At 43.1% G+C, this 265,426-nt stretch overlaps 11 protein-coding genes, 1 long non-coding RNA gene, 1 other non-coding gene and 2 pseudogenes across 23 annotated transcripts; 7 read left to right on the top strand and 8 right to left on the bottom strand.

Moving 5' to 3' along the window:
• Nucleotides 1-5,829: 5,829 nt before the first annotated feature.
• TRNAS-GCU lies at nucleotides 5,830-5,911 on the bottom strand. The gene has a single exon. It is a non-coding gene; the product is annotated as a tRNA-Ser (tRNA).
• Nucleotides 5,912-6,025: 114 nt separating this feature from the next.
• Nucleotides 6,026-74,614, top strand: KNL1 (kinetochore scaffold 1). Of its 4 annotated transcripts, XM_045450019.1 has the most exons (27): nucleotides 6,026-6,378; nucleotides 6,596-6,717; nucleotides 13,554-13,608; nucleotides 14,706-14,745; nucleotides 15,648-15,707; nucleotides 20,422-20,483; nucleotides 31,693-31,742; nucleotides 32,697-32,730; nucleotides 34,071-34,108; nucleotides 38,187-38,239; nucleotides 39,495-44,570; nucleotides 46,442-46,580; nucleotides 46,963-47,030; nucleotides 47,594-47,692; nucleotides 56,712-56,827; nucleotides 59,132-59,222; nucleotides 60,211-60,327; nucleotides 61,838-61,925; nucleotides 65,346-65,423; nucleotides 65,582-65,621; nucleotides 66,394-66,495; nucleotides 67,198-67,298; nucleotides 70,446-70,514; nucleotides 71,172-71,281; nucleotides 72,667-72,785; nucleotides 73,472-73,594; nucleotides 74,366-74,614. In XM_045450019.1, exons 3-27 carry the CDS (start codon nucleotides 13,574-13,576, stop codon nucleotides 74,478-74,480), a joined length of 7,023 nt encoding a protein of 2,340 aa, XP_045305975.1. In that variant the 5' UTR covers nucleotides 6,026-6,378; nucleotides 6,596-6,717; nucleotides 13,554-13,573; the 3' UTR covers nucleotides 74,481-74,614. The 4 variants fall into 4 exon arrangements, with proteins under 4 accessions (XP_045305975.1, XP_045305972.1, XP_045305973.1 ...); XM_045450016.1 differs by lacking the exon at nucleotides 6,596-6,717; XM_045450017.1 differs by lacking the exon at nucleotides 6,596-6,717 and having other exon boundaries at nucleotides 6,026-6,382.
• A 9,084-nt stretch (nucleotides 74,615-83,698) lies between these two features.
• On the bottom strand, nucleotides 83,699-84,696 carry LOC123582183 (28S ribosomal protein S26, mitochondrial-like). The gene has a single exon (XM_045448445.1). It carries the CDS (start codon nucleotides 84,608-84,610, stop codon nucleotides 84,293-84,295), a length of 318 nt encoding a protein of 105 aa, XP_045304401.1. The 5' UTR covers nucleotides 84,611-84,696; the 3' UTR covers nucleotides 83,699-84,292.
• Nucleotides 84,697-90,861: 6,165 nt separating this feature from the next.
• On the top strand, nucleotides 90,862-126,386 carry RAD51 (RAD51 recombinase). Of its 3 annotated transcripts, none has more exons than XM_045450015.1 (10): nucleotides 90,862-90,930; nucleotides 97,371-97,473; nucleotides 98,955-99,092; nucleotides 107,046-107,163; nucleotides 108,550-108,641; nucleotides 116,571-116,665; nucleotides 124,558-124,671; nucleotides 125,147-125,276; nucleotides 125,484-125,605; nucleotides 126,052-126,386. In XM_045450015.1, exons 2-10 carry the CDS (start codon nucleotides 97,387-97,389, stop codon nucleotides 126,173-126,175), a joined length of 1,020 nt encoding a protein of 339 aa, XP_045305971.1. In that variant the 5' UTR covers nucleotides 90,862-90,930; nucleotides 97,371-97,386; the 3' UTR covers nucleotides 126,176-126,386. The 3 variants fall into 3 exon arrangements, with proteins under 3 accessions (XP_045305971.1, XP_045305970.1, XP_045305969.1); XM_045450014.1 differs by having other exon boundaries at nucleotides 90,920-91,387; XM_045450013.1 differs by lacking the exon at nucleotides 90,862-90,930 and adding an exon at nucleotides 90,985-91,345.
• Nucleotides 124,960-144,546, bottom strand: RMDN3 (regulator of microtubule dynamics 3). Of its 4 annotated transcripts, none has more exons than XM_045450010.1 (13): nucleotides 144,414-144,546; nucleotides 143,842-144,054; nucleotides 141,397-141,589; nucleotides 140,821-140,964; nucleotides 134,933-135,224; nucleotides 134,039-134,141; nucleotides 131,007-131,067; nucleotides 129,517-129,592; nucleotides 129,285-129,362; nucleotides 128,944-129,042; nucleotides 128,686-128,739; nucleotides 128,499-128,579; nucleotides 124,960-125,347 (listed from the first exon to the last, which is right to left on the bottom strand). In XM_045450010.1, the coding sequence occupies exons 2-13, from the start codon at nucleotides 144,026-144,028 to the stop codon at nucleotides 125,333-125,335; spliced, it is 1,383 nt and encodes a 460-aa protein (XP_045305966.1). In that variant the 5' UTR covers nucleotides 144,029-144,054; nucleotides 144,414-144,546; the 3' UTR covers nucleotides 124,960-125,332. The 4 variants fall into 4 exon arrangements, with proteins under 4 accessions (XP_045305966.1, XP_045305965.1, XP_045305968.1 ...); XM_045450009.1 differs by lacking the exon at nucleotides 124,960-125,347 and adding an exon at nucleotides 127,589-128,258; XM_045450012.1 differs by lacking the exon at nucleotides 124,960-125,347 and adding an exon at nucleotides 127,589-128,258 and having other exon boundaries at nucleotides 143,842-143,933; nucleotides 144,414-144,505.
• A 6,323-nt stretch (nucleotides 144,547-150,869) lies between these two features.
• Nucleotides 150,870-154,985, top strand: GCHFR (GTP cyclohydrolase I feedback regulator). The gene is made up of 3 exons (XM_045450008.1): nucleotides 150,870-151,329; nucleotides 153,260-153,354; nucleotides 154,476-154,985. Exons 1-3 carry the CDS (start codon nucleotides 151,294-151,296, stop codon nucleotides 154,597-154,599), a joined length of 255 nt encoding a protein of 84 aa, XP_045305964.1. The 5' UTR covers nucleotides 150,870-151,293; the 3' UTR covers nucleotides 154,600-154,985.
• Nucleotides 154,986-155,173: 188 nt separating this feature from the next.
• DNAJC17 (DnaJ heat shock protein family (Hsp40) member C17) lies at nucleotides 155,174-198,132 on the bottom strand. The gene is made up of 11 exons (XM_045450004.1): nucleotides 197,966-198,132; nucleotides 166,076-166,145; nucleotides 165,716-165,774; nucleotides 165,392-165,479; nucleotides 163,424-163,509; nucleotides 163,101-163,197; nucleotides 162,464-162,507; nucleotides 161,931-162,008; nucleotides 161,330-161,410; nucleotides 160,707-160,817; nucleotides 155,174-155,371 (listed from the first exon to the last, which is right to left on the bottom strand). The coding sequence occupies exons 1-11, from the start codon at nucleotides 198,041-198,043 to the stop codon at nucleotides 155,249-155,251; spliced, it is 915 nt and encodes a 304-aa protein (XP_045305960.1). The 5' UTR covers nucleotides 198,044-198,132; the 3' UTR covers nucleotides 155,174-155,248.
• CB3H15orf62 (chromosome B3 C15orf62 homolog) lies at nucleotides 155,369-159,769 on the top strand. The gene is made up of 2 exons (XM_045450005.1): nucleotides 155,369-157,517; nucleotides 157,619-159,769. Exon 2 carries the CDS (start codon nucleotides 157,820-157,822, stop codon nucleotides 158,345-158,347), a length of 528 nt encoding a protein of 175 aa, XP_045305961.1. The 5' UTR covers nucleotides 155,369-157,517; nucleotides 157,619-157,819; the 3' UTR covers nucleotides 158,348-159,769.
• LOC123584485 lies at nucleotides 168,145-168,303 on the top strand (annotated as a pseudogene).
• LOC123583153 lies at nucleotides 189,219-189,799 on the bottom strand. The gene is made up of 2 exons (XR_006704752.1): nucleotides 189,502-189,799; nucleotides 189,219-189,270 (listed from the first exon to the last, which is right to left on the bottom strand). It is a non-coding gene; the product is annotated as an uncharacterized LOC123583153 (long non-coding RNA).
• A 186-nt stretch (nucleotides 198,133-198,318) lies between the features above and the next one.
• On the top strand, nucleotides 198,319-204,830 carry ZFYVE19 (zinc finger FYVE-type containing 19). 2 transcript variants are annotated; one of them, XM_045450003.1, is made up of 11 exons: nucleotides 198,319-198,477; nucleotides 199,732-199,853; nucleotides 200,020-200,073; nucleotides 200,459-200,577; nucleotides 200,677-200,822; nucleotides 201,152-201,260; nucleotides 202,975-203,184; nucleotides 203,624-203,703; nucleotides 204,014-204,112; nucleotides 204,223-204,350; nucleotides 204,435-204,830. In XM_045450003.1, exons 1-11 carry the CDS (start codon nucleotides 198,424-198,426, stop codon nucleotides 204,511-204,513), a joined length of 1,200 nt encoding a protein of 399 aa, XP_045305959.1. In that variant the 5' UTR covers nucleotides 198,319-198,423; the 3' UTR covers nucleotides 204,514-204,830. The 2 variants fall into 2 exon arrangements, with proteins under 2 accessions (XP_045305959.1, XP_045305958.1); XM_045450002.1 differs by having other exon boundaries at nucleotides 204,220-204,350.
• Nucleotides 204,831-205,732: 902 nt separating this feature from the next.
• Nucleotides 205,733-231,702, bottom strand: PPP1R14D (protein phosphatase 1 regulatory inhibitor subunit 14D). 2 transcript variants are annotated; one of them, XM_045450007.1, is made up of 6 exons: nucleotides 231,589-231,702; nucleotides 227,850-227,981; nucleotides 217,430-217,708; nucleotides 206,485-206,568; nucleotides 206,262-206,294; nucleotides 205,733-206,056 (listed from the first exon to the last, which is right to left on the bottom strand). In XM_045450007.1, the coding sequence occupies exons 3-6, from the start codon at nucleotides 217,682-217,684 to the stop codon at nucleotides 205,991-205,993; spliced, it is 438 nt and encodes a 145-aa protein (XP_045305963.1). In that variant the 5' UTR covers nucleotides 217,685-217,708; nucleotides 227,850-227,981; nucleotides 231,589-231,702; the 3' UTR covers nucleotides 205,733-205,990. The 2 variants fall into 2 exon arrangements, with proteins under 2 accessions (XP_045305963.1, XP_045305962.1); XM_045450006.1 differs by lacking the exon at nucleotides 231,589-231,702 and adding an exon at nucleotides 230,881-231,361.
• On the bottom strand, nucleotides 219,872-221,426 carry LOC123583147 (annotated as a pseudogene).
• SPINT1 (serine peptidase inhibitor, Kunitz type 1) lies at nucleotides 230,537-244,411 on the top strand. The gene is made up of 13 exons (XM_045450800.1): nucleotides 230,537-230,716; nucleotides 231,085-231,190; nucleotides 231,237-231,683; nucleotides 231,897-232,436; nucleotides 240,496-240,623; nucleotides 240,853-240,991; nucleotides 241,088-241,258; nucleotides 241,442-241,468; nucleotides 241,792-241,917; nucleotides 242,034-242,084; nucleotides 242,769-242,939; nucleotides 243,128-243,175; nucleotides 243,538-244,411. Exons 1-13 carry the CDS (start codon nucleotides 230,537-230,539, stop codon nucleotides 243,759-243,761), a joined length of 2,358 nt encoding a protein of 785 aa, XP_045306756.1. The 3' UTR covers nucleotides 243,762-244,411.
• A 12,863-nt stretch (nucleotides 244,412-257,274) lies between these two features.
• RHOV (ras homolog family member V) lies at nucleotides 257,275-259,359 on the bottom strand. The gene is made up of 3 exons (XM_045450000.1): nucleotides 259,038-259,359; nucleotides 258,783-258,841; nucleotides 257,275-258,605 (listed from the first exon to the last, which is right to left on the bottom strand). Exons 1-3 carry the CDS (start codon nucleotides 259,243-259,245, stop codon nucleotides 258,162-258,164), a joined length of 711 nt encoding a protein of 236 aa, XP_045305956.1. The 5' UTR covers nucleotides 259,246-259,359; the 3' UTR covers nucleotides 257,275-258,161.
• Between the last annotated feature and the right edge of the window lie 6,067 nt (nucleotides 259,360-265,426).

The raw sequence follows: 265,426 nt of genomic DNA, 5'->3' as shown, positions 1-265,426 counted from the left end.
GGAAAATATTGTGGAACAGATTCACCCTCACAGCCCTGTTGGCACCTTGATTTCAGACTTCTAGTCTCCAGAACTACAAGACAATTCTGTTTAGCCCATGATGCTGAAATAACGGCTGCCTCTGTTACTTGTTAGGTTACACGAAAAATGACTGCTGACAGTCATTGAAGGGAGACTTTATTGGCAATGATCCTTTCAGTAAGTACACAGAAACCATTGTCAAGGATCCATTTCAACTTTTTAAAAAAGATTTTCTTATTCATTCATTCATTCATTCATTCATATTGAGAGAGACAGAGAGGGCACAAGTGTGTGAAAGGTAGAGAGAGAGAGAGAGAGAGAGAGAGAGAGAGAAAGCAGGGCTCACTAGAAGCAGGGCTCATGCTCACCCAATGCAGGGTTCAAACTCACCAACAGTGAGATCATAACCTGAGCCGAAGTCAGATGCTTAACCAACTGAACCACCCAGGTGCCAAGATTTTATTTTTAGTCTCTACATACATTGTGGGGCTCAAAAACTCACAGCCCTGAGATCAAGAGTCTCATGCTCCACCCACTGAGCCAGCCAGGCACCCCTCAACTTTTTAAAAGTTAGAAAAAAAGTTCGTTTTTTTTTTTTTAAACTTTGTTTTTGAGACAAAGAGAGACAGAGCATGAACGGGGGAGGGTCAGAGAGAGGGAAACACAGAATCTGAAACAGGCTCCAGGCTCTGAGCTGTCAGCACAGAGCCCAATGCGGGGCTCGAACTCATGGACCGGGAGATCATGACCTGAACCAAACTGGTTCAGGTTTGGTTGCTTAACTGACTGAGCCACCCGGGTGCCCCAAAAAACTTCTTTTTTCACATTCATATGTAGTTTCTCTGCCGTTCAAGAATTTAAAAATCAGAATTCTAAATCCATAGCTATATTAGTTATCAACAGAAAGTTGATAATTGAGATGACTTTGTCTCTCTTAATAGTCCATTTTAATCACTCAGTATGCTGTCATAATTCAGAACAAGTGCAGCCTTCTTTTGTCCATCAGTAACACTTCTAAATATTTACTAAAGGAACTGATAAAGATAAATCAAAACATTTAGATAAGAATTTCAAGAAAATCAGGGCGCCTGGGTGTCTTAGTTGGTTGATAGTCTGACTGTTGGTTTCAGCTCAGGTCTTAATCTCAGAGTCGTGAGTTCAAGCCCCACATCAGGCTCTGCGCTGGGCCTGAAGCCTACTGAAAAAAAAAACAAAAAAAGAATTTCAAGAAAATCAGAATCTTTGGGGTGCCTGGGTGGCTCAGTTGGTTAAGCGTCCAACTTTGGCTCAGGTCCAATCTCACGGTTTGTGAGTTTGAGCCCCGCATCGGGCTCTGTGCTGATAGTTCAGAGCCTGGAGCCTGCTTCATTCAGATTCTGTGTCTCCCTCTCTTTCTCTGTGACCCTCTCTTGCTCATACTCTGTCCCTTTCTCTCTCTCTCTCTCAATAAATAAATTAATTAATTAATTAAAAAATTTTAAAAAAGAAAAGAAAATCAGAATCTTTGAAAAAGCCAAAGGGAAAAAAATGCTCAAAATCAATGACCCAAAGAGAAACAAAAAACTTAATGCCCCAGGGGCATGTGCCTGGGTGATTAAGTTGGTTAAGCATCTGACTCTTGATTTTGGCTCAGATCATGATCTCTGCACTGACAGTGTGGAGCCTGCTTGGGATTCTCTCTCTTTCTTTTTCTCTCTCTCTCAAAATAAATAAATAAACTTTAAAAAATCTTAACAAAAAAACAAAAAGTAACTTACTGCCCTATAGTATCACAATTAAAAAAACAATGATTGCTCCTGTTGCTAACTCCATGGAGTCATTGGTCACATTCCCAGGTCTTGCTTTCGTCCATTAACTTGCACTTTTAGAGTTGAATTTGATCCAATTTTACTACTTTCTGGAAGATTTCGCATGGAAATTTAGAAATTTAGAAATCTGGTGGTGCCTGGGTAGCCCAGTCAATTAGGCTTCCACCTTTGGCTCAGGTCATGATCTCATGGTTCCTGAGTTTGAGATCTCATGGTTCCTGAAGTCGAGCCCCAGGTTGGGCTCTCTGTTGTCAGCACAGAACCCACTTTGGATCCTCTGTCCTCCCTCTGCATCCCCCTCCCCATCCCTCCCCGGCTCACATATGCACACTCTCCCTCTCTCCCTTTCTCTCTCAAAAATAAGTAAACATTAAGAAATTTTTTAGAAATCTGGGGCATTGTTCCTCCTCAATGTGATGGGAAGGAAAGGTGTAACTGGTTGTTGTTTGCTAATTATCCATAGCTACCTCAGCAGAAGACACAAAGCAAGGGGATCTAGCAAGTGTTGTTCCCCAGTCTATTGGCATTTATTCATGTTGTCCTTCCTAAGCAAGGTTACTATAAACTTTTATCATAAGGTTACTAAAAACTTTCAGTTTTTGCTCTATTAATCTTCAATATGAAAACATTATTTAGTTTTCAACTCAGGAGGCATTCGCAGAAGCTGTTATAGCAAGAGGGATGCTTTCACATAGTAGCATGCAGCTCAGGGAATTATTTGAGCAAAGAAAAATGTTTCCGGTTGGTGTTGCAGGCACAGAGAACACCTAGATTCACTCTCGAACTTCTTCAGGCCTTGTCATGACTGTTTTCCTATAACTGGTTCTCCAGTGAGACCACACTTCCTAATGGTGAGGAACAGACTAAATTCACTTCTGTCATTGCCTGGCTCTCCAAACCAATCTTTGTGAGCCCTGCAGCTCAAGGTCTGGGTTTTCCTTGCAAGAGTTAATAAAGTGGAGGCACACCAAAAAAAAATTTTTTTTTTCATTTGGTTTCAGTTCTTCCTTCAAAGCTCTGTCCTGTCACCAACTAAACACCGGACAGTTCTTGCCAGAGCACCTCATTCTTGAAGAGAGTGGGTTTTCCTGAAACTGGATTTGGAGAATGAAGACCCACTCCCTGGCACTGACAAGTAAAAGAGCTGAAATATCTTGGCAGTGCTTTTGACTGTGCAATGATTTTTTTCTCTTGTGTTCTTCCAGCGGTTGAGGAGTCCTGCAATAGTTCAGGATAGGCCTTGTGAAGAAGAACCCCGGTGTTGATAGAGAATGGTCTCCCTGACCTGTGGTGTATTGACAAATTTCTGGGAGTGATGGGGGGATCTTTCCAAAGGTAGGAGGCATTCCTGTAGAAGTCCCTTGTCCAAGTCTTGCAGTTGCAGTTGCGCCAGTAGATGGCGCCTCTAACTCTTTTACTGATGTACTACAAATTTATTTTTCCGTTGCTAACCCAAGGTCCACCCGCCCCCGTCCCCGCCCTTCTCAGCGCCCATCGTGGCCCTTTAAATAATCTGGGAAGTTTTTGATTCTTTTGATTCTCTTAGAAAAAGTTAAAATAGGCACAGTTCTTACAGGTCAAGAGATTATAGAAAATGCAAAAACTGGGATTGTCATGGCGAGTATCACTGCAATTTCATATGAAAGAAACCACAATGAACTAAGCATGAAAACAGGTAAAGAACTGAAGACTGGAAAAGTGAGCCTCCACTCACATTTTTTTTTTTTCTCCAGACACTTTCAGTGCCTTGTATTATCAGGATTTCTACAGCTGAAGATTTTCCTTTGGGAAAGCAATCCACTTGCTTTTTATTTGTACAGACTGGACTCATGAATAGACTATCAGTTTTCCATAGGCACTGGTCACTGCCAGAAGCAGGCAAAACTCAGAGGAATGATGCAGGCTTGCCAATCTTTAGAGAGGTTGTAGTCCTAATGGGCAATTTAAAAACTGTCTGGCAAGTCCTGGGGGAAACCCAGGGAGTTACAGTAGCAACTAGTAGGAGTGCAAAGGCCCGACAGCAAGAGAGAGAGCACAGGGTCCAGTTGCAGGGAATCCAAGAAGGAGCTGCAGGTTGCAGGGCAAGGGGGAGGCTGGTTGATGTGGATGATGTCTAAGCTGAAATCTGAAGGAGGAGCAGGAGCCAGCCAGGCAGGGGTGAATTGGAAGGAGGTACAGGGGAGTAGGAACATGTTCCAGGGAGAGGAGTGGGAACAGCATCTGTGTAGAGAGAGAAAGGCCTAGTTCAGGTTAAGGTCAGTATCTTCACGGTGCTTTAGAAAAGTCTCCTCAGAGATTCTTATCCGTTTTTGTGACATAGACCCCTTTGGCAGTCTGCTGAAGTCGTTGGGTCCCTTCTCAGAATATTGTTTTTAAATGCATAAAATTAAGTTTGTTGGAATTCAAAGGCAACAGTTGTTGGAATACAATTATCAAAATATTTTTAAAATCTGTGTTACAATAATATAATAATGTATGTACCTTCAGGAATGTGTAACATTACAAGATGTATTGGCAAGTGTAATAACTATTATTTTGAAATAGTTATGAGCATGTAAGGGGATATAAAAATTTATTAAAATATCTGTGATTTCTCTTGGTAACAAAATCACGGGCAACGTTAATATTACTGTAGTTTGTTGCTTACCTTTACTGAAGGCAGTGCTTTCAATGATAGATTAGTGAAAATAAAGATGCATTTTTTCCTCCAACCAAATAACCAATTGAATTCTACCCATAGACACTTTATGAGTGTGTGGAAATCAGACCGAAAACCTTTCTTAACAGCAGGGTGGTGAATGGATTGAAAGAGCAAGACTGAAGACAGTTGCTGGGGTGAGCCAAAGCCCTCAACTCAGGGAGGCATCAACATTCCCAAGGGATTTGGATTTAAGGAGGGAGGAACCAGTGGTGCCAGCAGAGCAGGGGCTTCTGCCTTCCACTCTCAGTGCTGCAAACCTTGCGGAAGCACCAGCCAGGTGCCAGGTTCTGTGGCACTATGCAGCGTGCTCAGCCTTGTGAGAGAGAGAACATGTAAATCATTTCTGCAAGGGATTAATGAGCACTAAATATTAATCTCTGTCATGGTATTGGATGCTGATTAAGACCCACCGGAGTTCGACAGACTTGGGTTACACTGCCCTTTCTTACACAGTTACAGAAGCTGTATAGCCTCCGACAAACTTATCTTTCAGTGTACTCATCTGTAAAAAGGAGTAATAAAAATGTCTATCATAATCATAGGGTTATGATGAGTTAAAGTGATGTAATTCATTGTGGCGCCTGTAGATAATAAATAGAGGATAAACAAAGGCTAAATATGAGTTGAATAAATCTGCCTGATCACCTTTGAAGAGGAGAACCCCTCTATTCTTTTTCTCTCCCCTGTGCCTCCCTCTCAGCTTAAATCTGAGAGAGAGTTTAACACTTTCTTCTCTGGGAAGGTAGCCGTGTTTCAGGTCTTCACTCTCTGGCTTCTAGATACTGCCAAGGTTCCATATGTTGTCAACATCTTTTTAATGTTTCCCAGTGTATACTTTTCTTGAGCACATGCAGCCTGCTGCGAGCTGGAAGAGAATCTTCAACACTGTGCCTCCAAGTGGCTTTTGCAGTGAAACCTGGTATTTCATAGCAAGGACAGGTATTAAAAACCTTGGGGTAAGAGTTTATAGCAATTAAACTCCCTTACTCAGAAGCTAGGTTAATTAAGACGGAGCAGACCAGCATTGGAATATATAGGGATGGCAATAACGGTAAAATTCTATGCACTGTTGCTTGTTTCATATAAAAAAAACTAAATCAAGCACACATGTGTTCTGGAATGTTTCTTTCCCTGTCTTCTTTATCTGTGAGGCTAGAGTGCTCCAAAAGACAGCCGTTGGCCAAACCTGACATTGGTGACGCCAGAATAAATTGACTAGTAAATCCGTAACTGGAATTATCAACTATTTTCACTTGCATAAATTTACGTCAGTCCAAGGCAAAAAAAAAAAGCCACATCCGACGAGGATGGGATTCGAACCCACGCGTGCAGAGCACAATGGATTAGCAGTCCATCGCCTTAACCACTCGGCCACCTCGTCCCAGAAGCCTAGTGCTTCCTGGTAGCTATAGGGAGTAATACTAGGGGGATATGACGCAATGTTATGGAAGCCGCCATTTTGTACGGAAACAAAGATCCGATATTGTTATAGCAAGTAATCAAAAGAAGATGGCTGCTCCCGTAATGTGAGGGATCTACAATGGGGAGGGACCAAGGAAAACTCGGTTGAAAACGAGATAACCTTGAAAGAAGTAAAACTGATACACAGACTGGGAAAGAAGTTTGTTTAAAGGAGTCGGGTACTGAGTTGTTCCGGAGCCTAAGGGGCGGAGCCGACGCGTAGAGCAGCTTTGCGCATGTGCAATAGCTAGGCGGTTAGATTTGAATACCTCACCGAGGCAGTCGGGGCGTTGTGAGGTGAAGTTGGTGGGTGGCTGCGGGCTCTTTCTGAGGAGCGCGCGGACCCCAAAAAAGTCTGAGGAGCATTTGTCAAGCAGTTGGACTGCGGTGGGTAAAGAGAATGATTCTTTCGTTCCAGGGTTCCGTGGCGGAGGCTTTAGGTTTTTTCTGGGCGCTCTGAAGGCCCGGCGGTCGGAGGTGGGGACGCTCCCTCCCTCTTCCTTGGCGGCCTCCCAAAGCGCTGGGCCGGGAGTAGAAGTTTCTGCCTGCTTGGGGGTCCTTTGCTCACCCGGGCTTGCACTTTGTGCGTCTTTCTCCTCCCTAGCACTTCTCCCTCCACACCTGGGCCCGTCGGGCCTGCTTGGATTGCGGGTCCGCGGCGCCCCGCCTTGCCATCTCTTCTGTCAGCGCTCCCGGACTCTTCCTCGCTCCCTGCGACTCCCGGCGGTTTGTATTTCCCACTCTGTCTTTTCGTAGCTATAAATGAAGTGACAGCGATGAGTGGTTTTAAGTGCTCGACTGGTCGTAGTTTATTTGCAGTGTCTGATCCGTGTGCTAGCAGCACTGAGCAGACATTCGGTTTCATGCAGTAACAAGAACATTAACAAATAAAGCCAGTATCAGTACGCCGCAGACGAGTTTTGGAAAATCTCCCTGTGTCATTTGTAGCTCGGAGTTAAACCCCCTTTTTCTTGCTGCTTATCTCAGTAACAGAGTTTAAGAAAAAATTTTCTCAAAACAGTATTGCCAATTGGATTTTTAGAGATAAAGTTGTAGAGATACGGCAGAAAACCGGAGCAGAGCTTTTCACTTCAGTTGAATTGGATCACTCGAATTCCTCAGATATTTATTGGGTTCCTTGTCTTGTGCTAGGGCCGGGAGCGAATGATGCAGAGTCCCCAATCTGGAGGAGTTTACACACAGTCCAGAAAGGGAAATGATTAATATACACAAATACTTAGAATACAAGACAATGTAAAGGATGATAGGAAATTGTAAGCTGGTATGGGAGCACGGAAAGGGGAAAGCTTATTGGATGCTTTAGACACTGGAGACTAAAGGAGGCTTTGTGGAGAAAGGGGCATATGAGGTGGAACTTGTAGAGAAGGATGCTTTGCAGAGTTGAGTCAGCCTAAAATTTTGCTAATTAAACGGTGGGTTCAAAGCAGTATAATTCTTTTTAACTGCGTGAATGAATGGCTGGAAATGTGTACAAGATGACAGATACAATGTTTGGAATGGTAGTATCAATGACGTGTTTGATGCTAAATAAGAGCATAGAAGATGCTCTAGATATTGATAATGCTGTCCAATAAAGCTTTCAGTGATAATGGTAAGGTTTTAGATTTGTGCTGCCCAACATGGTTACCCTTAGTCACAAATGACAACCGAATGCCTGAAATGTGGCCATTGTGAGTGAAGAACCGAATTTTCAATTTTATTTCTTTTAAATTAAATTTAAATAGCTATTGTATTGGACAGCACAAGTCTAGAGCCTATGTTAGTGGACACCATGGAATACCTTAACTCTAGGTATTGGTAGTGTAAATGCAGGAGTAGGCAAAGAGCCAGATAGAAAATATTTCACGTTTTGCAGTCTGTGTGGTCACCTGGTCACCAGCATGGTCTCTGTTGCATGTTCTTCGTTTTTTGTTTTGTGTTCTTTTTCTTTTGTCTTCTACAACCCATTGAAAATGTAAGAAAAAACACTCATATAAGGGCTCCTTTGGCCCAGTAGCTGTAGTTTGCACACCTCTGGATTATTTAGACTAGTAATACCAAACTTTTTTGGCTCAAGGTGCCCGAAGGTCAAAAAACAACAACAACAAACACACAAAAAACACAAAACACATAATAGTTCCATTTATTAAGTCATTAGGTCCAAACAACTTAAAAAATTAAGTTGTAATAAATTTATTTCCTGTTTAGTAGCCATTTGAAAAAAAAAATAATGTGCATAAATTGAAGGAAAAGATAATATGTTTTCTTCTTAAGTAATCTCAATTATTTACTAGTTGGATATGTTTGCCTGTTGAACACTACACAACTTCTCAAATCTTGGAATCATACTGGACACTGCCACCCTCGTCTCCTGTACCACGTTGATAAAAAATATGTGCTTCATATCATAGTAACTGCCAAAAATCCAACTTGGCAATAATATGTTATCAAAACTAATGTAATACAAATGGGTACTGTTTTGAACAAGTAGTATTCATGGTGCCTGACAGATGTCAAGAATTGCTGTTTCTCTCAAAAATTTAAAATCCTAGGACATTTCTGTGAGTATGCTGTAGCACTCTTGGGTGCCAGGTGCACACTTTTACAACTAATCAATAATTAGTTAATGTGAGAGCAGTAGAGTTCAACCATAACAGCATTTTATAAATGAAGCTTAACATGATCTGGGGTACCTATTTCTGTTGAAAGTGGAACTTACAGTTATATGACAATTTTTTTTTAAAGGAGGACCTAAATAAGCTTTGAATCTCATTTAATTAAGTGCTGCAGACCAGTAGGTCTGCAGGTTAGATAGGACTATTTCAAACAGTGAAGATGTTTAGGTGATCTTGATTTTATAGTATTTAATATTTTTATCTTGAATTTTGGTTTTCTTATTTAAACATTTAAAAAAATGTTTATATTTATTCTTGATAGAGAGACAGAGTGTGAGCTGGGGAGGGGTAGAGAGAGAGGGAGACACAGAATCTGAAGCAGGCTCCAGGCTCTGAGCCGTCAGCACAGAGCCCCATGTGGGACTTGAATTCACGAACCCATAAGATGATGACCAGAGCCAAAGGCCAACACTTAACCGACTGAGTCACCCAGGCACCCCTCTGTGAATTTTGAATGTGTCACTGAGTTTAAAAATATTCTCGGGGCGCCTGGGTGGCGCAGTCGGTTAAGCGTCCGACTTCAGCCAGGTCACGATCTCGCGGTCCGTGAGTTCGAACCCCGCGTCGGGCTCTGGGCTGATGGCTCAGAGCCTGGAGCCTGCTTCCAATTCTGTGTCTCCCTCTCTGTCTGCCCCTCCCCCGTTCATGCTCTGTCTCTCTCTGTCTCAAAAATGAATAAAACATTAAAAAATAATAATAAATTTAAAAAAATATTCTCAAAAGGAGAAAAACTATGGAAGTCAGTGATGGTAGAGGTAACTTAAAAGAATTGTTTCTTAATTACTCATTCAAATATTTATTGAGCTCCTACTATGTACAAAGCATGTGCTAGTTTCTCGGAATATAATAGTGAGGGTAAGAGACACCAGCCTTATTCTCATAGGGTTTATTAATGGGTCATAGGTAGTTTGGGGAAGTAACAGGAATAATTACTTTATGTAACAGACTTTTATTTTTTTTTTTTTTTTAATTTTTTTTTTCAACGTTTATTTATTTTTTGGGGGGACAGAGAGAGACAGAACATGAACGGGGGAGGGGCAGAGAGAGAGGGAGACACAGAATCGGAAACAGGCTCCAGGCTCTGAGCCGTCAGCCCAGAGCCTGACGCGGGGCTCGAACTCCCGGACCGCGAGATCGTGACCTGGCTGAAGTCGGACGCTTAACCGACTGCGCCACCCAGGCGCCCCTGTAACAGACTTTTAAATTGTAGTTGTGGTAATGCTACAAAAGAGACATACACAATGCTACAAAAGGTGCTTTTCGTGGCTTTTTTTGCCAAAAGAGAATAACAAATATAAATTCAGTGGCTCGGGAAAGAGCTTTGTGTGTGCAGGAATGGAAATGCCAATGTGGCTAGCATAGTGAGGAAGACAGTAGCATCAGGTGAAGTGTGAAGTCTGAGAGGAAGGTGGAGACCAGATCTTGTAGAGCTTTGTAAATCCTGGTGAAGAGTTTATTCTCAGTACTATGGGAAGCCATTGAAGGGTTTTAAGTAGGTGAGTCTCTTAGATGTAACTTATGTTTAAGAAGATAACTGTCAGGTACTTGGGTGGCTCAGTTGGTTAAGCCACTATCTCTTGGTTTCGGCTCAGGTCATGATCTCTCGGTTCATGGGAACAAGCCCTAGGTTGGGCTGTGCACTGCTGCACTGACAGCATGGAGCCTGCTTGGGATATTCTCTCTCTCTCTCTCTCTCTCTCTCTCTCTCTCTCTCTCTCCCCCCCTCTCTCTCCACCCCCCCTCCACCTCCTCTCCCCTCCCCCCTTCACACAGCCTCTATCTCTCTCAAGATAAATAAAGCTTAAAAAAAAAAAGATAACTGGGGCACCTGGGTGGCGCAGTCGGTTGAGCGTCCGACTTCAGCCAGGTCACGATCTCGCGGTCCGTGAGTTCGAGCCCCGCGTCAGGCTCTGGGCTGATGGCTCGGAGCGGAGCCTGTTTCCGATTCTGTGTCTCCCTCTCTCTCTGCCCCTCCCCCGTTCATGCTCTGTCTCTCTCTGTCCCAAAAATAAATAAACGTTGAAAAAAAAAATTAAAAAAAAAAAAAAAAAAAAGATAACTGTCTATGTAAATAAGGGACTATGGGGGATCAGAATGAAAGTAAGGGGACCATTAGGTGCATTTTGCAATAGTTTACATGAGAGGTAATTGTAGCTTGAACTATGTTGGGGGCACCAAAGATAGAAGTGAATGCATTTGGATATATATAATGCATGTGGGATATATATTGGAAATAGAACTACTAAGATTTTGTGAATAACAGAATTGGAAATAGGTGTCCTACTTGTTTAATCCCAGAGGGAAATGTTCAGTTTCACCATTAAGTCGATGTATGCTGTTGGTTTTTTATTTTTTTATTTTTTTTTTATTTTATTTTTTTTTATTTTTTTTTCAACGTTTATTTATTTTTGGGACAGAGACAGAGCATGAACGGGGGAGGGGCAGAGAGAGAGGGAGACACAGAATCGGAAACAGGCTCCAGGCTCTGAGCCATCAGCCCAGCGCCCGACGCGGGGCTCGAACTCACGGACCGCGAGATCGTGACCTGGCTGAAGTCGGACGCTCAACCGACTGCGCCACCCAGGCGCCCCTGCTGTTGGTTTTTTAAATAGATATGGCTTGTTAGATTAAGGAATTTATCCTCTCTTCCTAGTTTGTTAGGCTCTTCTTTTTTTAAACATGAAAGGATGTTAAAGTCAAACATTTTTCATCTGAGATGATCTTATGATTTTTCCATTTAATCTGTTGGTATGGCAAATTGTAAAGGTGATTTTCTAATGTTGAGCAAGTTTTGCATTACTGGAATAAAACCAATATGACTGAGATGTATTATTCTCTTTACAAATTGTTAGCTTCTTTGTGCTATTTAGGATTTTTATATTTATGGTGCTGAAATTGGCATGTGGTATTTCCTTTCTGGTACTGTATTTATTTGGTGTGGGGTGGGTGTGTATGTGAGATGGAGATGTTTGCAAGTAAGAGCTTTCATTAAATACAAAATAATTACCCTAAAATGTAAAAGTGGTTGCTTTTAAGGAGAATAGTGAAGTGCAGGGGGCTGCTATTTTTAAAAAATTATCTTGAAAAATCAACTTCTAAAAATATTGTAAGTAGGTATGGGTATTATATGTGAGCAGGAGTAAGTGAAACCAGAAGAATGGATAAACAAACTGAGAAAGTTATGGAGGATGAAAGGAGAGGGTCTGAAATCAAATTCTAATAGATGCCCATCATCTTGCTATATTGACAGCTAATTGAATAAATTGATATTAAAAAAGAAGCAGATTTTTGTTTCAGTTTGAAGTTCAGATTCATTATGAGCTATTGTCCCTTAACTTGGCTTTTGTTATATATGATGAAAGCATGTAAAATATCTTTTAAGTATCTGGGTTTTTTTGGCGTTTTCTTTTGTTTTACTTCTAAAATAAGAACTTTGATGGAATAGTTTATGTATATGGTATTAATGATGTGGTAGAAATGCTAATACTGTTGGGTAAAATATGTAGCTATTCTGTTCTCTGAAGTCTGCAGTAGAATTTTTTCTTACATAGAGGTGAGGTTCTAAAGTTAATGCATAGGGTGCCTGACTGGCTCTGTTGGTTGAGTGTCCTACTCATGATTTCGGCTCAGGTCATGATCCTGGCTCAGGTCATGATCCTGGGGTCATGGGATACAGCCCCTTGTTGGTCTCAGTGCTGAGTGTGGAGCGTGGTTAGGATTCTCTCTCTCTCTCTCTCTCTCTCTCTCTCTCTCTCTCTCTCCCTCTCCCTCTCCCCCTCCCTCCCTCCCTCCCTCTGCCCCTCTCCTGTGCATGCACACACACTCTCTCTAAAATAAATAATAATAGGGGCGCCTGGGTGGCGCAGTCGGTTAAGCGTCCGACTTCAGCCAGGTCACGATCTCGCGGTCCGGGAGTTCGAGCCCCACGTCGGGCTCTGGGCTGATGGCTCAGAGCCTGGAGCCTGTTTCCGATTCTGTGTCTCCCTCTCTCTCTGCCCCTCCCCCGTTCATGCTCTGTCTCTCTCTGTCCCAAAAATAAATAAACGTTGAAAAAAAAATTAAAAAATAAAATAAAATAAATAATAATAATAAAATAAAATAAAGTTAATGCATTTAGTATAGTTATGTGTAGATAGGAACTAAGACCAGTTGAGGAAACTTCAGCTTATGTCTCTTATTTCACATTTGGAAAGAGAAATATTCATTGAGTGGAATTATAAGCATAATCAGCTACACTTTTTATTTTATTTTATTTTTTGCTATTTATATTTTAGAGAGAGAATGTGCGAATGGGGGAGGGGCAGAGAGAGAAGGGGACAGAGGATCTGAAGCAGGCTCTGCACTGACAGCAGTGGCCCCCATGCAGGGCTCAAACTCATGAACCATTAGATCATGGCCTTAGCCGAAGTCAGTGCTCAACCAACTGAGCCACCCAGGCTCCCCTCAGCTACACTTTTTAAATGTTATTTTCATGTCTTAAAGATTTTTTGCTAAGTACTCACAGTTGAATTTTCATAACATAAATGTGTATATTATGTATTTTGATACCTAATTGATTTCATTTGGGGATTGAATTATTATATAATCCACAAATTCTTATAACTAAGGTGAATTTTTATTTGAAATATTAATACCCATCTCATCCCAAAGTTAGTCACTGATTTTATCTTGAATATGAGAATTATCCAGGAGTATTAATTATAAAGGGGTAGTTTAAACTCAAAATTTCTCTTGTTTTATAGCCTCATTGTATAGCTTTTGCTTCCCTTTTTTTGGTCTTCCCCCAGAGAGTAATTCTGAAGTCACAACTTTGCTATTAATCTCGTCATAGTTTTTAATTTCTTTTCTTTCTTTCTCACCTTTTCTAATGTTTTATATTTGTTTCAGAAAAAGATTTTCTTCAAAAAATGGATGGGATGTCTTCAGAAGCTAATGAAGAAAAGTAAGTTCATGCAGTGTAACTAAAAATGTTAAATTCTGTCAGAGAAAGATACTTTTCCTATTAGTAAGAACAACTGATAACTTCTGAAATCTTTTTCCATTTTGCTCCAAGGAAAAGAAGTAAATGTTACAAAGTCATAGCTCTCTTTGCCTTATCTTTGTGTTTATATATCTAGGGTCAAAATTAAGAGGGACTTTAGAGACCACCTCCCATCCCTTCAATTTAAGGATGGGAAAATTAAGGCCCAAGGAAATGAAGTGATTGGTCTAAAATTGGCATCACAAGTTGGTGGCGTGTTTATAGCCTACACACTTCTTTTTTTTTTTTCCTTTAAACAATGTTTTTACATTTTTGGATTAGTTGCTAAAATTTTCTCTTGAAAAATTGAGTGTAGCAACACTGGGCTTATATTCTTGTGGCAACCACTAACCTGATCAGAGTCATGACTGTGACCATTAGACTAAGCAGGAGCTCTCCTTTATCATCTCAACACTGCCTGTTTTTCTTGCATTTACTAAATTATCTGTTTGACCTCCATAGGCATTTTAATTTTCAAAACCGCTCTAAAAATCACACAGTAGTAAAACCAGAGCTAGAGTCTCTTGGTTTATGACCCATTTATCTTATAATTGTACCTCTGGGGGGCACCTGGGTGGCTCAGTCGGTTAAGCATCTGAATTCAGCTCAGGTCGTGATCTCACGATTCGTGGGTTTGAGCCCCACATTGGGCTCTATGCTAACAACTCAGAGCTTCGAGCCTGCTTCGGATTGTGTCTTCCCTCACTGCCCCTCCCCTGTCCGTGCTCTCTCTGTCTCTCAAAAATAAACATTAAAAAAAATTTTAATTGTACCTCTGTACATATGGTACGTTATGTTGTACTCATGGTTATTTCAAGAGATATTCTTGTAGTACACATAAGTATTTTAAAACACTGACTTTCTAAATACTGAATTTAACGTCATAGAAATTTTGCTAAGTGAAAGTGATGCCATGTGTTAATTGAAAGTGATGGCCGATTTAAGGATGCTGTGATGATGGCTTTTGAAAATTCAGTCTTTCATCAATGTGTCTGTAAATTTTTTTTTTCCTTTTTCAGTGACAATATGGAAAGACCTCTTAGAAGAAGACATTCCTCAGTAAGAAACATTTAAATTAATAATTGTTACCTTTTTTTTGAATGATGACTATATGCCACAGTAATTTTGACTATAGCATCACCATCTGGCTCCACTTTGCTCTCTGGATAAAAGACTGAAATATTTAATTGGTTACACAATTCTGTAAATATACTAAAGTTTGTATTTTATTAATTTCTTAGTAATTTTATCAATCGTATGCTATGTAAATTATACTGCACTAAAGTTAAAAAATGTATTTAAACAGTGTAGTAAGACACCAAAAATCCAACTCAAACTGATTTTAGCACAAAATTTATCCAAACAGAAGGATGACTTTTAGCACAACTTAACAGGGGTTCCAATAATATCACCAATACCAGGATTTTTTTCTCACTTTTCTACTGATTGGTTCCTCTGTATAATCTCCAATGTCAGACAGGCTCTCTCCCAATGATTACTACATATAGCTCTCCCAACTTCCAGTTTCAGGTCCTAAATGAAAAAGTGTCTGTTTCCTCAAGATAAAACAAAAACAAGACTCAGGATCGAATCATATTGGCTCAATTATCTTGTTATAGGTCAAGTCCTCATTCCTGAACCGCTCACTAATGATGAGAGAATATCATGTGCACATTGTTATAGACCAAGGCTACGTGCTGTACCCTAGGGTTGGGGTGGGGCTTACCCAGACCACATGAGATGAAGGTAGGCAAAATAATTGAGGTGGGTGGGCAGGGAGAATGGAGTAGATACCGAGTGTTTAAACCAGCCACAGAGTATAGCACTGCACAGTATGAATTTGAGGAGTTTTAGAGGCTTTCACAGAAATTTTAACATCTCTACCTTTCTCCTTATGTTATAACTTGAACTGATTATTAATGGATATGCCAGATTTTATTGAATAATTCTAATTCTTCTAGATTTTGAAACCCCCGAGGAGTCCTCTTCAGGATCTCAGAGGTGGGAATGAAACAGTTCCGGTAAGTCTCTAGTGCAAATGCTTTATATAGATGACTATTTTCAGTGATAATTTTAACAGTCAGAAATTTATTAGCTATATGAAGACAGACATCATAAATGATTTTTAGTTGAATGTGTACAAATAAGCATCCCGTGACCCTCAGGTTAAAATCCAAACTCTTGAGTAAGCTGGCACTCTTGATTTTTAACCCCCATTTACTTTTCCAACCTTCTTACTTGCCACTCTCACACATGTATCTCACCATTCAGGATTGCTTACTATTCTGCAAACATGACACAGACTGTCAAGCCTATAAGAATTTACATGTGATATTTCCTTCATTTAGGTGGTTAGTCCTTCATTCTTCTTTGTCTTCCCAACATTCTATTAAAAACTTTTTTCAAACATTTTGAGAAGTAGCAGGAATTTTAGAGTGAATGCTCATATAGTCATCCCTTAGATTCTACAATTAATATTTTATCAAACTTTATTGTAAATCTGTAGCCCTCTTTATTTGGTAATTCCTGTTTACCCATTAAGACTCAATTTTGGTATCACTTCTCTCAAAAAATCATCCCTCAATATCTTCTAATTGTCTGCTAATGTCTATTCTAAATGGAGAACTCTTTAAGGGTGGGTACTTTATCATGTGTTTTTTCAATTTATTTTGCCTTGGTATAGTTGACTCTCAGTACATTTTGTTGACTGATGAAATGCATATAGTTTTGGAGACCATATAATTTTGAATGTTCACTCTACTTCGGCCTCTCTAATCTTTCTCAAATACATAAAGCTTTTTCCTGCCTCAGGGCCTCTGCATACATTCTACCTACAAGGCTTTCTCTCTACCCAGTGCTTTATCTGACTAATTTTAACTGATCCTTCAGGTTTCAAATATACTTCCTCAAAGTAATCTTTCCTGATTCTTAGGCTAGTTTTTTTTTTAATACAATTTTCCTTCATAACACTCATCACACTTTGAATTTTATATTTGTGTAGATTTTTTGTTTCAGTATCTTTGTCACCATAATTCCCAGTATAGAGTAGGGGCTATATTTGTTTCCTTTACCATTATTTTTTCATCACTCAGTACAGGAGCTGGTGTGTGTGTGTGTGTGTGTGTGTGTGTGTGTGTGTGTGTGTGTTAAAAACTTAGTGAACATTGAATAAGTAAATAACAGATTCATAGACTCCTAAAGCTTTAAAAGCAATAGGACCTCACCAGTAATCTTAAATCCAATTGCTTATTTTTTAAAAAATGTTTATTTTTTATAGATGAGAAATATAAGGTCCAAAGAGGTTAAATTTTTGTCCCAAGTCCACGTAGTTAGTGGCAGACTTCAAATTTGAGCTCTAATTTACTAATTTCTAGCTCAGTGCTCTTTCCAGTATACCACACAAATTTCAGTTTTTCTTTTTCCTTTTATTATTTTTTTAAAGCTTATTTATTTTGAGAGAGAAAGAGTGAGAGAGCATGGGCTGAGGAGACGCAGAGAGAGAGGCAGAGAAAGAGAATCCCAAGTAGGTTCCATGCTGCCAGCGCAGAGCCTGACACAGGTTTTGATCTCATGAACTGTGAGATCATGAACTGAGCCGAAATCAAGAGTTGGAGGTTTAATGGACTGAGCCACTCAGGTACCCCTTCTTTTTTTTTTTTTTTTAAAGTAAGAAGTATAGTAGTATCTGTTAGTTTCAGTATTTACTATGTCATTATTATTGTCCTAGTAAGCTCAAGGCCAGTCGTAGTGTCTGCTAGGGTATTAACAGAGAGGATGAACATTCCTGATTCTTTGTTATAAAAAGACACACTCAAATATTAAGAATTAACATAATAAAAGTCTCTGTGGATTTTGTTTGTTTCTGTCTTTTGCTTTTTGTGTTTGGTATCTATGTGAGTAAAAATGTTTGCTCTTGTTAAGGAAAATGAGAGAAAAAAATAGCATTTTATAATGAAAAAATGCTCAGCATCACTAATAGAGAAGTGCAAATCAAAACCACAGTGAGATATCAGCTCATATCCATTACTATGGCTATGGTAAAAAACAACAGAAGGGGTACCTGGCTGGCTCAGTTGGTAGAGCTTGTGACTTGATCTTGGAGTTGTGAGTTCAACTCCTATGTTGGGTGTAGAGATTACTTAAAATCTTTGGGATGCCTGGATGGCTAAGTCCGTTCAACTCTTGATTTGATTTGATTTGATTTCGTATGATCTCATGATCATGAGACTGAGCCTCACATCGGACTCCATGCTGGATGTGGAGCCTGCTTAAGATTAACTTTGCCTGGGGTGCCTGGGTGGCTCAGTTGGTTAAGCGTCCGACTTTGGTTCAAGTCATGATCTTGCGGTCTGTTAATTTGAGCCCTGCTTCTGGCTCTGTGCTGAGCCTGGAGCCTCCTTCAGATTCTGTGTCCCCCTCTTTCTCTGACCTTCCCCCACTCATACTCTGTCTCAAAAATAAATAAACATTAAAAAAATTTTCAAAAATTTAAAAAGATTAACTTTGCCTGTCTCCCCTAATTGCTCTCTCAATCTCTTTCTCAAAAAAAAGAAAGAAAAAAAAGATGGAGTGCCTGAGTAGGGTAATTGGTTAAGCATGGAACTCTTGATCTCGGCTCAGGTCATGATCTGACAGTTCGTGAGTTCAAGCCCCTGCACTGTAAGTGCAGAGCCTGCTTGGGATTCTCTCTCTCTGCCCCTCCCCCACTTGTGCTCTCTCTGTCTCAAAATAAATAAATAAACTTAAAAAAATTTTTAAAAATAAAGAAAACAACAGGTGCTGGCTAGGATATGGAATAATTGGAAACCTTGTATACTGTTGGTGGAAATGTAAAATGTTGTAGCCACTATGGAAAACAGTATGGTGGTTCCTCAAAAAATCAAAATAAAATTACCATATGATAGTAATTCCACTTCTGGGTATATACCCAAAAGAAATGAAAGCAGGGTCTTGAAGTGAGATATACCTCTGTCATAGCAGCATTATTCACAGTAGCCAAAAGTTAGAAGCAACTGACACTGTCCACTGACAGATGAATGGATAAACAAATGTGGTATCAGTGGAATATTAGCCTTTAAAAAGAAGGAAGTTCTGATACACATTGCAATAAAGAGGACATTATGCTAGGTGAAATAAATCAATCACAAAAAGACAAATGCTTTATGATTCTACTTAGGAATTACCTACAGTAATCAAATTCATAGAGACAGTAAGTGAAATGATGTTTTCTAGGAGACTGAGCAAGAGAAAAGGGAGTTGTTTAATGGATGTGGAGTTGCAGTTTTGCAGGATGAAAAGCATTCTGGAGATTGGTTTCACAAAGTGTATACATAACATTACTGAACTGTACACTTAAAAATGGTTAAGATGTAGTTCACAGGTTCGAGCCCTGTATCAGGCTCTGTGCTGACAGCTCAGAGCCTGGAGCCTGCTTTAGATTCTGTGTCTCCCTCTCCCTCTCTCTGCCTCTCCTCTGCTCATTCTCTCTCTCTCTCTCTCCCCCTCTCAAAAACAAATAAAAACATTTTTAAAAAATTGGTTAAGATGTATTATGCTAAGTGAAATTAACTAGTCCCTTGACAAATACTGTGTGATTCCACTTATATAAGGTATCTAAAATAGTCAAACTCATAGCAGCAGAAAGCAGAACAGTGGTTGTCAAGACCACAGAGGAGGGTAAAATGGAGAGTTGCTGACTACAGGTATGAAGTTTCAGTAAAACAAGGTAAGTTCTAGAAATCTGCTGTACAATGTTGTGCCTATAGTTAACAATATTGTATTATACACTTAAAAATTTATTGAGGGGCGCCTGGGTGGCTCAGTCGGTTGAGTGGCTGACTTCGGCTCAGGTCATGATCTCGCTGTCCGTGAGTTCGAGTCCCGCGTTGGGCTCTGTGCTGACAGCTCGGAGTCTGGAGCCTGTTTCAGATTCTGTGTCTCCCTCTCTCTGAACCTCCCCCGTTCATGCTTTGTCTCTCTCTGTCTCAACAATAAATAAAAACGTTAAAAAAAAAATTTATTGAGAGGGTAGATCTAAAGCTAAGGGTTCTTACCACTTTTAAAATTTTTAAAAATTTTTAATTAAAAAAAAGTTTTTCTTAATGTTTATTTCTGAGACAGAGATGGAGCATGAGTGGGGGAGGGGCAGAGAGAGAGAGACACACAGAATCAGAAACAGGCTCCAGGTTCTGAGCTGTCAGCACAGAGCCCGATGTGGGGCTTGAACTCACAAACCATGAGATCATGACCCGAGCTGAAGTCGGTCACTCAACCGAATGAGCCACACAGGCGCCCCTAAAATTAAACTTTTAAATGAAGTTAAGATGGTAAATTTTATTATGTGTATTTTACCACAGTTAAAATTTTTTCTTAAATCCTAAAAATAGGATAGTAAGGTTACTATAACAGACCACATATCACTTGCTTTGTCCCCAAGTCTTTCTTCTTCTAAATGGCAAAATAATCATTCATTTAAAAGGAGAGAGAAAAAGGAAAGAGAGCATAATCACCTTCCTTAAATATGTTGTTTGTGTCAGTATGCTTATTACCACTCACATGGAAAATCATACTCCTGTTTGTTAAGTGCATTAAGATATTTCAGAGAAGTAAATAAATTTTCACAATTGATAGTATCACATTAACTCAGAATAAGACTTAGTCTCTGTCTATAGTACTGTGGAGACCTAATTCACAGTAGTTTCATTATGAGTTATACCATATATTCTCTGCCCTTAGGACTCTAATGCTTTGAGAAATAAGAAAAGCTCCCGTCGAGTCAGCTTTGCAGATACTATAAAGTAAGTTGGAAAGAGAAATAATTAAAATGTTACAGGTAACAATTTTTTGTCATCAAATCAAATATGTTGGTACTAAATGACTTGATAGTCTGGGTTTTAATTACATAAGCATGTTTTTGTTATTGTTGTTATTCAGCATTATGCTTGAGAAACATTGTAAAGGATCACCTCTAGAGTCGGAAACAAAACAACTATTTCTTACCACTGTTAATTTAACATTGTATTGAAGGTGCTAACCAAATGTAGAGAAAGTGCAGTTATAAAAATTGGAAAGATGCGGGTAAATCTATTACCTTTTGCACATTAAATGCTTGTATATTAGGAAAATCTAAGAATATCAATTGAAATACCTCTACAAACAATAAGCAGGATACAAAATTAATATATGAAAATTAATATATTTCTTATATATAAAAGATAACTAGATAGAAGATAAATGTCTTTTTTCCCATTGTATTATATTTTGTGGCTATGTGTTTAATAATAAAAGCATATAAAGGATAAACCATTGTTGAAGGATACTAAAGAATTGTGCAAATGAAAATATAACAAGTTCCTGAATAAAAAGATTCAACATCATAAAGATGTTACTTCTCCCCAAAATAATTTATTAATTTAATGTAATGCTTAGATGTAATGTTTTCATGATTATTTTCGTGATGTTCAGTAGTATATTTGTTATTTCTTCATTGATTCAAAAGTTAATAGAGAATTTAAAAATAGCCAGGTGGTAAGAGCATTTTGTCATTACTTTTTAGTTATATTGCAAAAATGTTGATCTGTATTATTTTTATTTTTATTGAAAAATTTCTATGACTTTATATATGATTAATTTTTATAGATGAACCATAAGTACTTAAAAAGAAGATAGATGTATTTTGTACTTTAGAGTGTAGAGTTTAATATATATCAACCATATCCACCTCCTACCTTATGTTATTTGGAACTTGTATAATCCTGTTTTAATCACTTTAATCTGTCATGAATTATAAGAGAGAGGTAAATTAGTCTCTTGTTGATAGTGTGTCTTACTCTAGCTCTCTTTATATTTCTAATAGTTTTCCATTATGAATGTTGATTCTATATGTTCTTTGATACATAGTCATCATTGTTATATCTTCATTCAGAATTGTACTTTCCAGCATTAATGAAATCATCTTTGCTTCGTTTATTATTTTTTGACCCAAATTCTACTTGGACTGATTAATAAGATTTTTGACTCTGCTATATTTTATTTTCATTTACCTGGTTTACTTTTGTGTATAGTTTCATCATGTATGAGCAATGAATGGTATTCTGTATGTGACATCTTTTGGTTGCTGGGTAGTTCCAAATAGATACTGTCTTTTTTGTTGTTGATTGATAGTAATTTTAATTGTTTCATAACTTTTTTCTATTACTCTATTATCCATTTATTAGTTAACATCTTCTTGGATATACATGAGTTGTCAGTATTTCATATGTGTTGACTTTTGCAAAAAAGAAAAAATATAGTAAGATTTGGTATAATCAGAGAAGACTAACTGTTGGCTGGCAGTAGACTTCCCTGAGAAGTATATTCTTTGGTGAAGTTGCCACTGTCTTCCTGGATCTTGCCCATGGCTTTGCAGATTCCATGTTGTTTTTGTCTCTACCAAAAAATAGGTTGAACTCTTAGAGATGGGCTTACTAAACAGATTCACTAGAAATTTGTGTTTAAATAGAATGCTGCTACTAAAAACAATCATGAGAAACAGATGAATCAGAACAATCCTTGAGTAGTAAGTACTTTCCTTATAGGCATTCTACCTAAAAAAATAAATTGTAATGTAAATATGGCTTGCTGATTATGGAATTTGAGGTATTAGTTATTTAAATGATTCTGAATGTTTAATGGCTCCAGGCTCTGAAATGTAATTAATCCATCTCCACAGTAGACACATACACATCCATTGCAAAGTGTTGGATGCTTCTGTCTGTATACTCCTTGAATAGATATGGCCAAGGTTTTCTCCCATTTATTTCACACTGACTTTGCTTTTACATGTTTTCTTTAGGTGTTTTCTTATTAATGTAAAAATAAACAGGTTCAACTTTCTGCTGGACATTTGATTGTTCCTTGTGCTTGTTAAATTATTTTGTGTAAATTACCTTTTTGCTTTCTAATTTCTTCCCTGGGATTATATTTCCCGCAGTAGAATTGCTGGCCTTAAAGTAAGAAGCAGTTGTGTAGCCTTTATTACATTTTTGTTATTGGTTTTAATACTGCCAGGAAGTACATTTTTTTCATAATACATTGTAAACATTAGATTTTAGCACTTATTTCCAGCTGACTTGATTGGTTATGTTATCTCCTAGTTATTTTAATTTGTAGTTTGTTTGCTATTATTTTTTCTATATTGTCTTCATTTTTTCCTCATTTTGAAATGTTTCTTTTTTTTCCCTTGTCTACTTAGGCAATATTGAAGAAAATGTTTTTTTTTTTAAGAAAATATTTTAAAGTTTTTGTGTGATTGAACACTTTAAATTTTGTGTTTACTGAAGTATGTGTCTTTCCTACTTCATAAGTAATTTTTTCAACCTATCTTCAGAAGTTTTCCTTATAGATATTACATAGGTTAAAAAGAGAAAGATCAAGGAACAACCATAATTAAGAAAAATTTACAGAAAAATGGAAGAAGAATTATTTTGCTATTTCATATCACATTTTGCCATTATGCCACTTGCATATCTCCATATGTTTACTAAATATGCTTTATTAAGTATATTTCGTTGGTTTACAACTTACACTTTGTCTACCTAATATGTGACAGTCTAACATTTGTATTTCAAGATGTCTAAATATATTTTTGCATTTTCTTCTTTGTATTTCTTTGATTTTTTGCTTCTGGTATTTTTTTTCCTTTACGTGTAATTTGGATTATTCGTTGTTAGTTTTTATTATTAATTTTCCTTTTATTATATGATAGTAACCTTATTTAGTACTAATACTTTTTTGCTGTGAAACTTAATGTAATGGATAACTTCAAAATTTTCTTCTTTTCCTTTTATTTGTCCATAGATAATTTCCTAAATTGGATATTTTTCAATTTATATCTTTAGGTTGTAGATTGAATTAAATAAAAAAAAACTTTTTTTAAGTAGGCTCCATGCCCAACGTGGAGCCCAATGTGGGACTTGAGCTCATGATTCTGAGATGAAGATGCTGAGATCAAGGGTGTCTGGGTGACTTAGTCGGTTAAGCGTCCAACTCTTGATTTTGGCTCATATCAAGAGTTGGACACTTAACCACCTGAGCCACCCAGAACCCCCAAAATCATTGATTTTTTAAAAATATATAGATTTAAAGTTACATGATATTCGCATAATTGTTTAAAAATAGTCTCTGTATCTATAAGCTACTTTCTTATTCCAAATGTTTTTCATCATTTGCTATCTATTTTAGTTTTCTGCTGGTTCTTCAGCTAATTTTGTTCATTTTTTTTTAATCAAAAAATTTTTTTAATTTAATTTTTTTTTTCAAAGTTTATTTGTGAGGGGGAGAGAGGCAGGGAGAGAGGAAGACAGAGGATCTGAAGCAGGCTCTGCACTGACAGAGAGCTTGATGCGGGGCTCAAACTCACCAACCATGAGATCCTGATCTGAGCCACAGTCAGACACTTAACTGACTGAGTCACTCAGGAGTGCCAATTTTGTTCATTTTTATTTTCCTGGACAATCACTGAGTTTTTTTCAAATGTGTAGGTTTAAAGTTATACATGGTATTCTCATAATTTTTAAAATAGTCTCTGCATATACTACTTTCTTATTCCTAATGTTTATTTCCATCCTCATCTCTAAAGCATTGAATAAAGCCTTTTATTCCATAATTAGAAACAATAATTAAAATATGCAGAGACCTTTGAGAGATAGTACAAATGTCTGGGTTACATAGACATGTATAAAGGAAGCGGAGGTATAAAAAATAAGTCATTGGGAAGTTAAAAAAAAAAAAGCTTCCAAGTTTTTTCCTTTTTTTCCTCCATTTTAATGATTGAAAATTTATAGCATACACAAAAGTAGAAAAAATGGTATGAAAACATAGATGTCCATTTAGCAGTTACAACAGTTGTCAACTATGGCCACTTTTCTTTTACTATACCCATACTTTCCCTTTCCCCTCCCACTGAATTATTCTCATGTGAATCCTAGATATTTCATTAGTTATATAACTTTAAAAGGTACAGAATATTTTAAAAATATATTTGTAATACTGTTATGAATAGTTCATAATACTATTATCACATCTTTTATTGTTATTTATTTATAATTTTTTTAAAATGTTTATTTATTTTTGAGAGAGAAACAGAGTGCAAGCAGGGAAGGGTCAGAGAGAGACGGAGACACAGAATCCGAAGCAGGCTCCAGACTCTGAGCTGTCAGCACAGAGCCCTATGCAGGGCTCAAACTCATAAACCATGAGATCATGACCTGAGCTGAAGTCAGATGCTTATCCATTGGAGCCACCCAGGCACCCAAACATCTTTTTTTTTTTTTTTCCTGATGCTTATTTATTTACTTTTGAGAGTGTGAGCAAGCAGGAAAGGGGCAGAGAGAGAATCCCAAGCAGGCTCCGTGCTTTCAGTGGTGGAGTCCAATGAGGGGCTCGGTCTCACAACTGAGACCATGACCTGAGCCAGTATCAAGAGTCAGATGCTTAACTGACTGAGCCACCCAGGCACCCCTATTATCACATCTTTTAAAAGCTGTGATATCACAGCTATGATATCAGCAAACATCTGGCCAGTGTTCACACTTCTTTGTCTCAGTTTTCTTCTCCTTAGATAATGGGCATGATTCATTATCCATACACACTTAACATATTTCATTTGGTTGATATCTGTCTTAAATCTTGTCATCTGTAGGTTCCCTCTTCCTTTTTTCCTTATAATTTATTTAAAACATTTTTTTAATGTTTATTTTTGAGAGAAAGAGAGACAGAGTGTGAGTGGGGGAGGGACAGAGAGAGAGAGGGAGTCAGAGAATCCAAGGCAGGCTCCAGACTCTGAGCTGTCAGCACAGAGCCCGATGGGTGGCGGGGGAGGGGGGGCCTTGAACCCATGAACTGTGAGATCATGACCTAAGCCCAAGTCGGATGCTTAACTGACTGAGCCACCCAGGCACCTCTCTTATAATTTATTTTTTAAATAGTGTGTCCCATTTGGGGCGCCTGGGTGGCCCAGTCTGATTCTTGGTTTTGGCTCAGGTTGTAATGTCACTGTTGGTGAGTTCAAGCCTCATGTAGAGCTCCATGCTGGAGCCAGCTTGGGATTCTCTTTCCCTCTGTCCCTCTGCTCTACTCTCTCTCTCTCTCTCAAAAATGAAGGAAGGAACGAACGAACAAAGTATCCTACATTCTGGATTTTGCTGATTATATCTACATGGGATAATATTGTATAATACATTTCTCCAGAATTCTTACGAATTGGTTACTCTATCTAGAAAGTTTTAATTTAAATTTGATGTTTTGGACAAGAATTCTTGTGCTTGCATCAGACAGCACTTAATATTCAGTTATCTCTCTTTTTTATGATGTTAACAGCTGTTGATGATCATTACCTAGATCCATTATTTCCTTAAAGTTTAACTGATAATATTCTCATTCTGTCTCTGAGTTATGGTTCATATAGGAAAGGCAGATTAAATTCTTGGAGCAGGGGTCTGTTTACTAGTTTCAGTATAATGAGTTGGTTTCCTAGTATCCTTCAAAGTTTATAATAAGAATTTTTCCCCTGATATCTTTGCTTAAATAAGTTATCTAAATCATGAACTTAAAAGCATATTTAATGTGTTTTATTAATACTCCAATTATTCTGCCTTTGACAAGTGGAAATCTCTTCAGATTGGTTTCTGACCTTTTGACATAACCCCAATAATCTTTGATAGCTTCTTTGCTTTATAATACACCAAGCTGTTGATGTTCATTTCATGTATTACCTGACTTAGACCTGGAATCAGCCATTTCTTCAAGGAGAGAGCCCAACTGCTTTTGGTAGGAATAGCATTTGAAGAACACAATCTGGATGCTATAAGTTCTCCTCACTATTGAATTGATCATTGTTTCTAGGCCATTCTATTACCAAATAATCTATCACAGTTGCTAACTGAAGAAACAAATGAATGAGCCCTGGTGCACTGGTCTCCATCCCAGGTGATCCCAAGGGGACTAGACAGGTTGAAAGCATAGCTCCTGGCTAAGTTTGCCAATGGTGTTGCCCAACAAACTTGGATAAACTCATCACAAGAGAAGCCAGTAACTCAAGAGACAAGGGTTTCGAAAAGAGAAAGGGAGAAATTTATTTCAAGTGCTGGCAGTCAGGGAAAGTGGCAAGCTCCAGCCTTAACAACTGACCTCTCCACCCACAGGATAGACACCTAGAGTTTTATAGGGAGGGATTCAGGAGTACATGAAAGAAGGCAAAGAGCACGTGATCATGGGTGGGGATTGGTGTGTGTTCAGCCTATGATCATGGGCAGAAAAGGGGACACTGGGGTGTCGTCTTCTAGGCATTCACTTGCTATCAGGGCTTTTTTTGTTTGGTATCTTGGAAAGTTCCTGGTCATTGCAAAGCACCTTCGTCAATGTCTTAAAAAAGTGCAATAGGGGCGCCTGGGTGGCGCAGTCGGTTAAGCGTCCGACTTCAGCCAGGTCACGATCTCGCGGTCCGTGAGTTCGAGCCCCGCGTCGGGCTCTGGGCTGATGGCTCAGAGCCTGGAGCCTGTTTCCGATTCTGTGTCTCCCTCTCTCTCTGCCCCTCCCCCGTTCATGCTCTGTCTCTCTCTGTCCCAAAAAATAAATAAACGTTGAAAAAAAAAAAAAGTGCAATAATAAATAAGCACAATGGGTTTTAGTTAGAGCCTGAGTTAAGCAGTCTTGTCTATTTCTGTTGTTTTTTTTCAAGTTTATTTATTTTGAGGGAGAGAGAGTGCACGCGCGCATGAGCAGAGGAGGGGCAGAGAGAGGGAGAGAGAGAATCCTAAGCAGGCTGCACACTCAGATGCAGGACTCAGTCCCATGAACCATGATCATGATCTGAGCCGAAATCAAGAGTTTGTCACCCATCCAACTGAGCCTCAGTATTACTCATTGAATCCTAACAATCATCTCATTTTATGAATAAGGAAACTGAGGCTTAGCTTGAGTAACTTGCTCAAGTTTCCATACCTATTATGAGGTAGGGCTCATACTCTGGAACACACTGTGGAGGTTTCTCAAAAAGTTAAAAATAGAACTACCCTATGATCCAGCAGTTGCAGGTTATTTACCCAGGGATACAAAAATACAGATTCGAAGGGCTACATGCACCTTGATGTTTATAGCAGCATTATCAACAATAGCCAAACTATGGAAAGAGCCCAAGTGTCCTTTGACTAATGAATGGATAAAGAAGATGTGGCACATATGTACAATGGAATATTAATTAGCCATCAAAAAGAATGAAATCTTGCCATTTGCAGTGATCTGGATGGAGCTAGAGTGTATTATGCTAAGTAAAATAAGTCCGTGAAAGACAAATACCATATATGTGGAATTTAGGAAACAAAACATGAACATATGGGAAGGGAAAAACTGGGGCGGGGAGCACACCTTAACTGACTCTTAACAGTAGAAAACAAACTAAGGGTTGATGGAGGGAATTGGGTTGGGGATGGGCTAAACAGGTAGTGGGTATTAAGGAGGGTACTTGTTACAATGAGTACTGGGTGTTAATATGTAAGTGATGAATCACTAAATTCTACTGAAACCAATAGTACACTATAGGTTAACTAGAATTCAAGTCAAAATTTGAAAAAAAAATGTATATATACAATAGAAAAGATAAATGGAAGCATCCCAAGTGTATATCAATAGATGAATGGCTAAAGAAAGTACACACATACATACACACACATACAAAGAGGTAGGGCTCAGACTCTTGACTAGTTTTCATCAGACCGTTCTTAATCATATTATTATGTCTTCTTACATTTTTCACATTGCTGGTATTTTCTTTTTCCTCTAGTTACCCTTATTATTTGTGGGATTAGACTATATTTTTTAGGTCTATCTGATTGTTATAATGGTTCTCTTCCTGTTTTCCTTGTTTTTTAGATTTGCTGCTTATTCTGTTTATTTTATTTGTTTTATAGTGAGTTTGGGTAATAAAAAACATGTTCCTAGAATTAACAGGGAACTTTGGAAACAGGGGTAACTGAGATAGGATTCTTTTACTATCTGTCCAGGAGAAAATAACAGCATTTTTTACTTAAATATGTGTTAAGGATGATGGAATGTTAAAGTTAGAAGTAATCTGGAGCTCTTGACTGGCTTAGTTGGTAGGGTATGCGACTCAATCTTGGGGTTGTGAATTCAAACCCCACACTGGGGGGAAAGTTTACTTTAAAAAAAAAAAAAGTGAAATTAGAAGTAATGTTAGAGAGACAGTAATAGTCCAAACTCTTCACGTTTTAGTGAGAAGATTAAAGCCAGAGAAGTGATATAACTTTCCTAAGGTAACATAGGTAGTGACAGAGCCAACAGCTATAATATAGGTCTCCTGATTCCTAGTCTCCTGCTTTTTCCACTGCTTCTGATTACCTTTCCCTGTTACTGTTAAACCTAGCCGGCCCTTTCCTTTCCTTGGTTATAATCTACTCATTATACATACTTTCCTGCAATGGCTCTGGGATGTTAAAAGGAATTTGAGGTTCTAAACCAAAAAACCTGGAACAAGTTCTTGCTTATTACTACATAGTCCCTAGCAAGTCTCTTAAAGAACATCAGTTTCCTACTTTTTTAGGATGGAAATAATAGTCCTCACATATCTGTTAGTGTTATTGCATGGCCAAAATAAGGTAATGTATGTTAGTGCAGTGTCAATTTAAATACTATTAAACAATGTATAAATAGTGTTTCAAGAAAGTATTCTTTGTTAAAAGATTAATTGAAAAAGAATTACAAGATTTTAGATGTAGAATAAAGCATAGTAAAAACTCTCTTAATAACTCCCACCTCGGGGCGCCTGGGTGGCGCAGTCGGTTAAGCGTCCGACTTCAGCCAGGTCACGATCTCACGGTCCGTGAGTTCGAGCTCCGCGTCGGGCTCTGGGCTGATGGCTCAGAGCCTGGAGCCTGTTTCCGGTTCTGTGTCTCCCTCTCTCTCTGCCCCTCCCCCGTTCACGCTCTGTCTCTCTCTGTCCCAAAAATAAATAAACGTTGAAAAAAAAAAATTAAAAAAAAAAAACAAAAAACTCCCACCTCACTAAATTATTAGAATAACCTATATTCTCCATCCCCCTTGTAAAATATACTGATATCTATAGTATAGATATCACTGACCTTTCCTGTCCATAAACTTCAGTTCCTGAGACTTGATTGGTAGGCTTTCCAAGAAGTATTTGTCTTGTTCATCTGCTTGAAGTTGTTGTAATTGCATAACTTAATATTAGATAAACTGATGAAAATGAATTCAAAGACAAAGATCGTTATTTCTGTGAAAGTTGTAATGAACAGCTAGGGAAAACTTTGATAAAGGTGAATTTATTTTTAAAAGTACTTTCAAATTTGGTATGGCTGAGACAACCATAGGGAAATCTTTCATGAAAATTCAGAAGGATTCTGTGTTCATATTACTTGAAAGTTTCTTTGTTTATTCCTCTTGATAAAAACACTAAAATTGAACCTATAGATCCACTCAAAGTAAAGTCCTCAGATTGACATTCGGAGATTTGCAAATTAAAATCCACTTATGTTTAAAAATTTTTAATGTGTAAGGTGTGTATGGATAAGTTATGATTCCTTATTTTAAAAGGCTTTTTTTTTTTTTAATTAATTAATTGGCCAACTACTGATCCTGGTCATATTGAACAAAAAGGCTTCTATTCTATTATAAATCATTTGAAGAAAAATTGTTCCTAGGATAGCTTGGTAGTTATAAGCTCAGGTTTTGAAGTCAGATTTGGGTTTGCATTTTGGCTCTGCCACTTATTAGTTCTATGACTTTGGGGGTTACTTAACTTTTATGACCTTTAGTATCTACATCTATAAAACAACATGGTAATTGTTATAATCATTAAAATGCATATAAACAACATAGCAGAGGGCTTGTCACACTGTATGCATGCAGATGTTCACTGCTTTTTGTAATTTAAACTTTTGAAATTTTAAAGAAGAGGTTCTTGGGGTACACATGCTCTCTGTCTCTCCAACAACAACAAAAAGAGCTTATCAGTAATGAATGATACTTCATATTAAAATAAAAATGAACTAGCCAGATTATTCAAGGCAGATATCAATGCTGCTTCTTCAGAAGCTTAATCCTCCCAATGAAAAGAGGTCCCTTCCTCTGGAGTCCATGCTATCTTATCGGAACTGTTAATAAAAAAAAGTTTAGTAGGGGCACCTGGGTGGCTCAGTCAGTTAAGCATCTGACTTCGGCTCAGGTCATGATCTCGCGGTTTGTGAGTTCGAGCCACGCGTCGGGCTCTGTGCTGACAGCTCGGAGCCTGGAGCCTGCTTCAGATTCTGTCTCCTTCTCTCTCTGCCCCTCCCCCACTTGTGCTCTGTCTCTCTCTATCAAAAATAAATAAGTGTAAAAAATATAAAATAAAATAAAAAGTTCAGTAAAGTAATGTTGATAATCATTGTTCCAGCTCTCTACTTACAGTGAAAGCTCCTTGAGGTCAAGGATCATCTATCAGACTCTAGTATATAGCATCAAGTATATAGTGAGAGCTTAATAAATTCTCTGTTGAATAAAATGAATATTTTAGGTTATTAAAAGGGATAAAATGGGGCGCCTGGGTGGCGCAGTCGGTTAAGCGTCCGACTTCAGCCAGGTCACGATCTCGCCGTCCGTGAGTTCGAGCCCCGCGTCGGGCTCTGGGCTGATGGCTCAGAGCCTGGAGCCTGTTTCCGATTCTGTGTCTCCCTCTCTCTCTGCCCCTCCCCCGTTCATGCTCTGTCTCTCTCTGTCCCAAAAATAAATAAACGTTGAAAAGGGATAAAATAATGATTTTTGTCAGAGATCATTAAAAAACCATAACAGATTTTAATGTAAGTGAATTTTGACATTTGAAAAATTAATAGTATATAATATAGCAAAGAGGAAGCTGAAATCAGTTATCTTTACCTATGTCAAGACTATAAGTTAGCACCATAGGGTTCTAATTAAAAATTACAGATTTTCACTAATCTTTATTTTCTTTTCTAGAGTATTCCAGACAGAGTCTCATATGAAAATAGTAAAGTCAGAAATTGCAGGTAAATATGTTATTGCAATCTCTGCTAAATCTGTTTTCTATAAAATTTTCCTGTGGCTGGGGCACGTGGGTGGCTCAGTTTTTTGAGTGTCCAACTCTTGGTTTCAGTTCAGGTCATGATCTCACAGTAATGGTATCGAGCCCCAAGTTGGGCTCTGTGCTGAACATGGAGCCTGCTTAGGATTCTCTCTCTCCCTCTCTCTGCCTCTCTCCTGCTTGTGTGCACCTGTGCGTGTACATGCTCTCTCTCAAAATAAATGAACTTTAAAATTTCACTGTTGCCATTTAACCAGGTAATTGATAAAACTTAATAAACTTACTGTTTATCTCACTGCTTAAAAGGTATAACTTGCAGGGCACCTGGGTGGCTCAGTCGGTTAAGCATCGACTTCAGCTCAGGTCATGAACTCACAGTGAGTTTGAGCCCCGCATCGGGCTCTGTGCTGACAGCTCAGAGCCTGGAACTTGCTTTGGATTCTGTGTCTCCCTCTCTCACTGCTCCTCCCCTGCTCGTGTTCTGTCTCTCTCTCAAAAATAAATAAAAATATATTTTTTTTAATGTATTTTATTTTATTTTTTTTTTTTAATTTTTTTTTTCAACGTTTATTTATTTTTTTGGGACAGAGAGAGACAGAGCATGAACGGGGGAGGGGCAGAGAGAGAGGGAGACACAGAATCGGAAACAGGCTCCAGGCTCTGAGCCATCAGCCCAGAGCCCGACGCGGGGCTCGAACTCACGGACGGCGAGATCGTGACCTGGCTGAAGTCGGACGCTTAACCGACTGCGCCACCCAGGCGCCCTTAAAATTTATTTTAAAATAAGTGTAACTTGAGCCATGAGAGGCAGAAGGTAAGGTGGGTATTTAGTAATTTCTTTTTTTTTTAATTGCTATTAATTTTTCTAATGTTTTACCAGTGTATCCTTGAACAAATTTAATTTTTATTTTATTTTTAGAAACAGATGCAGGAGAAAAGGTTCTATTTATACAGTAAGTAAAGAAAATGTGATTCACATTATATTTTAAAAAGCTCTTTATCCCTGTTAAATGCAGTGTTTTTTAAATTAAATTTTTTTTGTTTTTATTTTTGTGTCCCTTTTGTGGAATACTTAGGGTTAATTCAGAAAACAGATTCTTTGCAGAATTTAATATACTGCTTTCTCTCATAAGTGTGTGCATTGTCCAGCTTATCTTTTTAACAGAGTGATGAAACACTCTGCTTTCACATATAAATTCTTAAATACAACAGCTAATACAAGACAATACCAAGTTTTCAGATTTTTTCATTAAATTAGTCTTTCTTACCATAATATAGAGAAAAATAAATACCAATAGCTCTTGCACAAATGAAAAGATGTTTATTTTCATTCATCATAACAGAAATACAAAGACTGTTAATGAGATACAATTTTTCATCTAATCATCTGAGAATATAGGTGAAAAGTCACTCATTGTTAGTGGATGTAAATTGAAGAAGGCAGCTGGCAGTATCATTCAAAATTTTAAATATACATGTCCTTTGACTTAGCAATTTCATGCCTGGGAATTTATTTCATCAAGATACTTGTAAATGTTTGAAATGATAAACATGTAAGATTATTCACTGCAGCATTTATGTAATAGCAAAAGACATGAAAGATCCTCAAGATCCATCAGTAAGGGACTGGTTAAATAAATCACAAATTTTCCGTGTAATTGACTACTGTTGAGCTGGAAAAAAAGATTCTTTTTATATACTGATGCAGAAAATACTCTAAGCTTAGGCTTTTCACAGTTAACCACTGTTGATAATTTTGGATGTCCTTGCAGAAATTTAAATGTATTTCCAAGTGATGTTTATCTTTAGTTTTTTTTTTTTTTTTTAAGACAAAAATGAGAACATTTAATAGTATGTCTTGTAACACTTTCCATGTTGTTATATATAGATATACCTCAATCTTTTATAATTTGTTGTATGTCTGCATCAGCATTTAGTCAGCTGCCTATTGATGGACATTTGGGTTGTTTTACCTTTTTTTTGTTTGGTTTTCAGGATGAATTTCTAGAAAATGAGTCGCTTTATAGGTTGTTTTTTTGAAAAAAAACAGTGGCATATATTAAGCATATTTTTATAATATCCTTGAAATTAACAAGGCCTTAAGACCAATCTGAAAAGGGTCCTTTAATTGCCTTGTAATTTTTTCCGTCAGAGGAGTCTTTTTAAAGGCTGTCTTTGTATTTTTCTGCCAGTCACCCTATGAAATCCTTAGACCTTCCCTACCCTTTCTAACTGTTGTGATACTTGGTAATTGTTTGGGGTATAGATTTTGAAAATACTTTTTAATTTTTAGGAACAAGAATCCAGAAGATAACTACTGTGAGATTACTGGTGAGTATGACCACAATACTTTTCTTACCACATACCTTTCTCTTTATCCAAATTTCTGACAAAATAATGTGTAAAAGAACTGTGGGAAAAAATGTAAAGAGAACTCTGTTCTTTACACAATATCTTCACTTTGATATTTTGCAAACTTGCTGTTATTTCTGCCAGACTTGCTGTTCCTCTTGTTTTCTCTTTTTTTGGATTCACACTCAGTCATTCACTCCAGTCAGGAGTTGAGTCATTTTTGAACTTTTCCTCATTCCCCATATCCACTTGGTTTCACTCTATTCTTTATCCTAAATGTCCTGCCAATCTGTTACCTGCAAATCATTATTCTTTTGTGGGGTACTATTGTACTTAGTTTCTTATCCTTATGAACCATTTTATATATTTCTAAATCTGATATTACCCACTGACTTAAAATTGTTCAATGACACTTTTTTTGCTTATAGGATAAAACCCACCTCTTTGGCATAGGCTTAGCCCTTTGTAATTTGGCTGGTCTTCTCCAGTCTTTTTTTTTTTTTTTTTAAGTTTTTTTTTTTGGTTTTTTTTTTTTTTAATTCTTGAGAGAGAGAGAGAGAAAGAGAGAAAGTGTGAGTTGGGAGGGGCAGAGAGAGAGAAGGAGAGAGAATTCCAAGCAGGTTCCACACTGTCAGCGTGGAGCCTGATGTGGGGCTCGACATGAGGCTCAAACTCATAAACCATGAGATTATGGCATGAGCTGAAGTCAGACACTTAACCAACTGAGCCACCCAGGTGCCCCAACTTCTCCAATCTTATCTCCTGCCCTTTATAGACATACTTTGCTCTAGCCCATGAAAAAGTATTTATAGTTCTCCATGTTGACTTTTTTTTCTGCCTGTATCCATTTATAAATGCTGTTTCTTTTATCTGAAGTGACCTTCCTATTCCAAATTGCCTATCGGTCTTCTCATTTTTCACTTAACTTCGTTTTTCACTTAGCTTAATTTCAGTCCTATTCAAAATAGCCAGTCCAGTGTGCCTGGCTGGGTCAGTCAGTGGAGTATGCAACTCTTGATCTCAGGATTGTGAGTTTGATCCCCACAGTGGGTTTAGGGATTACTTAAAAATAAAATCTTAAAAAAAAAAAAAATTGCCAGTCCACAAAGTGGTATAGTCCATGACAGAAAAGGAACTTGCACTATAATGTAAATCAACTCTGGCAGTAAGCTACTGTTGAGTTAGGTGACATTTTTTTTCTTAGTAAAACTTTCTTGATGAAGGAAATATCACATGATTTACATTGGTTGCAAGCTCCTTATTTCATCATGAATTGGTAACAGGCAGTTCACAGATTGGCACCACACACTAAGTAGTACTGGGTTAAATGGAGCCTTCTCTGACAAAACGAAGGAATCACTCTGTCTTGTACTATCATACCATCCCTTTTATGTCTCAGTCTTTTGTAGAATTTACACATTGTATTTCAGGTATTTACTTCTGGCTGTCTTATTAAACTAGGAACTCAGTCCAGAAATTGTGTTTATTCTTTGTGCCTTGGTAGGTAGTTGAGTTTTGAGGCATATAATGCATTCTGAGTAAATATTTGTTGGATAAATGAATGAAAGCTTGATATATAAGTAAGACTTTGAACAAAAAACCTATAATGGGGCACCTGGGTGGCTCAGTCAGTTGAGCATTCAACTTCAGCTCAGGTCATGAACTCGCAGTCTGTGAGTTTGAGCCCCACGTCAAGCTCTGTGTGATAGCTCAGAGTCTGGAGCCTGCTTCAGATTCTGTGTCTGTCTCTCCCTGTGCCCCGACCCCAATCACACTCTGTCTTTCAAAAATGAATAAAATGTTAAAAAAAAAATTTTTTAATAAAAAAGGCTGTAATTACTTCATCATATTCAATCAGGGTTGCCATAAACTCTTTAAAACTTTTTTTAATGTTTATTTATTTTTGAGAGACAGAGAATGAACAGGGGAAGGGCAGAGAGAGAGGGAGATAAAGAATCTGAAGCAGGCTCCAGGCTCTGAGGTGTTATGTTATTACAGAGCCCGATGTGGGGCTCGAACTCACAAACTGTGAAATCATGACCTGAGTTGAAGTTGGATGCTTAATGTCTGATAGAGCCATCCAGGTGCCCTGCTATAAACACTTTAAAATGTTCTAAAGATTTTTGTGATGTGTACCAGTGTTGTATGGAAGTGTTGAATCACTATATCGTACACCCAAAACTAATATTACACTGTATGTTAACCACCTGGCTAACTGGAATTTAAATAAAAACTTAAAAAAATGGTCTAAAGATTTGCCTTTAAATTTAAGTATTATAAAATGTATTTCCTGTTTTATATAGCGTCTTCAATCCCTTCCTATTTTGAAACCCCATTTGTGACCTAAATCTTTATATTTCAATTCAAAAAGTCTTGAGTCTAATCTCTTATTTTCATTCTCATTTTCTCTTACCCAAACATAAATTTTCATCCTCTTTATATCTGCAATATTGTAGCAGCTCCTCATTGGTTCATCTTCTCTTCAATCTACTTTCTTCTCCTTCTCTAGAGTTATTTTTTATAAAACGCACATCTCATCATGGAAGCATCTAGATCCTTTAACATAGAGGCACCTGGGTGGCTCAGTTGGTTAAGTGTCCGACTTCAGCTCAGGTCATGATCTCGGGGTTTGTGAGTTCGAGCCCTTCGTTGGGCTGTGCTGACAGCTCAGAGCCTGGAGCCTGCTTTGGATTCTGTGTCTCTCTCTGTGCCTCTCCCCTGATCATGCTCTGTCTCTCAAAAATAAATAAACATTAAAAAAAAATTTTTTAGATTCTTTAACATAAAATAAAAGATGCTTCAAAATCTTTATCTAACATTTCATTTATTTTATTTTATTTTTTTATGAGAGAGAATGCGCGTGAGTCAGGGAGAGGGACAGAGAGAAAGAGAGAATCTCAAGCAGGCTCCCTGCAGAGCTTGATATGGGGCTGAATCCCATGACCCTGGGACCGTGACCTGAGCTGAAACCAAGAGTCTGACGTTCAACCAACTGAGCCACCCAGTTACTCCTTACTCTAACATATCTATCTCATCAGTTGGGTATTCTGTCCCATGTAACCTCTACTATCCAGAGAATAAAAATAAAATGGAGGGAAAAAAAAAGTACCCCAAAGTTTCCAACTTTACAGTTCCCCCTTTAAAATCACTACATCCGTGGGGCGCTTGGGTGGCTTAGTTGGTTTGGTGTCTGACTTCAGCTCAGGTCATGATCTCCTGGTTTGTGGGTTCGAGCCCCGCGTCTGGCTCTGTGCTGACAGCTCAGAGCCTGCAGCCTGCTTCAGATTCTGTCTCTGGCTCTCTCTGCCCCTCCCCTGCTTGTGCTCTGTCTCTCTGTCTCTAAAATAAATAAACATTAAAAAAAAATTTTTTTTTTAAATCACTACATCCTAGGAGTGCCTGAGTGGCTCAGTTGGTTAAGTGTCTAACTCTTTTTTTTTTTTTAATGTTTATTTATTTCTGAGACAGAGACCGAGCATGAGTGGGGGAGGGGCAGAGAGAGAGGGAGACACAGAATCAAGCAGGCTCCAGGCTCCGAGCTGTCAGCACAGAGCCCAACACGGGGCTCGAACTCACAAACCATGAGATCATGACCTGAGCCGAAGTCGGTCACTCAACCGACTGAGCCACCCAGGCACCCCAAAGTGTCTAACTCTTGATATTGGCTCAGGTCATAATCTCACAGCTGTGAGATTGGGCCCCGCATTGGGCTCTATGCTGAGCGTGGAGCCTGCTTGGGATTCTCTCCCTCTCTCTGCCTCTCCTTCACTTGCTCTCTCTCTCTCAAAATAAATAAACTTTAATAAAACAAATTTACCACATTCTAAAAATATTTCAGTCACATAGAGAATATAATAATCGCTGATCTCTCTGTCCCTAAAATGGGACAGTTGGAAGTCTTAATGAAATTTAATACCTAAGTTCTTATGAAGGGCTTAGTAACTGATAATACTAAGTAAATACTCATAAATGATAAAGAACCTAAGGAAAGAAAAATCAGGCTCTTGATAATATATTTTTTTCTTATTGACTATAGTTTTTTCTTCTTTTTCAATAGGAATGAACACATTGCTCTGTGCTCCCATTCAGTCTCAGATGCAACAGAGAGAGGTATGAGTTCATGCATGTGCCTTTATATTTTAGTCTCCCTTGATAGTTAACACACAAAAACATTAATGGTAATGGCATGATTTAGGGGTTAATTACCAAAGTGGACCAGCATAGACTGGAAAACTTCTTACCTTTTCAGTTAACTAAGGACAGTTCAGTCACAACCAGTATAAATAATAGGGAAATATATTAATTATATCAGGACTTCTCAAACTGTAATGAGCATATGAACTCAGGATTTTGTTGAAATATAGATACTTTTCCAGTACATCTGGCACAGGCCCTGTGATTCTTTACTTCTTTTTTTTTTTTTTTAATTTTTTTTTTTTTCAACGTTTATTTATTTTTGGGACAGAGAGAGACAGAGCATGAACGGGGGAGGGGCAGAGAGAGAGGGAGACACAGAATCAGAAACAGGCTCCAGGCTCCGAGCCATCAGCCCAGAGCCTGACGCGGGGCTCGAACTCACGGACCGCGAGATCGTGACCTGGCTGAAGTTGGACGCTTAACCGACTGCGCCACCCAGGCGCCCCTGTGATTCTTTACTTCTAATCTCCCGATGATACTAGTGCACGGACCATACTTTGAGTAGCAAGAAGTTAGGCTGTATCCTTACAAATAAAACCACTGCTTTAAGATTCAAAAAGAACCCAACTTCTAAGAGTAGAGCATACTATAAATTAGCTGTCATGCACTTATCCCTTTCTCAGTCTTTTTTATTTAGCATGAGAATGACCTATCTAATTAGTAATTAGAATTTTTATTATAATTGACATTGTCAGTCTTTTTCACGTTTTAGTCGTTCTAGTAGGTGTATAATTAACCTTGAACTTCCTGGGGCGCCTGGGTGGCGCAGTCGGTTAAGCGTCCGACTTCAGCCAGGTCACGATCTCGCGGTCCGTGAGTTCGAGCCCCGCGTCAGGCTCTGGGCTGACGCTCAGAGCCTGGAGCCTGTTTCCGATTCTGTGCCTCCCTCTCTCTCTGCCCCTCCCCCGTTCATGCTCTGTCTCTCTCTCTGTCCCAAAAATAAATAAAACGTTGAAAAAAAAAAAAAATTAAAAAAAAAAATTAACCTTGAACTTTCAATTTGTGCAAAAATATGCTACATACCATGTCACTGATTCAGACAAACAGTATATCATGAAACCATCGTTGAGGATTGTTTATATAGTACTCTGTATATAGTACATGTTATAAAATACGTTTCTAAAAGTTTGCATTTGATCTAATCTCCTACATTTTGCTTTCATTATAGATTTCAGTTGCAGAACACAGCCATGAAAAGAAACATGCACATGACCGGACAGTCGTCTTTTCAGATGAAAACCAGATGGATCTAACAACAAGTCACACTGTGATGATTACCAAAGGCCTTTTAGATTGTACCAAAAGTGAAAAATCCACTAAGATAGATACCACATCATTTCTGGCTAACTTAAAGCTCCATACTAAGGATTTAGGAATGAAAAAGGAATTAAATTTTTCCATGGATCAAAGCACTTCTTCAGAAAAGAAAATAAATTTTAATGACTTCATAAAAAGATTGAAAACAGGAAAATCTAATGCTTTAACAGGACCGGATAAAGAAAATTTTGAGATATCTGTTCATCCCAAAGAATCAAATAGGGCCTCTTCTGTACATCAAATGCATGTATCTCTTAGGGTAGATGAAAACAGCAATAATATGACTAGAATCTTTAGAGAACAAGATGATGAGATGAATTTCACCCAGTGTCATACAGCCAATATTCAGACTTTGGTTCCCACATCCAGTGAGACCAGCTTAAGGGAATTTAAAGGTGATAATATTACAATTTATGGCAATGACTTTATGGACTTGACAGTTAATCACACTATCCAGAATTTGCCCTCAGCAGATAATTTATCTAATACAGAAAATCAAACTCAGAATGTCATGATGGATATTCCAACAGCTTATGGAACTAAAGCTCCAGGAAAGAAGACATTCTTAAAGAATAAACTGAATGCTGCTTTTCAAGACCCTTCTTTCAACCCTAAGGGTGAAATACATACTATCAGAAGTCCTATTACAGAGACAGAAACTCACATAGTCACACAGACTTCTAACCAAGATGCCAGAACATTGGCCATGATCCCAGAATCTATATGTGTGAGCCCAGCTACTCAAGATCATAAAACATTTTTCTATTCTAGCAGTAATGATGCTATGGAACTAACCAAGGGTCTCTCAGGTATGAGAGAAGAGAAGAATTTACTGAAGAATGAGAGTAATTATTCTAAAATATATCCCAATCCAGATACCATGTCTATTGTCACAGAGAAAACTGTTTATTTAGGAGAGGATAGCATGGACATTACCAGGAGTCATACAGTTGCAATAGATAATCAGATTTTTAAACAAGATCAGACAAACATACATAGAGCAGACACACCAGTATCTGAAAAAGAAATGATGCTCCAAAATCTCAAAACCATGTCAGAGGATGAGGAAATAAATATAAATTGTAGCTCAGTTCCTCATGAATTTAAGGGAAGATTACAGCAGAGCCTGGCAAATTCTTTATCCTTTTCATTGACTGACAAAAAGACTGAAATATTCACAGATGAAGATATGGATTTGACTAGAAGCCACACAACTAACCTAGGAAGTCAAGTTCCTCTTGCATCTTACAATCTAACATCTGAGAATACCAGTAAATTTCACTCTCAAAGCAAAAGCTCTTCAAATGAATGGGAAGAAATGACCAAAAGTCATATGGAACCATCCCAACAGCCAGACAAAATAGCTAAAAACACCCCAAATGACACCTGGGGCAAAGACAAAGATCAAGTTTTCAAGATTGCACCCTATCTTGACAAAGATTCTCGTCACTCAGCTGATGCTAATCAAGACACAGCAACAAGCCATATGGTATACTCTGGTGGAAATCTTGAGAAACAAGTAATACTGGGAAATAGTGGAAATACAGTTTTATGTCAGCAACCTTTATTTCCTACCACAGAGTCATTTTCTGTATTAGAAGGACAGTCTACCATGAAGAATCATAATATTGCTGTTAACAGTTACACAGTGAAATCTGCACCAGGTCAGAATTCTAAACTGCCTGAGCCACTAAGGAAAAGTTTAGGCAATCCCACACTTGACTGTTCTCATGACAAGACAATTATTTGTTCAGAGGAAGAACAAAATATGGATCTAACCAAGAGTCATACTGTTGTCATTGGATTTGGTCCTTCTGAGGTACAAGAATTGGGTAAGACTGATTTAGAAAATACTAACAGCCAGCTGACAACAGTAAACAAACAGATAGCTGTAAAAGTTGAAAAATGTAGTAAAACTCCTGCAGAGAAAATTGGAGTATTTGTTTCTAATGATAACATAGATGTGTTGGAGGACAAAAGTATACAGAAACTTGGATTTCTGAATGAAAAGCAAGATGTCAAAATTTGTGGAAGGAAAAGTGTTGGCAGACTAAAAGTTGATGAGACTATTGTATTTTCAGAGGGTGATGAGAATGATATGGATATCACCAAGAGTTTTACAGTGGAAATAAATCATAAACCTTTATTAAATGAACAAGATTTTCATTTGGTGCCTTTGGCAGGAACTTCTAAAACTGTTTTGTATACGTGTGGGCAAGATGACATGGAGGTTACTAGAAGTCACACAACTGCTATAGAATGTAAAACTGTCTCACTGGACGAAATCACTAGGCCTGTTGACAAAACTGTAATGTTTGTAGATAATTACAGTGAACTGGAAATGACAAAGTCCCACACTGTTTTCATTGACTACCAAGCAAAGGATAGGACTGTGTTTACAGACAGACCTGACTTTGAACTATGCAAAAGAAAAAGCCCAGAAAAGCCAAGAGTGACATTTCCTTCTGCAGAGGACAGTGTTTTCTTTCCAGAGAATGGTGAAAGTGACCATTCAGCAGCAAAAGTCAACAAGCTAACACCACTGACAGAATGGCCTAACATTGGTCCTATAGAGAAAGCTGTAGGATTTATAGCTGGTGATAACATGGAAGTGCCTAAATCAACCATTTGGAAAAATGACAAAGATGTACCAAAGCCTGAACTTCTGAATGATACTATATCACGCAAAAGTCAGAGAAGGAAAAGCCTTAGTCTTAAAAATGACAAAACTGCATTTTTCAAAAATGATAAAAATGGTATGGATATCACCCAGAGTTGTACAGTGAAAATAAGTAACAAAAGTGTCCTGGAAGATAGAGAGGATTCCTGTTTGGTGCCTTTGGCAGGAACTTCTAAAACTGTTTTGTATACATGTGGGCAGGATGACATGGAGATGACTAGAAGTCACACAACTGCCTTAGAATGTGAAACTGTCTCACCAGATAAAATAACTACTAGGTCTATGGACAAAACTGTAATGTTTGTAGATAATCACTGTGATCTGGAAGTTACCAAATCCCATACTGTTTTCATTGATTGTCAAGCCACAGAGGAAATTCTTCAAGAGTGCCCTAAATTTGGAATAGCTAAAGGAAAAACCTTGGGTATTTCTTTTCATAATGATGGTCACTCTATTCAAGAACTCACTGAAAAACAAGCACTGGCTGTAGAAAACAAAATTGTTTACTCTGAGCAAAAGCATCATGTGATACCCTCTGTTCCTATTAATACATTGTCTGGGGGTCAAAGTCAGTTAGAAATTATCAAATTCAATAGCACTGTGGATGAACAGGCCATGGGGAAAGTTGTAGACCAGGCCTATACATTGGAAAAAGCCAAAACTGAAAGCTGTCAGTTAAATAGTACAGATAGAAGAAACATGGATATTACAAACAGTCATGCAACTGCTATGTGTGGATCCAGTGATAATTATTCCTGTTTACCAAATGCTATTTCCTATTTTGACAGTTTGGGGGGGAGTGTCATGTCCTCAGATGATAAAGATGAGAAAGCCAGTAATTGCCCAATGCAAAACGATCTTGTTTATGCAAACAATTTAGCCAATGAATATTACTTGAAATCTGAGGGACTGCCTCTCTCTGCTTCTTGTTCTTTGTTAGAGGAAGAAGTTACTCAAACCATTACCAAAGGACACTTAGACTGTGCTATAACAGTGCTCAAAGATCAAGATCTGATTAAGGAGCCCCAAAATGTGATAGCTAATCAAACTTTAATATATAGTCAAGATCTGGGGGAGGTAACTAAACCTAATTCAAAGCGAGTATCTTTTAAGCTCCCAAAGGATCAAATGGAGGGCTTTGTTGATAAGGCAGAACATAATTTAAAGATGACCTTTGTTGATGATGTCTGTGTGGCTTCTAAGCCTCATCTCTCAACCCAGCTACCTCCATTATCTCAACAAGGACAAATAATTGTGAATAAAGATGAAACAGTATTGTCTAACACTGGAAATAAGGATTTAAATATTGTTATGGGAAATTCTTCTGTACCCACATGTGCAAATGAGTCCAAAATGCTCAATAATGCCCAACAGTATACTATAGCCTGTAAAAAAGAGCTGAGGAAAAATATTCAGGCAGCTAAATACAATACAGATTTCCACAGTAACTCTGACTTGACTAAGCAAGTTATTCACACTCATGCTAATTCTAGAGAAGCATCATCTCCTGAAATTGCATCTAATACTGCAAGTTTTAGTAGTGTCAAATCAGATCTGAATAATTTGAATGGAAAAACTGAAGAATTTTTAGATTTCCAAACTGCTCATATACCACCTTCTCCAGAACAATTACTTGCATTGGTAAATAAGGCACACAATCATATGAGTATAGAGCAAGCTACAGAAATACATAATATTAACACAGTGTCCGGCAATGTTGAAGATGATGGAGATAAAGAAAATAAAATTTCTCATAATGGAACTGAAACTGTCTCTGTACCACTCACAGTTGTAAAAGATAAAGTAAGGAGACGTTCTTTGGGAATATTTTTGCCCAGATTGCCAAATAAGAGAAATTGTAGTGTCACTGGTATTGATGACCTGAAGCAGATTCAAGGAGATACAGCTGATTTAAGTCACTTAGAAACTCAACCAGTCTTCAGTAAGGAATCAAGCATTGAGTTTGTTGCAACTAAGCTGAACTTAAGTCCATCTCAATATATAAATGAGGAAAACCTTCCTATATACCCTGGTGAGATTAATTCCTCAGACTCTATTATCATAGAAACTGAGGAAAAGTCTTTGATTGAGACATATCAAAGAGAGATTTCACCATCTGAAAATAATGTAAGAGAAACCAGTAATAGCCAAAAAAGAACCTGGACACAAGAAGAAGATGATATTCAGAATGAGACAAAAATCAGAAAAAGTGAGATTAGGTTTAGTGATACTCCACAAGATCAGGAGGTAAGCTCTGTCTTGAACTAAGGAATGTTATTTATTTTTTTTAATATGTATTCATTTATTTTGAGAGAGAGAGAGAACACGTGCACGAGCAGGGGAGGGGCAAAGAGAGAATCCCAAGCAGCCTCCACACCAATTCAGGGCTCTAACTCATGACCCTGAGATCATGACCTAAGCAGAAATCATTAGTCAGTAACTGACTGAGCCACACAGGCAGCCCTTGAATTTTAATTTTAAGGCAGAAGTTGATGAGTAGGAATTGATTATTTCCAACTATAGGGCTGGGGAAATAATCGTGTGTGGCATGTTAAGAAATTATTTGACTAACAATTTGAAGTGACAAATCACAAAAAAATGAAATGGGAAGTAGTATAAAAATTAATGCTGAAATTGTGCAATTTGTCATTGTGTGTTTGCATATGAGAATCTCCAGGCAGGGTGTATGTAGTTTGAAAAGTTATCTTTAGTGTTCTAAATATCTAGAGGGTAAAAAACAAAACAAAACAACTTTTTGTTATGCAAACTGCGTAAAGAAAAGCCTGCTTGAATTTTCTTGGCTAATGAAGATATGTGAAAGCTGAGAGTCCATTTCTTTAGTGAATGAGAGAATGCCTAAGTCAAGCCCAGTATCTCAAGGTGAAGTGAGATTCTGAATTTATGAAAGAGGTCATAGATTTTTTTTTTTTTTTGAAGTTGAAGGAATACTCATTTAGATAACTTGGAGAGAATGGAACCTATCACTCAAATTGAGTTGTATAGGTGGAGAAATAAAGATTAGAAAGTATCAGAGATTGATAGAAGACAGAGTTTAAATGCTATTAAGAAATATGTGCGTGAGCTTAGAAAATTATTTTAGTACTTCTATAATATGAGGTCCTGAGGAAATGAAGCTTTGAAGTAGTATCAGTGATAGAAAATTTAAAACTAAAAAGATTCCATAAAAATTATTAATATTTTTTTAATGTTTATTTATTTTTGAAAGAGACAGAGACAGAATGCAATTGGGTTAGGGGCAGAGAGAGAGGGAGACACAGAGTCCAAAGCAGGCTCCAGGCTCCGAGCTGTCAGCACAGAGCCTGATACGGGGCTTGAACCCACGAGCTGTGAGATCATGACCTGAGCTGAAGTCGGACTCTCAACTGACTGAGCCACCCAGGCGCCCCAAAAATTAGTAGTATTTTGTTCAGTAGATAGTGAATATCTGCTGTGTCCTGGGTATAGTTTAGGAGCTGGGAATGAATCAATGAGAATTTGCAGAAAAGAAAATCAGTTCTCATGGAGATTACATTCTAACATTTAGACCAAGAACATGTTGTCTTCAAAATTTATGTAAGTAGTAGGTGAAAATGGCGTTTAAGCCTGTAAAGTCAAATGGCTAAAATGGTAAAAGCAAGACCACATCCCTTATTTGACATCAGCCAAAGGAATGTTGGTCACCTGGGGAAAGAAGTACTAAAGCCTGGAAGTAAGTTTCTTTGTGCTCTAGCCAGAGCCACTATGTATAGCCAGTTTTCTATGCTGGTTTATTTCAGCGTGGTAGCCCTGACCCTGGTGGCTAGTAGTTAAATAATTGGATAGGTCAACATTTGTCAGCTCATTGGATCTGTCTTTAACTTAGACACATCTGAGAAACCATTTGCTTATGCGGTATAATGCACAAGGTGATTTCTATATATTCTTAAATAAATTACTTTAAAGGTTTAATAAGTTGCTTATTACTTATTCTAATTTGTTACTGAGGTATTTCATATAAATTATAGATAAGTTTTATGTTAAGAAGTAGTATTTGTTAGCATTTAACAAACATTTAGTTATTTATAGGTATACAGAGTCCTAACTTCATGCTGATGATGTTCCTTAATTGATAATTTCAGATTTTTGATCACCATGCTGAAGGCGATATAGATAAAAATGCTAACAGTGTATTAATAAAGAGCCTAAGCAGGACACCATGTAGTTGCAGCAGTTCTCTGGATTCGATCAAGGCCGATGGGACTTCTCTGGACTTCAGCAGTAAGATCTTCATGAAGGCTAAATAATAGAAGTCATCTGCTTACTTGACTAATAATAAATGTATTTCAGTTTAGGAGATATTTAAAATTTATTTAAGCTTTTTGGGAGTTATAGCTAATTGATAAGTAAAATATTTAGTCTCTTTTTAATTCTTAGTAATTTTAATAAATTGAGAAGTGATAGACTATAAACGGTAAGAGAAACATTGAATGGGGCCTTAAAATTGTGATATACTTTGCACTATAAATGACTCTCTTCCCCCAAAGATCCTAGCAGATATCTTCAATGGAATGAACCACACATATAAACCTGAATGATGGTTAAAATTAAGCTTACAATTCAGTTTTGACATGTTCATCTCCTGAATTTGCTTTACCTCTAGCACACCACAATAGTCAAATGGAATCACAGTTCCTCAGAGACACTATTTGTGAAGAGAGCTTGAAGGAGGTATGTTAAAATACTTATGTTTCTGTTGCAACTGTTTTCCTCTTTTTGTTTTTAAATTTTTTTAGGGGAGCTTGGGTGGCTCAATCGGTTAAGTGTCCCAAGTCTTTGATTTCGGCTCAGGTCATGATCTCACAGTTCAAGAGATCAAGCCCCAGGCTGATCAGCTCTCTCTCTCTCTCTCTCTCTCTCTCTCTCTCTCTCTGCCCCTCCCCTGCTCACTCTTTCTCTCTCAAAAAAAAGAAACTTAAAAAAATGTTTTTTTAATTATGAAATATTTCAACTATACAGAAAACAAGTGTTTTTTATTAAGGACCCAGCATGTTCATTAGTCATATGGAGTAGAAATCACAATTAGAAGACCTATGTTTTATAATTTGTTCTTAATTCTATTGTTACTGAATAACATTAAGAAATACTATTAGATAAAATCTTTTCATGTATAGCTTTACAGATATTTAGATATTTCCACAAATATACTGTAAGCTATTTAGAAACAAAGTAGGGTGTTATAGTCAAAAAGAACTCACTTTGAATAGTTGTGCAAACTTTTTTTCTTTCCTCAGAAACTCAAAGATGGGAAAATTACAATAAAGGAGTTCTTTATACTTCTTCAGGTCCACATTTTGATACAGAAACCCCGACAGAGCAATCTCCCAACCAGAGTAAGTGCAATTTCTTGACAAAATAGTTATCTCAGTCAAAATGTATTGTACTTGTTTATTAGACTGCATCAAAATGTGTGTTTATACAAAAACAGAAAAAGAATCTAAGGAAGCATATTTTCCTGCAGAAAGTTTTTCTATAGTAGGTATATTGTGCTTAGCATAAAAATTGATTTTTTGTAGTGTCATAGATTTTGATAAGGTGAAATTTTATTTTTTCTCATTCCTTGCTATGTATTTTGTCTTTGATCCTTTTTCTTGAACATATACTTTTTCACACTATTATAAAAATCCAAGTATAAAAAATTTTTAATAAACATTTTTCAAAATCAAAATTATGTAAGATTATACAATGTTTGAATTATATAATCAACAAACTCAATTTAAAAGATTAATAGAAAAATTTAATAGGAATATTTTTTTCTCTTAAGTCTGTCGAACATTTATAAAAATTAGTTATGCCCTTGACCACAAAGAAAGTATTAACAGACTGAAAAAAAAATGGAGATTTTACGGACAATATTACCTGATCTTAATCCAATAAAATTAGAACTAATAAAAGGACTAAAACATTCTTAACCTTCTTGGAAATTGAGAAATACACTTGTAGATAACTGTGAGATCAGAGAGGGAATCAAGACCATTAAGAAAGCACAGTGAAGGAGAATATTTAATACAAATCTATGTGAAATACAGCAAAACTTATACTTAACAGAAAATTGAAAGTATTAGATATCATTGTTATTATAGAAGAGAACCTAAATAAAGGAATTTTTAATGCTCACTTTAAGAAATTGGAAAATGAGGGGCGTCTGGGTGGCCCATTTGGTTAAGCGTCTGACTCTTGATTTCAGCTCAGGTCATGATCTCATGGTTCATGAGTTCAAGCCCCGCATCGGGATCTGTGCTGTCAGCATGGAGCCTGCTTTGGATCCTCTGTCCTCCTCTCTGCCTCTGCCCCACTCATGCATGCGTATACACCATGCACTCACAAACTCTCTCAAAAATAAATATTGAAAAAAAAAAAGAGGGGCGCCTGGGTGGCTCAGTCGGTTAAGCGTCGGACTTCAGCTCAGGTCGTGATGTCACGGTCTGTGAGTTCGAGCCCTGCGTCAGGCTCTGTGCTGACAGTTCAGAGCCTGGAGCCTGCTTCAGATTCTGTGTCTCTCTCTCTCTCTCTCTCTGACCCTCCCCTGTTCATGCTCTGTCTCTCTCTGTCTCAAAAATAAATAAACATTAAAAAAATAAAAAAAATAAAAAAAGGAAAAAAAAAAGAAATCGGAAAATGAACCATAAAATAATATCCATAAAAAAGACATGAAGACAGAATTAATGCAAATAAATGGTAAAAGCTAATGAGACAGGAAACCAAAATTAGTAGAAAGATTAGCAAATCCAAAAACTGGTACTTTGAAAAAACAATAAAATAAGAAAACCCTTGAAGAGCCTAATTAAGAAAAAAAGACATGGGGCGCCTGGGTGGCGCAGTAGGTTAAGCGTCCGACTTCAGCCAGGTCACGATCTCACGGTCCGTGAGTTTGAGCCCCACGTCGGGCTCTGGGCTGATGGCTCGGAGCCTGGAGCCTGTTTCCGATTCTGTGTCTTCCTCTCTCTCTGCCCCTCCCCCATTCATGCTCTGTCTCTGTCCCAAAAATAAATAAAAACGTTGGGAAAAAAAAAAAAAAATTAAAAAAAAAAAAGAAAAAAAGACATGAGCACCTGGGTGGCTTGGTCAGTTAAGAATCCAACTCTTGATTTCAGCTCAGGTCATCAGGTCATGATCTCACAGTTCATGCGATAGAGTCCCACAATTGGGCTCTGTGCTGACAGCCAAAGTCCGCTTGGGATTCTCTCTCTCTCTCTCTCTCTCTCTCTCTCTCTCTCTCTCTCTCTCTGACCCTCCCCTGCTTGTGCGTGCATGAGTGCATGCACTCTCTCAAAATAAGTAAATAAACATTTAAAAAAAAGAAAGAAAGAAAAAGAGAAAGCTAAAATATAGATGGTTGAGAAAGAAGACCTGTCCAGAGATTAAAATGATTTTTTTAAATCCATCAACTCTGACAACAAATTTTAAGACCCAGATGATTTTTTTTAATGTTTATTTATTTTTGAGAGACAGAGATAGACAGAGCGTGATTTGGGGAGGGGCAGAGAGAGAGGGAGACACAGAATCCAAAGCAGGCTCCAGGCCCTGAGCTGTCAGCACAGAGCCTGATGCAGGGCTCAAACTCACAAGTGGTGACATCATGACCTGAGCCGAAGTTGGACGCTCAACCGACTGAGCCACCCAGGTGCCCCCAGATGATTTTTTAGCAAGATATAAATTACCGAAATTAACCTAAGACATGGAAAACTTTCATTCTCATCGAAAATTTTATTTTATAACTTACCACTAAAATTGTCACTAGAACCAGATGAGTTCTATCTAGCTTTTATTTTTTTTATTTTTTATTTTTTTTCAGCGTTTATTTATTTTTGGGACAGAGAGAGACAGAGCATGAACGGGGGAGGGGCAGAGAGAGAGGGAGACACAGAATCGGAAACAGGCTCCAGGCTCTGAGCCATCAGCCCAGAGCCCGACGCGGGGCTCGAACTCACGGACCACGAGATCGTGACCTGGCTGAAGTCGGACGCTTAACCGACTGCGCCACCCAGGCGCCCCAGTCTATCTAGCTTTTAAAGAATGAACCTACACAGGGGCACCTGGCTGATTTAGTCAGTAGAGGATATGACTCTTGAAGTCCCACACTGGGCATAGAGCTTTTAAAAAAGTTTTTGTTGGGGCACCTAGGTGGCTCAGTCGGTTGAACATCTGACTTGATTTCAGCTAAAGTCATGATCTCATGGTTCGTGAGTTTGAGCCCCTCATCGGGCTGTATGCTGACAGCATGGAGCCTGCTTGGGATTCCCTCTCTCTGCCCCTCCCCTGCTCATGCTCTGTCTCTCTCTCAAAATAAATAAACTTTTAAATAAATAAAAATAAATAAAGTTTTTGTTTTAAATAATGAAGGGAGAGAGGGAAGGAAGAAGAAAGGAGGGACAGAAGGATGAATGAACCTACACATCTGTGGACATTTGGTTTATGAGAAAGATGCCAAAATCAAGTCTAAAAGGTGCCTGGGTGGCGCAGTCGGGTAAGAGTCGGTTTTGGCTTGTGTCATGATCTCGCGGCTTTGTGCATTCCAGCCACATATCAGGCTCTGCGCCGGCAGCACAAAGCCTGCTTGGGATTCTCTCTCCCTCTCTGCCCCTCCCCCACTTGCACTGTCTCTGTCTCTCTCAAAATAAGTAAACTTAAAAAAAAAAAAAAGAGGGGCGCCTGGGTGGCGCAGTCGGTTAAGCGTCCGACTTCAGCCAGGTCACGATCTCGCGGTCCGTGAGTTCGAGCCCCGCGTCGGGCTCTGGGCTGATGGCTCAGAGCCTGGAGCCTGTTTCCGATTCTGTGTCTCCCTCTCTCTCTGCCCTTCCCCCGTTCATGCTGTGTCTCTCTCTGTCCCAAAAATAAATAAACGTTGAAAAAAAAAAAAAAAAAAAAAAAACGTTTGTGCCACAAGTGATACCATCAAGAAAGTGAAAAGACAACCCACAGAATGGGAGAAAACATTGGCAAATCCTACATTTATAAAGGACTTGTATCTAGAATATATAAAGAACTTTTTCAACTCAATAATAAAAAGACAACCTAATTAAAAAACAGTCAAGAGAATCTAGGGATGCCTGGGTGGCTCAGTCGGTTGAGCGTCTGACTCTTGATGCTGGCTCAGGTCATGACTTCATGGTTCCTGAGTTCAAGCCCTGTGTTGGGTTCTGTGCTGACAGCACAGAGCCTGCTTGGGATTTTGTCTCTTCTTCTCTCCGCCCCTTTCCTGCTTGCACTTTCACTGTCTCAAATATAAACAAATAAGTAAAAACTTAAAAAAAAGAAAGTAGTCAAAGGGATGTGAATAAACATTTGTCTGAAGAACATATACAAAAGGCCCACGAGTAGAAGAAAACATGTTCAGCATCATTAGTCATTAAGGAAATGCAAGTTAAAACAGAAATGAGTTACCACTTCACAACTACTATGATGGCTGTAATCAAAAAGATAGAAAATAAACTATTGGCAAGGATGTAGAGAAATTAGAATTTTCTTTCATACATTGCTGGTGGGAATGTAAAATGGTACAGCCACTTTGGAAAACAGTTTGGCATTTTCTCAAAAAGTTAAACATAGAACTATTATAAGATTCAGCAATTCCACTTCTAAGTATATTCCCAAGAGAACTGGATATATACATCCACACAAAACTTGTACATGAGCACTATTCATAATAGCCAAAATGTGAACTTAGTGGTTTTTTGGGGCTGGAATGGGGGTGGAAGAGAATGCAGAGTGACACCTAATGGGCACAGGGTTTCTTACAGGGGGATGAAAATGCTTTAAATTAGATTGTGGTTGATGATTGCACAACCCTGTGAATAAACATTAAAAAATTATTTAATTGTATACTTAAATGTATGAATTATATGGTATGTGAATTAAACTTTAATAAAGCTGTTTAGAAAGCAATCAATTCCAGGAGAATTGTATATCTAAATGTGAAGTGTGAATCAAAGATGGAAAGTGAGAAAATGGGCACACATCTTTTGTGTCCCCAACCTCATTATTCTTATCACTATAGCTATCCACTAGATTCCCACTAGAATCCTCTTGTTTCACCTGTAGATGTGGAGTAGAAAGCTGCCTAGATGTGGATCCAGAGTCTACAACTTCTTAGGAAAAGCAGAAAGAGTACCAGGGGACTAGGAGAAAGCAGAGGGGAGGGAACTATACGAGCAGAGACGCTGCTGGCAGAAGAGGTGAAGAAGAGGACACTTAAGGAGCTAACCCTTAGGTTAGCTACCCTTAAGGTCTGAATCTTCCCCTTTCCTCTCAGGCCTTGCAGAGGTCAGGAGGATCAGTGTTAGGGAAATAGATCTGGTAACAAACCCATAGAGATGGAAAGAGAGTTTATGCTATCCAGGAAAGAAATTTAAAATTCCAAAGTAGGGACAAGCCAAAGAGGTACATATGGACCATTGAAAATGAAGTTCACAGCTATGGGCGTCTGATCCAGGACTTGGATAACTATGAGTCTATTTTAGGGTGGAACCGAGGAAAGTGTTTTTTTTTCTCCTTCCTTTTTCTTTTCTTTCTCTTTTTTTGTTTTTTTAAAGTAAGCTCTACACCCAACATGGGGCTTGAACTCACAGCCCCAAGATCAGGAGTCACATGCTCAAGATGCCTGGCTGGCTCAGTCAGAGCATCCAGCTCTTGATCTTGGGGCCGTGAGTTCAAGCCTAACGTTGGGTGTAGAGATTACATTTAAAAAAGTCACATGATCTACCAACTGAGCCAGCCAGGCACCCCTGAGGAGAATGTTCTTGAGGCAAGTGGGGAAGTGTGTGCTACCCCTTATAGACACATATACAGCTCCCATATGTGTTTGCAGTTACAGGAGCTCAGAAGGCATCACCAGCAAATGGTGCTTTTGTAGTGTCCCCTGATGCTCATTATGTGCAGGGAGTGCCTCAGGCAGAAGTACTATAATTCACACCCTCCTCAGGGATATCAAGGAACTATTGCAGGTACCCCTGCCAGGCCTGAAATAGCCAAGAGCTGATTGTGCATAAATTGGGTACTTAATCAAAATAGATAAGTCAGGGGAGGAGGGTTGCTGGTGTACATAGTCCTGGGTTCACGGTGTAGCAAATTAACCCAACTGTGCATATGGCATGGACAGTTGCAGCCCATATGTACCCACAGTGCATGAGCCTGGTACCCATTGACACTTGTACTCCTGATGAATCTCTAGGAACATGGCCCTGTGTTTCACTGGTGGTTATGAAGGTTCAGGAGGAACCCTACCCTTTGTAAAGAGACTTTTATTATTATAGGAAATGTCAAACATAGACAAAAATAGAGAATAGTTCAATGATCTCCCCATGTATACATCACCAAACTTCAAAATTTATCAACTCTTGTTTTGTCTCTGCATTTCCCTGCCTCCTTCCTGTTATTTTGAAGCAAATTCCAGGCATCATCAATTTATCTGGTTTTCAATACATATCCCTAAAAAGATGAAGACTCATATTTTAAAAACATATCCAAACATAATAATCATACCTTAAAATGATTATTCAATCAGTATTTTTCTTTTCCTCATTGTCTTCAGCATTATCTTCCTTCCAGTTTACTAAATTGAGACCCAAATGAGGTCAAAATAATATAATTGGTTGATATCTTTAGTCATCTCCTAAACTGTAAGGTCCCATTCCATCTCTGTCTCCTTTTTTTTTTTCTTTTTAGTGAAGAAACCAGGTTTATTATTATTATTATTTTTTTTTTTTTTTTGTAGAGTTTACCACTAAATGGATTTTGCCAGTTGTGCACACCCAACTTTTATCTATCCTTTGTATTTTTTGTAAAGTGGCAGAAGCTTTATCAGATTCAGAGTTTTTTTCAAGTTCACTTTATAGTCCTTCTTCCATCAGGAAATAATGTGTGATGATGATGAATAGGCAGCCATTAATGATCATTATCTAGATCTAGTAATTAGGAGTTGTAAAGTAGTAGTTGTAAACTAATTCTATCATTTATTTTTCATTTATTGTCCAAATACTTCTATAAAAAGAAATATTCCTTTACCCAAGCATTTGACTCCTATATGAAGGCATTTAGCCATTTTCCCAAGGAGGCCTGATTTCTTTGAGTGAAAAATCCTTGCTTTAAAACCACAGTCTGGGTGTGCCTCAGTTGCTTAAGCATCTGACTCTTGATTTCAGCTCAGGTCATGATCTCACAGTTTTGTGAGGTGGAGCCCCTCATTGGGCTCTGCACTTGCAGCTCAGAACCTGCTTGGGATTCTTTCTGTCTCCTCTCATTCTTCCCCTCCCCTACTCATGCTCTCTCTGTCACTCTCGAAACAAAAATGTAAATTAAAAAAAGCACAATCTGGGGAGCACCTGGGTGGTTCAGTCAGTTGAGCATATGACTCATAATTTCAGTTCAGGTCAAGATCCTGGGGCTGTGGGGTGAAGCCCTGTGTCCATCAAGCTCTGTGCTGAGCATGGAGCCTGCTTGGGATTCTCTTTCTCTCCCTCTGCCCCCTCCCCCTACCTCTCTCTCTTTCTTCCAAATTAAAACAAAAAACAAAAAAAACAACAAAAAAAACCCATAATCTGTGTTCTAGTGTTGCCATTTCTTTTTGAGCCAGTGTATGGAGCTTTGATTTTTATTTATAAATCTAGCCTTAAATATACCTTTAAGAAAGAGAATCAACTTCAGTTATAATTGATCTTAGCATTTTTTATACTTTATAAGTACTTTACTTAGTACTTTTATATTTTATTTTATACTTTCTAGTAAATACTTCTAGTATCTGCTAGAAGATCTGTTAGAGACAGAGAAGAGAGATTAAAACCTCATTCAGTTCTTTTTAATTTATCAAATAAAAGTAGAAAGTGAGAAGAAGCTAACATTTTGTTAGAACACTTTATCAGGCTCTGGACTTGAGTAACCTTTAAAAAAAAACCTTTTACCATAATCTTGAGAGGCTGGTCAATATTGTGCCCATTTTATAGATGAGGAGACCAACTCTTAGAGTGGTAAAATGACTTATTCTGTGCCATACTGCCTATGAATAATGGGCAGTTGTGGGATTTTGTTTGGTTTTTATATGTAATGTGATGTAAGGAGCTGACTTGGTTTTTCCATTACTGCATCAAGGACATCAAAAAGTCATTGGATTTGGGATGCCTGGCTGGCTCTGTTGGAAGGTCAAATGACTCTTGATATCAGGTTCTGAGTTTGAGCCCCATGTTCAATGTAGAGATTAAAAGTAAAATTGAGGCAGCTGGGTGGCTTAGTCAGTTGAGCATCTGACTTCAGCTCAGGTCATGAACTCATGGTTTGTGAGTTCAAGCTCCACATCAGTCTCACAGCTGTCAGTGCAGAGTGCACTTCAGCTCCTCTGTCCCCCTCTCTCTCTCTGCACCTCCCCCGTTCATGCCCTCCTTCTCTCTCAAAAATAAATAAACATTTAAAAAATAAAGATATGGGTGCTTGGGTGGCTTAGTCAGTTAAGCATCCAACTTCAGCTCAGGTCATGATCTCAAGGTATATGAGTTCAAGCCCTGCATCAGGCTCTGTGCTGACACCTCAGAGCCTGGAGCCTGCTTTGGATTCTGTGTCTCCCTCTTTCTCTGCCCCATCCCCACTCAAACTCTGTCTCTCTGACTCTCAAAAAAAAAAAAAATTTTTTTTAATAAAAATAAAATCTTTTTTTATTTATTTATTTATTTATTTATTCTGAGAGAGAGAGAGAACATGAAGGGCAGAGAGAGAGAGAGGAAGAGAGAATTACAAGCAAGCTCCACACTGCTAGCACAAAGCCTGACGCGGGGCTTGAACCCACAAACTGCAAGATCATGACCTGAGCTAATAGCCAGAGTCAGATGCTTAACTGACTGAGCCACCCGGGTGCCCCAAAAATAAAATCTTAAAAAAAAAATCATTGGATTAGAGCTATAAAACGTTTTTTAAAATAACCATATTTTTACTACCTTATTTTATATATGCCAGAAAATTTTGAATCTAAACTGAGACACAAGTATGGATTAGAGCTAGAGAATGGGCGTTGAAAAGAAAAATCTGGGAAACTGGCATCTTTTTTCTTTCTTTTAATGGAAGAGTTCCTGATAAGTTTGAACTTTTAGGTACTGATTTTCTTAAAAAAACACATAACCGTTTTCAAACCACTTTGACTCGCATGTGAATGGAACATCCACTAAACAAATGTAGGAAATGGACTTTGACGTCAGAGACTTGAATTCAAATTCCAACTACTAGATTATTGGGTGTATCAATTTCATAAGGTAATCAAATTTTTCTTTTATGACTTTTTAAAATAAGCACTCTGAAATGTGAAACAGTTTTTAAACATGGTTTTGTCTTCAAACTACCAGTTTTGAGGGACTGATTTTCTTTTTTTTCCAGTTTACTGTAAACACACCACCTACTCCAGAAGACGTGATGTTAAGTCAATATGTTTACCGACCCAAGATACAGATTTATAGAGAAGATTGTGAGGCTCTTCGCCAAAAGATTGAAGAGTATGAAAGTTTTCGTTTTTGTGTGTGTTTCATTGGATGCGTGAATAATCTGTGTGATAAGGTTTTGATTAGAATAACACTGGCACAGGAAAAAGTTCATGGCATTAACTGGCAGTGTGATATGGTATATAGGAAAGAGTCAGCTTTGTAGTCAGACAGATTAAAGCTCAATCCTGGCTACAGCACTAGCTGTGTAACTTTATGTGTCATTTAACCATCATTTCCACATCCATAAATTAGGGATAACGATACATACGCAACAGGCAGAAATGAGCAGAGGAAATAATGTATATAAAATGTCTTGATGCCATTCTTAGCAAAAAGTACATCCTCAATAAACATTAATTATTAGATTATGATATCATAAATTGATTGCAAAAAAACATCTTCAAAAAAGAAGATAGATAGTACCCTTTAGAGATTTATATAGAGTGCCTGAAATCAAGATTGACTTTGGGTTTATAATTTTATCTCATTTGCCCTTGATTTGCATTATGAAAGAACATGGTATTAGACTGTTGCTCAGTGCTTTGGTGTATGTAGATGCAGCACAATAATTTATAAATTAGGTATATCTAGATTCCCTCAGGTAAATTAGGACTTACAATCCAAAATATATTTATATCCTAGTTATCTAGAACTATCCAATTAAATTTGAACCAATCTGGGGCGCCTGGGTGGCTCAGTCGGTTGGGCAACTGACTTCAGCTCAGGTCATGATCTCATGGTTCGTGGATTCAAGCCCTGCGTCAGGCTCTGTGCTGACAGCTCGGAGCCTGGAGCCTGCTTCAGATTCTGTGTCTCCCCTCTCTCTACCCCTCCCCTGCTCGTGCTCTGTGTCTCTCTGTCTCTCAACAATGAATAAACGTTTAAAAAAAAATTTTTTTTTAAATTTTTTGAACCAATTTAACAAGCAGAAAAGAAAATAATTTTTAGTGGCACCTGGGTGGCTCAGTCGGTTAAGCGTCCAACTTGTCCAGCTTCAGCTCAGATGATCTTGCAGTTCATGAGTTCAAGCCCCACATTGGGCCATCGGGCTCTGCTGACAGCTTAGAGCCTGGAGCCTGCTTCAGATTCTGTGTCTCCCTCTCTCTCTGCCCCTCCCCCATTTGTGCTCTGTCTCTCTCAAAAATACATATTTATTTAAAAAAATTTTTTTAATCATTTAAAAAAAATTATGTAGTTTTAAAACTAGAAACTTAAGATGCTATTAAATTATAACACCACAGATTTGCCTGATCCTGTTTTTTCATTCAACTATATATTGAACACTTACTATCTGCCAGGCACTATACTAAGTACTAAGGTTCGGGGCACTTGTGTAGCTCAGTCAGGTAGTATCCGACCAACTCTTGGTCTCAGCTCAGGTCTTGATCTCAGGGTGATGAGTTCAAGCCCCACATTGGGCTCCACACTAGGTGTGAAACCTCCTTAAAATTTAAAAAAAGAGGGGCGCCTGGGTGGCTCAGTCGGTTAAGCGTCCGACTTCGGCTCAGGTCATGATCTCGCGGTCCGTGAGTTCGAGCCCCGCATCAGGCTCTGTGCTGACAGCTCAGAGCCTGGAGCCTGTTTCTGATTCTGTGTCTCCCTCTCTCTCTGACCCTCCCCCGTTCATGCTGTCTCTCCCTGTCTCAAAAATAAACGTTAAAAAAAAAATTTTTTTTTTTAAAAAAAAGAAAAAGTATTGGTGTTCATCACTGAACAAGAGAGAAAGTTTCTTATCTTCATGTTTTTTAAAAGAGTTGAGTGCCTCAGATTTGTCTGAGAATGTTTTATTTTGAATAAAATAAGATCTTGCATACAATGTGCAGTATGTTTAGATGTGCTCTACTATCTGATTTTACACCTATACTCCTGTATATAATATATTCTAACTCTGATAGAAATGTATTCTACTTACTAACAAGAGACTAATATGTAACTTTGCTACTTTTACAAATGCTATACTATAAAGGTGAGATAAGACTGAGCTGAATGGGAACTTTTACTTAAAATAATAGCTACAACTTGACAATAATTACGCATTGATAGGCCTTAAAGGTTCTTTAAAAGCAACATGTTTTCATGTTAGACCAAGTTGCTTGAGAATAATGTTTGTGAGAAGTTTTTATGATTCATAGCATTCTTGAACTGTTCTACAAGTGTTGAAATAATGAAGCTGACCACTGTTCTTGAGTAAATGCCCCTTTTTTTTTAAGGTAGAAAAGAATTAGGAAGAATCAAATTAATTATTCCTGTAAATCTGTGTTGATTCATTCTAGCTGACTTCTGAACCCTGAGCTAATTAACTTTTCTATATTTTAGATTAAAGCTATCTGCACTGAACCAGGATAAACTGTTGACTGATGTAAATAGGAACCTGTGGGAAAAAATGAGACACTGCTCTGATGAGGAGGTATTTTTGTCTCATTTTCTGAATGGGAATCAGTATACACATTTTGAACACAGTTTATTGTGAAATAAGTAACTGTTACATGGTAATTAGTGATGAGTTCTTTAACTTCTCAGGTATAATATGTTATCAAGGTTTTAATTTAATTATATATGAGTAATTGTTAATATATAATTTTTCAAACCTGAAATGACTAATTTAATAATAGGAAATATATTTGAAGTTTATTTAGAATTTCCTCCTGCTTGTTTTCCTTTCACTTAGATTTAGATGAGGAAAAGATTTACTTTAATTGGTTAAATAATAAGCAACACATTTTATATGTGCTCTAATATATTAAAAGAGTTTTTTAAATTAACTAAGAACCTGTTATTTTCTAACTTGTAATATGAATAAATGAATGAAAAACAGGAATTAGGGGTGCCTGGGTGGCTCAGTCATTTGAGCATCCGACTCCGGCTCAGGTCATGATCTCACTGCTTGTGAGTTCAAGACCCGTGTCAGCCTCTGTGCTGACTGCTCGCATCTCAGAGCCTGGAGCCTGTTTCGGATTCTGTCTCTGTCTCTCTGCCCCTCCACCACTTGTGCTCTGTCTCTCTCTCTCTCAAATATAAATAAACATAAAAAAAATTTTTTTAAGCAGGAATTAAAACTGAAATCATTGGTTCTGTTCTTAAACTATTAAATATGATTAAATTTGCAAATGAGGGGACATCTGGCTGGCTCTCAACTCTTGGAGCGTATGACTCTTGATCTTGGGGTCAGGAGTTTGAGTCCCACATTAGGCACAGAGATTACTTAATTTAAATGAATGAATGAGTTTTTGTTTTTTGTTTTTTTTAAGATTTGCAAATGAGAAATGCCCTGCCTTAGGAATCAGTGTAGGATGGGCAAAGCTTAGCACGTAGCAGCTGATCCAGCCTTTCCAGACCATTTGCCTTTTCTAACTCACTTGTTTTAGGGCATTATAACCTTTGACTTTCTCTTGCAGCTGAAGGCCTTTGGAATTTACCTGAACAAAATAAAGTCACGTTTTACCAAGATGACTAAAGTCTTCACTCACCAAGGAAAAGTGGCTCTCTACAGCAAGCTGGTACAGTCAGCTCAGGTAATTTGACACAGCTAACAGCATAGAAAGAAAGGTCTATTAAAGTTACTTTATAGTGGTTGTAGGATATGAAGAATGTTTCTTCGGAGAGACATGTGAATGAGACTTGGGCATAAATTTACAATGGTTCATAGAGGTGGAGTTCAATTTATCAAAAGTGGGAAATCCAGAGGCACCTGGTTGGCTCAGTCAGTGGAGCATGCAACTCTCAATCTCAGAGTCATGAGTTCAAGCCCCACGTTAGGCATGGAGCCTACTTAAAAAAAAAAAAAGGGAAATCTGAGTAATTCTAGAATATATTTACTAATATGGGCCTATGTCTCATCTCAAATGTTGAGGTAAAACAATGTAGGATTCTGATCTTCTATTGCTAAGGACTGTACTGTAGTATTATCTTCCTCATAGTCCATACCCATCTATGAATGTATGTGCATGTTTATTTTTAGATATGTATGTATGTAAGTAAGCAAGCAAGCTCTATGCCCAATGTGGGGCTTGAACTCACGACCCCTAGATCAAGAGTTGCATACTTTACTGACTGAGCCAACCAGTGCTCCTGTGTGTGCATGTTGAAAGTAGCATTTCCCAAAATGATGATACTTTAAGAAAGGCTCTTCATAAAAAAATTTTCATTTGGCAAATAACTCTGAGAAATGTCACATGCCATATCCTTCCTTTGGAGAAAAAATAGCATATTAAAGTCTAAACTCAGAATTTTTTTTTTTTTTAAGTCTAAAAAGAACAAAAAATGCTTTAATTCTATTCAATGTTTTCCATATTTATTTGACCATAGAACATTTTTTTAAGAATTATTTTTTTCAGGGGGCGCCTGGGTGGCTCAGTCATTTGAGCTTCCGACTTCGGCTCAGGTCATGATCTCACAGTCTGTGAGTTCGAGCCCCGTGTCAGGCTCTGTGCTGACAGCTCAGAGCCTGGAGCCTGCCTTGGATTCTGTGTCTCCCTCTCTCTCTGACCCTCCCCCATTCATGCTCTGTCTCTCTCTCTCTCAAATAAACATTAAAAAAAATTTTTTTTTAATTTAAAAAAGAATTTTTTTTTTTAAGTAATATATATTAACATGGAAATGCTGGAATAAAGGAAAGTACAAAAAATGGGTTTATATGAATCTGTTATGTATGCCTTTTTTTTTAATGTTTATTATTTTTGAGAGAGTGCATGTGAGAGCAGGGGAGGGGCCGAGAGAGAGGGTGACAGAAGATCTAAAGTGGGCTCTGTGCTGACAGCAGAGAGCCCGATGTGGGGCTCAGACTTATGAACCATGAGATCATTGAGCCAAAGTTGAATGCTTAACCGACCAAGTCACCTTGACACGCCTGTTATGTATGCTTTTTAAAAACATCTTAAGTCCAGACTTGAAGCTTTGACCTTCGTTTCAAGATTTGCCTGTTCATGGTATAGACAAAGCAGTAGGTCAGTAAGTTTAACCATTTATAATGTTAAAGTGTTTTGTTTAGAGGTTTAACTTAACAGTGTAATATTGTATTTTTAGAATGAGAGGGAGAGACTTCAGACAAGGATAGATGAAATGAACAACATACTTAAGAAGATTGAGAAATGTCTCACTGAGGTGGAAATAGGTAAAGTATTTTGAACACTTTCCCAAAGGTAGTTTAATTTTACCTAAAAGCTTCCCTACGGTACAGATTGCTGGTATCACTATGCTGAAGCCTCGCATTAGCAATTTGAGACATTAGAGCAAAATAAAGCTCTTTACCTGTGGTCATCCATAACACAATCAACAAGAGATGCCCAAGATAATAAACCTCTTTAGAAAGTTCTTCATAACCTAGACTATAATCTTATTTTTTTAATAGATGAACTTATTATCTCCACTTGGAAAATAGCTGTCCTTTTAGTTTGACCTCTCATATTCCCGATTTGTTAGTATTGTTGTCCTGCAATGCTTTCTCATAAATCACAAAATTCCACATAATCATCAAATTTAGAAGCCCTTAGTCCTTAGCTATCTTGACCTCCTTCAGCATTTGACACTGATGATTATTCTCTTCCTTCTGAATCTTTCATCTCCCTAAACCTCTATGATATTGTACTACCGTGACTCTTTTTTTTTCTATTCCTTTTAGCTTCTCTGTTGCTCTCTCTCTAACTTCTTTTGTAGGCCTTTAGATTTTATCATCTACTCATTTCTATATTCTCTCCTTCATGCTTTCATCTGCCTTAACATTTGTGTTTGTATGATTTCCAAATTCAGTTAAATTCATCGTTTGTTGAACACCTGCTGCATGCCCGATACTATGCTTAGCCTCAGAAAAAAAGATATTATAAACACAGATTTTTGCCCTTAAATAGCTTATAATTATTCTGAGTGAGGTCATCTTTAGCCTCTCTCTTGAGTTCCAAACTTAACATTTCTAGTTTCTTGCTGAACCTTTATGCAAATATGTCTTTAAGCACCTTAAGGACATTGTTATTTCCAAAATAGAATCTGAAAATCTGCTCTCCCTATGATGTTTCTCATCTCTGTTAATGGCATCACTATTGTTACATACTGTAAACAGCTAAAAACTTTCATTGTCTTTGCGTCTCTCTAATCAGGTCCTGTCATATCTGCTTCTTCAGCATCTCGTATTCTTTCCCATTCCCATTAAGGCTATCATCAATTCTGACACGCTATTCCAAGTCTTCTAACTAATCTTTCTATACTCTTTTTTTTTAAGTTTATTTACTTATTTTTTTGAGAGAGATGGTGAGCAGGGGAAGGGCAGAGAGAGAGAGAGAGAGGGAGACAGAGAATCCCAAGCAGGCTCCACACTGTTAGCACAGAGCCCCTCATGGGACTCGAACTCACAAACCATGAGATCATGACCCGAGATGAAACCAAGAGTCAGACGCTTAACCAACCAAGCCACCTAGGCACCCTGCAATGTTTCTACACCCTTAATTTTATTGTACCTCCTTCTAGTCCAACCTGCGCATTGCTGCCAGATTAAATAATTATGAAGAACAGTTTTCATTATGTTACTCCCTTCATAAACTTCTTTCCATTTATAACAATAAAGTCCAAACACCTGAGCTTGACATTTACATTCTCCACAATAATTTTTAGGTCTTCCTTTCTTACATGATTTACTATTATTCTTCTATTATGCATCCCAGATTCCAACCAAATCTTGTCATCTCTATGCAGTCCTGCTATTTTGTCTTTGCTAATGCATTTTCCTTCTGTTTTCTACCAAAGGAAGCAGTCCTTATTAGCTCCCTTGAGCTCCTGTAGCTGTTTTATTAGTCCTTCTTGTAGTATACATCTACTTGTAATTATAGTTATTTTTATATAGCTATCTCCCTAATGTGTAAGCTCCATGGAAGCAAAGATCAGCTTTTATTTTTCTCCATATCCTTCAGAGTTCTTAGTACTATGCTTTGCATTGAGCAAGTGCCTAGTACATGTTTTCTACATTGCATTGATAGTGAGTGTATGAATTCCATAATCTTAGACTCCTACTACTCATGCCCTACTCCTTTGTTCATTACCTTTCTTTCTACTTCACATACGAAAAACAAGCTATTAGGTCAGAACTTTTGAACTTCCTACTTCCAAACAGATCAAACTTTTATATATCTATATCCATTCTTTCATTATTCCTTTCTCTTCCCTAAGACCAATCTGTCCACCTAAACTTCAGTTCCATCCCCTCTTCTCAGGAATTTCATATCACTGATTTTCCCTTATCTCTTACATATTCAACCTTTCTGCCTCCTCTCTGAAGGATATATTCACCTGTCTCTTATCTTTAAAATACCAAAAACCACACTTCTTTCTCTAGATACCACTGACAAATAGCTATTTCTTTCTCATTCCTTCATTATGCCTTGAGCAAATATACTGAGTACCTATGTTGTGCCATGTACAGTGCTCAATGCTTAGAATACTATGGTGATGAAACACAAAAACTTTATGGCCCTGTGGAGCTTCTCATCTAGAAAAGAATATAAGAATTAAATAATTTAGGGCACCTGGATGGCTCAGTCAGTTAAGCATCTGACACTTGGTTTCAGCTCAGGTCTTGATCTCACGGCTTTGAACCTTGTGGTTTCAAACCCCCTGCTGGGCTCTGAGCTGCCTGTGTGGAGCCTGCTTGGGATTCTCTCTCTCTCCCTCTCACTGTCTCTCTCTGCCTCTCCCCAACTTGCTCTGTCTCTCCCAAAATAAATAAATAAGCTTAAAAATAATAATTTTATGTTAAGTGCTGTGAGAGAGGTTACACGGTGCTGTAAGGTCCTGAAACAAATCTAACCTAGTCAGGTCCGGAGGAGCTTCTCTCTGTGGAAGTGGCTTTTAAGTTAAGATCTGAAAAATGAGGAGGGTTTAAAGTGAGGAAGGGAAAGCAGACTATTTAATATGAATAACACACACAGAAGTTCTTCTATGGGAAAGAATGTAACAAGTATAAGGATCTGAAATAAGGCCAATGTTGGCTAGAATAGAGAAAGCGCAAGAGAGAACATGATTCAGATAAAGCTGGAGATGTCAGCTTTGCGGGCCTGGGCAAGGAGGGCCCCTTAAGGAGGTTTGACTTTTTCTGAGAACAGTGAGCAACCTTGAAGAGTATTAAGCATTGGCTGCAATGTAGAGATGGAATTTGAATAGATGAAGAGTAAATGTAAGAAGTTAAGTACTTATTGGAAATGTGCGCACATGCTTTTGTGTATGTGTATCTGTTCCTGTTTCTTGTCCATGGGGTTGCCTAACAATAACTTCAACATATGCAATTATATGTAAACAATTTCTACCTCAGAGTGGCCTATGAGAAGCTGCTGTTGGAGATCATTGCATGTGGCTCAAAGTTCACTTGTCTGCTGCTAGAAGCAAGTCTTTGTATGAAATTATAAGTATAGCTCAGTGCTTTATTGGCAAGGAAAGGTGGGGAATGATGACTATTTGTGAAATACTGTTAACACTTCATTTTGGGACCATCTTTTTTTCTCATCTCTGGTTATTTTTGACTGAGTTATTCTAATGCACATTGCCTACTTAGAAACTAAGAATTTGGAGGATGAAGAGAAAGACAATCCTATGGAAGAATGGAATTCAGAAATGAGAGCTGCAGAGAAAGGTAACTGAATTAAGAAGATAAATGGGGAAAAAAAACAAGCTATTTTCTGTTTATTTAGGTGAGATAAAGTGATACAGAATTTTCAATAGAACAGATGATTTTTTGTAGCAACATTTTAATGTGTCCATTCTGACAGATTTTTTTTTTTTTCCCTAAAGAACTGGAACAGTTGAAAACTGAAGAAGAAGAGCTCCAAAGGTCAGCTTCAACTGGAGTGTTAGAAAATAGGCTAAACTTTGCAAGGCTAAATGGCTTCCTACCTCTAAAAACTGACAAGATTAGGCACATGAATATTGAATTAAGACTGACTCAGGGCTTCTGTTCCACCTTGAACTTGACCTGTCTTAGTTGGCAGTGTTTTCTAAGCACTTAGGGGGCATTAACCCAAGGTAGTATTTCTCAAGCTTGAATAATATCGGGATCCTTTTAAAGAAAGTAAACCTAGCATTAAACTGTTTTTATATTGTACTTTTTTTTTTTTTTAAGTTTATTTACTTACTTTGAGAGAAAGAAGACAGAGAATCCCAAGTAGGCTCCATACTGTCACTGCAGAGCCCAACACGGGGCTCACTCCCACAAACCATGAGATCAAGACCTGAGTGGAAATCAAGAGTTGGATCCTTAACTGACTGAGCCACCCAGGTGCCCCAAAATGAAAAGTAAATTTTAATAATAATATTAAAGAATATGCAAACCGTCAAAGATGCAAACCTTCATGGATCCTAATTTTGAGAACCATTGGTTTAAGGTTTTCCTAATTAGACTCTCACTTCTAGATTAATGCTTATTAAAAAAAAAAAAAAAAAAAAAAAAACAAGAAAAAAAAAACTAAGAAAACAAAAATGGATGCCATTCACTTCACTGGGGAGCCATCTAGCATGTGACTTCTTCTCATAAACCTTTTATTTTTATGGAGTCCAAATTCTCTGACAACAGCCTTATCTCTCTGATTACCTGCTATGATTTGCAGAAATCTCTTAGAACTGGAAGTACAGAAAGAGCAGACCCTTGCTCAAATAGACTTCGTGCAAAAACAAACAAATAGAACTGAAGAGCTACTGGATCAGTTGAGGTAAGGAAAAGCAGGTGTCATTAGTTTGTGTTTTACCCTGTGCCTTTGTAGTTGGCTAACCTATTACAGCAGTTGACATGTGTTTTTAACATGTATCACTGTTGTTGTTTTTTTTAAGTTTATTTATTGATTTTGAGAGAGAGCCTGCATACAGTGGGAGAGGGGCAGAGAGAGAGGGAAAGAGAGAGAGATTCCCAAGCAGGCTCTGCACTGCCAGCACGGAGCCTGACATGGGGCTTGAAACCACAAACCAGGACTCAAACCCGGGGCTTGAACCCTTGAACCTTGAAATCATGACCCGAGCCAAAATCAAGAGTTGGACACTTAACTGACTGAGCCACCCAGATGCCCCTGTGTATCACTATCTTTAACCCGTAATACAACCTCAAAAAGAGTCGATGTACGCAACACCAAGCTGAAAGTATACAAGATGGGAAAGCTATGAAATTATCATTTTAAAATATTTAACACTTTATATTCCCTAAACTTGGGTTTTCTCTGATGCAGAACTCAAAATTGGGTCAATTCTTTCAAAAGCATATTTGTACATTCATGGTATTTGAATCAAAATATTTGATTATCTCCCAAGCCAGCAAAAAACTTCAGCAAATATTGCTGGCACTCTTTGTGTGGTATCAAAAGTTAACTCTCCTCTTCTTTTACTTCAGAAAAAAATTTTTGTCTTTGTTTATTTCTCTCCAGCGTGTCTGAGTGGGAAGTCATCGAGTGGAGTGATGATCAAGCTGTGTTCACCTTTCTTTATGACACAATAGAACTTACCATCACCTTTGGAGAGCCAGCAGGTGAGTAGCAAAAGTAATTCCTCTGCAGAAAAATGTATGGATAAACTCACTAAGGAGTCCAATCTTTATTTTACTACAATAATAACTATTGACATAATGAAATGAAAGCACACTAGAAGAAGCTATTATTTTAATTTACGATAATAGGATTTTATTTTATTAGATAGAGAATAAAATAAAAATTCAACTAATGAAAGTTGACCTTTGTTGAATGACATGAGATGATAGAAATTTTACATATCCAAATAATGGATCAATATGCTATTTGCATCTATTTATTCTGGCTTCCTTTTTTCCATCTGTCTTTTTTGATAGACTTACTCTAATGGCTGGTGACACTTGTTTTGTTTTGTTTTGTTTTGTTTTGAGAGAGAACATGAGCAGGGGAGGGACAGAGAGAGAGGAGGACAGAAGGTCCAAAGCAGGCTGTCTGCTGACAGTAGCCAGCCTATTGTGGGGCTTGAACTCACGAACCAAAGCTTGAGTTCATGACTTGAGCTGAAGTCGGATGTTCAGCCAACTGAGCCACCCAGGCACCCCTTGATATATATATATTTTTTGTACTTAAATTAACCTAAAAAGTTCATTGGAAGTTCTGTATATATTGGTAGGCTTAACAGAGTCTTTGGAATCACTATATGGTAACTGGACAGAGTTCTAGCTATTTTGTTAAGAGGCTCCTGTCGGTGTCTTTAGGTCTTTTCTCTGAAACAATTTCAGCATAGCAAACCAAACTTCACATTTTTCCAGCCTCCACACATGATTCTCCTTAAAATTTCCTTTTCTCAAAGAATATCAACAACTTCAGTCCAGGTCCAAAATTAAATGTTTATTTGTTTGTTTGTTTGTTTATTTATTTTGAGAGAGAGAGAGGGTGGGGGAGGAGTGGGTAGAGTGAGAGGGAGAGAGAGAATGCCAAACAGACTCTGCACTCAAGCCACCCACATGCTGTAGTCCAGGTCCAAAATTAAAACAGGAATCACTCTTTACCTCTTTATTTTATCCCTTGCCAGGAATATCTAATCATCAATAAGACTTACTGATTTTAATTTCTTAATACTGATCCACTTTTCTTCATTTCCTATCAATAGTAATTTCTAACCAAATGACTACAATAACATTCAAACTGGCCTTTCTGGATCTTCTCCTTTTCCCCTCCAATTCATCTTCCTTCCTGCAGCTATGGGGATTGTTAAAAATCTGATTATGCACCAAATACTCTTAGACTAATGATCAAAATATTAACTATGAACTGTAACATCTTGCAAGAATTTAATTTTTCCTCCTTTTCCTTCCTCATCTTAAACTATTCTCTGCACTTTGGCACATGGATTTCTTTCATTTCCCTTTTTTTTTTTTTTTTTTTTTTAAAGTAGGCTCCACACACAATGTGGGCCGTGAACTCACAACCCTGAGAATCAAGGGTCTCATGCTCTGATGACTGGCCAGCCAGGCACCCCTCTTTCATTTCTTTAAAAGATCATGGTCTTTTTATGGTCAGTCATATTCCATCCTTCTCCAGGACCTTCATAATGATCTTTTTTATGCCTGGAAGCCCTTTCCCTTGCCTTTGTCCATTTGGACTACTATAACAAAAATGCCATACTGGGTAGCTTATGAACAACCAAAATTTATTTTCTACATTTCTGGAAGCTGGAGATCCAAGACTGGGATGCCAGCGTGCTCAGGTGAGAGCCCTCTTCCAGGGCGCATACTTTTTATTGTATCCTTATATGCTGAAAGTCCAAGCTAGGTCTTTAGGGTCTCTTCTGAGACCCTAATTAATCTCGTTCATAAGGGGTCTACCCTCATGTCCGAAATACCTCCCCAAAAATCTGTCACCTAATACCATCACCTTGGGCATTAAGATTTCAACATACAAATTTGAGGGGAGGACACAATCATTCATACCATAGTACTCCCTCTCCACTAAATAAATTTCTGCCAGTAATCCTTAAGAGCTCAGCTCAATTATCACTTTCTCAGGAAAGTTTTCCCTGACTCTCCTTTTACCCATTCCTTCTACTAGTTACCTTCCTCTTACATATTTTCTCATTGCTTCCCGCAGTTTTCCTTAATAGTGCCTATTCCCAGTTGTAGTTTTTGGTGTGTTTATTTGTGCAATTATCTGTGTATCCCCCTGAGCTATTAGCTTTTTGAGAATATAAATTGATCGTGTCTTTTTGTCTCATTATTGTATCCCCAGTGCCTAACACATAGAAAATATTCAATAACATGAAAAGAATCAGAATTCGAGAAACATGAGAGAACTCTAGAGTTTGGAGGAAGAAGCAGCTCTCCTGGCTACCTAAAACTCATTACTGTAATGCTAAGAGCATAAATCATTTGCACTGTATTTATAAAAAGAAAGTAGGGGGCACCTGGGTGGCTCAGTCGGTTGAGCGTCCGACTTCGGCTCAGGTCATGATCTCAAGGTCCGTGAGTTCGAGCCCCGCGTCGGGCTCTGGGCTGATGTCTCAGAGCCTGGAGCCTGCTTCCGATTCTGTGTCTCTCTCTCTGCCCCTCCCCCATTCATGCTCTGTCTCTCTCTGTCTCAAAAATAAATAAAAACGTTAAAAAAAATTTTTTTCTTTAAAAAAGAAAGTAGGTGTGAAGAGATCATAGTCATTTTTTTGTATGGTGTCTGAAAATAGTATCTTTGCACAAAATTTAGGAGTTAAAGGAGGAGGGCTTGATAAATTTAAAATAAAGGTACTACACCTTAAATTTCCTTCAAAGGCCTGTCAGTAAGTGTAGTTCAGCAGTCTCAGGGGGAGCCTTTACCATTCACAAAAAATAATATGATTCAAGGATATACCTTTAGCTGCTTATATTGAAAAAAAACTCTGCTTGGGCACCTGGGTGGCTCAGTCACTTGAGCATCTGACCCTTGATTTCAGCTCATGTCATGATCCCAAGGTGGTGGGATCGAGCCCCATGTCAAACTCTGCACTGAGTGTGGACCCTTCTTAAGATTCTCTTTCTTCTCTCTCTCTCTCTTCACATGCTCTCTCTCTCTCTCTAAAGAAAAAACAAGAACAAAAAACCCTGCTACCCAGAAAGAGTAGGCTTGTAAAGTACTGAGTTGTATGTGGCTTAAAATCAGATAATAAAAAGAAATACTACTCTTACTCTGGTTCTTCCTAGTTGGTCTCCCTTTCCTGGACAAGGCTTTCAGGAAGATTGTTGACCTGAATTTTCAGTCTCTGTTAGATGGTAAGTCCAGTTATCCACTAAAAACTTGTTGAATATTTACAAGTGTAAATTGCTCCTTGAGAGCTCTTTCACATACAAAGTTAAATATAAACAATAATAATAATAATAATTTGTCCTTAGAAATGTTTATTAGACATAAAATTGCTTGGATAATGTTCCAAATATTAGGTAGGATTTAATTTTTTTAATTATTACTAGATTTTAAGCAATGATTGATGATTAATAATAGCTGTTTCCATAATTGAAAAATTACCATTATGAGTACTTAATCTGTATCAGGCGTTAGTGTTACGTTAACACTTGGAGGTAAGGTTCCTCATTTTACAAATTAGAGAACTGCAGCTCAAAAGAAGTAAGTGTTGTGCTTAGGATCACTCAGGTTGTAAGGAAAGGCAGGATTTAAATTTAGGTTTATGTTACATTTAAGCCCATGTTTTTAACCAGCTTCTATTCTGTACATGATAAAGGCTTGAGTTTTTATAAGAATGTCTGTGTTTACTATATATGTTGATTTATGTGTTTGAAAATAAAACGGAGAGGATACTTAGATACCTAGTAGTTTGAAGGTATTTCTAGTTTATATAATATTTCTAACTTATGTGTAGAAGATAAATGAAAGTAAGTAATACCCTGTTGTTGTTATTTTTCCTTCCTCAGAGGACAAAGCTCCTCCTTCCTCCCTTTTAGTTCATAAGCTTATCTTCCAGTACATTGAGGAACAAGAATCCTGGAAGAAGAAATGTAAAACACAGCATGAGGTTCCCAAGGTAAATCTGATTAAAGTATTTTGAAAGAAAATTTTGTTTTCTGTCACAAAAAGAAGAGCTCTGAGGGGCTCCTGGGTGGCTCATTTGGTTAGATGTCCAACTCTTGATTTCGGCTCAGGTCATGATCTCACACTTTCATGAGTTGGATCCCTGCATCAGGCTCTCCTGATGGCATGAAGCCTGCTTGGGACACTCTGTCTCTTCCTCTCTCTCTACCCCTATCCCACTCACACTGTCTCTGTCTCTCTCAAAAATAAGTAAACTTAGGGGCGCCTGGGTGGCGCAGTCGGTTAGGCGTCCGACTTCAGCCAGGTCACGATCTCGCGGTCCGTGAGTTCGAGCCCCGCGTCAGGCTCTGGGCTGATGGCTCGGAGCCTGGAGCCTGTTTCCAATTCTGTGTCTCCCTCTCTCTCTGCCCCTCCCCCGTTCATGCTCTGTCTCTCTCTGTCCCCCCCCAAAAAAATGAATAAACGTTGAAAAAAAAAAATTAAAAAAAAAAATTAAAATAAAATAAGTAAACTTAAAAAACAAATTTTTTTTAATAATAAATTAAAGGGGCGCCTGGCTGGCTCAATCAGTTGAGCATCCAACCTTGGCTTAGGTCATGATTTCACATTTTGTGCATTCGAGCCCCGCATCGGGCTCTGTGCTGACAGCTCAGCACCTGGAGCCTGCTTTGGATTCTGTGTCTCATTCTCTCTCTGCCCCTACCCAACTTGTGCTCTTTCTCTGTCTCTCAAAAATAAATAAATTTAAAAAGAATTTTTGTTTTAAATAATAAATTTTAAAAAAAGAAGAGCTGAAATTTTATATATGTAATAGTGGATCCTGAAATTATAAAAATATTGGGGTGCCTGGGTGGCTCAGTTGGTTAAGCATCCGACTTCAGCTCAGGTCATAATCTCACAGTTCATGAATTCAAGTCCCATATCGGGCTCTGTGCTGACAGCTCAGAGCCTGGAGCCTGCTTTGGATACTGTGTCTCCCTCTCTCTCTGCCCCTCCCCCATTCATGTGCTCTCTCTCGAAAATAAACATTTTTAAAAAATGAAAGCATAGGGGCGTTTGTGTGGCTCAGTCTTTTGGGCGTCTGACTTCGACTCAGGTCATGATCTCACGGCTCATGGGTTTGAGCCCCACATCAGGCTCTGTGCTGACAACTCAGAGCCTGGAGCCTGCTTTCGATTCTGTGTCTTCCTCTCTCTCTGCCCCTCTTCAGCTCAAACTCTGTCTCTGTCTCTCTCTCAAAAATAAACATTACAAAAAAAATTTTATATGAAAGTTTAAATATATAAATTATTTAACTTTGGGGATTTCTTTATAACAGAGCCACTAAAAACTGAAATGTTTTCGTAATTTCTTTTTTTTCCCCCCTATTTTTCCCAGATGCTTCAAGAAATTTCACTTGTAGTGAGCCATTGTAGACTCCTTGGAGAAGAAATTGAGTTTTTAAAGAGATGGGGACCAAATTATAACCTAATGAACATAGATGTGACTAATACCGAGTAAGTGTATTACTTTCCCAGGGCTGTCTTAACAAAGTGCTACAAACTCAGTGGCTTTAAACAACAGCAATTTATTGTTTCACAGTTCTGGAGGACAGAAGTCATCAAGATGTTAGCAGGGTTTGTTCTTTCGGAGGGGCTAAGAGAATCTGTTTCATGCCTCTCTCTTAAATTCTAGTGATTTGCTGGCAATCATTGACATACCTTGGCTTATAAATATATAACTCCAGTATCTGCTTTCATCTTCACATCATGTTCTTCCTGTATGCATGTTTGTGTCCAGGTGTCCCCTTTTTATAAGGACACCAATCATTTTGGATTAGGAGACCATCCCACTCCAGTAGGACTCCATCTTAACTAATTAAATCTGCAATGATCTTACATTCTGAGATACTGGGGGCTAGGGCTTCAACATATGAATGGCAGTAGGGACATAGTTCAATCTGTAACAGTAAGTAAGTAATCAAAAACTTACTAAAATGATTTCTTTCAGTGAATTTTATGACTAACAATGGAAATGAACAACCATAATAATACTTTGTTCCAGATGTTTTACCCTCTGTCCATTTGATAAGGACAAGAAATAATGTACCATCTAAGTTTCACCTACCAGTGTAAAAAGAAAATATATTTGTTTCATTCTATTTTTGTTTTTTATTTTTAATTGAGGATCTTGTCTTTTACAGATTGAGGCTTTTATTCTCCAGCTCTGCAGCATTTGCAAAGTTTGAGATAACTTTACCTCTCTCAGTTCATTTTCCAACTGTACGCTTACCTTTTTCCATTCAAAATCACATTGGAAACATTGGGTAAGTAAAGGGCCAGCAGGATAGGGCTCCTAATGACTTTTCTACCTCTCCTCTATTATTTGAAAAATCTCTCAAAGTGGCCAGAAATAATGGATATATACCATTATTGGATATGCCAATAATGGATAATCCATACTGAGTGCCAAATGTTACTCCTGACTTCCTTTTGAAGGATTTGTTCTTATAATTTAGTGACCTTCATTGCTAGCACCAGTGGATACTGGAGACCACTGGTATATTCTTTTATACTTGCTCCACTTTTTGAATAATCTTACCTAAAACAGGAGCCCAAAAAGGAAAAAAATGGGTATAAGCTTAGCCCAGATCATATATAAACAACCCTTATGCCCTTAAAAACAGAATATCACTTAATCACTTAGTAATCATTTAAAAAAGCTGTGCAGTCATAATGCTTTTCTCAATTAGCCTTTGTAACCAGACATAACAATATTTCATTCCTATTTGTGACTTTTTAGACATACAGTTGACAGTTTGTAAGATGGTAGAGTTTAGAATGCACCCACCTCAAATCCATCAGCAAACACCAGCAGTTTAGATTTTTAGCTAAGTCAAGATACCCCCCAGTTCATACAGAATTGCTCTTAGGCCTTGTTTTTGGAATCCCAGTTCAAACTGGACAGTCTATTTTTAGAAATGTCTATTTATGCTTCCTAAAAGACTCAGAGACCATACCCAAAAACATGAATTCCACTGAAATGCTATCGATAAGTAAGTTTCCAGAAAAATTAATGAACCTTTTGTTCTTTCTAGCCAAGATGAAATCACTGCAATTCTATCTAAAGTGCCACTGGAGGACAACTACCTAAAGAATGTAGTCAAGCAAATTTACCAAGATCTACTTCAGGACTGCCATTTCTACCACTAGACCTATGGACTACAGCTATAATAACCAAGCATAGCGCACATCATAATGATATTACATCGGAGTATCCATTGCTATTTAATCTTTGTCTTTAGGTCATAGAAAGAAGCCTCATAAAATTCCTCCTGATGATGTTATAGTTAATTTGTATGGCTAGTTTTTAAATCTCTACAGTCAGGAATGATGAAAGTCCTCAATAGCCTTTTATCAACTTGCTCATCTTTTTATGAAAGGTTCAAATAGTAGAACACTTAGGGAAAATTTCTTCTAATTAAAGTGGTGCTCTTTGCTTTAGTACAAGCCCTACAGAGTAACTTTAAGTGGAGCTGTCACCGCTGACAAAAACATTAGCCATTTCCTCATATGTACAGCTCTAATTTTTTGGTTGCCGGCCTTCTGTCTAGTAGGTATTTTTCTGGGATAGAGAGTTATCTGTCTACAAACTACTCATCCTCCTTTTTCTTCATTTTAAAATTTTTATTAATGGGCGCCTGGGTGGCGCAGTCGGTTAAGCGTCCGACTTCAGCCAGGTCATGATCTCGCGGTCCGTGAGTTCGAGCCCCGCGTCAGGCTCTGCGCTGATGGCTCAGAGCCTGGAGCCTGTTTCCGATTCTGTGTCTCCCTCTCTCTCTGCCCCTCCCCCGTTCATGCTCTGCCTCTCTCTGTCCCAAAAATAAATAAACGGTGAAAAAAAAAATAAAAATAAAAAATAAAATTTTTATTAAGAAAAAGCAATAGCACTCAGCTATTCAAATGGTTGCCATCTTTTCTAGAGGGCCTTGCCTTTTATTATGTAATATGTGTTAATATTTTCTCAGTATAATTTTATAGAGAAAGTTAATTCATTTTGGGCCAGTACATATATGTAAATATATTGATATTTTTTTGTTTTTGTGATGTAGTAAGGAGATATATATATACATATGGAAATACATAGTCGTGTATAGAGAGATACTCTTCTGCCTAGGCAATTTCCATCTTTCTGAAGGATGCTTTACAGCAAGATTCTCAGTCTCTTTCTATCAAATAATTGTACTTCAAACAATATCAAATTTAAAACCACCAGTTCTGTCAAGTTCTGGCAGTAGTAATTAATTTAATGTCAGAATTGGTTTCTGAAGCCACACCCTTCTCATAAACAAAAATAAGCCATATCCATTGATATTGAATGACCAGTATTATCTGTGAGATAAATATGAGAAAATTTTTACCCAAACTTTAATTGAATCCTAATCATGATAATTTTTTCATTTCTTTTATATTTAATTATAAACTAAAGTATATTTGCATTTCAAACTAATTCATATTAAAATTTTGGTTTATACTTTACGATCAGGTTAAAGTCCTCTGGGTCCCATGAATGTTATCTTCGCTCTTAAATTGGCTTTTACTTCTGAGCTATTGGTCAGAAAGATCACATGGTCTTTTAAACCTCAAACTCAACGTAAAATTTATTTTCCATAAAAATCAAGATGTAAATATTCTTTAAGATTTTTTTTTTTTTTCAACGTTTATTTATTTTTGGGACAGAGAGAGACAGAGCATGAACGGGGGAGGGGCAGAGAGAGAGGGAGACACAGAATCGGAAACAGGCTCCAGGCTCTGAGCCATCAGCCCAGAGCCTGATGCGGGGCTCGAACTCACGGACCGCAAGATCGTGACCTGGCTGAAGTCGGACGCTTAACCGACTGCGCCACCCAGGTGCCCCAAGATGTAAATATTCTTGAAAAACTTTTAAAGTCACCAATGTGGCCTGTTTTCCATGAAACTTAAATTAGTTTTCTTACTGGAGTTGTTTTATTTATTTTCTGTAAACCTAAAAAATAGAAATTTTCTTTTATTCATTTTGGTAAACTGGAATGACCAGCTTCAAGAATGATTTGGCTTGTAATTATGGACTCTGCTTTCTTGGGTTTAGATACAAAATTGTAATATATACCTAGTTATTTGCATTTGTATTTGTTCAAAGGATTGGCTATTTTTATAAAATTTTTTTGGAAATTGTTCCTTCACTAATTAGAAGCAGACTGGTTTTTGCACTATTAAAATAAGTTTATTATATGAAATCTTTTTTTTTTATGTTTATTTTTGAGAGAGACAGAGCATAAGCAGAGGAAGGGCAAAGAGAGAGGAAGACACATAATCAGAAGCAGGCTCCAGGCTCCATGATGTTAGCACAGAGCCTGATGTGGGGCTCAAACTGACAAACCCTGAGATCATGACCCTAGCCAAAGTTGTATGTCTCGCCGACCGAGCCACCCAGGCGCCCCTATTATATGAAATCTTTTTAAGCAGTGTCTGTTTATGAAGTGAAGAGGTTTGTTGTTGTTTTTTACCATGTATTCAATAGACCTGTGAAGATAGAAAAAGGAAGCTCTCTCTAGAAATACACACTCGAAAATTCAGATAAGATTAAAATATGTCAGGACCTGCGTGTAAGAACGAGATACAAACTATAGTTATCCCTATATCTCTGAAAGACAGTAAAAGAAAATTATTTGAAGTTCCTTAGGAAACTATGATTTCTAAGGGCTAATGGAGTGGTTCTCCAAGTATAGTCCCTAGACTAGTAGCATCAGTTTCTCCCCAAACCTGCTGTATCAGAAATGCTAGGGGTGGGGACCAGTACTCTGTGTGTGTTTATTTTTTTTTTACTTTCTTTTTCTTTTTTGTTTATTTATTTATTTTGAGAGAGATTGCGAGCAAGGGAGGGGCAGAGAGAGACAAGAGAGAGAATTCCAAGCCAGGCTCTCGATGTCAGCACAGGGCCCCATAGGGCCCCTTGCAGGGCTTAAACTCATATGACTTGAGCTGGAATTAAGATCCAGATATTTAACCACTCAGCCACCCAGGCACCCCTTAACTTTTTTTTTTTTCAGTAACTTCACTAAAATATAATTGACATCATACAATTCACCTTTTATTTTTTAATTTAAAAAAATTGTTTTCAAAGTTTATTTATTTTTGAGAGACAGAGTGTGAGCAGGGGAGGGACAGAGAGAGAGAGAGGGAGACACAGAAACCAAAACAGGCCCCAGGCTCCAAGCTGTCAGCATAGAGCCTGACGCAGGGCTCGAACCCACGAACCATGAGATCATGACCTGAGTCAAAATCAGCACTCAACCTACTGAGCCACCCAGACACCCCACACCTTTAGAGAGAGTGCACACATGTGAGTGCAGGAAGAGCAGAGAGAGAGAGGGAGGGAGAGAATCCCATGCAAGATCTGTTGTGTCAGTGCAGAGCCCAACATGGATCTGAGTCCCATGAACTGCAAGAACATGACCTGAGTCAAGATCAAGTCGGACCCTCAACTGACTGAGCCACCCAGGTGCCCCTGGACCCTTATCTTACATCACATACAAAAATTAACTCAAAATGGATCAAAGAACTAAATGTTAAGAGCTGAAACTATGAAGTATAAAGCTCTTAGAAAAAAAGCATAGGGGAAAAGCTTTGCAATGTTGGATTTGGTGATAAATTTTTAGATATGATGCCAAAAGTACAGGCAACAAAAGTAAAAATAGATAAATTAGACTATATCAAAATTTGAAATTTGTGCAACAAAATAGGACATAAACTGGGGCACAGTGCTGGAAGAAATTAAAAGCCTAAATAAGTGGAAGACATTCCATATGCATGGGTTGAAAGACAAGCTGTTAAGATGGCAATACTACCTAAAGTAATGTGCAGATTGAAAGCAGCCCCTATCAAAATCCCATCAACCTTTTTAGGATGGAAAATGGAAAAGTTGATCCCAAAAATTTATATGGAATTGCAAAGGACACTGATGGTATATGTGATAAGGGTCTAGTATCCAGAATATATAAAGAATTCTTGAAACTTAACAAGTAGACAATCCAATTTTTTAAATGGACAAAGGACTTGAATAGACGTTTTTCCAAAGAAGATATACAAATGGCATATACAACAAGTATATGAAAAAAAATACTTGACATCATTAGTCATTAGGAAAATGCAAATTCAAACCATGATGAGATACCACCTTAAAACTATTAGAATGAGTAAATTTTTAAATTTTTTTTTAGATGTTTATTTTTGAGACCGAGTGAACAGGGAAGAGGCAGAGAGGGAGACAGAGTATTTGAAGCAGTCACCGCACTGATAGCAGCAAGCCCAGTGCAGGGCTCGAACTCACAAACTGCGAGATCACAACCTGAGTAAAGTCAGTGACTCAACCAACTAAGCCACCCACGCACTCCTAGAATGGGTAATTTTTAAAATGAAAAATAAGGAGGCGCCTGGGCGTCTCAGTCTGTTGAGCATCCAACTTTGGCTCAGGTCAAAGTTTGGCTCGTGAGCTCACTTTGGCTCGTGAGCTCTATGCCAACAGTTCAGAGCTTGGAGCTTGCTTCAGATTCTGTCTGTCTGTCTGTCTGTCTCTCTCTTTGCCCCTTTCCCTCCCCCCAAGAAAAAAAGACTTAAAAAAATGGAAAATAAGCGGCCCCTGGCTGGCTCAGTCAGTGGAGCATGCAATTCTTGATCTCAAGGTTGTGAGTTTGACCCCATGTTGGGCATAGAGATTACTCAATAAATAAATAGGGTTGCCTGGTAGCTCAGCATCCCAACTCTTGATTTCGGCTCAGGTCATGATCTCACAGATTTGTGAGATGGAGCCCCAGGTCAGGCTCTGCGATGACAGCACAGAGCCTGCTTGGGGTTCTTTCTCTCCGTCTCTCTGCCCCTCCCCTGCTTGCACTCATGCATGCACCCTCTCTCTCTCTCAAAATAAGTAAGGAAATAAACTGGAAAGTAAGTGTTGGAGGAGATATGGAGAAATCAAAACCTTGTGATTTCTGGTGAGAATGTAAAATTAAGAAGCACGTACAATTCTTTTTTTTTTTTTTTTAATTTTTTTTCAACGTTTATTTTTTTTTTTTTTTTTTGGGACAGACAGAGACAGAGCATGAACGGGGGAGGGGCAGAGAGAGAGGGAGACACAGAATCAGAAACAGGCTCCAGGCTCTGAGCCATCAGCCCAGAGCCTGATGCGGGGCTCGAACTCACGGACCGCAAGATCGTGACCTGGCTGAAGTCGGACGCTTAACCGACTGCGCCACCCAGGCGCCCCGCACGTACAATTCTTTAAACACTCTTATACAACTTTAAGTCCAAAAGGCTGTCATTCTAGTTTTTCTTTATTTTTAAAGTAGGCTTCAGGCCCAGCACAGAGCCCAACATGGGGATTGAACTCATGACCCTGAGATCAAGACCTGAGCTGAGCTTGTATCAGACGCTTAACCAACTGAACCATCCAGGTGCCCCAAAATGCTGTCATTTTAAACATTACTTGTAGAAATTCTAAAAATAATGTCACGTTTAATAAGGAAACTCTAAAGCACAAATTCTCAGAAACAGTCACTGTCAACCTGTCAATTGTCAATATCAGTATTTATAATTAGTATGGTTTTCATGTCACCTGAGGATGCTGGTAGAGTGATCATGAGATAACCTCATCCAACTGAATATGCAAGGAAACACTCATCAATATTTTATGTATTTTGGGTTTTCACTCTTTATTTATGACAAATATTCTGCATCTGTGATTCTCTCCAGTCAACAGTTCTTTGAAATGTGGCATCGGCCAGTCGGAGAATGGAGTCATCTGACTCACCCTTCCTGTGAATGGGCTCATCGATAGTGAAGGTTTTAAACTGGCTGTTGAACCTGTCACCTTGTCAACTTCAGCCTTATTCATCTAGAGGGATCCGTGGTCCTTGGCACTGATGACACGGTTGCTGGCTGAGCATTTCTGCGGCACATATAAGTCCATTAACTGGCTGGAGTCATTCTGCATGTGGAGGGCGCACCTGGTTCTGCCAGGAGGGAGCCCTGGAAGAACCTGTGCCTGGCCACAGGACCTACCTGGTGCCAGCCACCACAACCAGTGGGAGCAAGGAAAGTCATCAGTATTTTATATAAAGAGAAGACTGCCTGCTAGGGGCTTGGGTTCTAACATTCCCATTCCTATACTCCACAAATGAGCAGAATGACTGAAAAGCTCCCAGTTTCCTAGAGGTAGGGTAAGTCTTTCTAACCCAAGATGTTTAGTTGGGGACTTTCATTGTTTGGGACGATTGGAGTGTCCAGTTGCTCCCAGTAATAATATGTCCAGGGTGGTCAGCTTCTAGATAATTAGTCTGAGCTGATTGTATGCCAGGCTATCTGGTTCATACGGTTTGTTTATTGAATCCAAACAAGTTTTTCAGCTGTTCCTCTGAATTTCTCCTGTATTGGATAAAAATTGTTTTGGGAGTGTGTCTAAGGCTAGCTCTTGCTGAGATAGGGGTGAAGATTTTCACCATCTTCTGATAGAACCTAGATTCCATTGCCTCTGCAATGTCTCTGCCCCGATGAGGGTGGAGAGCAGGCTCTCACCCCCTTTCCTTCTTTCCTCTGGAGGGCTTTTCTGAGTTAAGACTGATATGAAGCAGTGTAGCTAAGTCTGACCCAAGTTTCTGCTATAAACATACTGGATTAGCATCTTTTCTGTGGCAACAGCTGGCAGCAGTTAACCTCTCTGAGTTTCATTTTCCTCACTTGTAAAACAATAGTAGTACTTTCTCACATATTAGTTTCTTTTTTTATGTTTATTTTTGAGAGAGAGAGACACACACAGAGCATGAGTGGGGAAGGGGCAGACAGAGGGAGATACAGAAACTGAAACAGGCTCCAGGCTCTTTCTCACAGTGTTAGTATTAAATGAGTTCATGTATATAAAGCGTTGCACAAAGTAAGTACTCAAAAAATGGTAAACATATAGCATATTTTTAATACATACAGAGTACTCGGAAAATTTAATTACTAAAAAGCAGATTGGGGGCACCTGAGTGGCTCAGTCAGTTAAGCGTCCAACTTCAGCTTAGGTCATGATTTCATGGTTTGTGAGTTCGAGCCCCGCGTCGGGCTCTGTGCTGACAGCTCAAAGCCTGGAGCCTGCTTTGGATTCTGTGTCTCACTTTCTCTCTGCCCCTTCCCTGCTCATGCTCTGTCTCTCTCTGTCTCAAAAATAAATAAAACATTAAAAACATTTTTTAAATAAAAATTTTAAAAAGCAGATTTGATTGTTTGATACACAGAACCTATGTAATATTATTATTTTAAAACATGTTTACCCTAAATCTAATCATTAGAAGTAAGTAGCCTAATCCAGATTACTGGACATTTTCTAGACAACTGGCTTGGCATCTTCAAAAATGTCAATGTCATGAAATCAAAACAAAACAAAAAGACAGGGGATCTCTCCTAGATTACAAGAGACTAAAGATACTTTTGAAAGGCAATGCTTGATCCTTGATTAAATCCTTTATTAAAAAACACAAGGGGTGCCAGTTGGTTAAGCATCTGACTTCAGCTCAGTTCACGATCTCCTGGTTTGTGAGTCTGAGCCCCACATTGGGCTCTGTGCTGACAACTCAGAGCCTGGAGCCTGTTTCAAAATCTGTGTCTCACTCTCTTTGCCCCTCTCCCACTTGCTCGCATGCTCTCTCTCTTTCTCTCTCTCTCTCAAAAATAAACATTAAAGGGGTGCCTGGTGGCTCAGTCTGTTGAACGTCCGACTTCAGCTCTGGTCATGATCTCTCAGTTCGTGAGTTTGAGCCCCATGTCGGGGCTCTGTGCTGCCAGCTCAGGGCCTGGAGCCTGCTTCAGATTGTGTGTCCCCCTCTGTCTCCGCCCCACCCCTGATTGTGCTCTGTCTCAGTCTTTCAAAAATGAATAAACCTAAAAAAAAATTTTTAATAAATAAAAATACACATTAATAAATAAATACATAATAAATAAATAAAAACCCCACAACCCAGGGGCACCTGGCTGGCTCAGTCAGAGGAGCTTGTGACAACTCTTGAGCCTGAGGTCATGAGTTCAAGCCCCACATTGGGTGTAAAGATTACTTAAATAAGTAAAACTTTAAAAAAATTAACAAAAATGGAATTTTAAAATTTAAATTTACACTTAAAATAATTTATTCAACAATTCATGAATCAAGCAGCATCCTATCTAGCAATAGAAAGGAACTCGGAAGGACTGTACAAAGTGGAAGGTTTTTGAAATGCCAAAACAGGGCAGGAAAAAGAAATTATTAGTAAAGAATGCATTGTTTCATGCAAGGTTGCCCTTCTGAAGGGAAGGGAAGGGATCTGTGGATTATCTCACTAGTGCTGAGTAGGTAATTCCATGTCGACCAGTTAAAGGTTACATTCCAGAAAAGCTAAAACTGAAATTAGGTTAGGTATTAAGTTTTGGTTTGCTGACATGTAGCTTAGCACAAATGACTCCATTTTCGGTCTGTTGCTCCTTTTTTAACACCTATTAAGGATATTTTGAGAACAGTTGGAAATATGAATATAAACCATATATTAGATAATATTTTCGTAGCAGTGTTACATTTCTCAGGTGTGATAACAGTATTGTAGTTATATAGGAGAATGTCCTTATTAGAAAATACATGTCTGCAACTTATTTTCAAATGGCTTTTTAAAAGTGTCTGTTTGGGGCGCCTGGGTGGCGCAGTCGGTTAAGCGTCCGACTTCAGCCAGGTCACGATCTCGCGGTCCGTGAGTTCGAGCCCCGCGTCGGCCTCTGGGCTGATGGCTCAGAGCCTGGAGCCTGTTTCCGATTCTGTGTCTCCCTCTCTCTCTGCCCCTCCCCCGTTCATGCTCTCTCTGTGTCCCAAAAATAAATAAACGTTGAAAAAAAAAATTAAAAAATTAAAAAAAAAATTAAAAAAAAATAAAAGTGTCTGTTTATACATGTACGTGTGTGAGAGAAACAAGAACATTACTGTAGGCTTTTTTTCAAAATAAAAAATTGGAAATAAAAAGAGTTTTGCTTGATGACTAAGTAACTAAAGGCAGTATAGTTCTGAGACTGATTTCATCCAGGTTGTAATGAAGTTTGATTAATCTATTTTGTTCCATAAGGTAGATATATCTTCCTTCAACTTTTTAAAAAATAACTCTAGGACTAACATGGGGCTCAAACTCACAACCCCGAGATCAAGAATGGCATGCTCTACCAACTGAGCCAGACACACACCCCTTCTTTCAACTATTTTTTTTATGTTTATTTATTTTTGAAAGAGAGAGAGAGACAGAGTGTGAGCAGGGGAGAGGCAGAGAGAGAGAGAGGGAGACACACAATCTGAAGCAGGGTCCAGGCTCTGCCCTGGCAGCACAGAGCCCCAGGAGGTCCAAACCCACAAACCCAGAGAGAGAGAGATCAGGACCTGAACTGAAGTCGGAAGCTTAGCCAACTGAGCCACCCAGGCACCACTTCAACTATTTTTTGATGCCAAATTTGATTTCTTCCTTCCCTAGACTATGGCAAATTCTTGCTTTTTTTTTTTTTTTTTTTTTTTAAGACTAGGAGCAAGGCAGAGATAGAGAATGAGAATCCCAAGCAGGCTCTGCCCTGGCAGCGCAGAGCCAGGCAGGGATGGATCCCAACCTTGGGATCATGCCCCAAGCCAAATCAAGAGTTAGTAGTTCAACTAACTGAGCCACTCAGACATCCTGCAAATTCTTGCTCTCCTTTTCTTTTTTCTTTCTTTCTTTCTTTCTTTCTTTCTTTCTTTCTTTCTTTCTTTTTTTTTTTTTTTTTTTTTTAAGAAACATCAACTGGTTAATTCCAGGCCCAACCTTTCTACCCCCATACACACATGGCCCCTGGATGGGCACTTCAGAGGCCTTGTGCTGTGCTGTGGCCTGACCTGGTACCAGTCCCTCTCTGGTGATGGCCCAGTTGTAGCTCTTCCGGGAGTCGAACACTTCTTCTACCCACGCCTCCAGATTCTCTCAGGTGATGAAATGTTTTGCCTCCTCCTGCAGCTGCCGCACCTTCTTGATCCTTTGGCTGCTCCCAGGCCTGCGCCTCTCGGCCCACGGGGCCTTCTCCTCCACTTGCCACTGCTCCTGCTCCCGCACCTCCGCCTCCTGCCGCAGTCCCCCTAACCATAGCTCCTGCAGTTGCTGGTTCTCCGCCCGGTTCCAAGCCAGCAGGTTGCTGTAGTCAGCTGCATCCTGCAGCACCTTACCCTCTGCCAGGTTCCCTGCCCAGGCCTCGTACACCTTCTTCCATACCTTGGACATGAACTCCAGCCTGAGGGCGCGCATCGACTGGCGGTACTGCCGTAATGCTCGGTCTGCATGAAGAACTCTACAGAACCCACCTCAGGCGGGGTCGCCACGCCCCCGACCTTGGACTTGGCCCGGTGGGGCGGGGGGGGGGGGGGGGGGGGGGGGGGGGGGGGGGGGGGGGGCAGTATCCTGGCAGGTCTTGCAGCCACGAATGGGCAGCAGCAGTAGAGCCCTCAAATTCTTGCTCTTAATGTTCCCCAATCCTTTAAAATTTTTCCAAAAAGGCAAGTTTTATCAAGTGTTCTTTTTGAAAATTGGATCTAAGTCTGCATTATTTTTTAGTTTTTGTGTGGGTATACATTCGCATGGTCCTAAATTCATAAAGTACAAAAAGGAAAGGAAAAAGTTTCCCTTTTATTCTGTCCTCAGACACACAGTTTCCCTTCTTGGAGACAACCAATGTTACCAGTTTCTTGTCCACCTTACCAAAGCTTTCCTATGTACAAAAGCGAACATGTGTGCAAGTAGATATGAGTGTGTAAATATCTCTCCCTTTTTTACACAGATAATAGCTCCTCAATACACGCTGTCCTTCATTTTGTCTTTTTCACTTAACTGAATATCTTGATAGGTTCAGACCAGTACATAAAGAACTTCCAACAGATATTTTTTTCCTTTTAATTAAACAGTCCACAGGATGAATGTATCATACCGCTATTGATAAACATGTAGGTTGCTCACCACCTACTGCAAACAATGCCAAAATGTTGCACAATTGTAAGTTTATCTGTAGGACAGCTTCCTAGAAAGGGAGCTATTGAGTCAAAGCCTAGTTACATTTGTAATTTTAATAGATACCACCAAACTGTCCTTTAAAATACTATATAGTTGTATTAATCCTACTAGCAATAAACACCTGGTTCCCTAAATTTACTAATGCAGGATATTCCAAACTTTTTGATGGTGTCTCAGGTTTTAATTTGCATTTTCATAGTATGTGTGAGGTTGAGTTTCTTTATATATACTTTAAAGCAATTTTTATCTCCTTTTCTGTGTATTAGGTATTGATAAACTTTGCCCATTTTTTTGAGTTATTTCTCTTTCTCATTGATTTGCAAGACATCTTTAAGCATAAGAGAAAAGAAACTCTTGGTGATAGTGGTGTGCTAAATTTCCCCCTAGTTTGTGGTTTTATTTGACTTTATTTATGATGGGTTTTGCCATTTAGAATTTTAAAGGTATGTAGTCACATGTATTAATATTTTGTTTTATAGCTTTTGAGTTTGTGTATACTTAGATTTTCACCACTATAAGATCTTTGGTTTCTCTTAGACTTTTATGACTTAATACTTTATATCTTTGAGCCAACTGGAAATTTATCCCGACAAAAAGTATGAGATAAGGATACAAATTAATTTTTTTCCAGATGTCTATGGGGTTATTCCGGCACCATTTAATAAACAGATTGTTTCCCCCACTGATTTGGAATGCCTTTTTTATCATATACTAGATTTCTCTATGTATTCCTATCTGAGTGTGGTAGGCAGAATAATAGCCACCACGACCACCACCCCTCCCACAACCAAGATGTCCACATCCTAAAACAGGAATGTTGCCTTAAATGGCCGTAGGGACTTTGCAGAGGTTTTGAAGGATCTTGACATGGGGAGACTATTCTGGATCAGCTGGGTAGGCCCAATGTCATCACAAGGATTTTCTGTAAGAGGAAAGCAGAATGTCAAGAGTCAAAGAAGGAGATGCGATCATGGAAGTAGAGATCAGAATGATTGGTGACTTTAGTGCACACACTGTCTGACAGTACTGCTGGTAAGGTGACTCAAAATGCAGATGCCCCATGTGGTCCCTGGGTGGCTCAGTCAGTTAAGCCTCTGACTTTGGCTCAGGTCATGATCTTATGGCTTGTGAGTTCAAACCCTGCATTGGACCCTGTGCTGAGAGCTTAGTGGCTGGAGCTGCTTTGGATGCTGTGCCTCCCTCTTTCTCTATACCTCCCCTGCTAACGCTCTGTCTCTCAAAATTAAATGTTGAAAAAAAAAGAATGCAGAGGCCTCTAGAACCTGGAGAAGGTAAGGTTTTGTCCTAGGACCTCCAGAAGAGACACAATTCTGCCAAGACCTCAATTGTAGCCTGGTGAAACCCATTTAGGAATTCTGACCTCCATAACTGTAAGATAATACGTTTTCATTATTTTAAGCCACTAAATTTGTGGTAATTTGTTACAGCAGCAATAGGAAACTAAGGCACTGATAAAACTATTCTATTCCATTGACCCATCTTATTGTACAAGTACTTTGTAATTATTGTAGTTTTATAGTATGTTTTAATATCTGGTCAATTCAGGATTTATTATTTCAGGGTTTTCCTGGCTCTTAATGGTTTTTAATTTTATCATATAAACATATGAACTAGCTTGTTCCGTTCCCCAAAAAATCTTGCTGTCATTTTTACTGAGATCATGTTATATTAAAGATCAACTAATGGAAAAGCAGCATCTTTAAGATATTGAGTCTTCCAATAGTATGCTTTTCTGTTTTGCATCCTTCTTTGATATCTTAAAGTTTCCTTTATATAGGATTTTCACTTTTCTTGTTAAACTGATTCCAAGGCATTTTATATTTTTGTTACAATTTTTAAATTACCATCATAAAGTCAAAATAAATTCAAACCGAAAGTTCAAATAATATACAAAAGAATACAGAGGAAGGCAAAGTCATCCAAAATCTTAGTATTGGGCATCCTTCCATATACTAGGTACTCTTGGCCATAAAGAAGAGCAATGGCTATTGGTAAGGCAACCAAAGGTGACTGTCATGAATCTCATTGGGATTTCTATTGGGAATTTGTTGATGTTGGACAATTTTCAACTTTATAATTTCGAGACCTCTCCTCTGAGAAGATCGTTTTAGAGATTTCTCCATATAAGTCCTGAAAATTTCTAAAAGTTTATTCGTAGACATTTATGGGTTTTGTTGCTACTGTGAATGGGATCTTTTTCTTCTATTATATTGTCTAATTAGTTATTAAGACTTATTAAAGGGCTGATCTTTTTACATTTTGTCATTGGTTACACTAATGTACTTTCTTTTGTTTTTTAATATTTAAAAATTTATTTATTCATTTTGAGCAGGGGCGGGGAGGGGGGGAGAGGGGAGAGAGAATCCCAAGAAGGCTCCACACGGTGAGCACAGAGCCCAAAGGGAGCTCAAACTCACAAGCTGTGAGATCCTGACATGAGCCGAAATCAAGAGTCAATTAACCGACTAAGCCACCCAGGCGCCCCTATTATCTTTAATTATTACACCCACTGACACTTCCTGAACAGTAGTAAATAATTGTAGCAATACACAATTTTGTTCTTGATTGATTTATTGATCGATTTTTTTTTTTTTTTTTTTTTTGAGACCTAGAGATAGAGAGCACACCAGCAGGGGAGGGGCAGATGGAGAGGAAGAGAAGAAATCCCAAGCAGGTTCTACACCCTGCATGGAGCATAATGAGGGGCTCAATCTCACTATGGTGAGATCATGATATGAGCCAAAATCAAGAGTTGGACACTTAACCAACTGAGCCATCCAGGTGCCCCACATTGATATTTAAGTAATCTTTACACCCAAAGTGGGGCTTGAACTCACAAGATCAAGAGTCACATCCTCCTCCTCCTGAGCCAGCAAAGGTGTCCCTGTTCTTGATTTTAATCAAAGTATTTCTAACAATTTACCAGTAAGCAGACTATGGTAGCTTGCTTGGGATATCCATGTTTTTTTCCTGATCTTGCTAAGAAAACATTTAATTCCTTTTCATTCATTTTTTTAAATGTTTTATTTTTGAGAGAGAGTGGAAGTGGGGGAGGGCAGAAACAGAGGAAGACACAGAATCCAAAGCATGTTTCAGGCTCTGAGCTGTCAGCACAGAACCTGACACAGGGCTGGAACCCAAATCCACGAACTGTGAGATCATGACCTGAGCTGAAGTCAGTCGCTTAACTGACTGAGTCACCCCAGTGCCCCTCTAATTCCTTTTTACCTTTTCCTCCTCTTAATCAGGAATTTATGTTGAATTTTATTGAATGCTTTTTCAAAATGATGAAATTAACAAAATAAGTTTTCTCCTTGACCTATTAATATGGTCAATTATAATAGATTTCCTAATATTGGATCATCCTTGTACTACTCAATTGGATCACTTGGACATGACAGTGGATTTCCCTTTCTATGCTCCAGGCTGCCTATGCCATGAGGTTATTTTCCTTGAGACAAAAGATTATGTTTCTGATGATTAAATTTTGGTTTTACTAGAGGTTACTTCCTTGAGATTTCAGATAGGTCATTCAGATTGTAATTTAGGATATATCCAAAATTTTTCTTTTCTTTAATTTTTTTTAAAGTTTATTCATTATTGAGAGACAGAGGGAGACAGAGCATGAGCATGGGAAGGACAGAGACAGGGGGAGACAGAATCTGAAGCAGGCTCCAGGCTCTGAACTGTCAGTACAGAGAACGACGTGGGGCTTGAACTCATGAACTGTGAGATCATGACCTGGGCCGAAGTTGGACACTTAACCGACCAAGACACCCAGGAACCCCTATATCCAAAACTTTTTTTTTTTTAATGTTTATTTATTTCTGAGACAGAGAGAGACAGAGCATGAGTGGGGGAGGGGCAGAGAGAGAGGAAGAATCAGAAGCAGGCTCCAGGCTCTGAGCTGTCAGCACAGACCCCAACGCAGGACTCGAACTAACAAACCGTGAGATCATGACCTGAGCCAAAGTTGGTTACTCAACCGACTGAGACACCCAGGCGCCCCTACCCAAAACTTTTCAATCACACATTTATAAATATTCACATGGATTGCTTAAACCGTTAGCAATAAATCTAGCTTTCTTATTTCTAAGTGTGTAGTGGGTTGTCTTGGAAGAAAGAAACAGAAAACTACTCAAACTGGTTTAAGCAGAAGAAATGGAAGGGACATTTATTGGAACGTAGAAGTATCTCATAGTGCTTCTGGGACCCTGAGAAGTTGGAAATATCTGGAAAGCGGTCAGATTTCAGAATTGTTTCTGTCTTACTTTCTCAGTCTCTCAATTTCTTAATCTTTCTACAGATGGGGTTTCTCTGGTTTGACATCCACACAGCCGCAGGAATTGGATTTTAATGAAAGGTCAAATTCACGTATTATTTCATTCAGCCAAGAGGGGCTGTGGGTTTGCAGATGTTCTAAGGAAGATGTGTGAAGAATGAGAGGTAAAGGTGGGTATCTCTGGTATGGAAGGCACTTCACTACTATCTCCAGGTACTATCTGTAATCACATAGTTAGGTTGATTCTATCTCCAGAATGCTTCTTGAGTCTGTCATTGCTCCAACTCAAGCAAGACTTCATCACTTGTCTGAAACATTGCAAGAGCTAACAGTTTTTGCTGTCCTTACTTCCCTAAAATCTCTCCTTCACTGCCACAATGATGAGAGGATTAAATAAAAACTTTATGAACTTTAAAGCACTCCACAAATATAAACTAGTAATGGGGGGGAAAACAGATATAAATAAAGTAGTAGTGGGGGGGGGGGGCCAGGAAGAAAAACAACAACATAGGACTCGTCTGCTCAAAAACTTTAAATGACTTCCTCATCAACTAAAGAATAAAGACCAAAAAGTTCCAGATATGTTCTTAAGTTCCCTCATAACCCGAACTAAACGTTAACTTTCCAGTATCAGCGACTCCACGATACTTTTCTTCCCTCACCAGACAATACTATTCCTTGACCATGTCGTTAATTTCCAGGCCCAAATTGATATCCTTGCTTCTGTCTTTCATCTCCTCTTCTTGGTCCAGGAAACTCCATTCACTCTTTAAAACCAGAATAACAGGTCAATCTTTCCAGTAAACCATGATAAAGTTTATCTTCTCAAAATAAGTGCCTCCTTCCTCTGGAGTCTCGCAAATCTCCAGTAAAATACCAAGGCTTGACTAACATTTCAGCCATTTTTCTTCCTTCGCTAGCTTAGTTTTCCACTTCCACCTGTCCACTCGAGCATCCTCAGCCGCACCACCTCCAGGGGCCTGGAAAACGCCAAGCTCCGGGAATTTGAGTCAGAAGTTCAGAGCAATCTCAAGTGCCTAACGCTCAGGTTTAGATACTTCACAAGCAAATCAAGAATAGCTCTCTGCGGCCAGGCTTCTCCCTAGAGGGGCTGAGGCACTAAAACAGGCGTGTGCCGGCGGTGCATACTGGGAGATGGAGTCTCCGGACAACCCCACTACCTCCTGGGAGTTGTAGTCCTCGGTCTGGTAAAAGAAAAGAAGGGGGCGACTCCCAAACTTTGAGTTAGTTTTCAGAGGTATATGGAAGAGGGAAGTTCATAACATCATGCAAGGTTAAGTTCTCTAGGCTCATCTCTAGGATCGGGAGCAGCGTCCGAAGGGGCTGGAAGGCAGAGCCGAGGAGGGCGGGGAGACGTTACGTTGACGCTGGCGTGACCCAGCCCGAGAATTTGGCGGGATCTCCGAAAGTTGCAGTGCTCCGCGCGCACCTTGGCCTGAAACCGAGGTCTGAGGAGAGCGGAGACGCACCCGGAGGGACGCAGTTGGGAGCTGAGTTTCGCCTGGGTTGTGTGCAGAAGGCCGGAGCAAGGGAGTAGAGAAGTGGGCAGGAAGCGAAGGGGTCTGGAGTCCGTCCCGGCCGGGCGCGGACCGAGCCAGCGGACAGAAGTCGGGGCGCGCAGCCAGTGGGAGCGAGGAGCGCTGCGTACCAGGGTGAGGGTGTTAGGCGCGGACTCGGTTCCTTTTTGCCTCAGGGTAAGTCCCGACGGTAGCCGGCCCCGGGCCTGGCGGGCTCGTGGGGCCAAGTGAGAAAGCGGAGTTGGCGGGGTGGAGCAGGGGCATGCCCGGGCCCAACCCACCGTCAGAGCTTGTTGTGGCGAAAATGGTGGCGGACCCCAGGCTCCAGAGCTGGGAGCGGGGGACCTTTTAGAGGCCTTCGTTTCTAACACCCATTTTATGGGGGGGGGGGGGGCAAGAAAGCCGAGATCCAGAGAGGTGTAGTGATTAAATGTCACAGCTGTTTCTGTCCGGGCCAGCGGTTCCGGATCTCTGGTCAGTCCTCTTTCCATGATACCGTATTTTACTTACAAAGTACCAGCCTCCAGTTTCCAAAAAGGTGTTTTCATTACCTAATGGAAGGCCGTTCACGTGATGCCTAGGGAATGGTCTGTAGTGAGGTTTTTCACCTTGTAAAGTGAAGTGTAACGTGCTTATCGAAGAATGCACAAATCCGAAGTGTACACAGCTCTGTGAATTATTTCAAAAAGCATATACGTGTGTAGTCACCACTCAGGTCAATAGCTAGAATGTTGTCAGCACCCCCAAAGCCTTTCCTGTTACCCCTCTAGTATGTCTCCTTTTCTCTTCAAAGGTAACCACTATATTGACTTTTAATACCATTAACTAAATTTGCCTGTTTGAATTTTTTATGAGTAATGCTGTTTATATTTTTGTGTGTCTGGTTTTCCTCAACATTCTATCGGTTTATATATATGTTTGCATAAGGCAATAGTTCTTTCCTGTTGCTGTATTGAATTCCTTATTCATTCTGCCCATGGTGTACATTTGGGTTGTTTCCAGTTTGTGGCTTTTTATTTTCTTTTCTTTGTCTTTTTATAATTAAAAAAATTAATATTTATTTTACACACACACACACACACACAGAGAGAGAGAGAGAGAGAGAGAGAGAGAGAGAGAGAGAGAGAATCTGAAGCAGGCTCCAGGCTCCTGCTGACAACAGAAAGCCGTAGTAGGGGCTCCAACTCAGGAGCTTTGAGATCATGACCTGAGCGGAAGTCGGATGCCTAACCGATTGAGCCACCCAGGTGCTCCAGTTTTGGGCTGTTTCAATGAGAAAGGCTGCTGAGAACATTTCCTGTGTACATTTTGGTGCATGCATGTATGCTTTTCAGTTGATTAGTACAGAGTATTGAAATTCCTGGTTCATAGCATTTTCTATATTCAGCTTTCACATTTAATGTTAGTTTTCTAAACTTGCACCAATTTACATGCAAACCACTAGTGTAGGAGTGTTTAGTTGTTTCACATACTTGCCAACTCTTGATATTTTCAGTCTATTTAATCTTACCTATTCTCGTGTCATATACTAATATCTCATGGTTTGGATTTTAATTTTCCTGATTATTAATAAGATTAAGCATTAGTTCCTATGTTTATTGGCCATTTGGGTATCTTCTTTCGTGAAGTGCTTGTTCAGATATCTTGTCTTTTTCTATTGGGTTGTCTGTCTTGCTGATTTGAAGTTCTTTATGTATTCTAACGATCAGTTCTTGGTTGTATAGGTGGTAAATATCTTGTCCCCTAAGAATAGTTTGACTTTACAGTTTCTTTTTCTTTTCTTTTTTAGTTTATTTTATTTGAGAGAGAGCACATGCGTATATGCATGTGAGCGAGGGAGGGGGAGAGAGAAAGAGAGAGAATCCTAAACAGGTTCCGTGCTTAATCTCATGGAAGCATGAGATCATGACCTGAGCTGAGATCAAGAGTCCAAAGCTTAACTGACTGAACCACACAGGCATCCCTGACTTTTTTTTTTTTTTTTGGCGTTTATTTATATTGAGACAGAGAGAGTAGGAATGGGGCAGAGAGAGGATTCCAAGAGAATCCCGACACGGGCTTGATCCCCCAAACTGTGAGATTGTGACTTGAGCTGAAATCAAGAGTCTGAAACTTAACTGACTCAGCTACCAGGGGCCCACGACTTTTCATTTTCTTTCTTTCTTTCTTTCTTTCTTTCTTTCTTTCTTTCTTTCTTTCTTTCTTTCTTCCTTTCTTCCTTTCTTTCTTTCTTTCTTTCTTTTGACTTTTCATTTTCTTAATAGTATCTTTTGATAGAGTCTTAAGATTAAATGTCCAGTTTTTCAGCCTTTTCTTTTTTGGCTATTGCTTTATATATCCGGTTTAAGAAATCTTTATCCTGGGGCACCTGGGTGGCTCAGTCAGTTGAGCAACGGACTTAGGATCAGGTCATGATCTCACAGTTTGTGAGTTCAAGCCCCACATCCAGCTCGCTGCTGTCAGCACAAAGCCCACTTCAGATCCTCTGTCCCCCTCCCTTTACCCCTCCCTCACTTTTGCTCTTTCAAAAATAAAAATAAATTTTAAGAAATCCTTATCCCAAAGTCATGAATATATCTGCCTATATTCCAAAAGCTTTGTTTTACCTCTTACATGAAGACCTATAATCAAATTGGAAATTGAGTATGTGTTTTTCTTATTCTGTAAGGCTCTCCCATTAACCCAGCACTGTTTATTGAAAAGTCCATCCTGGGGCACTTGTGTGGCTCAGTCAGTTAAACATTGGACTCTTGTAGCACCTGGGTGGCTCAGTCAGTTAAGCATCCCACTCTTTTTTTGTTGGTTGGTTTTTAATTTTTTTTAATGTTTGTTTATTTTTGAGAGAGAGAGAGAGTGCAAACAGGGGAGGTGCAGAGAGGGAGGGAGACACAGAATCTGAGCTGTCAGCACAGAGCCTGATGTGGGGTTTGAACCAATGAACCATGAGATCATGACCTGAGCCGAAGTCGGATGCTTAACCAACTGAGCCACCCAAGTGCCCCATAAGCATCCCACTCTCGATTTCAGCTCAGGTCCTGATCTCACAGTTGTAAGTCCCACTTTGAGCTCCATGTTGGGCATGTGGCCTGCTTGGGTTTCTCTCTGTCCCTCCCTCTCTTCCCCTCCCCTACTTGTGAGCTCTCTTTCAAAATAAATGAATAAACCTAAAAAAAGGAAAAGACCATCCTTTATTACTCTGCAGTTTCATCTTTTTCATAAATTATGAATGTTTGCATTCAGGTGATTCTGATATTTAGCATTATCATAGACACACATTATGCTGAACCTGCCATCTAAGAGATCTGCACCTGAAATAATCAAGAACAAATGGTCATCTCCGCTGGGGCACCTGGGTGGCTCAGTGGGTTAAGCTTCTGACTTTAGCCCAGGTCATGATCTCATGGTTTGTGTGCTATCAGCACAGAGCCAGGAGCCTGCTTCAAGTTCTGTGTCTCCTCTCTCTGCCCCTCCCCTGCTTGCTCTCTCTCTCTCTCTCTCTCCCCCCCTCCCTCTCCCTCTCTCTCTCTCTCTCTCTCTCTCTGTCTCTCCCTCTCAAAAATAAACATTAAAAAGAATAAATGGTCATCTCAAAAGAAGACATACATATGGCAAACACACATGAAAATGTGCTCAAATGACTAATCAGGGAAATGCAAATCAAAACCACAATGATACAGCATGTCAGAATGGCTGAAATTAAAAACATAAGAGGAACTCATCTGACTCTTGATTTTGGCTTAGGGTATGATCTCACTGTTGGTGGGATTGAGCCCCATTTCTAGCTCTGCACTGACAGTGCAGAGGCTGCTTAGTATTCTCTCTTTCTCTGCCCCCCTCTGCTTGCACTTGCTCTGTCTCTCCCTCTCAAAATAAACTTAAAAAGGAAGAAAAGAAATAGGGGAGCCTGGCAGGCTCAGTCAGGGGAGCATGTAACTTTTGTTCTCACAGTTGTTAATTCGAGCCCCACGTTAGGTGTAGAGATTGCTTAAAAATAAAATCTTAAAAAATAATAGTAACAAGTGTTGGTGAGGATGTGGAGAAAAAGGAACCCTCCTGCCCAGTTGGTAGGAATGTAAATTAGTGCAGATACTGTGGAAAACAGTATAGAGGTTCCTCAAAAATTGAAAATAGAAATACCATATGATTCAGTAATTCCACTACTGGGTATTTACCCAAAGAAAACAAAACAAAAAAAACCCTACTAACTTGAAAAAATATATGCACCCCAATGTTTATTGCAACATTATTTGCAATAGCCAAGATATGGAAGCAACCCACGTGTCCATCCATACATGAATGGATAAAGTGGATGTAGTATGTAGTATGTATATGTGTGTGTGCATGTGTGTGTGTATACACACACACACACACACACAGTGGAATATTACTCAGACTTTAAGATGAACTTCCCATTTGCAGCAATATGGGGGGACCTAAAGGGTACTATGCTGAATGAAATAAGTCCTACAGAGAAAGACAAGTATGCTATGATTTCATATATATGTGGGATCTAAAAAACAAAAGTAAACAAAAAGCAGAAACAGACCCATAAATACAGAGAACAAATTGATGGCTCCCAGAAGGGAGGAGCAGGGATAGGCAAAATGGATGAAGGTGAATGGGAGGTGCAGGCTTCCAGTTATGGAATAAATCACAGGAATAAAAGGTACAGCGTAGGGAATATAGTCAGTGGTATTATAATAGTGTTGTATGGTGTCAGATGGTAGCTATACCTGTGGTGAGCTTAGCATAGTATAGAGTTGTCAGATCACTACGTTGTATACTTGAAACTAATGTGACACTGTATGTTAACTATATTTCAATTTTATTTTATTTTTTTTTTAATTTTTTTTTTTAACGTTTATTTATTTTTGAGATAGAGAGAGACAGAGCATGAAAGGGGGAGAGTCAGAGAGAGGGAGACACAGAATCTGAAACAGGCTCCAGGCTCTGAGCTGTCAGCACAGAGCCCGATGCGGGGCTTGAACTCACTGACCGCGAGATCATGACCTGAGCCGAAGTCGGCCGCTTAACCGACTGAGCCACCCTGGTGCCCCTATATTTCAATTTTAAAAAAAGGAAAAAGAGGGGCACCCGGGTGGCTCAGTCGGTTAAGCGTCCAACTTCAGCTCAGGTTATGATCTCCCACTCCGTGAGTTTGGGCCCCATGTCGGGCTCTGCTGGCAGCTCAGAGCCTGGAGCCTGCTTTAGATTCTGTGTCTCCCTCTCTTTCTGCCCCTCCCCTGTTCATGCTCTGTCTCTCTCTGTCTCAAAAATAAATAAAAACAATAAGTAAATAAATAAATAAATAAATAAATAAATAAAGGAAAAAGAACAAATTGTCATCTTTTGTCCATTCTTGAAGAATGGAGATTTCATATGTGTTATCCTTTGAGTTAAATTAATCCTGATTTAAATTGTCCAGATTGTTTTGGTGTGATTTAAGTTCATTTATTCTTGTGAACATTAAGACTTTTCACTCTTACTAACACCTCTGAAGGATCATGAAAAATTTTTGTTCTTAGTTCTTTTCAACCTGAGCAATCTTAACTCTTTTATCATAATAACCTGACTAGGTATAGGCCTATTGCTCATATGGAAGATTTCAGACTGAGCAGGGTATTTGAATGTTATTTATTCACTTAAGCATTCACTGAAGTCTGGAATGATTAAAATGGTGATATTTAAATTTCAAATTTCATATATTCCTATTAGAAGCAGAATATGTGACTACAAGTTATCCTTGGCTAAGATGGGAAGTATGTCTCTCATTTCAGCCCACTGTCTTATCACTGGCTTATGGATAGTCATTCTGTACCTTCGTTTCACTCCTGTCCCACCACCCCCAATCCCTACTTGCTGGAAGGGAACAATGGAATAAGATTCGGCCCCTACCTTCCTACCTGTGAAGCAGGGGAGCTGGGGATATAGTTGGTCTAGTTAAGCTGTGCATCATTATGAAGCAGACTAGTTCTGGCTCCTCCTAAACTCTTTTGATACAACTAGCTAGGTGGAAGGGAAAGGGTGATGAAATATATGTTCGTTTTCCTGCCGTGGGTAGGTCAGTGATTAGACCAAAAGCCTAACAAATAATTCTTCAGAGATTTATTGCAAAACTAAGTTTACAGTTCTGTACTCTCTGGCCGTCTGTATTTTTCAGTATTGAATGCTGAGTGATGGCTATGCAAATGCAGCTTGAAGCAAATGCAGATACTTCAGTGGAAGAAGAGAGCTTTGGCCCACAACCTGTATCTCGATTAGAGGTATGTGCTTTGTTGCTAATTTTGAGATTATAATGCAGGATTAGTGTCTTCTACCTGTTGGGAGAAATCACAGGTTTTACATAAACCATTGGTTTATTGCCTAAGGCCAAGACCTAAATTGGAGTTTTTAGAAATACTGTCAAGGATCCTGTGGAAAGCTTAACATGGTTGCTAAGCATGTCTGGCCAGATCTTTTTTGTTAAGAATTCTTCTACTTTATCATTTTTCTTTCTCAGAGTTGGGTTGTCAAAACCTAAGGAGTCTATGGGTCCCATGATGGAGTCTCTGTGATGTTTATACTACATATGAAATTGCTATCCAGGGAATTACAGTGGCCTGGGCCAGCTCTGCAGGGAAAAGAGAGGACCATTGTCTCTCCATTGACCTGTATCTGCTGAAGTTACTAGCAAGACAGCTGTCATGATCAGAGAGAAGCACTTGTGGTTATTAAGGTATAAGAGCCAAGCTCCAATTCAGGATTGCACAAGAGCATCAATTACCAGAGCTGCGGCCTTATAGTATTTCTTCCCATTGTGCAGAGGCCCCGGTGTGAGTGCAGCTGACATAGGCTGAAAGAAGTAGGAGGGAAAGCAGAGAAAGCCTTCATTCTTCTCTTTACACATATTCCTGTCATCCCCAGCTAAGCTTCAAGACTCCAAAAGTTAATTTAAATAGGTTTGTGTTAAACATTACAGGGTTCAGAGTCAACTTTTGTTACCATCAGCATCCTTATACCCACACATGGGTTTTGCTTATTGCTTAAATATTAGTAGAGCTTGTTTCTATGGATAGATAATATTCTCTCCCCTCTCTCAAACCTTCCCTGACCTGCAAATACATGCATATTCTGCCATTAACCGATATTGTCTCAGAAGTCATGGTTTTGGTGACTAATAAAACCAAAGCTAACTTTGTAATAAAGGGAGGAAGAGGTGTCTTTGGGTGGTTTGTTTTGAGAAGTGGTATAGGAGTCCCCAACCAAAAGTAATCCCCCCCCCCCTTTTTAATGAATAGAATTTATTGTCAAATTGGCTTACATACTGTTTTTCCCATTTTTAAGGTCAGTTGTTAGATCAGAGCTTTCCTGTCAATCATTTTTTATGTGTGCTTGATGTAGAAAACATTGGGAAACACTGATTTTAAGGTGACCTTTTAGGACCCAGGGTCTTAGGGTTCATTTAGAGTCCCAGTCATAAAAGTTTGAGAGTTGCAGGCTTATTCCCAGTGCCTGGGAGTTACTGGTTTGGTCCCGTTTCATGATGGATACATAGGATACATAGGATAGTGCTAGTTTAAAAATTTCTTTTCAGAATGAAAAGGTTGATAATTTGTTATTAAATACCTGATATGTAGAGCATACTTTTCACAGCTTTTGCATATAATATCACAGTTCTTCAAAATAGCTCTGAAATGGGTAGGGCCAATATCCATATTAGATGAGAGAACTGAAGCTTAAATTTATCCATGGTTTTCACTTGCAGCAATGTGGCATAAATGCCAATGATGTGAAGAAATTGGAAGAAGCTGGATTCCATACTGTGGAGGCTGTTGCCTATGCACCAAAAAAGGAACTAATAAATATTAAGGGGATTAGTGAAGCCAAAGCTGATAAAATTCTGGTGAGTACTGCTTATATGAGGCCTTAGTGGGAATAGTACAAAAGGATATACAGTGAAAGGTGGCAGTGTTCCTCCTTTCATCCCTCATTGTGTCATCCTGGCCCCCTTTTCAGAGGTGACTGCATTAGTTAACTATATATATGCCTCCTTGCATAAATTGGGATTTTCTGTCAAGGAAATCACAATTTCATGGTATGATATAAGTACTGCCAAATTGATAAGTTTGCGTTCCCACCAGCAGTCAGTGGTATGTACCTTATCTTTCTAGAAATTATGATCTCATGCCTTAGAAATATATTCATTAGTTTGTAACCACAAAAAGAGTTTCAAAAAATATTCATTGACATGTTCATGATATAAGAAAGCAGGCTAATAAAATGTCTAAGTGTATATATACATGGTTGATTTGTGTATTTAAAAATGTGTGTATTTATGTATAACACATGCACAGAATAACTACACTAAAATATGTTATTTCTGGATGGTAAGAATGTGAGCAATTTTTATTTTTGCCTCAATTTTCTGAAGTTTCTGCATTTTCCATAATACGCTTGTTTTACTTCCAGATAAAAAACTTTATTTCTGGGGCGCCTGGGTGGCGCAGTCGGTTAAGCGTCTGACTTCAGCCAGGTCACGATCTCGCGGTCCGTGAGTTCGAGCCCCGCATCGGGCTCTGGGCTGATGGCTCAGAGCCTGGAGCCTGTGTGTCTCCCTCTCTCTCTGCCCCTCCCCCGTTCATGCTCTGTCTCTCTCTGTCCCAAAAATAAATAAACGTTGAAAAAAAAAAAAAAAACTTTATTTCTCAAATATTAAAGCCATGTTAATTAGGCTCTAAGCGTGTATAATCTGTTAGTTGACTAATCACAGGCAAGATTCTTTTTTTTTTTTTTTTCTTAAGTTTGTTTTGAGGGAGACAGAGACCGCATGAATGGGGGAGGGGCATCAAGAGAGGGAGATCGAGAATCCCAAGCAGGCTCTGGGCTGCCAGCACAGAACACAGACAAGATTCTTCTATAATGACAAGAGAGTGTGATTTCAAATCATGCTTTTAGTTTTGTTTTCTTTTGTTTTTTAACCTTAATGACATAAAGGTGATTTTACTGGCTTAACAGAAGTGAGGTAGTAACCTAATAATCCCTTATATAGCACTTTAACTTTGAAATCCCATCCCTTTCATATATATTCTCATCTGGCCTTCATAACAACACTGAAAAAGATAGGGCAAGTATTATCTCTGTTTTACAGATGAGGAAACTTAGGCACAGTGGTTCAATTATTTACCCAAGGTCATGCAGGCAATAGCAGACCTAAGACTGGAATCCAGTTATTTTCATCCTATCCTATTCTGATCTTTTCTCATCTCTGTTCAGTGTCTTATAGCTACTATTAATTTTTCTTCATAATTCTCCATGATTACATTTTATTTTATGCATTTATCCTTTGGTATTTATATACATAGTTTGATTAGCTTTACCGTTGAATTTTTTGTTTTGTTTTTTAATGTTTATTCATTTTTGAGAGAGACAGAACATGAGCAGATGAGGGGCAGAGTGAAACAAGGACAGAAGGTTCAAAGCAGGTTCTGCATTGATAGCACAGAGCTGGATGTGGGGCTCAAACTCATGAACTCTTAGATCATGACCTGAGCTGAAGTCAGACACTTAACTGATTGAGCCACCCAGGCACCCCCTACCCTTGAAGTTTTTATAGCATAAAGTAAATATCTATAAAATTGTATTTTCATATTTATTTTGATTACTATTATAGTTTCACAGAAATTTTTCACTGAAAAGATCTTCAAAGGCTAAAGAATCTTCAAGAAAAACCGCATCTTTTGTTATGGGGTAGCTTCAGTGTATGTACTGCTATGTAACTTAGTCAAATGGACAATATCTGAGATTTGTGAGTACTTATCTCATACATTAATATGTACACAACCTGGGGCGCCTGGGTGGCGCAGTCGGTTAAGCGTCCGACTTCAGCCAGGTCACGATCTCACGGTCAGTGAGTTCGAGCCCCGCGTCGGGCTCTGGGCTGATGTCTCAGAGCCTGGAGCCTGTTTCCGATTCTGTGTCTCTCTCTCTGCCCCTCCCCCGTTCATGCTCTGTCTCTCTCTGTCCCAAAAATAAATAAACGTTGAAAAAAAAAAAATTAAAAAAAAAATATGTACACAACCTGATGAATTCTGTTTTACTGGGTATTATACTAAGAGCTTTGAATTTTTTTTTTTTTAACGTTTATTTATTTTTGAGACAGAGAGAGAACATGAACGGAGGAGGGTCAGAGAAAGAAGGAGACACAGAATTTGAAACAGGCTCTAGGCTCTGAGCAGTCAGCACAGAGCCTGACGCGGGGCTCGAACTCACAGACCGTGAGATCATGACCTGAGCCGAAGTTGGACGCTTAACCGACTGAGCCACCCAGGTGCCCCGAGCTTTGAATTTTTAAGCACTGGGAGGAGTGTTAACTTCATTTCTTTAGACCATTCTGTAATAGTAATTCAGCCTGGGCTCAAAAATTATAATCCTTGGGGTGTCTGGGTGGCTCAGTCATTTGCGTTTCCGACTCTTGTTTTCAGCTTAGGTCACAATCTCATGGTTCCTAGGATCAAGCCCCCGCATTGGGCTCTGCACCGGTATCTCAGAGCCTGCTTGGGATTCATTCATCCATCCATCCATCCATCCATCCATCCATCCATTCATCCTCTCTCTCTCTCTCTTTCTCTCCCTCTCTCCCGCTCCTGTGTGCACGTGTACTTTTTCAAAGTAAACGTTAAAAAAATTTGTAATTCTTAATTTAAATCTCTAGAGGAATGATATTGCTATCTATGGAAGTATAAAGTTGTCATTTATTGTATTACTTAAATATGTTTGTTGAATTGGTAACTTAATTGGAAATAAGAGTTCTGAGCCCCTAATACCTTAAAGAGTGTTTATCATACTAAGCCAGTAGGTGTCTCTAAAGTCTATTTGTTGTTTTTTTTCTGGGCATTAATATTTGTGACAGAAAAAATCCTGACAGAATCTTTGATTATGCCTGTCTGACCTTAGTTTTAGAAATCAAATTAATGTTTTGCTTTTGTGAAAACACAAATATAGACCTGTAATAAAGTGAAATAAGATATGCAGAATGATATAGAGATGAGTCTATTTTTCCATCCTTTCTGATTTCAGACATTTTATATTGTGAGCTTCTAGTGGGTAAAGATTAGTTGTGTTATTTGCTTTTAAAGGTTAAAGAAGGGGCGCCTGGGTGGCTTAGTCAGTTAAGCGGCCGACTTCGGCTCAGGTCATGATCTCGCGGTCCGTGAGTTCGAGCCCTGCGTCGGGCTCTGTGCTGACGGCTCAGAACCTGGAGCCTGTTTTGGATTTTGTGTCTCCCTCTCTCTGAACCTCCCCCGTTCATGCTCTGTCTCTCTCTATCTCAAAAATAAATAAACATTAAAAATATATATATATATAAAGGTTAAAGAAGATTTCTTCAGTCACTGTAACTCTTCCCCCCCATTTCTATTCCCCCAAAGTCTTTGAAATTCAGATTTTCACCAAGAATACCTACTATCATAGTGGAGAAAGGAAAATAAAATCCATTTTCAGTATATCTGTCGAAATGGTTGAGAGGGAAAGATTTTGTGAGTGAAAAAATTGATTCAGAAGGTGCAAAATTCTTAGGTGGTCTTTTCCACATTTCAGAGTTTATTTGTAATTGGGTTTTGTTGAACTATGTTCTCTTGGTGTACTATGAACAGTGACAGATTCAGCACAGATATTTTTTGTTACATGTTTTTAAAAATTTTTTTAATGTTTATTTTTGAGAGAGTGTGAGCGGGGGAGGGGGCAGAGAGAGAATGGGAGGCATAGAATCCTTAGCAGGCTACAGGCTCTGAGCTTTTAGCACAGAGCCTGATGTGGGGCTCAAACTCGTGAACCACAATATCATGACCTGAGCTGAAGTCGGATGCTCAACTGACTGAGCCACCCAGGCGCTCCTATATATTTTTATTTGCTATTCTATGTCTCGTGTTCAAGAGTTTGGTAGTTCTTGGCTGTAGATTTAAGGGGGTACCTGGGTGGCTCAGTTGGTTAAGTGTCCAACTCTTGATATCAGTTCAGGTCATGATCTCATGGTTCTTGGGATCAAGCCTCAAGTCAGACTGTGAGCTGACAGCGTGGAACCTGCTTGGGGTTCTCTGTCTGCCTCTCCCCTGTTCGTGCACGTGTGCTCTTGCGCTCTCACACTCTCTCAAAATAAATAAGCTGCTGAAACATTGCAAAAAAAAAAAAAAAAAAGCCTATAGATTTAAGATTTCACCTAGCACATACGAAAGTAAACTTATTATGTAAGTGTGAGAGTAAAAGTTAAGTTCTCCAGATTAGGCATTTGCATGGTTTTTACTTAACATTTCACTATTTACCATTCCGTTCCTGTAGCAGCTCATTGACTAGAGAATGTAGGAGTTAAAATGACAAACAGGGAAAGCATCTCCTGTGTTTTTTCCTTAGTATTTTGTTCTTAAAATTTTTAAGCTTACTGTAATGCTGAAATAATTTATAATGAAAACTCATATACCCACCACCTAGACTCTACCATTAACATTTTAATATATTTGACTTATCACCTGTCTGTTCATTGATCTATCCAGCAATCTGTCCATTTAATAGAAGTTACAGAAAGATCATAGAAAAAAGGAAAGAAGTTATCACAGACATAATTTAAGAAAATTTCCGGGGCACCTGGGTGGCTCAGTTGGTTAATTGCCCAACTTTAGCTCAGGTCATGATTTCATGGCTCGCAAGTTCAAGCCCCGTGTCGGGCTCTGTGCTGACAGCTCAGAGCCTGGAGCCTGCTTCAAATTCTGTGTCTCCCTCTCTTTCTACCCCTCCCTTCCCCTGCTCATACTCTGTCTCTCTCAAAAATAAACAAACATTAAAAAAATTTCCAGAGCTAAAGGGAAGCAGAAGTCTCATATAGTATGACCTCATGGAGTGTCAAGGACCCACACCTAGACATGTGAGTGTGAAATTTCAATATACCAATCATGAAGAGAAGATTCTGAAAGATTTCAGAGGGGAAAAAAAGCAACTCTAAAGGAACAGAAAATCAGAAAGATCACATTTCTTTTCAGAAATCTAGCAGGTAGAAGCTAGTAGAGCAGTGTCTTCAAAGTTCTAAGGGCACATAATTTTAACCTAGAATTCTGTTTGTAGCAGTTTTATTAATTATTCAGGCAGAATAAAACATTTTCAGCAATACAAGAATTCACTTTTTTTTTTTTAAGTTTATCTATTTTGAGAGAGAGAGAGAGAGCATGCATGCAAACAGGAGAGGGGCAGAGAGAGAGAGGGAGCAAGAGAGAATCCCAAGCAGGCTCTGCACTGTCAGTGCAAAGTGGGATATAGGGCTTGGACCCACCAACCGTGAGTGAGATCATGACCTGAGCCGAAATCAAGAGTTAGATGCTTAACCAACTGAGCTAGCCAGGCACCCCAGGAATACAAGAATTCAGAACATTTTTCTCGTATCCACTTTCTTAAGAAGGTACTTGATGATATTCTTTTAACAAAATGAAGGTGGAAAACCAAAGATCTAGGTTAGACTCCAACCTAAGAACTCAGTGAAGGAGTGTCTTTAGACAGTAGTTAGTCTAGAGAGCAAAGACCCCAGTTTGGAAAAGAAAAGGAACTTCAGGCAGAAGGGTTTCAGTAGAACACATGGTAAGATTGAGAGCTCAGAAAATTTGAGAAATGATAAAATCAGAAAATACTAGAGAAAGACATGATTCAGATATAAAAGCAAGGTAAATGGAGCATGATTTTGAAACTGCTGGCGTATAAAACAATTCATTTGAATTTGACAGCAGAAGTCTTTGAGGGACATTGAGCTATTGACACTGGAACTTTAGTATTTCTAGTCCACCGTTTGATTCTGCAGTGAATAAAATTCACAAAGCTGTAATACAGACATTGTAATGAGTTTTCAAGTGAAATAGTATTAGACTTTTTCTTTGTGGAAAGTTTTTAAATTACAAGTTTAATGTCAGTACTTGCTATAAATGTATTCAGATATTTCTTTTTTTTGTAGTTAGACTCACACAGTTTATTTTATTGAATTTAGATTCAAGTTCAACTAATCACTTGTACCTTGACTTGGATTATTTTTCTAGTTGAGTGAGTTTTAATATTTAATAGTTTTTTAAATAGGAATTAGCCTATTTCATTAGTCACGTAATTTGTTGGCATAGAGTTATGATTTTGTAAGCTTGATAGTAATGTTGTCTCTTTCATTCCTGATTTGTGATGAGTCTTTTTATTTCTTTCTTTTTTATTTATTTATTTTTTTAATGTTTATTTTTTTATTTTATTTATTTTTTTTTTTAAAGTTTATTTATTTTTGGGACAGAGAGAGACAGAGCATGAACGGGGGAGGGTCAGAGAGAGAGGGAGACACAGAATCGGAAACAGGCTCCAGGCTCTGAGCCATCAGCCCAGAGCCCGACGCGGGGCTCGAACTCACGGACCGCGAGATTGTGACCTGGCTGAAGTCGGACGCTTAACCGACTGCGCCACCCAGGCGCCCCTAATGTTTATTTTTGAGAGAAAGAGCACAAGCAGGGAAGGGGCAGAGACACACACACACACACACACACACACACACACACACACACACACACACACACAAACACAATCTGAATCAGGCTCCAGCACAGAGACTGATTCAGGGCTCAAATCCATGAACCGTTGTCTCTTTCATTCCTGATTTGTGATGAGTCTTTTTATTTCTTTTTTATTTATTTTTTTAATGTTTATTTTTGAGAGAGAAAGAACACAAGCAGGGAAGGGGCAGACACACACACACACACACACAAACACAATCTGAATCAGGCTCCAGCACAGACTGACTCAGGGCTTGAACCCATGCACTGTGAGATCATGACCTGAGCTGAAGTCAGATTCTCAACCAACCGAGCCACCCCTAGTCTTTTTATTTTTTTCTTGATCTTACTAAAGGTTTATCAGTTTTGCTGATCTTCTCAAAGAACCAAATCCTGGTTTCATTGATTTTCTCTATTATATTTCTATTCTCCTATTAGTTTCTACTCTAATCTTCCTTTCTTCTGCTTGCTTTGTTTAGTGTACTCTTTTTCTGATATCTTTAAGTGGAAGTTAGGTTATTGATTTAAGATCTTTCTTATAATACTGGCATTGATAGTTATAAACTTCCCTTTAAGCTCTGCTTTTACTGCATTCCATAAGTTGTGGTATGCTGTGTCTTCATTTTCATTCACCTGAAAGTATTTTCCGATTTCCCTTGTCATTTCTTCTTTGACTCATTGGTTATTTAGGAGTGTATCATTTAATTTCCATTATTTGTGAATGCATTTATTTTTAAATTTTGGAATTGATAGATGGTTGAAGACTTACCAGTGACTGCAAAATAGGATTTAAATGTTTTCAACCTCAACAGTATAAGAGAAAAGGTACAGGTGACAGAGATGGTAAAGTAGATATGGAGGGAGAAGAGACTGAAGGGCAAATGTTCTCATTTAACAAAGTAGAAAGTTAAGAGAGAAAGTCTGTGGTTGATGGAACAGGAAAGGAGGACTTAAATATATTGTTGGACTTTGTGCCATATTGTCACATTTGTCATTAAGTCAGGCGAAGTACATATATGTTGGTCTGTAATAGTTTTTTGTTTTTTTTATGTATGTGGATGTATTATTTGAATTAGTAATTTCAAAATTAATCTTCTTGGAGTCCCTAAATTAGTTTACCCTTTAGTTGCCAGAAAGATAAAATAATCCTAGAACTAGAACTATTAGTATTTTGATAACTTTTTAAAGAGAAATCATTCTAGAAATGTTATTAGATGTTGTTTCATCCCGCTCTATGTCTGGTTCTTGTTTTATTAATAATAAACATATTTTGTTGATTTGACATTACTTAATTTTCCCAGACTGAGGCAGCCAAGTTAGTTCCAATGGGTTTCACTACTGCAACTGAGTTCCACCAAAGGCGATCAGAGATCATACAGATTACTACTGGCTCCAAAGAACTTGACAAACTACTTCAAGGTATAGTAATCCCTTATCCTCTGTTGTAAACTACAGTTAGCAAAGCATCCAGGTCACAGAACAAAACTATTTGGGTAGAATTCGTGTGTTAGATATGATTAAAAGATAATAGAACTATCCACATTGAAGAAGTAAGACTGCTGTAGGGTGGGACCTGAGTTACACAAAATTGTCTGCCAATTAATTAATTTAGTTTCCATTTAATACCACATTCAGAGGGTAAGCTCCCCCTGCCTAAAGAATTAATTATAACCTACTTTAACACAAGGTTGAAAATCTGATAACTAAAACACTCCATGTTTGAAGACTAGGTTATAGTATCAATCCATGGTAGTACACACTAATATTTAGGACTTTATGGAAAGCTGTAAAGTTTTTTTGAACTTTTGAAAACACTGCTCCCCTAAAAGATTTGTTTCTTAGTGCTTCACCAAATATTTCAACATTTAAAGTTTTCATTTTGGGGGGAGACAAAATAGTATGCAATTAGCAATCACACTCAAATTTGAGTGTTAGCCCTCCCATCTGTACCTCCTCCCAGCATTTACTGGAGGTATTACATGTGCAAATTACTTAATATCTCTATGCCTCAGTTTTATTATCTTCATAATAAGGATAAAAAGACTTCCTACCTTATAGGTTATTGGAATTAAGTGAAATGGTACATATATATGTGTAGCACAATGCTAGATACACAATTAACGATTAGAAAGTACTAGGTGATATTATATCTGTATTTTTTAAGTGACTGCTTATTGACTTGTGATGGTATAGTTCTATATCTCTAGTTAAAGCCACATGTGTGATACAGTTACATAGAGCTGTACACAGATACACAAATGAGATGAGTATGCCTACAGTTGGAGAAATATGACTGTATCACTGACAGCTTTCTGGTATTGATACTGTACTGTAATTATATAAAATGTTACACTGGAGGAGGCTGGGTGAGAATTCATGGGATCTTCCTGTACATTTCTTGGCAATTAAAAAGAAAAAAATATGTTAATGTTTATTTACCTTTGAGAGAGAGAGAAAGAGACAGAGGCATGAGGGGGTAGGGGCAGAGAGAGAGGGAGACACAGAATCTGAAGCAGGTTCCAGGCTCCAAGTTAGCACAGAGCCTGACACAGGGCTCGAACCCGAAACCACACAATCATGACCTGAGCTGAAGTTGGACGCTTAACCGACTGAGCCACCCAGGCGCCCCAGCAATTTTCTATAGATCTAGAAATATTTCAAAATAAAAAATATTTTAAGAGTTACTGATTGTTGAAAAATGGATTTCCAAATTATGTATACATCTTTTTGATGAGCTCCAAGGGCATTTCTATGATTATTGTTTCTGAATGTTTGTATTTTGCTAAAGGATATTTCTTACTTTAGGAGGAATTGAGACTGGATCAATTACAGAGATGTTTGGAGAATTCCGAACTGGGAAGACTCAGATCTGTCATACATTGGCTGTAACATGCCAGGTAAGCTTTTGGGCTCTAACCAAATCAGCAAGAAAAAGTTGATTCTTGTTATTTTCAAGCATCTTTTGGGATGGAAATAAAAGGCACTTTCTCTATCCCTAAGACTAATTAGAAGGTAGACTTCCTATTGCAGAATTCTTCATTGTGCTAATACTTTCAGATTTTTAATTTCAGATACTTTCTTACCATCCATTAGGCCTCCCCAGGCTTCACCTGCCTTCTTCACTAGTCTAGATTTTATGATTGATCATTAAAGTCATTCCTTTACAAATACCCTCAGATTTACATTCCCCATCAGAACAGATGCCAATTTTGGATGAACTCTTCTCAGTCTTCTCTGAGAGCGGTCTTCTGAGTGCTTGTTCCCTAATAGCTAATCATACTGGAGAAAAATCATACCGTAAAGCTGATTGTCTGCATTTTATTCATTTTTTTTTTAGTGTTTTATTTATTTTTGAGAGTGAGCGAGCAAGCACACAAGCAGGGGAGGGGCAAAAGGAGAGAGGGAATCACAGAATCCAAAGCAGGCCTCAGGCTCTGAGCTATCAGCACAGAGCCCAACATGGGGCTCAAACTCACAAACCGTGAAATCATGACCTGATCAAGTCGGACGTTTAACCAACTGAGCCACCCAGGCACCCCAACTCCTCCTGTTTTCTGCTCTACCTCGTACTAAGTATCTTCTCCACTTCTACTTATGCTCTCATTCATAGGAGGATTTGGAAATAGACAGAGATAATTAATTGCCTGAGATCGTATTGTATTGAAAAGGTAGATACAAAAATCAAACCCGACTTTACAAGCCCATGCTCTTAAAACCTTTATAAGAGTAAAAACCTGTACCTGGCTTGTTTTCTGCTGTATTGCTAATGCCTAGTCAGTGCTTTGCACTCAGTAAATACTTGAAGCAATGGAGACAATAGAATAGATGTCCTAAGACATACTCCTTTGTTTGTTTTAAGATTTTATTTTTTAAGAAATCTGTACACCCAACGTGGGGCTCCAACGTACAACCTGAGATCAAGAGTCATCTGCTTTACTGACCAAACCAGTCAGGCACCCCAGCACATACTTACTATAACAGAAATTGTATGGAGGAAGTAGCATAACTTTTTTAGGAAGAGAGAGGGATTACTTCACCCTAAAGTAATCATGGAACACTTTAGAGAGATAAGGGATTGGACCATACTCCTGAAGAATGCTAAATTTGAGTAGGTAAAGAAATTAAAAAGCATTTATCTAGGGAATGGTATGTGCAGAAGTGCAGGAGCACAGGGGCAGGATATATGGAGAAGACAATAAATAAACCCATTTATCTAGCTCAGAGGTCTTACTTGGAAAGTCATAGGAGATAAACCTTAAAAGGACACATCAAGGTACACCTGGCTGGCTCAGTTCGTGCAGCATGTGACTCTTGATCTTGGGGTTGTGAGTTTGAGCCCCACGTTAGGTATGGAGATTACTTAAAAATAAAATCTCTAAGAGAAAAAAGGACAGCTCAAGAACACGTTTTAGAAGGTCTTCGCTGTAATGTAAGGAGTTTACACTCGATTCTGTAAAGAGTGGAGATCATAAAATCTTCCTCAACCGAAAAGAAATAAGTCAGGGGGCTTGGGTGGCTTAGTCCAACTTCAGCTCAGGTCATGATCTCACAGTTCGTGGGTTCAAGTCCCATGTTGGAGTTTGCGCTGTCGGCTTCAGAGGGAGAGTGTTCGCATTCTCTCTCCCAAAAATGAAACGTTAAAAAAATTTTTTTTGAATAACAAGTAATATTTTCAGAAATATGCTGGTAGCAACCTGTTGAGAATTGGAAGGAGAGGCAAAAGCTGAGGATATTTAATGGATGATTATTATAAACATTAGCTGATTGGGTATAAACTAAAATAGTCACATTGAAGAGATACAGGCAGAAGATGTAAAAGGCGGCATTTAATGACTGATGATAAAAAATATATATATCCCTCAGCCCAACAATGTATTAATTTGGTAAACTCTAGAAAGGATTTGGGGGAGAGAGGTAGTTTTTATGGAAAGATTAGTTCAAATTTAGAGAATTGGGTTTGAGGTAATGAGACAACCAAGTAAAATTGTCTAGCAGTATTTAGAGATGGTGTAACTAAGTCCTATGTAGAGAAGTAACATTGAAATCTCTGAAAATGAAAGATCTGAGAAGAGATAAGAAGGATATAGAAGGGACAGTGAACAAATTTGTCACTGTTTTGCAACCTTAAGCAGTGTTTTGAGGAGCCCTTTTTCTTCTTTGGGGTCCTAACATTCCTTGGTTTAAGGGTATGTTGCTGTGAGTAGCTGGCCCAGTGAGTACCCTGGAACCTGGCCCATTACTATGGGTCAACTCTATTAGAATTTTTTGAGGCTAGGAGTGCCTGGGTGGCTCAGTCAGTTAAGTGTCTGACTTCAGCTCAGGTCATGATCTCATGGTTCGGGAGTTGGAGCCCCACGTTGGGCTCTGTGCTGACAGCTCAGAGCCTGGAGCCTGCTTCGCATTCTGTGTCCCCTTCTCTCTCTGCTCCTCCCCCCACTTGCGTTCGTTTTCTCTCTCTCTCTCTCTCTCTCTCTCTCTCTCTCTCTCTCTCTCTCAAAAACAAACATTAAAAAAAAAATGTTAGGGTCGCCTGGGTGGCTCAGTCATTTGAGCGTCCGACTTTGGCTCAGGTCATGATCTTAACGTTTGTGGATTCAAGCCCCGCATTGAGCTCTGTGCTGACAGTTTGGAACCTGGAGCCTGCTTCAGATTCTGTCTCCCTCTCTCTGCCCCTCCCCCACTCATGCTCTGTCTCACTCTCCCTCAAAAATAAATATTAAGAAATTTTTTTTTTTAATTTTTAAGAATTTTTTTAGGCTTTATTACAGTTCTAGGTATTTTGAAGGAAATGGCATTATTTTAATCTAGATAGATTATACTCACTTCTCCCATGGACACAGCTTATCGATGAAGTTCAGGAACAACTCACATGAAATTTGCCTCTTTATAGCAGTATGACAGAGGAGGGTTACTGGTATCTTTCTATTCTAGTGTGAATTCTTACTCTCTCGACAACAGTAGTTCTTGGAACCCATTTATAAATTGTTCTCTTTTGTGTTTTTTTTTCCTCTTGTAAAAAGAGTTTTGAACTGTCCCTCATAATTTATTCAGTATTTAAATAGTTTATCAAAAATGTTAATTATATCAATGTAATGTGCTATGGTTTCAGATGGTATTACAAGCCGTAAAAAAAAAACAACTGATTTTGTGGGGCACCTGGGTGACTCATTTAAGCATCTGACTTCAGGTCAGGTCGTGATCTCACCGTTCCCGAGTTTGAGGCCCGTGTCAGGCTCTGTGCTGACAGCTCGAAGCCTAGAGCCTATTTCAGATTCTGTATCTCCTTCTCTCTGCCCCTCCCTCCCTCTCTTTCTCTCTCTCACTCTCAAATATAAATATTAAAAAAAAAGAAATACTTATTTTGTTAGCACCCTGTGTCTTACATAAGTTCACATTTTAGTAAGACACATATATCTGCAGAGACTAATATTTTCTCAAGTCACCCAACAAAATCTTTATTTTTTTTCATGTTATAGATATGTACTTCATTAGTCACAGCTTCTACGTTGAAATGGTGAATGTCATTTCTTGAGATAGGAAAATACTCTGGTTCTTTGTGAATAAAGGTGTTTGGAACAGTAAGAGGCCCAGCTTGATAGTGCTTGATAGTCTCCTGGTTTTTTTCATCATTTACCTTTTTCCTTTTAATTTTAATTATTTAATTCTCATTTTAATTGCTTCTTTTCCTGATTGCTCTACTGATCTTTTTGTTGCAGACCAAATGTCACTGTATGTCTTATGAGACAGCCAAGTTAGAATTCCACTGTCAGGTATACCTGAGCCATTGTTGTTTCTCCTCATAAAGAATTCTGAGGAGGAGAGATTGGGGGTAGAGGAGAACTTTGAGACTGAGACTTATAAAGAGGGGAGCATTGAGAAGAAGAGTGGTAGTGAGCTATAGAAGCTGTAGCTTACTGCCTGGGTACCATTAGAAAACTGTTAGCAAAAGGGAAATATAGCACCATGATGTGGGTCGTTTGACAGGATATGTTACCTTTTTAAGTAGAAATGGTTTCTGCATGTTGTTTTGACAGAGATTCATGTGGAATATATATTTACAGTATATCTGTAGTGGCTAGGGCAACTACGTACACTTGATCTTAGCCAAAAGGCCGAGAAGCAATTAGGGCAACTACGTATATCACGCTTATGCTCTTCAACTGTGCAAACAGAATCCTATCCTGGGACTATTTATTAAGTAGATTATGCCTGTCAACAATAAACTGAAGCAAAATTCTCAAACATATCCTTTCTATAAAAGTAACTGATGGGGCGCCTGGGTGGCGCAGTCGGTTAAGCATCCGACTTCAGCCAGGTCACGATCTCGCGGTCCGTGAGTTCGAGCCCCGCGTCAGGCTCTGGGCTGATGGCTCAGAGCCTGGAGCCTGTTTCCGATTCTGTGTCTCCCTCTCTCTCTGCCCCTCCCCTGTTCATGCTCTGTCTCTCTCTGTCCCAAAAATAAATAAACGTTGGAAAAAAAAAAAAAGTAACTGAACATTCACAGGTGACTGAACACCTATAGAGCTTTTTTTGTTTTGTTTTGTTTTAAGAGACAAACATGCTAATTCATTAATAACAGAAAGGATTACATTTCACCATCCTGAGACCTGGAACTAGAGGTATAGAGAGGATGTTAGATTACTGTTTGAATCTAAACATTTTCTGCTCTCATTTGTTAAGATTTTCTTAACTTAATTTTCTTTTTTTTTTTTTTAATTTTTTTTTTTTTCAACGTTTATTCATTTTTGGGACAGAGAGAGACAGAGCATGAATGGGGGAGGGGCAGAGAGAGAGGGAGATGCAGAATCGGAAACAGGCTCCAGGCTCTGAGCCATCAGCCCAGAGCCTGATGCGGGGCTCGAACCCACGGACCGCGAGATCGTGACCTGGCTGAAGTCGGACGCCTAACCGACTGCGCCACCCAGGCGCCCCAACTTAATTTTACTTCTTAATAAAATAAAATTCCAGTACATTAGATCTCTATCTAATAATGAAGTTATGTAAAGCTGAGAGCCACAGTTAGATGACAAAAATAAAGAACCCATGTTTGTTCAAAGTACTAGAGATATTTTCAAATTCAGAGAATACAGTTTATCAAAAATTGCAGTTTTGAACGCATATATGCCCTTTGACAGAAAATGTGGCTTCCATGGGGCATCTGGGTGGGTCAGTTGGTGAAGGGTCCATCTTTGGCTCAGGTCATGATGTCACGGTTTGTGAGTTTGAGCCTTGCATCGGGCTCTGTGCTGACTGTTCAGAGCCTGGAGCCTGCTTCAGATTTTCTGTCTCCCTCTTTCTCTGCCCCTCTACTGCTCATGCTCTATCTCTTTCTCTGTCTCAAAAAGAAACATTTAAAAAAAAGTTTTTTTAAATGTGGCTTCCACAATTTTCACATAAAGTCAAGAATAAATGTGCAAAGAGTTTATACCATAGCATTATAAAATGGTGAAAGTTCAGAACAACCTGCATCACTAAATTAGGAAGAAGGGTGAAATTATGTTACTGAGCAGTTATTAAAAATAGCTAACTTGGTGGTGGTGTCCCAGTCCAGTAACACAAGATAACTGCAGTGGCACTGGAGGGCAAGATGGAGGGGACAGAATGGGCTGGAGTGCAGAGCATGCAGTCCATCCCTTTGAAATTGGCTCAATAAACACACTGGGACCTTGTCCACTTTTCTGTCAGTCTGCCTACCTATACCCAGCCACCTGTGGTCTCCCTTCTTCCAAAGAGGTCACATAGCTGAAAAAGAACCTCTTCTCATGCTAGCACTAAAGATAACAAACAGTGAGAAAAATGAGGATCCTCATTCATCTTAATTCCTTAATTTCTTCAGCCCTGAGTCTCAAGATTTTCTCCTCCCCAAAAAACTAAGCCAGCCTTTGCTGTCGTTTTGGCCAGTGATTCCAAACATTTCCTCTGTCGAGACCCTCTTTTGTTGTATACATATCCTTTTCTCCTTCCGTGGATTCTTAGGATTTAAAAGATAACAATCTTTTTCCCCTTTCCAAATTAACAAAGCCTCTGTAACTGAGTGCTAAGGTCAATGCTGTAGGGGTAGACATATCATCAGATTTCAAAGTGCTTTCTGTGTGTCAAGCACTGTGCTAAACACTTTATGTGAGTTATTTAATCTTCAGAACAATCCTATAAGGTGGGTTTTATCTACATTTTACAGAAAAGGAAACAGATTAATATTCTCAAGGTCACATGGTAATGGCAGAACCACATATGAAAAGCCTTTGTATGAAACTGCATAGATTATGATCTGGAAGATTACTTCTGGGAGATGGGAGGGATAAAGAAGAGCTTTTAGTTTTTACTCTACTTATTTCTATATTGTGTGAATTTTTAAATCAAGCATATAGTACTTTCATAATTTTGAAAAGGATTTTCTCAGAAATAGGAAAAAGAAATTTTGATGATACTAGGCCCTTAATGTAAAATGTCCTAAAGGATTTTCCTTAGAATTTAAAGGTGAATTATGGCTCCAAAGTAGATTTCTAGGGTGGAAACTACCCTTCAGCATAATTCACTTAAAATTTGTAAAACTCAAAGGTGTCTGGCATGGGATGGATAGCCCAAAACTGAGATTTCCCTAAGTGGTTCATAAGACTGTTTTCGTTTCTTTCCTTTTTCTTTAAACTCTACTTTCCGGGGCACCTGGGTGGCTCAGTCGGTTAAGTGTCCGACTTCAGCTCAGGTCATGACCATCTCATGGGTCATGAGTTCAAGCCCCACATTGGGCTGTGTGCTGACAGTTCACAGCCTGGAGCCTGCTTCAGATTCTTTGTCCCTCTCTCTGCCCCTTTCCTGCTCATGCTGTCTCTCAAAAATAAATAAATGTTAAAAAAATTTTTTTTTTATTTAAAAAACTCTCCTTTTTTTCCTTTTGTTCATTTTTAACGCCTGTAGGTACTATTGGAATGAGCACCTTTTTTCTTTTTTTCTTTAAACTTACAAGCTAACGTAGTAAATAATCTTTCAAATGTTTGTACTCCGGGCTCCTAGGTGGCTCAGTCATTTAAGCATCCAACTTCGGCTCAGGTCATGATCTCACGGTTCGTGCATCTGAGCCCCACATCAGGCTCTCTGCTAACAACGCAGAGCCTGCTTCAGTTCCTATGTCTCCCTCAATCTTTGTCCCTACCCCATGCTCACTCGCGCGCGCACTCGCGCTCTCTCTCTCTTTCTCTCTCTCTGTCAAAAATTAAAAAAAAAAAACATTAAAAAAAACTTACCTGGGATCTGAAAAAAAAATTTTTTTAATGTTTGTATTCTTGAGAGAATTGTTCAGTCTTTTTTTTTTTTTTTTTTTTTCAACGTTTGTTTATTTTTGGGACAGAGAGAGACAGAGCATGAACAGGGGAGGGGCAGAGAGAGAGGGAGACACAGAATCGGAAACAGGCTCCAGGCTCTGAGCCATCAGCCCAGAGCCTGACGCGGGGCTCGAACTCACGGACCGCGAGATCGTGACCTGGCTGAAGTCGGACGCTTAACCGACTGCGCCACCCAGGCGCCCCGAATTGTTCAGTCTTATATTGGTATGCAGACTTAGAATTTTATCATCTACTTTGAACTGTATTTCCAAGCAATCCAACTCTGGTAGGACTCTGGATTCACTTGGTGTGGGTCACCATGAGCTTCATTATTCCTTGTTTCTACTATTTGTATTTCTCTTAGAAGGGAATGCTTCTTCCCTACTTCTGAGTGTCTCTTTAATGTATTTTTTCCCTTTGCCTAATTGGGGTGAATGGGGAAGTTGATTAGTTATATCAGAAGAAGTACAGTGTTCATTTCCACATTGTTATTTTTGTTCTCTCTAGCTTCCCATTGACCGAGGTGGAGGAGAAGGAAAAGCCATGTACATTGACACAGAAGGTACTTTTAGGCCAGAAAGGCTGCTAGCAGTGGCTGAGAGGTAGGTTACTCGATTAAATAAATCTGGCCTCACCTGTCACTGTAATGATTGCCAGGGTTATTAGTATGTCTGAAGAGTGTCTCTTCTGTGTATTCCAATGTTATGTGTAGTTCAGAAGAATGACCTTCCATAGTAGAGGAAAGTGCTCTTCTTTAAAATCTATGAGTTATTGTCAGACTGGATAAAAAACTACAACTGTATGCTGTCTCCTAGAGAAACACTTTAGATTCAGAGACACATAGGTTGAAAGAAAAAAGATGGTAACATATTGCATACAAACAGTAACCATAAGAGAGCTGGAGTGGCTATACTAATATCAGACAATATAGACTTTAAGACAAAAAATATGTATTACTAGAGACAAAGAAGAACATTGGGAAAATAGAACATTATAAACATATCCATACCTATCCTCAGGCCCCAAAATATGTGAAACAAAAACTGCCGTAATTGAAGAACAAAATAGACAATTTAACCATATTTTGTTGGGGACCAGTATCTTACTTCAAAAGACCTGTAGCTAGCGTCATACTTCATGGTGAAAGTCTGAATGCTTTCTCCTTAAGATTGGAAACAAGGTGAGGATGTCTATTCTCACTACTTATATTCTACTGAAGTGGAATATGCTGAATGTACTGAAGGTCCTTGTCAGTGAAGTCAGGTGAGAAAATGAAATGAAAGGCATCCAGATTGGAATGGAAGATGTAGAACTATCTTTATTCACCAATGACATGCTCCTGTATGTAGAAAATCCTAAGGAATCTACATAGACACAAAACTGCTAGAACTAGATTAGTTCAGCAAGGTTGTAGGATATAGTGTCAGTATGCAGAAATCCATTGTATTTTCATACACAAGCAATGAACAGTTCAAAAATTAAGAACCCAATTTCATCATTCACAGTAGCACTGAATCCATTCACTGTCAAAAAGATCAAAATAGTAATAATTTCAACAGAAGACTACAAAACATCGATGAAAGAAATTGAAGATCTACATAATTAGAGAAACAGTCCATCTTCATGTATTGGAAGACACAGTATTACTAAAGTCTTAATTTTTCCTCCAACTAATCTATGGATTCAGCACAATCCCTACAGAAGTTTTAGGAAACTTTTTTGTAGAAATCAACAAGCTAATTATAAAATTTATATAGAAATGTCTAGGATCCAGAATAGCCAAACCATTCTTGGGGGGGGGAGGTGAAGAGAAAGAACAAAATTGGAGGTCTTGGTCTTCTTTATTTTAAAATTTACTATAAGGCAACAAAAATTAAGACAGTGTGGTACTGGCATAGGACAGACATGTAAATCAGTGAGACAGAACTGAGAATTCAGAAATGAGCTCTTTAATTTATAGTCACTTGATTTTTGATAAAGATGCCAAGACAATTTAATGGTTCCCAAATAAGAGTCTTTTCAGTAAATGGTGCTAATGTTGTTGGGTATCAACATGCAAAAAGATAAATTTAGACCCTTACACCATACATAAAATTGACAAAAATGGATAATAGTCTGATAACTCTTCAAAAAATTAAACAGAATTATAGTATAATTCAGCAGTTCCACTTGTGAGTATATGCTCTAAAGAATTGAAATACGGACTTCGGTACTTGTACACCAGTGTTCATAGCACTAATCACAATAGCCGAAAAGTGGAAACAACCCATTTATTCATCACTAGGTGAATGGATAAACAAAATGTCATATAAACACACAATGGGATATTTTTTAATCTTAAAAAGGAAGGAAATTCTCATACATGATACAACATGGATGAATATTGAAAATATGCTAAGTGAAATAAGCCAGTTACCCAAGGACAAATTATATGATTCCTCCTCTTATATGAGGTACTTAAAGTAGTCAAATTCATAAAGGTAGTAGAACAGTGGTCCCCAGGAGCAGGAGGTGAGGGGAATTAGGAGTTATTATTTAAGGGATACAGTTTTAGTTTGGGATGATAAAAAGTTGTGGAGAGGGATGGTGGTGATGGTTGTACACCATGGAAATGTACTTATTGCCACTGGACTGTACATTTTTAAAAAGGTTGAAATGGTCAATTATATGTCATGTATATGTACTTTATTATTACTATTTTAAGGATGATGGTCCTAAATAAAACTAATACTATAAAACTTAGGACAAAAGGGCAGACAAAAATATTTGTGATCTTGAGGTAGGCAAAGATTTCAAAACAAAATCCATGAAAGAAAAAAATTGATGTTTTTATTTTCATCAAAATTTGAAACTTGTGTGTTTCAAAGAACATTAGTAAGAAAGTACAAAGACAACCCAGAGAATGTCAGAAAATATTTGCAAATCATGTATCTGAAGGGTCTAGTATCCAGACTATACAAAGATCTCTTAAAATCCAACAATAAAAAAACCCAATTAAAAAATGAGCAAACTATTTGTATAGCTGTTTCTCCAAACAAGGTAAATGGCCAAGAAGCACATGAAAAGATGCTCAACGTCATTAGTCAAGGGGAAAAACAAAACAACAATGAGATACCACCACCAGGGTAGCAGTAATAAAAAAGGTAGTAACAATTGTTAGGGAGGATGTAAAGAAACTAGAATCCTAATTGCTGGTAAGAATGTAAAATGGTCCAGTCACTTTGGAAAACAGTGTGGCAGTTAAATATAAAATTACCACATAACCCAGCAGTTTCACTCCGGTTATGTATGTACCCAAGAGATACGAAAACATATCCACATACAGACTTGTATATGGATGTTTATAGTATTGTTATAATAGCCCCAAACTGAAAATAACCCAATTGGCAATCAACTCATGAATGAATTAACAAAATTTGGTTTATGTATACAGTGGAGTACTATTCAACAATAGAAAGGAATGAAGTACCGATGCATGTTATACCATAGATGAACCTCAGAAGACATACTAAATGATAAAAGCTAGGCACATAAGACCACATATTATATAATTTTATTTATATGAAATTTCCAGAAGGAGAAAAATCTGTAGAGACCATAGATAAGTGGTTGCCTGGGCAGGGAGTAGGAACAGGAAATAACTGCATATATACTTGATAGATCTTTTCAGGAAAATGGAAATGTTTTAAGATTAGATAGTGATAATGGGTGTACAACTCTGCAAATTTTATTACTAAAAAGTCATTCAGTTGTACACTTAAAAGCAGGTCAATTTTATGGCATGTAAATTATACCTCACTAAAGTTGGTAACAAATGTCCAAGTTTCTCTGTCCCGTAATACATCTTTCAAATAAACTGTCGAAAGTTTTACTTAATTTCTCTTGTCTAGAGTCAAATGTGATAATTTGGTCCCTACCACACATTTTAATGAAACCTAGTCATTAAATATAATTTAATTGCATGTTTAGACATCAGACTCAAGTTGAAACTTGACTGGCTAAGTTGAAAATAATTTTTTTTTAGCTTTAGAATTATAACGGAATTCTCTTTCACAGTTTACTATTTGAGGGATCCAGGGTATCAAACATAAACCATTGAGGCAAAAAAATCAGTTGGAACCATAATTGCAGCTCTTTGTGTCTGCTTATAAAATCTTTCAAAAAAAGATTCACTCATTTGCAACCTGATCTTAGTTTTATTTTTCTTTTCTTTTTTTTTTAAATGTTTATTTTTGAGAGAGCATAAGTGGCGGAAGGGCAGAGAGAGGGGGATAGAGGATCCAAAGCTTGACAGCAGCAAGCCCAATGTGGGGCTCAAACTCACTAACCACGAGATCATGACCTGAGCCAGAGTCACTCAACCAACTGAGCCACCCAGGCTCCCCTGATCTTCATTTTCTAAAGATGGGTGTACTACACTGTATCTTCCCTCCCAAAGTTATTTTTGTTCTTGTACAGAAGTCACACTTTTAATTTTTTTTTTTTCAACGTTTATTTATTTTTGGGGGGACAGAGAGAGACAGAGCATGAACGGGGGAGGGGCAGAGAGAGAGGGAGACACAGAAACGGAAACAGGCTCCAGGCTCTGAGCCATCAGCCCAGAGCCTGACGCGGGGCTCGAACTCACGGACCGCGAGATCGTGACCTGGCTGAAGTCGGACGCTTAACCGACTGCGCCACCCAGGCACCCCACACACTTTTAATTTTTAAGTACACTGTTTCAGTAGCTGAGTTTTTTGAGTTAGAATTTTGCCCAGTAACATAAATGAGTGCTCAGATAGGATAGATGAGATAGTAAAATGTTGGCTATGAGGACAGGGCTTTGTTTTGGTCACTCACTGTCTACCTAAGCCCTAGAAAAGGGCATTTGGCATTTATTAATGAATGAATTAGTATTTATTAATTAGGGCCATGTTTATGGCTGTTTTGTCAACTAAAGGAAAAATGTTTATTGTACTTTTTTTTTTTTTTAATTTTTTTTTTTTTTCAACGTTTATTTATTTTTGGGACAGAGAGAGACAGAGCATGAACGGGGGAGGGGCAGAGAGAGAGGGAGACACAGAATCGGAAACAGGCTCCAGGCTCTGAGCCATCAGCCCAGAGCCTGACGCGGGGCTCGAACTCACGGACCGCGAGATCGTGACCTGGCTGAAGTCGGATGCTTAACCGACTGCGCCACCCAGGCGCCCCTGTTTATTGTACTTTTTTAAAGGTTTTCTTTTTAAGTAATCTCTACACCCAACATGGGGCTCAAACCCACAACCCCAAGATCAAGAGTTGCAAGCAAGGAAAAATATGTTTAAATAAAAAAGTCTATTTTATCACTTCTACCTATCAGAAAACTTTTTGTAATTGAATTTATGTATATTGCGTTTATATTATAGTTATGAGAAAGTAACAGCACTTCCTTAAGCTAGTACCTAATTTCCCTTCACAACAGAACAACCCTCATTTTAGTTGTTGAAGAATACTGACCCACATCCAGGTTACTATAACTCAGGGCTTCTCCAGAATACAGTCCTCAGTATAGCTGCATTAGCATCACCTGGGCACAGTTCACAGTACAAATCCTCTGACTCCACTCACATTCTACTGAATCAGAAATTGTTAGGGAATCAAAATAGGGTCCAGCAATGTTTTAATAAGCTCTCTAGGTGATCTGGATGCTTGCTAAAGTTTAAAAGCCATGACCATAATTGCTAGCTACAGTGTCACCACCTTTTTTGAAAGTTTTTAAATACTCTCAAAGAATGCCAGAACCCCCTTGAAGCCCATATAGCTGTTTTTCATACTTACGTGTTAAGAATCACCAGAGGTATTTGTTAAATATATAAATTACTGTACCTCTTCCCCCCAAATTGTGATTTATTAAGTCTTGGTTAGGCCCAGGAAATTTTTTTTAAAAGTGTTCCAGGTTATTCTTGAGGAAGTTCTGGAAACACTATGAGAGAGGATACTTATTTTTAGCCAACTTTTTCCATGTTATAGGAATTGAAAATTCCATGTACTGCTTCAGGAATGTAAGCATCGAGATCCCTATAGTGTTTCTTGTGAGTGCTGCTGACAGGCCAGAGTAACTCTTTGTTTTTCTGGTGAACCATCCTTATTCTTATAGCAAAAGATACTTTCCTGATAGATGATATTAATGCTTCTTCAGCAAATCTAGACTTGTGTAGTGCAGTACTTAGGCCTCTTGAATCTTTTTTTCTTACAGCCATGATTTAAATATGGAAAATTTTATCTCCAGTTTAACTGGTCAGGATTCCAAGATAAAACTCTATCCTTATTGCATCTCATTATCTTCATGCTCAGACTTAATAATTCATTATCATCAATCCACTTAATGCCAAAGCTGAACAAGTACTTGTGTTGATAATGACAAAGAATAGCAGGTGAAATGTCCATAAAGTACAAAGATGATGTGGAAAATTCAGTTGGTTAGAGTGAGATGTCCTGATATTGAGGTTTACCTCATTGCAATGCTCTATCCAAGTGCTAGAATATTCCTTTGTTTTTCTGTTCTGTTGGGGAGGAAAAGCCAGAGGAAAACTTTTAAGCTAAATCTCAGAAGAATAGGTTTAATGCAGTGTATGCTTTTGTAAAGATCAGAGTCTCCACATAGACTGCTTCTATAAAAGACTGACAGGATCATAAACATAGAAATTTATGGTTCTCAAAGAATTACAGTGCCTTGATTTTGTTTAAACAGATTCTCTTTTAAACTATGACATAAGCGAGTTGGTGTACTTTTGAACTGTAATGATTTTAGGTGACGTTAATATGAAAATATTACTTGGGTATAGTGGTATGGTTCTCTTTGGGTTATGGATAAAAGCTTTATTCAGTAACATTTATTCAGAATTTACTAGGTATAAAAAATGTGCTAGGTAAGAGAGGCCAAGTTTTTCCCTCAAGAAATTTGTAGTCTAGTAAAAGAATGGTAGGGTGGCTCCTCAAAAGTGCCATATAAAGTCCTAAACCAAATTTTCTAGAAGTGCACAAGAGGGAGAATCACATCTATTTGAGAGGTGCAGGGGGAACCTTTGTAAAAATGCAGGCATTTAGTTGTGTCTTGATAGATGGATAAAATCAAAATATCTTTGAAGAAATGGGTCTCCATTATGGTATATTTAATGAAAATAAAAGTTGTCCTACTCATACCACTTTGAGCATTCAAATCTTAGGGTAGCAGTTAGAGAGGTATAAGAAAAAAAAAGATTATTCTAAGAAAATAGAAGATATCTTACTTGCCTTTTTTTTTTTTAAGTTTGAGAAAGTAAGAGAAAAAGGTCCTCTTATATGCTAATGCAAAAGGAATGGCACCTGGGTGGCTCAGTCAGTTGAGTGTCTGACTCTTGGTTTCAGCTCAGGTCATGATTTCATGATCATAGGATTGAGCCCCAAGTCCAGCTCTGAGCTGTCAGCCTGCTTGGGATTCTCTCTCCACCACTCTCCTGCCCCTCCCCACTCTCATGTGCGCGCGCGCTCGCTCTCTCTCTCTCTCTCTCTCTCTGGAAATAAATAAACTTTAAAAAATGCAAAGGAGGGGCGCCTGGGTGGCGCAGTCGGTTGGGCGTCCGACTTAAGCCAGGTCATGATCTTGCGGTCCGTGAGTTCGAGCCCCGCGTCAGGCTCTGGGCTGATGGCTCAGAGCCTGGAGCCGGTTTCCGATTCTGTGTCTCCCTCTCTCTCTGCCCCTCCCCCATTCATGCTCTGTCTCTCTCTGTCCCCAAAATAAATAAACGTTGAAAAAAAAAAATGCAAAGGAAAAAATCATTATTGAAGCACATGATGAACTAAGGTATCACTTATTTAACCATACTGGATACATGTCTTATAATCTATCTTAACTATAACTGGTTACTAGCAAGAAAAGAATAGAAGAAATGAAATACAGGAGTACCTGGGTGATTTGGTCAGTTAAGTGTCTGACTCTTGATTTTGGCTCAGGTCATGCTCTCACAGTTTGTGAGATAGAGCCCCGGGTCAGGCTCCATGCTGACTGTGGAGCCTGCTTGGGATTCTCTCTCTCCCCCTTTCTTTGTGCCTCCCCTACTCGCTCGCTTACTCGCTCTCTCAAACTTTAAAAAGTGAAAACCTTTATTTAAAAAAACAAAATACACTTCTCTTGAACTTCTTCAAGTTGAGTCTGTTCAGAAGGTTTTATTCCTGTATAACAATAGTTTACATGAATTTAATTGAATGATGATTTGTTTCAGTTCCAATTCTGTCATGTTGCTTTGGTTTTTCCGGGAAACATTTGGAACATTACATTTAGAAATTTCTTATTTTGGCTCAGGAGTCCTCAAAGACTAAATTTGATTTAGTCTGAAGTCCTGCCTGGTAGATCTACTCCTTCTACTTTTAGTAGAAAAGGAATTAATATTCTTTGGTCATAACATTTCTTGCCTAATCATCCAAGTAATTTCTTTGTTAATTTCAAGTCTGCCTGAGTTTTGTGTGCAGTCTAAAAATGTTCTCTATTCTCTTCTAGATATGGTCTCTCCGGCAGTGATGTCCTGGATAATGTAGCATATGCTCGAGGGTTCAACACAGACCACCAGACCCAGCTCCTTTATCAAGCATCAGCCATGATGGTAGAATCTAGGTCTGTGCTCAGTAGAAGACATGGAATATGTTCCAGAGCCCTTACCCTGAATTTTATGTAGGCTATGTGACAGAATTGATAGTAACTTGAATTAGAAAGGGGAGGTGTAAGTTTTAGTTCTACATTCTTGCATTGTGGGTTTAGGTCAAGTCGGTGTTAAAAAATGAAACCACTGGGCACCTGGCTGGCTCAGAGGAGCATGCAACTTTTGATCTCGGGGTCGTGAGTTTGAGCCCCACCTGGAGTGTAGAGATTATTTCCAAAAAAAAAAAAAAGATGAAGCCATAATCCACTTGAACTTACTGGAAATTATACTTTTTACATAGTGCCTCAGACGTGAATACTGTACAAATATTTTAATTAACACATTTATGTACAAATATAACTATGAATATGAAAGTTTAGGGTAGTAAGGAAGGGAGCAGAATCTGACACAGGCTAGAAGTAGGCTTCATAGAGTCCTTGTTTCCTATAGGTATGCACTGTTAATTGTAGACAGTGCCACTGCCCTCTACAGAACTGACTATTCGGGTCGAGGGGAACTTTCAGCCAGGCAGATGCACCTGGCCAGGTTTCTGCGGATGCTTCTGCGACTTGCTGATGAGGTAAGTTGTGGGATAGGGACAGACCATGCCTAAGTTTCAGGGTCCTTGCTGGGAGATCAGAACATCAGTACCTGGTGTCATGAAGATAACAGATAGGAAGAGATATGTATATTAATCATTCTTTACTTTGTGGGGAAAGGGGTGGCAACAGTAGGGTTCTTTGAATATCTGGCCACAAAAAATGACATTTATTGTTTCCCCCATCAGTTTGGTGTAGCAGTGGTGATCACCAACCAGGTGGTAGCCCAAGTGGATGGAGCAGCCATGTTTGCTGCAGATCCTAAAAAACCTATTGGAGGAAATATCATTGCTCATGCCTCAACAACCAGGTAAAGTGATGGGATAAGCGATTTTGTCTTGGGGTGTCATATTAACTGAAGTAAACATGAAGATATAACATTTCCATTAAACCTGGTTAAAGCTTTTGTTGTATAATTAGACACAGGAGCCCTTGCTAAATCTAATTGTCATGCCCTGGTTAGTACAGATGTTTGCTTTTAGTTTACAAAAGAATGAAAAGCCCCCAAATATGAAAGAATGAATATGAAAGATAGGCCTCTTCCTCGTTAGTAAAAAAGTAATTATTTCAAAATGTTAAATTCACTAAGGGGCAGGATAGAAGTTGATTCCTCCAGGTTGTAAATGTCCCTAAGGAATACAGAAAGATCCCCAAAGTCCTAGGAAGTATATATATCTGGAAAAAAAATTCATATCTACCATAAATAGGAAAAAGATTTTAAAATTATAATAACTTTGGTCTGTTTCTTTGGGTCAGACTGTATCTGAGGAAAGGAAGAGGGGAAACCAGAATCTGCAAAATCTACGATTCTCCCTGTCTTCCTGAAGCTGAAGCTATGTTTGCCATCAATGCAGATGGAGTGGGAGATGCCAAAGACTGATTCACTGGGGCTTTTCCTGTGATAAAGCTTAAGTGCTACAGCCTAATGGAGAGGACTGCTCCCTGGGTCTTCTTCACAGGCCTCTTCCTGTTTTCCTGCCAGAAAAAGGCTTCTGGAAAAACACCTATTCTATCAGTTTTCTGATGGTGTAAACAGGAGACAGGTCAGTAGTCACAAACTGATCTGAAATGTTTATTCTGTCTGGAGTTTATTAATGTCTATGTGAATTATTTGGGGGGAAGTAAGGAAGATGTTTGACATCGTGCCTTAGGGTAGACTCAGAACTAACAGATGTTCCCCTGGCCAATCTTTAGTTCCCTTGAAGACAAAAGCTGGTGAGACTGGACTCTTCTCTATCTGAACAATGTTGAAATGCCTGGGTGGCAAAGGAAGTAGGTCTCCTCACTGGTGTGTTTTGTTTTGTTTTGTCAGTAAAACTGTCAGAAGTAGGTTTTTAAGTTAGTTTGCCTGAATTATAGAAGAATTTGTTTTTATTTAAGGGCTACTGAGCAGGCCTACTGGGCTACCAGCCCTTCAACATCTATGTGCTTGTTTTTTTAACTGCTAAGAGTAACTCAAGATAATTCTGGAATCTTAATCATTTCAGAAGCTCTAAGTAGATTTAGTGTGGGGCTACTAATAAAGTAGTTATTTGTGCGGTTTATAGGAGTTATTCTGGTGTAAGCTGAATATTTTGAGAGGGCCTTCAAAATAATTTATTGGCACTAACTGATCAGTTTCTATTGCTTTAAAATTGAGAATTTTAAAGGGAAGTCATACATTCAGATGATTTAGCTTACTAGCCTTCAATGTAATAGATATTACAAGATGAATATCCAATGACTTTCCCATGGCCTTTGTATTAAGCTTTTGTTATAGAGTCCTGATACTTGTCCATACTATTCTACTTGAAGGGTTTGAGATACTTCTCTTCTTCCCCTTCAGACTTCTACTCAGGATGAATTTTAACCAGCTCTTCAAATTTCAAAGGGCCTCTCGGCTAGTATTGGAAAGAGAGGCATAGAAAATCTCTGCCGTTGCCTGTGTTGATCCTACTGTATGTAGGGAAATAGGAAGACACAGTCAATTTAATGCAGCTTTGTTTAAAGAATGGAGTATCTCTCAGGTCTTGTCCTTCATTTCTTTACCACAAAACAAACCTGGGATGGTGTATATATATATAGTAAGCCAGAGTGGCAGATTCTGGAATGGAAGTAAAAGGATTTCAATCTTTTAGGCTTTGTGCTGTTGGCCATAAGAGTCAACTAGTTAGAATAGACCTTGGCCAGCCTTTTTTAGTTGTAACTAAAATTTCCACTGAAAAGAGCTTAAACTATTAGGTGCTATTTGTCTGCAATAGCTTCTGTAGTAGGAAGTAGTTATGGAAATGTCAAGCAAGAAAGGGGAATATAGTCACTTCTAATCAAATTTGGTTTATTTCAAGTTTGTACCAAAATATATTCCAGGCAACTCCTCAGATCATCATTTCACAGTCTCCTGTCTTATGCACTGTGCCCTTCTAAAAGCTGCTGGGATTCTATTCTGGAAGTATTCCAGCCCCTCAGCGCAGGAATATAGTTAGAATTCACATGATAGGGGAGAAGAGGGCAATATTTTGGGGCTGCTATGACCTTTCCTTTTACCATGATAGGGTATGGTTTTAGGACTATATACTTTGGTGTTGAATATTAATCAGTAGAAAAGATTAGAGAGTACAAGTTCTATGTTTTGTTCCCATAGCTCTTTGAAGTTCATCCACTCACAGGCTAAAGGCAGCCTTCAGTGCTAGTCTTGGTTTTTCAAGAATTCACTTAAGAGAACTATAGAAATCCAGGCCTCAAGTACTTCCCCAACTTCAGATTAGATAAAGGATTAGAATAAATTAACCAGTGGGCAAGGAAAGAAATTGGGGAATGGTTATAGATACCAGCCAGGCTCGGGAGTCAGGACCCTCACTTAAGCAGTCTTAGATTCCTGATCTAATAAGCAGGGCAGTCTTCCTCAAGTCATGAAGGCCACTGAAATAGGATTATTCTCTTAAAATTACTTCCAATTCTTCCAAGTCTTTCTGGAAAGCTGAATCCTAAGGAGACAAGAGAATAAAACCAAAACTAGACCAGAACTCGAAAATCTAACATTTCCCCAACCACTGATACCTGAGAAGGGCCCTTTGCTTCCTTTTTACCTACTTTCGCAGGACAACCTATGAAATCTGCCTCCTCCCCTAGGTGAGATATATATAAAAGAACCTATATACAATTTTCTAGGGAAGATTCTTTCCTGAAAAAAGGTCACATGATTCAAGAGCTCTTCAAAGTATTACCTCATTGGTGACATCTGGCAGCTCCAGGGCTAACTTCATCCACTGTCTAGCTTCAGAGTTTTTTCCTAGTTCTCTGTAGCACTGAAAAGATACAACAGTGAAAACCTGGGAGAAATAGCACCAGAACCTGGACTTTCAGGACTTCCCACAAATTTTCATCGATGTTGAAAAAGGCAGGTGAGTTTACCTTGGAAATATATACCCTCCCTGCTTTGGAAAATCCTGGCTGTAGTTCTTCAGCCTAGAAAAGGGAGGAATGGGGTTCAGTAAGGGGATTACCATGTTCAAGTCAGGCTGAGGTTTATTAAATAGAGCTTTCCAGTTCCCAACCCAAAGACTGATCCACTCATCCAGGGAACTCTATTTTTAGAAGCTATCCAAGTGGTTCTGATTTTCCCATAGAAAATTGCCCCCTACCAGAAATCCATCCCTTCCTTCCCGATACCTTTAGGAAGCTCTGGAGGGCATCCTGCACAGTGGCACTGAGAGGGCTTTCGAACAAGGCTGTAGCAGTTTTTCTCTCGAGCCAGCTCAGGTGAGAGACCTGCCACCAAAAGAGCAAGGTGTAAAGAAAAAGTTTTAAGTATCTTTAAGAACATCAAATATTCTGTACTTAAAACATGGTCAGATAGGGCTGGGTCCAGTCACCCATAACACAACCATTCAGAGGAAATGGGTACTTGAGCCAGACCAGGCTACGGCCCCTGCTTGCAGGTTTTCACTGCAAGGATAGCAGTGTCACGGGACACTTAGGGCCTTGATACCAGGCCCCAGAATTTAGCTTACCTGGTAGCACCACCTGCCAAGAAGAAAGTGAGCCATAGGGTTTTCTGGCTGGAGAGCAATGGCTTTGTCCACATGCTCCTGAGGGGAAAAATGTAAATCTAAACTACCATCAGAGTTGCTAAGGGAAGAGCAAGTCGTAGACACTGCAGGAGCACCCTTTGCAAGGAGCTGGGATAGAGCAGGCAATCTGGAATAGAGCAGCACAAGGGAAGGAAGAGAAGCCTTTCCTCACCTTGAAGCTAAAGCCACTCTGGATGCGCCTCTGGATGCTCTCATGCTCAGCCAGCTGACCACAAAGCACTGCATACCTAAGGGGGAAAGTGGCAGCGAGCTCAAGGACAAGGAATGGGCTTCTCATCAACTGCCCTCTACCCCCCTCAAGTAGAGCTGAAAATAGCATTTTTATATGTATAAAACTCTCTTCATAAATCTGTAGTCCCAATTCATATTCTTTAACAAACACCGGTAGGCTCACAATTTTCCAAAGTATGCTAGGTACAAAAAAGTGGGGTCCCACCACAGTAAGCTTCTCCTACTTAACATTTAGGCAGTGTCTCAGTCCAAATCTCCACTAATTTCACCATGTAAGGAATATAGCCATGGCGGGGGCATAAAAACTTAAAAAGTGGATCTAATAATCATCAAAACGTAAGGGACCTAAATACATTGCTTATCATCTCCTGAGCAGACACTAAAAGAAGGTCTACGTTAGCTTTAGAAGTATTTAAGTATGTCCCTGGGAAGCTGTACTCGTGGACAAATTGGGATGGGATACTCTAGGAAATTCTAATGTTAATTTGGGAACCAACAGAAGCTGATGAAGACAGGCTTCAGATTTACATCCTCCCACCCAATCAGGGAACAAAGCCAGCCAGCTTTCCATCTTCAAAACCAAACATCTTACTACCCTATCTCCCCAGCATTGTTTCTAGAAGCACAATTGACATTAAATGAGTGTGTAGAGACCCAAGTTGCCTTTTCATTTATTCACTTAAATATCGGGGGCATCTGTATCAGATACTTCCAGAGGCTCATTTCCATATTTCCTCCCAAACAGCTGTTCTCCAAGAATAAAGTGTAAGGCTATTTTCTATCCTTGGGAGTCCAGGAGCCCCAAGGAAGAACACAGGGAAGTGGCACCAAGGACCTGATCCCTGAGAGGAGCTCTTGCAGAGACTATCTGAGGGCAGAAATATGGAAAGCAAGGGAGAGGTGGGAAGAGAATTTTCACTAAAAACTCTTGAGGTGCTGGAAACAGACCCTAGGACACAAGTTGGATTTGACCCGTGGAAGTTGGCAGAACCTTGCCTGACAAAGACCACAAACAGGGTTGATGTTTTTGTAAGCTGATAAACTAACTCATGCAAGCCAAGCAAAGAAGCCAAAGTCCACCACCAGCCAGGGACTGCAGCTGGGGGAAGGAAGAGCTTGTGCAGGACAAACTACAAACTGTGCCAGCTTCCTTGAAAAGCCAAGAACCCACAAATTTTGTAGCTAGGATAACTCTTAAAAAGCTATGCGTTTCTCTAAGTCCCAACAACAAATCCTATTTCCCCTTGCCTCACTCCCAAGGCACCTTCCAAAAATCGACCCCCCCCTCCCCCCAGGTCCCTGCTCCCTCTCCTGTCTCCTTTGGCAAGCGCCTTTGTGGTCAGGGCAGAGAAATGGCTCTCTTCCACTCTAACTCATGCTAACTCTTCCCACGACCCTGTAGATTATTACCACTGGTGACATTCAGCATTCTCATCCCCCTTCTCCAGAGCAGCCTCTGCCTCTTCTTTTCCTGTAAGACAAAGGTAATCCAGAGTTGACAAGCGTTCCCATGCACACTTCCACAGCAGGGGCTCTGGCAACAATAACTGCTCTAGCTCTTACTAATCCCTATCCTGGCTAGATTTGTTTGAAATAATTTTGAGTTTGAACAGAATGAAAAGCTATAAATAGAGCGAGGTGAAGCAGAAATTATCCCTGAGAAGCTTTCTGTCTCTGTCATCAGCTGCCCAGCTACCTTCTGTTTTGTTTTGTTTTTACAGCATTCACCTGATGTGCTCAAAGCATTTTAAACTTTTTTTTTTTTTTTTTTTTTTAATTGAGAGAGAGGGAGAGAGAGAGCACAAGCTGGGGAGAAGCAGAAAGGGAGACACAGAGTCCGAAGCAGGCTCCAGGCTCTAAGCTGTCAGCACAGAGCCCAACTCAGGGCTAGAATCCACACTGTGAGAGCCAAAGTCAGACACTTAACCAACTGAGCCACCCAGGTGCCCCTCAAAGCATTTTAAATATAAAACAACCCAATGGCAAACTATTCCCAACAGACCTTATCTTAGAGGGTTGTGGACAGGCTTCAAGGTGTCCATGTATTCTCTGGAGTTGTATAAAATTTACCTACAGGTACATTTTATTGAGGAGAGGGCCTACAGCTTTAATCAAATTCTCTAATGGATCTGTGTTCCAAGATTAAACACAGCTCTAGATCAAAACTCCTCACCAGAGCCAAATGGACCAATGTCTGACCAGAGATGACATTCACTTAGTTTTCTAGGCACTAAGACTGATAAAGAAATCAAGGCCTAAACACATGAAGGCTCTTGACAAGGATTTTCTAGGCTAACAAGGAGCCTGGAGCCCTCTAGCTGGAGAACATCATGCCTACAACACTGGAGAAAAGAGCACACTGCAAAATAGGACTTCTTGATTAAAGCCGAGAGGGCTTCAAAGGAAACATGGAGAAAATGGAACAAAAGTAATGGGTTGAGGTGATAGGCTAGCTGATGTGAAATGTTTCTTCATGCTGAAATTATAATTATGGTATAAAGTTGCATATGCAACAAATACATTTTTAAGATGGCTGATGAGAAATAACACCCCTCCCCAATAACCTTTCCTCCACCCCTTTTTAAGACCACTCTTTTTTATTTTGAGAGAGAGGACTTGTATGAGCAGGGGAGGGGCAGAGAGAGGGAGAGAGAGAATCCCAAGCAGCCTCCACACCTTCAGTGCAGAACCCAACATGGGGTTTGAGCCCACGAAACCTGAGATCATGATGTGAGCCAAAATCAAGAGTAGGACACCTGACTGAGCCACCCAGGCACCCTATAACCTCCCCTTTCTAAACAATGACCGGGGCACCTGGGTGGCTCAGTCAGTTAGGCGGCCAACTTCGGCTCAGGTCATGATCTCACGGTCCGTGAGTTCGAGCCCCGCGTCGGGCTCTGTGCTGACAGCTCAGAGCCTGGAGCCTGTTTCAGATTCTGTGTCTCCCTCTCTCTGACCCTCCCCCGTTCATGCTCTGTCTCTCTCTGTCTCAAAAATAAATAAACGTTAAAAAAAATTAAAAAATAAATAAATAAATAAATAAACAATGACCAACTGTGGCCCCATCAGTGGGAGGACATGGTCTCTTAGTGGATTTTTCCCTGCCCACTTCAAAGCACTCTCTTAATAGAAAAATCAGAGCTGAGAGTTTCTTCCTGCCAAGTTAGACATGAGGGTGAAAAGATATCACCTAAGATCCCACACAATGGCCTCCTCCTGGTGGTCCGACTTTTAGAGATAGAACAAAATGAAGAACTTTAGACACATCAAGGATGGTCCTAAAAAAGCCACGATTCTAGAAGCAGGGCCTCCAAAGATGTTCAATCTGTCCTCCAGCAGGAGTAGACTTGTACAGAATTGCTAAGCTCTGCAGACCAGACCAGAGCACTGGCTATGGCTGCTCTAATCACCACTCTGCCTTCACCTTCAGGTTTCATCCTGGCTACTGGTACTAATAAGAGATGATCAATGATCAAAAAGAAAGGTTCTTGTTGATACCAAGAGTCCAGATATTAGCCCAAAAGCTGATCAGAATCCTCACCTGAAATTTAGGAGGGAAAGCAAAAGCTTTTGAGAAGAAGCAAACAGAAATTAAGCACCTTCTGTTAAAACTTGGAGATTTTTCTGAAAATATCAATAAACATTCAACTCAACTGGCCTAGTCTTTCTATATTGACAGAATTCTACAAATGACCTTGAGGTATGTCAGATTCTACATTAGCAAAGACTCGATGTTTGTAAGTGAAGAAGTAGACATGTCCACTTTGGATAGTTCAACTGACTTTAGATAACTGAATAAGACCTAGAAGTCTATTGATGGTGCCTGACTTGGGCTGTATGGCTAGGCAGGACCCATCTTCCCCACAAAGCCAGTCATTTCTCAAAGTCCCAGGATTCTCAGTGATATGACAGGGAAGAGCCCTGAACTTGGCATAATTCAGATGCACCCTACCTCCCAGGATACACACTTTGGTAACAGAGTTGCTAAATTGATCCCAAAGATTCCTAAGCTAGCAGCAGTCTTCCAAACCACTCCTTACAGGCCCTCACCGAACATTCCACTCCTGTTCTTAGAACACATGCTCCACAGGCTCCGTAACAAACCAGATTCCTAAGCAACAGCAAAAAACCCTCTTCAGATTAATAAAGTAGGCTTTGCCCTCTCTTGCAGCTGGGGAGTGAGAACAAAGAATTGCGCTAGTTTGATACAACTATCCCTAAAAACATTTGCACCTGTATTAATCATGATGTGCAGAGAAACAGACTGTGCTGTCTCAAGAAGGAAGAAGCCCATGGGAACCAGAGTTTGTGCTGAGTGAAAGAGGGAGCCACAACTGCCCTGACAGCCTACATCTTCTCTTAGTAGTTCCCCTGAGCCCCAGATGAGCCAGCTATACCCCTAGAATCAGTCACCTTCCCACCAGGAATCTGTCAGCACTTACCATTTAGGGCATATGACTTCTTCTCGCTCACCTCCTCAGTGAGCTCACACATGTCACTGTAGGCCCGGGCCAGACGCCAGAGAAAATCCTGCCGATTTCCATACTGCAGACCAAACAGAGGGATGGATAAGGCCCCTTTTCAGCTGCAGAGAACTGGGGCTCTGGCCTTCTCCCCACGCCCCTTTCAGTTTCCAAGCTAGTGTGTTATAAACTGACATTAGGCCAGCCTTATACACAGTATTTCATCCCCATGTCCTCCCACCTGCACTTAGCTAACTAAGGACGCATTATCTCTAGACAGTAGATTGCACAACCCTTCAGAGTGAGGGCATTCTGGCCTGACACCATGAGGAATAAAGGTCAACTCCAAGATGAAGTGAGGCACAATGAAAGAGAAGTCTTGCTGACACAATGAAAAAGTGAAAATGCCCAAGAAAAGGAAAAATTCTAACTGGGGTATTTATACCTGGGTGAGCATAAATTCTAGCAGTGAACCAGAGAAAGGAACTGTGGTTGAATGACCTATACACTTGTTACAGAAATTTCAAGTAGGGCAGGCAGCTTGGGCTCTGCCTCAAGAGAAATAAAAAGAAAAACTATTCTGGTTCTTTCCACATTTCTCTCTACTGTAAGAGGTAGAGCTCTTTAGCAGTAGTTCTACAGGAGGCAGAGGACTGGGGAGGAAGCTCTAGGGCAGGCGGCACACCTAGGCCCCTGGGGGCAGTGCGTGGCCTACTTGAATAGCACATGCAGCCCTGGGGGGTACATGCAGAACCAGCCATCTCACCCTCCCTTCCCTTCCCAGGTCACCTTTCAGGCTTATCAACTACAGGGGCCTGCTTTCATTCTCGGAGGGTTGGGGGTTAGTAAGGGCAGACGGAGCTGGAGCCTCACCGCCAGCTTGTTGTTGAGCAGCAGCTGGAAACCCTCCCGCTTGCCCTGCTCATTGCCCTGGTGTAACTCATCGGCCTGCTGCAGGAGGGGCAGCACATCCTCCAGGCCAGGGGAGCCTCCAGCCTCCAGGGCTCTGGCTGCTGGGCCTGAAGCCACCTCCACCTCCACCTCCAGGTCCAGAGAATCCTTTCTTCCCATCTTCACAGTCTCACAGCTCACTTCGTCTTCCCCGTCATCACTTTCCCTGTCAGAGTCATGCTCGTAGTCTGACTCAGCGTTGGCCGTTGTATACCTGTGGCAGAGAAATGTAAGTGACAGGGTCAAGGGAGATTTTTTAGCCTCAGAGCCCTAGGGTCTATCCCCACCCACAAACAAGGGCTCTTCATGGCACTGCTGTCCAAAGCCCCAAGTAAAAACCATTTCTATCACTTAAGGGCAGAAATTAGTCCTTGAGAGAAAACTTCCCAGGGGGAACTATGGGCTGGGAAAATGATGCCTCCTGTAGGGAAAGAGTGACCAGCGGGGGACAATGTGGCAGCCAGGGGCTGATGCTGAGCTACCGCCAGGTCAGGCAGATAATCAGAAAAAGCCTAGAAGAGAAGCTGCCTAAAAAGTAATGTACCAAAATACTGCTAGTAGATCTCAGGGTAGAAGAATTAAAGGTAATCTTTTTTGTATTTTTTAATATACAGGACTGCTTTAGTGAGCATATATTCTTATAAGTAAAAAAAGACATACTTAAGATAAAAACTATAATGTAGGTGGAACTGATCTCCTGAGCTAGATTCTCACCAGGCTAAGGGCCTGTCAATCATTTTTGTTTTATCAGCCAAAAGCACCTGCCACAAACAATGTGGTTGGGTGCCAGCCTCTGAGGCCACGGGCAGCCCAAATAGCAACGTTTTCTTTCTCAATTCAAGGTATGCGTCTCTCCTAAGTCAGCAGCCAAACCCAAACCACAATAGGAGTAGCCCTTGGAAACCTTAGGAACTTGCCAGGGATGGGGAAAGGCCACTTTGCAGCTGGAATCAGGAGAGGAGGAAGATCCAAACAGAGCCCCCTGGGAAGGTATCTCTGGGGCCACCGTAAGAAATGCCTCCTAGGAGCCCCCAACCTTGATGCACTCACTGAAGAGGAGGCCAAGTTACTCTTGGCTTCATTAGCAGCTGATTGGGATGTTCTCCCTAACCACCAGCTGACTCAGACAAAAACTGAGAAGGTACGACTTTCAAGGGCTAGAACCGGACACCAGAGCAACCTCCAGACTTGAGTGAAGGCAAAGCAGGTTCTGTCAGAACCAAAAGGTTCCTAAGCACAAGGAGGATCTTAGGGCCATTTAGGGATAAGACTTCCTCCATCCCAGAATGAAAGATAGGGACAGGATACCTGTGGCTGAAGAAGAGATGAGAGGGAGACCTACAAATAAAGACAATACAAGACCACTTAAAGTTGGGCTGAGAGCTGTAGGTCAGAAAGCCAGACAGCAAGGAGTGAAGCTCCATCCAGAAGTACCAAATGACCAACCAGACCTAGTGCCCCATCCATGCTGCTTTATCAAGGAGCTTCCAGACTCATCTAGTGAAGCGTCCCAGGATCAGCTACTACGGGAACTTGTAAGGTATTGAAAACCTAACTTCACCTTGCTGAGTAAATGTGACCCGAGTTCTTTCCCCTCTAGCAATGTGCAGTAAAAACTTCAGAAATTAAAGGGACAAGGAAAAGTGGCATTGGATTTTGCAAACCAACCTGGCTGGTGATGAACAAGACCACACACAGGCAGCCTAGAGAAACTCCCAACCAATTCTTACAGCTTGGACAATAGCCTGCCCCAAATGAGAAAATCAAATCAGAGTCTACTAGTGCCTCTACTCATGCCAGCCAGGCCCAAAGGCAAGATGGGTAAATGGGTTACCTGGGACAAAGAGCTGGAGTCTCATGTTTCCTGTTGCTAGAAGGGGAGACACCACTGCCTGCTGCTGAACCCCCTCCAATTAGGAGTTCTAATGAGGAGTCTCCCAGGGAGGGACCCCTACCCTTACCCCTTTTAGAGCAGAGGCATCTGGATAGTCTCTCCAGAGAGCTCACATGGCTGAAGAAAAGGAGTGGTCAGGAGGGACTTTGTTGCCACCCACGGAGTGAGAGCTGGTGGGTCCTTGTGAGGCAGTGAGGCTGAACAGTGAGGAGGCCTTTTACTGCACCTCAGCCTCGCTTCAGGGAGCTCTGCTCTGCCTCACTAATTTGCAACCTGGCTGGCTGGCATGCAGTGGGTGGGCAGACACTATTGCTCAAGCACAGACGTCAGCCTTGTGAGCTGCCAGGGCTCAGCTACAGGGGCTACGTCTCTACACTGATACCATTTTCTCACGCTTAGACCACCAGTCCAGCCCTTGGAGAAATCAGACAGGGGAGAGGGAGGGAGAGAGAGAGAGAGAGAGAGAGAGAGGGAGAGAGAGAGGGAGGGAGGGAGGGGGGGAGGGAGGGGGGGAGGGAGGGAGGGATGTGCCTTTTGTTTAACATGCCCTGAGGCTTTTGAGGTCTACCAGGGACTGGCAGGGACCTTTGAAAAGTCTCTTTGGAGCTGTGCCCTTGGGTGGAACACACTGTTCCCATACAAGGTAGAGGATCCATGGCTCCCTCGAAGCAAGGAGGCTAGAGCTACCCTACTCCACCCCTTGAGGAGAGCCCCCAAGTCAGTGATCAAGGACTCAGTTACACGCATATCCCCTTCTTCTGACAATTAAGTTTCTTTGACTCCTCCTAAACCCCATTAGAAGGGCTGAGCTAAAACATTCAAAGACAACCAGGCATGGGAGACTAACCGGTGAGGGAGATAAGACCAACCTAAATGAGGTGATAAATGCCCAAGGAGGGGTGGCAATGGGGTTGTAGGCAATCCTTCTTGGCTGGGATGCCTGGGAAGGCTTGCTGGAGGAGCTGGTGTTTTAGGGGAAGCTGCGTTTTGACCAGGAAAGAACTAAAGCTGTGTTTGGTACAATGCTCAGGGAACAAGCTCACGAACCCACATGGCGATTCTGCCTCTGCCACATTCAGTCGATCCCCTGGGAGTTCAAAGTTGCTCCTTTATTTGGAAGAAAAAGGCAATACAGCTTTTAGGGGAGTAGGGCATCAAATATTCTTAGCATTTCATCCTTCAAAGAAGCACTCCTTCCCTGGTCCCGCATGTTCAAAGCTATTGTAGGGTTTATGGTTTCCTCCCAAAACCCCCCCTTGGCCTATATGGCACTGACCATGGCAAAAAGAATTATCCACCACGGCCACTGCCCCAGATAGCAGCAAGCTAAACCAGAGTCTTGCACCGAGGCACCATCAGCTTCTACGTGCCACACGATCAGTCATGGGCTGAGCTTGCTGGAGCTATGAGAAAGCCACCCTTCCTCTTGTCCCATCACAGATGGCTGATGGGCCTGTCCTTCCCTTTATGGCCTTGGGAGCCCCAATGAGCACTCCAAGCAGTGAAGCACCCACAGGCCTCCCTGGTTAAACACGCTGGCTCTCTTCCCAGAAGTTTGTACAACTTCTTAAAATCATCATTAAGAGTCTTGAGTTCTACATCCTGATCTTGGGGAGAGCTGTGACCTCTCCTGTTCTACCCTCTTACAAACATCAGTTTCCCCACCTCCAGTGACCTGCTAAAAATGGGTTGCACAGAGATGCTCCTTAAGTCTCAGGGTCCACTTTGTCCTTCTTTCTTTTCAGTCCAGATGTGTCAAACATGAATTCCATTTTTGCCCCCTCCTCTAACACAGCCTTCTGGAAACAGGCAGAAGTATTAGGTAAATGGAAAGGGGCCACGTCCATGAGCCCTTGACAATACAGATAACAAGGATCAGACAACCCCAACAACAGTAGTCAGAAGTGGAGGACTAAAGCTTGTAGCAAGAGGTGCCCAAGCAATAATCAAATCCAGCACAGATACCCAATGGCAGTAATATCGAAAAAGAGAGTAATAATGTCATTCTTAATTTTCTTAGAAAACCAATGAGGACAGGCAGGAGAATATAATGGCCCAAACAAGAAAATGAGGCTGAAATTTTCTGAGTAAGATGTACTGAACAGATACTACAGCTGTGGATAGTATGGGTAGGTCTTTCCTGGGCAGTGAGCTGTGGCAGCTCTTTAGTCCATGGGAAGAACTCCCAAGGGCTGCATGGAACATTTCTTCCTGAAAAAGCTTTTCTATGCCCCAACCACCAAGCCAGGCCTTAAATCACAGACCCTCTACCCCTGCAGACGAGCCCAGCTGAGCCTGCACTCAGTAGCTGTATAACCTTGGGCAAGGCATCAAAGCTCACTAAGCCTCAAGTCTCCATGCGTGAAACAGGGAGAAGAGCAGCATCTACTTCATAGGATCCCTGTGAGAATTAGGTGAGGAAATGCCTCTAAAGTACTTAGCGTGCTGTCACAGGAAAAATGAACAGTAGTTACTATCATAAGGTGTTTCAGCTAAAGAACACTGCTGAATGGCTGTGTACATGTTTATAACTAAATCAGCCCTTCTGTCCCCACATAAGGCTGGACTATTCTCTGTGCCACTCTTTTCCTTGAGGAGGAAGAAAGGTCAGCCTTGAGATCTCAGGCCACCTAGATGACTGGAGCCAGCAATAGACAAGGGCAGAAGCTGCCAGTGACAGCATTAGGCACAATAAAAATGTTCATTCAGACTCCATCCTTGACACAGAAGTTTGAAAATGGCATTATTGGCTTAAAATCGAAAAGCCCTTAGCCTGACCATGTTTGGAGGCTGTCCACCAGACTCCTGCCTGCTGCCCATATCACAGTAAGGCCTACGGTCAGAAGTGCTAAGCTACCAAGTACTTGGGACAGTCAGCTCCCACCTGTGAAGATGCCAAGGGAGCATGAGCAAGCCTCCTGTGTGGGAACACAGGAGCTCCCAGGAGAGGGGAGCACACCATTGGTGCTTGGAGGGCTCTGTAAACCTGGCCCAGCCACTGAATGCAGGAAATAAAGTCATAACACAATGCTTATAAAGTCCTTGTAATAGGGGCGCCTGGTTGGCTCAATCAGTAGAGCGTGTGACTCTTGATCTCAGGGTTGGGAGTTCAAGCCCTACACTGGGCATGGAGCCTACTTAATTAAAATATTTAGAGGTGCCTGGGTGTCTCAGTTGGTTAAGTGTCCAACTTTTGATTTCAGTGCAGGTCATGATCCTGTGGTTCCTGAGTTCAAGCCCCATGTTGGGCTCTACATTGGGAGCGTGGAGCCTGCTTGATATTCTCTCTCTCCCTCTCTCTCTCTGCCCCTCCCTTGCTCTCAAAATAAATAAACTTAAAAAAAATTATAAAGCCCTATGATAACACAGGAAAATACCCAACTAATGTTACAGGAAAAATAAAAATAAAAAAATAATATGGTAACTGTAAAAAAAAAACCTGCTCAGAGGAAAATAACAGATGCAAGCATCAAGCATTTTTTTTTTTAATTTTTTTTTCAACGTTTATTTATTTTTGGGACAGAGAGAGACAGAGGATGAACGGGGGAGGGGCAGAGAGAGAGGGAGACACAGAATCGGAAACAGGCTCCAGGCTCTGAGCCATCAGTCCAGAGCCTGACGCGGGGCTCGAACTCCCAGACCGCGAGATCGTGACCTGGCTGAAGTCGGACGCTTAACCGACTGCGCCACCCAGGTGCCCCGCAAGCATCAAGCATTGTTAACATTCCACTTGGCTGGGTGACATAAGGTAGATGGTTTTTCTTGTTTAACCTATTCTGTGCTTTATTCATTTATACCCTTACCTTGTTCCAAAAATTATTCACGCAGCTCAGTGTGGATTTTCTATATAAATAATATTTTCGCAAAACGTAATCCAGCTGAAGCCACAACTGCCTCCAGGAGAAAAAAAACTCACCCGCCTTCGCTCTCAGCATCTGTGAACGTGGCTCCTGAGGTGGCTGTGAAGTAGACAGAGCTGGAGCCAGTAGAGTCACTCCTCTCTCGGGCAAAAGGGAATCTCCGCCGCCGAGCCACTCTCTGGCTCTCTTCCATGTGGGATCTGAAAAGCAGGCCCCTTTAGAGAGGGTGCCATCAGGCCCCAGCCTGCCTGTTTTTCCCTTCCCCATGAGGGAAGCTCTTAACTACTGCTGCTCATTAAATGGCCAAGAATGGACAAAATCCTGGGTCTCTACCCTTAGGAGAACAAGAAGGGCAGCTCCCTGGCCCAGCCCCATTGGGCATACCAGGTAAGTCAGAACAAAGCATTTCAGCTGCTCCCACAGACCACCAGGCCCCAAAAGCAGCAAGGAACTTACGGAAGGCAAGGTACCAAGCATACAGCTTCCCTGCCAGTTATGGGAGAAGCTGTAAAACTGGCTTCTTCCTTAGGGACAGGCAGCAAAGGCCAGGACACGGCTCAGCTGAAAAGCTATAGGGGCTGGGAAAAGTTGAGGGGCGGGGGCGAGGTGGGACAGAAGGCCGCATCACTCACCGGACCTCCCCAACAATCTGCCCGGCAAGCCCCTGCAGGCTGCTCCTCAGCTCCTCCACCTCCCGCCGCAGGGCTGCCAGGCTGCTGAGCACAAAGTCCAGGCGGTCCAGCACCTCCTCCTGCCCTTCTCGTGGAAGGCTGGGCAGCACTGCACCATCTCCAGCCTCGCCTGGGACTGCCCGCAAAGGCCTCACTGAAGGAATGACAGCAGACAATGACGCTCATGAGATAGAGTGAGGAAAAGATCTTGGACCTGGAATTCAAGAACACTTGCTTCTCACTGGAGCTCAATTTACAAAAACCCTTGAGGCTCAGACAGTATAGGTTCACAGGTAGGTCCTGGTAACAAGTCTCAAGTGACTATTCAAAGAAAAAAAATTCCAAGATCTCAATCTATAAACAAGAGCCCACTCTGTTCCAAGAACCTTCCACAGCAAGGCAGGTAACATAAAATGCTTGCAAGACTTTAGTACCCAGAAGGCAGGACACCTGCCCTGCCAAAGGAAAACAAAACCCCTTACATGCCTAGCTCTCAAATACCAGGCAGTCGATACTCAACACACAGCAAAACTAAAATTGAACTCAAATTCTGATCTTTCATTTCACAAAGAATAGCAAAGACAACTCTGAGCTCCTCTTCATTTAACACCATCATAGAAGGGCAAAAAAAGGGGCAGTTACTAAGAGCAAAGGTATACTGGGAATACCCCATCCACACCCCATGGGAAAAACACCATTACCAAGCCCTCAATTGAGTTCGGGTAAATTCCAACAATAAATGCTAACATCTGGTAGCTACCTAAGGCAATTGGCCTGGAAAATGTAAAAATACGGAAGAACTAGGAAGGCAGGACCCACAGTCCAGGCAAGCATAAATGTGTTCAAGGACATCTAGTGACAGTGTAGGTCCCCATTACAATACGTACCCAACAGCATTCAAGAGCAAGAGGGGCACCTGGGTGGCTCAGTAGGTTAAGCAACCGACTTCAGCTCAGGTCATGATCTCGCAGTTCATGGGTTCAAGCCCCGCATTAGGCTCTGTGCTGACAGCCTGGAGCCTGTTTCAGATTTCTCTCTCTGCCCCTCCCCCACTTGTGTGCACGTGCTTGCTCGCTCTCTTTCTCTCTCTCAAAATTAAACATTAAAAAATTATTTAAAAAAGCATAGAGCAAGAAAGATTGGGGGGGAGGCGTGAACACACTGGCTTGATAGGAAGAGCATGCGACCTTGATCTCAGGGTGGAGTTTGAGCCCCACCTCAGATGTAGAGATTAAATAAAATTTTAAAAAAGAAAGGTCTCTGGGAACATGCCACTTTCTCCAAACAGCAGAAGAAAAACTGCTAAGAAGTTACAAACAAACCACAAGGGAAAAAAAAGGAAAGACTAGCACACTCACAATACTAGGTAAGCAGCAGCTTATAAAATGCTGGCCAACAGGTGCAATCTAAATTGATAACTCTAGGGGTGCCTGGGAGGCTCAGTTAAGTGTCTGACTCTCAATTTCTGCTCAGGTCACGATCTCACAGTTAGTGAGTTCCAGCCCGCATTGGTCTCGGCGAGGATGGTGTGGAGCCCACTTGTAATTCTCTCTCCCTCCCTCGCTCTGCCCCTTCAACTCTCTCTCAAAATAAATAAATTTTAAAATAAATAAGTTGATAACTCTTTGAAGACTCTTCTAAAACTAACTTTTCCAATCCATCTGGCATTTGGTAATCAGAAAACACCCATTCCCAACTAACATGGGGTGAGAGGATATGAATGTGCCTCTATTACACACACATGACGAGAGCGGCTTGAACCAGCCCTAGATGCTTTGGTCAAATGACTTAAGGTCAAAGTTTTGCAAAACGAAAGCACTACCCATTTCAGCTGTGGCTGGAAGCCAGCCACATTCAGCTTCAATTGCAGTAAATGCACTCCCAGTTCCATGCTGTGGAAGTCCACAGGACCAGGTGACCAGGCCCAGCCCTGCCACTTAACTGCTCTGTGACAACCTCAGTAAAGTTACATAATCTTTTTGAATCTCAATTTTCTCCTAAGAAGGATAAAAAAAAAACCCTGAATAGTCTCTAAGGTCCCTTCAAATTCTAATACATAATTTAATACATAAATCTCAAGACTTAATCCCCATAAGATTAGTTTTCCCTTTTGCCTTCTTTTGGACTTTTTCTCTACTTATTAAACATTTCACCCACCACTAAGCAAGTGCCTTTTATACACACATAGCACGTTGTGGCCTGAACTAAGCCTGAAAGCTAAACAATTTCACAATATACTTTCCTGGAATTATACGAAGAAGAAGAGAAGAGGAAGACTGCTTTCCTTTTCAATAAACTACAAAAAGGTGAAACTCTCACGCACCCCCACTCCGTTGTCCTGCTAAACGGATCCTAGGCCCATTCGTCAACCATGACTGTAGCCTCAGGGGACCGGCTCCTACCTACCCTGGCGTCTGGGCTCTGAGGTCTGTGTGTAGTCCAGGGAGTTAGGTAGGCTCTGGCTGTGGCCGTGGCGCTGGGTCCGTTTCCACCGCTGGCTGTAAAGGGCACACAGGAATCCAAGGCCCGCGGCGGTGCCCAGCAACAGTCCCAACCCGGCCTGGGCGCCGCCCAAGACCCCCAGTCTAGACATGCTTCATCTGCAGCCCACGTGAGCCACTGGAAGCAGGCGGGCAGGGGGAGAGAGATTCGTGAGCGTGGTCCACCCACCCCGAAGGCCGAACCCCTGGAGATATCTCCTTGCCCAGAACCTGAGCTCCCGACTACCCTCATCCCCGTCTGGACCCTAAGGTTTCCGCCAGACTCCTGTGCGGGACTGACGCGCCTCTCACCCAACCTGGATGCAGCCTCCTGTCCAACACAGCCGCAGCCCTGATCTCAGAGTCAGGTTTCTGGGCCTCCAACTCCCTCCCACGACACTGCAGACAACAAACCCGCCGCCCTGGCTGCAAGCTCCGGGCCTCCCCCGCGCCCTCGGAAGGCACCCTGGCTGGCAGCAGATCGACTCAGACCCTTACCCGACCGCTCGAAACCACGGGGACAGCAGCCACGGCCGCGGCCTCTCCCTGTCAATGGCCGTGACGTCATCAAGCGGCGCCAGCAGCCCCACGCGCCTTTAGGAAGGGGCGGAGACCGCCTTTGCTTTTTCCAGGGGGCGGTGCCAGCTGGGAGCGGGAAAGGGGAACTAAAGAGGGAGGTGGAGAGGGAAAGAGCAGAGAGACTTCTGGGTCGGATACTCCAGCAGTACCACATTCTGGCCAGTTGAGGTTCCATTTCCCTCCAGTCACACCAGTTTTCCTGCTGTTCCCGAATGTCTTTCTCTTTGCGTCTATTGTTGCTTCTGCCTGACCCATCATCTATCTGGAAAACACAACCCCCTTCCCGCCTTTCCTTGACGCTCTGTCATAACTCAGACTTTATTTGATTTTGGCTTAATTTGTTCATCCATTCTTAAAAATGTTTATTTATTTATTGCCTGGGGGGTGGGCAGGGAGAGCGGGAGGAGCAGAAAGAGTGTGCAAGAATTCGGGGCAGGCTGGCCCTGTCAGCGCACAGCCCCATGAAGGGTTCGAACCCACAAACCAGACCATGACCTGAGCCAAAATCAAGAGTCCCAAGCTTAACCGACTGAGCTAGCCAATCTCCTCTGTTCATACATTTTTTACTCAAACCATTTACTAAGTACTAGATAGCACCTTTGGCAGTTCAAAATAGACCAGATAAATTGTTGGTTACTCACAAGAGGTCCCTGAGTCATCAGGGGCAGCTTCTCCCTGCTGACACTTAACAATACAATAGATGCAAACCCCAGCACTAAAAAAAAAAATCTTAAACCTTGCGTTGTCTGTAGTACCTTAATCAACAGGGTTATAAACTGTTTTTCCATTTCCAGAATGTAAATGACATTCATTCCTCTAATGATAACATTTTTTAAATCTTTGGGTGAGGCTGAAACTTGAGTTGATCTCTAATTGCTTATATTCGTTCAGATACCATTTCATTTTTAAAAAATCTGTATTCATCAGGATTTCTGTGCCCACTGTGAAAATTAATAAAGGGAAACCTCTACAGTAGACAGAGGATATTAGAAGGGAAGGCTGGAAGTGGAACCATTCCACTTTATGTCAATTACAGGCAGAATTGTCAATTATAGACGCATAACAGAAGAATAGCAACAGAAGAGAATCATCAAATACAGGCTCCAACAGAGAAGGATGTATGATGATTGCATCTCCTACAATAAATCAACTACCCCTGCAACTCAGCCAAAGAGAAACCGTCATCACCTAAACTCTTGTTTCTTTCCAGTGGATTCATGTTCAGAACAACTCCTCCCAACTTCCTCTTTCTTCTCCATAAAATAACATTCCTTTCCTTTGTTGAACTTGCCTATGGTTTTGCTGTAGCTTGCTTGTCATGGATTACAATTCTCTGCTATTCCTGAATAAACCTGTTTTTGCTGGTGAAATAACTGGCAGTTTTGTTTTTTCAGTTTAACACCACCATGGCCTATTGATTTTTATAATCCACTTATATAGGGGCGCCTGGGTGGCTCAGTCGGTTGAGCTTCCGACTTCAGCTTGGGTCATGATCTCACAGTCTGTGAGTTTGAGCCCCGCATCGGGCTCTGTGCTGACAGCTCAGAGCCTGGAGACTGCTTCAGATTCCATGTCTCCCTCTCTCTCTGCCCCTCCCCTGCTCATGCTCTGTCTCAAAAATAAATAAAAACATTAAAAAATTTTATAATCCACTTTTGTGATTTTATGCAACTTCTTGCAATTTAAAAAACTAAAAATACATAGGTCACCAGAGTGGCTCAGTTGGTTAAGCGACCAACTCTTGATTTCAGTTCAGGTCATGATCTCACAATTCGTGAGTACGAGCCCTGCATTGGACTCGGTGCTGTCCATGCGAGGTTCTCTCTCTCTCTGACCCTCCCCTGCTCGTGCTTGAACTCTCTCTCTCAGAATAGACGCTAAAAATTTTTTTCAAAACAAAACTAGAGGACTATGATTCCAGTTTTATCATCAGCATTTCTTGCAAGTTAAAATTTAGTGACAACTGAAATATCTACACCAGCCCTCCTCAAATCCTTGACTAGATATTATATACATATATTTTTGAAGATTTTATTTGTAAGTACACCCAACTTGGGGCTCAAACTCACAACCCCAAGATCTAGAGCCACATGCTCCTCCAGCTGAGCCAGGCAGGCGCCCCTTGACTAGATATTTATTTACCTTTTAATTGTGAGATAGTTTACAAATAAGAGAGTACATTTAATGTATATATACATTATAAAGAACAATTTAAAGGCAACAAGGTTCCCACCCACAGCTTAAGGAGTAGAAATTTACCAATACCTCCTACTCATTTTTTTTTTTTAATTTTTTTTTTCAACGTTTATTTATTTTTGGGACAGAGAGAGACAGAGCATGAACGGGGGAGGGGCAGAGAGAGAGGGAGACACAGAATCGGAAACAGGCTCCAGGCTCTGAGATAGCAGCCCAGAGCCCGACGCGGGGCTGGAACTCACGGACCGCGAGATCGTGACCTGGCTGAAGTCGGACGCTTAACCGACTGTGCCACCCAGGCACACCCCTCCTACTCATTTTTAAGGATTCAGTTCAAATAGTATCTCCTGAAATACACTATAATTGTCTTGGTAGTGAGAAGAGTGTTTTTAATACAATTTTTCTATTATTTTTTCTCACTTTTCTGAGATATGCATGTGTTTCTTTTTTTTTTTTTTAACGTTTTTATTTATTTTTGAGACAGAGAGAGACAGAGCATGAGCAGGGGAGGGGCAGAGAGAGAGGGAGACACAGAATCCAAAGCAGACTCCAGGCTCTGAGCTGTCAGCACAAAGCCCGATGTGGGGCTTGAACTCACGGACTGTGAGATCATGACCTGAGCCGAAGTCGGACGTTCAACCGACTGAGCCACCCAGGTGCCCCTGCATGTGTTTCTTCAGTCATTAAAAAAATGTTAACTTTTGGACAGAATAAAAATTCATTTCCTTTGGGGAATCTTTCCAGCCCACCTCCTTGGTGGACTTCATCTTTTTATTTTTCTTTGCTCCTGAGGTTTTGTTACCTCTATTACACTTGGTTCCATGATTATTTGCTTTCTAGCCTGGCTACCCTACTGGAGTGTTCACTCCTCCAGAATAGGGTTCATGCTCAGTTTATCTCCACATGCCCTGAGCCTAGCACAGCTCCAAAGCAGAAGCCACCCACAGAAGCTGAATGTGGAGGAAGGAAGGAAAGAAGGAATAACCAATATCCAGGCCCTGCCACTTAGACAATGCTTTCATGATGAAAAGCTGAGTTGTGGAAGAACAATTTCTCCTCTTTCTGCAGGAGAGGAAGATCTGCCAGATAAACTGATTGTGGCAAGAGGCGAGGCCAGATGGGCAGACCAAGCAGAGGAATTCATTTCCCCCTGGATATTAAAGATGTTATCATACGGGCATGTGGCTGCCAGAGCAATCAGCAGTGGGGTGGGTGATTCTGGATGGAGCTCTCTATCTTATGTGGCATCTGCAGACCAGTTTTTCAAATGTAATAAAGCCCTGGCAGCCTGAGATTTGCACTGCCTTCCTGTCTTCTCCCAGGCCCAGTCCAGCCTGAGAGAGGACAGCAGAGCAGACCCCAGATTCCTGTCCTCCTCTCTGACCAGAATAGGCAAGCCTCATCTACCTGGCTCTCCCAAGAGAGGCAACATAGCCAAGTGTCTTGGGACTATGGCTCTACTCTCTGTGTCTAACCATTAACATACTTAACACTTACTTAACAAATTATTCTTCCTAGGGGCACCTGGGTGGCTCAGTTGGTCAAGCATCCTAGTTTCGGTTTTGGCTCAGGTCATGATCTCACCGTTTGTGAGTGTGAGCCCCCTGTCAGGCTCTGTGCTGATGGTACAGAAACTGCCTGTGATATTCTCTCTCTCTTTCTCTCTCCCTTCCCCCACCCCAGTTGTGTGCTCTCTCTCCAAAATAAATAAATAAACTTAAAAATTTTTAATATTTTAAATTAAATATTTAATGGCTATAAAAGAATAAATATTGAGGACATATATAACCCTTAGCACCCGGGTCCTAGTGTGAGAAAGAGAACATCACTTCTACCTTATAAGACTCCTACATGGCTGTCCCACCCGATTCCTTTCACTTCTCTCAGAGGTAAACACTGCTCTGAATATTATATTTATCATTCCCTTGTCTTTGCAATTTAATCACATATTTTTATTTATTTATTTATTTATTTTTTTCAGCGTTTATTTATTTTTGGGACAGAGAGAGACAGAGCATGAACGGGGGAGGGGCAGAGAGAGAGAGGGAGACACAGAATCAGAAACAGGCTCCAGGCTCTGAGCCATCAGCCCAGAGCCTGACGCGGGGCTCGAACTCACGGACCGCAAGATCGTGACCTGGCTGAATTCGGACGCTTAACCGACTGCGCCACCCAGGCGCCCCTAATCACATATTTTTAATAGAAGTATAATTTAACCCTATATGTTTTTCATCCCCAGACAATATATTGCTTAGTTTTGCAAGTTTAGAGCTTTAAGTAGAATTAGCATGTGTTTTCCCATGATTTACTTTTTCACTTAGCATTTTTCATTGCTATGCAGTCTCCATTGTATTAATCAACCAGATACTCTACTCTTGATGGGCATAAAAACTGTTGCCATTTTTTTGCTAATTACAAACAGTGCTGTTATAAATATTTTTGCACGTGTATCCTGATGAGTAAGTTTTCTTGAGGTTTATCCAGAAACGGTTTGGCTGGGTCATACAAATGCACAACTTCAACTTTGCTAGATGATGCCAAATTATTTTCCAGGGTGATTGTGTCAATCATAACACTTTGCCATCCCAACAGTAGTGTTTCTGTTAGACCTTTTCGCCAATACTCAGTGTTTACAGATTTATTTATTTAGTAAATCATTAAAGTAGTATCTTATTGGGGCATCTGGGTGGCTCAGTTGGTTGAGCAAAAGCCTGGAGGCTGCTTGGGATTCTGTATCTCCCTCTCTGCCCCTCCCGCACTCGCGCTCTTTCAAAAAAATAAACATTAAAAAAAATAAAGTTATCTTACTGTGGTTTAAAATGTAGCTTGAAGGGCACCTGGGTGGCTCACTCAGTTAAGCATCTGACTCTTTTTTTTTTTTTATGTTTTATTTATTTTTGAGAGAGAGAAGGCGAGAGACAGAGAGAGAGCAAGAACAGGGAAGAGGCAGAGAGAAAGGGAGACAGAGAATCTGACGTGGGCTCCGTGCTGACAGCAGAAAGCCTCAACGGGCTTTTACCCACGAACCATAAGATCATGACCTGAGCCGAATTCAGTTGAGCGTCTGACTCTTGATCTCAGCTCAAGTCTTGCTCTCAGGGTTGTGAGTTCAAGCTCTGAGTGGGGTGTGAAGCTTCCTTTAAAAAGAAAATAAATAAATAAAATGTAAGCTGGGATTTCTAATGACATTGAACAACAGGCTATCGGTTTATTAACCACTTCCATTCCTTCTTTTGAAAAGTGCCTATTCAAGTCATTTGCCCAAGTTTTTTTCTATTGATTTATCCTTGATTTGCAGGAGTTCTTTATATATCCTGAGTATTAATCCTTTGTCAGTTTAACAAATCCTTTGTCAGGCATGAGTATCTTATCTCTCCAGCTAAGTTGTTAGTCTTGGAGGTGTAGAATAGTGGGTAGAGAGTACGGAATAATAAATTAGACCAGTAAGTATCCTGTAAGATTACACCTGCCTATTTCCCTTACAGCGAGCTCCACATCTATCAAAGTGCTTGGGAGGCACAGAGCACGCCCTCTAAGTGCCCTTTATAGAGGTGAAGATTGTTCAAAGGCCAGGAAAGGTCACAGGCTGTGTCTGTTTGCTTTGTTTTTTAGAGAACCAATCACAAGACAGATAAAGAATCATGAGTTTTCATATTTTGAAACATCTAGATGAGGTCGTGGACACACCGAAGTGCGCTTGCTGCTCCCTCATTGGTGGCTTGGTGCCAAGGATGTACTTTGTTTTGCCCCAGGTGTTGCCTTGTGATTTTCTGCGCTTGCGCTACATCTTTCCAGCTTCGCGGGAAGCTCTCCAAAGCATGGGCCAGATTCCGTCGGTTTAAATCCCTCCGGGGCTGGCACACAGCCAAGCGCTCAGTTCCTTTACACATTTACCAATGGGGCCACAGAAACGCAAGATTCCGCTGCTGTACTAGGAATTACAGTCAGGGAGGCGGAAATGCGCAGTACACACGAGTATTTTAGCTGCTGCCACCAGCCTCCCACCGCTTTCTCCTGGGCGCGGACGGAGAACGTGTACTGGGGACAGAAAGTGGAGATCCGCTAAAGCCTTTAGAGGTGTGCCTGGGTGGGGTGGGCTGGAGCTTGGGAGGCTTCAACAGGATAGCCAACTGCTCCCAGCTCCGCTTCACAGGGACGGGGGTTGGGGACCAGCAGGACTTTGGAACCTACTACTGGAGGTGTTGCAAGAAAGAGGGCGCATACTCTACACGCACGCTTGGCACCACGGCTCGCTGCAGCCAGCCGAGCCCCGCGGGTCACCCCCTACTCCAGGCCGCGGGTGCGGGAGCGTCCTCCGCAACCCGCACCCCTCCGTCTGCCTGGACCACCCGCAGAAGCAACTTGGCCCTGAGTGCAGGAGGCGGGCCCCGAATCGCCCCGAGCCGGGGCGCGTCACGAGCGCCCGCTTCTGATTGGCCGGCCGCGGCTGTCACGGGCCGGGCGCACTGGGATTGGTGTCGCCCGAGGCCAGAGCTGGAGTAACTGGACTCCGGGCGGCCGCTCGCAGTCCCGGAGCCTGAGGGGCTGGCGTCGGCGCCGAGCCCAAAGCCCTGGGTGGGAGCCTGGCAGGGACGCGCGCACCATGCCCTACTTGCTCATCAGCACCCAGATCCGCATGGTGAGTACCCGCCGCCCGGCGACTTGGACAGAGTTGGGGCCGGGCCCGGGCCGAGGGGGCTGCGACTGCACCTTGGCGCCTCCCTCTGAGGCAGCGCCTGCCAGTGACTGGATCCGGAAGCCGCCCGGGACACGCCCCCTCGGGCGGAGGAGCCGAGGCTGCGGAACCGAGTCAACCCGGAGCGCCGGACTCGGGGAGTCCTGGCCGGCCCGGTGCTTCCAGGGCCGCGAAGGGGGCGGGGTGCGTGCATCCCCGCTGCGGAGGGAACTCCGGGGGCTTGCGGCTCCTGACCTACCTGTCCGCCCGAGGAAGCCAGGAACCCCTGGTCTCATGGTGGAGCAACCACGGCCCTACACAGAGCCGCTCCGCAGGGGTTGGAGGTGGGGGTGGTGGGAGTGCAAATACATGGGGGAAAGAGATTTGAAAAAGAAAAGGACGTGCTGAGGCGCTAAAACACCTCTGTCAAGTGCCTGGCCCTCAGACACTTCCAGAAAGAGCTATCCCTGAGCCCTTAGGAAAGACAGAAGGAGGAGACAGGCCCTGTGGTTAGAGGTGGGAAGACCATTCCGGAGTCAGAGTGATGCCCCTTTTTCTGGGTGCAATTTCGTCGTTCAAGGCAGAGTTGGTGCCTCCAGGAATCCCTTTTTGACTTCAGAATAGTTTGACTGGGCACCTCCGCCTCTTCCCACTTCCCAGTGCCTTGGTGACCCATCAGCGGGTGCACAACTCTCTGGAGGTGAAGACAACAGGAGAGCTCACCGCGTGACAGGAGGGGTCTTGGCCGTGTCCTAGGGCAGTGGCTTGAGAATCAGTTACTTGTGCAGTTGTTAAAATGTGGACTCCTGGGCCCCTCCCCAGAACTCCCCAAATACTAAGCCTGGGGCTTAGGAATTCGGTGCTCTTCAGGTGATTTTTTTTTTTTTTTAATAGAACAGCTTTACTGATGTATAGCATACATATACCACAGAACTCACGAATTTAAAGTGTACAATTCAATGTTTTTTATTTTTAATTTATTATTAAAAAAAAATTTTTTTTTAACATTTATTTATTTTTGGGAGAGAGAGCATGAATGGGGGAGGGTCAGAGAGAGAGGGAGACACAGAATCTGAAACAGGTTCCAGGCTCTGAGCAGTCAGCACAGAGCCCGACACGGGGCTCGAACTCACGGACCGTGAGATCATGACCTGAGCCGAAGTCGGCCACCTAACCGACTGAGCCACCCAGGCGCCCCCAATTCAATGTTTTTTAAAGCATCCTCAAGAGTTAGTTGTGCAGCCATCACCATAATCAATTTTAGAACATTTCCATCACCTTCAAAAAACCTATATCTATACCATGCATGTTAGCCGTCATTCCTCATTTCCCCCCAAATCCCTCAGCCCTAGATAACCATAGGTTACAATTTCTATGGCAATATGTCGTCTTTTGTGTCTGGTTTCTGAAAACTTAGATGTTTTCAAGGTTCTTCCATATTGTAGCATGTATTTGTCTTTATTCTTTTTTTTTTTTTCCAAATAAGATCCAGTGCATGTGTAGCTGTATCATTTTATTTATGCATTCATCTGTGGACAAACATTTAGATTGTTTCCACTTTTTAGTTTTTGCAAATAATGCTATGAACATTCCTGTACAAGTTGTATAGACATGTTTTCATTTCTGTTTTCCAGGTGATTCTGATACACACAGACACGGGTAGTGATGCTTGGCAGGAAGTTGCCAGCAGTTGGGCAATGACCAGCTCAGCTTGGAGGGACTGGGGAGGCCTCACGTGGCCTGGCCTGATCACTGAGGGCCAGTGAGTTTCCTCACCACACTCTCCAGCCTTGACCTGAAACTGGCTCAGGGCCAGCAGGCAGAGGAGGAAGGAGAGAGACCTTCCACCTCTCCCGGGCCGCCAGCCAAGCAGCCACTGTGGCTTACCTTGCAGGAGGTGGGCCCTACCATGGTGGGCGATGAGCACTCAGATCCAGAGCTGATGAGGTATCTGGGGGCCTCAAAGAGAAGCGTCTTGGGAAACAACTTGTAAGTAGTGGCATTCTTCAGGATCTCCCTGCCAGCCCCTAGGCCTGTCCATTTCCTTTAACAAAACGAAGCCCAGGGACGATGCCACCGCCCAGCCTCAGAGGCCGTGCCTGCATCCTGGGGTTCTGTCTTCTATAGGGTCGGTCCCATCTGCAGCTTTACCGCAGCCCCCAGGCTTGCTCTGAAAGCATTCTCACTGGGCCTCCCTTCACAAGGGAGCCCCAGGACCCAGTCCAGCTGGGTGTAGGACTCCATAAGTGGACTGTTCTTTACTCTGCCCTCTCATCTTGGAGCTGGACCACATCAAAGCAAAGATAGGCACAGAAAAGTTTCTCTTGAAGAGCTGGCAGTTAAGAAAGCTGAACTCTAGAAACAGGCAGCAGGCAGCCTGGGTCCTACTTTCAGCTCAGCTGCTGCCTTGGAGCTCGTGAGAAGGGTTGGCAGAATGAGCCTCAGTTCAAAGAGGGGAAAGGGGAGGCAGTCTGGACCCGGGCCCTTGGGTCAGGGTTGGAGGGCTGAAGCCAGCCCCATTCCTTTACCATGAGCCATTTGTCTCGAGATGCCCAGCTTGGGGCTTGAGCCCTTTATCGGATCGACAACCCTCAAAGAAGGGACAGCAAGCATTCTCCGTGCTAGAGAGCAGCACCCAGAGCCACTTTTAGGGGCCAACCTGTTGCTCCAAGACTGCAGGACAGACAGGGCAACAAGAGGGGGCAGAGCCCTGGGGGAGGACCCTGGAGAGAACAGGCCATTCCTCCAGAATAGTGCAGCGGCCCAGGGCACATGGGGCTGTCATCAGACTAACATGGGTTCTAGGATCTCAATAACATTTGGAAAGCTACTGAGCCCTCCAAGTTTTATATTTATAATTATAAAATGGGAATAATAATGGTACCTTCCTTAGGGTATCGGGAAGAAGAAAGAAGATATGCAAGCCAAGTGCTTAGCTGGGGAGGGGGTGGGGAATGTGCACTTAGCCTGGCACCTGGAAGGCACCCAGCAAATGTCAGTCACTACTAGGATTCCTGACAAGGCCTAGTCATCAGCAGATACTAGTTTTACTTGGGGAACCTGTGCTGTATATCCCCTCATGCTGTCCCCTCTTCCCCTTCTCTTCACAGTTGTGAGTACTTTGTTAATGACCCTCCTCGCATAGTCCTGGACAAACTGGAACGCAAGGGCTTCCGTGTGCTGAGCATGACAGGCGTGGGCCAGACGCTGGTGTGGTGCCTGCACAAGGAGTGACCCTTTCACACTGAGGAGCAGACGGCACACCCCTCTTTTGAGCGGCTGCCATGGCCCCCGATCCTGAGTCCCCGTTCACTCACTGCCCGGCCCCTCTCTTCCCAAATTGTCATTTTCCTTAGCCCAGCACCACTGGGCAATGAATGGCCTTTTCTGAAACTTGCCTCAGCCAGTGGGAGAGGGCAGGGCCCCTGCCCTGGTGCTCCCAGCAGCCCCTCCAGCTTTTGGGCCTGAGAGCCCTGGAGGAGGCCATGTTCTGTGGGAGCCACGAGAGCCAGGTTGTCCCCGGCCAGAAACTGGGAGCCCGTGAGGAGCATGGCCCCAGGACTGGGCGGGAGGGTCCTGCGTAGCTAGTCCACGCCAATAAAGGACTGTGATGAGTGGTTGCTCCTCTGTGCTGCTGGCCCACTGACTCTGTGTGGAGCACCTCCCTGGGGGTCTGCCCACTCCTGGGAGGGGAGCCAGGCCTGGGTGGAACCCTCTCAGGCAGAGCCCAGAAACCAGGGCCATGCTTGGGCAAGCCAGCACCCTACGTCCACACAGGCAATAGAGGTAGACTCTTGGAAAAAACAAAAAACAAAAAAACCCAAACTTTATTGGTGCTGTGGAAGACGAGGGCTTTGGAAGGGAGTGGGCTGGAGGCAGGAGGCTATGTGGGCTGCCCCACCTCGTCCTCCTGCTGCATCTGGGCGATCAGCTGTTGCCGCTCAGCGGCCTGGCGCATGCGCATCATGACGAGGCTCTCATAGTCCCTCTCGGACAGCACTGAGCCCTGGCGGACAGAGGGGGACAGGAGATGGTCAGGGCAGCAGGGCACAGCCACACAGAATCTAGACTTGGAGGACTGGGTCTACACAGAGCTAAGGTCTTGAGGCAAGGAGTGAAGATGCCCAGGACTTCTCGGCTGGCTCCCCTCTAAGCAATCTCAAGCAGCTCTCAACCCCCCTCCCCACAGGCCTTCCATCAACAGTCAGCCCTGCTTCAGCTTCTTGGGCTGAATCACTTCTTCATGCTCCAGCCAGGCCCTGTCTCCCCCCATTTCCTCTCTGGCCTTCATGTGACACTCCTTTCCTCTACCCGTGGCTCCTGCTTCTCACAGGTTTGCCGTGAAGGGGTTGTCCCGAGGTGCAGAAATCCACTCCGCTTTGCCAGGTGGAGGCGACAGCACTGCCCCCTCCCAGCTGCCCACCTCCCTGTGGTCTGGCTCCTGTGGGACATGAGAGAAGGGAGCCCTACCCTGGACCCAGCCTCTGTCAGCCCGCCCTAGAAGGAGAGAAACAAGCATGAAGCCGTTTGCCTCTTAGAAATACACACCAGGGCTGCTGGAGGGCAGGGCCCGTGCCTTTTTCTTTTATGATCTTGCCAGCACAGTGCAGGGGATTAAAGAGTGCTATATATCAATAATCAAAAGAATAATAAACAAGCAATCCAATGGGCCAAGGCTGTGGGGTGGGGAGGCAGCTCTACAGGAGACTTGATCCACCAAGCCCACACCCTCATAAGGTCTGCAGTGGGAATTAAATCACTTCTTCCGTCAGTACAGCTGGAGTGGTGTGAAGCGGGAAGCCCACCCCAGTTGGCCAGGAAGTGAGCCGGGCCGGGGGGGGTTGCAAGGCAGAGCACACTGCTAAGCCCTGTTCTTTGGTACACCACTCGAGTTTGCACTCATCGAATTATCCAGGGGGAGAGTTCAGTGGTCACTGACCTGGGGGATAAGAAGGGAGTGGCTGGGGTTAAGATGCCAGGCCTTGGCCAAGTGGTATGAAGTAAAGGGTGTACAGAACCAGGAAGTGTTACTCAGCCCTGATCCCCCTGCTTCTCGGAATAGTGCCAGCCTTGCTGCTTCCAGCCACAGCAGCTTCCAGGAGAGTTGTCCTCCCAGCCAGGCCCACCCACCTAAGGCTGGCCCAGGGTACCGCTGACACTTCAGGGCAGCCCTACGTGGCCTTTCCGCAGAGGAGGGACTGCGAATAAGGCCCAAGAGGCCTGAGGGGAAGGCCTGGAGCATGGCGGGAGAGGAGACAGCAGGACCCTGGCCCTCAACTGCTCTCTCTGGCCCTGAGGCTACCGGAGGAAATCGAGGAAGATGAGGAACCGCCAGACTGGGTGTTAGGCCCAGGAGAGGGCAGTTCTCCCTCCCCAAGGTAATGCTGCACTGCTGAGAAAACTTAAGAGTCACCCTGGCATGCCCTGAGCCCAGCCCTGGGAGGAGCCAGCCCTTTATAGACATGGGGCTGCTTCCCGTTAACACACCCTCTGCCCCACCCCCACCCCCACCCCCCCCATACCTGCAGGCTTGGCTAATGAGGGCCTGTCACCAGGCCGCAGGACTGAGTCACCCACACCAGTGACAGGTCTCTCTTCCTTCCCCAACAACTGTTCCACATGCCTGCCTTTCAATTAACTCCCACCCTCCCTGAGCTCCTCCCTCCCAGACACACGAAGGGGCAGCTGGGGAGCAGGCCCACCAGCTAGGGCCCAGGGCAGTGGGGCTGTGGGGCAAAAGGAGGCAACGTGGTGACACACAAAGCAGGGCTGCCCCCCAAAAGTCCCCAGGGGAATCCTAAGCTTCCCCGTGCCTTGGGGTGTTGGCCGCGGCTGGCCCAATCCCTGCATGCGGATGCCGCAATTACCTAAGAGCATGAAACCCAGCTTCCCACCTGACTGAGTCACCTGAAAACAATAACACGTTCCCCACTGCCACACACCGGCACAAACAGCCAAGCTACTAATCAGAGCCCGGGAGCCGCCGTGGAGAGGCCTGGCCCTGTGCTGCCCTAGAGCCAGGCACAGGGGCCAGGGAGGGAAGGTGAACTCAGGACCACCAGGAGCCAGGCGCTGGGGAAGCAGCACAGGCCACTCTCGCACCACAGAGATCCATCTCTGACACCACAGGCGCTGCCCTCACTCCGGCTCCAGTAAGTGCTGCTTCTTCCTCTTGGGATTTTTTTTTTTTTTTTCCATTACCCTATCAAGTAACCAGGCCACTCCTGTCCCTCTGGGAAACTCCTGTCACCAGGAACTCCTGGTTCTCTACTCTACTGGACGAAAGTGCCCTCTTCCCAGGACCCCTTCCCACCATCCAAGATGCTTCTAGACCACTAGGGCTGTCTCCCTGATTCTTGCCATTCACTGCTCCAGTGGGGACCTAATGCTCCCTGGCAACTCTTGAACTGGGCTGCTGAGGTACGGAGCTTGTCTGTTGGCTCCCCTGGGTGCCATGGAGACCTGGCGGAAAGGCTCCTTCCGCAACGCCTCCTTCTTCAAGCGGCTGAGCCTGGGGCGGCCCAGACGACTCCAGCGACAGGGCAGCGTGCTCAGCCAGGCCAGCACGGCTGGTGGGGATCACGAGGAGTACAGCAACCGAGAGGTCATCCGGGAGCTTCGAGGGAGGCCAGATGGACGGCGCCTGCCTCTGTGGGGGGACGAGCAGCCCCGGGCCACCCTGCTGGCCCCACCCAAGCCTCCTCGCCTGTACCGAGAGAGCTCCAGCTGCCCCAACATCCTGGAGCCCCCTCCTGCCTACACTGCTGCCTACACGGCTACCCTGCCCTCGGCGCTCTCCCTGGCGGGCACCCTCCACCACTACTCTGAAGAGGACCTTTTGGACACTCCCCCCTTCCAGAAGACACCTGCCCCAGACCTGAGTGATCCTTTCTTCTCCTTCAAAGTGGACCTGGGGATTTCACTTCTTGAGGAAGTTCTACAGATGCTGAGGGAGCAATTTCCCAATGAACTTAGCTTCTGAATGGAGTGCATGGAAGGCAGAGGTGGGGTAACTGGAAGAGCTGGAAGCCTGGAGGCCCAGGGAAGGAGGATACAGTTGCAGATTAAGAAAAAGGTAGGGACAGAAATCCAGGATCCTGCCTTCCTTCCGGGTCCTGAACAGTCTTCCAGGTTATCCTGGAGCAGAGGGACAGAGGGACAGAGGCAAGCCGGAGGAAATGTCTTGAGGGGGTACTTGCTGGCGGGAGCCCTGAAGGCAGCTGGCTAAGCTGGGGAAGGGAGGCCATGCCTGTAACCACGGGGACAAGGCAGAGGCCAACAGAGGGGGAGGGGAGCACCAGGGGTGAGTCAGGGAGTGGAGGACTCACACTGAGCAGATCAGATGGATGCCCTGCAGCAGCTCCTCTGAAGCCACTGTTTATAGAGAGATGTTACAGGGAAGGTCTAGGCAAAAGTGGTCTGACCCAGGCCAAAGAGGAAAGTGGGGAGACCTGAGGGAAGAGCCACTAAGGACATGTGGTTGTTCAGATTGAAATGAAGTAAAATTAAAAATTTAGTTCCCTGGTTACACTGGCCACATTTCAAATATCCAGCAGCCACACGTGATTAACGGCTACCACATTGGACAGCGCCAGTTGCATGTAAACATCACTGGAGAAAGTCCTGTTTGACAGCACTGGCAGAGACCAGGGCCCGGAACCACCAGTGCCATGGTGGGGTCGGGGGGAAACATCTGGGGGAGGGAAGGGCTGGCAGAGTGGGAAGAGTGAGGCATATAGAGGTGCAGAGTAGATTCAGGAAAAAGGCCACACAAATCATTTCCAGAAAAGAGACACGAGAGACACACTGCCAACGGAGCTGCCCAGAGCATGCCCTGGTGCCCGAGGAAGGTGTCTGTAGGGAATGCCAGCCAAAGGCACAGACACGGCTTGCAAACGGGTGCTCGGAGAGTTCCCAGAATTACTAGTGATGGGAGCCCTTGGGAAATGTAGCAGAAAGAATGGCAGATTTCCCTCCTTCTTGCCCTGGGAGCACCGGACTGGATCAGAGGATGGACACGAAACTCGTAGCTGTTACCATAAAGAGGCTCAGCTGGTCTCCAGAACTGTCCACAGGATTGGGGAGCTCTGCCTTGCCCAAACCCCCTGATGACGGGGACTGCCGTGCAGGGCTGAGCCCCCTGGGTCAAGGCCATAGGCTCTGCTACTGCCCTGCCCTGTGGCCTGACCAGAAGACTTGAAACCAGAGCCCAAATTGGCTGGGCCATGTGGTTTTGACACTCCAGGCCTTATCAAGCGTGGCAGAGGGGGAGAGGAAGCTTCAACGCACACTGCTTCCATACCCAAACCTGCGGCCCCTCTCTCCCCTCCTCTGTGTAGATGCGCTGAGCTGAAAGGCTCCCCTCCAGACGGAAGATATATGAATAAAGTTCTTTACAACGTGGTCTATGGAGTGTCATCTGGGGCTGTGAAATGCTTAACAGTGGGGAATGAGGTCTCTACAGAAGGGTTCCGCGTTGGGCTCACACCAGTTCCTCTTCCTCCTCTGCCCAGGATCTGGGACGCACTCCTAGGGAGCTTCCCATCCTCACAGCCAGGTAAGGAGCACATAGGAAAGCAGAGGTGGCATGACTGAGGCACGAAGAGCAAAGCCCTTGCGAATCCCTGGGGGCCCCCCCCCCAACCCCCAGAGTGGCCGTGCACACAGCAGCCTGCGGCTCCCGCAGAGACCCAAAGGCCATTTCAGAGATGGGAGAGCTCTGGGCCTGAGAGTTTTCTGTCCCATCAAACTGGGGCGGTATAAAGAGGGCCGGTGTCCGGGTGTCCTCGTGCTGAACAAAAGCCCTCATGGAGCTGTGAGGATGACTAAGCCAGACCCCAGGTGCACATCAGCTGAAATCTGCACTTCACCATGAGGCACGCCCCCAGGGCCAGCAGGGTAGCCAGTGTTATTTCTAAGGAGATACTGCCTCTTGACGGTAGGCAGGCGCCTGTGTGCGGCAGCCACAGACACACCTGGAGACCTGGAGCTGGGGAGGAAGCAGCTGCTCACCTTGCCTGCCCCTTCCTTCCCTTCAGTAGCTGGTAATCTAAGCGCCAAATGCTTCACGCCACAACCAAGCAACCCATGGGCCAGGAAAGCCTCTGTGGGTGATGGTGAGAGGCCCGGCAGGAGACCGGGACGTGGAGAGAATCTAAGAATTCTGTGTGGGGTGGGGCCCTGGCACTCAGAGACAGAAAAGAGTCAGAACAGAACCACAGTCCTGCTTAGGTGGGCAAACCTGCCAATCTCACTGTGCTCCTCGGGAGGAAAGGGCCCTGAGATGAACCCACACGGGAAAAGGTCCCGCAGACCCAGCTAGGGGAGGTTTGGTTCCTTACCTGTGACAGTCCTGGGTGGCTGGGGCCCCCTGCGCCCTGGGGCCGTCCCTCCAACCAGGAAATCTTCAGGGGGTTATCGATCAGTCCCACTTCGTTTTGGACAGCCAGCTCCTGTCAGACAGAGCACCTGGTCCTGGTACCATGGCTCTAATCAGCCATAGAGTGGCTCTCTCTACACCCACACAAAGAACCCACACCAGCACTCTCATCCTCCAGGCAAAACCAAGCAACCTTCACACAATGATGTGCTGAGGTTTTGACCCTCTTCATGGCTGAGTCAGGGGTATGAGCCTTCTAACCGGGGAGTGGGGAAGAGGCAAAGCCTGCCAGGAGGCGTGCCAGCTTCCGCAGGAGGACAGAAGGTAGAGGGTGTGGAGCCAGGCAGCAGGAAATGAAGTCGGTGTATGCTCTCCTTCATCCCCAGAGCATTCTCCTGTCTTACCTTCACTCCCTGTGCCTCTACTCCCAGGAATAGGGGGGCCTCTGGGGAGTCTTGGCTCTGAGCTGGCCCAGAGGTCCCTTGGGAGTATGGACATCTAAGCTCAGAGGGCCCACAGTACCGGGTCCGTACTCTGGAATGGCGGGGCCACCAGTGGCCCCCCAAAGCCTCACATGGCACTCACCGCAGCCTTGACGGTCGCAAACTCCACCACGGCGGTGCCAGCCTTCTTGCTGGAAAGCACCAGGTTGAGCACCTCTCCGTACTGTGAGGACAAGGGGGGCTCGGTAAGCATGGCAAGGAGCAAGACAAGCCTGGGTTGCCCTGAGGCCTGCTGGGGCATTTTTGGCTGGGGGATAATGCTTTGTTGCTAAGTTCCCAGAGAGGGATGAGAGATGGGAAAGAAAGGATATTTTTGCCAGGATGAAGAAGGATAGCAAAGGAACCCTGAGCAAAGGGCTGAGAACTCAGACTGGCAGAGCTGCAAAGCAGCCTCAGGGACCAAAGGTGGAGAAGCGGACGGGGCTTCTGTGCAACCTGCCCACCTCATCTCTCCCCACACACTCAAGACAGCAAGGGCTAGAACTAGGTAGGGAAGGTGAGACCAGGCTGGAGGGCATATGGCAACACAGGTGGCTGGGGAAAGCCTCTAGGCTGCTACATGGTCTGTGAGACAGAAAAAAAAGGCTGCTAGAGATGTTAAGGGAGTTTTGGCCTGGAGATCCAGGGTTTGGGCTGAGATACAGATGGAGACGATGAGAAAGATGGAAGGTGGCAGGGCAGACCTTCTGGAAAAGCTGTAGGAGGACATCTCTGGAGTAGCTGCCTCTCGACTCATCTTCCTTCTTGCACTTCCATTTTAGCTGAAAGGATGGCAGTGGGCATCACCATTAAACTCTGACCTTGGCCTGAACAGTCCCAGCCCCACACCTGAGCTTTACAGTCTGAGCGACACCCTCATGGTCTTCCAGGCACTTGTAATCTAGGGAGCCCCCCATAAAGATGTGTTCCTCTTGAAAACAGACCTGCAGGGTGGCCTGCTCACCCACACAGCCACACGTCCAGACCTATAAGATGCTCTCCTTCCAAGGCTTCTGAGAAGGGCTGCCTGGCAACTGCCAGGGCTAAGAGCAGCCTTGTGTGGCAAGCTCGGAGAGGCCATTCAGATCCCCAGGTAGTGACAGGATGGAAGGAATGGGTAGTTGCGCTGGCTCCCAGAAACCCAGTGTCCCTGCTAGAACCCCCTGAGCCACTGGAAACATCTGTTCTTGCTGACAAGAGGTGGTATGAGGTGGCCCATGGATCCCGCAAGGCTCACCTTTAGCTTGGGGGTTCCTCTGCCTTCAGGATTTTCTGCCTTTCCTAGAAAATTTGGGAAAATTAGCAAGGTAGAATAGGAGGGAACACAAAGTTCTCTAAAGGAGACACAGCCCAGAGTTTGAAGGGCTTGGGAAAGGGCACTCCTGACCAAAGGCATAGCTGGCCCGCCCTGGGGATGAGCCTGGTGGGGAAGGGAGAGGCAATCCCACCCCCATCCTGAGGAGCTGCCCCCTCCAGGGTGGTGCGCCCAGCTGCCTGCTATAGGCCATGATCAGCACTCTGCTAAGGAAGGGCTCTCAACGCCTTGCAGAAGCATGAGGCAGAGGTAAAACCCCACAGTTCTACTGAAACAAAGTATCCAGAGCCTTTCCCCTACTGATCTCCTCCACAGTAGAGCCAGCCCTGCTTAGGACTAAGATAAACAAGGACAGGAGATCTCAGGGTGAGTGAAAAACAAATAGGCCCCAAAGAAGTGGTAGGAAGAAGGAACAGGTGGCGTATGTCTGAGTCAGGTGCCCCTAGGGTTCTGAGCAGCTGGAAGCCTCCACAGCAACTCCACCAAGCAGCCAGCGTGGCCGCTCTGGGCATTTGGAGCTGCCTCAGAGGAGAGGCGGGTGGGGGTGATGGATGCCTACCTCTCAACCTCTGCTCCCGTTCCTGGCGTATCTGCTCCTGGATCAGCCTCTGTTGTTCCTCCAGCTGCCGGGAACCCTCTTCTCGAAGGCGTTCGATCTGCAGAGCGGGGTTGGGGGGAGTGACAATTCTGTGCAGATCCAATTCCAGTTTGGCTCACCTTGTGAAGGTCCCTGGGAGGCTCCACCTGCAAGCTAGGGCTCAGCAACCTGCGGGTTGGACAGATTACCCAGATCCACAGAAGAAGACAGCCACGACAGCCACCTAGGCTCACCCTCCTCCTTCTCCTGCAGATGGCTTTAGGCCAGCATGCCCGGAGGCTCACCTCCTGCTCTAGCGTCCTGGTGCTCCGGCTCTCCTCCTCCTCCTCACTGCCGTGGGCCTGGGCCTGCCGTTCCCGGGCCTCCAGGTCTAGGCACAAGAGTTGAGTGACCCAATGTCTGGTCTAAGCAGTTCTACGTGGCCTCAGCCAACCCAAAGTCTCACACAGAATGAAACCATATAGTACCTCTGCCCCCTCCCTCCATGCCCGTGTGCTCTCAAGTTAATCTTCATTGACAAAAGTAATAGTGTGGAAGAAGTACAGGTTCCAGCTGAGTGGCCGGGGTCTGGAAGAGTTAAATCAGCAGCTCGTGCTGACCAAGCTGGTTCTCTGATCAGTGAACAGGGTGTGGGTGGGTGCTTATGTCAGCAGCCCAGGGCCATGTGGCAGGGATGCCAAGGGTGGAGCCGCTGGCCTGTCCCTGTGGTTTGGCACAACAGCCTGACCTCGACCTTGGCGTTGATGCTTTTTCCACCACAGAGCTCGAGTCCCCACTGCCTCCTACACCTCCTTCTTAGTTCACATTTACCAAGCCTCACTTTGGGCCAGACTATGGCAGTTCTACAGGGATGGCAGATTCTGTGTGAGGACATCACCCATGTCCTGGAGCCCTTCCTGCCTTCCAAGAGAAACCTGCTTGTGGCCCTATGCCAGGCTAGCTGCTGTGACAAACCCTCCTCTCAGGCCTGGGACTCACTGCTTTCTTCTTGGGTACTATACTTACCTAGAATCTCCAGGGTTTTTTGTTTGTTTTTGATAAAAAGATGGATGTACTGAGATGGTATATATGAATATTAAATGTATGGATATCAAATAGGCAAGAAGAAGGGGAGAAAAATCAGGTAAAGACTGCCTACAACAATTTTTTTTTTAATTAAAAAATTTTTTTTGATGTTTATTTATTTTTGAGAGAGAGAAAGAGAGCATAAGTGTGGGAGGGGCAGAGAGAGAGAGTGGGAGACACAGAATCCAAAGCAGGCTCCAGGCTCTGAGCTGTCAGCACAGAGCCCAACACGGGGCTTGAACTCACGAACTGTGAGATCATGACGTGAGGCCAAAGTCAGACATTTAACTGACTGAGCCATCCAGGTGCCCCAGGACTGCTTGGAACAATCTTACTGCAGTGATGAAAATGTTCTAAAATTGATTTACAGGCATAGTTGCACCATTTGGTAAATTTCCTAAAAATCATTGAATTATACACTTGAAAGGGGTAGATGGGGGCACCTGGGTGGCTCAGTGGGTTGGAAGTCTGACTTCAGTTCAGGTCATGATCTCACTGCTCATGAGTTCGAGCCCAGTGTGGGGCTCTGTGCTGACAGCTGGGAGCCTAGAGTCTGCTTCGGATTCTGTGTCTCCCTCTCTCTCTATCCTTTCCCTGCTCATACTGTCTCTCTCTGCCTCTCAAAAAATAAATAAATGCTAAAAAAAAAAAAATTAAAAAAAAATAATGGGTAGATGGTATGATGATGGTATGATATTCAAAACACACCATAATAAAGCTATTAAAAAAAAAATGCCTGGACCTATTTGGATCCTTCTGAGAGGACTCCTCAGAGTGAAAGCTCTGTGCAGAAGTGAGGCTGGGATGAATCAAAATATCCAGGACAGCATCCTGAATAAGAACAAGACTTTACTCATACTGCGTGGGTTTAAATCTCAGATCCAGCAAGTTCTCATCCTTTTGGTGTCTTAGCTTCTTTGTCTATTAAAAAATGGGTTTAGTAATACCCACTTCCTTAGATAATTAAAGGAGGCTGTAAAGCATTGGTCACAATGCTAGCTAGTAGTAAATCTAGTCACTGTTGTCATTCCTAAGAGTATCCTTCAGGACCCACCCCTGACAGCAGGGTTCTGCCTAGAGCTGGAGCCAAAAAGCTCTGAGGTACAGCTCCAGGAAGAAAAGTGAGGGGGCTGCATGAAAATGGCCCAGAGAAACCACAGGCCACCCAGTACCACAAAGTCACCTACCAAGCTTCACTTTCTTTCTTCTCTCATCAAGTTTCTGGGTTCTCTCTGCTGCCTGCTTCTTGGCTTTCCTGACCTTGTCATACGCAGCCTGGCAGGAGAAAGGAACACCGAGGAGCAGTCAGCTGAAGGACAAGCACAGAGTATAGCCATCTTCCCGGACCTGCTATGTAGCCCCGGAGCCGTCGGGAGGCAGCCTGGTGACCAGACCTCCAGGCTGGGGCAGCAGGGCCGGTGCTGCATGGCGGAGTATAGGGGACTGAGGCTCAAGTGCCACAGTGGTCTCTAACCACGGGAGACAGTTCAAATAGAGGAGGATGAGCTTACCCTGGCTGCAGCATCAGTCAGTACCTCCAAGGCCTGAGAAAGCTGGTGGAAGAGCTCAGCTACAAATATGGGTCAAAAAAGAGAGGAGAAAAAGGAAGTCAGGCTTGATATGGTGTGCTCTCTCGAAAAAGCACCTCAAAGAAGCCACACGCTGGCAGGAAGGCCAACATCCACAGATGACGGACCAACCGGGAAGGGTGAGTGTACAGATAAGTGACCAAACTCCCTCCCCTTGCATGCAAAGTGCAGGCCTGGGGCTGTGCACGTCACACTCCACAGCAGTTACTCAGGAGCAGAGACCGGGAGGACGCCATGCCCAGGTGAGCGGGTCTCACCTCCCCACGTGTAGGACAGTCTCACCTGCTCTGGGATTATCTGGATTTTTGTCTGGGTGGCAGGAGAGGGCCTTCTGCCTATATGCCTTCTTCACCTGGAAGAGTCAGAAGACGTGGTTATTCACTCTCTCACCCCAGGTGGGCAAGAAAATCTCACCAAAGCAATAAAGAAATCCAGGGAGTACTCCCCATGGCTAAAAGAAAGGCTGCTGGCCCCCACACTGTTTCTCCTCCACCCGAGGAGATTTGTACTGGATGAGGCGAAGGCCGTGGAGGGAGCCAGCTGCAGCCTTGTAGCAGAGAAGCTGGGCCTACTTTCTACTGAGCACCAGTCTCACCACACAGGATGTAAAAGGGCTCCTGACAGGGGCAGGTTTCTCTACAGCCACCTGGAAATAGGCGCTCACACACTTTCCGTAGGCATGTAAACTGGGGCACCCTTTCTGAAAGAAAATTTAGCCATCAAGTTTTAAAATGTATTTGCCCATGGGGTGCCTGGGTGGCTCAGTCAGTTAAGCTTCCAACTCTTGGTTTCTGCTCAGGTCATGATGTCATGGTTCATGGGTTCAAGCCTTGCAGTGGGTTCCATGCTGGCAGCGCAAAACCTACTTGAGATTCTGTTTCCCTCTCTCTCTGCCCCTTCCCTGCTTGAGTGCTCTCTCTCACACACACACATAAAATAAATAAACATTTAAAAAATAAATAGAGGTGCCTGGGTGGCTCAGTTGGTTGAGTGACTGAGCATCTGACTTTGGCTCAGGTCATGATTTCAGTTTGTGAGTTCAAGCCCCACATCAGGTTCTGTGCAAACTGCGTGGAGGCTGCTTGGGATTCTCTCTCTCCCCAGCCCCTCTGCCCCTCCCCTGCTCGCACTTTCTGTCTCTCTCAAAATAACTAAATAAACTTAAAAAAAAAAAAAGGAATAAAAAATAAATAAACTTAAAAAAATAAAATGTATTTGCCCTTTGATCACTCTTAGGAATTTGGACTTACACAAGTATGCCAAAGCAAATATACAAAGATGTCCACTGCAGCAATGTTTATATTAGCAACCACTGGAACCAACCAAAACCTCCATCAACAGGGAGACCCATTTAAAAAATTATGATAGACAGAAGTCTATACATGCCAACTAGAAAGATCTTCAAGTCCACATCTCAAGAAGAAAAACTGTAACTATGTATGGTGACAGATGTTAACTAGATTTTTTGTGATGATTGTTTTGCAATATATACAAATATCAAATCATTATTTTGTACCCCTGAAACTAAGACAATGTTATATGTCAATGTATCTCAAGAAAAAAAAAAAAAAGATCTTCAAGACTTAGAGCAGTATATAATATGATCACTTTGGTATTCAAAATAAACAAATAATGGGGTACATGGATGGCTCAGTTGGTTAAGTGTCCAACTCTTGATTTCGGCTCAAGTCATGATCTCATGGTTCATGGGTTCAAACACTGCATTGGGCTCTGCACTGACAGTGGGGAGTCTGCTTTGGATTCTCTTTCTCTCTCCCTCACTCTGCCCTACCCTCTCCCCAACCTACATGCGTGTGCACTCTCTCTCTCAAAATAAATAAACTCTAAAAATTAACAGATGAAAGAACTATAAATAGAGATATTTGGACATGTGCATAGCCTTTGAAACTTATGAGGAAAAAAAGTTTCTTATCACATAAAACCTAACAGGGGTTTCCTTTGGAGAGAGGTTAAAGATGGAGGGGGAAGAAACATTTACTTCTTTTTTTTTTTTTAAGTTATTTATTTATTTTTGAGGGAGAGAGAGAATCAGCATAGAGCCTGACACAGGGCTCAATCTCACAAACTAAGATCATGACCGAAGCCGAAATCAAGAGTAGGATGCTTAACCAACTAAGCCACACAGGTGCCCCAACCTCTTTTTTTTTTTTTTTTTTTTTAAAGTAATCTCTATGCCCAACATGGGGCTTGAACTCATAACTTCGAGATCTAGGGTCCCATACTCTTCCGACAGAGCCTGCCAGGTGCCCCCATTTACTTCTCATACTTTTCTGTAGTTCAAATTTTCAAACCTTAAATTGGTCTTATTTTATTATCATTTTTTTATTGTCAGCTTTGTGCAGTGGCGGTATCGTAGCCAATGAGGTTTATCCGAGGCACAATTATTGCTAATTGGAAACTTTTTATTGTCAACAGGGGTTATCTTGGTGGGGAGGTTATGGTCTATCTTTAGTTTTTATCTTGTAGCTCTCTGAATTCAAAAGAAAAAAAGTATTACTTCTAATGTAAGTAAAAATAAACACAGCTACAAGATTCTCTATCATATATTACCCACTAAGCTATTTTAAGGAAAACAGAGCACAAATCCCAGAATCAGCCTCTGTTTCCTGAGGCCCTGTGCTCACTTGTGCTTGCACACCTTACCTGCCATTCAAACCTGCAAGGAGGAGCCTCTGGACCCAGAACTTCTGCAAGCAGCTAAGCAGACTGGCTTTCTAGGCTTCTCAGAGGAAACCAATAAATACTTCTACCCAAAGTTGCTAAATAAGGACCTTCAGAGGCACGCAGCCAGCACCACCAAGGGAGGGCATATGGACAGGTGCCTCACTCTGCTACCACCTCTAGGGCCAAGGAGGGCGGGCAGCCACCTAGCCCAGGACCTCTGGGATGTGCTGCCATCTCCTGGGCTAGGGCCGGCACTACACCTTCACCGCCAGGGTGACCAAGCCCATCAGGCTCTCACAGGGCTCTCCTGGTTCAGCCCAGCAAACAGAATCCACTCCCACCCAGGACAGGCCTTGAGCAGCGAGGGTGTAGATGTGCCTCCCTACATCCCCACCTTCCTAATCGTCCATCTGTGCTCACCTGGCCCACCTGCTTGCCTCAACAACCCAATCGAGCCTTTCACCATTAAAATTTAGAACAGGGGCGCCTGGGTGGCTTAGTTAAGCATCTGGCGGACTCAGGTCATGATCTTTCGGTGTAGGAGTTGGAGCCCCGCGTAGGCTTCTGTGCTCACAGCTCAGAGCCTGGAGCCTGCTTTGGACTCTGTGTCTCCCTCTCTCTCTGCCCCTCCCCTGCTCACACTCTGTCTCTTTCTCTCTCTCAAAAATAAATAAACATTAAAAAAAATTTTTTTTTAATTACAACAAAATCTAGCTGTTTCCACTATTAAAAAATTAATAAGAGGGGATAGTTTTATATACAGTTTTACATTTGAAACACCATCTTTACTCTTTCAGTCCCTTATCATTAGTTTTTTCTCCCTTTCTTTTGCCTCTTCTATTGTACCCCAGCCTCATTTCTTTTTTATTTAAAACTAAGCCTTTATTATGTATTCTTTATGTTTTAGGGTCCTCTGTGTGTTGTTTTTCCTTCAATAAGTAAAACAATACAAAAAATATATAAAGAGAAAGCCAAATATCTAATGTTCTTTCCCCACCTCCCCTGCCCTCTCTTCACAGTTCCAATGTTAACTGGATGCTGGGTAGCCTTTTAAAGCTTCCTCCTTGATTATGCCAACAAATATGAGTCTTCTGGGTTTGGTTTCTGTCTCTCTACCCCTCCTCTCTCTGTCTGAGATGGGTGAAAGGCAGAGGCAGGGAGAAGAGGGTGTCTGTCACCTCAATGTGAAAGCTGCCTGCTCTCAGAATGCACTTCTTCAGGACCAGGATTAGGGGTGTGGCTTACCAATGTCTGGGCATTCTGTCGCAGATGTTCTTTTATATTGTGGGGCTCTTTAAAAGTATTATATGTTCATTTTTGTAAATCTGGAAGAGACAGTAAAAGGGAGAGGCAAGAAGGATCAGTAAGAAAGAAAGATGAAAGAGCATGGGGAAGCCTGGGTGGTAGTGTATTCTTCATTTTCTTTTTTTTTTTTTTTTTTGAGAGAATGCTTTATGGATTTTATTATAAAGGAATGATATTAAGTACTGCTTTGTGTTTTAGAATTCATTTTGGATGTTCTACATCAGAAAACTGGGGGTTTTTACCAAACTGACTTTATAGTCCACGTGCTTGTGAGACCTGAATTGTGTTTAAGTGTTTATTTTAAATGAATCATGTCTCCATTTGTATTTAAGCACTATTCTTTTTTTCACAGCTGAATATTTGCAGTTATGTTTCATGTGGGGCATTCTACTGCAAAACCATAAAAAACAGGACACATAAACAAACAAAAAAAACCCTTATTTTTTTACTTAAATAGGGAAACAAATTGTTCAAACAAAAAATTAATTATGTAATAACAGGAAATTAATCTAATACATTAATTTGCTTCTTCATCAATCCTCTTTCCAGAATGTGTCCCTTTGACAAATATCAACAAGAGTCTCATCAGATTTTTTTTGAAGTAACAGTATAACTAGACCTAGGTTACCTCTCTCCTCATCTGCATGGAGCCCATCTTACCCCCACCCTTCCAGCTCCATATTCCTAACATCTACAACTAAACACAACTGCCTTAATCAAACTGATGTATCCTGGACATCCCACTCTCTCAAGCCCTGGCCTGGCCCTCAATTTCCAAACCATCCTTTAAAGGTATAAGGGGCTGACCATTCTATATTTTATGATCCTATAGGAAAAAGTTAACAGTCTCATGCACTGGCTAGATATTAGCATTATATCAGGCTGGTTATTCATTTCCAAAGAGGGATATCTAATGGTAGGAGGAGAGCTCTCTGAGAGCCCTTCAGTACAGCACTGAATCTATCCCACCTCCTGGGTCCACTGATAGAATATCTAGGAATAAACAGGCTGAGTTGGAGTTGGGGATATAGAGAAAAATCAGGTATTTCTTGGACACTGAAGAGGAAGGACAGTATTTAGCAAGGAAGATGGCTGTGAAAACAATAAGCTACATTATTGTGTGTGATGCCGTTAAAAGTGGTCCATGAGAATGGAAACCCAGAAATAAATCCACAATTACATGGTCAATTAATCTTTGACAAAGGAGGAATGAATATGCAATGGAAAAAGACAATCTCTTCAACAAATGGATAGCCACATGTAAAAGAATGAAATTGGACCACTTTCTTTCACTATACCCAAAAATGACTCAAAATGGATTAAAGACCCAAATGTGAGACCTGAAATCATAAAAATCCTTGAAGGCAATAATTTCTCGGACACTGGCCATAGGAACATTTTTCTAGATATGTCTCTTGAGGCAATGGAAATAAAGCAAAAATAAACTATGGCAACTACATCAAAATAAAAAACTTCTACACAGTGAAGGAAACAATAAAACTAAAAGGCAAACTAGTGAATGGGAGAAGATATTTGCAAATGACATATCCAGTAAAGGGTTAGTATCCAAAATACATAAAGAGCTTCTAAAACTCAACACTCAACAAACAAATATTCCAATTAAAAAATGGGCAGAAGATGGGGTGCCTGTGTGGCTCAGTCAGTTGAGTGTCCAACTTTGGCTCAGGTCATGATCTCAAGGTTTGTGAGTTTGAGGCCCCCCCCCCCCCCCCCCCGCTCCCCCTGTCAGGCTCTGTGGTGACAGCTCATAGCCTGGAGCCTGCTTCAGATTCTGGCTCCCTCTGTCTCTCTGACCCTCCCCTGCTTGTGCTCTGCCTCTCTCTCTCTCAAAAATAAACACTAAAAAAAAAAAAAAAAAAAAAAAAAAGGCAGAAGACACGAACAGACATTTCTCCAAAGAAGACATCCAGATGGTCAACAGACACATGAAAAGATACTCAACATCACTCACCATCAGAGAAATTCAAATCAAAACTACAATGAGCTATTGCCTCACACCTGTCAGAATGGCTAAAATCAAAAACACAAAAAACAGGAGCACCTGGCTGGCTCAGTCTGTAGAGCCTGCAACTCTTTTTTTTTTTTTTTTTTTTTTCAACGTTTATTTATTTTTGGGACAGAGAGAGACAGAGCATGAACGGGGGAGGGGCAGAGAGAGAGGGAGACACAGAATCGGAAACAGGCTCCAGGCTCTGAGCCATCAGCCCAGAGCCTGACGCGGGGCTCGAACTCACGGACCGCGAGATCGTGACCTGGCTGAAGTCGGGTGCTCAACCGACTGCGCCACCCAGGCGCCCCTAGAGCCTGCAACTCTTGATCTCGGGGTCATGAGTCCAAGCCCCACGTTGGGCATGGAACACACTTAAAAAACAAAACAAAAACAAACAAATAAACAAAACCCCAAGAAACAACAAGTGTTGATGAGGATGTGGATAAAAAGGTGGAATGCAAATTGGTGCAGCCATTGGAGTGTCTTCAAAAAAATTAAAAATAGAACAACCCTACAATCTAGGAATCCCACTACTGGGTATTTACCCCCAAAATACAAAAACACTAATTCAAAGGGATACATGCATTCCTATGTTTATTGCAGCATTATCTACACTAGCCAAACTAGGGAAGCAGTTCAAGTATCCATCAACTGATGAAAGGATAAAGATGTCATATATAATATATAATGGAATATTTTCCTGCTGTAAAGAAGAATGAAATCTTGCCATTTGCAACAACAAGGATAGAGCTAGTGAGTATAATGCTGAGTGAAATAAGTCAGTCAGAGAAGACAAATACCATATGATTTCATTCATACATGGGATTTAAGAAACAAAACAAACAAGCAAAGAAAAAAAAATGAGCAAAGGAAAAGAGGAAGACAAAACAAGAAACAAACTCTTAACTATAGAGAACAAACTGATGGTTACCAGAGGGGAGGTAGGTGGGGGGGGGGGGATGGGGAAAATAGGGGAGGGGGATTAAAGAGTACATTTATCATGATGAAATTAAATAAAATAATTTTAAAAAGGGGTGCCTGGGTGGCTCAGTTGATTGAGGATCTGACTCTTGATTTCAGCTCAGGTCATGATCCCAGGGTCATGGGACCAAGCCCCGCATCGGGCTCTGCCCTGAGCATGGAGCCTACTTGGGATTCTCTCGCTCTCTCTCTCTCTCTCTCTCTCTCTCTCTCTTTCTCCCCCTCTACCCCTCTCCCCCCACCCCACACACACTCTCTCTCTCTAAAATAAAGAAAAAAAACTGAAAAAAAAAAAGGAAACACAGAGAAGGGAGTGACTAATTTTAGCTCTGCGAGCTTCTTAGAGAAGGCAATATCTGGGCTGGGTCTGAAAGGTGAGTAGTTCTGTGAGCAGAGAGCTGGAAAGGACATTCAAGACAGAGGGTGTGAAAGAATTCGACTTCTCTTAGAGCCTCAGGACAGCTTACAGGAGAAATATAAGGGTTCTGCTGTGGGGGCATCTGGCTCAGTCAGTAAAGCATGCAACTCTTGATCTTGGAGTTGTGAGTTTGAGCCCCACGTTGGGTGTGGAGATTACTGAAAAATAAAATTTAGCCCTGGGTGGCTCAGTTGGTTGAGTGTATGACTTCAGCTCAGGTCATGATCTCACACTTCATGAGTTCAAGCTCCACATTAGGCTCTGTGCTGACAGCTCAGAGCCTGGAGCCTGCTTCAGATTCTGTGTCTCCCTCTCTCTTGCCCCCTCCCCTGCTCACACTCTGTCTCTCAAAGATGAATAAATGTTAAAAATAAACAAACAAACAAAATTTTTAAAAATTGCTTTAATGAGGTAAAGGTCCTGAGAACAGAAAAGGACATGAAAAAAGAGACATGGTTGCAATAAAGCACAGAAATAAAAATAACTGTTTTTGTCAAAGGATATTTTGGGTTTTAAAAAACTTTAACCAGGGGTGCCTGGCTGGCTCAGTCAGTGGAATATGCAACTCTTGAGCTCCAGGTTGTGGGTTCAAGCCCCACATTAGGTGTAGATTGTTCAAAAATAAAATCTTAAAAGAAAAAAACAAAAACAAAAAACTTCAACCAAAGAAAAGTAATGAAAGAAGAGTAGGAAAAGAACAAATTCATACAAACAGGTTTTAATGCACAGACCTGGGATGAAGAAATGTTGGGGAATGAGAACACACATATAGGCAAAGAAATACCCACTGGGCCAAGAAACAAAGGTTGAAGAATGATAAAGTTACTCAGTTACTGAAAATATAAGAAAGTTATGTGATTCATAGAACAGAGAGTAGAAGGGAAAACTCCACTGTGTGTCTGAGCAGAGCCAGATGTGTTGAGTCTGCTGAGTTCAAGGGTAGTGAACCTCTATCAAGGATGAATGACTGAGGAGGTTTTGCGGATCTCCAAGCCCAAAGAATTTAAACCTCGACATTCTCTAACAGCTATGGAAATATATCATAAAAAGCACAAAAGCAAGATTAATGGAACATATAAGACTGGTCATGAAACAAACACTAATAAATGTAAAAATTCAACATATAGTAAAAAGTATTATTAAGACATATTATACTGAGTGAAGAAAAAGTTAAATCTTCATCTCAAACCATATACCAAAATAACTCCAAATAGATCAAAGCACTAAATAAAACAAAACACTAAATAAAAAAAACAAAAAACAAAACTAAAAGAACCTAAAAGAAAGGAAATGATGAGACTATTAATCTGCCTGTGGGATTGGGAAGAAATTCCTAAGCATTAAAGCAAGGGAAGAAACCACATGCGTGCATGCACAGAATGAATAAATTTACAATGACAAAAATTTAAATGACTCTCAGTTAAAAATCAGAGACAAAATTGATATGGAAATGAAAACTAAGGGAAGTATTTGCATGAAATATGACAGATAACACAATGCTTACTACCTAAAGAACTCATACGAAAAAAAAACAGAATAAACCACAATAGAGAAAAAAACATGAAGAGATAATGCATAGAATAGAAACAGTTAATAACGTGAAAAATATTCATCCTCACACACAAAGATTAAGTCCTTTTCAAAATTCAAAAATGTAAGTCCTATCAATTGACAACAAGTAAAAAAAGGATGGCATTTAATAATGTTCGTGGCTTTGTGGTGAATATGTAAATCGACCTGATGACTCTGGAAAGCAATCTGGCCCTGTATATCAGGAGGCTATAAAAAGTGCAGACCTTTTGATCCAGCAAGCCCTCTACTAAGAGTCTGTCTACAGAAATATTTAGAAATTCATTCAATATTTATAAAAAGTGGTATTCACTTATAGCATTTATATTAGAGAAAGTCAGAAATTGTTTACATTCCAAAACAACAACAGCAGTAGCTGGCACTTATATAATGCTTACTGCGTGGCAAGCTGTGTGTGAAGTGCTTTACATATAATAACTTATTTAGCCCTTAAAACACCCCTATGAAGTAGAAATTATTATAAGCCACATTTTACACATGAGAAAACTATGACATAATGAGGGATAATTATGATACTGAAAATCCATTCAATGAAAAAGCATGCAATTATTATTACAGAGAGTAACTGTTCTATTCCAGCCCAAACACCATAGGAAAAATGTGGCCCCCAGCCCACCTCTGCCACCAAGGACCATAGAGGAAGTCTAGACTTCTCCCCTTGCCACCTGTAACAAACCACCTCAAACCTTCACGAGGTTGATGTCAGAAAAGGCCAAGTGGGGAGCTCACCCTCAGCAGATGAAAATATAAAAATATTCCTGGGGTGCGTGGGTGGCTCAGCTGGTTGAGCATCTGACTTCAGGTCAGGTCATAATCTCACTGCTCATGAGTTCGAGCCCCGTGTTGGGCTCTATGCTGACAGCTCAGAGCCTGGAGCCTGTTTCGGATTCTGTCTCCCTCTCTCTCTGCCCTTCCCCCCATTCACGCTCTGTCTGTCTCTCTCAAAAATAAATAAAAATTTAAAAGTTTTTTGAAGAAAAAAGAAAAATAAAAATATTCCTGAAGGGGCACCTGGGTGGCTCAGTCAGGTGAGCATCCAACTCTTGATTTTGGCTTAAGTCATGATCCCACAGTGCTGGGAATGAGCCCCATGTTGGGCTCTGCACTGGGCATGGAGCCTGCTTGAGATTCTCTCTCCCCCTCCGCCCCTCTCCCTTGCTCACCTGCATACTCTAACTAAAAACCAAAAATAAAATAAAATGTTAGGGGCTACTGGGTGCCTCAGTCAGTTAAGCTTCTGACTCTTGGGTCTCAGCTCAGGTCAAGATCTCACGGTTCATGGGTTCAAGCTGCATGTCAGGCTCTGCACTGGTGGTGTGGAGCCTACTTGTGATTCTCTCTCTCCCTTTCTCTGTACCTCCCCTACTCACTCCCACTCTCCCTAAATAAATAAATAAACATCAAAAAAATAAAAATAAAATGTTAAAAATATATATATATATGAGAGAGATTATAGCTGATATTTACTTTTTATGATGAGCCTGTATTACTTGTCAAATCAAGAAAAACACTGTTTAAAAAACCAGACAGGTCTAAACACTCCAGTCAAAAAACAGAGTGGCCAAATGGATAAAAAACAAGACCCATCTATATGCTACCTGCAAGAGACTCATTTCAGAGGTAAGGACACACACACACACACACACACTGGAAGTAAAAGGATGGAAAAAGATATTCCCTACAAATAGCCAAAAAAAAGCTGAGGTGGCTATACTTATGACAAAATAGACTTTAAGATAAAGATTGTAATAAGAGGCAACGGTCTTTATATAATGCTAAAGGAGTCAATCCATCAAGAGGATATAATATTTGTAAATATACTATACCCAACATAGGAGCATGCATATATATATATACACCTAAAGGGAGAAATAGACAACAATGTAATAATAGTAGGGGACTTTAATACTCCACTTTCATCAATGGTCAAAATAGATCATCCAGACAGAAAATCAATACGGAAATATTAGCCTTAAACTGCACATTAGACCAGAGGAACTTAACAGACGTATGTAGAACATTCCATCCAAAAGCAAGAGAATGTACACTCTTCTCAAGCACACACAGAACATTCTCCAAGACAGATCATATATTAGGCCAAAAATAAGTTTTTTTTTAAAAAATTTATTTATTTATTTTCACACAGAGAAAGAGAGGAAGAGAAAGAGGGCAAGTGGGAGAAGGGCAGAGAGAGAGGGAGACAGAAGGAGAGAGAGAATCCTCCTCACTCAAAGCTCAGAGCCTGACTGCGGGCTTGAACTCCTGAACCATGAGATCATGACCTGAACCAAAATCAAGAGTTGGACGCTTAGTCAATTGAGCTAACCAGGTGCCCCCCAAAATAAGTCTTAATACATTTCAAAAGACTGAAATCATATCAAGTATCTTTTCTGACCACAGTGGTATAAAACTAGAAATCAATTACAGGAAGAAAACTGGAAAACTCACAAATATGAGGAGATTAATCAACCACACTATTGAACAACCAATGGGTAAATGGAGAAATCTAGGAGAAATTAAAAAAACTACCTTGAGATAAATGACAGTAGAAATATAACATATCAAAACTAATGGAATACAGCAAAAGCAGTTCTAAGAAGGAACCTCATAGTGATAAGCACCTACTTTGAGAAACAAGAAACTCTAAAGATTCCACCAAAACTGCTAGACCTAATAAATGAATTCAGTAAAGTTGCAGGACACAAAATCAATATACAAAAATTTGTTGTATTTCTATACTCTAATAATGAACTACCAGAAAGAGAAATTAAGAAAACAATTCCATTTACAATTGCATCAAAAAGAATAAAATGCCTAGGAATAAATTTAACCAAAGAGGTGAAAGACCTGTACACTAAATATAAGACACTGATAAAAGAAAACTGAAGACAACACAAATAAATGGAAAGATATTCTGTGCTTATGGATTAGAAGAATTAATATTATTAAAACGTCTTTACTACCCAAAGCAATCTACAGATTCAGTGCTATCCCTATCAAAATTCCAAAGGCATTTTTCATGGAAATAGAAAAAATAAACCTAAAATTTGTATAGAGTCACAAAAGACCCGAAATAGCCAAAGCAATATTTAAAAGGAAGAACAAAGCTGGAGGCATCACGCTTCCTGATTTCAAACTATACTACAAAGGTATAGTAATCAAAACAGTATGGTATTAGCATAAAAACAGACACATAAATCAATGAAATGGAAAACTAGAGAGCCCACAAATTAACCCACGCATATATGGTAAATGAATTTACAACAGAGGAGCTAAGAATAAATAGTGGGGGAAAAGGCAGTCTCTTCAATAAATGGTGTTGGAAAAACCGTACAGCAACATACAAAAGAATGAAACTGGACTCCTACCTTACACCATACACAAAATATCAACTCAAAATGGATTAAAGACTTAAATGTAAGACCTGAAACCATAAAACTCCTAGAAGAAAACATAGGCAGTAAGTTCCTTGACATCAGTCTTGGTCATGATTTTTTGGATTTGGCACCAAAAGCAAAAATAAATAAGTGGTACTATATCAAACTAAAAATCTTCTACACAGCAAAGGAGACCATCCACAAAATGAAAAGGCAACCTACAGAATGGGAGAAAGTACTGGTAAATCATATATCTGATAAGGGATTAATATTCAAAATATGAAAAAAAAACTCATATAAGTCAATAGCAAAAAACCCCAAGCAATCTGATTTTTTTCATGGGCAGAGGATCTGAAGAGACATCTTTCCAAAGAAGACATACCGATGGCCAAAAGGTAAATAAAAAGGTGCTCAACATCAGCAATCAGGGGAATGCAAATCAAAACCACAATGATAGTACCACAAGATAGCACCTCACACCCGTTAGAATGGCTGTTCTCAAAAAGACTAGAAATAACAAGTGTTGGCAAGGGTGTGGAGAAAAGGGAACCCTCATGCACTGTTGGTAGGAATGTAAATTGGTGCAGCTACTGTGGAAGACAGCATGGAGATTCCTCACAAAATTAAAAATAGAACTATCATATGATATAGCGATCCTGCTTCTAGGTACTTATTCAAAGGAAACAAAACACTAACTGGATAAGATATCTGCACCCCCATGTTCATTGCAGCATTATTTACAATAGCCAAGATATGGAAGCAACCTGATGGATGGACAAAGACGTGCTGGACACACACACACACACACACACACACACACACACACACACACAGGAATATTATTTAGCCATTAAAAAAAGGAAAGTTTGGGGCGCCTGGGTGGCGCAGTCGGTTAAGCGTCCGACTTCAGCCAGGTCACGATCTCGCGGTCCGTGAGTTCGAGCCCCCCGTCGGGCTCTGGGCTGATGGCTCAGAGCCTGGAGCCTGTTTCCGATTCTGTGTCTCCCTCTCTCTCTGCCCCTCCCCCGTTCATGCTCTGTCTCTCTCTGTCCCAAAAATAAATAAACGTTGAAAAAAAAAAAAAAAAAAAAAAAGGAAAGTTTGCCATTTGTGACACATGCATTGACCTTGAGGGCATCATGCTAAGTGAGATGAGTCAGACAGAAAGACAAATACCATATGATCTCATTTATATGTGGAATCTAAAAAAAAATAAAAACAAAAACAAAACTCAAAGATAAAGAGAACAGACTGGTGGTTGCCAGAAGTGGGGGGGGGGGGGAGGGGGGTGAAATACATGAAGGGGGTCAAAAGGTGCAAACTCCCAGTTATAAAATAAGTCATGGGAATGTAATGTATAGTGTGCTCCTAGATTTAATAATACTATATTGTATATTTGAAAGTTACTAAGTAGATCTGAAAAGTTCTTATCACAAGAAAAAAATATGTAACTATGTGTGGTGACAGAATTATGTTAACTAGACTTATTGTGGTGTGCATTTTACAATGTACACAATGTACTGAGTCATTATGTTAATAATACAATGTTATGGGGCACTTGAGTGGTTCAGCTGACTCAGTATCCCCAACTCTTGATTTCAGCATAGGTCATGATTCCAGGGTTGTGGAATGGAGTCCTGCATTGGTGGGCTTGGCACTGAGCATGGAGCCTGCTTGGGATTCTCTCTCTCCCTCTCCCTCTCTCTCTGTCGCTCTCTCCGCCCCCTCTCCCTCTCTCCCGGCCTCTGCCCCTCTTCCCCTCTGACATACTCTCTCTCTCTCTAATAATGATTATACTAAAATCTTATGTCAATTATATCTCAATCTTGAAAAACAGGGATGGTGACCCCTGGGTGGCTCAGTCGGTTAAGCGTCTCTTAGTCTGTGCTGGCAGCGCAGAACCTACTTGGGATCCTCTCTCTCCACCTCTCTCTGCCCCTCCCTTGCTCAGGTGTGCACTCTCTCTCTCTCTCAAAATCAAGGTGCGCCTGGGTGGCACAGTTGGTTAAAGGTCCCACTTCAGCTCAGGTCATGATCTCACTGTCTGCAGGTTCAAGCCCCAAGTTGGGCTCTGTGTTGACAGCTCAGAGCCTACAGCCTGTTAGGAATTCTGTGTCTCCCTCTCTGTCTGCCCCTCCCCCACTCACACTCTGTTTTTCAAAAATAAATAAACATTAAAAAAATTTAAATTCCAAAATCAATAAACTTAAAAAAAAGAATTATTAAAAAAACCCAGAGATATTCAGTTTCCCTCTACTATTCTAAGCTGGAAGACAGCATGGTTCACTGAAAGAGAGAAAGTTTTGGAATCTAACAGATGTATTTTTATTTTATTTTATTTTATTTATTTTAATTTTTTATTTTTTATTAAACAAATTTTTTTTAACATTTATTTATTATTGAGAGACAGAGCGTGAGCATGGGAGGGGCAAAGAGAGGGGAGACACAGAATCTGAAGCAGGCTCCAGGCTCTGAGCTGTCAGCAAAGAGCCAGAAGCAGGACTTGAACTCAGAAACCAAGAGATCAAGATGTGAGCCAAAGTTGGACGCTTAACTGACTGAGCTACCCAGGTGCCCCTATTTATTTTAATTTTTTAAATATTTATTTTGAGAGAGCATGCACGCATGTGCCGAGAGGGAGAGAGAGAATCCCAAGCAGGCTCCATGCTTTCACGGTAGAGCCTGATGCAGGGCTTGATCTCACAACCCTGGGATCATGACCTGAGCCGAAATCAAGAGTTGGACATTCAACCAACTGAGCAATCCAGGCACCCCTATTATTTTTTATTTTAGAGAGAGAGAGAGAGAGAGAGTGCTCGAGTGGGAGAGAGGGGCAGAGGGAGAGAGAGAGAGAGAGAGAGAGAGGGAAAGAAAGAAAGAAAGAAAGAAAGAAAGAAAGAAAGAAAGAAAGAAAGAAAGAAAGAAAGAAAGAAAGAAAGAAAGAAAGAATCTCAAGCAGGCTGTCAGGGTAGAGCCCTAGGTGGGGCCCGATCCCACGACCCTGGGATCATAGCCTGTGCTGAAATCAAGAGATGGACATTCAAACGACTAAGCCACCTTGGCACCCCTAACAGATGTGTTTTTAAATTTTGAATCGTCTGCATACTACCAGCATGACTTTGGACAAATTACTGAATCTCACTCTACCTTAGCTTCTTCAACTACAATGTGAGGAAAGAATCCCCTACACACAGGATAGTTGTGAGGATTAAAGAAAATAATCCATGTGAAGTCCCTGACAAAAACTAGGCACTCAATATAAGTCCCAAACCTCTTGCCTATCCACTTCCAGGAGGGAGGTAAACTGTGTGACACCAGCTGAGGATGATGCCAACCTGACAGCAACTCCAGGGATGGGCATGGGTTCACAGTGGGCCCAGGTCAGCCCAATTAGAATTCTCGAGACAGAGAGGGCTGATTTCAAGTCTGCTGGCTGTAGTTCTAAAATGTAATCCTTGGTTAGCTCCCAGGGGCTCTGAAATACTCTCATTCAAAGAGCAGAGGGAAGGGTAGGGAGCTTGAGATCTTCTAAGAGTGGCCATGAACTAAAACTCAGGTGGCCTAAGAATGCTGGTGAAGTGTGCCTGTCTTGATTAACTAGTTATTACTATTTTTAGCTGTTACACCTGCCGAGGGCAGGGCCCATTCCTGGGTTTTAGCTTGGAAGGCCAGTTTTGTCTTTGAACCAGTTGGCCTGGAGTTTGGTGTTTTGTGCTACAAACTGGATTGCCAGCTTTGTCCAGCCCTCCTGAAGTGACTGCTGCCTAAAGAATTTCTCATCATGTAAACACAACTCTCTTGAAGCAGGCCTTTGAGAAAGCTTCTGGTATCAATATTGTTTACTATGAAATAATGCTGCCTTATTAGCAGCTCAAGAGGCTGGATTCAGGGCAAAAAGATGCAAAATATGTTCTATAACTATGATAAAGTTGGGAAGGAAGAGGGACACTTTCAGAATAGAGAAGTAGAGACCCTATTTGTAATGGTATGGGATAAAGCTAAGGACTGTCTAATCCCAGGCACCGGGGATGGCAGCTCCTCCATGAAACTGAGTCTGCAGGTGCTAGATCAGTCAGGCAGGATTGAAGTTGCCTCAAGAAGTTGCCAAAGGCTACTAGATTGTCTTAACACTTGCAGCTTTCTTTCTTTACCTGTGGATTTCCCCTAAATCCTCTGGTCTCCCTAGCACTTGGCAACATTCATTTGCATTTCCTGAGACTTCACAGAGAGGAGGAGCCAGGTGACAGTAGAGTAGCTTCCCACCCAATGTCCCCTGCACAGACCATGGTTTTTCAGAGGACCAGGCTGTCTCCAAAGCCCAGCCCCGGAAAGACAAAGATCTCAGATGAATAGAAGCTCCATAAGGACTTAAAATTCCAATTTGCCGAGGTGTGGTCTTCCTAACTTGTTACTGCCTCCCCCTTCCCCTTCTCCATCCTAGGACACTACTGGAATTTAGTCTGACTTCCACGTCTCAGGATTGTCATCCAGAACATAAACTACTGAACAGCGTTAACACCTTCAGGCACTACTGAAGGCAAAGAGTCAGGCTTTTCCTGAGCTTCCCTAGGTGGCGAAGATCTTTTTTTTTTTTTTTTTTCAACGTTTATTTATTTTTGGGACAGAGAGAGACAGAGCATGAACGGGGGAGGGGCAGAGAGAGAGGGAGACACAGAATCGGAAACAGGCTCCAGGCTCTGAGCCATCAGCCCAGAGCCCGACGCGGGGCTCGAACTCACGGACCGCGAGATCGTGACCTGGCTGAAGTCGGACGCTTAACCGAATGTGCCACCCAGGCGCCCCGCGAAGATCTTTTTTTAAAAAAAAAATTTTTTTTTTAAATGTTTTATTTATTCTTGAGGGAGAGAGAGACAGAGCATGAGCGGGGACGGGGCACAGAGAGAAGGAGACACAGAATCCGAAGCAGGCTCCAGGCTCTGAGCCATCAGCCCAGAGCCCGACGCAGGGCTCGAACTCATGAACCATGAGATCATGACCTGAGCCGAAGTCGGATGCTCAACCGACTGAGGCGAAGATCTTAAATCTTACTCTTTCTATACTTTTTCTGTCTCTTCCCTAGTCACTCTCTACTAGTCTGTGCCATATGCCAGCACTTCCTTGGAAGTGCTTCTAATCTGCTGTTTCTTTTCTGGTATGGTCTGGAAAAACATATAAACTGTTTTGGTTCTTTTAAAATAACTTTACAATTTTTAAAATTAATTATTTAAAAATGAATTTAACGAATTAATTAAATTTTAATTAAATTAAAAAAATTTAAACCTTATAACTGTTATAATTGTGCCTCAAATGAGAGCCCACAGGTATAGGAAAGTATGGGGGTTCCCCTTACAAATAAAGGGAATGTGCTTTATGGGGCAGGGAGTTTTGCTTATGCCCAGGGCCCAGAACAGTGCTCTGAACAGTGCCTGGCACTTAATCTTAGTAGGTACACAATAAGTACCTATTGAATGAAAGGGGCTCACGTTCACTTGTTCTCAACCAAAACACATTCAGAAAGTCTCAACTATGTCTACTTCAGGCCCAGTGAAGAGTAGAAGTGAGCACTGTCCTGACCCTAGGAGACCTTACCACTATTTCGCAATCTTCCCTTCTACTTGCTAATGCCGTCTCTTGAGAAACCAAGTCTGGAAAAGAGAAAAAATCACTAGGGCAGACCGTCAGAAGAACCATGATGGGAACTAAATGTTATCCCCCAGAGCCCACATCACAGAGGAGAAGGATGAATCATGAATTAGCAGCCACCCAGCCCTTCCTGGAGGCCCCATAACTGGTTCTGCCACTTGTAGCAACCTAAGTCCAGAGCAGGGGAGTGGGTTGGGAAGTGGGTCTCCAACCATCTCCACTGGGCTTTGTGCCAGCCACGCAGCAGGGCCTCTGACAATTCACCTGCCTCCAATTTCACCTCTTGAGGGAAACGGCATCCTGACTCACTCAAAAAAGGCAAGGCGCTAAGGGGTCCCATAAATATAAAACAGTCATCATTAACTTAAAAGAAAGGTGCCCTACAAAGAAGAGATCATTATTTTTTTAAAGGCTGCTGTCCTTATGATAAAACTTGGGACCAAGTAAGTAAGTGGTACAGGTAATTAAGCCCAGTTCTCAAAAGCCAGACTTATAGGTCAGACTCAGATAGACGACAGATAAGGAGACCACTCTGTGTGACAACAGGTACTAAACCTTGCCAGTGAATCAGCTAGAAAACCATTATCAGGCCTGGTTCCAGGAATGGGAACAGTCCATAATCACAGCCCAGGCACTTATTTAATTTCTCCCCAAGCCTGGGGGAGGCAGACATCTCATCCCCACACCAGCTAGAACACCAGAGGTTATGTGACTGCCTCATGTCACCGGCAGAAAGTAAACCACAGAGCTCAGGGTACTTATGCAGAAGCTCCTCTTGCTTGGTCATTTCAATGAAATTGAAAATTGGTCATTTTCATTCCCGACAGCCTCTGGCCCACACTGCAACAGTACTGCAGAGAAATCCCTAAATGCCTGGTCATTACAAAAACCACACAGCTCCTAAGACTCAGTACCAGCAGGTGCCAGCCAGCCCCCAGACCGGTCCCCTCAGCTCAATGTTTCCAGATGTGGGCCTGCTGTTGGTACTGAGACGATACCGGGAGAACTTGGACCTCACACCAACATCTTTCTCAGGTTGCTTGCTAACCATGGCCCAAGGCCCCAGACTCGGTGACCTATACAGCCTGGAACAACTGGGACAGTACACAGAGCTTGACCTGCTTCTCCCCAAATGTTGCCCGTATGCACCCTTTGGATCTGGGTCCTTGGACCATCCTTGAGGTCACTCCTATCCCTCAGGTTCTCACCTCTGGGTCCCCCTCCTTCCTTTACCTCTCTCAGCACCACCTCCTGGGCCTAACCCCAGCGCTACCATTCTTAGCCTACTTTCCCAAACCAGCTACCCCAAGGAGCCCTGTCTACAGCCCACTCCCTCCCTCCCATCCTTACCCTAAGCATCCCTGTATCAGGCTCAGACTCCAAAATCTTTGCCCATCTTCTTGCCTCAGGCAGTAGATTCCCACCCCTCACATCTACCAGATATTTTGAGTCTGACTGCCCCTCACTTCTCCCCCCTGCCTACTGCCACCCTCAACCCCTGCAGACTTGGGTCCCCAGTCCCAAAGCATTCTCTCTGCCCCATCTCCGCCATCTCTCAGGGTACAGAACTTCTCTCTGGGCCTTGGTATTTCCTGCATCTTACTTATTTCCTTTTTTCCTATAACACAGTGGTTTCCTGTAAAAACAAATTTATATTAGTAAAAAGAAGTGAGTCCATTTAAAGAAAAATAATAATAACTAGATAACAGCAGTCAGGAACAGCAAAAATTGGGAAAGCAACTATTCAAATGGAGAACACTTGCTTTTTTGTTTTTTTTGTTATTTTAAGATTTTATTAAAAAAATTTTTTTTTACATGTATTTATTTTTGAGAAACAGAGTGAGACAAAGCGTGTGTGGGGGAGGGACAGAGAGAGAAGGAGACACAGAATCTGAAGCGGGCTCCAGGCTCTGAGCAAGCAGTCAGCACAGAGCCTGATGCAGGGCTTGAACCCATGAACTGTGAGATCATGACCTGGGCCGAAGTTGGACGTTCAACCAACTGAGCCACCCAGGCGCCCCTTAAGATTTTATATTTAAGTAATCTCTACACCCAAAGTGGGGCTAGAACTTACAACCCTGAGATCAAGAGTCACATGCTCTTCTGACTGAGCCAGCCAGGCACCCCTGGATGGAGAATAGTTTGAATGTTGCTTTAGCTGAAATGGAAACTGCACTGTGATAGTTTCAACATACATTTTAATGCACTTCCTCAAGCTGTCTAGATCAGCTTAATACCTGTCGGGTTCACCCAGGTCTGGCAGCTTTACTCAGAGTCAAACCTCTGTCTGTGTCACAGTTGGAGTCATGAGGCTCTCTGGGGCCCACAGACCTGTCTCTTGTTGCCCTAATTGCGCCTGCAGTGTGGGTCATGGAAAAAGCTCTGAAATAAAAGTAGAAAATTCGGGTTTGGGCAAGCACTCTGCATTTATTGGCCACCTTATGTTGGGCAAATCAATTAAACTCTTGAGTCTTAAGTCTTCTCATCTATAAATTGGACCTAATATTCCTTGCCTATCTCATAGGCCTGTCTTGAAGATCACATCAAATGAGATAATTTATGTGAAAGCACTTTGGTGTCATATAAATGTAAGGTATTATCTTAAACGCTAATGAATAACCTGCAGCTTACAAACACAAATGAATCATTGCTTTTGACTTAACAGGCAGCCAAGTAACTTCAAAAATCCAGAGCTCCAGACAATAAAACCCAGGAATGAGTTAACCATCAGAGGGATGCAGATAGGGCTGAGGCCTGGCTCCCAGAGCCACCCAGTGCTAGTCAGGCCCTTGGTGAATGAAGGACAGTCGTCTAGAGAAACCAGACTTGTGCCCAACCTTGAGTCTTCAAGTAAGACACTCTGGGAAAGGCTCCTGTGACAGTGAATTGAATCAGGCACACCTCACATTCAGAAATGGCTCCCAGATGTCCATAAAATCAAGTCCAACCACTATAGCACCTAGAGGTCCAAAGATACCACATTTTTCAGATTCATCTCCTGTCATATCTTCAACATACCCAAGGCAATGTCCCATTCCTTGTCATGCCAGGCACTTTTACTTCTATACCTACATACTCATGCTGTTCCTTGAAGCCCTTCTCTATTCTCTGTCCTCAAAGACATATTCTTCTTAATTCTGGAAGAATGTTGGTGTATCACCTTCTAGAATATAATAGAAATATGGAAGGTTTTTTTTTAAATGTTTATTTATTTATTTTGAGAGAGAGAGAGAGAGCGCGTGAGCAGAGAATCCCAAGCAGGCTCCACACTGACAGTGCAGAATCTGATGTGCGGCTTGATCCCACAACCCTGGGATCATGACCTGAGCCGAAATCAAGAGTCAGATGCTTAACTGACCGAGCTACCCAGGCTCCAGAAATATGGAGTTTAAATAAAGGTATTAGCTAGCATATAGGTAAAATAGGCTTTTCCTTAAAGTAACTTATATGCTATAATATAACCTTCCTTCCTGAAAATGTCAATGTTAAGTGTCTTTGGTAGTTTTCCTGGTAAACAGACGTAAAATTTGAGTCTTGAAAGAGTTAATCAAAATGGATTTTCAAGTACCTGGCTTCATCAAGTAATGCTTGCCAAGATACAATGAGTTACATACCCTACAAAGGGCTTCAAATGAAAGGTGAGGCTGCAATAGACAACAGAGACCTGTGCCAACTGTATAGGAGTGGAAAGAATATTATACTGGGGCTCCAGTCTGGGTCTGATGCTCATTATCTGGGTGGTCTGGAGCAAGTTCCATAAGCTCTCTGGACCTCTATCCTCCTGTCTACAAAATGAAGAGAATCAACAACCATGAAGATCCCTCCTGTGATATATTCTTTTCTCCCCTCAAGGTCTTGCACAAAAACACCTCCTCAGAGAAGTCTTCCCTAATCCTGCCACTCTATGAATCATGCCTTCTTTTTTGTTGTTATTGTTTTGTTTTTGAGAGATGGGGGAGAGGGGCAGAGTGGAGGGAGGCAGAGGATCTGAAGTGGGCCCTGCACTGATAGCAGTGAGACGGCTGTGGGGCTCGAACTCACAAACTGTGAGATCATGACCTGAGCCAAAGTCAGACACTCAACTGACAGAGCCACCCATGTGGCCCTGAATCATGCCTTCTTTATTCCTATAGCATTTTCCTTAAATACTATAAGGAATTTCCTTAAATACTGTAAGTATTTTCCTTAAATACTATATATGGAACCTCTTTCATTTTACCTCAAAATTCATTGTTCACTATACTGTGTGAGCTGGCCGAAAGCAGACTGATGTCTTATTCAGCTCTAAAACCCCACCAGGCCCATATGGTGCCTTGTCCTTGGTGATATACTCTGCTCATCTGTAGATCTGAACTGAACAGTGAACTCTGCTGATCCTCAATTTTGCTCTACCTAATTCCCCACCTCCTTTCTACCTTGACTGCTATGACAATCACTGAGTCAGCACTGGGCCTGTCAGGGCTGGAATGAGTGAGAAGGGCTAAGGAGTAGAGGGCAACCTTAGACGTGAGGTGTGGGAGATGTGTATTTGACATTAGTGCTTACAATGTAAGGAAGGTGGAAGGACAATATTAACAGCAAGAGCTAACATGTAGTCTGCATTCACTCTGTACCAGGCACCATGCTAAATGCTTTACTTGTATCGAGCTTTACTACAATGCTGGCAGGAAGGGACTGCCATCATTCCCATTTTGCAGACAGGGAAGCCAAGGCACACAGAGGTTAAACGTTTGCTCAAGGTCACAAACTAGTTAAGTTATGGAGTCAATGACTTAACAATTACTTTCGAGTCAAAGTCCACTTTCTTAACTATCACTGCTAATAAGTCAAAGGTGATGATAAAAGTGCATTGACAATTCCCAACATTGCTCAATGCTCTGTATTATAATTTTCATCCACTTTTGACCTATGGTAGATGCAATAAACAATAATTCTTGGCCTTATTTGTTAAAGATCAGTTATAAAAACTATTCTTTTCTCTTTCATTTATTGTGAGAGACAGAGAGAGTGTTCACGTGGACGCATGAGTTGGGGAGAAGCAGAGAAATCCACAGTCAGTGCAGAGCCCAACATAGGACTCGAACTCACAAATGGAGATCATGACCTGAGCCAAAAGCAAGAGTCAGATGCTTAACCAACTGAGCCACCCAGGTGCCCCTGAAACTGTTATTTTTTATACAAAGCTACACTCTATAGGAAGTGATGATCTGATTAAAAAAGCATTAACTTCTAGGGGTGCCTGGGTGGCTCAGTCAGTTGAGCACTCACTCTTGATTGCATCTGACTCGATTTTGGCTCAGGTCATGATCTCTCAGTTCATGAGTTCGAGCCCCCAGTAGGGCTCTACACTGACAGTGTTGAGCCTGCTTGGAATTCCTCTCTGCTCTTCCCCTGCTCTTTCTCTCTCTCTCTCTCTCTCTCTCTCTCTCAACAAATAAATAAACATTTTTTTAAAAAAGCATCAACTCTGGGGCGCCTGGGTGGCGCAGTCGGTTAAGCGTCCGACTTCAGCCAGGTCACGATCTCGCGGTCCGTGAGTTCGAGCCCCGCGTCAGGCTCTGGGCTGATGGCTCAGAGCCTGGAGCCTGTTTCCGATTCTGTGTCTTCCTCTCTCTCTGCCCCTCCCCCGTTCATGCTCTGTCTCTCTCTGTCCCAGAAATAAATAAACGTTGAAAAAAAAAATTAAAAAAGCATCAACTCTAGAATTATAAACTTTAACCTCTGCATTCCATAATGATGGGACACACACACAAAGATGGGCCACAGGAGCAAGAGATGGAAAAGGTGGAAAAAGGAAACAGGCAAGATGGGGCAACTCTATAGGGACCACTTTTTTCACATTTGTATCCCTAGCACCAACTCTGAGGCTGACACATGCTAGGCACTTAATAAAAGTTTGTGGAATCAGGGCTGCCTGGGTGACTTGGTTAAGCATCTGACTTTGGCTCAGGTCATGATCTCACAGTTCCTGAGTTTGAGGCTCTCATTGGGTGAGCTCAAGCCCCGCTTCCAGTGACCCGCTTCCCACCCCACCCCACGCCCCGTGTGTGTGTGTGTGTGTGTGTGTGTGTGTGTGTGTGTGTGTGTGTGTGTCTCTGTCTCCCCCTTGTGGGATTTTCTCTCTCTCTCTCTGTTCTCATTCACTTGCATCCTCTCTCTTTCAATTAAAAAAAAAAGTTTGTGGAATCAAATGTTTGTGGGAAATAGTCCTACTCTCCTCTGAAACACACACGGAGAATGGGAAAGGAAACCAAAATGAAACAGGAAGAACACTGTAAAGTTTGATTTAATAAAGGTCCAGTGTGTGCCTGTTCTGGGCAGGGCACTGGGCACACAGTGTGCTGCTTTCAAGAGTCAGGGTGGGGGCTGTGAGCAGAGATATGGGCAATCCTGCCTACTTGGCAAGAGTATAAGTTGGTACTACTTCTCTGAAAGAAAACTGAAAAAGCTTTTAGCGGGGGGCCTGGCTGGTTCAGTTGGTAGAGCATGGAACTCTTGATCTTGGGGTTGTGAGTTCAAGCCCAACGTTGGGTGTACAGATTACTTTTAAAAATTCTGTTAAAAAGCTTTTAGATATATTTACTTTTGGTCTAGTAATTTTACTTTGTCACAAAGTACTACTGTCTAAGAAAATAATAGTGCATATTCATCCAATCACTCAACAAGGATTCACTGAGCACCTATCAAGGGCTAGGCATTATTCTAGGTGCTAGAGACAGCAATAAACAGAGGAAGTCCCTTCCTTCCTGGATTTTTTACATTCTAATGGGGGATAAGCAGATGGGTATAGTAATATAAAATGGCAGTGAGCGTTAGTAGTGAGAAGCACTACTTAGAAATGTATGTAGCAGTGTCAGGGTGTGGAGGTAGCTAATATAAATTGGTGGTCAGGGAAACCCTCCCTGAGGAGGTTATACATGAATAGAAATCTGAGTAAGGGGTGGGAATGAGATATAAAATACACAACTGCCAGAGAAGAATGTTCTAAGCAGAAGGATTAGCAGATATAAAAGCCCTGAAGCAAGAATGTGTTAGGTGAGTTTGAAAAAAATCACCTGAGGCCCATTTCACACCCAGAAGGAAGGTTATTATCCAAAAAAAGAGGAAATAACAAGTGTTGCAAAGGATGTGGAGAAATTGGAACCCTTGTACACTGCTGGTGGGAATGTACGATGGTGTAGCTGCTGCATAAGGCAGTATAACCAAAATATTAAACATAGAGTTATCATATGGTCCAGCAATTCCATTTATGGGTATATATCCAAAAGAACTGAAAGCAGGACTTTAACAGATATATATACACTTGTGTTCATAGTAGCATTATTCACAATAGTCAAAAGGTGGCAATGATCCAAACATCTGTCAACAGATGAATGGATAAACAAAATATGGTAATGTGGCATATACATTCAATGAAATATTATTCAAACTTAAAAAGGGGGGCACCTGGCTGGCTCACTTTGACCTTGGGGTTGTGAATTCAAGTCCCGCACTGGGTATACAAATTACTTTTAAAAAAATAACATCTTAGGGGCACCTGGGTGGCTCAGTAGGTTAAGTGTTCAACTTTGGCTCAGGTCATGATCTTGCAGTCTGTGGGTCCAAGCCCTACATTGGTCTCTCTGCTGTCAGCTTGGAGCCCGCTTTGGATCCTTGGTCTCCCTCTTTCTCTGCCCCTCCCCCGCTTGCTCTCACTCTTTCTCTTTCAAAAATAAATAGAAAACATTTTTTAAAAAAGGGTTAGGGTAGGGGCGCCTGGGTGGCGCAGTTGGTTAAGCGTCTGACTTCAGCCAGGTCACGATCTCGCGGTGAGTTCGAGCCCCGCGTCAGGCTCTGGGCTGATGGCTCAGAGCCTGGAGCCTGTTTCCGATTCTGTGTCTCCCTCTCTCTCTGCCCCTCCCCCGTTCATGCTCTGTCTCTCTCTGTCCCCCAAAAAATAAATAAAAACGTTGGAAAATAAATAAATAAATAAATAAAAAATAAAAATAAAAAAGGGTTAGGGTTAGGGCGCATGGGTGGCTCAGTCGGTTGGACGTCCGACTTTGGCTCGGGTCATGATCTCACAGTTTGTGAGTTCGAGCCCCGTGTCGGGCTCTGTGCTGACAGCTGGGAGCCTGGAGCCTGCTTCGGATTCTGTGGCTCCCTCTCTCTCTGTTCCTCCCCTGCTTGCACCCTCTCTTAAAAATAAATAAAGATTTAAAAAAATTTTTTTTGAAGGGTTACAATGGGGCACCTGGGTGGCTCAGTCAGTTAAGCGTCCAACTTCGGTTCAGGTCATGATCTCACAGTTCATGAGTTCAAGCCCTGCATTGGGCTCAGCTGACAGCTCAGAGCCTGGAGCCTGCTTTGGATTCTGTATCTCCCTCTGTCTCTCTGCCCCTCCCTGGCTTGTGCTCTCTCTCTCTCAAAAATAAATAAATAAACATTTTTAAAAAAGGGTTAAAATGGTAAATTTTATGCTATGCAAAACATAACATAACATAACATAACATAACATAACATAACATAACATAACATAGGATTGAGATGGCAGGAGCTTAGTGAGCAAGGGGAGAATGGCAGGGAACATGAAGGAAAGGCAACAAGAGCCCCAAGGGCCAGGAAAGGCCTTCAGGTATTACTCTATGACTGATGAGAAGCCACTGGGAAGTTGGAGCAGAAGTGCCACAATCTGATCCACATTCTAAAGGCTTACTCTGGCTGCTGTGTGAAGAGGCTCAAGAGGGCAAGAGCAGAACTAGGAAAAAGGCCATAACGCCACTGTAGTCGCCCAGGTTAATTCCTGAGATTATTTCAGATTCTCTTGAGGGCTTGCAAACAGCATGAATTCATGATCTAGTCTTCATTTTGGCAGGCCTTGGGGACTTGCTCCAGCAGAGAGTGAGTGAGTGAGTGGGAGATGGGGGGTGTACGCATGAGCACACATAGGCACGTGCACATGAGCACGTAAGCATCAGGGGCTCAGGGACTGAGCTTGGGTTCTAGCAGGGGACTGAATTTCCAGGGCATGATCCTCTTCCCAGGAACACTTCCACACCAAATCCAGGTCCTTGACTCAAGGCTTTTCTACAAGAAGATTACATAGTCCCCAGCCTATCTCCTCTGAGGCTGGAATGGGAACAAAAATGTCTACCTGGGAATTGCCGAGTCTTTAAATTTCCACCAAAGGCGTGGTTTAGCCCATTTCTGAACCTGTGAGGCTCGCTGCACTAGGAGGTTGACAGAAGGGGTAAGTTCCATGAATAGAAAGGTAGAGCTGAACTTGCCCTAATTCTAGTACGGGTAGGCAAACTTTTTCTGTAAAAGGCCAAAAATTTTAGGAGGCCACATGTGGTCTTTGTCAAACATTCTTTTTTGTTCTGATTTTGGTTTGGCTTGGTTAGTTGGTTGTTTTCATTATAAAATATATATAACTTACAGGGCGCCTGGGTGGCTTAGTTGGTTGAGTGAGCAACTCTTGATTTTGCCTCAGGTTGTGTTCCCAGGGTCCTGGGATTGAGCCCCAAGTCAGGCTCTGCGCTACATGCTCTCTTTCTTTTGGGCACCTGGATGGCTCAGTCGGTTGAGCGTCCAACTCTTGATTTCAGCTCAGCTTATGATTTCATAGTTCCTGAGATCCAGCCCCACACTGGGCTCTGTGCTGACAGCGTGGAGCCTGCTTGGGATTCTCTCTCTCCCTGCCCCTCTCTCTCTCTCTCTCTAAATAAAAATAAATAAACTTAAAATAATAATAATAGTTATAGCCATCATAATGGGTGTAAAGTAGTATCTCATTGTGTTTTTGACTTATATTTACCTTATGATTAGTGGTATTGGACATCTTTTTTTTTCGTTTTTAATGTTTATTTATTTTTGAAGGAGAGAGACACAGAGAGTGAGCAAGGGAGGAGCAGAGAGAGGGAGACACAGAATAGGAGCTGTCAGCACAGAGCCCAATGTGGGACTCGAACTCACAAACCATGAGATCATGACTTGAGCTGAAGTTGGACGCTCAATCGACTGAGCCATCCAGGTGCCCCTGGACAACTTTTCATGTACTTGTTGGCCATTTATATATTTCTTTGGAGAAATATCTATTCAAGTCCTTTGCCCATTTTTTAACGTTTGATTTTTTGCTGTTGAGTTGTTTGGTTTTTTTTACAATCCTTTAAATATGTAAAAACCATTCTTAGCTCATGGCCTATTACAAAATTTGTAGTTGAGGCCATTTGACCCCTGAAGCCAGAGTTTGCCCAGCTCTCTCATTTTACATTTGAGGAAAGTCAGCCCCGAAGAGAGACAGTGACTGTCTCAAGGTTCATGATTCTCAAGTCAAGTTGTAGTGGTCTCTATAGCCACTACCTCATTCATTCAACAAATATTTATCGAGAGAGCCTCTTCTCTGTCAGTCACAGAAGGGGCTGCTACAGAAGTGAATGAACCAGATCCACTCCTCAGAGCTAGGAGTACAGAGGGGCCTAAGGCACGAAACAAATAATCACACAAATAAATATGTAATTATGAACTGAAATAAGTGCTAGAAAGGAGGAAAGCCAACTGTTATGAAAGAGAATAATAGACAAGGCCTCTCTAAGGATATGCCATTTAAGTTGAGTTCTGGAGGATAAATAAAAGTGACCTAGGTTAGGGGCACCTGGGTGGCTCAGTCGGTTAAGCGTCCAGCTTGATTTAGGCTCAGCTCATGGTCTCATATTTCATGGGTTCAGGCCCTGTGTGGGGCTCTGCACTGATGTGAGGAGACCGCTTGGGATTCTTTCCCTCCCTCTCTCTGCCCTTCCCCTGCTCACACTCTGTCTCTGTCTCTCTCCAAAACAAACAAACAAACAAACAAACAAACATTTATAAAATCTAAAAAAAAAATTTATAATATGCAATCAGGGGAGGAAAAGAGAGAGAGGGAGACACAGAATCCGAAGCAGGCTCCAGGCTCTGAGCTGTCAGCACATAGGCCAACCCGAGGCTCGAACCCACAAACCATGAGATCATGACCTGAGCCAAAGTCGGACATTTAACCCCCAAAAATGTTTTTTAAGTAACCCAGGTTAACAGAAGTGGCAGAGGAGTATTCCTGGCAGAAGGAAATACACGCATGAAGGGTTAAGAAATTATATTGAGTATATTATTAAAAGTGCAATAGGGCTCTTATCAAGATCATTCCATTTTCTGTGAAAAGAATGGAATGTCAGTGTACAACAGGTCAAAATGCAATAGATTGAAAGTAAAAAGACAAATTGGAAGACTACTATAATTGTTCAGATGGAAGTTCAGATGGGCTGGACTGGCAGCAGTGGAAACAAAGATAAGTGAACAGTTTTGAGAATTATTTGGGAGGGTAACTCATTAGCACCCGGTGATGGACTAGATGGCAGAAGTGAGAAGATGAGGTATCAACAACAACTCCAGGGGCACCTGACTGGCTCAGTCAGTGGAGAATGCGACTCTTGACCTCAGGGTCATGAGTTTGAGCCCCACGTTGGGCAAAGAATGACTCCAGGTTCCTAGTTCAAGTGGATGGATGGTAGTGCCATTTACCATGAGAGAGAAGTGCAAGGAAGGAAAAGGTTTGGAGACAGAAGGTCCAGAATTCAATTTTAGATGTAGTAAGATTTAGGCCCCCGTGAAGCATCCAAATGGAGAACTCAAACCAGCAGATGGATATACAGATATACACAGAAAAGTGGTCTGAAGGAAAGTTAAAATTGGTGTTGGTATGGGCTGAGCTGTATGGTGCTGGACAAGGGCCAAAGTGACACAGTGGAAGGAACACTGACCTGGTCCAGGCGTCAGGGAATCTAGATTCCAGTTCCAATTCTGTCACTAACCACCCTCTCTGAGCTTCAGTTTCACCATCATTAATACAAGGAGATTGGCCTAGATCATGGCTTCTTTAGTCTTTTTTGGGGTAAGAATTAACTCCTCTCCTCAAAAATGAATACACAGTATTATACATGATTTCAGGGTTTACTCCATTCGTGTCACCTTTCTTTTTTTTCAACGTTTATTTTATTTTTGGGACAGAGAGAGACAGAGTATGAACGGGGGTGGGGCAGAGAGAGAGGGAGACACAGAATCGGAAACAGGCTCCAGGCTCTGAGCCATCAGCCCAGAGCCCGACGCGGGGCTCGAACTCACGGACCGCGAGATCGTGACCTGGCTGAAGTCGGACGCTTAACCGACTGCGCCACCCAGGCGCCCCTCGTGTCACCTTTCTATGGACACCAAAGGAACAACTCCTAGACTATATGACCAGACAACCAAAGTTTAGAAGGCCTTTTTTCCTACATGCTTTATATATGTATATATATTATATACATACATATATATGTATATAATATACATATATATAATATACATATATAATATATATATATATATATATATATATATATATATATATATATATATAAAGGTCTTCCAGGCACTGTTAGAAAATATGACAGGCACTGAACCAAGGAAAGAGGGAACATCAGGGCCTAGGTCTCCCTGGCTCTCTACCAAAAAGTATCCATCACCATGAAACTAGTGTCTCCAAAGTTTCAAGTCTACTTTTCACAGTTTATCTAATTTTACTCTTTCTTCTTGGCCTATGCTCCAGACAAAGTGGACTCCCCTTTCTTGGAATATCCTTCCTTCCTCTCCACGCATCCAAACTGCCTGTTCTTCAAGGCTTCAAATGACTTATCTATTTTCCCCACCCCTTCTCCCAAACGAGAAACCACCTCAGCCTACTATGAAAATCCACAGTACTTTGTCTGTATCCCTCTTAAGGAATTTACCATGTTCTTCCTTATATTATAGTTGTGCCTCCCCTATTAAAAGATAGGAACAGCATCTTTTATCCTGTATAAAGAGCCTTCTCACATATCCCTTATCTCATCTGGGTGAAAAATGGATCCTATCCATACTGACCCAATCAGACATTGGTCTCTTGCTAGACAATAGCCTCACCTGACCCCTTTAAATGGCATCTCATCCATCTACATCCAGCTCTGAGCAATACACACATCAGCGGCTACCCAAATGCCTTCCTCAGAAGTTCTCAACTTCAGGGTTCCAACATACTGGCTGGGTTTGGTGTAAAATGTCCAAAGTAATTTCTCACTATTAATGAAGTACCAATTAAATAATTTACAAATGTAGAGCACTCAGAATAGAGTCCAGCCCACAGTAAGCACTATATAGGTGTTGGGCATTATTAACACTGAAATTTTAGGATTTATGAGATGGGTGTAGCGGATGCTTTTGGTGCTCTGTACACACCCACGGCCCACTTCTGATTTCAGTGGCAGCTGCGGGAGACAGTGATGTGCAGGCTGATAGCATCTCTCCTCCAGAACCCTGTAGGTCTCCTTGCTTTTCTGCCCCAGAGCCTCCTCTTGTCACAAGCTCACTCAAGCCATGAGCTAGACAGCCAGGAAGTACAGGGACATTCGCAGGCATTAACTTTCATCTGATGAATTATCTGCTTCCCCTTCCTACATTGTTACAACCTCTACCATTATCCAGGGGAAGATAACAAAACTCCTAATTACAGCTTGATCGGTTAATATCCCACTCCCTGGCACCTTTATTAACACTTTCCCGTGGAACTTAATTTAAGGCCATCTGCCTTTACTCTTCTGATCTTCCGTCTCTGAGCCCATTAGCACGTTTTCAGAGGGCAACAATGGGCTGGGGTGGAAAAAAGAAATGACAAAGTCATAGGTCACACTGCCAAGAAAGATGAAAAGGGAGTGGAGAAACCTTGAGACTCGGCCTTTTTTCCCGCCCTAGGCTCTAAGCGGAGTTAAATCGGCCTTCATAGGTGTGACTATGTAGTACCTCAAGCCACCGACACGGCAGAAGCGGACTCAGGGGCTGACACTGCGCAGGCGCAGGGCGGGGACTAGGGTTTCCTCTCAGTTCACTCAACTACTTCTCTTCTACACAAGGGCCTCCCTGCGCAAGGAGCCTTTCTTCTGTGCACCCCAATTCCTCGTGAGGCCCTCAGACCGGCCAGGAAACGTCTGGCAAACCACCTTCTAAGGTCGTCGGGCCGCCCCTCACTCCGCGCCCAGGGCCCGGCCGAACCTGGAAAGCGGGTGCCAGCTGCTGGCGAGGCGCCAAGACAGGAAGGGCCGCCAGGCCTGGTCGGATTCGGCCCTTCTCACCACCGTCCTCACCTCTTTGTCCGCTGCTTTCTCCTCGATACCTAGCAGGGCGTACAGGTCCATCTGTAAGAGCTCCTTGGTCACCGCCATGGTTCCAATCCTGACTGGATTCGTACTACAACTCCCAAGAGTCTAAGCGTGCGTAGGGATTCCCAGGGACTGTCGTCGCCAGCGAGTTGAATGGCGCTTAGCCCCCTGGGAAATGTCGTGTTCTGGATCAGGCTTGACTGTCTATGAGGGAAGCGAGCAAGTGAATGAACTACGCCTCCCAGCAGCCCCCGCGCCTTCCGCAACCGCTTCCCGGTTGATGTAGGCGATCGCGATTCTCCCGCCGGAGGCCGCAGCTAGCCAGCGCGGGAGGGTGTAGGGGTGGGAGCGGGGGCGGGGCTTAGTGAAGGTCCGAAGGTGTGTGGGACCCGCAAGCGTGATCTCAGCTCTGCGGACCTTGCGGCACTGCGCCGGCCACCAGAATGGAGAGTAGGTGCTACGGCTGCGCTGTCAAGTTTACCCTCTTCAAAAAGGAGGCGAGTCTTCTCCCCGCGGGCTAGAAGGTCAGGGAGGACGCGGAGTGGAGGAAAAGCCCTGGACTTGAAGTCCGTAGACTTGGTTTTACGGCCCCTTTCCAGCTGTGTTGGTTTTGTTGAAGTCCCTGAACTTCAGTTTCCATTTCTGTGAAATGGGGCTAACTCTCCCTCGCTTTCGGGGTTAGCATGAGGGTCCAGAGAGGTGCTGGAGGTGAAAGTGCCCTGTAACTATACAGCACGCTCCTATCTTTTCTAGAAAGGTAGGCTTTTCTGTCCACTAAGTGAAGGATACAGCTGGTTCCTTCCCTCCACTTTGCTCCTCCGCAGCCCAGTCTTGGTTAATGCCCTGTGACCACTCTCTGTCACACCATGTCCTTTGCTCTGAAACCTTCACCATCATGCAGCCTGCCCTTCCCAGGTTTCTTGAGTTAGATTACTGCCCTTCCTCCTGCTCCCAAGGCACCGTGGCAAAGTCTTTTGTCCTCTGCACAAGGCCCCAAATTCTTCTGGTAAACTGTAGGCTTCCTCTGATCACTTGTGACCAGGAGATAGGAACCAGATTGGATGAATGAATAACTATGGAGGCAGATCCGTGTAGCACTTAGAAACCTGGGTTTTGGAACCCGGGTGGTCAGGGTTCAAATTTGACCTCTGCAGTCTTATTCATGGAATTACCTTGGTTTGGGCAAGTCATGTAACCTCTCTGACCCCATCTAAGATAGGAATAATAATGGTGGTCATCATGATTAAGTAGAGTAGTGTGTATAAATTGTGAGGATTAAATCACATGATGAATGTTAAATGCTGAGCTTAGTGCCTGGCACACAGTAAGTGCTTAATAAATGGAGGCTATTGTTATCCCTGAAGCCAAGCCACCCTCCATCTCTAATAGAGCACAGAAGACAGGGGCTCTGCACTCTCTGGTTCTCCTTTGTTGAAGAGCCCGTGACCTGCAGCATGAGGTTTTGCCTATTTGTTTTCTATACCCCAGTGCCATTGAATTGAAGTCAGGATAGAAAGCATGGGAATTTTACGTAAAGCTCTACTTGATTTGAATAAAAGACTGGAGACTGAGGAATCGCTTTACCCTCCACCCCTCTCTCTCCCCAGGCCCTAGGGGCCCCATTTCTCATCCTCCTCCCCGTAGCTGGTCAAAACTTCAATGTCTTCTCTGTGTGTGTGCTTGGAGAGTCCCAGGGAGGAGACTGCAGGGGCGGGTGAGAGATGGATCCCCCTACTTCATGTTTCTTGTAGTACGGCTGTAAGAATTGTGGCCGGGCCTTCTGTTCTGGCTGCCTTAGCTTCAGTGCAGTGGTGCCCCGGATTGGGAATACCCAACAGAAGGTCTGCAAGGAGTGCCACGAAGTCCTGACCAGGTGAGAAGCTGACATGGGCAAGGGTTTAGCCAAGCATGGTACCAGGTAGCTGGCCAGCCCACACAGCTTTGTGCTCTGTGGCTAGAGGTCAGCTCAGGAAGTGTTTGGGGGAGAGGTACTGACTGGCAGATAAGGGGACTTCTGATGCCAGATTTCTTCTCTATAGAGGATCGTCTCCTGTCAATGCCTCCAAGTGGTCACCACCTCAGAACTATAAGAAGTAAGTGCTAAAGGGACAGAGACAAATAGGGGTGGGGAAAAGACAAAGGAGCCATTGAGTAGGACTCTCTTCCCAGCCTCTAGATCAAATGAGCACAGGGTCAGGAGAATATCATCTCTCAGCCTCCTGACTGCCTTCTTGGGCTCACAAAGCAGCTCATCAGCCTCTCCCCAGAAACGGTTCTTGGTAGATCTTGCCCTCTAAGCCAGACCCTCTGTTTGGTCAGCTGGATTGGGCTACAGAGAGATATGAATGAGAACCACAGACTATTGTCTATTGGAGGCCTCCCTGGATGCCTAGAAATGATTTGAATGGGAAACGGTGAGTGGGTGCCTTCACCCCTCCCTTCTACATTCTTCAAGAACCTTATCTCATACCCTGCCAGGCGTGTGGCAGCCTTGGAAGCCAAGCAGAAGCCCAGCACTCCCCAGAGCCGGGGACTCACCCAACAAGACCAAGTCATCGCTGAGCGCCTAGCACGGCTCCGCCAGCAAAACAAGCCCAGTGAGTGGGGGCACACAGGGTGATCTAAAACATACCATCCAGACTTCCTGGGACTAGGATTCCTCTGGATCTTACAAGGCTTTCCCATTCCAATTTCAGAGTCAGTGGCCTCACAGGCAGAGATAGAAGCCAGGCTAGCTGCACTGAGGAAGGAAACCCAGGGTTCCATCCCTTCCACCCAAGAGATGGAGGCACGGCTTGCTGCACTGCAGGGCAGAGTTCCGCCATCTCAGACCTCCCAGGTGGTGAGTGCTCAGGGGTCAGGGGTCCTAGGACAAGGACCTAGATACATGTATGCCTATGTACTTTGCAGGAGTTGGCAAAACCTCCCACCCTCACCTCTTGATTCTCAGGCCTGCTGCCAGGCCAAGGATCCAGGGACAAGCAGCAGGATGGGGTGGGGCAGGAAAGAGTAGCCAGATCTACTCGATTATGTGAGCCCTGGATTAGTCAGTCCCCTTTCCAAGAGCTTTGGAAACTCTTCAGCATCCACCCGTAATCTAGACTGTGCTGAGCCTTACAGTGTTGCTTCCCCTCTACCCTACTCTTCACTGAAGTTCCCTCCTGTGAACAGGCACATCAGCCACCAGACACAAGGACCCAGGCCCAGCAGGCGCAGGATCTGCTGACACAGCTGGCAGCAGAGGTGGCTATTGATGAGAGCTGGGAACGAGGAGACGCAGGTAACTTCTCCACCTGGATCCCCCAGGGACCTGCTCCCCGCCTCACCCCCCCCCCCCCCCGGCCGGCTCTTTCCCCAAGTAGGAAGGTCTCTGCTACCCACCCTCTGGGATGCAAATATGAATCAGAGAACAATCAACATTATAAGCTTTAGATGGGTTTACCCCAACAGGAGCCAGTGTATTACTAGTGGATAAGTGTGTAGGCTTTAGAATCAGACAGCGATTTCTAATTTTTTTTTTTTAATTTGAGAGAGAGAGCGAGCACGTGAGTTGGGGAGAGCAGCTGAGGGGGAGAGAGAGAGAGAGAGAGAGAGAGAGAGAGAGAGAATCTTAAGCAGGCTCCACACTCAGCCTGGAGCCCAACACAGGGCTCAATCCCATGACCCTGGGATCATGATCTGAATAGAAATCAAGAGTTGGATGTTCAATGGACTGAGCCACCCAGGTGCTCCCAGACAGCAATTTCTTATTCTACCACTTAAACTAGCTATGTGACCCTGGGAAAGTTACTTAACCGAAGTCTCACTTTCCTCATCTGTAAAATGGAGGTATGATAGAACCCACCTCACGGAGAAGTTACGAGAAGTAAATGAGATTAATAAACGCTTAAGACCCTGCTGGGTTCATAGTAAGCGTTCAGTGAATGTTCATTGCAATGATGATGATGATGATAAGGATAAGGAAGTGGCTGTTTAGATTTAATTAAAATGAAATTTAAAATTCAGTTCCTCAGTGGTACCAGTCACATTTCAAGTGCTATTAAACTATAGTCTTACACAAATACAGACCATGATATGGAGCGCTTCCATTATCATAAAAAATTCTATTGGACAGTGCTGTTCAAATGCTTCAGAGCAATGGTTCTCAATTGGGGATGATTTTTCCATCCGGGGCCCATATGGCAACGTCTGGAGACTCTCAGACTCAGATTCTCACAACTTAGAAGGTACCACTGGCATCTAGTGAGCAGAGGCTAGGGATGCTGCTAAACATCATACAGTGCACAGGGCAGCCCCTACCACAAAGAATTATCCTGTCCAAAATATCAAAAGAACCAAGACTGAGAAGCCCTGCTTCAGAGACATAATCTCATTGAATACCCTCCGTAATCTTATACATACTATTATTATCCATATTTTATAAATGAGGAAACTGAAGCCTGGTGAGCTTAAGGAAATTGACCAAGGTCACACGTATTAAGTGACAGAGCTGGGACTTGAACCCAAAGCTGTCTCATTTTGAACCTCTTGGTCTGAAATGCTTATCTAAAGGGGACCATGTCAGAGCCACAGCCACTCTGGTACAATTCTTCCTGCCTAGTGCCTTACAAGATCTCAGCTTCTCTCGTGTCCTCTCTGTGCTGCTCCCTGGAAGTATTAATTCCAGCCTGTAAAGCAGAGAGACTGGCTGAGGCTTAGCTTCCCTATACCCTCACCTTTTGGCACAGTGATGGTCATACCATGGGACACCTACCCTAAGGGCAACATGTAAAAATATCAGGAGTGGGGATAGATGTAATTGAAAAAAGCATGTCTAAGATTACTAGTATTTTACATTTGGAAAAATGTAGGAAAGACTCATTTTATTTGTAATATAAACCACAGGAGCTAATGCTAACAAAAAGCTGATAATTTATGTTTTTTAAAGAAAGTTGAGAAATAGCCACAGAGATCTTGGAATGTCTCTGCCTCCCTAACTGCATCACTCCTTCCAGCTGCCCCTATCCAGAATGACCTCAACCAAGGTGGCCCAGGGGGCCAGAGCACTAATTCCAAGGGACAGGCCACCTGGTCCCTGGAAGAGGAGAAGAGCAGGCTGCTGGCTGAGGCAGCAGTCGAGCTGCGGGAGGAGAACACGAGGCAGGAGAGGATCCTGGCCCTCGCCAAGCGCCTGGCCATGCTGCGGGGACAGGACCCCGATAAAGGTAGAGACTGGGAAACACCAGCTCACTTCTGTCCATTGGGAAGGCCCTCCATTCCCAACCCCAGGCCAAGCTCTACAAAACGGCTATATTCCCTGGCACACTGAGTCAGGTGCTGGGATTGCTATGTCCAGAGGTCTATTGAGCTCTGCCCAGAGCCATGAGGAAGGTACTGGGGCAAAGGAATAGGTACGGAATAAATAGCAGCCGTCAGGGGCCCAGGGACCCTCAGTCCCTTCAGGGACTGCAAATCCTTCTGTTCCTGTCCCCCAGGGTGGGGGAGGGAGGGGCAGGATCTGATGTGATTGTTGACAACAGAGGCTGCCTAGCTCTGGAAGAAGTGCCCGTGGAAAGCAAACCAGCTCCTGCGGGCAAAATTACAGCTACTCAAGAGAACTGTCTCAACCTCACTCCTCCTCTGCTCCTGTCATTCCCTTTCAAGTGACCCTCCAGGACTATCACCTCCCAGACAGTGATGATGATGAGGATGAGGAGACAGCCATCCAGAGAGTCCTGCAGCAGGTGGGCCCTGCCTTACCCACCTGACCTGTCTCTGCCTCACTGCCCCACCACCCACTTGGCCCAGTTCACCCTGCCTCTACTCTCTCACTAAATGGCCACTCTGCAGCTCCTGTTCTACCTGGCATTCTACTGTCCCTATGACCCGGACCTGCCTACTGGCCCCTTGAGATGGGGTATCAGCAGCCATAGGCAATAGATCAAGGGAGATGGGTTGAGAAGCTAAGGCCACAGAACACAGAAATACTCGTGGGGCAGGGGGGCAGAGTCTAGGCCTGGAACAGGAAGCTGAACCTCTTCGCCCTGTCCACAGCTCACTGAAGAAGCTGCCTTGGATGAGGCAAGTGGCTTGAACATCCCCGTGGAGCCAGCTCTCAGAGCCCGGGCCCAGTCCTGTAGGGCAGAGTCCCAGGTGAGAAAAACCCCAGGCCACTGCCACGCCTTCCTCCCTCCCTGGCCAACTGCTCCTGCAGCAGTGTTCCTACACACCTCCCTTCCCCCACTCCTCTTTGCTCCTAGAAGGCGCAGGCCAAGGCCCCCAGGCAGGAGGCAGAGGAAGAGGAGCTCCCCTGGTGCTGCATCTGCAATGAGGATGCCACCCTGCGCTGCGCCGGCTGCGATGGAGACCTCTACTGTGCCCGCTGCTTCCGGTGAGTGCAGATAGAATGTTCTGTGTGGCTGGGAGAAATTGCGGGTCCTCTCTGATCCCTGACTTGTCTCTCTTTGCTCCACAGGGAAGGCCATGATGCCTTTGAACTTAAAGAGCACCAGACGTCTGCCTACTGCCCCCGGCACATAGGCCGAGAACACTGAGGAAACCAGGGAGGCAATCCCATGGGCAGTCGTGCAGGCTGGTGCACAGGTCAGGCTAGATTGCTCATGGACATGCCCCTTCCTGAGCCTCAGTGTCCCTGGAAGGAGGAAAGATTCTCCATTCAGGATGATAACTGGGGGAGCCAGAGGAAAGGCAGAAGTCAGAGCCCTCCAACAGCCAAGCGTGGACTGGGAGTAAGACACGGTGGGGAAAAGACAAGACTGAACCTAAGGGTGATGAGCCTTGGAACTTGCTCAAGGGCCCAGGGCCCTCCCCTGGCACTTAATGGATCTAATAAAGAATGCTGATTCCTTGAGCCCAGCATGTCTTACCTCTAGAACCCTGTGGGCTCTGAGCCTGGGCCCCTGGAGAGGTGGCAAGAGCAAGACCTCCACTAGAAGTCCAGTCCTGTGGAGTGAGGAAAAAGGTCGGGCTATCCTACAGGCTTCTCCAAGGAGGAACAGTCCCATCCACCCTGGAACCTCATATGCAGTAGGCATGGATATTCACTCAACTGATCTGAACTATGTGTCCTGCTCTGGGCAACCCATTGTAGCCCGCAGGCCCCACCATCTTAGATTCCTCAGCCTCCCTAGCACTCAGACAGTGCTTGCACAAACAGTGGATGCATGCCCTGCTTCCTGTCTTACTCCCAAAGGATGCCACCTCTCCAGGCTCCTGTCCCAACCTGCCTGCCATTCAGACCTAGTGTCTGTTTCCAGCCACACCTTCCTGAGCTGACTCCTGGAGTCTCCACCTGTACCCTTTACACGCCTCTACTTAGCTCCTGCCTTTTCTCTTTCTGCTGCTGGCTGGAGCCAGCTCATGTTAGTTCTCAGCCTGATGCCTCCTGAATCATTTAGGGAGAGAGGAGGGTTAGCTATCCCTGATTTCTGCAGACCCAACTAGGTTTTCCCTGTTACCTCCCCTATGGGATTCAGAACTAGTCTTTGCCACTTAGGCTCCTGTTGGTGATGCAGGATGCTGTGTGTCCTAGTCTGGTGCCCTCTGCTTGGCCTCTGGGCCTTGCTATATCATGAGCTCTAAAGTAGAACTGTGACCTTCACCTTTGAATTCTCAAGGCCTATCTAGACGGATGGATGGATAGATGGATGGGTGAATGAAGTATGGATCTGGTGACTCAGGATGCTAGCCTTCTGGTATATCACTTCACCCTCCCCTCCCCTAACCCTCAGGACAGATATGCTCCACACTCCATTCAGCTGGGGCTCCCAAAGGTTTTATCCACTTGGCTGCCAAGGAAAGTACCGGGCAACAGCCATGAATGGCTTCCAGAAAGCCTAGCTAACAGGAACCAGCTGTGGCTACACATACACAAGAGGTATCCAAATGTCCCTTCTCATCTTCCACATTCCTTGTCTTTGTCCCAGGGGACCATTTCCCTCTCAGCCCAGGATTCTGAGGTTCAGGGCAGGCCTGGCAGTGCTAAGGCTGCTGAAGGTAGTCTCCCAAGGCTTATTTCTGAGGCCGACTGAGTCTCCGGAGTTTCTTGAGTTGACTGAGCAGCTCAGAGATAAAAGACTGAAAGAGAAACAGGGATGAGATCAAGGAAAGGGGTCACGCCCACCCACCACAATGCTCTTCTTAATCTCCCCGGACCCCATGTCTCCAGAGCTGGGGAAGGTGAGAAGGACCTAGCGCTAAGCCTTCCTCTCAAATACTCCTCTTCATTAGCTGCCTCCCCTCTAGGTCCCGCTTACCCCCAGAGCAGCAGAGCATCCCTTACCTCTGTGGGGCGGGGGCAGTTTTGGAGAAGAGCCTGGTGGAAAAGAACAAAGAGTGAGTCCCTGAGCCACAGAACTTTCCCACAAGCCTCCACTCAGCTTCCCAGGAATCCTCTCCTCTGAACTCGTTCTCCCCATGCCACTCAAGGAGGCAAAACCTGAGTTCCTGGGCTCCTCCCTCTCTAAGCTCAGCTTCCATTCCCCAACCCCAGGCCCACATTCTACCTCCAAGTGAGTCTTCTGTTCCTCTGTGGATAGTTCCATGAGAGCTTCCAGGTCAATCTCAGGCTCAGGAGGAGTTGGTTGACCCTGTTTGGGAATCACATGGGGCTCAGAGGGGCCTGGCTAGCTGGTGCTGGAGTGAAAGTTACTGTCGGGCTCACCCATCTCCTACCCTACTTCCATGTTCAGTCTGTCTCCTCACCTTACTCAGACCACATGTTCATTCTGCCATTCAATACTTACTGAATACCTACTATCTTCTATCTGAAACAGGGCTAGGGTTCTTTAAAAAGAGTGCCTGTTCGGGACACCTGGGTAGCTCAGTAGGTTGAGCATCCAACTTCGGCTCAGGTCATGATTACACGGCTCACGAGTTTGAGCCCCACGTCGGGCTCTGTGCCGACAGCTCAGAGCCTAGAGCCTGCTTCAGATTCTGTCTCTCCCCATCTCCCTCTGCCCCTACCGTGCTCACGTGCTGTCTCACTCAAATATAAATAAACATTTTTAAAAATTAAAAAAAAATAAAAAGAGTGCCCGTTTAATTTCAAAGGTGTATGCATGTTGTTGGTAAGGATCTAAAATGGTACAGCTGCTTTGGAAAACAGTTTTGCAGTTCTTTTTTATTTGTTTGTTTTGAGAGAAAGAGGCAGGGGCAGAGGGAGAGGAGCTAGAAAATCTTTTTTTTTTTTAATTAAAAAAAATTTTTTTTTAATTTTTGAGAGAGAGACAGAGCATGAGCTGGGAAGGGTCAGAGAGAGAGGGAGACACAGAATCCGAAGCAAGCTTCAGCCTCCAAGCTGTCAGCACAGAGCCCGACATGGGGCTTGAACCCATGGACCGCAAAATCATAACCTGAGCTGAAGTCGGATGCTCAACCAACTGAGCCACCCAGGCACCCCAAGGAGCTAGAAAATCAAGCAGGACACCCACAACTGTGAGATCATGACCTGAGTTGAAATCAAGAGTCGGATATTTAACCAACTGAGCCACCCAGGCTCCCCTGCAGTTCTTTAAAATGTTAAATATAGAGTTGTCACCTGACCCAGCAATCCTACTCCTAGGTCTACTCCCAAGAGAAATGAAAACATGTCGACACAAAAGTTTGCATGAATGTTCATAGCAGTATTATTCATAATAGCCAAAAGGTAAAATAATACATATCTCCATCAACTGATGAAGGGATAAATAAAATATAATGTAGCTATACAATATTGCTCAACAATAAAAGGAACACAGCATTGATTCAGACTACAACATGGATGAACCTTGAAAACATTATGCTAGTGAAAGAAACCAGTTACAAAAGGCCACATATTATGATTCAACTTGTGTGAAATGTCCAGAATAGATAAATCCATAGAGACACAAAGTAGATTAGTGGTTGCCTAGGGCTGGGAGTGGTGGTGGTAAGGAATGAGGTATGACTGCTAATTGGCACAGGGTTTCTTTCTGGGGTGATAAAATGTCCTAAAATTAAGTTGTGGTTGTATAACCCCAAAGATACTTAAAACTATTGGAAGTATACACTGCAAGTGAGTGATTGTATGGTAATGTGAATCATATCTTAATAAAGCTGTCTTTAAAAGTTATCACAGTCAGGGGCACCTGGGTGGCTCAGTCGATTGAGTGTGTGACACTTGATTTCAGCTCAGGTCATGGTCTCATGGTTCATGGGTTCGAGCCCTACTTGGCATTCTCTCTCCCTCTCTCTCTCTCTCTGCCCCTCCCCTGCTGACACATGCATGTGTGCTCTCTCTCTCAAAATAAATAAACTTAAAAAAACAAAAGTCAGTGAAATAATTCAAACAATACAGAGTTTATAAAATTGAAAATGAAAGAAGCTCAAGGGAATGAGAAGACAAGCTACAGACTGGGAGAAAATATTTGCAAAGGATGTATCTGATAAAGGACTATTGTCCAAAATAGACAAAGAACTCTTGAAACTCAAAAGTAAGAAAGGAACAACCCAACTGAAAAATCGGAAAAGATATGAACAGATACCTCACCAAAGAATATATGCAAATGGCAAATAGGATATGAGATGTTCAACATAATATGTGAGTAGGAAATTGCAAATTAAGACAACAGTGAGATACACTACATACCTATCAAATTGGCAAAAAATCCAAAATGCTGACAACACAATGCTGATGAGGATATGGAACAAGGGGAACCTTCATTCATTGCTGGTAAGAATGCTAAATAGTACAGCCACTTGGGAAGACATTTTGGCAGTTTCTTACAAAACTAAACACACTTTTACCATATGATCCAGTGATCAAGCTCCTTAGTATTTACCCAAGTGAGCTGGAAACATATCCATATAAAAACCTGCATAAAGATGTTTATAGCAACTTTATTCATAACTGCCAAAATTTGAAAGCAACCAATACATCCTTCAATAGGTAAATGGATAAATCAACAGCACACCCAGCTGATGGAATTATCATTCAGCACTAAAAGAAATGAGCTTCAAGCCATGAAAAGACTAAATGAACTGCAAACACATGGAATAAGTGAAAGAAGCCAATCTGAATTTGGCCAAACATATTGTATGATTCCAACTATACAACATTCTGGGAAATGCAAAACTATGGAGACAGTAAAAAGATCAGTTGGAATAATGGGGAAAGTGGGATATATAGGTGCAGCACAGAAGATTTTTAGGACAGAGAAAATACTCTGTATGATACTATAACAGTGGCTACATGTCATCACACATTCATCCAAACCCTTAGAATGTACAATACCAAGAATGAACCCTAATACAAGCTATGGACTTTGGGTCATTATAATGTGTCAATGTAGGCTCATCAACCATAACATTGCACTGCTCTAGTTAGGGAATGATAATGGGGGAGGCTATGCATGCGTGGGGACAGGGGGAACATGAGAACTCTCTGTTCAGTCTTCCTGTGAACCTAAAACTGCTTTAAAAATTAAATCTAGGGGCACCTGGGTGGTTCAGTCAATTAAGCGTCTTGACTTCAGCTCAGGTCATGATCCCGCAGTTCATGAGTTCTAGCCCTGCATTGGGCTCTGTGCTGACAGCTCAGAGCCTGGAGCCTGCTTCAGATTCTATGTTTCCCTCTCTCCCCCTTCATACTCTGTCTCTCTCTCTCAAAAATAAATAAACATATTTATTTTATGTCTATTTTAATAAGTCTATTAAAAAAAAAGAGATGTGGGACGCCTGGGTGGCTTAGTTGGTTAGGTGTCTGACTTCAGCTAAGGTCATGATCTTACGGCTTGTGAGTTAGAGCCCCGTGTCAGGCTCTGTGGTGACAGTTCAGACAGAGCCTGGATCCTACTTTGGATTCTGTTTCTCCATCTCTCTCTGCCCCTTCCTTGCTCATGGTCTGTCTCTCTCCCTCAAAAATAAATAAATATTAAAGAGAGAGAGAGAGATGTGAACTCAATGGCCAAGGTTTAATAAACTTGTGATTTTTTACTGCTTTATCAAGGACTTTTTTTTTAAATATGAAATTTATTGTCAAATTGGTTTCCATACAACACCCAGTGCTCATCCCAACAGGACTTTCTTAAGTGAAAGTGGCATGGTGATAAAGAACATGACTCCTAGCACAGGTTGGTGCCACTTTTTTTTTAAAGTCTGTTTGTTTGTTTGTTTATTACTCTCTACACCCAACACGGGGCTCGAATTCATGACCCCAAGATCAAGAGTTGCATGCTCCACCAACTGAGCCATCCAGGTGCCCGTGGTGCCACTTTCTTGATTCACACTGAGAGTCACCATTGTTTTTGCATTATCAGTACAAACGTCAACATAGTGAAAAAGGCAAATGACATCTCAATATTACTATGAACATAACCAGGAACCCTCTGAAAGGGTCTTGGAAACCCCCAGGGTCACCAGAATACACTTCAACTGCTGCCTCATTCATTTTTTTACTGGGTTCAGTTTTTTCTTACTGATTTAAGAAGTCTTTTTTTTTTTTTTTCAACTAGATTAGCCCTCACGTTCATTCTACATATGATGGAAATTTGTGTGTGAGGAAGGGATTGGGGAAATATATGTGTTTACATATAGCTAAATGTTTATATGTAGCTAAATGTAACTAATCGTCTTTTCCAGTTTGGGGGTTTAATTTTTTTTTAATTTTATTTTAGAGAGAATGCAAGCAGGGAAGAGGGGCAGAGCGAGAGAGAGAATCTCAAGCAGGCTCCACACTTAGCACGGAGTCCAAGGTGGAGCTTGATCCCATGACCCTGGGATCATGACCTTACCTGAAGTCAAGAGTGGGACACTTAACCAACTGAGCCACCCAGGCACCCCTTCAGTTTGGGTTTTGCCATTTCTTCTCCTTCTCCTTCTTCTAATGCTTAGCAAGTTCTTCTCATATGGATTTGAATAAATATTTGATATTCACTTTTACATTTTCTAGAGGTTTGATAATTTCACCTTTTCCTTTTGATTATTTAATCCTTTTTGACATTGTTTATTTATTGATTTTTGAGAAAGAGAGAGACAGAGACAGAGAGAAACAGAAAGACAGCAAGCAGGGAAGAGGCAGAGAGAGGAGAAGAGAGACAGAATTCCAAGCAGGCTCCATGCTGTTAGTGCAGAGCCTGATGCAGGGCTCAAGCCCACAAGCTGTAAGATCATGATGTAAGCCAAAAATGAGAGTTGAACACTCAACCGATTGAGCCACCCAGGCACCCCTGATTATTTAATACTTCAAGATCTATTTACTCAACAAATACATGTTCAGTGACTACTGTTATTAACCTGGCACTATGAACTTGGGAGCTTCAGTGAACAAAACAAAAATCTTGTCCTCAAAGAGCCCACATATTAGAGGCAGTCAAGAAGACAAATAGATACATATATAATAAGTACTTAAGCTGTATAATTTGTTTAACATTATTTGCGGGACTTTTTAGATGATGGAAATGTTCCATATCTTGATTGGGGTAGTAGTGGTTACATATGAAAAAGTGCATCCCAATGTACACGTCGAATTTTATTCTGTCAGTTATACCTCAGTGAAGTTGATATATATATTTTTTTAGGTTAAGAAAAAGGAAAAAGAAGCCTCACCTGCCCTCTCCTTCCTCCAACTGCCAACAGGTAACCACTGTTAACAGTTTTAGTCCTCCCATGCCTTTTTATTTATTTATTTATTTATTTATTTATTAAAAAAAATTTTTTTTAACGTTTTATTTTCTTATTTTTGAGACAGGGAGAGACAGAGCATGAACAGGGAGGGTCAGAGAGAGGGAGACACAGAATCCGAAACAGGCTCCAGGCTCTGAGCTGTCAGCACAGAGCCCGACGCGGGGCTCAAACTCACAGACCACGAGATCATGACCTGAGCCGAAGTCGGCCGCTTAACCGACTGAGCCACCCAGGTGCCCCTATTATTTATTGTTTTAATGTTTATTTATTTATTTCGAGAGACAGAGAGAGAGAGAGACCATGAGTGGGGAAGGGGCAGAGAGAGAGAGAGAGAGGGAGAGAGAGAGAGAGAGAGAGAGAGAGAAAGAACCCAAAGTAGGCCCGGTGCTCAGTGCAGAGCCCAATGTGGGGCTCCATCTCACAAACCATGAGATCATGACCTGAGCTGAAATCAAGAGTCGGATGCTCAACTGACTGAGCCACCCAGGTACCCCTCCATGCCTTTTAAAAAATAAATAATGCTAGGGTTCTAAGTTAGCTCTTTCACCCTAAGCTCTAGGCTTTCCTTTTTGCTTGCTTGGTTTCTAGCTCATCTGGTTCATCCTTCATTCATTTAATGCATATTTGTTGAGGGCATGCTATGCACCAAGTATTGTGATAAGTGCTGGGGCCATAACAGCAAGACAGACAGACATAACCCTGCCCTTGAAAAGCTTATAGTCTCCTGAAGGATATAGACAAGTGAAATGGCAGTTATAATACAGAGCGATAAGCACTCTGATGAGATACTTTGAGAACACAATGGAAAGGGAACATAACCAAGCCTGGGATTTAAGAAGGCTTCCTGGAGGAAGTGACCTCTAATCTGAGAACTGAAGGCTGAGTGGGAGTTAACCAGATATTTATTCTTAGTAACAGGGACTGAACTTATTCTCCCAAAATAAGTAACCAGAAAACTAGGGGTGCCTGGGTGGCTCAGTTGTTAAGCGTCTGGCTCTTGTTTTCCGCTCAGGTTGTGATCTCATAGTCGTGGGTTCAAGTCCCACAATGGGCTCTGTGCTGACAGCACTGAGCCTACTTGGGATTCTGTCTTCCTCTCTCTGCCCCTCCCCGACTCGTGTTGTCTCTCTGTGTCAAGAATAAACATTTTTTTTTTTAAAGTAACTAGAAAACTAGAATATATATGAACAATGTTTTCAATCATTGGACAAAGGTTGCTCAGGACTACCTAAGAGAGAAGGGAAACAGATGAGACAAACTCTGTAATTGCCCTGTATTTCTTCCTAGAGGCAATTTCCAGACCACAGAGCAGAGAGGGAGGTCCCAAGGAGAGCACAGTGGTCTTGCGAAATTGATAGGACAGAGATCAGAGTTCAGGGTTGAGGTGGCTGGGAGTTGCTAGACAAAGTTCTGGAGAGGAGGATGTTATGAAAAGAGACCTCCAGAAATCTGCATAAAGGTTCTCTTGAGTCTTTGCTGAACACAAGACGCACATTCATAGGATAAAGCCTCACAAGCCCAGGTACTATGAGGCACCAAAGGCACAGAGATGAACAGTTCCCAGACCTCACACAGGACTGGGAGACAAATCAAGTTCCATCCAGTCAGAGTGGACAGTCATCACTGATCATTTAGGCATTCAGTAGAGACCTCAGAAGGGCCATACTTGACTGGGGGTTAATTTATTCTCTAGATTAAAGGATACTCTAGACTCAATGTAGCTTAAAAATAAGCTTCAGAAGGATCAAACTGAGCCACAAGTAACTAAACTGCCTATTAAAACAAGCCCCAATGCTTTAAAGGAAGAAAAAAACATCCAGTCAGTCAGTAACATGAAACTCATAAAATGTCCAGTATCCAGTCAAAAAAAATCACTAGTCATACCAGAAGCAGGAAATATGACCTATAACCAGGAGAAATATCAGTTAATAGAAGTAGACACACACACATGACAGAATTAGCAGATGAAGAAACCATGAACATACTAATGAGAAAAATGAAATCTATGAGAAAAAAAAAAACAAATGTGGAGCATCCAGAGATGAAAAATACAGTATTTTAAATGAAAAACTTACTGGATGAATGGAGGTAATGGCATATTTGACGTTGCCAAAGTAAAGATCAGTTGAACTTGAGGATACAGAGACAGAAACTAGCCAAAATGAAACACAGAAAGAAAAAAACCTGGGGGGGGGGGCAGGAAGAAGACAAAAGAGTCTTGGTGATCTTGGTATGATATCAAGTGGTCTAACACATGTGCATTTGGAATTCCAGAAGGTGGAGAGTGGGGCAGAATAGTAAAACTGCATTCCAACTATTAGAATTCTACCTCTAAAAAAAGTATTAGTTTGACTCCCAAAAACCTTTTCATATCAATTATGATATTAATTACACGTATTTTGGATATAAGGTATGTATATGTTACTGAGAGTCAGATTACCATTGCAGTCCGGAGCTGAGAATATGGGCTGATATCATAATCCAAATATTCTTTCCTTAAAGTATTTTTTGAATTCTCAGAAATGAGTGGATATATCAAACAACCCCTTCTGAGATGAACAAGTATGGTAAAACTGTGAGTCGATATTGCATGAAGTGGTTTCCTGCCAGACGCTGCCTGATCTGACTCCTTTCTCGCTTTCACTCCATGTTCCATCCCTGTACTCCTGATCTCTCTGCCATGGGAACCCGCAACGAAGTAAGTCTCAGGGATGAGCTAACAAGTGTTTGTTTCACATATTTGTTAGCGATACTTTTTTAAAGTTGGAAATCTAATAGATTGTTTCTTAAAATGTCACCAAATCAGAAGGGCTGCCTGCATCAAAATGCCAGTTGCCACCAGGAAAAGATAGTGTCATAGAAGCTATAGGGAAGGAATGTTTCTTTTTGGAGGGGGCGTGGGGAAGAACGTTTCAAAACTCTAGAGTGGTCAACAGTATCCCCTGCTGATGTGTACATTAGATTTGGCCCCAAGGCAGTGATTGGTGACCTTGGCAAGAGCTCCCAATAGAATGGTGGGAACAGAAGCCAGGTTTCAGTGGTTTGAATAGTGAAAGGAAGGGGAAAGGTAAGTAAAGGATGTGAGTGTGGGGGCACACGGGTGGCTCAGTCAGTTAGGCATCTGACTCTTGATCTTGGCTCAGGTCATGATCTCACAGTTTCTGAGTCCAAGCCCCAAGTCTGGCTCTGTGCTGACAGCACGAAGCCCACTTGGGATTCTCTCTCTCTCCCTCTCTGCCCCTTCCAGGCTTGTGTGCTCACTTTCTCTCCCTCTCTCTCAAAATAAATAAATAAACATTTTAAAGAAAGGATGTGAGTGTGGACAAACTTTTAAGAAGTCTTGTCGTAAAAGAGACATGGAATCATGGGTGGGATCGGGGGGGGCATATTGTTGGGCAAGTCTCCTTAAATTTTTGTAATGTTTATTTATTTTTCAGAGAAAGCGGGGGGGGGGGGGGGGGGGGAGGAGCAGAGAAAGAGGACGACACAGAATTTGAAGCAGGCTCTAGGCCCCTAGATGTCAGCACAGAGCCCAACATGGGGCTTGAACCCACAAACTGCAAGATCATGACCTGAGCCAAAGTCCGTAACCAACTGAGCCACCCAGATGCCCCAAGAGTCTCCTTAAAATAGAACAAACTCATGAGTGTTTACATCCTTCCTTAGAAGCCAAATCCACACTCCACCTCTGGACAATAGGAGCTCTAGGGCCCCAAGTCTGTTTGTTTTGTTGAACCCAGACTTGGTTCCTCTGACGACAACAGAGCTGGTGCATACCCAGTGAGATGAGACGGGGCCCTCCAACAAGGTAAGGTTGGAACCCATTAAACCAAACTAAACAAGTAGTGATGCATCCCTGGAATAATTCCCAGCAGTTCTATCCAAGGTGGGCATGTCGAGGAGAGCCTGGTGGGTGGAGACAGACTCTATATGGGTAGAAGTGGGGCAAGGTAAGCCTGAACACCGTTGCCTCCATCTCTGCCTAAGATGACCAGCCACCTGGGGCTTCCCCAGGCACTTGGATGCTTCCTGCTGAAAAGTGCTGGGATTGTGAGAGGAACTGCCACCTGGCACCTTTGGACAATTGTCATGGCAACTGCAGGCCAGGTATTTTATTTCGGTCATTGCCTGGGAGTGGTCCTCCCACGTATCCTGCTTTCAAATGTGATGAGCTCATTATTGTACAGCTTTCCCCCCTGCACTGATCTTACAAAAGCAGGTTCTTTGTCTAGTGTCTTTCTCCAGTGCCTGGAAAAATTTGCTCTGAGGTGTCTGAAATATGAGACTTTTTGTGCAAATGTACCACAATCTGAAAGTGAAACTGTTCCAGAGAGGGAGGGTGCCAGCAGGATAGAAGGGCAGTAGAGGTGTTCTCCAAGGGCAAAGCAGACGCAGGCCAAGAACATGTGCCTCTCCTGCTCACAGTTCCAGGGCATCTCCCTACACTGAACAAGTGAGCCCAGAATGCCGCAGGGGACATGGTCGACACCTGGGCCAAACTGATACATGACCCAGTGAGCTTCACAAGACAGCCTGGGCCACATGCATCATTCTCCTCCACCCCCAATCACAGGGCCACTGACACAGCCCTTACCCGGAAGAATGACAAGCCCCTTGCTGCCCCAGAAACAAAAGATAGGAGCTGAGTCAAGAAGCAGAAGAAGAAAGGACCATGGTATGTGGACAAGACTCCTGATCTCTGGCTTGGTGCAGTGGTTCTCAGCCAGTCACATGCTAGAATTAACTGTGGGGCTTATTAAAAGACCAGTGCCTGGACCCCACCCTAGTAGATTTAAAGTCAGTTGAGGCACAGTCAGGTCATCCGGTTTTTTGTGAAGTACTTCAGGGCTGGAGAACCACTAAGCTGCCCGAGTAAGCGCCCAGGCTCTGCAGGCAGAGCTCCAGCTGCAGCTCCTGGTCTCCTGGTTTCCTAGTTGTATGACCTTGGACTTGTTACTCAACATCTTTAGGCTTCCATTTCCTTCAAGGTAAAAACATAGCTACCGAAGGGGGTTGTGGGGAGGGCCGAATGGGGTAACGCATGTCAAGTGCTGGGTGCAGTGCCTAACACAGAGTTAAGTGTTCAGAATGCTACCCTTGTTGCTGAAGCAGCAGTTGTGATTACTCTAGGATCCCGATTTTTAGTTATCTCAGGAGGAGGGTGCCACTTCTCATGACAAGAGAAAGCCATCCTTTTCACAGGGTGGAGTTGAGGGGAGTCCATCAGAGCCAGGGCCAAGGACTTATTCTAGTCCATTGCTGTCTGTTCTGAGAGGATGGAAATGTTCTATATGTGTGCTGACAGTGTGGTAACCATGAGCCACATGGGGCTACTGGGCACTTGAAATGTGGCTAGTGTGACTGAGGAAATGAACCTTTAATTTTATTTAATTTTTATTAATTGAAAGGCAAATAGCTACACATAGCTATAGTCCTGGACAATGTAGCCCTTGACACGTATGTGTGTTCGGGATGAGAGTAAGTCAAGACATGAAGTAAATAAAAATCGCTCTTGTATCTCATTTGAGCTTCACAAAAGTCCTACAAAGGAGCTATGACAGGCGTTGATAGGCTCATCTTGTGGATTAGGAAACTAAGTCTCAGGGATGTGAAAAGACCTGGCTCAGATTTTGAAGAAAGTTAGAGGTGGAGCCCAGACCAGAGGCAGGTAGGTTTCTGGACTGCAAATCCACGTTCACTTGTTGGGAGCAGCTTTCTCTCACATTGGCCCTCCGGCTCCTCCTGAGGTCTCCCAACAGGCTCTCTCCCAGGCCCCTGGTGGCCTCCCACCCTGCTGGTAGCACTCACCTGGAAGAGCTCCTGAATCTGCGCGTCCACCCACAGCTCCATCTCCAGCCAGCGCTGGAGCTGCCCCCGGTCATACTTCACCGTCAGCCGGCTGGGTCTCCGGGACCTGGGTACTTTGGAGAAGTCGGGGTGGGACTTTGACTCTGAGTCCGTGGATGACGTCCTCCTCCTCCCAGAAGTCCACTGGACCTTCTTACTTGGGTTCTCCCCATCAGGGCTGGGAGATGTGCAGGAAGTAGGGCTTGAAGACAGCATGGAAGGATTGGCGTGAGCAACAACCTGGGGAAAAACGGCCAGTCAGAGCAAGGGTGTCAGGGAAGTGAGGAGACGGAGAACAGAGGGAGAGGCCAGCAGGGAAGAAAGGAAGAAAGAGGAGGGAGGGCCAAGTCTCCGGGAGGGGTGGAGGGTCAAAGATCAACAGGACTTTCTCTGGTGCTGGGAATGCCAATCTTCTGGCTCTTAGCTGCCAGTGAGTGGCACTCCCGAGCTGTGCCCCAGCCCTCCTCTTGTGCAGCTGCCGTAGCCCAAAGTGATATAAATTTCAGATAAGCAAAGGTCAAGAGGGTGCCAATCCTCAGGAGGAAGAAGGGATCCTTGGGTCCTGAGGGGTGCAGGGCTCTGATTCAGTGCTCTATGGCTAGTTCTGGAACAGGACCCGAATCACACTCACCAGAGAGCACTCAGCATCTCATCTTCCTGGGACTAGATCCACCTGGGCCCTGAGGAGCTGGAGTCAGATGGATCCTGCAGGAGCAGGGTCCCAGGCAGGTAGGAGGTCCTGCTCAGAGTGTGGCACTGGTAGGGGCAGAGTCTCACCGCAGATAGTTACGAGGGATGGTTATTTCTGGCCCTCTTAGGGTCAGTACCCTCTTGTGTCTGGGTGTGTCTGAATGTGAGCTGCATTATGAAATATGTAGGGGAAGGGGTGCTCCTCTGTCAGCCTGGCCCTGTGCTTGCAAAGGTAAATTTATCAAGCTTCTCTCCCATGCCCGTTCCCCAGAGGCAACTGCTTAGGAAGCCATATTTTCATCACATGACCCTCCCCTGACTCAAGTCCTTCCTGACACAGAGGAAACCCAAAGACCTGCCTCCTCCAGGTGTCAAGACTAACAGTTTTAAACACACAGTACCTGCATTCTAAAGGAAGGGTATGTTTGTTCGTTTAGTCTTTTGCAACCAAAATATTCTAAAATTTTAGAAAAGTTACAGAAGAACACTGTAATTTTTTTAAAAGATGAACAGCTCAGAAGGACAAACAAATGAAAAATGAAAGTTTCTCTCCTCTCCCCAGTTCTACTCCCCAGAAGCAATCCCATCGACAGCTTCTGTTTTTTTTTTTTTTTTTTCAACGTTTATTTATTTTTGGGACAGAGAGACAGAGCATGAACGGGGGAGGGGCAGAGAGAGAAGGAGACACAGAATCGGAAACAGGCTCCAGGCTCTGAGCCATCAGCCCAGAGCCCGACGCGGGGCTCGAACTCACGGACCGCGAGATCGTGACCTGGCTGAAGTCGGACGCTTAACCGACTGCGCCACCCAGGCGCCCCTACAGCTTCTGTTTTTAATTCTCCTGTAATCACCATTATCCCTTTGTGTAATGTCATATATTTGTCCATTTTAGATAGCATCTCTTGTCTCCTCAATATGAATGATGGGTGATTCATCATCCCAGTTTATTTTCCACATTCCAATTTTTGTTATATGTATATTTTTCTTTCTTTTTAATTTTGAGATTTTTTTCATTTGAAGGTAAATCTTAATGCTATTAAATTTACAAATATGCTAATTTAAATGCCCAAGTATTTATCTAAAACACACATTGCAAACATACAAATATCTATTCTCTCCACATGTCAGAGTCCATTCATTTCATGGTTTGGAAATGCGGAGAATAGATTCCCTTAAACTGCAAGTCACCAGGTGTTTCTTCACAGTTAACGTTAGCAAAATTCATTCAAAATAGTAATTAACAATGACCTTCTTCTTTACTTATTAACTCTCAACCAAACACCTTCAAAACTGTATTTTGTTAAAATTTCTGTACTAAAACATAGAAAAACTGAACTACACAAATATTGAAAAGTTAAAAATTCCTTAATTTTTATTCCTGGGATTACTACCCAATTTACAGGGCAATATACCTCAGGTAAGGAAAAGAAAAAGAAAAAGCTACAACAGAAGACCTCAGAAATGTACATGTAATTGACACTACATTGCAATCATCAATAGCTGCACTTTTTGCCAACTGTGGCTATGACAGTCCTGAACACGAAGGGGTTCCTGTTTAAGCTGCAGGAACTTTTCTGATTATGGAGCATCTTTCCTTCTGTGGCAGATTTTTGCAGTTCCTCTAATGTACTGGGGACGACTGTCTCAAAGTAACCTGTCAGCTTTCCTGACAACAACTCGCTCGCTCTCCTGCTAAGAACTGTAGCCCTCTTCTTCTGAAAATTTTTAGACCCTCCTGCTACCATATCCACCACTTCCACCACCAGATCCATAACCACCACCATAGGGACTGCCCGAGCTTCTTCCACCAAAACTGCCCCCTTTCATGGGTCCTCAGCTTGGTTGCTGTTGTCCACTGTAATTTCCAAAGTCATTATAGTTCCCACGACCACCATAGTTACCACCTCCAAAATTTCCTCCTTCATTGTAACCATCATATCCTCCACCACCACCACCATACCCACCGCCTTGGTTTCCATATCCTGGTCCACCACCACCATAGCCTCCTCTGCTACTATAACCAGGACCACCACCACAGTTGCCACCATCACCTCCAAATCCATTGTATCCACCATCACCTCCTCCATATCTACCTCTGCGGCCACCACCTCCACCGTAGCCTCCTCTTCCACCAAACTTTCCTCCACGACCCATAAAGTTGCCAGATCCACCCCCACGACCTCTTTGTGATCCAGCAGACTGCATTTCTTGTTTGGAAAGGGCCTTTTCCACTTCACAATTATGCCCATTAATAGTGATGGTATTTCTGAACAATTTTATCAACTGTATCATGATCATCAAAAGTTACAAAAGCAAATCCTCTCTTTTTTCCACTCTGCCTGTCCTCCACAACTTCTATGGTTTCTATCTTGCCATACTTTTCAAAGCAGTCTCTCAAATTGTATTCTTCTGTATCTTCTTTAATACCACCGACGAAATTTTTCTTCATAGTTAGATGGGCACCAGGCTTTGCAGAATCCTCTCCAGAAACAGCTCTCTTTGGTTCCACTACACGTCCATCACCCTTGTGTGGTCGAGCACACATGGCTGCATCCACCTCTTCCACGCAAGAGTAAGTCACAAAACCAAACCCCCTGGAACGTTTTGTTTGGGGGTCTCTCATCACCACACAATCTGTAAGTGTGTACCATTTTTCAAAACGTTTTCATAAACTATCATCTGTAGTTTCAAAGCTCAAACCACCAATAAACAGTTTTCTCAACTCCTCTTGTTCCTTTAGATCATGGCCCTCCTCCTGGCGGTGGCAGCAACAGCCGGAGTCGGGCTGGGGGCAACTGGGTGGCAGTTTTACCTCCATCCTGAGACCAGACTCGTCTCTTCCAACTCGAGTTCAACACAGGATCTTGTTTATATATTTCTTTTTAGGTCTCACAGTAGTTGCCTTTACAATGTTGAGTTTCTGTTTCCAGGGTATCGATTTCAACCACCATACACTGCGTAAAGAGAGCTATAGATAAAGGCCAATAGATGAGTCTTTAATGATGAAAAACTTTGGGGCTCTAAGATGACAGATTGGGGGAGGTATGTGAGGGCTGGAGCCCAGGAAAATAGCCTGAAAAAGCCCAGACTTTAGAGGAAGACTGCCAGATGTGAGTTCAAACTCCGTTTTTTGCCCTGCATTGGTTTTATAACCCTCACATTTCACAACCTCTTTGAGTCTATTTTCTCATCTGCAACATGGGGCTTTGGGGGAGGAATAAATGAGTTGATAGATGTAAACATGATGTCCAAAACAGAGTCCCTTCTTAGTAAACATCCATTCCCTTCCTTTGCCTTGTCACTCTCCCTGCCTTCCTGGTGAGGCTCCAGGCTTCACGTCTGCCAAAGGGTGGCCCAGGGATTTCTCCACAGTGGCTTCCCTCCTGAGCCTCTTTGGAAGAGGGTGGAAATGAGTGGTAGGGAGGCCTCTAATATGCACCCTGTAGACTCAGCTGTTACTTTGATGACCTGTTACACATAACAATGGCAAGCATTATTATGATAGTTCCTCCATCCTATCTTCCTGAAGAGTTTGGGAGCCCTTTCAGGAAAAGGAACCAGATCAGAAGACTCAATGAGTTTTGTTCATTAACCTAGTCACTTAATAACAAAGATTTTATGAGCTCATCTAGCAGGCCAAGTGTTATGCTCAGTACTGGAGATTGGTGATCCAAAGAAACACAGTCCCTGCCTTCATGGAACTTAACAGTTTAGTGTAAAAATAAACAAATATTTATCAACTAATCAAATGTAAAGTTGCAACTGTATTTAGTTATCTGGAAAAGAAGGTAAAAGGTGCTATATTGAGGGTGTGACCTAGCAAGTGGTAGCATTTTGAACTGAGTTCTTAAGGATGAATAGGAATTAACTAGGCACAGGGACCAGCAGGAATGGATCTGGCAGAAGGCAGGGCAAATGCAAAGGTTCTGTGGCAGGAGGGAGATGTTGAGTACAAGGACTAAAAGGCCAGTGGGGCTAGAACAGAGAGAGGAGGGAGGAAATCGTGAGTCATGAGGCAGAGTGGGTAGAGGTATCTACACAGGGCTCTGTAATCCACATTAAGGAATTTTGTCTCTATCCTAAGAGTACTGGAAGTCACAACAAAATCTTATGTAATGGTGGTGGGGTAGGCTGACATATTCAAATTTAAATTTCCAAAAGACGGAGAATCAGAGAGTGCAAAAAGCCTGAAGGAGATCAGTTAGGAGGCCACTGCTGTAGGGCTTAACTGGAGGAGGTAGTGTTGTTGGTAGTGAAAAGGGTATAAAGGGACAGATTGGAAAGCTATTTAGGGGATCCTAGTTAATAGAACTTGGTGATGGATTGGGGACACAAAATATGCAAACTTCATAGACACCTACACTGCGACACAGACAGGTTCATGCATGGAGCCTCTGTGAGCCTATTTCCTCATCTGTAAACTGGAGGTTGTGGAGATTTTGCAAGAGCATGCGGCATGACTCCTGTGAGGCTCAATGGCACACAAATGAGTTATGCCCATTATTTATGTGTAAGGCTCCTTACTGACATTCTTCCATTTTTGCATTCACACACAGCTCACTGCCCTATGAGCATCACCATTCATCAATTAGTTTGCCTGAGATAAGGGAATCATGCCCCAAGATAACATGGAAAGAAAAAACCACAAGGACAGCAGGGCCACATCAGGGTGGGTAAACAAAGAGGGTGCTGCCCTGGGCAGAGGTGAGGGTGTCTGCCTTGCTCCCCTGGCCTGCCCTAAATCCAGTGGGGGGTATAAAATGGGCAACAGGAAGATATCATCAGAACTATGCTCTTCTTGGGGCTCCTGGGTAGCTCAGTCAGTTAAGCAGCTGACTTGGTTTTGGCTCAGGTCACGATTTCATGGTTCCTAGGATTGAGCCCTATGTTGGGCTATGTGTTGAGAGAACGGAGAATGCTTGGGATTCTGTCTCTCCCCCTCTCTCTGCCTCTCCCCCACACTCACTCTCCGCCTCCTCAAAATAAATAAACTTAAAAAACAAAAAGAACTAGGCTGTTTTTAAATGTCTCTTCTCTTCCTCCTCTTATTAAACATTTTTATTTATAGGGGGACCTGGCTGCTTAGTCAGTATAACACATGACTCTTGATCTCGGGGTCATGAATTCGAGTCCCATGCTGGGTGTAGACATTACTTAACTAAAAAAAAAAAAAAAATTTATTATGGAAGAAAAACATGTTCATTTTAGAAAAGTTTCTAAATTCTCTTTTCTTTTCTTTTTTTTAGATTTTATTTTTAAATAATCTCTACACCTAACATGGGGCTCAAACTCACAACCCTGAGATTGAGAGTCGCATGGTCCTCTGACTGAGTCAGCCAAGTGCCCCAACATTTCCAAATTTTCTAAAACATTAAAAATTCCTCACAATCCCACCACATAAAACCATGACTGCTAACTTCTGGCAAACTTTGAAAGTTTGACATTCTGGCAAACTTCTTCTAGTCTTTTTTCTGTGCATATGTAACATAGTTAAGAAAATGCTAATATACAATATACAATTATTTGGGAAACTTTAAAAACTATTATTATTATTCAAGAAATATGTTTAAAGATGACATGTTCATTGTAGAAAATTTTTAAATATAGATAAAGAAGAGAAGTATAAATGATCTGTTTGCTATGTTTATTTTTCCTTTTTCATAGAGCTTTGCTTGTTTTGGATTTCCATGAAATTAGATCATTTTGTAACATATGCAAGCCATTTTATAATTTTATATCTTTTGAATACTTATTAAGTAGTTTTAAATTTTTTTTTTTTAACATTTATTTATTTTTGAGACAGAGAGAGACAGAGCATGAACAGGGGAGGGGCAGAGAGAGAGGGAGACACAGAATCTGAAACAGGCTCCAGGCTCTGAGCTGTCAGCACAGAGCCCGACGCAGGGCTCGAACTCACAGACCGTGAGATCATGACCTGAACCGAAGTCGGACGCTTAACCGATCGAGCCACCCAGGCGCCCCCTTATTAAGTAGTTTTGTACATATCTTTTTTTAAATCTGCAGAGTTTTTCAAAATTTGGGCCATAAAAAAAATTGTAGATGACGACTCAAAGTAAGAAATTCATTTAATATCATAATGCATACATATATAAACATGAAATGAAATTTTTCTTTTTATTATTTTTTAAATTTACATCCACGTTAGTTAACATATAGTGTAATAATGATTTCAGGAATAGAATTTAGTGATTCATCACTTACAAATAACACTCCATGCTCATCCCCACAAGTGTCCTCCTTAATGCTACTTGCCTATTTAGCCCATCCCCCCACTCACAACCCCTCCAGCAATCCTCTGTTCGTTCTCTGTATTTAAGAGTCTCTTATGGTTTGTCCCCCTCCCTGTTTTTATATTATTGCTTCCCTTCCCTTTATGTTCATCTGTTTTGTATCTTAAGTTCCACATGAGTGAAGTCATATGATATTTGTCTTTCTCTGCCTGATTTATTTCATTTAGCGTAATACCCACTAGTTCCATCCACATAGTTGTAAATGGCAAAATTTCATTCTTTTTGATTGCCGAGTAATACTCCCTTGTATATATATGCCACATCTTCTTTATCCATTCATCCATCAATGGACATTTGGGCTCTTTCCATACTTTGGCTACCACTGATTGTGCTGCTATAAACATTGGGGTGCATGTGCCCCATCAAAACAGCATTCTTTGGATTCTTTGTATTCTTTGGATAAGTACCTAGTAGTGCAATTGCTGGGTCATAGGGTAGTTTTATTTTAAATTTTTGAGGAACTGCCATACTGTTTTCCAGAGTGGCTGCACCAGTTTGCATTCCCACCAACGATGCAAAAGAGATCCTCTTTCTCCACATCCTCACCAACATCTGTTGTTGCCTGAGTTGTTAATGTTAGCCATTCTGACAGGCATAAGGTGGTATCTCCTTGTGGTTCTGATTTGTATTTCCCTGATGGTGAGCGATGGTGAGCATTTTTTCATGTGCCTGTTAGCCATCTGGATGTCTTCTTTGGAGAAGTGTCTATTCATGTCTTCTGCCCATTTCTTCACTGGACGATTTGTTTTTAGGGTGTTGAGTTTGATAAGTTCTTGATAGATTTTGGATACTAACCCTTTATCTGATATTTCATGTGCAAATATCTTCTCCCATTCTGTAGGTTGTCTTTTAGTTTTGTTGATTGTTTCCTGCACTGTGAAGAAGATTTTTATGTTGATTAGGTCCCAATAGTTCATTTTTGCTTTTGTTTCCCTTCCCTCTGGAGACATGTCAAGTAAGAAGTTGCCGCAGCTGAGGTCAGGGAGGTTGTTGCCTGTTTTCTCCTCTAGGATTTTTGATGGCTTCCTGTCTTCGGTTTAGGTCTTTTGTCCATTTTGAGTTTATTTTTGTGTATGTTGTAAGAAAGTGGTCCAGGTTCATTCTTCTGCAGGTCACTGTCCAGTTTTCCCAACACCATTTGCTGAAGAGACTGTCTTTTTTCCATTGGATATTCTTTCCTGCTTTGTCAAAGATTAGTTGGCCATACATTTGTGGGTCCATTTCTGGATTTTCTATTCTGTTCTATTGAACTATGTGTCTGTTTTTGTGCCAGTACAATACTGTCTTGATGATTACAGCTTTGTAATAGAGCTTGAAGTTCGGCATTATGATGCCTCCAGCTTTGGTTTTCTTTTTCAGGATTGCTTTGACTATTCAAGGTCTTTTCCAGTTCCATGCAAATTTTAGGATTCTTTGTTCTAGCTCTGTGAAGAATTCTGGTGTTATTTTGATAGGGATTGCTGAAATGAAAATTTTCTTATGAAGAGAAACTTACCTTTATTTTGATATTTTTAACTCTATTTCATTTTATTTTTTCAAATGCTAACAGCAAGTCAGTTTGTTTTCAAGACTCACTAATGGATTCCAACCTCTTCTATTAGCAACAATTCCATGATACAGTTACTCAATCCCCTATCATTAGATATATGGATTGCTACCAGTTTTTTTGCCATTATAAATAGTACTGTTCTGAACATCCCTGTAACTATTCCTTTGTTAGCATTCCATGATTTTTCTTTTCCCTTAAGAGAAATTTCTAGAGGTGGGGCTACAAGGGTGTGTAAAATTTTAGGGGAGTTTGACATTTATGGTCATATTAGCTCTCTAAAAAGTTGTACCAAAGAAACTGTTTATAGTTTGATATCCTATTTTTTTCAGTTAACGAATTCGTTAGTCATATAAAGCTGCATAACAAATTATCCCAAAATTTTACAGCTTAAAACATTAAGTATTTATTTTATTTTTTATTTTTTTTAATGTTTTTTTATTTATTTTTGAGGCAGAGAGAGACAGAGCATGAACGGGGGAGGGTCAGAGGGAGAGGGAGCCACAGAATCTGAAACAGGCTCCAGGCTCTGAGCCGTCAGCACAGAGCCTGACGCGGGGCTCGAACTCACGGACCGTGAGATCATGACCTGAGCTGAAGTCGGACGCTCAACCGACTGAGCCACCCAGGCACCCCAAAACATTAAGTATTTATTATATCACTGTTTCAGCAGGCGGCTTGGCTGGCTCCTCTGGGTAAGGGATTCTCAGAAGGCTGCAAGTCAGGTGCTGGCAAGGGCTGTTGCACAGAGACATTAATCCCTTGCCACAAGGACCTCTCTAGAGGACTCCTTGCCACATGGCAGCTACCTTCCGCTAGAGCCAGGGCATGAGAGGAAGGGGGTAGGCAAGCAAGGTAGAAGTCACAGTCTTTTTGTACCCTAATCTAGGAAGTGACATGCCATGACTTTTGCTGTTTTCTATTCATCAGAAGTCAGTTACTAGGCCCAGCCACCCTCAAGGGGAAAAGATGACACAGGGCATGAAAACCAGAAGGGCTAGACAACTGGTGGCAATTTAGAAGTCACACTGGAATACCATGTGGGCATTTTTGCATCAGTATAATTCTTTTTAAATGCCCCTTTAAGAGGCGCCTGGGTGGCTCAGTCGGTTAAGCATCTGACTCCGGCTCAGGTCATGATCTCACGGTTTGTGAGTTCGAGCCCTGCGTCAGGCTCTGTGCTGACAGCTCAGAGCCTGGAGCCTGCTTTGGATTCTGTGTCTACCTCTCTCTCTGCACACCCACCCCACCAGCTTGCGCTCTGTCTCTATCTCTCAGAAATGAATAAACATTAAAAAAAATTAAAATGCCTCTTCAAGGCTATAGTAATACCCAAGAAGATCTGTCTCCCTTAAATAAAGATTGAACCAATCACAGTGGCCTCACCCTGAAAAGTATTGCATTACTTTCCCCAAAATTCCTTACCAAAAATTATTGGTTCTACATTATCAGGAGAATTCATGGGCTTTGACTTAGATAATTAAAATGGAAATTTATTTCCAAAATTTATTGTTTATGCGTTCCTGGGTTTCGTCACCAAAAATAAATACAATACAATACAATACAATACAATACAATACAATACAATAAAATGTATTGTTTATGATCACTAAATAATTAAAACTAAAATTTACTCTGTAAATATATTATCCTTCCATCTCAGTTATTATTGCCACATAACAAACCACCCCAAAATACAAAGACGTAAAACAAATACAGCCATTTATTTACTCCCAGTTCTGCATCTTGGGCAGGGCTTGGCAGGGGCAGCCAGTCTCTGAGGGGCAGCTGGACTGAGGTTAAGGATAGAAGATGGCTTCACACAGCTACTCACCTGGGGTGGCTTCAAGATAGCTGTACTCCTCTCTCTCTTCCTTCATTGTCTCACATCCTCCAGGGGCTTGCTCTCTTCAGGTAGCCTCTCGCTCCTGCAGGGGAGTCAAGCTTCTTTGTGTCACAACTGGTTCTAAGAGGGAAAAATGCAAGCCATGTGGCTACAGCCCAGAAGTCACAGGGTACCACTTCTGCATGTCCTGTTGGTCAAAGCAAGTTACAGATTCAAAGGGAAGGGAACACAGATGCCATCTCTTGGTGGGAGGAGCAGTGTGCATATACGGGAAGGTGAAGTAGGGTCTACCACCTTTGCTGGCCATCATTGTAGACGACCCACCACACCTACTGATAGAAACCACCAGATCATCATCTGAGACAAGGTAGTCAGTGTTCCTTTTCTAGCAGTGGTGTTAAGGACTGAATATTCTCACCAAAGCACCCAATCCTAAGAGTAATGGTTGGTACCGGTGATATGACACATAAGAATGAAGTCAGTAGCATAAACCCAGGCCTACTCTTCTCCAAGCTCACAGAGGGAGGGTGAGCCACATGGTCTAACAAAAGAGCTAACTTACCCAGACAGCTCCTCTTGGGCCTGCAATAAACAATTAGAAAACCATATCATCTGGAAATGCTTTGCAGGAAGGCATGGCAGAATCATGGAAAGGGCACAAGGCTGGCAGTCAGGAGACCTTAAGTCTGCATGTGGCCCTCTGCTACACATTAGCTCTGTGTCTCTGAACAAATCAAGGACAAGTCTCTGAGTTCAGTTTCCTATATGTAAGGGGAACACCCTTAGCTAAGCCCCTCAACAGGTTTAACACTCTTTGCTTCTCTACAAAGTGTACTTTATGAATCCATCCAGGGGACAGCTGGCTCTGTGCACAGTGCCAGAGAGGCTATGGGGAGCGGGGGGGGGGGGGGGGGGGAGGCGCGGTCACTAAGGGTCTAAACAGGTAAAGGGCAGATGAAGGCAAGGCTGGAGGAGACAACCTCACGCAGCGTGCAAGGTGGCCTGGAGTTCATCTGGAAGCTGGCACAGAGCTCAGAGCAAGGACAGCAATGGCAGTAGACAGAAGGGATAGGTGTGACCCAATACCAGAGAGAATGTCAGTACCCAGGAGCCAGCTAGATGTTTGCAGGGAAAGCCCAAGGAAAGGCAGAGGGCAAAGATAACTCCAAAGTGGCAGGGACAATGAGACCAGGAGAGAAAGGGGAGAGAAGAGCAATTTGGCGCTAAATATGACGAATGTGGAGACTGTCAGGATATATTTCTGGTCTTCATTGTGGAAACTCACTAAAGGGAACTTGGAAGATAACTTAAAAACTAGAAAGAAGAAAATGTTACCCCATATTCCCGCCATTCAAATGCCATTGCTTTCACCACTTGGGTGGACTATCTTAGTCTTTTTTCCTCTCATGTGTAGCTTTTCTTCTCAGTATGTAGGAAGCAGTATAAAGTAGTACAAAAAGTGTAGTTTTTGATGGCAGAGAGACTTGGAATAAAATTCTAGCTCTGTTACTTTTGGGCACTCATGGTATCAAATGTTTTATCTGCAGTAACTCATTTAATCTTCATAATAACCTCTGAGGCCCCACTTCATACACAAGGAGACCAAGGCACAGAGAGGCTAAATAACTTGCCAAAGGCCACACAGATAGTAAGTGGCAGGTGAGAGTTAAACCCAGAAGCCTGAGTCTAAAGTCCACATACTTAAGCCCTATCCAGCCCTGCCTCCCACTCTTCACTGTGAGCTCAAGGGAGTTAGTGAACTTCTCTGCAAAGTGGAAACTATTCTCAGAGTAGCTGTGAGCATTAGCAATTATGTCAAGTTGTGCCAGCATCTTAACTAAAGGGGGCTGCCCACCACTTGAAAATGAGTTTTTATTTCTAGCAAGCTAAATCTGTGGGCAGGGTAGAAGGTCCAGCTGAAGTTAGAGTTGCAAGTGTAGTAAAGCCCAGGGTTTAGGCGCTAAAACAATGGAATTGGTCTGCCTAGACTCTGATCCTCCCTCTGCTACCTGCTACATTACCTGTCTGAGCCTGTCTGTTCACCTGTAAAATGGGGATAAAAATAGTACCTACTTTCTTGGTTTGTTTTCAGTATATAGGGCAACCTGTGGGAAGTACTTAAAAACAGCATTTGGGCATTGTGAGTGCTTGATAAATACAGATTTTTGTAATGGTGTAGATGGATGTAATGATAAATCTATGGTTATGTCATGTCACTATAAAGTCATAGTCTCCTGTGTTAGTATTCTTATATGTATAAGGTATTGGGGGAGGCAGAAATCTGCTCACGACAAAACCCTTTCTCCCCAGTAACTGCACAATCTTTTGCTGCATTCTCAGCATAACATCATTGTCCTGTGTCCACCAGTGTGCGAGGGGCAATGAGAAAAAAAGCAGGAAATCCAGAGGAGGGGGACAGACCCACCCCTAACACTCATAATGTAACACAGACCCCAGATTCCCACCCTAACACTCATAATGTAGGCAGCTGAGGAGTGTTGCAGGTCATCCAGGAAAATGATCAAAGGGTGGCTACAGGACCTAGTAGGTAAAGCTGCTCTAGATGAGAAATTAGGAAGAACGTCTCACTGGGCGGGATTTGTTAGATCATCATGAAAAGGTGTGGAATCTCTTTTTGGGGAGAGCATTAACAAGGCCAATCTTGCTCTGTAAGAATGGTCTTTAAGAGGAGTTCTTCACTCGTGGTTTCAAGGAACCCACAGATCTGTGAAGGTCATTATCTCAATTACTTTGGTGAGCTGGAGCTTCTAGCTTCCAAGGATGGCATTCTACTGGAAGAGGACGACCAGCTCTTGACCAGGAGCACCCTCTTAGTGGGAGAGAAGAGGGAACCTGTACTCCAGGGAAGGAGAAGGCAGACCAATGAGAGCTAACAGGGACTCAGCTCTGACAGAGACCTGAATGTAAACCTCAGTACAAGGAAGGGCCTCAAACAAAATGGAACCACTGCAGGTCTAGCAGGGAAACCTGGAAGGAGGAAATCGCCTCAACTGCTCACTCTGGCAGAAAGGAGGGCTTCCCGGAGCTGGCAAGGGCGGTGACGCTGGAGCAGGCATCCGGGATTCCAGTTACCAAAGGTGCAGCCCCACAGCTTCTGGGATCTCTTCCCGCCACGAGATGAAAATGATTTCCCGAGGGCTGACGACGGCGGCAAGATCGTTTGCCGTTGGCGTCGGGCTTTGCCCCATTTCTCCTCCCCCAGCTCCTTCTCAAGCGCCTCAGGCCAGGAGCTGGGAATGCTGGCCCCGACCGGAAAGGGAGGCGGGAGTGCTGGACCCCCGAATGGACGACTCTGCTGCGGCGTCCAGGCCAGAGAACCGGCTGCACTTCTGGGGTGCGGGGCCCTGCCGTGAGGCTGGCCTCGGCGGAGCCTACGTAGAGCAGCGTCGAGGGGCGCCGCCCGGGGCCGGGCCCCAGAGACGGTGCCGGGAGCAGTCCGTGGGGAAGGGGTCCGGAGACATGGGGTGGCGGTGGCGGAGCGCGGCGGGGCAGGGCGGGCAGGTGGCGGCGCAACGGCAGTAGGCGGGGCCGGCGGCGCTGGGGTTAATGTCCGCCCCGCCCCGGCCGCACTGACTCAGTTTCACCAGAAACCCGGGGAGGAAGTGGCCGAGCCTCAGCGCACCCGGCACCGGGGCGGAAGCGGGGGCCCGAGCCGCGCAGGAAGCCGGGACCGGAACCTCGGCAGGGGCAGCCCCACCCCACTCACCTGCGCAGGTAACCCGGGCCCCGGAGCGCGAGGCGGGGACGGAGCGGGCTCGGAGCATGTGTGGCCCTTTGTTCTGCGCTGCTGCGTGTGCCCGGGTACGTGAGCTCCTTAGCCGTCCATCTGGGGGTCCGAGAGCGGCCGGGTCACCAGAGTGGGAGTGGGAGGGCTGGGCCCGCGTACCCTTCCTCACTCCCGGGGCCTGGGGTGCTCCCCAGCCCTCTTCTCGACTTCCTCTTGGCCTGCCCGCCTCCCTGGAAGTCTCCGGCTGATCCGGTGTGTCTCCTCCTCCGTCTCCTCCCCTCTCTCAGGTCTCAAGCACCCTCGGAGCCCAGAGGGCCGCACAGTGAAGGTGACCCCCGTGGGGAGGAGGGCAACGGCCCCGGGAAGGATGATGGCCCGTGCTCGCCTCTCCCAGGCCAGTGCCCCAGCAGTCACCGTGTGGCTCCTGTGCGCCCTCGATCTTTTGGGCACCGAGGCCGGGCCGCCGCCCGCGCCCCCCGGCGTGCCCGCGGGAGGCGCCTGCCTGGACCGCTTTACCGCCGGGGTGCCTGCCTTCGTGCTCGACACCGAGGCCTCGGTCGGCAACGGGGCCACCTTCCTGGGCTCCCCGACCGTGCGCCGCGGCTGGGACTGCGTGCGCGCCTGCTGCACCACCCAGAACTGCAACCTGGCGCTGGTGGAGCTGCAGCCCGACGGCGGGGAGGACGCCATTGCCGCTTGCTTCCTAATGAACTGCCTCTACGAGCAGAACTTCGTGTGCAAGTTCGCACCCAGGGAGGGCTTCATCAACTACCTCACGCGGGAGGTTTACCGCTCCTACCGCGAGCTTCGGACCCAGGGCTTTGGAGGTAAGTACGAGGGGACCCGGTTGGATGGATGTGGGGAGACTCAGAAAAGGCACTGGTAATGGAGTCCTGGGGGAGGCGAGCATCAGAAAGGAGTGAGGAGGACAGTCCCATTCAGCCCTGACTCCTCCTTAGAAGTGGGCAGTATAAACAGTAAACACGGGACAGGCTACTAGAGTGGGGAGGGGTGACATCCTAAAATCCAGACTCTAGCTCCCTAATTCAGGATGTTGAGTGGGCTGGTGCTCTGGGAAGTGTGTTTGGGAGAGAGAAGGCAGCTCCTCCGGATTCCCGGATTCCCGATTGCTGGCCCTCATATGCTAAGTCAGGGAGTGAGTCGTCTGGAGGCCACCTGGTGACTAGCTAGACACCCCTGGCCAAGCACTGTGCTAGGTGCCTTGAGGCCCTGTCAAGTGAGCCCGGGGAAGGATAGTCTGCTTCTCTGCTGCTGGGCTTGGGACTGGTTAGCATCTCTCTGCACCCCCTCTTCCCACCTATTGGCCTTTTGGTGGTATGGGGACAACTCCAAGACCCCAGATGCTTAAGAACAAGCCCAGTCTGAGGTTGACCCAAAAGAGGAAGGGGTGGTGTTGTGGGCACAGTAGCCAGAGGCTCTGGGTGGGGGTGAGCAGGGTTGCTGAGTGAGTCAGCCCACTGGTATGTATACCTGGTAGGGGAGGGATGTCAGCTGTCCAGGCAGGTGTGTGTGTACGCGGGTGAGCCAGGCAGGGCTCTCCCAGCTTAGGATGTGATAGCCAAGCTACAAGGTCTGCTCACCTTGTTTACTTCCAGGGATAAGGGCAAAGTGGGGGCTCCTCCTCCTCCTTGCTGGGACTGAGCAGTCAGCTGGGGTTGGGGCCCCTCCAGAGACCTTCGTTCCCCATTTTCTCTGTCTGATGTTCTGGCCAGGTGGGGCTCCAGGGCAGGGATGGGTCACAACTGATAACCTCTGTTAGCACTTTATAGTTTACTGATTGCTGTGCCACTTAGACTCTGACTTAGGCCTCATGATAACCACTTCTGAAAAGGGTGCTATTAGTTGTCATCCCACTTTTTAGATTAGGAAACCGACTCCCATGTTAAATAATTTGCCCAGCATTGAGGAGGGCACCTGTTGGGATGAGCACTGGGTGTTGTATGGAAACCAATTTGACAATAAATTAATAATAATAATAATAATAATAATAATAATAATAATAATAATAATTTGCCCAGGATAGCACTGCCCATAAATCGGAGACGTGGGACTCAATCCAGGCAGGATCTCCAAAAGTCCTATGCTGGTTTTCACACAAGGCCACGTTTTTGGTAGAAACCTAGCACTCTGACCCATGATAGCCCAGCAGATAGTAGAACCAGAGACTGGGAGCTCAGGGGCCAGGACTGGGCTGGTACTCAATCTGGGGGTGGTCTCAGTTCTGGAAAGAGGAAAAGGGACTTTCCAGCTTTTTCCTGGGCCAAACTCTCTCTCACGTTAGGGACCCACTCTTCTCCCCATCCTTCTTCCAGTAGCTCTCTTGGGTCTCTGAGGAGAGGTGGGATGGGGATTCTGGGTGGGGGAGGGGGGAGAGTAGGCACCATCTCTGGGGCAGGCTGGGCCACCTGAGTCCCACTGGGCCAGGGCCTGAGCCTGTTCCACAAGGAAGTAGCAGAGAGTGTAGGTGGTGATGACTCTAATTGACCTGAGCTTCTTGTGCCTTCCTGATCTGACAGAGAGTCCATGGGAGTTCTGCTCCAGGGCCAGCACCTGAAACTCTGGGGTCTGGTCGGGGAGATGAGGTGGATGGGGCCACAGGGTCTTGCCACCAGCCTTCCTCATTTGGAAATGCCCCTACCCTGGCTGGCTTGTTTGGCACAACACAGGGTGGAGTGGGAATTTCCTGGGTTATTTAGGGAGCTGGGTAGGGCGTGAACTGAGTGCGAGCTCCAGGCCATTTTAAGGGTGCTGCAGTGCTTTGGGGGTTGGGGGGAGCTGTTTGGTATCAAGGAGTCTGTTCTCAGCTGAGCCTGGCTAGAGGTTGGAGATGGGAAAGAGCAGGATAAAGTTATCTTGGAGGCTAGGGTGGACCAAGGCAGGCAAGGTGGGCACCTAGGTGTTCAGGGCATTTAAACCTTTGATTCATTTGATTCATTCATTGGGTTTAGAAATCAGGGTGCGTTGGCTTGTTCCCCTTTCCCTGTTTGTGGCCAATCTAGTCTAGATTCTTGTGGCCTCCCGAATACCCTGCTCCTTCCTTCTCTCCCCTTACTTGCCCTCCCCCTCTTTCTGTTGGAAGAGTGGCTTAGGAGGTGGAGTCTGTTTCCTGGCGATGTCCTGAGGCCTGGCAGCTGGGGAAGGGCTTCCTTTATTGCCACTCTGGCCCTTTGCTCTCTTGAGGGTGGGAAGTAGGGAGTGGTAGGGTGGGGCATCTGCCCCTTGCTCCTGGGGCCTGGGGCTGGGTGGATGTTGCTGGTTTGGCCCAAGGTGCATCACTCTGCTGTCCACTTCCACCCTGGGGGCTGGTGGGGCTAGCCTATCTGCCAGGTAGGTAGACTCCCAAGTAGTCTTGTCTTCGGCTGATTACTTTCTGAAAAATGCAAGGAGAGAGGCATGGGCGCCCCCCAGTTCACTGCCCCCATGGCTTTGTCTCTCAGAGGTCACCTCAGGACCTGCCCCTATTGGACCCTCTACTGAATGCCAGCCAAGCCCCCTGGGTACAGTTCGTCCCAGACAGGCACTTTTCTTTCCTGCTCTTCTGGTTTTATTTCCTCTCAACCCCTGCAACCCAGGTCCTCCTTTTCTCGTCCTTCTAGGCCTCTGCATCTGCATCTGACATGTTTGTGGACGCTCTCTCCTCCCATCCCTTTGCTGTTACTGTGTGTCCTGGTCTTCGCCCCGTTGGGTGTCACCTCCCCTCTGCGAGTCCCCCAGTGGCTCGCTTTCTCTGCCTCATCAAAGAGGAATCTCTGTGACTCAGCCTCCTACCAGCTGCTCTTATCTCTTACCTTCTCTTCTTCCTTTCAACTCACTTACGCTTGACATAACCTTCTGTAGAGCCTCAGTGGAGGACAGTTTGGCAATGTCCATCAAAACTGTAAATGGGGGCGCCTGGCTGGCCCAGTCGGGGGATCATGCAACTCTTGATATCGGTGTTGAGTTCAGGCTCCACATTGGGTGAAGAGATTACTTAAATAAATAAATAAATACATACATACATACATACATACATACATACATACATACTAAAAAAAAAAACTAAAAAATACAAACTTGTAAATGCACATAATCCTCAACACAGTTCCACTTGTAGGAATTCATCTTGTGGCTATACTTATATGTGTGTAAACCCACTTACCAGCCAGTTACTCGTTGTAGCATTGTTTATAATAGCAAAGAATTGGAAACAATCTCAATGTCTGTCAACACATCCTATAATTGTATGTGGCAGTGCTGTTTTAATAATAATAGTAATAATAATAATAATAATAATAATAATAAGCCCTGAGGCAATATGGTTTGGTTTTTAGTAGGGAAGGAAGAAGAAAAGAAAGAATCTAAGTCAAGAGGAGACTGGTGTACTGGTTAAATAAGTTGTAAGTTATGATGCATTCACATGAGTACTGTGCAACCAAGAAAGGGGGAAACTCCATGTTGCTATGGAAGGATTTCCAAAATACATTGTGAGAAAAACAGGAAGAAGAACTTGCATTCTTATAAATTCAATACTGTCTCTTGATAGTCACACAACCGCACATATAAAATAGAATGGTTGCCTCTAGTGAGAGGACCCTGGGAGGTTAAGGGGAAAAGGTTAAGAAAGGACAAGACTTAATACTACTCTTTTGTACTTGTTTCGGGGGGGGGGGGGGGGCAGTAGTAAGGTTTTTGGTTTTATTTATTTTTAACTTTTTTTCTTCTTTTTTTAATTTTCAGAGAGAGATAGAGAGTGGGGAGGGGCAGAGAGAGAGAGAGGGAGACAGAGAATCCCAAGCAGGCTCCACGCCATCAGCTTGGAGCCCAACGTGGAGCTCAAACTCATGAGCCATGAGATCATGGCCTGAGCTGAGGTCAGACACTTAACCAGTTGAGCCACCTAGGTGCCTCAAGATTTTATTTAAAGAAAAAAATTAAAAAAAAATAAAAATTAAAAAAATTTTTTAATGTCTATTTATTTTTGAGAGAGACAGAGTATGAGCAGGAGAGGGGCAGAGAGAGGGAGACACAGAATGGGAAGCAGACTCCAGGCTCCGAGCTGTCAGCACAGAGCCCGACGCGGGGCTTGAACTCACGGAACGCGGGATCATGACCTGAGCCGAAGTCGGCTGCTTAACCGACTGAGCCACCCAGGTGCCCCTCAAGATTTTATTTTTTAAGTAATCTCTACACCCAACCAAACTTACAACCCCGGAATCAAGTCTCATGCTCCACCAACTGAGCCATACAGGTGCCCCAACTCTTGTACTTTTTGAATTTTATATAATATATATGTATTACCTAAGTTAAAAACAACCCTAAGATAATGAAAAGCAATCAAAATCACTCCTCTAAGTAGGTGAGTGGACTGCAGCATGGTGTTTTATAAAGATCATGAGCTATGGAGTCAGATAGACCAGAGTTCAGATCCCTGCTCTGCTGTTCAGAAAATGAGTGACCCTGGGCAGGTTATTTAACCTCTCTAATGTCAATTTTTTCATCTGGAGAGGGGCAAGAATGCAGCTGTGGTAGGATGGTTCGGAAGGTAGGTGATGGAGATTCGTGGTCAGTAAACTTTCTGTAAAGGTTCAAATAGGAAATATTTTACACTTTGTGGCCCATATAGTCTCTGTTCCAGCTGCTCAGCTCTCCTGTTGTAAGGTGAAAGCAGCTGTCAACAATATGTAAATGAGTAGATGAAGCCGTATTCCAATTTATGAACACAAAAATTTGAATTTTAGGTACTTTGCTGTGTCACAAAATAAACTATTGGCAGCTTTGTTAATAAAGACAACTCCATACCTGTCTCCAGCTCTGGCCTGTCAGAAGTCCCCACGCACACTTCCACTACCTGCTGGTTACTTCCTAAGTGGTCTTCCCTGCTCAAGTTCAACTTCTCTATAATTGAACTCTAGGTTCCCTCTAGATCTGGTTTCCCTTTTCTCTGTGCCCTACTCTTCTCAGTTCCCAATGCCTGTCAGACACAGAAAGCTTCTCACATCCTCCCTTCCATTCCTTTAGCTACCCCTTTAATTCAGACGACTCCCTTCATGTATTCTGAACTGTGGCTCTGATCCACTCACCGGCCTCCTCTCTCCTTAGATGTTATTCCAAACAGAGGGATAGATAGCTGCTGCCCTGTGCTCAGGAGTGCCCCTGCTGCCTGGGCCCTTGGCCCCTCCCTATAGACTCCTGAACCTCGATCATACATCTAGGAGGTCAATGTCTGGTGCAGCTGTGGTGTCTAGAACTCTGTGCCACTGCTCATGGCCATGTCTGTCCCCTTCCTGTACCACTAGTTGTTAAATATTTAAATATATTTCTGCTGTGTCCACATGCTCTGGCCCTGCATTGAGGGCCCTTTATGGTCTGTCTCACCCAGGCTGGTCTCTTCAATGTCTGCCAGACTGGCCTTGCAAATTCCCAACTCCTTGCTTTGGATCATGTTTCCTGCTGTTATCAACAACACCGCACACTTCTCTACAACCAACCAAATAAAAACAAAAACAAAAGAATTAAAAAATCCTTTCTCACAGTGCCTGGGTGGCTCAGTCAGTTAAGTATCTGACTTCAGCTAAGGTCATGATCTCGTGGTTCATGAGTTCGAGCCCTGCGTCGGGCTCTCTGCTGTCAGCACAGAGCCTGCTTCGGATCCTCTGTCCCCCCCTTCCCTCCCCCCCCCACCCCCTCACTGCTCAGCCTATCTCTGTCTCTCTCAAAACTAAATAAACATTAAAAAATAATAAAATTGGGGCGCCTGGGTGGCGCAGTCGGTTAAGCGTCCGACTTCAGCCAGGTCACGATCTCGCTGTCCGTGAGTTCGAGCCCCGCGTCGGGCTCTGGGCTGATGGCTCAGAGCCTGGAGCCTGTTTCCGATTCTGTGTCTCCCTCTCTCTCTGCCCCTCCCCCGTTCATGCTCTGTCTCTCTCTGTCCCAAAAATAAATAAACGTTGAAAAAAAAAAAAAATTTAAAAAAAATAAATAAATAAAATAATAAAATTGGGGCACCTGGGTGGCTCAGTCAGTTAAGCATCTGACTTCGGCTCAGGTCATGATCTCACAGTTGATGAGTTCGAGCCCCATGTTGGGCTGTCCACTGTCAGCGCAGAGCCTGCTTCAGATCCTCTGCCTCACTCTCTTTCTCAAAAATAAACTTTTAAAATAATAATAATAATAAAATTATATATAAAAATTATATATAAAAAATAATATTAAAATTTTTAAAAAGGTTAAAAAAAAAAAGTCCTTTCTCCCTTCTCAAGAAAGCCTTCCCTATTTCTCTGACTTGCTGTGACCTCTCCCTTCTCTGTATGCCCACTTCCTTGTCTTGCACACACACCACATATTGCTTCATCTTGTTGGGTGTCTTCTCCCAAGTTGCTTCCTGGCGTTGGGTCTTATCTGCCTGGAACCCCCTCCAACGCAGTGTGTAATTTCCTATGGCTGCCGAAACAAATTACTACAAACTGGGTGATTCAAAACAACAGAAATTTACTGTCTTACAGTTCTGGAGGCCAAAAGTCCAAAATCCAGGTGTTGCCAGGGCCATACTCCCTCTGAAGACCCTCAGGGAGAATCCTTCCTTGCCCTTTCCAGCTCCTGGTGGCGCCAGGCAGTCCTTGGCTTGGGACTACATCACACTCCAGTTTCTGCCTGTCTTCACTTGGCCTTCCTTCTTTCTGTTTTCTCCTCTTCTGTCTTTTATAAAGACAATATATCATTGGATGGGGCCTACCCAGCTAATCCAGAATGATCTCATATGAAGATGCTTAGCTTCATTACTTCTGCTAACACTCTTTTTCCAGTTAAGGTCACATTCAAAAATTCTGGAGATTAAACACAACCCTATTTTCTGGGTCTACCCATTCAACCTACCACAGACAGGAATTCTGCTTTGTGCTTATTTCTCTCCAGTCCCTAACTTGAGACCGGAGGAAGCCTCAGGCACAGGCATTGTCAGGTTGAGGGAGGGTGTGATTCCCTCAAGACCCCTTATAATGGGAGGCAGAGTCTGTCTGAGGTGGCAGAGGCACCCTCCTCCTGTGGCTACATACTCTAGGACACCAAGTCTTGCCACGTTGCTGCCCAGGGGCTCTGTGCTTACGGTTCTACCAGGATGGGCTTCTCAGCAGCAATCCAGACCAGCAGAATGAGGGGTAATAGTGTTAATTACACATTTACTTATTTGGCTTTTCAAAAATATTGTTACTTTGATTTTTTTAAGCAATTAGCACAAGTACTTGCGTATTATAGAAAATGGGGGAGGGGACACCTGAGTGGCTCAGCCAATTAAGTGTCTGACTCTTGATCTCAGCATCCTGAGTCCAAGCCCCATGTTGGGCTCTGCACTGGGTATGAAGCCTACTTAAAATAAAATAAAATAAATAGGGGCACCAGGGTGGCTCAGTCAGTTAAGAGTCCGACTCTTGATTTCGACTCAGGTCATGAGCCCGAGTCATGGTTCATGGGATGAAGCCCCACTTCAGGCTCTTGCACTGACAGCAAGGAGTCTGCTTGGGATGCTCTCTGCCCCTCCCCCATGCGTGTGCGCGCACTCTCACTGTCTCTCCAAATAAGTAAACTTAAATACATAAAAAGAAAATGAGAATAAGCTCCTCTCCTATACATATTTTTCCCCTAAATGGGATCAAATGATACATGCTGTTCAGTACTTTTCTTCAAAAGTAGGTTTTACAACATTAAAAATATCTTCAGTGTAACAAAGACTATCTAGAGAGCAAGATGATGATTTAGTTGTGAGCTCTTGCCTGTACCCCATGCAGGCTGCTGAGTCCTAGGTTGGTTTAGGTGTGGCCCGTATTGCTCCCCACTTCAGGAGAGCTCTGGCCCATTCAGTGAGAATTGATCTTACCTTACCTTCCCCTTCAGGGTCCCGGATCCCCAAGACCTGGGCAGGCATAGACTTGAAGGTGCAGCCCCAGGAACCGCTGGTGCTGAAGGGTGTGGAGAACACAGATTGGTCCCTACTGCAGGGTGACACAGATGTCAGAATAGAGGTGAGACATGAGGCTGGCTCCCTGACCCCCACCTCAGCTCTCCAGGGTTCCCTTTCCAGGACCATTGTCCAGCCTGAGGTTCCAGATGGTTGGAGTGGATAGAAGCTGAGGATACATTTAATACCAAGTTCCTCTGCTCTCCCTATGGAGGTGGGGGTGTGGCTGGGAGGACTGGGACAGCTGAGGGACATCGGGGGGGTCCCAGCTTGATGGCTACTCCTGTGTATAGAAGAATGAGACGGACCAGGTGAAGCTGTGGGGACTCAAGGAAGGCACCTACCTGTTCCAGCTGACAGTGGCCGACTCAGACCAGCCAGAGAGCACGGCCAATGTCACAGTTACTGTGTTGTCTGCCAAGCAGACAGAAGGTAAGGGAGGGGACAGGGAGGCAGTACCTGGAGCCGGCCCCCTCTGATGATGGGGCCCCACAGGGCCCCCTCACAAGCTTTCCTCCCCTCCCCCAGAATATTGCCTTGCATCCAACAAGGTGGGCCGCTGCCGCGGTTCCTTCCCCCGCTGGTACTACGACCCCACGGAACAGATTTGCAAGAGTTTCATTTATGGAGGTTGCTTGGGCAATAAGAACAACTACCTTCGGGAAGAAGAGTGCAAGCTAGCCTGCCGGGATGTGCAAGGTGGGCCTTTACCAGGTAGCTTGGGGACCCTGACTTTCCCCCAGGGTATGTGGTCTCTCCATTGTCAGGACAGTGGGCTTGGGAGTCCTGCATTCCCAGCCCCCACCCCCCTACCCCCAATCAGCTCATCCCTGCTGGGACCTGGCCCTGACTCCTCTCACTTGTCTGTTTTCTCTCTCCCAGGCCCCTCAATGGACAGGCACCGTCCAGGTGGGCTTTGCTCCTTTCTCTCTTCCCCTCACCCCTGCCAGGTCATGTCTTTGCCCCTGTCTGAGCTCCTTTGCCCAACCCATTCCTGCCCTCGTAGGATATGGAAGGACCACAGGCACGCCACCCACTACAACCCAGCACCCTATCAGGAACTCCCCAGTTTGTGTGTAGGAGTGTTCGGGTGGGGGGTGCTAGAAGGGGAGCAGGGGACATGTCATAATGCTCTGCTGGGGTAGAGAAGGCCAGGTAGATGATGGATTCTGGTACTTGGTGACCTCTGCTGGAGCCTGACCTCACCCTCAACACCATCCCGCCCCATCCAGTGTGCTCTGGCACCTGTCACCCCACCGAGTTCCGCTGCAGCAATGGCTGCTGCATCAACCGCTTCCTGGAGTGTGACGACACTCCCGACTGCCCCGACGCCTCTGATGAGGCCACCTGTGAAAAATGTGAGGCCTGGGAGAGGGAGGGGCGGTGGGCAACCGAAGGGGAGGGCCTGGCCATTCATCCTGCACCCCTGCAAGACCCTTGTTTGGCCTGGGCCTCTGATCTTTCATCTTTGCAGACACCAGTGGCTTCGAGGAGCTCCAGAACATCCATTTCCCCAGTGACAAAGGTGAGGTCCTCCTCAGGTACCCTGGGTCAGGAGAGAGGCTGGCACTGCCATCCTTATTCACCCCTCCAGGATGCCAAAGGGGCCTGCTGTGTGTGCCAGGTTGCGGGTAGAAACCTGGTGGGCTCCTAGGCTCTCTTCGGCCTCATGCTTCCCATGCATCAGTCCTCCTCTTACCACCATGCCCGTATATCACTGAGGTGTTATTTACTTACCACTTTTCCTATAAATCAAATACATTTCTAACTTAATGTGTTAAAGGAAGTTTCACATCAGTAGCGTACATGGGAAGCCACTGTTACGTGCTACAGATTGATATTAACTATTACAATAACTATAATAAGACAACATTAATTAATTTCCACTAGACATTTGCCTGCCAGGGTCAGACCCTGAGCCTTCTTTGTTAAAAAGATAGACCATCCAGTGCTGGAGAGAAAACCGAGATCTTGATACAATTGGAAAAGCTGAAAGAAAATTGAAAAAAACGGTTACATGAGTCCATGTGGGGTATTTCTGTGCCTGAGACTGTTGTCCAGGATATGTGTGTTTCTGGGGCCCTGGAGGCCCTCACTGACTCTCAGCCTTCCTCAGCATGAGGTTGGTCAGGAGGTGGAGCCTGGTGGATGGTGACAGGGTGGCCCCCCATGGACTCACTCATCCTTTGGCCCATTCCTTACCCCCCAGGGCACTGCGTGGACCTGCCAGACACAGGCCTCTGCCTGGAGAACATCCCACGCTGGTACTACAACCCCTTAAGTGAACGCTGTGCCCGCTTCACCTATGGTGGTTGTTATGGCAACAAGAACAATTTTGAGGAGGAGCAGCAATGTCTCGAGTCCTGTCGTGGCATCTCCAGTGAGCTGGGCAGTGGGGGAGGGGACGGAAGATGGGGAGGGGAAAGGCTGAGCTAGAGCACTCAGCGCATCAGCAGAGTGTTGGAATGGGGGTGGGGGAGGATGGCAGTGGGCCGTCTGGGGCACCGAGGAGCAACTGAGTCTCAGAGCCTTTAGTACTGATTTGTCTCTCTCCTCATTATTTTGTAGAGAAGGATGTTTTTGATCTGCAGCAGGAAAACCCCATTCCTAATGTAGGTAAGCCCCATCTGCCCTCTCACCAATGAGTAGGTATCATCTCAAGGATCAACTCCATGTGATCGCCCAAACCTGTGTTCAGAAGGATCCTGAGGTTGGCTCAAGGGACGGAGAGCTACAGTCAGTAGTGATACCTGCCATGGGCAGAGGAGGGAGGCACCGGAAAGCGCGTGTCCTATGTTTGCGGTCAGAGTCCCAGGCCTTTCCTTGAGCTCCTAATGGAGCCCAGCTGCTCGTACGCTGGAGGTCTTTCCACACCTGGCATCCATTTGACTTGGTCCCCTCTGCACAGAGTGGGAGGTTGGGCATCAGAGCTGAGCAGGCCCCGGGAGCTCCTCCATTAGGCCTCTTTTTCCCCCCAGGCTCCGTGGAGGTGGCCATTGCAGTATTCCTGGCCACCTGCATCGTGGTGGTGGTCACCATACTGGGTTACTGCTTCTTCAAGAACCAGAGAAAGGGCTTCCACAGACACCTCCACCACCACCACCACTGCCACCCCCAACCCCCTACCCCTGCCAGCTCCACAGTCTCGACCACAGAGGACACGGAGCACCTGGTCTATAACCACACAACCCGGCCCCTCTGAGCCTGGGGCTACCTTGGCCTTTCACTCTAGAACTCTCACAGACGCTTTCCAGCTCTCACCTGGCCCTGCTTCCTTTTTGCCAAGATGGAAGCCTGAGCTGGGGAAGACTTTGGGGCCAGACCGCTCTAGCCTGTTTCCCAGGCCCACTCCTGAGGCCAGGCTCCAGCCCCTCTGGGATATGTCTCAGCTAAGCTTAGGCCTCTGGTTCCTGAGAAAGCTCCAGGGCCTGGGAGGAGCAGAAAACCTTTGAACCCAGAGTCCCACACACAGATGGACCTGTCTGCCTGGGATCTCAAAGAAGTTGAAGTTTTGTTTCCTGTTCAAAGCTGCAATGTCAGAAGCTGGAGGTCCCAGCCCTGCCCTTCAGACCTGGCCCTGCCACTACGCACAGTTGAGGGCTGGGGGTAGGACCTCCCTGTATATTTTGTGCTGTATAGAGTTCCTTTTTGTTTATTTAATGCCATGGGGATGGGTGAGAGGAGTGGGAAGGGGCTGCCTCTTCCCTGCCCCCAAGAGTGCACCCTGCAGAGCCTGATGCTCTGTATCCTCCCCACATGCCCCAGGGCTCTCAGGCATCACACCCCACCCATCCCCCTGCCCTCCACAGGCCCCAGTCCACCCACAGTGTAATAAAATAGTTGGTTCTGTGAGGCTGCTACCTCTGCTCTGTGGGCCAGGAGGACAGGGCTGCTGGGGGGAGATGGGACTGCCCCGTACAACCGGTTCAGGCTTTGGCCACCCTGTTCAGCAGGTTTCCCCACCCTTCCCGAAACTGCCCCAGCCCCTGAGGGTGGAAAGAACTGCCAAGTTTGACCACCAGAGGGGAGGGGTGAGAGGCTGTGCAAGAAGGGGGCCCAGGGAAGCTGCGGTGCTGCTGTGTAGCATTATTTCTTCCTGGTTTGAGCCTGTCAACAAGCCTGCTCAGTGGCTGGGGCAGATCCTAACTGCGGTGTATAGTGGAGGACCCAGGGGAGGGAGGGAGCAAAGGTTTGAACCCTGGTTCTTCTCCCTGTTCCCTCTGGTGTGGGGGCCCAGGTCACCCATCTCTCCTGCTCACCCACAGAAGCTTTGGCTTCTTTGCAGGAGTATAGCTGCTCCCCAAGCTCTGAGTTCCTGCCCAGGAGCCTTTAGTTGAGGCATCCCACTCCAGCTCACACCCCTCCACTTGTGTCAGCCAACTTTTGTTTGGTGCAAAAAAAAAAAAAAAAAAAAAAAAATCCTTTAATTCATCTTTTTTAGGTTTATTTGAAAGAAAGAGAACTTGTGTATGTGAGTGGGGGAGGGGCAGAGAACAAGGAAGAGAAAGAATCCCAAGCAGGCTCTGTGCTGTCAGTGCAGAGCCAGAGAGGGGGTTCAATCTCATGAACTGTGAGATCATGACCTGAGCCAAAACCACAAGTCAGATGCTCAACCAGCTGGGCCACCCAGGCACCCCCTTTAATTCATTTCTTCAACAAATTACATACTGAGCTTCTGTGTGCCAGGTACCGCCAATCTGATATTTGTCAAGATAAGCACATAGGAAGCACCTATGTATCTCAAGTCATTGCCTCAGCACACAGCCCTGTGATGAAGGTACTATTATCCCCGGTTTACAGGAAGCTGATTCAGCAAAGCTGAGTTCCCAGGGTCCTGGAGCTGGTACTGGAGGGCCAGATTCAAACCCTAACATGAATGTGGCTCCTGAGTCTAGTGTTACCAAAGAGATACTTTTAGATTGTAATAATTACTACACAGGAAAATAACACAGGAATGTGAGAGGTTGTAGGCTACCTTTAAATGATTGAGGGTGAATGTACATACTTGACTCATACAAGTGTCCAGCTCAATTGATTTCCATCACTGCACACACCCAGAAGGCAAGACCCAGATCAAGAAGCAGAACCTTCCTAGCATCCTTTTGATGGCTAACTCTCACACTTCTGTGTTTTTGTACCTGTTGTGCTCAGCCTGGACCACATCCTCCTTTCTCATCTTTCAGCCTAATCCTTACTCCCCAAATGCTCCCGCACACATCCAGGGAGGGGAGAAAACGCCCTGGCATCTGCTAACAGAACCCTGAGCATGGAGTGCCCCTTTCGCCTTTCTGTTTACTTAGCTGTCTTCCCTCTGGGTTGTGAGCTCCTGGAGACAACAGATGGTATCGTAATCTTCTCTGGGTCTCCATCACCCCACATCCCCTCCATGACCTTAGTAAATGGTAATGGATAGATGACAGGGGCGAGGCTTGCTACTGTGCTTTGGCTGATCCCATTTCATAGGCCATTCGTCCATCCTTCGAGCCTCTAAATGGATTTGGCCCTTCTAGTCCCCCTAGCACTGGGGACAACCCCCATTATCTCTTGGATCTCCGAAGCACTTCCAAAGCTGAGGTGATTAATGACTCATTAAATGCTGTATCCCAATGCCTAGAACAGTGATCAACCCTTATAAATGCTTATAAGTGTTGGACAGAAAGGAACGTCCTCCTCTGAGGGAGGGATGGAGATGAAGTGAGAAAATGCTAAGCAAAGCGCCATCCCCAGTAAGATCTGGGATGGAGGGAGGAGTCAGCCAGGTCAGCTACGGTGCTGGGAGGAAGGATTGCACAGGGGCCGCTAGGGGGCACTTTCACCACCCAGCTGGTACTGGGTTTCACTGCAAAGGTTTGAGAAAAGGGTACTCAGTCCCAGGCAGGTGGCAGGTGTGAAGCAATGAAAGCAGAGACACAGTCCCTGCTCTTTTGGAGCTAACACTGTAGAGTGCCGGCAGAAGGAATGCAAATACTGTTAAAAAAAAAAATTGGTCCCTAAGCTGCTTGTGACTTTCCCGGCCATCCTCACCCAAGTGACTCCCTTTCTTAGAACTTTCACACCTCCATTCCTTTGTACAGGCAGTAGTATCTACCTCAAATGCCTCTTTGCCCCCAGGAAACCTCTACACACCCTGTGATGAAGCTCAAAAAGCCTTCCTTGTTTCTTCAGCCAAAGCCCATCGCTGTTCTTTCGGCTGCACACACATGGCCCATGGTAGTGTATGCCTGCCCTCATCTGGAGGAGGCTCCTCAGGGCAGGGATGGGGATGGTTTTTCTTTTTTCTTTTTTTCTTTTTTTAAATTTATTTAAGTAATCTCTACACCTAATATGGGTCTCGAACCCACGACCGTGAGATCAAGAATTGCATCCTCCTTGGACTGAGCCAGCCAGGCACCCTGGGGATGGGGTCTTATTTATCTTGTATTCCCCATGCCAGGCCCTGCTTGTGGATACAAGGTGTCCAACAAATGGCTGTTGAATAAAGCAGAGGTTGGTCAGGCCGTGGAAATCAAGAGGGAGGTTGAGAAATGGCTTCATGGAGGAGGTAAAAAAAGAGATGAGCAGGTGGCTGTGGGTGTTCCAGGCATAACAAAGTCCTAGCGAGTAAAAACCAGGCAGTGAAGATCACGGGTCTTGTTTTCATTGGGGATCAACAAGTTGCTCAGTTTGGCTGAAGCACTGAGAGGGAAAGCCGGGAACTTGGTGGGTAGAGACTACATTGATGAACACATCGGTGAAGACAGATTTGAGCAGGGGAAGGAGCAATTCAGACTCCGCTTTAAAGAATGGTTAGGTAAACAGGCCATATCACTGGAGGTTGGACCACAGGAGAGGGAAAGAGGGAGGAAGCCACACTAAGTAAATTGGGGCAACCTGTGTAAAGGATGGTAGTAGATGTGCAGTAAAGTCTAGTCAAAAAGTTGCATGCCGGCAGGGCACGTTGGTGTCTCAGTCACTTGAGCATCCGACTTCGGCTCAGGCCATGGTCTTGTTGGTGGTGAGTTTGAGTCCCGTGTCAGGTTTTGGGCTGACAGCTCAGAGCCTGGAGCCTGCTTCAGATCCTGTGTCTTCCTCTCTCTCTGCCCCCTCTACCACTCGCTCTCTCTCTCAAAAATAAATAAACATTAAAAAAAAAAAAAAAAAAGTTGCACGCTGGCAGCCAACCATGCTTTGACACAGTGGTTTAATTTTTTTGATTATTTACTAACATTTAAAAAAAAATCCACTTTTCTAGCTTTTGGGGAAAGCGTGGGAGACTGGCAATCTGGGACCCACATTCCTGCAGCAATCCAGGCACTGAGTTTGGGTCCTCATGAGCTGGGCAGGTACTAGTCCATCCAGAGCCCCCACCCAGGCTGCCGCTCCAGGCAGTCAACCTTGGGACCCCCATCATCTTGTCCCTTATAACCCAACCTCTCTTCCCATATTGGGAAGTTTTCTCCAAAACCTATTGGGCCCAACAATTCAAATAAACACTGACAAAAACTGGGTTTTCTCCCAAACTCAACCCTGCCCACTTAAACAAACAGCCCTGAATGAGGAGTGTTTTTCTCTATTGCACAAGACCACTCCCTTCCCCACCCAACCCCTAGACTAAAGCCTGGGAAGGCACTTTTCAAGTCCCCTTGGGAGGGGTTGTTGTCAATAACACCACCTGATAGCCCCAAATCCAGAAGGCCAGCTTCAGTGGGGTGGAGGAGAGGTGGCCCAAACTCTCCCACGGGTTCTCCCAGAGTGCCTGCCTTTTTTTCCCCCAAACTGTAGTGGCTCCTGAGGGGGAATTCTATCAGGGGAGCCTGGAGCCAGGAGGACCAAGAAAATAAACCAGGAAAGAAGTGGAGAAGCTCCTCGTTGTGGGGTTAAAAAAGAAAAAGAAAAAGAAAAAAAGGCTATATGTTTAAAACACCAAAACAGGGTGGCTCAGTCGGTTAAGCGTCCGACTCTTAACTTCGGCTCAGGTCATGATCTCGTGATTCATGAGTTCGAGTCCCATGTGGGGCTCAGTGCTGATAGCTCGGAGTCTGGAGCCTGCTTCAGATTCTGTGTCTCCCTCTCTGCCCCTCCCCTGCTTGTACTCTCTTTCTCAAAATAAATAAAAAAAAATACAAGAACCTCAAAATTGGAAAAGGATATTTACCCAAATGTTCCATTGTTATCTCTCTAGTTTTCTTTTGTCAGCCTGCATTCTCTAAATTTTCTACAATAAATGTCTATTGCTTTTGTAATAAGAAAAAGTTAATCTTTTGAAAAAGTATTCAGATATATTCCAGGAAGAAACAAATCATCAGACCATGCAGCTCTGTGCCGGGGAGGGAAAAGACGAGGGAGCGTCTGAGATCTGGGGAAAGGGGAAGCTGGAAGGCTCAGTACCTGGAGTGTGCAGAGGAAGAATCGGGGTCAGCGGAGCCTTCAGGTTTTCTGTCCTGGGAGCCGGGGTGGGTGGCAGCGTCACTGGCAGAAACACGGCCCAGCGGGAGGGGCAGCGTTGAGAGAACCGGGCCCCAGGTACCAGCTGGAGACTGGTTTCACTGATTTTATTGTTGATTACTTAGTTTTTGTTTGCTTATGCCTTGCCTTCCTGAGGAAGAATTTAAAGGCAGCTTAAAAGGATCTATAAAGTATGAGATAATATGAGTATAAAGTAGGAAGAAGGCAAGAAAGAGCAAGAAGGAACGTTAAAAAAAGCCAGGAGCAAGGCAAAAACATATGAGTTTTGTAGTCTTTGGGCCAGTCAGCACTGCATTTTCCCGCTGCAGGTGCATCCTGGTGAGGCCCTAACACTCTAGCGGTGAGGTTCTGGGCTTGGTGGAGAGGGTCCAGTGCCTGGATTTGGAAGTAGGCTGGGTAAGGGGAAATGGAGGAGTGGGAGATGGCTGGGAGAGAGAAACTCTGGACCTTGAGACAGAACCTCTTCTTGGAGGGAGAAGACCCAAAGGAGGAGTGCTTGGAGGGGTGGCAGGAGGCCTGGAAGAGAGCAGTTCAAAAGTGAAGAGTTTCAAAGCCTGCTGGGGTCAGGAAGGAGCCAGCTAAGGAGAAGAGCCAGGTGGAAACCTGGTGAAGGCGGGGAGTGGAGTTGTGGGTGGAGGCAGTTGCAGGTGTCGTGGGGGAGGGGACAAGGGCCAGCACCCTTTCCACGGACAGCTGTGGGTGGAGGAGAGGCCTGTGCTAGGTTTTAAGCATTCTCCCAAATGATCCCTTTTGTAACCAATTTAGGACTTGGGTTAACCAGGCTGACTCTCAAAGAGAGGGTTAACCTGTGGCTCTCAAAGAGAGGTACATCACAGCCTATGAAAAGTAAAGGACCAGATGACAAGGTCCTTTCTATCCCCAAATCATGATGTTGGCCTCTGGTTACAGACCTGAGATCCCTGAGTGCAGAGCTGAGGGAGGCTGTCAAACTGTTGAGGCCCAGAGAGGGGCAGTGACCAGCCCAAGGTTAAACAGCCAGTAGTTGGGGACAGAGCTAGGCCAGTGTTCCTGAGCCCCAAACTTTTTGCTCTGACATCATCTTCTCTAGAAGACTAGACTCCTGGCTTTGGTTTTGGTCCTTTCTCTGGAAGTGGGACAAAAGAGCCAGGTGCCAGGCCAAGAAGCTGTCAGGGCTGGTCCCAAGCCCCAGAATGCTGGGAACCCAAAGTCCACACCCATGTAAACACAGGCCGGCACTGATACCTCTTACTTGGCTCTCAATAGCTTCCTCTAAATCAGTTCCCCGCTATTATCTTGCTTATCCCTGCAGGTCCCCTGGGAGCCAGGGAGGGGCAGAAAGTATAAGCCCCACTTCCCAACTGAGAGAAACTCAGACAAGGAGGAAGGCGGTAATTTGCCCAAAGTCACCCAGCAAGTCAGGGATGGAGCTGAAACAGGGGGGCCCCATGGAGATGGGGTGGTTAGCATAGCACATGGTCTATTGGGCAGTGGTGCTCCAGGAATGAAATATCCCCTGTCTCACCAGGACAGTGATCTCACTGTGCCCAGAGGGAGACCCCTGGGGACAGGCTCTGCTTGCTCCCCAACTGGTGCAGGGTACTGGAGAGGGGGAGCATATGGGCAGAGGCAGCAGAACATGGCCACAGGTCTGAGGGAGGAAGCCATCATGGATCAGGTGTCCCTGGATGGGGTCTGTGCTGCCTGATTTTCTGCCAGCTTCAAGGGGGCCCAAGGGAACCTATCTGCCCCCACTTGGCCCAAAGGCTCCCCTGCTGCCCTTCACTGCCAAGGGGCCAGCGAGTCATCTGGACACCTGGAGAGAGAGGCAGATTGGTACAGGTGAGGGTCAAGGAGGCCATATTGCTGGTACAATGACTGGCTCTGTCTTCCAAAGGGGTTACAAGTAGGGTGAACATAGGACAGGTATTTTTTTGTAATATTTTATTTATTTTTGGGAGAGAGAGTATGAGCGGGGCAGGGACAGAGATAGAGGGGGACAGAGAATCCGAAGAAGGCTCTGTGCTGACAGCAGCGAGCCTGATGTGGGGTTCGAAGCCACAAACCACAAATGAGATCATGACCTGAGCCAAAGTCGGATGCTCAACCGACTGAGCCACCCAGGTGCCCCAAGGATGGGTATTAATATAGGTCCTATTCAATCTTAAAAATATCCTGAATCAGGGCGCCTGGGTGGCTCAGTCGGTTGAGCATCCGACTTCAGCTCAGGTCATGATCTCGTGGTTTACAAGTTCAGGCCCTCCATCGGACTCTCTGCTAACAGCTCAGAGCCTGGAGCCTGCTTCAGATTCTCTCTGCCCCTCCTCCACTTGTGCTCTCTCTTTCTCTCTCTCAAAAGTAAGTAAAAACATTTAAAAATTAAAAAAATATATCCTGAATCTGACAATGAATTTCACGGTCATCCCAGTTGTGGGACAAATCCTCTGTTCAGTGGAGAAAGCCTTGAAAATGTTCCACTAGGAGGGCAGTCCTAGTTCAGTGCCGACATCTCTCCCCACAACTCACCTCCAGCCCTGTCTCTCTCTGCCCCACTCCTCAGCCTAGAAAAACCAAATCTGTCCCATGACTCCCAGCCCTGCCCTCTAAGAGAATCACTTCTAGGCAGCAGAAACCTAGAGCTCTGGGTGGCTCACCAGAAAGAGACCTGGTCCCAGAGTCAGGAAACTCACATCCGAAGCCCAGCTTGGCCTACACCTTGTTCAGGGGACTCTGTGCTTCGGTCTTTTCATCTAAAAATTGGAGCTGATGAGAGCCGCCAGGCCTATCCTGAAGTTCAGGTGTAAGAACAGAAGGCGATAAGGCCGCCTCATCGCTGCTGCAATCAGGGGCAGAAAGCAGTGATTCCCTGGGACAGCCAGTGCTGCCCAGGCCCAGGAAGTCACTCCCTGCTGTTGTCACAGGGTGACTAATGTGGCCCCTCGGCTGGCTGAGTCCTGCTCACCCCGGAGGATCTGGCGCAGGCCCAAGGAGGGAGCTGACGGTGCAGCCCCGTGGGAGCTGGGTTCCTGGCAGCCAGGTACGATGGGCAGGTCTGACCTGTGAGAGCCGCGGTTACCGCCTGGGGCCTGGGCTGGTTGCAAAAGGGGCTGGTTCTCCTGACGCAGTCTGCTCTCGGTCTCGCTCACTCTCCCAAGCTGGTTCCCAGGAGAATGGGGAGCTCAGGGAGGGTGCGTCATGCCCGCCCTGGGCACCACTCTGCTCCCAGGGGGAAAGCAAGCAAGACACCCCTCCTTCGGGTGCACACACAATCACACGCAGAACAAGGATGCCTATGGAGAGAGACCCCACTCACAGATCCACACAGAACTGGGCCCAGGCACACATGAACACATAGACACTAGGCCCAACCTACATGTGCACACACAGGCGCAGAGATCAACATACACACCCAGACACACACATAGATTTGTGTATAATACACACTCATCTAGGGGCAGACCTCATGTAGGTACACAGACATACACATGCAGGGCTGTACACATCTTGCCTAAAGACCGACACTACATTTACAGACATAGATACACAGACTTGCACATATATGGCATTATTCTGAGTTTTGCACAAAGACAATACCCACTTTAAATATGCACGAACAAAAACAGGGACACACAGAAATGTACGTGAACACAAATACATAATATACATGCAGCTTGTCATCATTTAGTATTTATTGAACACCCACAATCATGCTAGTCATGCTCCAACAAAAAGAGCAACCCCCCCACCACCACCCGAGTCATACATACACAGAAACCCAAGCTCTCTCATAAGAGTCACTTGGGATTATATGAGATCCAGTCTCCAAACCAAAAATGAACTTTTTTTCTGTAAATGGTCCCCAACCCATGGTGGAAAAAATAATCAAATGTCGATGTAGTATCATTTATAATAGAAAAAAAAATTAGGGGCTCCTGGGTGGCTCAGTCAGTTAAGCGTCTGACTTCGGCCTAGGTCATGATCTCATGATTTGTGAGTTCTAGCCCTGCTTCGGGCTCTGTGCTGACAGCTCAGAGCCTAGAGCCTGCTTCGGATTCTGTCTCCCTCTCCCCCTGCTCGTGCTCTGTCTCTCTCTGTCTTTCAAAAATAAATAAATGTTAAAAAAAAAAATTAAAGGAAACCTAAGTGCTCCCAAATCGGGATCTAGTCGAAGAAAGTATGGTCAGGGTGAAACAGTAAGCAAATATACAAATATGGGTACAGCCTCTGGTCAGAGTTTATAACATGAAAAACACCGTTAAAATTCTATATATTGGAGCACCTGGCTGGCTCAGTTGGTAGAGCATGCAACTCTTGGTCTTGGGGCTGTGAGTTCCAGGCCCACATTGGGTATATATTTTTTAAGTATTAGAAAGTATTTTTACTCTTTTTTAAATATATATATTTTTAAGTAATCTCTACACCCAACATGGGACTCAAACTCACAATTCCGAAATCAAGAGTCACATGTTCTACCAACTAAGCCAGCCAAGCACCCCTATTTTTTAAATTTTTTTAATGTTTACTCATTTTTGAGAGACAGAGTGAGTGGGGGAGGGGCAGAGATAGAGGGAGACATAGAATCCAAAGAAGGCTCTGAGCTGTCAACAGAGACTCCTATATGGGGCTCGAACTCACGGGCTATGAGATCATGACCTGAGCTGAAGTTGGATGCTTAACCAACTGAGCCGCTCAGGTGCTTCTATTCTTTTATTTTTTATTTATTTTTTTTTTTTTTAATTTTTTTTTTCAACGTTTTATTTTTTATTTTTGGGACAGAGAGAGAGACAGAGCATGAACGGGGGAGGGGCAGAGAGAGAGGGAGACACAGAATCGGAAACAGGCTCCAGGCTCTGAGCCATCAGCCCAGAGCCCGACGCGGGGCTCGAACTCACGGACCGCGAGATCGTGACCTGGCTGAAGTCGGACGCTTAACCGACTGCGCCACCCAGGCGCCCCTACTTCTATTCTTTTAAATAAGCTCTACCCCCAGTGTGAAGCTTGAACTCACGACTCCGAGACCAAGAGCTTCATCCTCTGCTCCACTGACTGAGCCAGTCAGGCACCCCTGTTAAATTTTTAAATGAAAAAAAAAAAAAAAAAAAAACCCAAAATACAAAATTGTATATACAGCATGACCAGAAAATAAGTATTTCAAAAATATGCACAGAAGAATAGGCTGGAAGGAAGTACATCAAAATGTTACTACTGATGATCTTTAGGAATTAAGAATATTACTAAAGGGGCGCCTGGGTGGCGCAGTTGGTTAAGCGTCCGACTTCAGCCAGGTCACGATCTCGCGGTCCGTGAGTTCGAGCCCCGCGTCAGGCTCTGGGCTGATGGCTCAGAGCCTGGAGCCTGTTTCCGATTCTGTGTCTCCCTCTCTCTGACCCTCCCCCGTTCATGCTCTGTCTCTCTCTGTCCCAAAAATAAATCAACGTTGAAAAAAAAAAAAAGAATATTACTAAAGTTTTAATCTTCTAGTTCTTAGGATTTTCTAATTTTCCTATGAGTATTTATTATGGGAAAATAAACATTTAAAAATCAGCTAAGGGTTGGTTACGTAGACATTAAAAATAATTTACATTTGGGGCACCTGGATGGCTCAGTCGGTTAGGCATCTGACTCTTGGTTTCAGCTCAGGTCATGATCTCATGGTTCATGGGTCTGAGCCATGCATCAGTCTCTGTGCTGACAGCACAGAACCTGCTAGGGATTCTCTGTCTCCCTCTCTCTCTGCCCCTTGCCTCACACTGTCTCTGGCTTTCTCAAAATAAATAAACTTAAAAAAAAAAAAAAAAACAACTTACATCCATAAGGCCATGGAAAAATGTAGATGTAAGAAACACACAATTTTATCTGATTAATATAATTAATACTTTTAAATTTAGATTCAAGACTGGAAAGAGAGAGGAAAAGGGCAAAGGAAAGAGATAAAAATAGATATTATAGAGAGAAACAGAAGCAGAGTGATTGGTGGGTTTGGAACCAGAGGTAAATCCCACCCGTCCTGCATGGGGTTGGTCCCTGCGTCTCTGAGGGCCTTTCCAGCAAGCCTTTGCTCTTAGGCCTACCTCCAGGCTTCAGTAACACATATCTGGAGCTGAACTTGAACCTCAGAGTCCCTTCCATGGCTCACTGGTTGGCTTTTTATCATAAGCACTTAAGGGCCAGCAGCAAACATTGCCTGAGTCCAAGACCCCATGGGAGCACAGAGGCATGAAGAGGACTTTCTATTTCGCTGGGAAGATGCAGCCTGAGTAAGTAACCAAATTCAGAGTGCCCTTGAAATGCCAAGATAGCAGTGCAGACACTAATACAAGTAAGAGACACTTCCTGGAAAAGGGGAGTATTGGATGGTCAGAAGAGAAACAGGACACAGGGTGGTGAGGGGTGGGGTGGGCGTACTTTGCAAACTAAAGGATTTGGCAAAAGCAAAGACTTGGGCATCAGAAGTAAAAAAATAATTGGGGATCAGGGAATGGGATCACTGGGACCAGCTGGCCTGGTCCAGGTTGGTGTCAGATTTGAAAAGGCCTTGAATGCTAAATGAGGGCCTGGGAGTTCACTGCAGGCAACGAGGGCTGGTAACAGTCCTGAGTCAGAGAGCTGCCAAAGTGAAGGCAGCAACACTGGAGGACCTAGATGGAGAGCAGCAGTGGCAGGGATGGAGAGGGCAAGGCTGACAGAGGTGCCGACCAGGCTCAGTGACCCAGCAGAAGAGACATAGTGCCATGGATGTGCTGGTACCATCAGAGAGTTAGGGAAGAAGCTGGAGGTGGGGGGGCCCCCCGAGATCACCTGATTAGACTTACTCCCCCATTTCATGGCACCTCTGAGTCCCCTTGGAGCAGTTTGAAAACCTTTATTCCAGAATCCTGAGTATTTTTTTTTTAAGTAGACTCATTGGCCAACATGGACTTGAACTCACAATGCTAAGATTGACGATCACATGCTCTACTGAATGAGCCAGCCAGGCATCCCCAGAATCCCGAGTCCTTCATGTTGCAAATGAGGACTTTGAGGCACACAGAAGGGAAATGATTTGCTTAAGGTCATGGTTGATGTCACAACCTGAACTTGAACCCAGGCCTCTGCCCTAGAGGGATGTGAGTTAGGCTGGGTTGAGGTAACAGAGGCTGTTTAGTTGGGGTGTGAGAGCCCTCAGAACCTGGCTGCAATAGTACAGCCCCAGCACCTCTACCTGAGGGGCAAGGGGACAAGGGTAGATGGGATGGCTGGAGCTCTTGGGGATGGGCCCTGGTGGGACAGGAGCTGGATAGTCTTGGCTAAAACTAAATTGGGAGATTATCTAAGATTTCACTTGGCTAGGATTTCTGTCCCTCAGCCCTGCTCTTTACACAGGCAGCTGTTACTTCCTGCAGAGGGAGCTGGGCTGGGACAAGGGTGCACACTCACCTAGCCCAGCAGTTGCTTAGCAGGTGTGCCTTAGAAATACCTCTCCATAGGAATAACACTTACCCATGTATGGAACTCTAGTTTGCACTTGAGGTATTACCTTTTCTCTCCAGGGCTCACTTTCTTTGTGGGTAAAGAAAGTGTGTGTTTCCCCCCAAGGTACCCTTTAAAGTTTCTTCTAGCTCCAATTCCAGGGAATCTTCTCTGGATCCCTGCTCCTCTCCAAGTCATCACCCAATAAACCCTCACTCCCCAGGATTTCTGGGTCTAAACTGCTATTTAAATTACTGAAAACACGCACCTTGACCTTTAGTCGGTCCTTATGTGGACTTTGAGTGCCAAGACTGAAGACTAGGTCCAACCAACTTGACCCAGAAGTTTGGCCAGTGGTTGAGGTTTAGGCTGTATGGAGTTATGTCATTCTCAGGCTCTGAGCCAAGTGGCCCCCTACCCCGAGACCCTGTGGACAGTTAGAAGGATCAGAGCAGGAAGGTTAGAGGGCCTAGCACTGCCCAGAGCCCCAGTGATGAGCGAGGTGCTCTAGAAAGGAGGGGGAGAGGGGAGGGGCACTACCCGCCTGGTGAGGTCATGGGAAAGCAGCTCTGGCGCTGACACCTGGGGAAACCCGTTCCTAGGCTGCTTCCCACGCTAGCTCTCCTGGGAACCAGCTAAGCTCCAAGTGGGGAGCCCCAGACCTGTCCCACCCCCCCCCCAGTCCAGTTCCCATCACACTGTCTCATCTAGTGCAGCCCCACCTCTCAGTCTAGCCTCAGTCCTTCAGTACCCAACCTATCTATCCTGGCTATTGGGTCCTGAAGAGGACTCTGAGAGAGCAATGGGCAGACAGCTCCAGGAAATGACACAGAGACAGCAGCTTCAGAAACTTAAGGCTTTATTTGCAGACTCTGTACTGCTCTCTACCTTCTAGGCTGTGGCCTTGGAGGAAGGGGCGACCCCAGCCCCTTCTTCCTTCAGGCTTTAGTTTGCAGCTCCTCCCCCTCCTCTTGCTGGGCCTTGCCTCTCACTTCCTGCCCTGCTCCTGGCCCAGCCAGTTTGGGCAGTGCCTAGGGAGCCCTGAGTCCCAGTTCTTCCCAGGGACCAGCCCCGCCCACCGTGGCCCTGGGGCCTGAGGGCAGCCCAGGTGTCAGCCTTGCTCCTCAGCTGCCCCACTTCTCTGCTCTCCTTGCTCTTCCTCCTTCCAAGCTTAGCCCTCTGACCTGCCTCCTCACCAGCCTCCCTTCAGCTCCAAGGCTCCAAGGCCTCACTTTCTGCTCCCTTTCAATCTCTCATTGACCTCTGTGTTATCCAGTCCATCCCAAACGGCTCTCTAAGTTCTCCACCCTCCTGCTCTTGCCAGGCTCTTCCTCACCCCTGTGCCAAGGAAGGGGTGGGGACCTCCACAAGGGGTCCTAATTCAGCCAGGCTGACCTGAGGTCTCCTGGTAAGAAACTGGGAACTGGATCCCAAACTGCTTAGCGGTGGATGACACTGCTAGGACCACCCCACGAAAATCAAAGTGCTGGGATTTCTCTGTGATCTTTGACCACAGAAATCCAACTCAGAGCCTTGCCTCCTCCAGGCCCTGGGCCCACCCTTGCATATTACAGTGGGCAATTAGAGGCCTGTGTCCTCACAGTGTTCAGGTGGAACTAAGTCCCATGAGGTGGTCTGGCCCTGCCAGTATCCCCCTCAAAGGCCCCAGTACCCCAGTTTCCAGAAGTCTGTGGTCTTATGCCTATTACTCCCTAGCTGCTGTGGCTGTTCAAACAAAGCAGAAGAACTTCTTCCATCGGCAGCGAGAGAGGGTTCGCACACCTTTGGCGTTCAATTTCTTCTCCAGCCGGGCTTTGTGTTCAATGGCACTGAGAATAGCTGAGTCAAACACCTCCTTCAAGTTCTTCTGCGTCAAGGCAGAGCACTCAAGGTAGCAGGAGGCCCGGATCTTCTCCGCTAGACCCTGAGCCTGGGGTTGGGGCACTGGGCCCTCCCGGCCCCCCTGGTCCAGCTGAATCAATACATTGACATCGTCCCTCAGGTCGGCCTGGGTGCCTACCAGCAGCACAGGAGCTTGGGGGTTGTGAGTGCGGATCTCGGGCAGCCATTTCTCTGTGATGTTCTGGAAAGAGCTGGGCTGCACTACGCTGAAGCAGGCCAGGAAGACATCAGTATCCGGGTAGCAAAGGGAGCGAAGGCGGTCAAAATCTTCCTAGGATGGTAAGGCCAGATCATTAGTAGGATTATTCCCTGCCGCAGGGAACAGGAATCTGCTCGTCACCTGAGGTTGCTGACCTGAGACTCCAAAGGCCCAAAACCATCTCCATTTCTTATCCACCCTCCAGCCCACCTTCTCCCAGACCATTAGAGGCCGCGCCCAACTTCTCACCTGTCCCGCTGTGTCCCAGAGCTCAATGCGCACCGGGGCTCCATCCACCAGGACTTGCACTGCAGGGTCAGGGCGGGAGACAGCGAGTCAGGAAGAGCATCTTGGGCCCTAACAGACCTCACCAGCGCCACCTCGGGGCCTGCTTCCGTCCCCCTCCCGTGGCGCTTCCTTGCCCTCCAGTCCCCGCGCCTGCCGCAGCCCCTGGATGCACAACCCCACCCCCAGCCACGCGGCCGCCGGGGCCGTTGAACGTACCAGAGAAGGTGTCCAGCGCTGTGGGCCGGTAGCGCGCGGGGTACCCATTGCAGGTGTAGCTGACGATGAGGCTGCTCTTGCCCACGGCGCCGTCGCCCACCAGCACGCACTTGATGCCCAGCTCCGGGGACGCGCTGCCCCGCCGCGGGGGAGGGGTCGGGGCCCGGAGCGGGGACGACTCGGCCTCGCTCAGCTCCCGCGGGGGCATGGCCCGCTCCGGGGACAGCCCGGGACCAGGCTCCGCTGCGCTCCGGGAAGCAGGTTCTGCAGGGTGCCTCGGAGTCCGCCAAAGCCCGGCGCGCCGGCCAGCCGCTAACCCAGGGTATATGTGGGGGCTCCGCCCACCTCATCTGCATGTCCCGTGCGGCCCGGGACTCCGCCCACCCGCCAAACCCTGTCGGGGCCTCCCGGGGCAACGCACCCCATGAGGTCCGGCGGTCGAACACCACAGGAAGGAACAGAGCCAGGCCGAAAACTGGCGCTCAGAGAATCACGCAGGTACAAGGACAAAGAATCGCCAACATGAGGCAGATCTAGGTATCTTGGCAGAGAAAAATATCCAGGATTTATTGTTAGGAAGAAGAAGCGAGTTGCGGAACACACAATACAGCATGTTCAAATTAAACCTTTGTTCAGATTAAAACAAAAACCTAGATATATGTTTGCACGAGTATAAAAGTCTGGATAATAATTTTCTTATTAAAGAATGATTTTTAAAAATATACAGATCATGGGAGTGCCTGGCTGGTTCAGTCAGTAGAGCATGAGACTGTTAATCTCGGAGTTGTAAATTCTAGCTCCACATTCCATGTAGAGATTACTTAAAAAAATCTTTAAAACACACACACACACACACACACACACACACACACACACACAGATGATAAAAAGCCAGAAGATAAACTCAAGCATGAACACACCAGGTGGGAACTTACCACACTCCCAGGGAAAAACTTGCTCTTGATTGGGTTTGAAGACAGGCTTTAAACACCTTCACTATGCTCTGCTAAAGGAATTCAGGGTGCTGGAGAAGCTAGCTGGGGAGGATCTCCAAGGACAATTCAACATTTGAATATTTTCTAAATCTCCAAAGTGCCTAATACTATCTTCATCATCATCATCATCATCATCAAAAAAGTACATAGTAATTACTTATATGCTGATGCTGTTCTGGGCCACCCACTGTCCTTACCCCAGAAGGAGTTTACAGATTGAGACAAGATAATCCCAGGTGGTTCTAGGAAGGTCACCAAGAGAGCTAATTTTATCTCTTTGTTGCAGCCACACAAGTGACACAAGGCCCCAAATCCTTTCTTTGAATTCCAAGGCAATCTTTCATCTCAGCCTGTGTGCAAAGATCATTGAAAACACCTCATTCGTGAATTGCTGCAGGGAGAGTGTTGGGAAGGGAGGGGGCAGTGAATATTAAAGACACGAGATAATCCTGTTTCTTAAATAGTTGGTAGTATAAAAATCCATAAATCCAAACCTCTAAAATTCTTGAAAAAAAGTCTCAGGATCCCTGAAGATTTTTATTTTTCCTTCCTTCCTTTTTTCCTTCCTTCCTGGCTCCCTTCCTTCCTAGCTTTTTTCCTTCCTCCCTTGTCAAAAGTTGAGGACAGGGGCACCTGGGTGGCTCAGCTGAACATCCTATCCTTGATTTTGGCTCAGGTATAATCTCATGGTTCCTGGGATTGAGCCCCACATCGGGCTCTTCGCTGACAGTGTGGAGCCTGCTTGGGATTCTCTCTCTCCCTTTCTGCCACTCTCACGTGAGCACTCTCTCTCTCTCTCAAAATAAACAAACTTGAAAAAAAAAGTTAAGGACAACAGTGAGAAAGTTGCTGACTTAACTATTAAAATCTTGACTGTGGTTCGGGGTACCTGGGTGGCATAGTGGTTAGGCATCCAACTTTGGCTCAGGTCATGATCTCACGGTTGGTGGGCTCAAGCCCTGAATTGGGCTCTGTGCTGACAGCTCAGAGCCTGGAGCCTGCTTCAGAGTCTGTGTCTCCCTCTCTCTGCCCCCCACCCCTCCCCCCTCCCACTCTGCCTCTCTTTGTCTCTCAAAAAAAAAAAAAAAAAAAAAAGGTAAAAAAAATCTTGACTCTGTGGGAAATGGTAGGATCCTCCCCAATTTCCACTTATATATCCCACTTATATCCACTTATATCCCACTTATATATCCACTTATATATCCCCTTATATATATTAAAAAACTGGGGATGCTAATAATCCCTAATTATAGCACCAAAGACTTCTCAGACACATCCACATAAGTTTATTCATCTAGCAAGTGAAAGAGGCCCCACAATTTTGTCTTGCCATCACAACCCCAAGGAAGTCCAAAAGCTGCTCCTTTTTTTCTCTCCTGGAAAGGGAGGCAAGAATGAGGATTTGAAAAGATATGTACATCAGGAGATCTGTCCTAGTATTCCTAGTTCTTCAGCTCATTAGCTGTGTGACTCTTAAAATATTACTTGATCCATCTCGGAGTTATAAAATGACAGGTGAAGTGTGTTTATTTCTCAAAGCACTTCTGGTGCTAGCAATCTGTTGATTCAAAGAACCAGGTGTCGGGGACAAAATTACTACACATAGAGGCTCTTCTTCACAGAAGGTCTTATCCTTTTACCCAAGTTTTAATAACAATTTCATTATAGCTGTAAATTTGATGGTAATCCTGTTTAATCCTTTCTGCAGATAGGAAGGAGATATATAAATAATACACAAATGGGGGGAGGTGTCTGTCTGGCATGGAGAAAAGCCCTGACTTGGCCTGCGACAGGCCCCAAGGGTGGGGACACTTTCTGACCTAGGTCCCTCTGTCTGAGCTGGTTTAGGGACAGTCTTGCCAGCAAGAGGGGGAGGGTGGAGACAACCCTGAGAGCTGGTGAGTCACCTGTTTCTCAGCTAAGGACTTGCAATTGTAGCTGCTACTGCTGGGAAAGTCCCCTCCTAATGGTGGGTTGTGTCTTTTTCCTGTCCACCTGACAGATCATCTGTCCCAACTTCCAGCCAGACACATATTTGCTAAGATTAAAACTTGGCTCTAACATTGGGTTGCTTGGGTAGCAGAGTCGGTTAGGCGTCTGACTTTCGCAGGGGTCATGAGCTCAGGGTACGTGGATTCATTGGTTCAAGCCCCATGTCAGGCTCTCTGCTATCAGCGCCAACTCTGCTTCAAATCCTCTGTCCCTCTCTCTCTGCCCCTTCCCTGCTCCCTCTTCCTCTCTCTCTCTCAAAAATAAATAAACGTTAAAAAAAAAAAACTTGGGGTGCCTGAGTGGCTCAGTCAGTTAAGCGTCCAACTTTGGCTTAGGTCATGATTTTGTAGTTCGTGGGTTCCAGCCCGGAGCTGGGCTCTGTGCTGACAGCTCAGAGCCTGGAGCCTGTTTTGGATTCTGTGTCTTCCTCTCTCCCTGTCCCTCCCCTGTTTGTGCTCTGTCTGTCTGTCTCTCTCTCTCAAAAATAAGCATTAAAAAACAAAAAACAAAACAAAACAAAAAAAACTTGGCCCTAACATTATCTTTGGAGAAATGATTGATTTGAGGCCTGGGGCAGGAAATATACAAGATGAGCCTGGAGCTCTGTGGTACAGAAAGTAAGGAAATCCTAAACAAACAAAACAACAGGAAGATGGAGGTACATCAAATGGACACAGAGCCAATTGAAAGAGCTTCAAAAGGGCAAATCTGGGACGATTTAAACAACAAAATAAAGGAGTATTAGATTATAACCCAAAGTATAAAGTAAATATCCACAAGTCTATTCTGATATAAATAAATGATTGCATACATAAATAAATGGACAATAATAGACAAATCTCCTGTGGAGAATTCCAAAAAATGTACGTAGATACTCAAACCTTGAGGAGGAACATACCCCTCCACTCCTTAAGTGTGAGCTATGCATAGTGACTTCCTTCCAAAGAAGACAGTAAGTATGAAAAAAGGTGGGGGTGGGGGGAGGGAAGAGTAACTTTACAGTGGAGAATCCGGACAAACACTCCCTCAACCAGGTGATCAAGATTAAGATCCACATTGATAAGTCAAGTTGATTGTATGTACCCTTGATATGATGTAATGAGAACAGCATTTTTCCTCTGTGGTCTTCCCTACAAGAACCCCCAGTCTAATCATGGGGAAAACATCCATAAAGTTCCACCTGGGACACATTCTACAAATTGCCTGTCCAGTACTCCTCCAAACTGTCAAGGGCATCAGGAACAAGGAAAATCTGAAAAACTGCCACAGTCAAGAGGAGCCTAAGGAGAATGGCAACTGAATGTAACATGGTTGGAGTTCCAGAATTTGGCTGGATGGGGTTCTGAAACTGAAAGAGGACATTAGGGAAAAACTAAGAAATTCTGAATAAGATGTGAATGTAGTTAATAATAATGTATCTTTAAAAAACATTTTTTTAATGTTTATTTTTGAGAGAGATAAAGTGTGAGCGGAGGAGGGGCAGAGAGTGAGGGAGACACAGAATCCAAAGCAGGCTCCAGGCTCTGAGCTGTCAGCACAGAGCCTGATGTGGGGCTGGAACCCATAAGACATGAGATCATGAGCTGAGCCGAAGTCGGACGCTCAACCGACTGAGCCACCCAGGCGCCCCAATAATAATGTATCAATGCTGGTTCATTAATTGTGACAAATGTACCTTGTATGTAAGATGTTCATAATGGGGGAACCTAGGTTGGAGGTATATGGAAACTATCTTCTCAATTTTTCTGTAAATTTAAACTGTTCTAAAATTTAAAAAAGAAAAGAAAACACCCCAAAGCTGAAACATGGCCCTGACATTGAGTCATGGCGGTAATAACATTTTGTTTCCAAAATGTCCAACACAATTGTATGCGGCTTTAGACTTGTAAAAGTCCTTTCATTTTCCTGTCTCATAGGAAGCCAAGTAAGCCTACCCAGGAAGAGGGTAAGTATACTGGGGCCCAGAGGAGCTAGGGGACTCGCCCAACATTAAAGAAGCTAGTGGGCTCCTGGGTGGCTCAGTCAATTAGGTGGCCTACTTCAGCTCAGGTCACTATCTCGCCATTTGTGAGTTTGGGCCCCACCTCATGCTCTTTGCTGTCAGTGCAGAGCCCGCTTCAGATCCTGTCTCCCTCCCTCTGCCCCTCCCCCACTCATGTTCTCTTGCCCTCTCTCTGTCTCTCTCTCTCTGTCAAAAATAAATTAAAAAAAAAAAAAAGAAACTTGATTCTGGAAAAAAAACAAAACAAAACTAAAAACTAAAGAAGCCAGTAAGTGTTGGACACGTCACAGGTTTGTCCTCAGGTGTGGTCAAGTTCTTAAGCATTTCTGTTATTTCCTTACCTTATTTAAAATTACTGGGGTGCCTGGGTGGCTCAGTCGGTTAAGCATCTGACTTTGGCTCAGGTCATGATCTCACAGTCTGTGAGTTCTCAGAGCCTGGAACCTGCTTCAGATTCTGTCTTCCTCTCTCTGCCCCTCCCCCACTCACGTTCTGTCTCTCTCTCTCAAAAAATAGATAAATATTTAAAAAAATTTTAAATTACTGCATACACTGGGACCTCTATAGCAGAACCTCAATAAGAATAAACCAAAATAAATCTATCCCTACCCTACCATCATGATTTTCCTACTGCTGAAAAAGGGGTTAACAACAACAAAAAATACACTGGTTGTGGGGTAGCATTTGCTCAACCAGGTTAGCGTTCAGGCTCTTTGTGAGAGAAACACACCTCATGCAGTCCTCCATTTCTGTGGCACACTCTTCTCCAAGGTCCCCATGTCAGGCCTGCCCCGCGGAAGAAGCCGAGGAAAAGAATTGTATATTTAACACTCGATTTCTTTGTCAATCATACCTCAGTAGAGCTGGGAAAAACACCATTTATTTACCAAAATATTACTGCTGCTGCTGCTACTGCTGCTACTACAATAAGTAGACTGCACACTACCTGAGCTTTCCAGTTAATCAGGTTACTGGTTTCTCTCCTTGGTGTGCTTGTGTCCCGGGAAGGAGCTGGTGGCGAACTCAGCAGCCTGGGCTGAACTGGCCTCATGGCGTACCCTGGAACCAGATCTTGCTAGCCAAGCCTCCAGACCAACCCTATCTATGTTGTCCATGTCATCTGTGTCCCAAGGCTCAGGCTGCCTCCAGAGCTTCCTCCTGCCCTGCATCCTCCCCTTAACTCAGCCTTAGCTCCTGCTTCTCCTTGTCTTTCCACAAACTCTCCACCTAGCTAATCTCAACTGCTACTGCCCCCCACTCAAACCTCTCTTTCCTGCCCAGACCTTGCACTCAAGCCCTGGCCGGTATTTTTTTTTTTTTTTTAAGTTTATTGATTTATTTTGAGAGAGACAGAGACAGTGCAAGTGGGGGAGGGGCAGAGAGAGGGAAAGAGAGAGAAT

The sequence above is a fragment of the Leopardus geoffroyi genome, chromosome B3, assembly GCF_018350155.1.
Source record: "Leopardus geoffroyi isolate Oge1 chromosome B3, O.geoffroyi_Oge1_pat1.0, whole genome shotgun sequence".
Taxonomy (NCBI): domain Eukaryota; kingdom Metazoa; phylum Chordata; class Mammalia; order Carnivora; family Felidae; genus Leopardus; species Leopardus geoffroyi.
The sequence above is the reverse complement of the archived record's forward strand: the minus strand, read 5'-3'. Positions and strand labels throughout refer to the sequence as shown.

Coding starts and splice junctions, on each gene's coding strand:
- CB3H15orf62 (XM_045450005.1), top strand. CDS start 157,820: ATGGAGACCTGGCGGAAAGGCTCCTTCCGCAACGCCTCCTTCTTCAAG.
- LOC123582183 (XM_045448445.1), bottom strand. CDS start 84,610: ATGCGCGCCCTCAGGCTGGAGTTCATGTCCAAGGTATGGAAGAAGGTG.
- RMDN3 (XM_045450009.1), bottom strand. CDS start 144,028: ATGTCTAGACTGGGGGTCTTGGGCGGCGCCCAGGCCGGGTTGGGACTG. Junction 140,965..141,396: donor CAGATTGTTGGGGAGGTCCG/GTGAGTGATGCG, acceptor CCTGCTTTTCAG/ATCCCACATGGAAGAGAGCC. Junction 129,043..129,284: donor TTGGCAGGTGGTGCTACCAG/GTAAGCTAAATT, acceptor TTTTGGTGGCAG/GTCTCTCACCTGAGCTGGCT.
- RHOV (XM_045450000.1), bottom strand. CDS start 259,245: ATGCCCCCGCGGGAGCTGAGCGAGGCCGAGTCGTCCCCGCTCCGGGCC. Junction 258,842..259,037: donor AGCGCTGGACACCTTCTCTG/GTACGTTCAACG, acceptor CTGACCCTGCAG/TGCAAGTCCTGGTGGATGGA. Junction 258,606..258,782: donor TCTGGGACACAGCGGGACAG/GTGAGAAGTTGG, acceptor TTACCATCCTAG/GAAGATTTTGACCGCCTTCG.
- SPINT1 (XM_045450800.1), top strand. CDS start 230,537: ATGGTCTTTAAGAGGAGTTCTTCACTCGTGGTTTCAAGGAACCCACAG. Junction 231,191..231,236: donor GACTCTGCTGCGGCGTCCAG/GCCAGAGAACCG, acceptor CCCTGCCGTGAG/GCTGGCCTCGGCGGAGCCTA. Junction 240,624..240,852: donor ACACAGATGTCAGAATAGAG/GTGAGACATGAG, acceptor TCCTGTGTATAG/AAGAATGAGACGGACCAGGT.
- PPP1R14D (XM_045450007.1), bottom strand. CDS start 217,684: ATGCTGTCTTCAAGCCCTACTTCCTGCACATCTCCCAGCCCTGATGGG. Junction 206,569..217,429: donor AGATTCAGGAGCTCTTCCAG/GTGAGTGCTACC, acceptor ATTCCCAAACAG/GGTCAACCAACTCCTCCTGA. Junction 206,295..206,484: donor AACAGAAGACTCACTTGGAG/GTAGAATGTGGG, acceptor CTTTTCCACCAG/GCTCTTCTCCAAAACTGCCC.
- DNAJC17 (XM_045450004.1), bottom strand. CDS start 198,043: ATGGCGGTGACCAAGGAGCTCTTACAGATGGACCTGTACGCCCTGCTA. Junction 165,480..165,715: donor TGACTGATGCTGCAGCCAGG/GTAAGCTCATCC, acceptor TTCTCCTGCCAG/GCTGCGTATGACAAGGTCAG. Junction 160,818..161,329: donor TTGCGACCGTCAAGGCTGCG/GTGAGTGCCATG, acceptor TCTGTCTGACAG/GAGCTGGCTGTCCAAAACGA.
- ZFYVE19 (XM_045450002.1), top strand. CDS start 198,424: ATGGAGAGTAGGTGCTACGGCTGCGCTGTCAAGTTTACCCTCTTCAAA. Junction 200,823..201,151: donor CATCTCAGACCTCCCAGGTG/GTGAGTGCTCAG, acceptor TCCTGTGAACAG/GCACATCAGCCACCAGACAC. Junction 204,351..204,434: donor TACTGTGCCCGCTGCTTCCG/GTGAGTGCAGAT, acceptor TTTGCTCCACAG/GGAAGGCCATGATGCCTTTG.
- RAD51 (XM_045450015.1), top strand. CDS start 97,387: ATGGCTATGCAAATGCAGCTTGAAGCAAATGCAGATACTTCAGTGGAA. Junction 107,164..108,549: donor ACTTGACAAACTACTTCAAG/GTATAGTAATCC, acceptor TTCTTACTTTAG/GAGGAATTGAGACTGGATCA. Junction 125,277..125,483: donor TTCTGCGACTTGCTGATGAG/GTAAGTTGTGGG, acceptor TTCCCCCATCAG/TTTGGTGTAGCAGTGGTGAT.
- GCHFR (XM_045450008.1), top strand. CDS start 151,294: ATGCCCTACTTGCTCATCAGCACCCAGATCCGCATG. Junction 151,330..153,259: donor TCAGCACCCAGATCCGCATG/GTGAGTACCCGC, acceptor CTTACCTTGCAG/GAGGTGGGCCCTACCATGGT. Junction 153,355..154,475: donor AGCGTCTTGGGAAACAACTT/GTAAGTAGTGGC, acceptor TTCTCTTCACAG/TTGTGAGTACTTTGTTAATG.
- KNL1 (XM_045450016.1), top strand. CDS start 13,574: ATGGATGGGATGTCTTCAGAAGCTAATGAAGAAAA. Junction 14,746..15,647: donor TTAGAAGAAGACATTCCTCA/GTAAGAAACATT, acceptor TAATTCTTCTAG/ATTTTGAAACCCCCGAGGAG. Junction 15,708..20,421: donor GTGGGAATGAAACAGTTCCG/GTAAGTCTCTAG, acceptor CTCTGCCCTTAG/GACTCTAATGCTTTGAGAAA.